At 38.6% G+C, this 241,372-nt stretch overlaps 4 protein-coding genes and 1 long non-coding RNA gene across 14 annotated transcripts; 1 reads left to right on the forward strand and 4 right to left on the reverse strand.

The window, feature by feature from the left end:
* The first annotated feature begins 55,322 nt into the window (after positions 1 to 55,322).
* LRCH1 (leucine rich repeats and calponin homology domain containing 1) lies at positions 55,323 to 172,367 on the forward strand. 7 transcript variants are annotated; one of them, XR_003532778.1, is made up of 21 exons: positions 55,323 to 55,640; positions 111,138 to 111,282; positions 113,752 to 113,878; positions 119,414 to 119,519; positions 120,012 to 120,148; positions 121,316 to 121,443; positions 123,411 to 123,495; positions 126,835 to 126,940; positions 128,111 to 128,223; positions 129,750 to 129,817; positions 130,872 to 130,958; positions 133,177 to 133,213; positions 133,887 to 134,000; positions 136,061 to 136,108; positions 137,347 to 137,419; positions 141,774 to 141,878; positions 146,468 to 146,577; positions 150,174 to 150,311; positions 152,106 to 152,183; positions 159,800 to 160,057; positions 169,724 to 169,834. XR_003532778.1 is itself a non-coding variant. In XM_027674354.1 (20 exons), exons 1-20 carry the CDS (start codon positions 55,391 to 55,393, stop codon positions 169,835 to 169,837), a joined length of 2,169 nt encoding a protein of 722 aa, XP_027530155.1. In that variant the 5' UTR covers positions 55,323 to 55,390; the 3' UTR covers positions 169,838 to 172,367. The 7 variants fall into 7 exon arrangements, 3 of the variants coding, with proteins under 3 accessions (XP_027530155.1, XP_027530154.1, XP_027530156.1); XR_003532780.1 differs by lacking the exon at positions 141,774 to 141,878; XR_003532779.1 differs by lacking the exon at positions 130,872 to 130,958.
* On the reverse strand, positions 77,688 to 84,253 carry LOC113963385. The gene is made up of 3 exons (XR_003532782.1): positions 84,048 to 84,253; positions 78,829 to 78,920; positions 77,688 to 77,906 (listed from the first exon to the last, which is right to left on the reverse strand). It is a non-coding gene; the product is annotated as an uncharacterized LOC113963385 (long non-coding RNA).
* Positions 172,368 to 174,228: 1,861 nt separating the features above from the next.
* ESD (esterase D) lies at positions 174,229 to 186,278 on the reverse strand. 2 transcript variants are annotated; one of them, XM_027674356.1, is made up of 9 exons: positions 186,236 to 186,278; positions 184,617 to 184,692; positions 183,808 to 183,896; positions 181,915 to 182,013; positions 179,109 to 179,233; positions 177,991 to 178,110; positions 177,348 to 177,446; positions 175,493 to 175,660; positions 174,229 to 174,451 (listed from the first exon to the last, which is right to left on the reverse strand). In XM_027674356.1, the coding sequence occupies exons 2-9, from the start codon at positions 184,682 to 184,684 to the stop codon at positions 174,371 to 174,373; spliced, it is 849 nt and encodes a 282-aa protein (XP_027530157.1). In that variant the 5' UTR covers positions 184,685 to 184,692; positions 186,236 to 186,278; the 3' UTR covers positions 174,229 to 174,370. The 2 variants fall into 2 exon arrangements, with proteins under 2 accessions (XP_027530157.1, XP_027530158.1); XM_027674357.1 differs by lacking the exon at positions 186,236 to 186,278 and adding an exon at positions 185,827 to 185,992.
* Positions 186,036 to 190,892, reverse strand: LOC113963704 (translation initiation factor IF-2-like). The gene is made up of 2 exons (XM_027675122.1): positions 190,793 to 190,892; positions 186,036 to 186,436 (listed from the first exon to the last, which is right to left on the reverse strand). Exons 1-2 carry the CDS (start codon positions 190,890 to 190,892, stop codon positions 186,036 to 186,038), a joined length of 501 nt encoding a protein of 166 aa, XP_027530923.1.
* Positions 190,893 to 200,790: 9,898 nt separating this feature from the next.
* On the reverse strand, positions 200,791 to 227,031 carry HTR2A (5-hydroxytryptamine receptor 2A). 3 transcript variants are annotated; one of them, XM_027674361.1, is made up of 4 exons: positions 226,933 to 227,031; positions 225,456 to 226,125; positions 221,201 to 221,401; positions 200,791 to 203,619 (listed from the first exon to the last, which is right to left on the reverse strand). In XM_027674361.1, the coding sequence occupies exons 2-4, from the start codon at positions 225,868 to 225,870 to the stop codon at positions 202,820 to 202,822; spliced, it is 1,416 nt and encodes a 471-aa protein (XP_027530162.1). In that variant the 5' UTR covers positions 225,871 to 226,125; positions 226,933 to 227,031; the 3' UTR covers positions 200,791 to 202,819. The 3 variants fall into 3 exon arrangements, with proteins under 3 accessions (XP_027530162.1, XP_027530161.1, XP_027530160.1); XM_027674360.1 differs by having other exon boundaries at positions 226,594 to 226,956; XM_027674359.1 differs by having other exon boundaries at positions 225,456 to 226,956.
* Positions 227,032 to 241,372: the final 14,341 nt, after the last annotated feature.

Genomic DNA, 241,372 nt, shown 5'->3' on the forward strand with positions numbered 1-241,372 from the left:
CACCATCATGCATTTCTTAATTAGATTGGTTTACAAAGTGGTGTAGTGTTTGTATTGCAGGCAGAGATAGAAGTCTCATTTTTGGAACAGCGTTCACACTCACAGAGTTGCCTGGAAATCATGATGAGTGTATGGAGGCACAGCTGTCCACCCAGGCAAACATAGTAGGAGCAATCCAGTTGAAGGTTCCTTCATGGAAAAGTTTTCTTGCTGTGATAGAGTCTTATTTATATAATGAACATTTTCTGCTCACACACTGTTCTGGTGACAGAATATAGAAATGTCATGATGCTCTTTCAGAGTGGGAAACTTTTGAACTGTCAAGCGCTTGAAAAAGAGGCAATGCCTACAGTGAGAGGTAATATTTTTTATTAGACCAGATGATGCACTGGTGAAGAACAGGCTGGCTTTCATGAACACAAGAAGCCCTTCATCATACTGAGGGTGGGGCCCAGTTCATGCAGCCTGAATACCATCCAAGGCCATGGTTCTGCATGATGAAAGACTGGGTCCCAGAGCATAAAGGATCAAAACCATTGCAGTTACTTGGCACAAAGTGGTGCAAACTCATAATGCCAGCTGAAGTGTAATACATATTTTGCAGAGATAATTTTGTCCAAGCATATTTTATAGTGGATCAGGTATCATCTGCCAGACCCCAAGGACTACAACACTGGTGTAAACACCATCTCCTATGCTTTGACACGACAGAAGTGGTATTATATGCTGGCACTTCATATGGCTTAAATTTATACTTTTAGATGATGCTGTAGCACAGATTTGGTATCAATGAGTGAAACAGTCTAAACCAAATGTGCTTCTTTTAAATTACCTGGTATTTATGAAAAGTTTTCCACTGTAAACATAGATGAAATGTGCACCCCCCCACACTGAAATCCTGTGATACTTCTTGGTGGAGTGCTGATTTTATTCATCGGTAAAATGCTGAAACTTTGTAGTTCTAACTAGATATGGATAAACAGCCTTCTGACCATCGCCAAATTTAGTAATGATGGAGAAAATTAGGTTTTAGTGTGAGAAAAAAGAAATACATTTAGTGAAGTTCACGTCTGATACTGATAGTTTCCTACATGGGAAAAATCATCAGAACATCCAAACAGGCCTACCTATATTTCTACAAATATGGTGGAGTGGTGTGCAGTAGAAAAGTATTTTTATGGAGTTAAATTCCTCCCACATAGACACTTTTATATGATCCAGGGTAATGGATATGTTTGTCTGCCTTGAATGACAATGAAATGCTGCCAAAGGAAAAGAAGAAAAAAAAAATCCAGAATTACCAAGGAATTCAGAATTACAAAAGGGTTGTCTCAGAGAGGAACTGTATGAATATACCTGCATTAAAGTTTTTCAGCCTTACCTCCACTCCAGTTTATATTTTTGCCAGTGGGAGAAGGATAGAATTTGGTAGTTCCCATCACAGGGTGAAACTGCTCCACCCATGTGGTTTTAATAACAGGGATTCATTAATAATTGTCACTGGTTTATTAATGTCACATAATCACATACGGAATCAGTACCAACATTACAACAGGTAAACCAGAATCCTAACAAACACCTACAAATGCCTGAGCAACCTTCTATGAGTAATCCCCAAAATTTCAACCCCCTCCCAGATGCACAAAGCTACAGACACCCATAACTCACATGTACCATGCCAATGGGGTGATGCCTTGCATTGTCAGGCCAGGTTTCTCTTCCCTCATCATGAAGCTGAACGCTTTGTTTAGATTTCTTTTGAAGCTGACTCAATTTTTTTTTTTTTCAGAAGTCTCTTGGTAATTTCCTGGTTACTATTTAATCCAGCTGATGGCCATCTCTTAAGCAAACTTCATTACTGTTATTTTCCTCTTTTGCATGACCCGCTTTGGGGCAAATGCCATTGCAGGTGTTTTTGGGGAGCCTGTTCACTCACACTTTTCCCACTTGCATCCCGTCATATCAGCAACTGTTATCCATCCCATGGCACTGAGATGGGGACCGTGCACATTGACCCCATCTCCCAGATGAGGAGCCGCAGGTTTCACCCAACACCTCCATCCCCGCTTCTGAGCCAGTCAGCCTCAGCCAGGATGGCATTCATGCACATTTAGGATGCAATTCAGTTCCTCCTAAGATGAAACAGCCAGAAGAGATCAGAAACCAGCACTGTAGGCATCTAAATAAGGGTCCCAGCTCCAACCTTTAAAGAATGCATACTTTGTTTAAAACATTTTACTAATTATGAAGCTAGAAATGAGGCTGACCTGGCTTGTTCTGCACAGTTGAAGCTAACTGCAAGACACGTGTGAAGTACAAAGTATGTCATGAGAACTTCTCTTCCTGAAATTGCTTATATGTTGTCCTAACTTCACTGAGTTTAGTTACAGCTCTGATTTCTTCCCACTTTTCTTTGTGCGGCCCAAGGACTTTTGTAACAGCTATGTAAGGGATTTGGGGTTTGGCCTTAAAGTGTCCTGCACATGGTTGAGTCTGTGCCAAGAGTTTGTTAGCCAGTGCTTGTTTGTACACTCCCTTCCTTTCCCTGCAACACATACAGTGTCAGAGCCTAGTTTCACGCTTGGTGGTAGCACTGCCTAAGCTGTTTTACCAGCTTGGTTCATACCCCTCTGTTCATGACTTCTTGTTCCCGTTGCCTCCCCAAACCACCCTTGCAGCAGCTTGCACAGCTAGGTTGTGAACCAAGTGGTGGAACAGGGACAGCTTGGGATGATTCAGAAAAAAATAGGTTGTTTTCCAGCCAGATCAGTTTACCATGCAGCTGCACACACACACCTGACGTGGCACAGTAAAGGGATAACACAGGTGTGAGAATTTGCAAGGGGAATGGGAGCTCCATAAGGCGTTAGTGCCATTCAAAACAATGTCTGTGTAACCATGTCCTCTGAGGACACAAATTCATTTAAATGAATAAGAAAATCTTGCTACGGATATGTCTCAGGTGCTGCATTACCTGTTACTGAAGCTCCAGCTGTGCCTTCAAGATGAACTGCACAATATTTTCCAACTCCCCAGCATTTGGAAGGGACACTGGAGAGATCTGGCCCTGCACATTTCTTGAGCTTCTTAGTCCTGCTGCTCTCAGGAGGAGCTGAGATTTTCCAATACTTCACAGATGTCACTATCTTCTCAGGGCTCAGATACTAAAGTAAATCTGGGGAGTGCGCTGCATCATTTAGCATACCGCAAACCTGGTTCATGTGCTCTGGAAAAAAAGGATGTAGTGGTGTATAGCAAACAGCTTTTGCAGCAGCCACACTTGTGTTAAGAAATGCGGTGCCTGAGCCTTTATTGTTTAACCGCTTCTTCCAAGACATAGTTTATAAATGATGCCTCAGTATTTAGTCTTGTTTAACCCTATTAATTAAATATTTGGCAGCAGGAGCCTTCTGCTTTCGTTCCCTAAATATCCACACTGATATATCTATACCATTTTGTTGCTAATTTGAGCAGGTCAAAGGGATTTTCCATATGTACTATTTTCTTTCAAAAGAGTCCTCTGTTGAAACAAAAACATTTCCATGAAACCATGGAACTTTTGCTAACAAATTAGTTGCTTTTTGATAAAGAAAAAAGAATGATAAGGAATGTCAAAGTTTTAATTTAATAGTATTGAGAGATTGTATTAGATACTACTGTACATAGTACCACATCACATTATTTTTCTTTTACTGCATAAATGAGAATGTCAGCTGTTTCTAATATCATTGCATGACACTACATTACTTTTCAAAGATATTAAAACCAGCTGGTTTTCAGGTCAGGTTTGTAGCTGAAAAATTATGCTGAATTGTTACTGAAAAAATTTTCCTACTGTGTGTGCATCTTATACCAGCAAAATGAAATCCTAACACACAGAACCTATTTCAGACTCTACAAATTACAGAACTCATCTGGAACAAACTCAGTTTAAGAATTTAAGAAATAAGGTTTCAGACTAGCCCACCCTAGTGTGTAATTTCACTCACTGTGTTAAATGATGTGAGCCTTGTTTAGATATCACTGCAATATCTCCTACCATTCTCCATGGCTGCTTCGAGGTACCTTTCTGGGCAGCTTTTCAAAACCACCAGCAGAAACCTGTCCTAGCAGGACTTCACTCGGCAAAATCCTTTACAGTAGATAAAATCTAAAGTGCCTGTAAGATGTAGGACAACCAGTTGTGAGAAAGGCAGTTTCTTTCACAACACAGAAAAGAGAATCCAGGTGTCTACCTAGTTATTTGTGAATTAGACACCAATTTGTGAATCCACAGTGGGCGGTGGGTGGCAAAAGCTTGAAGAATAAAATACCGGGTGTGCCCAGGTTGCCAGATGAGTTTGGTTTGAAGCTGTTTTCAAGTACAGACTTGCCATTGAGCTTCATTGTGTGCACAAAAGTAGAGAGTTTATCCTGGCTCTGGAGTCTGCTGGAAACAGAATTTAAGTAGATCCAAACTCTCATTAATAATATCTATGCAAATGGCCAAAAGCCAAACCAAATCAGCTTTCCATTTCACAGCATCAACCAGCAGTCAGACTTGTGATGAATTTCATCTTGCGGGGGCTGAGGAACATGTGCAAATAAAAATGGGTGAGAAGCAGCTGATACTCATTTAAAATACGTGTCTTGCAGCTTGGTTGTCTTCTTACACTAGCTTGACGCATGTATGGGTTCACTGAGAAAGGCAGACTTGTAGGTGTTGCAGTACTACAAAGCAACACCACTATATAGGGAACAAACCTTTGCGAAGGAGGGCTTCAGGCTGTGTTATTTTCAGAACATTTAACATGTAGAGTATGTGAATTACGGTGGAGCTTTGGCTACTGGTAGCATTTCATAGTATCACAGAATGACAGCATGGTTGAGGTCAGAAGTGACCTTTAAAGATCATCTAGTTCAACTCCCTTGCCATGGACAGGGACATTTTTCAACAGATCAGGTTGCTCAGAGCCCCATCCAACCTGGCCTTGAACACAGGGATGGGGCCAGTGCCTCACCATCCTCACATTAAAGCATTTCTTCCTAATATCTAACCTAAACCTGTCCTCTTTCAGTTTAAAGCCATTCCCCCTTGTCCTGTCACTGCATGCCCCTGGTAAAAAGTTCCTCTCTAGTTCTCTTGTAGCCACCTTTAGGTACTGGAAGGCTGCTATGAGGTCTTCTCAGAGCTTTCTCTTCTCTGGGCTGAACAACCTCAATTCTCTCAGCCATTCTTCATGGGAGAGGTGCTCCAGCTCTGACCATTTTTGTGTCCCTCCTCTGGACACGCTCAAACAGGTCCACATCTTTTCTGTGCTGGGGACCTCAGAGGTGGATGCAGTACTCCAGGTGGGGTCTCACGAGAGCAGAGCAGAGGGGTAGAATCTCCTCCTCCCTCGACCTGCCGGCCACACTCCTTTTGATACAGCCCAGTATACAGTTGCCTTTCTAGGCTGTGAATGCACATTGCCAAGTCATGTCCAGTTTTTCATCCACTAGCTGCTCCAAGTCCTTTTCCACTAGGCTGCTCTCAATCCATGCATCCCTCAGTCTGTATTGCTCTTAGGGATTGCCCCAGCTGAGATGCAGGACCTTGCACTTGGCCTTGTTGAACCACATGAGTTTAGTAAGGGACCACTTCTTGCCCCAGCCTTTGTCTTCCATCTAATTTACTGAAGTTTTCACATAATTCTTAAAAATCATTTCATAATCAAGGTAAATTACTGCACTAGATAATGGGAGCTATTCACTGGGGAGGGAGAGGATAGGGCACCACCTCACAATACAGGGTATGGTAATATTTGAAACTTAACAATGTGTGATAATAATAAAATTAACTGTTACCAGCTACTAAGAAACTCCAAATTTGGAAGAGGCAAGGTTGAAAGAAGGGGCAAGTTTCCTGGACCTTAAGAGGACTGGCATTATCTGGATGAACACAGGCAGCCTTTTTCATTCACAGTCTGTTGTCAGTTCTTAAAAATATACTGCCACACAACTTACTGAATACATTACTCTCAAGTGGTTTTGTGTCAATACTGAAACCTTTGAACAGATTCACAACTCATTGACACCTAAGTAGGACTACTTGAAAAAGTCATATTTTCATTTGGCTGGCCATCTGAACAGCTTAAAACCCAAGAGCAACAGTTGTATCCTTTTCTTCAAGATCATAAATGTTGAGTTTTGCTTAGCCTTTTATTTTTTTTTTCCTTCTAAGATTTGGAGAAAATGCTACCTTTCAGTTCCAGGGAAGCAAAGAACCAGGCTCTCTGAAAGAAAGTAAGGTTTTGACTGAGAAGGCTGCAGGGTTTGGTGGATGCAGTTCCTTCCTCCTTGTGAGCAGTCTCGCACAACTGTGCTTAGCGTCTTCAGCATTAGGATCTGGGTTGCTCTGACCTGCATGTGCTCAGTCTCCCTCTGAATAAAGATGTAATTTGAAACAAGAATCCATTGAAAACCTCAAAACCCAACAAACTGAGTGTGTAGCTTTACTGTCTAAGCATTCACACACGGGAGGGGATATTGGGAGGCAACCTTAGCATTGAACCATACATAGTGTAAAGTACTTTTGCCAAGAAATGCTCTGTTAGCAATGTGTTGGCCTCTGCTGTATAAATGGCTGAACAGAGAAGAGACAACAAACATCCTCGATTACCTGAGGGGGTATTAATCTGACAATGAAAGATCCAATTTTTAGCAATGAATTTCCTTAAGGTTTTTCTGTGGTTTTGAGGAGGGCATAGTGTTCACTTTTGACAAGCTACTGGGTAGCTCCCAGTGCAATCTAATTAGCAAGAAAAACATAGCTCCAGGAGGAAAAAAAACACAAACCCATCAGCAAATTACAACAGGTAATTAATGTTAAAAGTACAATTGCTGTATGTCATAGAATTATGCTGCTTTTGCTACAGGTCCCCAATTTAATAGGCTGGCTGGCTATCTTCATTCTGTTGGGAGGCAGGGGATGAGGTAGTAATATAATATTCAGTAAGCTCAAAAGCAGTTCTAGGGCCATCTCGAAACTAAACTGAAATCAGATTCCTCAAATTCAGCTGGTGGATAGATGACAGCTTCTGGGAGGGGAGGGAAGGAAAAGAGAGAGATGACCATGGTAGCCTTAGATGAGATAGTTTTAAGCCATCACAGAACAGTCACTTTTTATTTCACTTTGTGTCCACTTGCCTTGGGGAGTGCGTGGTTCGGAGTGCATGGTTGTGGGATCTGGCCCCAACTCATGTCTGTACATGGACTTCCCAAAATTGGAGTTTTGAGGCTGAGAAAGGGGAAACATTTATGGAGGAATCCTCATACAGACATCTTCATTTATAGGTCATTAAATAGTCGCAAATGCTTTCAATTCCAGCAGCACACACATTCTGCAAATACTGCTCTCTAGGTTCTTCACAGTATTTTTTTAGTTGTACTATATTTCAGACCTTCCATTTTAGGAGGACAACTTCATTTTGATAGAAAATATTGGTCTCTGCTTTTTCAAAAATGGACATTGGATAGTCATTTCCCCAGAGTGGCTATAGGAATTAAGGTCTTGATGGTACTTGTTTTGGTATTATATAGCCACCTATGGCTGGTGAATACACGGATGAACTCATGTTGGGTGGGATGCTGGAAACTGCAGTTCTGCCTTAGGTTTACGCTACAGATAGTTACAGAAGGATCAGAGGCTGTGCAATGACCTGTGCCATTGAAAAAACCAGCTTGTATTGCTCTCAGGTGCTTATGGCATCATGGCATTTGTCAGAAATTAGTAGATTTTGGGCAGTGATTGCCCCACTGTACTGCGTGCTGGTGAGGCTGTACCTCGAATCCAGTGTTCAGTTCTGGGCCCCTCACTATAAGAAAGACATTGGGGTGCTGGAGCGTGTCCAGAGAAGGGCAACACAGCTGGTGAAGGGTCTGGAGCACAAGTCTTAGGAGGAGCAGCTGAGGGAGCTGGAGGTGTCCAGCCTGGAGAAGAGAGGGCTCAGGGGGGACCTTATCACTTTCCACAACTACCTGAAAGGAGGTTGTAGTGAGTTGGGTGTCAGCCTCTTCCCCCAAGTAACAAGTAATAGGACGAGAGGAAATGGCCTCAAGTTGCACCAGGGAGGTTTACACTGGGTATTATGAAAGATTTCTTTATGGAAAGGGTGGTCAGGCATTGAAACAGGCTGCTCACCGAAGTGGTTGAGTCCCCCTTGCTTGAGCAAGTCCATGACGGGCCCGCACTTCCAGCGGGTCACGCGCTTAACGCGCCACACGGCGGCGGGTGGGGAGCGCGTGGGGAGCGCGTGAGGCAGCACGGGCGGGGAGCGCCCGGCAGGGGGCGGCAGAGCCCGTCCGCAGCGTCCTCAGCGCGGGGCTTCATCCTGCCGAGCTCGCCGGCACACGGCCTGTCCATCGGTCCTGTCTTCCCGGGCACCTTCGTCTCTCTCGCGCCCGCCCGAGGGAAGCGTGCGGAAGGGCTCGAGGTTACTGATACCCCGTCACGTCCTGCACGCCAGCCTGCCGTCAAAGTGTAGGGCTGGAGCTCAGCCTCCTCCCGAGGGGGGCCAAGACCCTCAAGTCTGCTTATACCATCGTGGAGACCTTTCCCAAGCAGCGAGAAAGGGATATATGTTTGCCTAACCTCATGTTGCATGCTTAGACCACATTATCTCATTCCAGTTTAGGTTGCAAAGATCTGCACATAGCCACTCATCTTCCACAGGTTTGAATCTCAGCTTTGCCATCTGCCAGATAAAAGGGAGACTCATAATGCCCATGCTTTTTAAAGGCCTCTTTTCTCCACTTTAGAAAAGAGAAGGAGGTACAAATAGAATTTCAGTACTAATATGGTCGGATACTGGAAGGGTGAATATACAAAAGCCCATAAATAAGCAGGGGAATAATGAGCCATTGTGCTGATACTACTGGCAGGTGGGAAAGAAATGAGGTCACCTGTTTCTCTTACCTCACCTGACCTGGCACAGCTTGTTGGAATAGTTGCCTGTTCCTAGTTAAAGCTGCCCTTCACCTATAAAACTGGGATGTTTGTAGGAAACATTACTCTCTCAAATCTAGACTGTTTATCTAACCAAAACATGTGGGAAACTTTGTTTCAGTCACAAGTATGTTAAACTACCTCATGATGACAGCCTTATCAATACTGAATTTCAGGGGAAAAACATTCAAACAGAATTCAGATGGAGTGAAGCGTAACATCCATAGGTAAATAGCAGATAAATACTTTTCTGAGCTGACAGTGATGTGATTAGAGAAGAAAAAACACCTTGTAAAATAAGGATAGTATTTCCCTGTCTTATAGAGAATTATAAGGACAAACTCAACAAACAGCATTCAAATCTTCCAAATCTGTTGTCTGCATTAAGCTCAAGACTTAAAAATAATGCACCTTGTCCCAGCAGGGAGATCCAGAATTCCTTATTTAGACTTATAGGCTCCCTTTTACTGTTTATGGAGGCACCTCTGAAGCAATATCTAGAATGCTCACATGCGGAGAAGACCCAAAGGAAAGAAAGAATAGCTGGTAAGAAGCACTCATCACATCTTCTTTCTGCGATGTAATAACCTAAGTCTTAGTGTCCCTTTGATGAAGGGTTTCCCATTTAAAAAAAAAGAAAAAAAAGGGTCAGATAAACAGAGAGATGCAGGTCGTGGCTGAGGATGTTGTTTGACTAGCTGAAGTGTAAATATCCTTATTTTGATAAGTTCCCCTCCTGTTTTAATGCAGTGCCCAGGGATACCTGTTAATGTTCATGTTAATGCTATTGTCCCACTCAACAGGGTAAATCAACCAAGTTTGGGTCCTTCTGCTGAAAAAATGGCAGACAAAATTTGGTTTCGGGTCAGTAACAATTTAAGTACTGCTTAGACACAACATCTCAGCCTCTTGCTTGGTTTGGATGGGACTGTGGCTAATACAGCCCATCCTCTTTAAGGTAGCCACAAGTTCCAGTAGAAATGCAGTTTAAGCATCTGCCCCGGGGCAGTGTCATTTAACTTCCTCAGGGTAAGCCACACCTTGGGTCAAAATAGTTAAAATCAGTATAAAAACTATGCGGAGCAGGTTGTGCTGTAGATCCAGCTTATAAATTTGCTTTGGCTCAGACAGGCATTGCAAAGGCAGTGGCTACAGCGACACTTTCAGGCCAGTCAGAAAATGGCCATCCAGTAGTTAATCTCTAGCAGAGTTCAATAAAGTATTTAATAAGCTCAGTTATATTGTGACTGGTAAAAAAGGCACTTCTTTATGTATTCTGTGGGAAATAAATCCATTAATCATTCTCAGATTCATCTTCATTCATCATTCAGGAATAAAGACCAGTTAGTTTATCTCTGTGCCTGTCTCAGCCATGAAAAATTATTCCCTATGCTGCAGTTTGATTATTTAATCCAGTCTTTCTAGAATATAAGAAATGTAGGCTATTTCTCACGCAAGATAGTGCATAATCCAGCACTTTTTTCTGCTCTTATTTAATGTAACCTTTTCATTCTTTAGTTTCAGTTCATTGCCTTAAGTTACACCTGTTTCCACCATGGAGAAATCCAAAATAACCCTGTGCTTCCATGGAAAGGGGTATGTGTGCATACGGTAAATTTATTTACATGTTCATACATCCTTCTAGTGACTAACTTTTGGATGGTGCAGCTGATGTCTCTGGAAATGCCAAGCTGTGTGAGAAATCTAAACTGAAGTACATTTGGCCTGGTTTTCACAGCTGAAACATCTCTGATCCCATAGGAGCTGGGAAGAAGAGAAGCAGCAGGTCCACGCAATGCACTGGGATTTAGGAGCATGACTGAGCATGCTCTCTGCAGTGTTGTACCAAGATGCCCAAGCTCATTTTTCACACAGTTAACCTCAGTGCAACATGGTTTATCAGCTCAGCTCTACAGTAAAGCAGATGTATATCTGCCAGATCCTAGAAGAGCTACATTTGCAGATGTTGTTGTGCATCCAAACCAGTAAAACTGACTGTACCTGAGCTGTCTTTGTATGCAATCAAGTGCAGTTGATCCTTGAACCAGATAAGTCACTCAGGGGTGCACAACAGCTAAGTACTTCTAGTGTTAAGACTAATGGCTAAATACGCACTTCTTTGGTTCAAGCTTATTTTCATACACAAGTTTTCATGTCCACCAGCACCTTCTGTACCACATGCTTTCCAACCAATGCATCCAGTGGGTCCCAGGCCATTTCCTTCCTGTTTCCTTCCTAAGTGAAGTGTTCTTTCAGTAGTAAAGCAGGTCCTGCCTCTCCTTGCTTTTCCCATCTATGTCTTAGCATCTGAGATCAGTACTGGTTTAGTACTTCTGAGCATTACATTACATAGAGGAGGTCTGAATGAGAGCCAATCCTCCATCTCCTTCTCCTTCTCCTTCCTCAGATACAGCAAAAAGCCTTACTAGCATCTCTAGGCCTGACACTCATGCGCTTGAGCCTAAGACCAGCATAATTAAGCATGGGGTTCTCTCCCCATATGGATGGACCAAAATAGGAGTCACTAGTGCTGAGTAGCAGGGTCTCCTTCAAAAATGCTAGGAGTCTTTTTCAAAGTATGGGCTTGATATAGGTGCCTAATTCTACTTATTGAACTTAATTCCAGATAAGTGTGAGGGTGGACAAAGTAACTTTGTCTTTGAAATCTTTGCAGGAAAGATATTGCTTTGCTTCATATAAGATAAAGTCAGCATAAATATTTAAAGATGAAACAGTCCATGGTGCATTATCTCCTAAGTTCAGCAGATTTGCAATGGTGTGTCCACGTTTCACTGGGCATAAATTCATAATGCTACCTGACCAAGCAGTGTACAGCTCAGTATTAAAGACCAAGGATTTCTGTGCATGTTGGAATATCCAGGTCACACTATAGGAACCTGATGGGACAACAGGACTGTACTACAATGAAACAGTTCCTCAGCCAAAATTTCACTTCCCAGCACTGTGTCTCTCTGCCCTCTCCACTGAGCAATGCAGCAGCTTGTGTGACTGGACTGCAGAGTGGATTATTGACATGATTTAAGCAAAATAATAATAAAAACCCTTTATTTTTAAACAGAGATAATTTAGCCAATCCTGTTTGCAGCAGTCCCCAAAGCAGCTGCCTTGGCACAGCTGAGGGAAGTATGAGCTGCAGAGTGTGGGTGGGAAGGGACGGGATGAAATGGAGAGAGGAGCAAGTTTTCCAATCAGTTTCCCACCGGAAGAGATGGCTTTCCAGATCAAGACCCTCAGCTTCTAAAGTGTCAACTGTTTGCTCTGCACTGACACTAAACTAAACCGCTCTACTCTGAACTCTCCCCCCCACCATCTTCATTATTGTGAATTTTAGGACACTGAATGCTGCGACACTACCAAAACAAGCCATGGCTTTCCTTTCTGAAAGAGGAGTGCTTTGAAGGGCGCGTGAGAGAAAGGTGACCTGAGCTGCTGCATTCCTTTTATTCTCAGCTGTTGCAGTGCCCTTGAGGGGAGCTGCAGGGGGTAGGGATGCAGCAGCTCCCTGCAGCTGAACAGAAGTCATCAGAGAGCTGAGGCTGTAGCTTGTACAGTGGGGACACTGCAGGCAGGACAGAGGAGGAGAAAAAGGCCAAAGCCCTTTCTGTTCCTTGCCTCCTATTCCCTCCTTGACATAATTGATTTTAAAAAACAGACAGGCCCAGGAAGCCTTTTGTTCACACTCCTTAACTTCAGGAAAAGCAATTTTGCTGTGATTGCACCACATGTTATTCCTCAGCCTAGGCCTTCTCAGAGCACAAGATGCTCTCACGGCATAGAAGGGAAATGCCTGAACAGGGAATTACAAATAAAGAGGATCAAGCTATGTACATTCAATCCTGAATACTGACGCTAAACACATTTTTCCTTAAATGGATCTCGTTTGACTGCTGCCTGCAAGCACAGCTCTGAGGGTGAAATTAAGATAGTAGGCAAAGTTGGATGCAATGATAAACTTTTCATTCATCTTAGTGGAAATCAAGTGGTTAAACTACTCTCCAAAGTCATCCTCAGTAATTAAGGAACATACTTAGCCCATAATGGAGAATTAATGGATTAGAGTGATGCCTTTTTGCAAAGTGGTTTGACTGTACATAGCTGCTTTCATCCTAAAACACTTGAAAATCCCTAGGCTCAGGTTTGTTATTATTGCAATCAGTGCTGAAATTATGACTGACTGTCCATCAGCCTTGCAGAGAGACCTCATGGTGCCCAGCACTGTTGAAGGGACCTCCCTTCAGGGATCCCTGCTCCCAAGCCCCATCAGACCTCATGCCTGAATGAAGCAGGGTACTTTCATGCCAGTCCTTGTTCTACAGGCAGCTTACCCGTTTTGCATTCATCTGAATAAAACAGCCCTTGAAGAAGAGATTAAACCAGTTTTCTTCCCTTCTGGGTGAATCCCTTAATCCTTGGACTACAGCTATGTTCTGTTGCTGTCCCCTTCAATCTTTTACTGCAAAGTAGGACAGCTTCCCAGGGCAAAGCAGGGTCTTGCCACCTGGTGGGAGAACTGATGAGTCTGAACCCTCTGGCTCTGCTCCTGAGGATCAGAGTGTCTGAGGGCCATTGTTGTCCCAGTTGTAGGGGCTTTGGCATCCTCATCTTGTGTCTTCTCTGAATGAATCTCCAAAGCACACAGTGGCACCACAGTCCTTTTCATCCAATAAAGAATTAAGCAGATATCTGCTTGAAGCTATAGTCTAAAAAAAATCTGCATAATCATTGAGTCTTTTTGAGAATTAAAAAAGAAAGACAAAGCACAAAGCAACTGATTTTTTGGGGGTAATAAATCTAGATGTTTCAACCTTACCTGCAGCTGAGCAAGACTGTAAGAGGAAGATTTAATGTGCCAGTGTCTTAAAACAGGCAAACACTGTTGTTCTATATTTAACATTCATCTGTATATTAATTTTATAAAGCTCTGGGTTCATAAGAAGTTTGAAATTATGAAATACTCACAGAAGGCCTGAACCCCTTCTGAAAATGAGAGCAAATTAAACTTGTTGGCTCATTTATCCTCACTATTATTTGCCCATTTTGAATTAGACTTAATGCAGAGACAGTGGAACTATACATTAGACAGTTACAAAGGATTCTCCATAATCTTTCTTTCCTTTTGTAAGTTATCTGCCAGGCCCATGTGCCTCCATCCATTCTTCTGAAGCAAATCAGAAGTGCTTGGAAGCCCCAGCCTAGGACTAGAGTCTTGCCCTGTTGAGGAGGATATATCACTGATTAGAAAAAATGTGTAGTTTATTCATGCTCAAGCACAGACTATACTTTCAAATGCAATTTACTATCTAATCTGAAAGACTTATATGCAGGAATTTTTCATCATTAATTAAACTTAAAAGGCTTTGATAGGTTAGCAAATGCCTACACAGTAATATGACCACAGTAATAGCCAGAACTTATTAATAATGGAGTTTAGTAAAGCTGAAATGGAATAGCCAGGTTCCATTCTGATTTACTAGTTTTCCAATAAAGTTTTTAATCAGTTAATTTATGCATTCTATTGAATCTTTGAAGTCTCACTAATCACAAATGGACATACACTATGTTCTCATCTACCAGTTTAATGAAGTGGCATTCCTAAATCCTAGTTTTAAAAGGTCTCTTACTTCCCTTGTAGAAGAAATTGGATTCTGAGAAAGGATTTGCAAGCAGCTCTACAGATTTTTGTGTTATTTCTCCTTCACCTTGTCTTTCATAATGAATTCAAGAAATATCACATATCCATGGAACAGGGTAATTCAAATCTTTAGCAGAATGCTGCTGCTGTCATTCATGAAACATTATACTTTGATGCATGGATGGTGGCACTGAATTCAATGGAGCTAATGATTGTGAGCAATAAGATACTCCAGGGGAGTGTGGCAAACTTTACCCAGGGATTGTTGATGCTTCAGGACAGAGACAATGTCTAAATAGATAATACATACAGTCTCCATCTCAACTGGCAACTCTGGGCACTGCTGTAATACATATTAATAACAGTTTTGTTGAAAGGTCTTATTGTAATATTTGATTTGGTTTGGCTCAGCCACATGAAAGGACATCCAAGTAAGAACTAAGAGTACACACCATGTCCAGGGACAGAGTCAGCTAGTTAGGACCATCTGGGGCCAAGACCTTAGTGCCCCAGTAAACCAGTCTGGCATCTGATCTGCATGGCTCATCTGAAGCAGACTGTTAAAAACTGCAGATAGAACAGCCAGAAAAATTTTAAAGAATTGAGAGGGAAAAAAATCTGAAATAAGGAAAACAGAAGGCTTCTCTTTGTTTAGCATTAAAAAAAAGAAAATTAAGGGACCAGAAAATTAAGGGACCATTGCACTGCTTAAGTACCTTGATTGAGAGAAAATGCAAGACTCTTTAGGGGGACAAGACTCAACAGAAACAAATGGCTGTAAATTGACTCATTTAAACCAACAAGCGAAGTTTAAAAATGAGGCAGGGATTTTACATGAGGATGTCTTGCTATTGCAAAAGACGCAAAGGGAAGAGGTGGATGTCTCTTCAATAGGATCTTGAAGTGAAGTCTAAAGTGTGAATTGTTTGTATTTTATGACATCTAAAAGTTTTTCCACTGTGGTAAACTTATATTTGTGTACCAAATGACACGTTGTTGTATCACGTTGGATTATACTTAACAGCTTGACTTTTCTAACTTGCTTGATTTAAGATTGAAGTTCCTGCCGAGTTTCCAGAGCACAGCTCAAGTTTTCTGCTTTCCTTCATGCAGAATTTGAATCAAGAAGAATATGCGGTATTTTGATTACCCTTCTGAAAGACAGTATGGAAGGAGGATGTTTAGAGGCAGAAAGGTGATGAATTTTGTTGGAAGAGGTTTTGAGCAGTGTCTACAAGAGAAACATTGCTTTTCAGTAGCTGCAATGACAAGGCTACACAAATTGTACTGCTGGGAGACAACTCAAATTGCAGTAATCCGTCAGCTTGTTGTGGTTTCACAGATGGGCCATATCCCACAGGACCCAAATGATCAGCCCTGCTCTATAGCTTGTTTGCAGAGATAGAAAAGGTTTACCACCAGTCCCTGACCTCTACAGTCATGCAGGAGCCAAGCTCCAGCAATCACAGAGCAAGGAGTCCAAAACTAAGTGTCCAGCTAAAAATATACCAGGAACCATGGGAACTAAGCAACTGAATTCAGTGTGATGCTGTGAATAAAGAACCTGATATATGTATATAATACATATGCTTTGGGCAACATTATGTAGGAGCAGGGAGGTTGCTTTCCTGTGAACCGATCCTGCTATGATCATTACTGTGCATATTGATCCAAGAAAGTTTGGAGCAGGGCAGCTCCAGATGCACAATCACAGGTCTGGGGTTATGAAACAGAAACCAGTCCAGGGAACATCATGTGATTCAGAAAAACAGTCACAGTAGTCTTGAATTTCATTACTGCTGGATGTTGATAACCTGTGTTTTCTGTGGGTGTGGCTGTAGTGCCTCTTCCTGCACATCTGTGGTGTTTCTTTGGGTAAAGGTGGTGCTGCAGCATGATCCTACTGCTTGCAGGCATCTTCCAAAGCCAGGGTCCCACCCTGACCACTGTGGTAGGGCCATCTAAGACTGTACAGTTAAGAAAAGACCAAAGCATGTTGTCATGCACACAGTACTACAAAACATAACAAAAGGTTGCAAATTATGAGGGCTGTTAAAAAAAAGGTTAAATCAGACCAGTTCTACTTAAATCAATTTAAATAATTTCAGCAAGTGGAGAAACATGATGAGGATGATGTCAGAAGCGTATTATGTTTGTCCTCCCTGGCAGAGGGGAGGCAAAACACATAAAACATGTATTAGGTGGCTTGAGAAATATAAATCTTAGATACAAATCATGTTTGTTGAGTTCCTCAGTGCAGAGCAGCCTTTCTGACAGACACATTGATAGAGTTTATCTGTAATCATGAGGATCTCCCCAGGCAACCTCATATATTATCTCACTGTATTTTACAATAGCAGCAGCTTCTGGAGCTCCAATCACTTCAGTGCACAAAATTCAGTGTTATAATTATGTAATTGCTATATGTTCAAATAGCTTTCATTGAAGCTTCTCCAGCCCTTTCACTGGACTGAAATATAAAACTGAGTAACGTGGCTGATTGTAAAATCACTTCAGCTACAAGTGTTTATAATTTACAAAATCTGTTTATCTTTCAACTTATGTATGTTTTGTGCCGGGGCTACACATATCACTGATTATACCATCATTAATGCATAATCACAAATAAGCAAGACAGTAAGTGTTCTAGGTTACATTACTATCCACAAGCACAGAAAAGGCTTTGAAAGGTGTCAGCAGCATCCATATTTATTTAAGATTCTCACAGAAACTGAATTTTCTGTGCACTTTAATTCTCATTTTTGCTCAGGTATTTTACTGGTAGCTTGTGATACTAAAGCAGGCACGCCAGCATTAGAAGGATTTACATCTCTGATTTTCATAATATGCTGGTAATGTATAGATCATGTCATATGAGCAAAACTGAGAAAAATTATGAGGAAGACCACATCCTGATATAACAGGGTTATAGCAAGAAATATCATGATTATGAATGAAATTAGATGGGGGGCAGTATAGCATGGGTATAGCATCAGTGAAGTGTGGGCTTTTATTAGATTTGGACTATAAGCATTTAACCTGCCCAAGCTAAAGGGCATTTATAAATGCATTAGCATTAGCCACAAGGTGGAGGGGTGCTTTTCTTGTACAGCACCAGCATAAACATCAGATTGACAAATCTATTTAACATCATGCCCAAAGGGGAAACTAATTTCTTCTGCTTTGACTCACTTCAGATGGGCTGATTTTAGCCCTCAGTTTATATATCACAACTCTTCTGAAGGAAATGCAAATGCATAAATGTACCTTGAGGACAGACCACAGATCATCATAAAAATGACCTGGTGAGATCACCTGGTCTGCAGAGCCATTCAGAGCAGCCGAAAACACACACAGATTCCTCTTTCTCACAGCCTTTAAGATAGGACCGTCACTCTAATGAGAGAGTCCTTACAATAAGAAATTGCTTTCCATTGTTATTGCCATTTTCTTTTCCTTTCCTATATAACAGCTTAGTGGCTTCTCTCCTATGTTCTGGTTATGTATAATCCAACATTTTCGTGCTACTGCTGCTTTGGCTCTGAGCACAACAGATCTAGCTCAAAGCCAGGGCTGGACCTAGCCCCTTCATGGGACTAATTTGTCAGCTATGATCCTGGAAACGCAGCACACTGCTTGGACAGCAAGCTTTGCATGCAAGTCCATGTAACTGATGAACCAAAAATGTCCCTGCTGATTTCTGGGGGCTGGGGGAATCCATGTGTTTGGCAGATAGCCAAAGTCACATTGCAGCTCTGAGAGCCCTTTGCTTTAATTTGTCTGTCCCAGGCAGGTGCCTGTTTTGCTTGCAGAATGTACCCAGTCCTCCTGTCCCTTTCAGTCGTACTGCCCGTGATTGTGGAGGGTCTCACATCTCCACCCTGGGGGTCTGCCAAGCCCCCTCTCCAGAGACAGCAGACATCTGGCTGGAGTTGCACATCTGGGTAGAGCCCACATTTCTGACCAGTGGCGTTTCTTTGCAGCTGTATTGGCAGCTATCAGAGCACATCCTGGCACCTCCGAGGATGGCTGAATAGCTGCAGACATCCCAGATGTGCATCCACCTAGCAAGAGACCGCACCAGATTCCATTCATATGCTTCTCCTGTGAGCACAGTGCACAGGGTTGGGCTTTAAACCATGGTGTCTAGATACTTTTTTCTAATATGGCCTGGAGACGTCAAAGTGGTCTCAGCAGGGGTCCTGGAAATGATCATTCAGCTTCAGCAACTGGGGGAATTGAGCGTGCCCAGGGCTTTGTGATATTAAGGTGGTCAGCGGAAGAAAAAAGCTCCCTGATAATCCCAGCATGGAAAGCAAGTATTCCCTTCTGAGTTTAAGTCAAGGCTTGGGTAAGGATTTTACAGGGGAACTGAGATGGAAAAACCCTTCAAAAAAAACTGAAGTGGGGATGCCCATAGTTCCTATTGTTTGCAGAAGGAAAAGCATGGTTGGGATAGGTAACCTCCTGGGAAAAATGAACAGAAGAACTCAGCATACTCCCTGCTGCAGGATGACTTCTGAATGAATGACCTTGAGTTATCTATGCTGGAGGCCACTTTATCCCCCCCAAACTTTTTTGTTGTAGCTCTGTGCATTTTTACTCAAACCTATGTTCATGTTTAAGCATTACCTATAAAACTGAAGGGTCCTGTTTCTTCCTAGTCTTCATACAGAAACAATTTTAAGCACGGTACAAATGTAAAAAGATCAGTGTAAAGGCATTTCAAGCGATGATGGAATCAATCATAGAATCATTAAGGTTGGAGCTCTAAGATCATCAAGTCCAACTGAAGTTTTAGCTTACTTGAAAGAACAGCTAAGATTACCCTCCATATCCTGCCTTTTATTATCTAAAGATAGTTTATCCTATTCAGTTATTAGGGGATAAACAGTGAGCAATACCATAGTATATGGTATTGCTCTAATATGCACAGTGTATAGAGCGGATCAAATGGTTTTTGCCAGAAGAAAGACTGAGAGCAAGGAGAGCTGATCATAAGAGGAATTATTAATGGACAAAATTCTTGAATAACTGGTTTTTGTTGTAACAGTGGGGTATCTGCTGCTGCTGCTACTACAGCAGCATTAGCCACAGTTAACCATGAAGATCACTCTATAACGACTGTAAATTAAATACTATCAGTTCCAAGATTAGCCAGGAGCTCCTATGATACATTTTGGTAGGATGAAAGTTTTCTGTGTTGTCCTCAGATTTGAGCTTCTTTTCTAACTGAGAAAACGTTTGAGATGTTGTTGAATACAGATTGTTTTTTTAATCTATGCTTTCAACTAAAAATGTCAAATAGTTTTCCATAGTAATTCATTATTGTACAGATATGAAAGAGAGTAACCCCTCATGGTTTTTTAATCGTTTTCAAGGTGGTGCTAAAACTACACAAAGAATATCTGCAAATGTAAAAAGTTAACTCAGTTCAAGTGATTTAAACTTTCACAGTGTCATCAATAGCTGCTGATAATGCAGATGTGAACTTTGGAAGATGCCTCTCTAGCACAAAAAAAAAGATGTTTTCTTCTAACTGATCAAACCTCTCATATAATAATATATAGCAAAGTAATTTGATTTTAAAAGCAGCTTAACAATATTTACAGACATTTTCTTAATTATAAGAGTTTTAGAATTGCAGGAGAGGTTTCATTTTCTCTAACTTTAGTCACATGGAAATATCAAGGTATATGTCCAGATGATGGTTATCTCATAGGGTTGCATTAAAAGGAATTGAAAATATCTTTTTTAGCTCCTTAAACAAATAACAAAATTCTTTCTTTATCTCTTTGAATGTTAGATAATGATTTCCCAGTCGCCATTTTAAATTCTTAATGATCACTTAGACGCAGTTGACAGAGGGTTATTATCAGAAATTTAACATTACTTTCACAATGTGTCACAGGGTTTTTTAATACGATAACATTAAAATTGAATGACCTGATGATGCATGTGTTGAAGTTAATTATACCATGCATTCATTGAGAGGTAAATCACAAGGCAGAATTGGTAGGTCCTCAGTCATAGCTTTCATCTAAAACACTTCTTAGTGAAGAAGAAAAAAAAAGAAGGGCTTTTATGTCACATACCCAGATACTTCACATTTTAGTTTTAGTCCTTGATCTGAATAAGATGATTTCTCTGAAAAAAAATGGTGACTTTCAGGACACTATAAGTTTTCCTGAGTGACTTCAATCTGATGGAAAGCTGAAGATATGGCATATTTGCATAAGACTTCTTAAATACTGAGAGTCTCAGCATAGCTACTTGAACAAGTTTCAGGAGTCTTTTATTAAGAAATAGACTAAATCCTGCTCCTTTCATGATCTTAAACCCCTCAGAACTCATGATGCCGTTCCTACTTCAGATGCAGAGAAACACTGAATATTTTTCACAAGTGAACCTGTTAAAAACTGTACTAATGTAAGGTTTCAAACTAAATTTCAGTTTTTCTAGGAAGAATTGCATTAGCTGACTTCAAGGCATGGAGGATACCTTGAAATGTCTCTAAACATATTGTTGTCAATGACAACAAAGTAAATGGTGCCCTGAAGCTTGTTAAATTGATTGGATACCAGAGGGTATTTGAAATTAATGTTTGAAAGACACATCCACACTTAAAAGGAAAATCTCGTCTCCCTAAAGTATCCCTTATCAGTCATGGTTCACTCACAAGAGGTGACCCACTCATCCACCCTCCCAGTGAACTGTGCTCCAAATGGAGCCCCAGATGTCTTGCCCCACTTTGGCCCTGTTCCCCTCCCTTGTCTCCCTCTAAGCCCATCCTGAAACCTCCTAATTCCTGCTCTCTAGTCCCTTTCATGCCAGTTTCTCATCAGAAAACATTAAAGGAGGTTACAGCAGGGGTTGGGTGAACCTCTCTGGCCGGATGTGGGTGACCCAAAGCCACCGGATGCTGCTGTGGGACCTTGAAGTGGCTGGCAGGAGCACTGGCTCACTTCCTGTGCCGTGCTGCTCCCTGAGTTGCAGCAATTCAACCCCTTGTCACTGCCAGACCAGACCCTAAAATAAAAAGAGAAGTCAGGCTTTTTTAATGTGCTTAAGCAGTTTAAGGTGGCCCTTGGTATGCAGCTGGGTGCTCCACTGCATGCAGTAAATGTCTGCCCTGGGCAAGCAGGTTTTTTTAACAGAGAAGAAAAAAAGTTATCAGTAAAATGCTCTTTCTAAACAAAGCTTGGCAGGAGATTCAGGATAAGGTACAGTGCTGCACTTAATCTTTTTTCCAAAAGAACGGATTTGAAGTTAATGACCCCTGAAGCACATTTATTGGCTCTGTATTCAACAACCAAAACATCTTTTTTTTTTTTTTGACTTTTTTTGGAGACAAGAAGGGAGGTTGCAGCACTGATTACTTCTATTTTGCTACTTGAAAGACAATTCTGTGTTTCATAGGAGAATATTTACAAGATGTTCCTGACTTAGGAAATATACTTGGGACTGCAGCAGCAGGAAGCAACTACTGCAGATATTTTAGCAGAGTCTGTGGGTTGTTGGCATTGCCACAAGTACAGGTCTGTCTACAGGCAAGGGCTGTGCTGTTTTCAGTATGACTTTGTCTTGATGTTGACATGTGACCTGCCTGACCAAGCCAAAGCACGATAAGACTCTCAATGTGATTTAGCAGTGCAGGAAGAGTGAAAACAATGATTGTTTTTGAGAGTGTCAGGAAAAGAAATCCCATTCCACTCAACTTTTTTTTTTTAAATTGTTTTCCAGAGTAACTCAAGCTTTAAAAAAAAGAGCTTGTTCTCAGTGTGAATTTTTCCTGTGGCTAATTATCTGGACATACAGAAAACTGGATCAGTGGTTCCCACCCCTTCCAAGCCATGTTTGCAGTTGCTGGATTTCTGCCAAACTTTGCAACCTCCCTCATTGCCTTTAAGTGGAAGAACTGTGGCAGATCAGACTTCTACAGCCCTGTCACTCTCAGCTGCAGTCATGCTGCAAACACAACTGTCTTGGCAACTACACAAACAGTTTTTACTGATCTACAGTTACTGAGACATGGCTGAAAGCTGGGCCTCCAGTCTTTGCATGAGCCAGGGTCATTTAAAAATGTACATAGTCAAAAACTAGTGATGCTGAATGATGGGTACCTACAGAACAGAGTGAATGGTCAGCACAAAACTTTTATGTCTCTGTATGCTGACAGATCTTGTCACTCAGTGATCTTGGAGTGCACTGATAAGGCATTTTGAGGCTTCTGCAGTAAGAAACTCCACTACAGTGCAGGGACATTTTGCTAATATATGTCTGAATACAAAGTATAGCTTTTCTACCCAACACTAGTCATTCTTGTCAGCTGAGCTGTTAAAACTATGGGTTCATGACACCCCAGGAGAGATGAGCAAGATTTGCAAGAAAAAGCACTTGCCAAACGACTAAGTCAGCTCATCAACAGTGTTATTGCAATAACAGGTCATAAGAGTGTGTGTCTACGTGTATGTATGTGTCTGTCTAATGGGACATATCTGTAACTACTAACAGCATGGGAGGGTAACAGCAGGTATATCACAGCCTGTACAGCTGAACTTTGTAGATGTTTCCTCTGACAAAAACAGTATCATTTTAGGGCAAAAAGAAAGCAGTTTGGAAAAATGTATGTTCCACACCAGCACTTGGATCAGTTCTTTCATCAGTGATATGTCATTCCCCCATGTGCCTTCTCTTCTGCTCCTTCAATGAGACTACCCATATAACATGGTGCATGCATATTATATCTTCTGAAATGTGAAACAGCCTTGAAAAGACAAAGAGAACTTGCCTTTTTACAACCTCCTCCATGGCCTTTTCCCAGCTCTGGTAGTCCACACAAACTCCTAGCAGAGGACCAGTTCCTTATCTAGTGTGTGTCATTGGCTTCATATACAGGGGAATGCTGGGTTCCCGTTGCTCTCCAGCACAAGACATTGCTCTTGTCCTAGTATTGGATTCATAGCTCTTCAAACAGACACAGATAAACCTACAAATCTTTGAAGTCATGATCTGAAACATAATGCTGGCAGCAAAAGCTGGGATGTGCGAAGCACAACCAAGGGACACAGGCACCCTGCTCTTCTGTTTAACCAATAGATCCCTTCCTGTTAGCAGTAGAGTTACCTCCTGCAGGCAAAGCCATAAGTCATGCTGCCCAGCAGCCACCAAGTTGAGAAAGCCACCTCTGAATTTAGAAGTTGAGTCTCAAGTTGTGCCACCTATTGCTCCATGACCTATTCATTATGCTTGAATCTGTGGAATTTGTGGGGGTTTAGCCTAGCTCATAAAAATAATGTTCTGGATAATCAAAGCTCTACTTTGATCTGCAGACCTCTTCCTTTGTCTTGAGGCACCAGCCCCAAACACCTCAAGGGCATCTGCTAATGAGACTGAAATGAGTCTGCCCTTTACTGTGCTGAGCAGAGCTAGATGGACAAGAATAAGCAACCCTCAAGCCAGTTTGTGTAGTAACATGTTGGACAGTTTTTCATTCATCTTTAACACAGTGAGGGCTCTCAGGTCTTGCGATACATCTTGTCTCCGCCTGGCCTATCTGAAAGAGAACATTTATCCCAGGATTTCATAAGCTGTGTTCTGCTCAGTCCTGACTCAAAACTCCAGTTACTCTGATAGGAAACGACTCTCCGTCCAGGAAATCTTGGAAAACCATCTTTGTTGGGGCCAGACTCACCTCAGACTATTCTCTTTCCTAAGAAATACCTTGGTAGCACTCAGGCACAGATTTTGGCTAATTTTCAGCTTGGTCTGATGGAGAAAGCCTGAACTATGGCAAACCAATTAACATTGACCACAGTATATCCCTGCATGTATGGACGCTCTGGGAATGCTATGTCTTGGCTGCTCCTATTGCTGTCCTGGTAGCCTGTCGTATGATGATGGGAAAGACAACATTTTTTCAAGGAAGCATCATGACATTGCCTACCAGGGCTAACTAGGATTTGTAGATACCTTGATCTGAGCGCTCCCTTGCATGTGAGAGCTTGCTGCTAAACTTGATGCACACAGTGCATGGAATAGCTGTGAGGAAGCACACCAGGTTTTTCTGGCTTGGCCAGCTCAGCTAGAGTTTAGGTTTGCCAGAAAACTACTGGGCTTTGCTGAAACCTGTCATAACCCCAGTGTCTCCCTCTGATGGCCTGAAGAGTACATGGTCCCCAGGAGGAGCAGAACTGGGGTTTTGTTAAAGAAAGGAGGGTTGCTCTGTAGAAATGACTACATGAAGGAAAGAACCCAAACTATGTGAGATTTGCACAGTATTTAATGTTGTAAATATTAGGCAGACTTCTGGTGTAGCTGTGTAGGGCAAAAGCAGAGGAGTGGAGAGTTGCATGATGAGTAAGTTCCCAAACTTTTAACATTAATGAGTTTGAGAACCTGAATTAGGAAGTAAGACTGAAGCTTAGAAGAATACAAGAAGTAGAATTTATTGTCTATAATTTGGTTTGGGTTTGTTGTTGTTGTTGTTGTTGTTTTGTTGGGGTTTTTTTCTTGTTTTTTGGGGGATTGTTTTTCACTTTGGTTTTGGTTTTGAGTTTTGACTCTTTTGTGCATAGGCTAAAAAAAAAATTGCCATCTGGGATCTAAGAGACTATGAAATATCCTGAACATTCATAGGGAATGAATGCATGGTGTTATGGAAGAATGCCCATGCACAAGCATGTGGCCATCAGTGTGGCAGCAAATTAGTAGGGCACATATGTCATATGAAGAGGTGAATATCAGGGAAATCCCATGATACCTGGAGTTCTCAAGCAGATCACAGTCAAGATAGTAAACGGAAAAGAAAAGATCGAGGTCTAAGTCTAGATAAAAGGTCAAAATCAAACAGTACTTCGTTGTGATGCAGAGACAGATAGAGATACTGAAGTGCACAGTTAAGAAACAATTAGACATTAGTACTAACCAACCAAGTTAGTATTCAGTCACCCAATCTAATGGGTTTCCAGTTCTTTTTCTTCCTATGTCTAAGATTTGCTCAGTACCAGTGAGCGGTATTTTAGACACAAGGATGTGTAGCATTTAGAAACAAGTATTTGTAGCATATTATCAAGTCTCTGTCACTAAGGTTTACATCACTTTCTGACTTTGCCCCTAAATGTTAGGGGTGCCACTGAGGGGAGATTTTTGCTGGGAAGGAAAACTTGGAGTTAAGCCCAGGCTAAACACGTGACTTGGATATGCACAGTATTCCTGTTAGGTTTACAAGCAATCTACTTGACTCTTTCATGTTTTAAGTATGATGGTTTTGACCAGTCTGTGTGGCAATCCATTAATTTAATCCTATTCATTTTGTTATGACCATATCTGTATGTGTGCATTTACACTGCACTGAGCAGTGACCTTGTTGTGGTTTAACCCCAGCCAGCAACCAAGCCCCACACAGCCCTTACTCACTCCCTCACCAGTGGACAGGGGAGAGAATCAGAAGAGTAGAAGCTAGAAAACCTGTGTGTTGAGATAAAGACAGTTTAATAGGGAAGGCAAAAGCCACACACAAGCAAAGCAAACCAAGGAACTGATTCACTGCTTCCCATGGGCAGGCAGGTGTCCAGCCATCCCCAGGAGAGCAGAGCCCCATCCCACGTAATGGTTATTAGGGAAGACAAACATCCCATTCTTCCTTCTTCTTCCCTCCCCTTTATATACTGAGCATGATGTCATCTGGTCTGGAATATCCCTTTGGTCAGTTGGGGTCACCTGTCCTGGCTGTATCTCCTTCCATCCTCCCACGCACCCCCAACTTCCTTGCTAGTGTGGCAGTACAAAAAGCAGAAAAGACTTGGGTCTGTGCAAGCCCTACTCAGCAAGAACTCTATATGATCATCACTGTGTTCAGCACCAATCCAAAACATAGCCCCATACCAGCCACTGTAAAGAAAACTAGCTCTACCCCAGCCAAAACCAGCATAGACTTCAAGTCCTGCAGGACCCTGGTTACCTGAGTCACATCAGTACATATACAGAAGCCAAGTCCCAGACTGACTGCTGAAATCCAACTGTTTAATGTTTGAGCAGCTAGGCAGTATTAGGAAAGAGGTAAAAGGCCCAATGGATATAGGCAGGTTTCCTCTAATGACATATTTAATTCTTAGAGGGGAAACTATCATAAAATTTGAGATACCTGAATCTGATGAATAAAACAATATTGGAGCAGTTTATACACATAAATGCATATACACACACATATACATAAAGGTCCTATATTGTTGGGGATTTGCATAATTGTTCATATGTGTATGTCTCTATGTGCATATGTGTATGTGCATGTGCATGTGCATCTGTATGTGCATGGAGGAGTGTCTATGTATTTGCTCTGCTGATGTTGTTATGTAGGGGCTAGTGAGCAAGAGCAGCTACTGCATTGTCCTGCCCTGCGGGATTAGGAAGGTTTGATGGAGTGCTCCTCTGCAGAAACCAGACGTCTCTGGCATGGTACTCTGATGGCACAATTTCTGATCTATCTTGGAGTGAAATGACTTACTCTCTGAAAACATGTGATTCTTGGCACTGAATAAATGGGAAGTAAGGTTGTCCAGCTCAAGCAGTGAGTATTTACATGTACTTTGGATTTGTCTATGTTTAATCAGATGACAGAGAAATCTGTGGTGTTCCCTAAACGACCACTTCCTTTTTGCAGAGATGTGTCTTAAGAGAACAGTTGGAGCAGAGCATTATCATTTAGGGGTGCACAACAGATAAAGCCAGCCTGACCATTTCATCTCTGTATGTGGAGAATTACATAATTCTAAACAGAAATGAAATATTTTATGTTAATTTTATTCTTCATTCATATACATAATCCACTGGTAGACAGGCTCTTCTAATCCTCTTGTCGGTGAGGGTTTTGTGGGATTTATGGTCTCTAAGATGATATATCCTAGCAACATTAGAATTAACTAGCTGCAGTGAAACAGGGAAACTGCAGGAATGTCCAAGATATTGGACATTCACCATCATTTAATTAATACAGCTGCTTGTAGTGATGTTCAAACAGCTCAGGGGCCCAAAGAGGCATCCTAGCAGTTGCACGATCAAAGGAGATATAGACCATTTCTTACAGTGACATTTTCAGAGCCCTAAAATCCTCTTTGATGCTATGATAATTGGTAGATACACTGTAACATGGTTACTCAGGTAGCTCTCAAAATTGGAGGGAGGGCATAGGAGTAGATTACAGGGAGAGATGGCACCATTTCTATATCTCTAAAGGAAAGGAGATGCTTCACTCTCCCATGCTGATTGCTGGATGCGTCTTGGCATGTGAGCTCAAAGAGGAAGATTTTATTTTAATAACAGCACTTGCCTGCATTTTTTGTTTCTCTTGACCTGTTTGTTATCGATGGAGAATTGTCTAAATAGGGAAAACGAAATGGAGTCCTGCTACAAGAGCTGTATCTGATATGATGCAGTTGGGGCACCACTTTGATCTACAATATCTCTGGATTAGATTCTGCATATGTTCCTGTTTGATACTGAAAGATATCAGTGAAGAATAAAGTCCATAAAAATCTCCCTCTTTTTCAAAAAACAACAAAAACAAACAAGAATAAAACCCAGCAGAGAAAGGTTCTTCCCACCGATGTTGAAGACTCTCCTTTGGGCTGCAGCTTGGATGAACAGTGCTTTTCCCACTGCCTCTTAGCACTAGGCCGTGTTTTGCCTTTATGTGCTGAACTTCTGTGAGGAAAAGCTTTCATCCTATCAAAAGTGATTTAAATCTTCTTTCCCTCTTCAGCCCAAGTTTATTCATCTCACTCATTTTCCAAACAGACCGTGTAACGCAGCTGCCTCCTTTAATGTCAGCCCAGTTTTAAAGAAGAGCAGGCAGAATGCCACACTTCCTGATGTGACATTTGACCCTGTTCATTGCTAACCCCCCAGCATCCCTGTAAAAACATGTGTCATATGAGGTCTCCTGGTGCATCCTTTCTTTCAGGTATTGGCCCTCCCTCAACTCCAGGGCAGTGTAGGAGGGAGCTTGCCCTCCCTTACCCAAAGGATTTCAATGTGCTCTGGTTTGCCCTCTCATTCTGGCCGTCCTCCTACTAATGCTGGTGGCTCCACTGGCCTTTCCCCAACTGTTTTTACTTCCCCACTCCCTGGCATTATTTTTTAATATACTTGCAGTCTGCAAAAATGATGCTGACATCGTCTGGGGCTAAAGCCAGAGTTGAGATAAGGCAGAAGTATTTTCCTGCTGGGAGGCAGTAACTCCACTACCCATGAACTACTTTGAAGTTGATAGTTAGGGTCAGTGCATATCGTGTCACACCTTAGCCCCCTACTCCTTTCTAGCTCTGTGATTCCTCTCTAAATCAATGAGTTATGCCCATGATTGAAGTCACCACATAATTCTGGAATTGATTGACTTCTTCAGCATCCTCAGAAGGATACACTGAGGCAGAGACTTGTCCTGTAGTTGAATACAGAGGTTTGCTTTGCTTTTGGGAAAAAAAGTTTCAGCTGAAAAATGAAAAAAAAATCTCAAACCATTGAAGAATAGTTACTTACTTATTAAATGGTATTTCCCAGAGGTCTGTAAGACATGCGGGCTGAGTTCACACAACATTCCCTACACAAATGCTCCAATTCCTGCCCAATACCTTCTTATGGGGATTCTGAAGCAGAAATAAATGAATTTAAAGAAAAAGGCCATATGAGTAAGTTCACCAATTCAGTGTAACTGTACATAAGCATATGATTAATTCCCAAATTTCAGAATACTAGGAATCTATGCATGGTCAGACCACATTTAGGGCACATATATAGTACATACAACGGCATCCTGATCAACAGCATATAAAAATGATTGCTGTAATCACTCTGTTAATTACTTGCTCTTTATCAGAAAATTTGTACTAAATTTATCTTTCTAATTTATCACTACCATCACAATATTTGGCATTTTGCCACTACTTGGAATGATTTGATTCTGAGAAAATCAGGACTTATATTAAAAAAGATGATTTTAAAAGGCTTGAACCATTACATAAGATGATATGAAAATACAAATTAAATAGGCCCTAAAGGCTCAAAAACCAGAAGGCAAATTGAAAGAACCTACTATTTATTAAACAAAAAATTTGAAAACAAAGAAAGAAAAACCTTTCATGATTTTCAAGGCAGCTTTCTATTGCTCAAGGATCTGGTATATGTGATTTAAAATCCTGATCCTGACAATGTTGCTAAACTTAAAAAACTTCTCAGAAGTAGAAACTTCTGATATACTCCTTCATCAAGCCCCTTCCTGCTCCATGCTGGGCAACATGTTTTTTCCAGAAGTGTCCCAACTCCCTGTAACATCATTACACTTTTCTTGATTCCTCTCCTCTTGCTCCCTTCTCATTTCTGCCGGTGTGAGATGCACTTGCACTGCTCCTAAGTCCTTGGCATTTGCTTTGCACTTGCTCTTTCGTTTCTACTGTTGTTCACTTGGACTTCTCCCTAGGATGTAGCTGCAAAGAAACAGCCAGTTGCAGAATTATGCTAAGGCAGCCTGAAAGGGGAAGGCATGTCACCACGGAGCTGCTGTGGCACCGCGGGCAATCCCCAGTGGCTTTACCAGCTTCTTCTTGGCCACAGCAGATGACTCCTCCTCTTCTTCAGCTTTTTGCACTATTGCCTGTCCCACTGGGCCTCAGGGACAAGGTGGGTAGCGCCCTCCTGGCCCTGTCAGGCTGCTGGAGGGGTTGCTGTGTCAGGGAGAAGGGCTAAGTCATTGAAGACTCCTTGGAAGAAGTATTGGGGCAGGTCTCCTTCTCATGTTGCCATTTCTGCATCCACACTTGTTACAGCATACGTCATGTCTCCACCACATCAGCCACGGTTGCTTTCCCGTGCCCATCCCCTTGCCCCACCTGCAGGCAGTGCCATCTCTCTGGATGCCAAGCTTTCATGTCCTATTTATGTTTGTTGACAATACTAAAAACAAATGCTTAGATGGACAGAATGACATTTGTTGGCAACTAATGCAACACACTTGTAAATATTTGTCTTAACTTTCAAAGGAAGTGGCTTTGGCCATATCGAGGTCGCTTTCTATAACCAGTAAAACTGCACCAGCAAAGAAATGTTCAGAGAGGTGGGAAGAGCAGATGGCTCTGTGCAAGCTCTCTCACGCTCAGTGCTGCCAGAATTAAAATTTGGTATACTCTGTGAATCTAATTTCTGTGGCACTGGCTTCTTCAAGTCTTTGTTGCAAGTTTTATAGCAGTGTTCCCACCAGTATATGCTTAACACCAAAATGCTGCTTTCCTCCAATTTTCTGCCTCTCAGAGGAGATTAAGAATGTCCTGCTGTGAGTGGGAACAGGCATGAAAAGCTCCAGATTACTTCCCTAAATGAGGTTTGAAGACAAAACCAGATACAACTACTTATTATGGTGGAGATTTCGACAACTGAGCATACAAAGTGTGCTTTGTAAGGCCAAAGTGAAGGTAGTCTGAAGGTGATATTGCTTAAAAGCACATCCCCGCTGCTCCAGACCAAGTCCAGTTCAGATAAATTGCACTAACGCAGCAATCAGCAGTAAGGGAGGTTAGAAATGCATGCTCTATCTTCAAGTCAAATAGAAGTCAGCTGCTGTTTCCATTTCAGCACTGGAAAAATATCTGAATTACCACCTGGTATATTCAATGCAGGACACTGGATGCAAAAAAAAAAAAAGATATTTGATAATGTCATTACGTATAATGACAAAAAATGTTTGATCATCTCTTCAAATCTCTACCTGAGATGGACTGTTGTATTCTGCTCCATTTCCCTCAGCTCAGCCCCCCACTCTTGTTCTGCTGGGGCTGCCAGTTCCGAGCAACCCTGCCTGTTTACCCCAGACATGGAAGACCTTCTATATATCTATTCTAGTTCATCTACATTGTGCTAATTTGCTTTCCCATGTCTTTTCCTGAAAGGCAAGCTGTCATTTAGCCACTGATCCCCACACCAGGAGGAGCCTCCCTTCAGTGGTAGGAAGTTTTCTGTCTGGGTATTGAGCAAAGTACTTTGAAATCTCTTGGAGTTTAAGGCACCAACCAACTGCAGTGTTATTTTCTAACTGAGATGCATTAAAGGAACGAAAATATCATCTCTCTCTGCACTGCAGATCTATTTAATATTCCTCCCTTATCTGCAAGCAGAACTTCTACTGACATTAACTGGAGCTTTATGTTCAAAATACAGTAAATAGTAGAGTCCTCAATGCAAGCAGAATAGGGAAACAAAAACATATCAAACACAAGAGGAAAAACTTGCATGGTGGGCACCCAACATCAGAGGTCACCACTGAAAACTTTAGATGTGATCTTTTTATGGATTGTTTTCTTCCTGTGACTAGGGTTTGCAGTATCATATGGATAAATTCATTTAAATTAATTTGAATGTCTGGTTCATCCAGACATAATAGAGCATCATATAATGGCTTGTGAATACACACATGAGCTTATCCTAATAGAAGGTCCCTGCAGATGACAGTTTTGAATGCATGCCTGACACTCAAAAGAGCAGCATGTGTGATTTTGCTTGCATTGACTCAAGGTCTAGTCAAGTATGCACATATATGGGGAAAGATGTCAGTCATGATAGTGTGCATCATGCACCCCAGCACAAAACCAGGATGACTGTTACGTGTAAAAATAGCAGGAAAACATGAATCTGCTTGTGAGCAAGTGAATCAGGAGCTGTGAGGGGGGCAGGGAAGCAGCGGTGTCAGCATACCATATAGGGACTGCTTTGGAGACCCCTGAGCTCCTCTGGAGGAGGGTCTTTGAAGCACTGATGGGTTCCTGGAAGCTGTCGAACATGTCTGATATGTTGAAACAAACTCCTCTGTGCAAAATGCAGATGTGCTCTGTGTCAGTCTTAGCAAAAGATGATAAGAGTTGTTCTTGTAGACTCATTAGCAGGAACACTAATAATACTCCCTTAAATGGCAATCCTGGCCTCCTCTCTCACCCTGAACTGGAAGGAGCAAGGCTGTTATTCCTGAGCCCTCGGCAGCATGTGTGCTGGGTAGGGTGAGGAGGAATTATGTTTATTCTGGTAACAGATTGCCACAGGGTCATTTGCTCTCTCTATTCATCCCCATCTCTCAGACTACACCCCAAAATCCAGCAGCCCTTCCTGTAAGGCTACATCATGCAGAACCACCATCTCATGGTACAGATGTAGCTTGGACATACTGGAGCTATTTTTGAGATGTCATGTCCTTCTCTGGGATGGAGAAGTTGTGTAATACATCTACAACCATTTGCAATGCATGTTTCACTCTGTTTGATTAAGTAGGCAATTTTTACCTTCATGCCTTTTGGTGGAGGACCTACACCGTGACCCCTGTGGGATGACATCTGCAGGGCTGATCCTTTCTGACATACAAGCAGTGCTGCAGTCATATTGGATCTGTCTCTGAGAAAATTGCCTGGAAACCGTCCCATATATCCTAATCTTGCCTTCCATCCTAGCAGCCAGCACAGCCCCAATCTGATCAAAGAAGCAGGTTCTGCAACTATGGGGCAGCAAAGATATCATTGGGGTGCTTGTGCTCTTGTCCAGGAAACCCCATGATTGTTAACAAGTCCATCCTTCTTTATTTGTGAAAAAAAGTAAATAAAAAAAATAGGGAGAGAAAGAGAACTTTTTTTTTTCTTGTTAGTTTCATAAGAGTGCTCCCATTCCCCCAGGGATGAAGGAAGAACCTTTTTTTCTGGGTTAAGAAAGTGTGTAGAAATGTTCTTTAGAGAAACAGGAAGGGTCAGGATTTCCCTAACCAGACCAGTCTGGTTCAGCCTGGTTTCATTTCCTTTGAAATGAGTTGGAAAGCTATGGAAAAATCCAACTTTCTACAGGGAAAATTCCCATCAGCTTCAGACGGAGTTTTGCTTAAATGTAGCCACCAGGATATGGTCCAAAGAAGATGAAAGCTGTATGCAGACAAGTTGCATAGCAGTCCTGAGACCAGAGTGGCTTTCTCTACCCTGCAACAGACAGATACAGTAGCTGCCCAGTAGGATGTGAAGAGCCACAGTTTGCTGACCTATGTGACAGATCATGCTAAAACACCTGCTGCGATTAGTGTGCTTCTGATGGGAATGTAACAAAACTGGAAGAGCCAGATCAAAATCTGCCAGCACCAGGGAGCTATGAGCCTCTGGGAGCATGCAGCACAGGGAGAAGCAGCTCAGGAAGTAGTGCACAGTCGATGGAGGATAAGGGCAGGGGGAGAAGGGAAGAGCCATGATTTCAGTGAATACTCTAAGGGCAAACCAGGCCTCTGTGATGCTCGATGTGTCAGCTCTGAGCCGCATGAACTCAGGACAACTGCAGACACATGTTCACTGTGGGAAAGCACTGATGGGGTGCTCTAGACCCTGGCATCACCTCACTAAATCAGTACCCTGCCATTATGGGATGGGGCATGGCTGGAATGTTGGCTCTGAAATGTCCCTGGGAAGGGCCTCAACTCCCACCCCTTGCCATTGGAAATCTGTGCTGAGTACAAATTTTTCCAGCCCCTACCATTGTCTCAGTGAAGACCACAGCTCTTCCCATCACTTCACAGTTATTTCTGTAAAACGCACCTTTTCTGTCTGATCCAAGACCACATGGTGCCAGTGCTCACTGGGGGAGAAGAGAAAATGTTTAAATAGCTCAGTATCAGTGTCAAATAATTTTTTGGCCCTTTCAGAGGAAAGGCCCTTCCCACAGCTTTCCACTACCTTGCTCTCGTCCTTGGCTGTCTCCTCTCCTCCTCTGGCCAGGTGAGTGCTGGTCCCTAAGCGTTGCCTTGAGGGGGGAGAACAGAGACCCACTGGAAGCCCAAAGCAATCTTCCTCCCTGCCCTATCATAGGTGGCCCTAACTACTCCCCTTCCCCTTCATCACCCCATTTGGTAAGAAGGAGAGGAGCTGAAAACACCTCTTAGATGCTTTCCCCAGCTTGGAAGGGGGAGCAGCTGTCTGTGACAGTGTGGTTGCCCTCTTCTCCCTTCACCAGCCCTGGGGCAGAGATTGTAGTGCCCCAAGAGCCGTGGGTATGAGCTGGGTGATGCAGCCTTGACAGGATGTTGTTACTGTTGAGGTAAAAACATTGTACAGCTGCTGAGCATGTGGGTGCCCCCATTGGGGCTGGGGCTTGGGAGAGGGTTTGGAAAACAGAGCAGATATTGAGACATGTATTAGGTGACAGAAAAGCAGGCTCTTTTTGAGCATTGTGTCAGTTCCCTAATGGCCTCAGAACTAATTATCAGATGGAAGAGCCAACTGAGGGACAGCAGTATGCCAAGCCCTTCATACACGTGCACATACTCATTTTTCCAGGCCATTGTAGGAACAATGGTCTTCAGAGAGCACAAACCCCCTCTAATGTCTCATTTCTTATTTTCAAGTGACCCTCAATAGATGTGGTGAATTTAACAGGCAGAGGCAAGAGCTTTCCTTCCAATTTCATCTAATACACTGCTCAAGATAAGCTATATAAAGGTAAGATTGGGAAGGATAATCTGCGAAGGGAGTGATAAAAGACACCCTTACGGGATGCAGAACAGATTGTGAGCAACTGTTCAAAACACAACTGACTCTCACTGGGCATCAGTAGGTGCAGAAGGGACAAAATATAGCAACATAAAAAACTGCAAAAGGTGAAGGGATGTAGGACTACAAGAATGGTCAAGTGGGATAGGTGGCACTGGAAGCTATCAATAAATAGTTGGACTTTTCTAATGGGCAGCAAGTACAAGGAGATTGTTTCGGGACGTATTTCATGTTCTTACCATTATCAGTATTGCATCCTATATGCAAGCAGGGAAACCTTGAAGCTCTGGCTACCATGCTAGGCAGAACTAAAGGGGTGAAGAGAGAACATAGGGAGAGAGAATTGGGACAAAGCAGATGGCAGCATATAAAATTATATAATCCATGTCTTAGAAATGTCTTATTTTCTCCTTTGCTTATAGACATGCCACTTCAGATATAGACATCTCTCCATAAAGATGTCAAATCAGATGACGTTGATTTGTCCCCGATCTCTTGCACGCTCCCAGGAACAGAGGTAGATGTGGCACTAGTCTAGCAACAATGACCCATCGAAAGCTTCTGCCTTGCTTTTGGTGTAGACAGAGACTTCTGTCTGCTTTTGTGTCCCTGACACTTCCCTGCCATCTCTGGACAGATGGTTTGTTTGCTTGTACATTGACTCCCAATCAATCCTCTTTCATATAAAGTGTGTCATGCATGAATAGAAAAGGCCTATTTATGATATTATTTAAGCTAATGCAGCTAGTTTTGGCTGAATTATGTCAGGGAACAATTTCATGAGCAATTCATTCATCTGGCATATGCACCAGGCAGAGTACGTGGGGAAGAAAGGTAATGAGGAGAGTGATCACTCAGGGTCCAGTTCAATAAAGGACCTGAAGTACCTGGCCAGGTTTTAAAGAAAGCAGCATCTCCATTACATTTAGCATGGAAGGCCACTGTTGCTCATGCTAGCAACAGTGCAAGGAGGACTTTCCAACCCAGCTGCTCACAAGGCTTGGAGGAAGTCCCTGCTCCAGGATGGTGGGTGTTCTCTGGCACCTGTTCAGCACAGCCAGAATGCACTGCTGCTGCTGCTCACGTATAGATGCAGCACTTCAGTCAGACAAGGAAGTTTTGACATTGCATACAGCCTCTCTAAAGACTGGGATCCTCCCAGGATGAGTTGGAATTCACCAGTTGTTTCCAGCATTGCCACTCTGGGTTTGGGTGACAAAGGCCAGTTTTAGGTATCTGTGACTCCTCTGCATCATGGATACATAATGATGTTATATGAGGGACCCCAACCTTTGTGTACTGCTCCTGTTCTCTGTCAGTGGCCCAGTTTTCACTTTCTGTGGGTTTGCTAAGAAAACAAGAACATGTTTCTGCAGTAGTTTGCAAAATTTAGGGGTTTTCAACAAGCAAATCTTAATTTGTACTGAGCTAAGATTGGACAATATTAGATCTGTGTTGTTTTGCCACTTCACAAATGTAAACAAAGACCCAAATTCTTGAGCTTTAGCCCATATGCAGTTAATAGTAGGGGAAAACAAGAGACCTTTTGAGGAGTGAACTTCAGGAACATTTTATTACAAAATAAGCCAGTCTCTAACTAAAACAGCCAAAAGCACCAGAATTTAAAAGAAAGAGTTGAAATTTATAATTTATGATCTGACATTTCTTTATATAATTTTTCACTGTATCTCATGGATTGGAATATATTTTCAGTGGCCTCTAAACTTGCAGACTTCAATGGTGGAACTTTTGAGGGTGAAGAAGTAATGATGACCAATGCAGGCTGTCAGAAAGGCAGCTTTCAGTGGACGAGCTGGGACATGGCCTGTTGTAGCTGATAGACCCCTCTGCCTACAGTGATTATACATTGTATTACATCCATGCTAATGTAGATTTACGGAGATTAGTGGAGTTCAGTTAGTGGAAGTAAAGGGAGAACTAAGCCTTCTAAGTATCCTACATGTAGATAGTCCATTTCATAGACGAATAATAATATCACAGCACATTCTTACTTTGTTGAGCAGATGACAATACGTTCCCATAGCAGCCTGCAAAATTTAGGTATGAACCCTTGATTCGGTTTCAGCTGTGACAGAAATTGTTTTGACATGGGCATATAATGATTTAATAAGCAGATCAATACATCTCAGCTTGGCTTTAGAGAGGCAGGGCAAAGGGCAAGGAACAGGCAAAATTCTGTCATACCAAATCATTCTTCACTGAACCATGGTTTTCAACCAATATCTAGATATTGGTTTTCAGTCCTGTTTTCAGTTCTGGTTCAAAAAAGACTTAATAAAAAGAAAATAAATAGTCAATCAGGTTCAAAATGCAGCTTGAGAAAAAAATCAAGTTGGTTTTGGTTTTGGTTTTGGTTTTTGGGTTTGTTTTTTTTTAAATCATAGAATTGTTTAGGTTGAAAAAGACCCATTGAGTCCAACTGTTTTGACCAAGTTACAGCTCACATTTTTCAGTTCTGAGTTTTTATTGTCATGCAATATATAAATTATACATATAAAATAATATATAAATTTATATGTATGTATGCAAAATATACAGTGCAAGAATTATCCTCCTTTGGGCAGTGCCAGCACATTACAAGGAAGCCCTTTGATTTCCCAGCAAATACATTGTCTACAAGGGACCACTTGCTGCTGGAAGTGATCTTGGTGCTTGGAGTTGGAAACATGCTGGAGCCTGGCAATAAACCTTCTGGTGGGAGATTCCTGAGGCTGAGGTATAGCACTGCCTCCATGCACCATTGCTTATCCTTTCCAGCCCCACTGTGTGCTGCAGGAGCTATTGCAGGGTTGCTCCTGCTGCAGGCATGAGGCCCTGGGGAAAAGGTAGAGTTGCTGGCTGGCAGTAGCTCCCATGTGTAATTGTAATCCTCTGAGAGTACAGAAAGGTTTCAATAAAACAAAGCAACTCCTTCTCTTTTGTTACTTACTGGATTTAAAAAAAAAAACCAAAACAACAAAAAAACAAACTAAAACCAAAGGGTGAACAAGGCTCAGAAAGCCTTTCACAGTCTGTCTGAGCATCCTTGTTGCAGAGGAGGTGATGCTTCCCCCCATCTGCTAGGAAATGTTTACAGGGCAGCATTCAACCAGAGGCAGTCCTTAGCCAAAATTCAGCCAGATGAAGCTATTCTAAGCTGGGTCATTTCTGTTTGAAAATAAAAACTGGAAATTGCTTGGAAGATTGAAGCCAAACAGAAAACTAAGGATACATTTGAGATGATGGTTGGGAATACAAATAGGTTACAAAGGGTTCAAATGAAACACAGAAGTAATTTCCTCATGGCACAAGTGTACACAGCAAACCAAGAAAATTCAGAGTAAAGAATCAACTTACCAGAAAACAACCTAAACAAAACATGATGCCATATGGAAATTTACAGCAAAGGCACTTAATTAATCTCATCTCTGTCCTCGTAGTGGGACTTGGCACTCCCTATGCTTATGAATTATAAATGCAGCAGTGTTTGCTACAGATCAATGCCTTTGGTCCAAGAAATATTAAATTAGTTGTTAATCAAAACAGACTGTTCCTCTCTTTCTTTGTGTCCTGTATATATAACGCTAAGCTAAGGCAGGTTTAAGTACTCATTTGGAGATTTTAATGCACTATAAAAATCCAGATTAAAAAAAATCTGAAACTCCTCTGATAAAAGGAATCTGCTAGGGGGTCTACATGGTATTCCAGCCAGCAATGTTGGTGTCCCATGTGTCATTGATGCATATGGACGTATTAAGCTGGCAGCAGCCTTCTCACCCAGCCTGCTAGCTCTTTGTTCTTCCCTAAACTATTTCTTCTATCTTCTTCTCCAGTGGAAACACCCAGACTGACTTCCTCACCTCTAAAATAAAAAAGAAAAAAAAATTGCTATCAACTGCAATCTATTTCCTTGTGTGGCTCACTGCATGGCTGCACAGATAACTCTGGGGGGAAGGCAGAATAAATAGGACTGAATAAGCTATCACTGACAGTGGAAGGAGCTGCTCTTCAAGTCATTGTAATGACTCTTTTCAGCACTGCAACTAAAAGCAAACATTACAGCCTTTTAAGGCTGGAAAGTTACCAGAATTCCCCTGTGATGCTCGCTGTGCCTTGTATTAAACAAAGGAGGAGGTCACTTTGTGTGGCTGCAGCCTTGCTGTACATCTACCTGGGGGTTAAACTTTGCTGCTCTTCCTCCTCATAAACTATCAAAGGAACCTTGAGAAGCTGTAGATGAGGGATACCTCGGGGAATGATTTGGGAAAACATAATTTAAACTCCAGTCACCCCTAGTATTGCTATAGCCCTACAATAGCTGCTGTAAAGCTGAAGGTGGACAGGACCCTTCCTTCCAAGAATATCTTATTTGCTTCTCAGTCCTGAGCACCTTAATCCCTGAAGGATAAGACATAAGGCTCAGGATCAGCTCCGCAGAGGCAGAGTGTTCTGCTTTCCTTATAGCTGAATTTATAGCACTCAAAATATAATAACCAATCCATTGCCACATATTTGAGACACGCAAGGGTGGCATAGGTACTGGTGTAAGAAAGATAAAGGTTTAGAGATCTGTATGTAACTGCAAGGTGTAGGGAGATAGAAGAACTTGAAGCTGCTCTGCTCCTTTCTGGCAGTATTTGACTCGTGCTGTGTGGCAAATTTTCCATAGATGCGTTGTGTTGTAGTGGAATCTCACCAAATTTTCTACTTCATGACTAAGTCCTTTAGTTCTCTCTAGATTTATAATTTCCTTCCTTAAAGCTCTTTACTGATTGCATCTGATCCTAGTGGGGAGGTATTTTATGTGCCTTTAATGTTTGCTACACTTAAGATTTCGATGATCCGTGAACTCAGAGACTATTTCTTCTGGAATGCCTTTAGCTTAAGTTTCAAGCTAGTATTTTTTGTACAATATGGAGATCATCACAAAAAGCAAGTCTATGGCTTTCTCAGACCTTGAAAAATGTGCTGAGCAATAATAAAAATAAAACTTTGATGGCCTTTCCCCATCCTAGAGGCTGCTGTACAATAAATAAAGGAATTACATTCTTTATTAGTGAGGGTTTTTGAATCACATTGTCTTTTTTATAGACAGGAATATGGAAATGATGTTCTAGGTCCCAGAGCTGGAAGCAGTATTTTTGATTCTGGCCAACAGCAGCATGGATGTTATTTGTTCTGACTATTTCTTGCTTGTGCTAACCCACCTTTCCAGTGGAGGCAAACAAAAATTCCATGCTTTTCTCAAAGCACTTGACACCTAGTACTTTAAGGAAATTTTTATCAGTAGTAATGTGTAAAGAAGAACCTATTCAGTCACATATCATAATTTTCAATAACAATGTTAATTAAACATATATATATCCAAGCATCCAAGGGATGATAGAAGTCGACTGCTTTTAAATTTACAAATTTCTGTCATAATTTTCAAATTCTAATGCATTCAGCTATAATGATGCATGCACATAATCCAGTTTTTGCAAGATGCTGAACATTGGGACATCTATTTCTATTACATCTTTTAAGCTGCCTCATTGGAAACAATGGGTTCTGAGTCATTTTCATTGAGGAATTAAATGCTATGTTGCTGTGTCTATTAAAAACTAACGAGCGATTATCAGTACCCAGGCTCACATTTCTATAGCTCTGAATCTGTCTGTATTCATAATCTACATTACTGAGAAAAGCCCCAGACAGTGGAATTAAATATTATGGAAATGGAAATGTTAAACATTGTTTCCATGTGTTTTGGTGGTAGTGACTCAGAGCTAAACTGGTGTCTCTAGATGTCTCCCTGCAGAACTGTGCCTGCAGTTCTGTTGTGTTAACAGCCCTGCTCTCCAGCCTCTTTCTTTTTCAGAAGGTGTTCTGCTCACAGATGTCCATGCTGCTGGGACAGGTGGGATCTCACTTGCCTTGGGAGTTCTGATGGTGGAAATGTAGTGAGAAAGGAGTTGCTATTGCAGGGAGGGATGTTGTGGACTCCCTCATCTTTGTGTCACTGGGGTAGCTAAGTAGTGGATGACAGCACCTGACACCAGGGGCTGTCTTACAATCCTGGTAAGCAGCAGCTCTGCAAGGGGTCTGATCTATAGAGACGTGTTTGGCAAAAATGAGTATCACCACAGACTTGCCCCCAATTATTTTATTTTTTTTTTTTCAAACTAGACACTTGACCTTTGCTAATAGTTGTGGATTGAATGATTTCCAAAACTTTTACCTAAAAATAATTACACTGGGACTAGGTACAGCACAAATCTCTTTGAACTAGTATTGCAGACTTTGTTATTACACTTAAATACCTTCTATTTGTACTTAAAGATTCTTATTTTAAGAGTCAAAGTGCACTGAGAGTCTTAGTGCAATGGATTAGATCCTGAGCACAATTGCTGTACGATTTAGCTTTCATCATCTTGCTATGACTCACTTTTGGAGCATATGCTTATGTTGCATTCAAAGCCATAAGTGCAATGCAGATGCACTGAATTGACCTTGAATAGAAGTGCTGAAGCGCTAAGGATAGCATAGGTGCCTGCAATCACCCAGCTACGGCAGCAGCCAGCCCAAGGCAAATGACTTTGATCCTTGATTGGGATTTGCAAACCCTACTGAGTGGCTACAGTAGTGTCAGGCAAGGAAGAGCTTTCGCCTTCCATGTAGAAGAGAATTCACTTTTTAACATACCTCCATCACTATAAGATGCTCATCAAGCAAAGGCACCTTCTCACCTGTGATGTGGGAGATAAGGCTCAATTTCTTGCCTCTGACAGAGTTCCAACTGTTGTTCCAAGCTGAGTTATTCAACCACTTCAGTGCAGCTGTTCTGAAGCAGCCTGAACAGCAAATTTTCTTGCTATGCTCCTTGTTTTCTTTTACAAGGAAAAGATTTTGGTTTTGACAAATCAACACTGTCACAAGAGATTTTTTCCCAAACATTCCTGAAGCTGAACATTCTCAAACACTGTCATTCTGTGTGGAAATGCAGTATCAGTAAGCAACCAACTGTATGTGCTTTAAGGGAAGATGGTCACTACAACATCAGGGTAGGACATCCTAGACTTGGGTTCTGCCACCTATTCTGTGTCTTTGAACAAGCAATTTCAGGACAGGGGGAACAAAATACAGAAATTATTGCCTAATTCCTGCTTAAAGCCTCCTACTACAATGTCTTGGTCTTGCTCTTCCAGATTCCTGTCTATAAAACAAGACTTCCCAACTTCACTGTGTTGCTCTTAAGAACTCAAATATTATGGTGTGAGGCAAATGGCAAAAGCTAGCTGAATTCCTAAGGCAGATAAATATAGTAAGTAAAATCAGGGCAAGAGTAACCTGTTAGGTCTGCACAACATGGGGTGAGGGCTGCACTTGGCCATGACTAGTGCAATTCTCAGCTGGCTGATGGATCCCAGCTTTGATGAACTTGAGCATGTAAGAAAACTGTATCGGTGTACATCTGCTGCATCTTAATGCTCTTATTATTTAGTGATTACTGGAACATAGAAAATTACCTTCTATCTCTTCTCAACGCTGCCTGTCCACCTGTGTAATTACATTAATATAAATCTTAGGGTACAATGCTTTGTCCCAAGTTGATAAGTTTCTCTTATTTCCTATTCTCTGTTTATCTTTTTGTTCATAGCCTTATAGTAGTCTCATTGTTATTCATTTTCTTATATGCATTAAAATAGATTTTTGGTTACTATAGTGGGGGAGGTTATATAAACTCAACTAAAAGGTATTGAGGCTTTACTTCCCTTAGCTTTCCAGTGCATTTTATATTCTCTTCTTTTCCAGCATTTTTTAACCAGTAAGTCCCTACATACTATTTATTGTTATAAAGCTGCCTCCAAAATCTCCTCAGCTTGTACTTATCTCAGCAGTTGGTTTGCACTTTATTGGTGCTACTAGCTCTCATCGATTCCCCAAAGCTTTCAGTCAAATGTCCATGTAATTGCAGTAGAGAATATATGTATATCAAATTCTCTGCATACTTAATAAAGATTTTATAGGAAATCTAAAAATAAAAAATATTTGTATTAATAACGGCACTGTCTATTGTTGTTTGTCCAATGCTTTCCATGGTGAGCTCCTGTTCTCTATGCTTATAACTTTGCCAAATGTCAACAATTGAGAATAAAAGTTTCCCTACTGGGCATCTGCTCATTTAGCTGAAATTTAAGTGCATAAATAAAACAGTTCAGTCCCTTCCAAGAATGTGGCTAGAAAATATCTATTGTCTTATGATGCTAATTTCTGCCTTTCATTTGGAAACTCCAGATGGTCCCCATGCTTATAGGAGGGACATGAAACTAACTGTAGACGAGTTTTGTATACTTTGTATCTCCAGAAAAATGAGCCCAAATATGGCCAAGTGGTAGACCTTTTCAGGAAAAAAAATGCAGTTAGCACATGCTTCACAGTCTCTGCTGCAGCTGTGTGCTAAATACCTTGAAAAGTCTGTCTAAGCTGCACACCATTCCTTCTGGACTGTGTAATTGCAACTCCAGGCTATCATGGCCTTTGTTTCTGTTTTTCCTGGCCTCTTAATGTCCCTCTTTGTCTGGCTGGTGGTAGTGAGGAGGGAGAAGTTTGGTTTAAATATAGGAAAAAAGTCAGAGCTAAAGCTTGGACACATATGAGCAATTTTGGACAAGGATAAAGGAAGGGGAGAATGGGATAATGAAGTGAGATTTGGGCTCGGTGAGAAAATGTAGGAGACTAGGACTGGGAATGAGAAGCCAGGAATGGGAAGAGATGAGGCTGGAAGGGCTGGGAGCAGAAGAGGTCAAATTTAAGACGGGCTGAGGAGGACAAGATGTGGCTGCTTATAAATGACCCCTGCAAAGCCTAGGGGAAACCTATGAGAGGAGCCATAGACTTCAATTTGTCCACAGACAGATTTGGCTCTTGCCTGTCCTCTCTAGGACAGGGCCACTGAGAAGACAATCACCTTCTGAACACTACAATGTCCTACAGATCTCTGGCACTTGGTGAGCCAGTTAGTTCCGGCCTTGGAGCTGACCATTCTGCTGAAGGCAAAATCAGGGGGCAGGGAATCAGTATTTTCAGGGTTTTTAAAGAAGGAAGAATAGGGAAAAAATTTTCTGCATTTCTGCCTTCTCCCCATTGCATTATATTAGAAGAATATGTTTGGGTTTTTTTGTAAAAACTAGATATTCAAAAGTTAGGACCTCCTGGAGTTCATAGAATCTCTATGACTTTAATTTAATTGTTGGCTCAGGATTTACGTTACAGTCTCTGTTCATAAAAAAGAATTAATGGCTACACTGGAAAGCTTCAGTTGCCTCAGGGCCAATGGTCGTGATCTGACTACATTCAATATGGGCAAGCACTGCACACCAACCACCAATAGCGTATGTGTATCGGTTATCCTGAAAACGAAACTCCTGAAGCAGGGGTAAATTAAGAGAAAAGTGGGTAACACAGAGGTAGAAAAATGAAAATAAATATGCAAATTTATTTCAGAGAAGTTTTCAGATGGAAAAGAGTCACATTTTCCAATTGGTCAAGGAGGAACTAAACATCAGTCACGATTCAGTGGCAGAAGGAAATCAGTTGTTGAAAAGATATAGTTTCTATGGTGAAAAAATGGAACAATCCATATAAGTTAGAAATCATCAAGTGCTGAAAATAAGTAAGTAAATATTTCAGAAAAGAAAACGTGCAAATGACAGCCAAGAATAATATAAAAACCTTCACTTACTAGGAGTAATGTTGATGGTTTAGGCCCATCACTCAAAACAGCAGATAAAACTGTTATCAGTAATGCAGAATAGACAGAAAAAATAAAAATATTTTTTGTTCAGAAAAGAGCAAGATTTATGATTGCATCCTAGCAGAGTCATATACACCTTTCAATGCATCAGCAATTAAAGATGTTCAGAAAACATCTTGGAATCAGAAACAAATTCCAGAAGACTGGGAAAATGCTGTGTCTGTGCCAGAATTCAGAGGGTGTGACAAGCCACTAATTATAGGCTTGTTAGCTTGACATCAGTTGTAGGCAAAATGACCGACAAATCACATAGGTCTTCAAAAGAACAGACATATACAAATATAATTATTGCCATCAATATAGATTAATGAAAATGAGTTATTGTAAAGCAAGCCTGATTTCATGCCTGAGGAATTTATAGAGTTAGCTGATAAAAGTACTGTAATATATTTAGATTTATTAAGGCTTTTGACTTAATACTGGGTGGTGTTCTGTTAAAAACATGAGCACTAGCCAATTATCAGAGTTTTTATTGCAGATATGTTGCAAATATGAGGCACACCTGGTAATCAGCCTTTAAATATATGCTTGTCTGAAAGTCAGTATTCACTTCTCTGGTTAAATTTCCATGGCCTGACAAAAGTCGGGCAATTTGGAGATGCTGTCTGTGAATGAAAGATGCAGTCCTGCTGTGAATAAGTGCCTAGCATTTGTGCCTCCAACACAGCTCAGGAAGATATTTTATAAGTTTTCTGTGAATGTGGGTATCCTGAATCCCGGTTTTAACAAACTGCAGTGTCCAAAATCAGGCACATTTGGCATAATCATCCACACAAAGGCAGTCTGAGAAGGTCCGACAGACATCTAGAAGTTTGCCCTCAACAAGTCAAACTCAGTCGGGGACTGAACCAAAAGCTCTCCATGCTCCAGCACTGGTGGGCAGTGCTTTCTGAGAGAGATGGAGAGGCACGTGACCTGTCACATAACAGATGCTGCTGCAAAAGGACTGGCTGGCCTGAAGGACAAGTAAGTGGCCGTAGATGAAAGGTGTGAGGAGCTTGCTGATGGTTTGTGTGAGCTTGAGCTGTGTTGTATGCACAAAAAGAAAGGTGATTTATGACTTCAGACCAAAACTTCTGAAATAGTTTATGAAACATGCCTCATTTTTGTGGACTGTAATTATAGAGAATGGTATCTCATCAGAGCACAAGATATTACAGTAGCATAGTAGAAGCTTCTATATTATATATAGTAGCAATCATCCTAACAATTTTGCAGCTTAATATCTTGGAAAAATCAGTTGTTTCTTTGCAATTATGGAGAACTCAAAATGGTTTTTGTGGGGAAAAAACCCAACAAACTCAAACAAAACAGGAAAGCACTGGTCTCAACCTTTAACTTCTGTTTTCATTTTTTCTGTAAAAATAATTTCTATTCCTTCCTGCCATGGAAGGCCTTGAATGCTTTCCCTGACCAGCACTTTCCTTCTTACTTTTCCTTTTCTTCAGAGTATTAAGAACATTTGTTTCACTTTGTTTGCTAGCTGTTTTCATCCTTTCTAAACAGCTTTCTAGGCTCCCATGAAACAGATAAAGGATACGCCCTTGCCATCTATATGGCCAAATGAGTTCAGGGAGAGGTAGCAAGATCCCTGAAAGGCCTTTTTCAGGAACTTCTTCTGCTGTTTCCCTTTCATTTATTAGAACCACTGAGGACAAGTAATCTGCATTACTGGGTGATTTAGTAGTAGCAGTGTTTTCAGAGTCACAGGCAACACATGGAAAAAAAGTCCGTTCTCTAACTGCTACATGTAATGTAAGCTGCACAGGCTGCTCTGTGTTTTACATATTAACAGAGATATACGAATCACAGATGGGGAATGGGTGGAGAATTGCTTTTCCTTCCCCTTCTCTCCATATCATTTCACTTAGCTCTGCCATTTCAATGTTCAGCTCCTATTGTTAAAAATAAAGTGAGAGATTAATTCTAAGAAATACTTGAAGGCACAAAGTAAGGGAGACAGCTCAAACAAAACTGGGAGACAAGAGAAAATGACATTCTGGTAGTTGTCCTTAAAAGAGTGCACATGGAGAAGATAAAGATCCTTACAGACAGATTCGGCATAAAGGTGAGCACCCTTCACTCACATTCTGCAGCATGGGAGGATCTCCTGGCATCTCCCAGGAGCCAAACCCTTGCGAGAAATTGGTCAGACCACCACCCATCCCTGGGCACCTTCCTGGCCTCCACTACATGCAGGACATGAAAGTCTGCAGTTAACAGGATCACTTTTCTTTTTCCATGCCCAAGAGCAGGCTATGAGAAGGAAAGGTATTCTGCTGGGTGTGCATTGCCCAGTCTGACAGCGTGTACTGGAGAAAGAGGAGGTAAAGGGAGGAGTGTTGTCTGCCTAGCAGTGCAAGAACCTGGACTTACCCATATGAACAATTTTCGAGTTGTCTTCTGCAGTCAGTCGTACCAGGAACACTGCATACTCTTTCTTCCCAAGAGGAATCTATTGTTTCCATCGTGCTCCTTGATATTATGCCACCATATGCACTCAGTCGCCAAACATGCAGGTCTGTATGTACGAAATATGATTTAATACTTATAACGCAAGAGATTCTGGCCAGTATCTGTCTTATTGCACAGTATAGGGCAATGAGGACTTTTATAGGAATGTCAAGCATTTTTTACTTTAATAAAAATAAGAGGAACTTTTATCCTAAACAAAAGTCAACTACTTTGGTTCTTACCAGTGTTGTCTTTGGCAAGACTGAGATGCTGTCATACAATGGTATGATTTGAAAATGGACAGGGACAAGGGACAAGTTACATAATGAAGTTTGGGGGGAGGCTGCAGTGAAGAGTGCTACTTATTTAGCAGGGTTCATCTGAGCACTGGTCCTGCCTGTGGCTCCTGTGCAGCAACTGTTATGTCTGGTCACTTGTACTTAGCACGTGAGATTTTGGAGTGGTGGAAAGTTCACATCCTCATATTGTGATTGCAAGATCCAAACTTCACTGGAAAGCAGCAAGAGCATGCTGTGTGAGAATCCTGCTTTACCTCCCAGATGCTGCAAGCTTGTGGTGCACTGCTGGGAAGTGCTTTCTGCTGGAAGTGCAGTAGCAAAGCCACACCTAGAAGAACAGTTCTCACCTTTTTTTTCTCAGCCCCCCTCCCCGCCCCCCACATCAACCTCAGCATATGGGCTACACCCCAGCCCAACCCATGTTGGGTTTCAGTGATTCAGCTCATAAGCTGGGAACTGATGTCTACAGAATGGAGGCATTGTTATGTGCTGGAAGAAGATAAGACTGCTGTAAACAAAGTGTTGTATTCTGTAACTGGGAGTAAAACACCTCTAAAATATTGCTTATGAAGTTACTTAGTATAGAGTTATTACAGTAGTTTTAGACATATTAGTGATTTATGATGAAACAAGTTGACTTGTTTTTCTCTCAAATAAACCAGAAAATGCTATATTTCTTGGTAGTTATGTCAAAATTATTGTTTTTGAAAAGTTTAATATGAATTGCTGAATGCCTTGATCTTTATGGAAGGAATGAGGACATAAATTGCAGTTAAATGGTAAACTTTGATCTTGATTCTTTGCCATTGTTTTTCAAGAGCAGCATAGCAGACTAAGTGCAAATGTGGAATTAAGTTATTTTTCATCACCTCAGTATCTGCAAGACACTATCAGCTGCTCTAGCATCATATATGAAATAGAAAAGAATTAATGCCTGCTCTAAGATATACATTTTCTCTGTAGTCATACAGCCCACAGTTCTTGAAATAGGAACTATACTGAGTATCCCTTCCCAGTCCAGCACTTCCCTTGGCCGTGTACCAGGGCAACATTTCCATATGGGCCAAAATCTGTCTACCTCTAACACATTGTCATGGTTTGAGCAGGCCCAAAATCCAATTCTGATTCTTAGCCCCCCACCCACATCTCAACCCCATGTGAGATGGGTTTTCCAGACAAAAACACGAGACTCAATATGGGGGAAGGAATATATTACAAAGACTATACACATAAATAAATACTATAATACACTGCATACAATCTTAACTCTATATCTATCTCTGCTATGACAATAATATTTACAATGGGCCCAATCTCTTCTCCCTCCAAATAAAAGTCCAGGAGAGAAGAAGAAGAAAAGACCCCTTCCAGTCTGTCAGCAGCAGGTCTCTCTCTAGGCAGTAGGTTCTCTTCTTCTCTTCCAGGCAGCAGTAGTAGTTGCTGGCTCTCTGCCAGCACACACGAGGGGGTCTCCAAGCCCCTCGGCCCTCCATCCTCAAACGGGGGTCTTTCCGTGGACTACGTAACCCCAGACAAGGTCGCATCACCACGGTCATATCACGAAGCACGGGGGTCTTCGTGACAGTCTGGTATCCTCAGGGGAAATCAAGCCCCTATGCAGAGCTCCCATGCTCTGCCTCAAAGATGGCTGCCAGCTTCTCTGAAGCTGCAGCAAGGAGGGGGGGGGGAAGCCCAAGGTCACCCCCTCCACACACATTCCTTTGGCCATCCTGGCTGAGCTCTCAGGAGGCCGGAGCTTCTTAGCTCCTCTCAGCAGTGCATACTGCACTTTAGGACTCCTCTCAGTCCACCACCCCCTCCTCTTTCTCGGAGGGGTCTCTAGCGAGTTTGGGGGTTTTGGTTTGTCCAGTTCTTACCCTCCGAAACTCTCTTCCTGCTGCTGGCTCGGGTCTCTTGTCCTGCTTTCTGCTGCTGGCTCTTTTCGTTTCCTCAGACAACTCTGTGTCTGCTTCAGTTGCATACCGGCATCTGCTGCTTCTCTTGGTTCTTATCAGTTGGCTCTTTGCCACTGCTCTTCGGACACTGCTGTTCTGCTGCTGCTCCATCGCTGCTCCCAGCGTCTCCCACTTCTGCTTACAGGGGAGAAAACTCCCCCAGCTCCTAGCCACAGGCACTCAGTCCAGCTAACACTGTTCCAAGTCCCTGCAGCCCCCCAACTGGGGGCTGGGGGGGCAGAGGCCCCCAAGGGGCCGAAGCCCCTTCTCCTCGTGGCCTCTACAACATGGCCACCTCTTCTTCCCAACAAGTACCACTGCTTCTCTTCCGGTCTCCAGAGATATGTTTATATTTTGCAGGAGCACTGATTGGGTCAAGCCCCAAGGGTCACCACCCCCTGGGGGTTACCACTTTCCTAGTTTCAGGGGGAGAACCTGGCTCAAACCACTACACACATATAGCTTCACTTCATGAAAAGCAATTTAAACTAAGTGATTTAACCTGAGAGTCCACATTACTTGCTCTTCGTAAAATATTGCATGTTGTCATCCTTGCTGATGTCTGGGGGCTGTTGGGACATCCAAGGAGGAGGTTACTCTTTGCTAGTAAAAGCCTTATTCTGATGGTGCCGTTAGTGCAAATAACTCTTGCTTCAATGGCCCAGGACACATATTTGGAAAGCAAAAATACCCCTTGGGTATTTTTGGGTAAAGAGGTGCTGATTGTTGCATGGATTCATATTTGTAAGCATTATCAAAGCATATCTGGCTACCAACATGCTCTTGGGTACAATTGCCCATTCTGGAACTGCATGGATGGTATGGTTTTTTTCCCAGTGGCAGGTATCCAAAGACCCTCTTTGCAATTTTACTTTCACATTTACTGCTGCCAGTTAACTGGTATGAGCAACGTAGTTGGACTGAGTGAGGACAAGGTATAAACACAGCACTGGTCAATTAAAACTACTTACCTGACTCAAGTCAGTTGAGTGGTTTGCAATCACTGGTGTTGGTTGACAGCTCTTACTGAGTTCCCAGGTGTCTCAAGAACTTGTTTATACCAGAGAGGTGGTTTGTGTGGTTTGTAGGGAAATATTTGGGGTTGCATTTAGGTAGAACTGTTCTTTCCTTTCCCCTGCTGCTTTTGGCCTTTAGGCCTTCACTTTCTGCTTCTATATCACAACTGCTTATCAGGTAGTACTTCTCTTTGGTACCAGCGTTTTTGCTGTTTTTTTAACAGGAATATTAAGCATTTTATTTGCTCTCTTTCCCATAATCATTAACATGGGTCGTACCAAATCTTTGCCTTGCGTGTTCCACATAGAAACCCAAATTCAAGTGCTTGGCTGATGTCTTCTATCTCCTTGCATTTTCTGGATTTTGCAATAGACTGAGGACTCTATTTCTGTTTCCATTTCATGTGTCTGTGCTAATAGTCTGATGGGGGTAGGAAATCAGGTTGGTGTAGTTTTTTTGCAACAGACATAAACTGTAGTATTTCAACAGCATACACTGGAGGCATTGTGAGGCTGCCAATGTCTCTCGGTAGATACTGTCTCATTGCTATTGACATAAATGTATTTTTTTCTCTATTTTTATTAAAAAACAGGTTATATCTTACTCTGATGGCTTCTTCCCCTTCCAGATGCTGTTTCAAATTTTCACAAAAGCAAACCAGTTTAGGTATGTCTTCGCCCTGCTGACCGTGGTCCAAACGCTTACTAGCTCTTCCTGTTTCAAGAGCAAGGCTCCCACCACAGTTACAATCCCCTGAACCTCTGCTGAAGTTGATTCAAGGTAAGTGTGGCTGTAGTTACCACTATAACATTGCATGTTTCAAGGTCATCTGAGAAACTCAGAAGAAATGCTTCCAGTTTACAACTAATAATGTGAACTAAATTAATATTTCAGTTATGGGAGTGCAACTGCCTTGCCTTAACTCTTTAGTCAATTCAGGTGTTTCAGTGATACTAATTTTCATGTCAGTTTTAGTTTACCCTTAGATCTATTTCCATGATCTGTTAGCTAAGAGCTGAGCTTGTGGTCATGATCTCTTGCAGCTTCTGTCTTGTTGCATCCACATCTGTACAGCAGCATTGCTACCATGACAGTGACAGTGAACATTCCCAACATGTCTAGTGTATGTAGTGTCATTTGGGATCGATCCTGCGACAGTTGACCCCCACCAACTATCACTCAGTATGTGTTTTGAGCCTGCCTACCTGCTAGGTCTCAGGAATGGAGATGCTTTCCTGATCTACCAATGCTTGTTCCAGTCACTGGGACGAATAAGTGTTTCTTTTTATGTAGCAATTAAATAATTCTCTCCCATTATATAGTGAGCTAGCTTGAATATATGTAAAGATGAACTCTTTGTGTCTTCTGAGCAGTGACTATGCTGCTTACCTACATTCTGAGCCCCTGCTCTCTCTATATAAGCTTCCCTATCTCTCCTGATTCCTATCAATTAATTGTTCTCTTCTTTCCCCCAGCTTTTTTTTCCCTTTCCTGAGTATTCTGTAAGGCAGGTGCTATATAGATGGATTTTTCTGAGCTGTTTCCTGATACAGCTTCCCTGCCTTTCCTTGTCTGCTCTGTGTAGGCTACTTATTCTCCTGATGTGTCTGTTATGAACTGCTCATCCTAGGAATGCTGTGAGCAGGGTCAGGAGTCTGTGCTTTAATTGAAAGGAGCACCTTTTATTCTGTGCCACCTGAGGCTTCAGTGTGCATACTTTTTCTCTTGAGATTCATCTAACAATTTTCCTTGTCCTGGGACGTTATGGTCATGCTACCAAGACCGTATAATGTGGCCTGAACTGTGGCTGTTGTTTTGTGTGGCACCAAATGGAGGTAGCCTTGCAACTTGAATGACACCCACTTTCTCTCTGACATTTGACCTGGTGTGTGTGTTGTTTCTTTCTCCATAACAGACAGCTTGTCCACATGGGATATGCACATGAAGAAAGCCTTGCTGTGCCCTGACTGTGTATGAGCTACTCCATGCTCTTGCTTCTTCAGCATTATCTTAGAGTGTACGGAGCATGAGGTGAACATCTGTATGTTGAAGTAAAGTGAGGTTCTCCTGCTCCATACTGTGAAAGTTCCATGTCTAGAACAGGACAGGTACCCACGCTGAGGTCACCTGCTACCTCATGAGGCATCAGCTCCCTGCATATAAGCCCTTGTCACTTCAGAAGCCATGTGGACCTTGTTATTTGCCTCTTTTCTGCCAATTTTGAGTGACAGAAATTCACTCTGAGACTCTAAGGCTTATATTTCCCTCAGCTAGGGTACTTTCTGCATATTTTTGACAGGATTTTTCTTGTCAGAGATATTATGTGTGACCCAATACATCGCAGTCACCTCTGAAACTTTTCCTTCTTATACCACCCATAAGCCTTCCTTCTGCATTCCTTCTCTCCTCTATTACACTCATATCTGCTTGCTGAAGACTATCCATGGTTTTCTTTTCCTTCTACACTTAACTTTTAAGCTGCTCTAGGTCTCATCGAAGAATCAGACAAATGCAAATACTGTCACATAGGAACTGGGGAGATCATGTAGGTGCAGGAAAGGAATTGAAGGGCTGCTTGCAGTTACGGCTTGCCACTAGCTTAGCTTAGGTGCTGTGGCAGGATGTGCCCACTTAGTGATCCAACCAAAGGCAATATATGACCTTCTATATACATTCACATAGATAGGAAACCAGTGCTGGTGTGATTGAGCCTTTCTTTTTCTGTAGTGCTTCCAGTTTCTAATCCTTTGTATCTATAGGAACAGAGTTAGATTCGGCACAATACTCAGGCAGAGAAGAGAGAAAGTGAAGGCAATATACAGCTTCAGTGCTATGTAATTTTTTTCTTTACACAATCTTGATAACATAACAGCCTTCATAGTGTTACTTCCAGAAATTTCAACGCAGTATCCGATAAGCACGTCATGCCTGCATTTCAACTCAGCGGCTCAGATCAAAAAGCAGTTTAAAACAAACTTGATCCCTGATTATTGTTGGGTGTCCTTGCATTGCTTTAAGGGGGAACCTACATTTCTTTAAATTGCTGACAAGATTTAGCTATTTATCTGTTTCCTTATGCTTTCCAGCAGCAATGCAAAGATTGCATGCAAGCTGGAATTGAGCATTTTAAAAAACAAAACATGCTGTGACTATTGGAAATTTATGGAAAATAGTATCTTAATAACCCACCAACAAGCTTTGTCAAAAGTAATGTGATATCTGGGCACAACTGCTGTGGTGGTAAGTGTTGTTTTCCTCTTAGGCTAGGGGCTGTTCCAAGGAATGATGTCAAGAATTGCTCTCTGGTGCATCCAAAATGTTCTTGAACAGGTGGCACAGTGAATTAGTCATGCCAAAACCCAAGGTACCTGCCTCAGAAGTGGAGAACTGGCAACTTTAGGTTAAAGAGAATTTGTGCTGGAGTTTAGGTGTAGAAAAAAGGTACTTACAGTAAAATAACCCCCTCCTACCCATCTACCTTAGCATAAGGCATCTCTTTAAAAACACTGCTGTGTTGCCTGCAACACTTCTGCAGTGATGCTATGCATATAAAACTTAAATAAAAAATGCTGATACTGAGAGCACATCTTAATTATAAATAACAAGTTTTTAACGGATGTTATGATACCTTTATGTGAAAAGGTTTACCTCTAACATCCTTTCTCCCTTTTTCTTAATACCTTTGTCTTCCAGTGCTGGTTTTGGTTGTAACTGCTAATCTCACTATGATGTCTCTCGTTCTTCAGAAACTTAGGGTTATTTCTTTATGGCAGTTTGGTCTTATTTGTCCCTGTAGCACTCAGTGGTTGAACTTCCTGGAGCTTTGGTTTAACGTCACAACACAGGGTAACTGAGTGAAATGTAATGGTCTGTAAAACACAGGTCATGGGTGATGACGTACTAGTCCTTTTTTAGCTTTGAACTCTGTAAACCCTGTGGGAACATGCAGCCTTGCTCCTCTCCCACTCCTGGGCTCAGCTTTGCAAAGCTGCAGAGAGGGAGGGGAAAATGAACCAAACCCAGCACGTTCCCCCCCTCAGAATGTTTATTCCACTGAAAACTGAAGGGATTGCAGTTCTTGGTCTTGGTTTGCCACTACAACTCACACCTTCGAGGGTCTCTCCTGGGCAGGCTGTGCCCGGGAGCCACACACAGGTGTGAACCAGCCCCTGCAGGAGAAGCAAGTCACAGAAAGCCCATCTTCAGGGCAGATGTTCCCCAGGGTCTCGTTCGGTGGCAACAGCCACTGCAGCTTTCAACTTCCAAAAGAGGAATGCCGCTCCCCAGCACGCTGCCTGCGGCTTCACACCGCCCAGCCGCGGATCGCCGCCCATCCAGTCCCTGAGCACTGCTGCGGGACAGCTCCGGTGGGTGCCGGGAGAAGGAGCCCAAGTAGGCGATGGGCAGGCCTCCTGGGCTGGCTTTACAAGGGAATGTTGTGACAAAAAGCCAGGGAAGAGCCCACCCTCCCGCCACCTCTCCTTCAGCACTTCCCGCGGCAGACGCGCCGCGCCGCCGCGAGAGGGCGCGGCCCCGCCCCACGCACGGTCCCGGGGCGCGGTGCCGGGAGGGGCGGAGCATGCGCAGTGGGCGCGCCTCGCCCGTGCCGCGCGCCCCCGCCACCACGAGCGGGAGGAGGAGGAGGGAGGCAGGAAGGGAGGCAGGTCCGGCGGCCCTCTTGGGTACCCCCAGCGGCGAGGGAAAGATGGCGACGCTGGGAGGCGAGTCGCAGCCCTTCCCCGCCTCTGCTCTGGCGGCGGCGGGTGGGGTGGGCGGCGGCGGCGGCGGCGGCAGCGGGGCGCTGGGTCTGCAGGCGCCGCTGAACCGCGGTCTGGAGCGGGCGCTGGAGGAGGCGGCGCACTCCGGGGGGCTCAACCTGAGCGGCAGGAAGCTGAAGGAGTTCCCGCGCAGCGCCGCCGCCCTCAGCCACGACCTCTCCGACACGGTGCGGGCAGGTGAGCCCGGGCGAGGGGCCGGGGGCGCAGGGAGGGGGAGGCCGGCGCCGGGCTCTGCCGGGGCGGCAGGAGAGGGGAGGGGGACGGTGGTTTATTCGCCGGGGACGCCCCTCCGCGCCCCTTCGGGCATTGGTGCCCCCCAAGCTCCCTGAGAGGCGAACACCCACTCCCCACCCTTTCGTTCGCTCTGCCCCGGGCCAATCCCCACGCGGAAACAGAGCCCACCCGCCTCGCTTCACGGACCCTGTGCTTTCTTTATTCCCCCCCGCCTTGGTGTATGAGGTAGGTGTTTTCTCCCATATGGCTGGATCTCCGCACACTCCTCTCCATCCCCCCAGCTCTGCATTTGGTGAGGCAGGGCTGGCTCTCCCGTGGCACACTGGGGGAATATCTATGTATGTGTGTGAGGAATTCTTGCTCGCACCTGTCCGTCTCTCCCTCTGGGGAATGTGCGTCTCTGTGCCACCGTTCCCTGACTGCTGAGGTTTGCGGTGGCTGTCAGCCCACCTTTGATTCAACTGCGGGAGGAATACATACACGTGCCAAGGTGGATACCTGCGTCTTCTGCCCTGCTGCTTGTGGGTGGACCTGCCAGGCACGGAGGATGTAACCGCATAAAGATACTGATGTGCCTCTGGACATGTCACCTGTTTGCATGCCATAGGTGGAGACATGTCCATAGGAACACGTTTCTCTGCAGCTACCCCAGAGAGCATGCTACCTTTCACTAATGACACTTGTTCAGCACTGGGGTTGCCATCCACCCTTGTGTCCTTACAGTCATGTAACCACAAGAACCAGCTCTATGCAATGCTATCTTCCAAGGCAAATGTGAAGAGAAATCCCGGTCTTCACAGGCACTGTACATATTCTGCAGTGGGGGACACCATCATTACATAAATCTGCAGGCAGGAGTGGTGAGGGGAGGTGTATCCATCCAGTCTGTGTTTACCTTGCCCTAACGCTTTCCTTCGACATGGAAAAAAGGCACACTTATTTCTCACCTAAGCAGACAGACCCGGCTCAAAGGGTCATACTTGTTTTCCTGCCCCTGTTTATGCCAGGGCTTGAAACCTAATCCATTCTTTACATGTAAGGAGGCAGAACAGTACAAACCCGCATTAGAAGAATATATTAGTGTATCCCTAAGATCTTTAGTGTGCTGCCTCCGCATACCCTTTTGTGTCCCCATTTGCCTGCTGAAGATAATTGTGTTGTAACAGCAGAGGAGGAAACGTGTAGTCACTTGTTCTTGTCCCACAAAACAGCAGGTGCTATACCTGCATGCAAACATGTGATAACATGAATCGCAATTCTCGACTACTCCTGCACATGAGGGTATTTATGCCTTCCTGTATGTGGAGACATATGTGCTGACTGCATACGTGTCTATCCCAGGTATAAAGAACAGAGTGTATGTTCCAGATGTGTGGTAGATGTCATATGTAACTGTTATTTAGCTTTGTCACTTGGTTGCTGTTGCTGAGTGGATTTCACATTGGTCTGTGTGAACATCTGTATCATCATATCAATAAAAGAGAAATATGAGGGAAACCTGATGTATGAAACTACCTTGAATTCATAGCAGGAGCTGCCATGCTAACAGTTAGTTGACTCAGTAACAGATGTGAAGGGGTTAGGCATGGTGGTGGAACTGTATGTGGTTAGAAGAAGGACTTTCAGCTTCTCTTCCCAAGCAAGGCATATCTCATTTCTTTTTTAAAGTTATAGTCTAGCAAACACATGCCATGATATGAGATAAATAGTTTGGAAATCCAGAAATTTAGCTTGTTTGGTTTGATCTTCTATTGATCCAAACTGTTGGAAAACAAAATTATGTATTGGGGAAGAAAACTTTGATTGGCGGTATGTTAGTGTTTATGTGTTGTGTAAGTATGTGCTGTACAAGCATGAGCTGTGTGTGGTATGTATAGGTAGTACCTGCTTGTTACATGCTTGCTTGTTCTACTAATTTTTCTAGGAAAGAAGTAGTCTTTCAAGCATTAATCTGCTTTTGTCAGAGTTTACCTGGAAGACATTCAATATGAAATTAAATGTAGAATTGTGTTTCCATTTTCTTTTTGTTTGGTATAAGCAGCAGTGTAGAGCAGCCCGTGTCTCAATCTTGTGACAACAGCAGCCCTTTTTTTATTGTCCTTCTTTGGCAGAACCATGTGTTAATCGATAGTTACTTTATGTTTTTGCTTGTAACAGTTGTCTTATAACTGTTGAATGGGAATTGTTTGCCTTGGGAGTTAAGTCTTGTGTTGATATATTTTAAAAAAAATCCGTGTTTCTTTTCACTTGTTACATTGCATAACTAAAATATATAAACAGAAGAGATGCTTGGCTTAAGGCCAGATTGCTGAAGCTCTTGGGGCAAACTCTTGATGGGAATTTTCTCTCTTGCTTCCTCTCCATAAATGTGCATAGTATAAAACCAGTACTTTCTTGTACTGCTTGAAATATGTCTGCACAATGAGTGACTTATAGTTTGAATCTGATGTGCTGACATGTCTCTGAAGCCTGGAAACTTTGGGGTTTGGGGTAGGGGTAGCCTTTCATAGTTAAAGTTTTTTTGGTTTTTTTTGCTAAAGAGGGCCAGTCTCCCTGAAAAATGGAGACACTCCTTGATGTAGAGAAGACTGTTCTGTGGGGTTGAATTTAGAAGTCTGAAGGGCAGGGAATTTCTAGAAAACTAAAACTATGTCTGCATCTTGAGAGTGTTTTAGTATTAGAGACTGAAAATATTTTTGGATTCAGAAAGTGGTCTATAGCTACTCTCAAATAAAATATTATCAAGCTTGTTGTGGGGAATGGTTCTGAGTGCTTTATGTAGGTCTGAGGAAGAAAGAAGTGTTAAACTTAAATTTTTTTTTTCCTGAAGTTAAAAGTCATATTTCCTATAGCAATTGATGCAGTTATGAAGGGGACATAGTTTGTTTACCTTTAACAGCTGGGACTGGATAGTTTGACTTTTCTAGCTCTTATTGCAGTTACATTCTGTAGTAACTGCAGAGGCTTAACTGTACTTATCACTTTCTATTTGTGCAGCTTCTTGTTACGCTTTTTCTTCTGTGACTTTTCTTTGCATTAAATACATCTTGCTTTCTTTCACAATCTTTGAAAGTTCTGCTTAAGAGCTGAGTGACCCGGTCAGATGGAACTTTCGGGCTGTATCTTTGCATGCAGAAGTGAGTTTTCATGGTGTTTGGTACTGTTAGAAGAAATAAAACCTCTATGTAAAGTGTCTTGAGCTTAGTCAGATGTTTTAAACCACATCAGTACCAGATGCATTGCAAAAACCATTTCGAAAATAATAAACGCTATTCTTATCACTTTTATTACAGGCTGGGTTATGCAGAAGTCAGTGGCACAGTAATCACATAGTTCTTAAGTAGTAGCATGCAATTACATTCCTCCAAACTGCTGGGAATGCTGGAAGCATGTTACTTTATAAAAGAGGAAGAAAAGGCCCCAAAGATGTTACTTAAGTGTGTAACCATGGCTACCTGTATCACTTCAGCCTCTTTCTTTAGGCTTTGCTTGTATTTCTGAAGGCAGGTCCTCTGAACCTTTTCTGATGAATACCTTCTTCATCCATTTCTGTTGGGCGAGTTAGTCACACAAGGAAGGATTACTTGCTGCTGCTGGTAATGGCATCGGAGAGAAGCAATACATTTTTTAATTATATGCTAGATTGTTAGAAAATAATTACAAATTGAAGTATTTGATTCCTAGATTGGACAGTATGAAATTTTGGAAGGAATATGTTTTTATTTTTTGAGCTTTAGAATGCTCAGTCAACGAAAGAACTCCTACCTGCTGTTTTTAAAAATGTTTCTAAGTGGACTGTGCTTGCCAGACAATGCTGTGTTGAAGACACCTTAGCCTGGCAGCATCTTTGAAATAGTTTAGACTGTATCACTATGAATTTGTTTTCAAGATGATTAAAAAATTGCAGTATCACTATGGGGATTGATACTGGTTTGGGTGAAATATGTTCCTTTCCTTCCTCTTTGCTAATAATCGTCATCATCATCATCATCATATTTCTGATTTCCCATTTTTTCAAAATTAAATAACTTATAGATGGGGCTCTGAGCAACCTGATCTAGTCAAAGGTATCCCTGTTTCTTGGAGTGGGATTGAACTAGATGATATTTAAAAGTTCCTTACCACCCAGACTATTCTATGATTCTATGCATATTTGATTGCCATAATTTATTCTCACTTATTTTCTCCAACTCCTTTATTAATGTAATTCTTCCTTTGCTTCTGAGAATTCTCCTAATTACAGTAGTAAAGGTGCATTTGATTCCACCTATTCTAAGTGGTGGTTGTACTGGGAAGGATGTCGCATGTACAGACTAGTTTGTTTGTGCTACTGCATGCTTTCAAGTATCAAATATGACCACCAAATGGACTCTTGTTTAGAATTTGGTTGTTATTTGGTCACTAGGGAAAAACAAGAGATTTTCTATGCCTTTCTCCTTTTAAGAATTCTCTCTGGTGATTACTGCTTTGAATAATGCATCGTCTTGAATTCATATTTTGATTAAATTGTGGGTTTTTTTCTGATGAGGCTTTTGAGAGACATTAATTTTGCTCATTTTATCTAAACTCATATCAATAAATTCTTTATAAAGCAAACCAAAAGAATAGAACTCTATTTCTTCATGTTCAAAGGTCAGTCCCTTCCTATAGCCTTCCTATGTTTATTTGAAGATTTCTAACTTTACTTATTCTGTTTCTTACACCAATAATAACTGTATTAGGACTAGAAAAGAGAGTAAATATGTTTATTATCACTAATGAATGAAATATCACCTTGCAGCCAAAACTTATGGGTTATAACTCTGAAGGCTAAAAAATGAAGATAAATCAATTTTGTGTTCAATATTATGTATCCAGGAATACATGTAACATTATCATGTATTTGACGATTTCCAACACTACCTGATCATGAGCTCTGTCTGGACATCTCTGTCAACATATTCTAGTTTCTGTTTTTTACTCCAGCAATACTTCATGAAAGAGCTTTATCAAACTAAAGGAGTTTTTGTAGAAGCATGGTTGTATGTAGCAACTTATAACTGCAGGAAACCATTTAAACCACTGTTTTTTTCTTTCTTCCCAAAGCCTGAGTGCATCATTGCTTGTGGATCTTAGAAAACCTCAAGTCTATTGACTCTGATTGAAAAGAGTCTATTAGTTCTTTTGCTGTAGAGTCTAGTCACTTGTGCTTTTGAGAGTTACCTCTTTTGTCTGGAGATTTATGCCTCCATAGCTGAAACGTAGTCAGTGACTTTGCACGTGCTGTTAGACTCTTCTCAACACAAAACAAAGTAAGTTAACTCGGAATGCCTTTTGTTGCGTGAAACAAATTAGCAGTACTCAGTGGTTTCTGTTTCAGGATGTGGTTTGAACAGATTAATGGCTTTCTACCACTGACTCTGTGTGTGTCTCTTTCTCTTGTATTTTTGTTTGTTTTTTCTTTTGGGCTAGCTTCGAAACTTGTGCAAGGACTAAGAGTCAGGAGAGATGACAGCCTAAAAATCATATGATAGGAAGGTGAAACCTTGCAATTTCAGCAGGAGTAGGCTCTGCTGTGTATTGAACCTTTACCCTTAAAGCTGACTTTCAGTTTAAGGTGGCTGTTTTATAAACAGCTCTACCTAGAATTGCCAAAGCCATGTTTGGACATGCTGTGTATGTAAATGAGTAAAAACTAATTGCTTTTGTAGAAATTCTACCACTTTGTGCATCCTTGGCCAATCTGCTTGGACGAGACTGACTCGGAGCTCCAGGAGTGCCGTTATGGTAGTTAAGGTCATACAGGTTCCTTTTCAAATGCTTCTAGGCAAACAGTTTTGGAGATCCACTTGCATATGATCACAGGCCTTGTGGGAGGTAGAAGCCAAATTATCCCTATATTGTTTGTGAGCCTCCTTTTATTTCTTCCCTGATCTGTTTCTATTGTGTCTTCAGCACAAAAGACATCTTGGTTAGACATCTGTATAACAGGAGAGACTGCATGGGTCTTAATACAATTACTATATGTAGAGTTTTGAAAACACTAAATACTTTGTCAGAGGGGAAAAGTCTGGGGCAGAATCAGCTATGACAAAGTAGAATGAATATTTGCCCAGTAGAACTGGCTTAAAAGAGAAAGGGAGTGAATGCCGATGTAATATAGGTTTGAACAAGAAAATTGATAAAAAGAAGATAATATTAAATAGATACTACTAAAAGCAGAAGTGTCATAAAGAGTGAAAATTTCTGAACTACTGAGCAAAAATATGTGAAGTAGTGGAAGTCAAAGAAGGGACAGGATTTTAAGCAGGGAGGTGAGCTGTATATTATTGATTGAAAGTAATAAAAGGGATACTTTTATGAAATCTGTAAAACTGAGGAAAAATGCTAGTTACGTTAATCATGATTAGAATTTTGTGAATAGAGAATTAGATAAACATGGAGAAAATTGTTTGACTCTAATGTCAATTACATTTATTAACTTTATGCTACAAATAATAGTTTCAAATTCATAGTTTAAAATATTAACTGTTGGATTTAAGTTTGGAAAGCTTAGCATCCGTTTGCTGCGGAAGGAAAAGCCAGTGACGTTTTTGCTGCTTACAGAGTTACAAGAGCAACCAAGATGGAGACTGACGTTTTGCGTATCAGAGTGACCATTCTGGGAAGGATGAGTAACTTCTCCAGGCCGCAGACAGACTGTTCATCATTCTGCCTGCTGTGTTGTTGCTGTTAGTAAGCATCTACTAGATTTGCGAACATTCCTGAGCTGGTTAGATTGCTAATTCACAGTTAAAATCAATATGATTAAAATAATCTAAGTGGCACTTCTCAAACCAGAGGTATCCTCAACTTGTTCTATTGAGACCAGAATTAGGAAAACAGTGTACCCATTTATTGTTCTTCTGTGTGTAAAACTGAAAGAGCCAGAAATGTTATCGCCGTGTTCAGCATGCAGATTGCTGTCAAAAGTGGAAATGGGTGTAACATCTCCTGACTTCTGACTGTTCTCTGCTGACAATATTGTTTCAGGTATAATACACACATCAGAGTAGTTCTTTGGAAGGGCACTGAGGGGTTAAGCTTCTGAAGGAATAATTACTTTCTGCTAAATTTGTGCATAGATGTGTCTTTGTGGGAGGAGTTCATTTATGAAATTCTAATGCTTTCTCCCCGGAATCTTTTCACTAAGGGTGTCCTGCTGGCCAGCTTTTTATCTGTTTTTTCCTTGTATGGTGCAGAACACCATAATGTCTGTAAACCTCCTAACTATTTAAAAATAGAAATAACAATAACAGTCTTGCATCTTTTATCCCAGTCTGTAGAAGATTTTATTCCTTGGTGCAAAGTGCAGTAATTGTAATACTTTTATTTCCTTTCAAGACTGTGGTGATTTAACATGTAAGATTGGTAACAGATTTAATTCTTAAGGTTTGGATTTGTCTGTGTAGACCAGTTAAGTGTTTTCTACTATTGTAGCCCAATAAATACTTCTTTCTGTTAGAAGGAGGCATTGCTGGGGCAGCTGGCATTAATATGTGTGTAGAGGATTTAAGGGAAATAAGTTTTTGAATTAAAGAAACAAAATTCAGCAAAGTACATCTTGGAATTATGTATGACTTGATTTCTTAATACTGTAAAGAATACTAAAATACTACTGTAATACTAGTTTATATTATAAAATAGTATGTTTCAAAAGTAGCACAGAAACTGCAAATGACACTTTCATTTATTGTCTGTATACAGATCTGAGGGTTTTTTAACTTCTGAAGTCTGTGTCTTTCGTTGTGTTATTTGCAGTGACATCACTCCTTTCTAGCATTATATTAGACAGGCAAAAAGCAAAAAAAGAAGTAAATTAGATGAGAAATAAAAAGCCCTCCACATTTAACTGTGAAGAGAAAAACATGAATAAGAAGTTGGATGTGTTGTTTGGTGAACAGAAAGAAACATGCATAAAATGTACGTGCAAAGATAAATCACTGAAACTGATGGAGAAGTTTTGTAAAATGGGCAAGAAGTGGGGTAGGAAGAGAAGAGAAAATTAAATCAGAGATTAATCCAGGGAAAGAAGTGGAGCAGAATACACGGTTGGATAAGGTTTACAGAAGTAAGGTGAGATACCAAACATGCAATGGTTCATTTATAATAAGAACCTTGTGTCACATTTTAAAGATAGTGAAAGTGCTAAGCAAAATTTTTATTATTGACTTTTTTTTTTAACTGTTTAAAAGTTTAATGATAGGAGAAATAAGGATTATTGAACCATTGACAGGTTGTACCATTGCTGCTGTTATATTACTGTATTTGGGTAATAGTGAGGTCTAGCTGAATTCAGTCTTTTTAAGGCAGGGCTAGTGTACTAACAACAAAGTGGTCTGTATATTCGGTGGGGAATGAGAAAGAGCATAGTGTCATTCATATGTTATATAATTAAAAAATGCAGACAGTTATGAAGATTTCTGGAATGGGATGTCTGGTCAAAGCTGAAAGGAGCCTTCTCAGCAGTTGGGGCAGGGTGAGGTTGCCCTGGTTATTAAACACAGCTGTGATTGATTAAGGGGAGAAACTTAAACCTGGGTTCACATGCTCATTTTATGTTGTGTTGCTAAGGTTTTTTGTTTGGTTGGTTTGTTGTTGTTTTTTGAGTTCATCCCAGTTCAAGAAAACTGTCCTTTTGCCTTCTGCTTTGTATAGTGTCGTTTCCCTATTCGGTAAGTTCTTCCTGTGATCCATGTTCCAAGATTTGAATTCCAGCCTGGCTGAATGCCTACTCTTTGCTTGTGTTCCTTTTACCAGCCAGTTCAGATTGCTTTGTGTTAATGACTTGTTTTTTTCCTTACTCACACATGTCCTGTCACTTGCAAGGTTTACTAGACATGGTGTTTTCCCCTGCTTGGTAAGATGTATGACCAAGAATATCCTTGTGCCACCCATCTGAAATGTTTTATGTTTCCATGCTTTGTCTTATTTGACACCTATCAGTACCAGTTCCTCCTACTTTGTATACAACATCAGCGTGCTTTGTCATTACATGTAGTTCTTGATTATTTTTTTCATCTCTCATGAGCAGATGATGTAGTTTCTTAGTCACAATGTGCAGAAACCAAGACTGCTTTACTGAATTGTAGCTGTATTATAATGGATGTTTCTATTAACTATCTGAACTTTCAAATTTGATGGAAAAGTATTATGTTAATTTGGCAATGTGTAGTTTTATGTTATTTTTATGAGATTTTATTTGGGGGGCGATGAAAGAGGCTGCTGAATCTAAAATTGCTTGTTTTTCTTTTAAAAAATTGGCAAATTTCTTCCCCAACTTTGGAACTGCTCTCTTTTTTTTTCCATATGCTTACTGAAATTCAGCATAAAAAGTGAATATGATTTGCCAGACTGTTAAAAGAAAATATTTCATGAAAGTGGTGTGGATTTTATAATTTGAATGAAAATATGAACTACTTTAAAATAACCAGTAACTTCAATTAGCTAAAATTTTTGTAAGGGAATTTAAAGATAAGACAGACACTATCATGATATAGACCATGAGACACTCTTTTGTGTGATGGTACTGCTATGTTGAAGTGTGCTGTGTGGAGCTTTGGCACTCAGCCAAGCAGTCAGGAACTTCTACGGGTAGAGAAAGTGATCTTTTGAATTTCTTGTATTTTGAAAGCCTTTTTATGTAATTGTATTAATTGTTAATGTAATGACTTTAAGAACTTAAGTCTTTAAGTCATTAATATAATGGCTTCCAGATTTCTACTTCTAGTTATTCCTAGCACAGACCTTGTTCTATGTTTCTGTTAAAAATTACCTTGCAAATGTTGCTCAGTGAGTTTACTTCATTGTTCTATAATGATGCAGGTTATCCCTGTTTGTACAGATTGGAAAAAACTGAGAATCAGGTGTTTTGAATGGCTTAGTTCGGATCTTGGAACAGATCAAAGACAAAACTGTGAAAGGGATCCAGCTTTGGTTCTCTGGCTTCTTTTTTCAATGTCTCAATCTTCAAGACTAGATGCTGAGGCATTTGAATTAAAGTCTTGTTCTGGAAGATACTGGGATAGTAGTAAAGACTTAAACCTTGAAGCTTCCGTTATGGTCTTAAGTCCTGGGAGTGGTTTTAAACGTATTAACACAATGCAGAAACTCACGTTGTAGTAGCATCTGGCACAGACACACAGATACAACTCAGAAATAGTCATTCTCTAAAAGAATACCACTACGGGTTTGCAAGCAGTTAAGTATTAACTTTACACAAAAAAACGCAAACAACAAAAAAACCAAACACCCCTCCCCACCCCACCCCCCAAAAAAAAAGAAACAAAAAAAACCCTACTACAAAACAAACAAAAAAGCCCCACAAACCAAACCAGTATTTTGGCAAGAAGTGCTGTACTTCTTCTGCCAGTTTTCGTATCTTCATAAGTTTGGCTTCCTAGAGAACTGAAAAGGTTATTTTTGGCCTAGTGCCCTAGGCTAAAAATGGCTTCTGGAATCTCATAGCTCAGTTTGCTGTTGAGCAGTTCTGTGCAGTAGTAACATAACTGCAGTAATTGGTAGTCTTGCTGAAGCATTTTAGTTATGCACTTAAATGTTAAGCTGTGGGAGATGTGGCTGTGTGATCTCTTCAACATCCCGTTTATCAGAAAAATTTAAGCCATGTTTTTCTATGAAGCAATGGTAGCCTGAAGAAAAAGAGGCTTTTCTGCAAGTACTTGTTAAAGGGAAATAAGAGTCAGCGTAAGGTTTAGCCTCTACAGGGAAAGGCTCTAAAATGAAGAAATAAATCATGGCATTGCTGTGGGAACAGTGAAGCATGAGCATTGCAGCTGAGCCTGTATTTGTGGGCAATAGAATGAGTCTGAAGTTTTCTTGTGTTTCTGTCCAGTGTAGTAGGGTTTACCTTTAAAAGTGAAAAAACCCACCCCAGCCCTAACACTGCTGTTCCCCAAGAAACAAGTACACCAGTTACTAGATGTACATGCGTACTTATAATAAATGTAGGTTTCTGAATAGTTTGGATGGAGTTTCAAATCAGGAGTTTGAAATAGTCAGGAGAATAATGAGAGGCTAACTATTTAAATCTGAAAAATCTTAGATGAGTAAAGGGTCTGAAAATGTGAAAAGGATGGATATTGCTTCCTTCTCTGTGCCTCACAAATCTGTTAGCTTTTTCCCCAATTGAAACAGTAGGAATAATGCATGGTGCTGCAGGAAAGTAAAGGTTTTCTGACTAGAGTTCATATAAAAACACAGTTTTACTAATTTTTTTGTGGGTGAAGTCAGCATGGGCAAATTCTGCGTGAGAATCAGTGTTGCTCTAGACATAGCTCAGAAACATCCAACACTCATTTTAAAATCATCCAAGAAATCAGTATTGGTTTTTGGTGTTCCAGCCTTGCAGTGTAAGGCTTTGTTAACACAGTTTGAAAGTATGGCCAAAATAAAATGAGTTCTGGTCAAATTTGTGATCACACAAATTTGAGATGACCAGACTAGTGAATGTCTCTTCAAGGACTGTTATCAGACTTCTTTATCAGTGCTAAGGCTCTAAAATGAAGAAATAAATCATGGTATTGCTATGGGAGTAATGGAGCACAGGCATCACAGAGAGCTATCCACCCTCAAAATTACTGTTTCTAAAATACAAATGCTGTTGTTCTAAACAATTTATGAAAAAGAAACATTCCAGATCAGCTTCTGTACAATACCTGTGCTCAATTCTCAGAAAGCTTGAATTTTGCTTACTTGGACTAAGGAGAAACCTTACTAGTTGTCCTAAATACAGCTGTCCCTGTAAAACAGAATCTTTTGTGTCTTGATGGCTAAGTAGTATAAGCTGTTTACATTTCTTGCTTGCAACCTCTAGCCAAATAGTTTTATAGAATGTTTGCTATTTAAAAAAAATATTTTGATATGGTATTTAATGAAGATAAGTCACATTCTTTGTTAAGAGTATTTGAAGGAATTAGTCTGTGTCTGAAAATTTTTCTTAGTTGTCTTTACCAAAAACATCTTATTTCTCAATGTTCTTATCTTAGAGAAAATAAAAATATTTGCAGTTAGGAGGTATTCTTCTGCTTGTAATTGATTCAGCTTGGAAAAAAGGTATTGTTTGTGCTCAGTGCATTTACATGATATCATTTTGTGTGTGTTAAATATGTTGAATGCATTATATATAAAAAAATATTTCACCTGCTTCACTTTATGCATGATGCAGTTCTACTTTCTCGTATGTTTCTAAACCCTTACTTGATGCATGAAATAGGTGTAGCTTGGGGATAACCCAATCAATATGTGTGAAAGGACAGGACATAGGGAGACAGGTATTACTTTATTGGTAATTATTATGATTAAGTTATAACATATCTAAGGTTTTGTTAGCATAACCACTTTTGTCTTTCCTGTGGAATAGTATAAATAAATCCATTGAAAGTAGCGTTACACAAAAGTAAATGGTAGAGTGCGGTAAACTGTTAGGGTTTTTTGTTTTATTAACAGAAGCTCTAATACTTCAAGAATATTTTGTCTGTTCTGTTGTTCTTTACTAGATGTGTCTCACTTTATTTTGTGCTGCTGTTTTCATTCTGGTGCTAGTGGACTATACTTGTTGAAGCATGTTGAAGCAATTGATTCGTCTTAATAATAGAAGAGACTTCTATATTGATGCAGTTTATCCCTCTTCATAATACTAGCCATCAATTTCCCTGAGTCTGTGTATCTAGATCACAAATTTATGGCTCATATGTACTGTCCCAGTTTTAAAGTATGCCAGTGGTAATAGTATAATGTATTATATATTTCATTTGGAAATAAATAAATAAAAGAGATTACATACTCTGTTTTTTATTTTAGCTTCAACTTCTGGTCATTTTTTTTTCCTCACTAGATCGGCTAATCCGCTATAACAGACATTTACTCTTCTGCAGGTGTTTATACATTATTTTTTACCTTTGTATTTAATAAACTAAGAGATTTGATTAATGAGGATTAGTTCCTATTACTGTAATTTAGGATGCCACTGCAGTTGTCCATCTAGATTCCTGCTGAAAGGTACTGCCCATATAACTAGGGTGACAAGTGGTGAAGATGGCAGATTTAAACTAATAGGACAGGCTTGGAATTATAAGGTTGAAGAGCTGGCACATGATTTCACCTACTGCACCTGTTCCCAGAAAGGTACCCACCAACAGGAGTGGAGGACAGAATTGAGGCTGCTGCTATCTTACCTTGCTGTTCTGAATGTTGCAAGGGCTTGAGTCAGTCCTAAACAGATGAACCTGTGATGTTCTGCTGTGAAAAGGATTTCAGATCCCAAATCTTGCAATTTTATGAAATCTTATATGTTTTTGTGTGCTTTATAATTTTTGTCTTTTACTTAGTTATTAACAACTGGATATAGCAATTTGTGAGGTGCTTTGCAAATACTTTCAGTGGTGTGTGTTCAGCTCATTTATCAATAGTTGCTGTTAATGCACCCAACTTTCATTACAGTCATTTGCACCGTAGAGTTGGTGGTAGCTCATGATTGTCATCACTCCAGGCTTATGCTGTCACTTCCCAAGACTATGATTCTATGATTGCATTCTTTCGTGTTGTATTTTAAGTTTTCCTATGACAGGGTTAAATATGACCCTAGTTGTCTTACCTGCTATGTGCTCCAGGTCCCCATGTATCTATAACTTGGCCTTGCTGTTACTTATAGTACCATTAACATCAATCAGTTGCAGATTTTATCAGCAATGGCTTTGTATTCTAGAAGGGAAACTTTTGAAAATATTGACTGATGCTGCGTTGTGAAGAAATAAAGCTAATTTCTCATGTGAGACACTTAATGACTTCCTTTAGGGTACTGTTCAGTTTCTCCAGGTAAATGTTGGATTAACACTCTACAACCAAATCAAAATGACTGATGTTCAGGAGTAAGCAAACGAAAAACACTCTTCTAGTAGATAGTGTATTCATACGAGATTGTAGGATGTGATCTGTTTCAGTAGCATACAAGCTTATGACCATGTTTTTAAAAGATATCAAAGTTGTGTTTTTTTCCCTTGTGATAATTATTCCTTTGTGTCTCCTTTGGTATTTTGGTATATGAATTAGGAATATAAAAATGAAGGTTATGTGTAATGTTGCAGAAGGTTTTGAATCAAATACAGGTAAAGTTGCTTTTTAATTAACAATTCCTCCCTGAGTGTTTCAAAATGGATTGCTTGACAATTCCTTTTATAGAAACAGGATGTTTTGGTTTTATGAAATGTGCATTTCTTGGGAATTCATTTTGAGAAAGTGTTTGTCTGCCTCCACCCTTGGTGGAATGCAGATGACATCAGATTTTTTTATGTACTGGTGCTACAGGCAGTACATTAAGACCAACTTTAGAAGTGTCAGTGACATAAAAGGAATTGCATTCTAAGCAGTCTTATTATTTAGGGTGAATTAGTTGTATTGATGTTCAGGTGATCATATCTAAGGCAATAAAAGATTTGGATTTTTATCTATAGAATTTTAAATATTATAAATAATTGCAATGTAGGTTCCACTTCAGGTAATTTTGTGATCTAAAACATAACCCTTGAACTGTTTTTCTTGGATGGCAAAGCTGTGTTGTTCACTTGTTTTGGATCTCTTTTACGTGTTTTCTCTCACTTGTGCTAATTTTGGTTCAACTGGCATTTGAGTTTGATTTGTTTCTTCGGAAACTTTTGATTAAGATCTAATTACAACTTCACAAAACCAGCTTCTTCAAGAGAATATTTGTAAATAAAAAGATAAGTATCATTTGAAATATGCAGTTAATTGAATAAAAGCTTTATTCTAACTTTGTATCTAAATTTTATGGGATCATAGGGTAACTATGAAGAGACCTAAGATGCTACTGAAGGGACTCCTATAGGTCATCTAGTCCAACCCTCTGTGCAAAACTGCGTCAAATCTAAACCTGTTCAATCTGTGCTTGTCAGCTGAAGCATATTTCATTTAACTGAGACATTCCAAAGTATCTTGAAGTCCCAGGTGCTACTTCTGCTATGAATTCCCAACATTTTTGTGGTGAAAGAATATCCAATGTGATTGAATTTGGTTTACAACCTTGCTTTGCATCTATGCAAAGTATACTACTCAGACACCTTTTGTTTGCTCACATTTTTACCCACAGACCTACTTGTAGAGTTTTACTCTAGTGTGTATTGACATAAATTCTGACATATTGGGCATCTATTACTAAATACAGACTCTCATTGTTAGTCTGTTTAGGAAATACTGAAGAAAGGGCCTAGCTTAACACATTTTGGAAGTGCTTTTACAATGCTTTAAAGGAGAATATGGTGCAGTCTTAGTTTTAAATCCTATTGTGGGTACATTGGTGTTCCTCCATTAGAATGATGGTCATGAGGAGCTTGTAGCATTCATGACTGGAATGCTCGGAAAGAATACTCAGAGACACTGATTTGAGATAGTTGAGATAGTATGGGGCGTTTGTTTTTCCTTTAAGTTCTGATGGCAACTGTGACGTGCCTGTGTTTAAAATTACTAAACTGTTTAAAGTTGTATGGCAGTAAATTTTACTTATTTATACTGCCTACCCCAGTAGGCAGCTAAGCCCCTCACAACTGCTCACTCACTCCCCCCAGTGGGGTGAAGAAAAGAATCAGAAGGGTTAAAAGTGTGAAAACTTGTGGGTTGGCATAAAGTCAATTTAATAGGTAAAGTAAAAGCTGCACATGCAAGCAAAGCAAAATAAGTTGTGGGTGGGTTTGTTCGTTTTGACAATTTGGTGTGCAAATGCAGGTAGGGTGAAAGGTAGGCATAAGTGAAGAAGTTAGTGGTAAAATGCCTTCTGACGAATACATGTGGGATTTTCCCTGTTCTAATTTTCTAAAACAAATTATATTTAGGACTAGGTTATAGCAGTGTAAGGTAGCTTGCCAATCTTCTGTCTTCGTAAACCTTAGCACAGGTTTATTCAATCTAATTTCTTGACAAGGTCTCCTGTCATGCTGCTGTACTTTGCTTTCTGTCGGCATCTGAGTTTAGTTAGTTTGGAAGGAGTTTCGGTGTGTCCGTGTCGCTGTGACTGTAGTGGTATGGATGTCTGTAAACAATGTGACTGTAATGCAATTATAGCTGTTTAAAGATAGTTATTTTTGCTCCCTAGCTAATGTGTATGGTCTTGAGTGTTGTGCCTTGGTTTTGATTCTTACTTTTGGACTGTCTTGGGGAGTCTGTAGTGCTGTATCAGCAGTAAGGTAAACAATAAAACATTAGGAGAATTTGTTCTTATATTCAAGTAGGTGAATGTTAGAAAATTATCTGATATTTATATTTTGTGATACCAGATTACTTTCATGATTCAGCCATATATTAGTGTAAAATTGCTTAGGTAATGAAATACACTGAAGGCTGGGCTATTCAACACCACTATTGTTATGCAGGATTTTGTTGGTTTTTTTGTACAATATTATTAACCTGAAGAACAGGAACATATTTAATCAAACCATGTCTTAGGATGTAATTCTTACAAAAACTCCTTTCCATTAGTTATATCTTCTGGTTTCTATTTTGAAATATGGTTACCAGTATGTTTTCTTCCTCATAAAATATTTGTGTTGCATTTAACAGTAGTTATGATTTTTTATTTATTCTCAAAATAATATGATTTATTCTCATAATAACCATCAAGGGCTATAAACTTTCAGAATGGTAGATTTCAACTAGTGAGAATTTTCATGGTATAACCGGAGAAACTGATGAGGAATGGAGCAGGCAGCAGGTGTATTGGGAGGTGACAGATTTCTAAATCATGTTTAAATAATATTAGCTCTCTGAATGCCTTATTATTTTTTTTGGCACTGATCTCTTCTCTAGGGTGACCAGTGACAGAACCCAAGGGAATGGCCTGAAGTTGTGTCAGAGGAGGTTTAGGCTGGATATTAGGGAAAGGTTTTTCACCCAGGGGGTGGTTGGGCACTGGAACGGGCTTCTCAGGGAAGTGCTCACAGCACCACGCCTGACAGAGCTTAAGATACTCCCAGGCACATGATGTGACTCTTGGAGGTGGTCCCGTGCAGGGCAAAGGATTGGAGTTGATGGTCCTTGTGGGTCCCTTCTGACTCAGCATATTCTGTGATATTGGGCTACTGGCAAAATAGTAGCAAATAGAGTTACGGTTTTACTGTCTTAGGTGCATTGAATGGTTTTGAACTTGAATATGATTAAATCGTCTATTAACTGTCTCTTGTGTTGTCTTCATAAATGTAGTAAGCTGTAAGTTTTAAAGAAAAAGGAAGTGCAGTGAGTATAGTAATTGAGCTTATATCCTACTATCCTGCATTTATACAGTTCAGTAGCAGGTAAGTATTTTCTTTGAGGGATTGCTCTATGTTCCTCAAATTTCATTTAAAATGTTTGTCAGTAAGTGTACCTGGCAGCAAATTAACTGGAGGAAGTCAGTGTTTAAATATAATATCATTTGACTGTTTAATCTATGGACTTTCCACTGGATTTCCACAGTGGTGAAAGGTAATTTTTTAGACAGCATTTTTTTTTTCTTAAGTTGTTAAAGAAGCTTTGAGTCTTGGTTTCATGAAACTACTATGTAAACACTGAACTACCAATACACCTTTAGCCATTTTCATGCAGTTCATTAATTTGGAGCAAAATTTGCAAGTTATGTAGCGTGAATATGTTGTTTTACACAGCACTTTAGTAGCTAACTTGGAATGACAGAATGAATAAAGCTGTACTGTGTATGAGAGTAAGATGGTAATGTTGAATCTTAGGATACCTGTTGGAAATTTTTTTTTCTCCCCTCTTGGGTTTTAACTGTATTTTACAGTAAAGAAACTAGATAATTCACATAAGAGTTGAGTCTTGGTGCAAAGACCAACTGGCCTTCCTCTGACGCGGAGGAAAAATGAGAGGAACAGGAGACTGAGCCTAGCTTCTCTTTTTGAAATTCTGAGAAGGGCATCCTCTAAGAACTTGGCTTTCTTTTTCAGTAGTGCAAGAAAGTGGATATGTAATTCAGAATTTTTTTAATAAGGGAAAGTTTATGAAAATGAATGTATGATTAATTTCCTTATTTTTTTCAGTTTTGTTTTCAATGGCCTATGTTACTTGGAAGGGAAACTTGGAGAAAAAACAGTTTTAAATATCAGCTTCTAATAGAAGGACATTGCATCGCACACTTAAACTTTTTAATTGTGATTGAATCTATTGATTTATGACTACATGGGAAAATATTTTGCTATTTTTATGTACCTTTTTTGTGTGGATGATGATCTATCATTTCCTACCTGATATCTTGTTTCAAGTGAATGAGATAAATATGAAAATTAAATGTGAACTAATTCAAGTTAAGATAAATATAAATAGGCTTATGTGGGATACCATAGCCCCAATATCTCTCTGACCAATGATTTATAATATTGCGTACTTTTAGCACATGGCAAGAGTCATTGTGTAATTGTAATTACCAGAATGCTATTTTTAATTTCAGAATAAATTAATTGGTTTGTTTGTGCTTGTTGTTTTATTATAGTGAAACATTACTTTGCCAGGGCTAGTTGAGTGAAAATTTCTGAAGGTTGCCAAATCAGTATTCCTTGTTTTGGTGAGACTATCTGACCAATGTATGTACTTTATATTTGCTTGTAGGACTTTGAGGAAAATTTAACTAATAGACCACTGATACTTTTTATCCTTCTTTGTTTTCCATGAGTGCGAATATATATCTTAGTCAAGTATAGGCCTCTCTAAGCCTTGATAGGGTAGGTAAGGTGCTTATTTGCCAGATAAAGCCACAGTTAAGCCAGGAGAATGTATTTTTAACAGACTATTCCCTAGGGTAACTATTCACATAAAAACACGTCTCTTTTTAGTTTCATAATTCTATGCAGGCAAAATATTTCAAATCATACTGGCTATTAAAATTACTGCTAACCAGAGTTTTGTATAATGTAGTTTGTCAAACAACGATGTATTTGAATAAAGAACTGCCTCAGTCGTTGTGCATTGTATTCTCTCATTTACAGGGGTGTGCAAGCACAAGTCCATAGATATGGGAGACATGATGTACATGCATATACATACTTCAGGCATATGGACTTAAAATTTACATTTTCTTTTTTTTTTTTTCTGGGAGAAATAAAGGCATGTTTTTATGCCCATAATTTGAAAAGTCAAAGTAATTAATGTAATCATGGGAGCTTTCCAGTATCTGTTTTAAGAACAAAATTTGTGAATTATACAGAATTTATTCAAAGAAGTTGTATATATATTTCATTCTGAACTTGGTTGATACTCAGAATACACACTGTATGTGTTTTTACAGTAATTTCTGCGTATCTAAACACTTTTATGTGTTTAAATAATGTAGCATTGGCTCTTTTGTTATGTATATATGTTAGATAGTAACCTTTCATAGAGAATGTAGCTGATTACTGGTTTAAAAGCCCTATTCTCTGTTTTTACAGATAAAGTACTAGAAGAGTATGAGCATCTCAAAATTCTAGTCTGATCTTTTTTATTTTATTTGTGTCCTTGTGCAATTGTTTTTTTAAGTATGTCTGGCTACAGTTTACCAAGAAGAAAAATATTATGCCTTTCTCTTCACTCATTTTATGATTTCTGCAGATATGTCCATGTAAGGTGTAAACGTTGTTTCCAAGATTGCTTAGGTCTGAGGGTAGTTACCTATCTTAAACATTTGTGCTGAGATATTTTTGACTGTCTTGTGACTTCTTCTCTGACTCTTTTTTGATATTCTCTTAATGTTTTGCCTTTATTAGGCAAAGGAAGGGTCTTTGTATTTCAGATACTTGATTGCATTCTGTTCCTCTCTGTGATGAGGAATACTAGAAGACTATTTTAAGTGCATTTAAGTGGATACAGTTGAGTGTTTTTAATGCATATAAGCAGTAATGAAAAGACTTTGTGCCTTTTCTAGGCTGTTTTTATATCATAATTGCATTCTTTAAAAGTAAGTCTCCAGCCGCTAATGCTTCTTCTTAGATGTTAGTGGATTAGTGTCACTATGTTACTTGAAGCAAGATGTATTAATCTCTTATTCAAGGTTTAAATCTATGAATCTGAAAGAAAAATTTCTTAGAAGCTGAAGTAGTTTTGTCATCCCATAAATTTCAGGTTTAACAGAGACAGATTTTACATGTCTTCTGTTGTTATTTTTGTTTGGGGTTGGGTTTTTTTTTAAGCATTAAAGCCTGAGGCAAGTGTAATGGATGTAACTTTGAGTCTCTGTTTTTTAAATATAATTTAGCATAGGATAGCGAGAGTTACTGAAAATCGGGAGATTATAATGCTGATGCAGGTGTGTCCCTAACTATGATGTGAGTATATGCTTAAATATATATATATTTTATATATATATTTATGTATATATAAATATAAATCCCGTAAGAGCCAGGTTATTCCTGTGGCTTTGTAAAATCTAGAGGTATATAGACTACACAATTTGAAAGAGTAGATTAAGGCAGGCAAAGCATTTAGCATCCTATCAGATATGTAACATTCAAATCTGTGTAAAAGTTCACTCAGGTATTACTTATAAATTCTTACTGAGAAAAAGGTATGGAAAATCTTTCCCTCTGAACTTATGTTGCTGAACATTCCATGTCAGAGACACTTGTAAGTATTTTAGATCTGTTGGAATTGGAGGTGGAAGACATCTTGTACTGATTTTTCACTTTGGACAGTTTCTCTAGAACAGTAGTTTCCAAAGTGAAAAACATTAATTACATAAAAGCTTGAAAGTTATATTTAACTGAAACTGTTTACAGATCATTGATATGAAACCCCAGGTTTTACTGAAGGAATGTCCTCTTTCCCTTACTAAAAATACAAGCAATAACCGGAAAGTAAACCAACCTCTGTATTTTGAGCAGTTTTCCAAAGAAGGGCTAGCCAACTTAATCCAGAGGTTTTATTAAGAAGTTTTTGTTGATGTAACAGCTTCATCTGTCTGGGTAATTTTTTTGCTCTTTTTATGAATATTCTAGACTCTCAGGAAAGATCCTTGATTTAAATATCTGGTTTATATTTAAGTTCAGAATTAGTCTGTGTTAATTTAGAAGTACAGGATATTTTTAGAAATATTTCAGATTAACGTTTTATTTGAGAACTCGAAATAAGTTTAAAATCCTTTTCTTGCTTGCTTGTTTTTTATGGTGGCTTATTAGAGTTCTGAGCCTTGGCAGTTGAGGTGCTTAATTTGCAAGGCTTTGAACAAAAGGAAGATAGGAAGGAAGGTAGGTTCTTAAGGGTTATACTGCAGTCCCTGACGCTGGCAGTGCTTGTGGGTTCCTTGCAGAGTTGTCTGAAATGAATGTGAATCAAGATGGGACTGCTGGGCAAAGGGGGAAAACCAAATAAAGGCATACAATAAAAAAAGACAACAAAACCTACAAATAACTTAGCAAATTAGTAGCCTGTGGTTGGCCATAATGAATAGACTAACCACAGTATAGAAGCAGTTTCTGGATGATGTTGATTGCCAAAGCTAACATAAACCCATATTTTGACATGCAATTATTGTGTGATGTCTAAATTCTCAGTAGAACTGAGCCTTTTTTATTATTGAATATAGTTGCTATTTAAGAGCACACCAGGAAAGCAGAGAATAAAGCATTTTGAATAATTAAATGAATGCCTAGCCTTGCTTTGTATATAAAGCATTGAAATAATTTTTCATTCTGGCAGATATAGTGAATAAAATATAATTACCTTAAACCTTTTTAGCCTTATTTAAAAATGGTGTAAAAGTTCTCTGTTGGAACTAATCTTAAAATCATAGGATTGTTTAGGTTGGAAAAGTCTTGTAAGGTCCTGCATCATTATACATAGCAAAAGTATCTGTATTGGCACTGGTTTATGATCTACACTCTCACTACTGTTAATGCACTGGCACCAGTACAAAGTAGGAATCTGAACTTTACCAATGTAGGCATATTTTCTGAATCTTAACATTTACATTTAGTAAATGCTGGCCAATGGAACTCTTCAGTCTTCAGCAAAAACAACAATAAACTGAAAGTGTCTTGGATTCTTCAGGCAAAAGCTGGCTTCTTGTCCTGGTTTTTAGAACTGTGTTTGTGTACGGTAAAGATGGAGAGTCTCTCTTTTTCGCTCCTTCCCTGCCACTCTCAGCAGTATTACTGTGTAGTTTTTTTCTCCTCTGAATCTTTTTACAGCCTCTGCCTGATTATTTGCCTGTAGGAAAATAAGATGTCATCGTAGAACATACATCTAGAGTAAGACAGACGAATCTGGCTTTCCTTATTAGTCTGGCTTTGCTGACTTGTGTTACTTATTAAATATGGATAATACAACTCCCACTGCACTTGAAGTAAATGATGTGTGGAGTCTTGGAAAAACTAATTTCAAGACAGTCACTTTGTCTCTAATCCCTTGAAAAATAGATGTAACTAATTTTTACGTACTCAAAGAATGATGAGAGCAAGTGTAATAAAGAGGGATACACTGGTATCTCAGGATGTGTCAGCAAGATAAAAGAGCAAGTGCTGGAATGAATAAGGAAAGATGGATGAAAGTTCGGAACTAGGAGTGGGGAAGGATGGGTTGTATTATAGTAGGAAAGAGTAGCCTTGCCCCTCACCACCAGCTGTTTTAACAGTTTGGTATAATTTACAATTACATTAAGCTGTCATTATGTTTTTCTTCTCACCTCTTATTTTTTAATGGCTACAATATACTGGAAATGTAGTTTTTTAATCATGTTTAAATGCTTTTAAGTAAAAAATAGAACTTTATAATACAATAAAAATGGCTAAAATGTTGGTGAAATAATAAGTAAGTTGACTCAATAACTTCTTTTTGAGATGATATGTGTAACAATATCTGATTACTAAACATTCATAAACACAGTGGCTGAAGTAGAGAGCTTCTGTTCCCTGATTTTTGTCTCAGAAGCCTGGACAGTTTGTTTTATGCCAACTTCATGCAAACCATTATTCTTAGAAAGCTGGTTCTGAATTTTTAGAATACTTAATTCTTAGTCATCTGCTCCTTCTCTACCTTAAAATGTAAGGTTCTTGTGCTCCATATTACTGTTTACTTTCCCTTTGTTGGCTGAGTGTTGGGTTCTGATGCCATAGTGAAGAGATTAACTCACTTGTCATCTCCAGATTCATACAACATTTTTGTTGTAGACTGTGACAGGATCATATGCATGGCGCTGGGTTGCTTCCCCTAGTTTTAGATGCTCTGTAATAAAGGAAGTGATATAACTTTGTCAAGTACTATTGCAATACATGTAAGTTTTACCAGGTCTAGTTAAGACATAAAACATGGTTTGTCATGGCTTTCACAGAGAGTAACCATGATCTATAAACATTGTAGAAGTATCTGACTGCTAAGGTGAGTAACCTCTTCCTTGCACTTCACTAATTTAAATCAACTTCTAGCAGTGATGGCATATTTTACAATAATTTGCCACTTGCAGTTTAAAGCAAAGAAATTGAAATTATCATTGTTCCTACAGTTCTGTATGGGGTGTAACTTCGTTGTTTGGATACATTTTACCAACTATTACCATGATCGTTTACCTAGGCTTGTATTGCATACTGTCCTGATTCATGTGTGAAAAGCATGTACTACCCAGTGCTAGTAATGACTTTGAAAGACTGTGTGTGACTGCAGGTAAAAAAAGAAAAAAGCTGGAGGGTTTATGTCACCTGTCATTTCTGCAGTTGTTAAAATATTTGTGATGTGTGGCACATGGACCATTTGAAGTTGTTAGCCTTGATGATCTCTGAGGTCTTTTCCAATCTGTTAGGTTGAGAAGTTCAATTGCTTTCTCTTAACTTGCTTTATAAAGAGTGTGAAAATCTTCTAGTAGTAAAGATACAAAATTCTTAGGACTTAAAGACCAATGTATAAGCCATAGGATCAGCAATAAAGCAGTAGCTGCAGTGATTGTTGTAGGCACTCAAGGCATAATCCTTATGTTAGATAACGGATGATGGCAGATGAACTGTGGTGTTACCCTGGAAGTGACTGCTATCCAGCCAGCTGGTTGAAAAAAGGAGGGCCCAAAAAGACAATGAGGAAATCAAAATTAAAGATGACACTTGTTACCATATTTAGAAAAAACTTCTTTAGAAAAAATGAACTTGATTTTTGACCAGGTTCTTGCACAGCTGTGTTAGTTGTTGGCACTGACAGCAATGGACAACAGAACACTTTCACCTGAGATTGCAATTTAGCCTTTCTGTAGTGCATGCAGTTAAACAGTGCTTTGTGAACTCTGCTTCGTGAGGATGTAGCTCATGAGTTTCAGCCTCGCCTTAGGTTTTTCCCTCTGGAAGTTCTCATCTTGTAGCAGGTATGTAAGCCCAAAGTTTGATCTCATTTCTGACTGGTACTGGCAGCCCCTTTTTTAAAAGAAAAGTAGGTATTTAAGGCATTATAAATGGTCATCCTTTTCCAGATATTAGGTAGTCTTCCAGTAATATCCTATCAGTTTTTATTTGTGGGTTTTTTTTGGAAGTCCACAGCATTGCCCTAAAGCCCTGTGAGATCATCCAAAGTTTTTAATAACTGTGAAACAGAAAAAGAAGTTTAAGGAAAGTGTAAAGTGTGATATTTTGTCAGACGGAAGAAAATGTAGGGGTTCGTGGAAAGTGAACATAAGGTCCAAAATTTGTGTATCCTCTGAGTTAAATTATGTTACTTTTATTATGAGACTACTGAATAGCATAAATCTGGAGGGACTATGAACTAGTATAGAGAGGCACCCGTTGGTGTAAACAGGGGACTGTGATTCGTGGTTTTGCCTATCAGGTCTATCTTAGTGACTTAATATTATGTTTGCAGAGGTAGTTGTGAAATTCCAAGAATTAGGCAATTTGTTTCCCATTGGCATTTCCTGTGGGTATGTTGCATATATTGCATTTTATTGTGTACTTGTAAGTTTAATCTCTTCAACATGTTTTCTTTATTGAATACTTAGTGAAGATAATCAATAATAGAACAAACTACCCTATTGACCTCTTAGAAATAAATTATGTGGGTGTGCTGTAGCTTGTTCAGTTGTACTCTGAAAATACTTCAAATTCTGATGAGTGGGTGACTCCACTTTTCCTGTCACAGTAATCCTTTGTGTAACATTCGCCATGTTTTTGGAGTAGTGATGTTGTTATCATGTTATGTCTTTTTACTCAGCAAAATGAAAGCCTGTTGGCTCAGTTGGAATTTCAGAACCAGAATTTACTGGCACAGAAATCTAAGTTTTATTTTGCCAGAGTATAGTTTGGTTTACTTTTGTATGCCCCAGAATTTTAAAAGTATAATTAAATATGAGCAAAAGCCACATTTTCATTAGAAATGAAGAAAAAAAATCATCCACATCCTATAGGGCACCCTAGGAACTAAAGGCTTGATCATTTTTAGCTATGTAAACAGTACATCTCTGTGGCATACCACAAATTCTTTGTGACTTGTCTCTCTAATGGGGCAATAAAATGGACTTTTTAAGGAATTGTGAAAAAATATTTTTCGGAGTAGCTACAGATCATTTCAGATTTTTAAGAAATTAATTTTAAAGAAGTTTGTTCATAACAGTAATAAGTCTCTGTTTTGCAATGTATAATGATTGTTAAGAGCTCCCTGTACATTAGATCTTGAGGTTTTTGTTTCTGCTTTTCAGTGTTTTATGGAAACTCCAGGACACTATCATCTGCAACTGGCAAGAGCTATATGTCTCTAACTTCCAAGGCTGAAAATGGAAATCACTACTGAATTTCATTCTTGTTTAATATTTACTATGCTTCTATTTTTAATATAGTTTCTAAAATGCTGGTGAATCTTTATGGTACTATATTTACTTTACAAAAATAATTTATTCAGTTTTGTTTATAAGTCTCTTAACTGAAGTCATTCTGCTGTGGTACAAGAATTCCACAACTTAATTACATTCCTTAGGAAATAAGAATCTTATACTTGGAATAATGTCAAATACAAAAGAACTAAATCATGACTTTCATCAACTTCTTTTACCTTACACAAATCCTAGAATTCTAAAGCTTTAGATATTTTCTATTTTTGTTGTACAACTATATTTGAGCGTGAAGGAATGGGGTTTTTTTGGCTGTTTTTCTTAACTATCACTAGTGTTGAGACTGTTTGGTTTAAGTTCATACAAAGTTTACCGGGAGCCAGTTGCACTTTCCAACTGGAAAGAGTTGAAGGAAAATGATTTGTAGGTGTGTAAGTCATACCCCAACTGTACATCATAAAATATTACAAATATGTTTTAATGGATTATATACCTACACTTTATGTACTTCTTACGGATTTGCAAAGTGATTATGTGTTGTCAAATCAAATACTGCATTTTTTGTGCAATATAAATGATTTTCTGTGTGGTTTTTTTCCAACTAATTGTTTACACAAGTAATGTGTATACATTACAGATGTGTAAATTGTTAATAGCTTTCTGTGGGCTGCTGACTTTTTTTGATTCTTATTTCTGCCTTGAATGATTTAGTCCCCTGGCCCCTCGGTCTTAGCGTTAGAAATTCAGATGTACCTTTTCTGGAAGGATTTTGAAATGGCTGAGTTTGTAGGATTGCACTGTTAAAAGTGCAAAGAGAGAATTCAGAAGGCAGTTGGCTTTTTTTTCAAGACTCATCCATTTAAAATTTTTGCATCAGAGAAGTTACTATAGAGCTTCTTGTTAAAAATTGTGTGTGTGAAAGAAACTGCCTTAATGGAATGTGAGGTGGGGTTGAGCACTGTGCTTAAACAAGAAGATACAAAGCCAGTTGTAAATCTGGGCTTATTTATTCTTCTGCTGCTTTAGTTTTCTTTGTAAGATGGACCACACAGTACAAAGTGCTGAGAATATTGATGAGTTTTGTAACTACGTGGTAACCTACTGTCTCTTTCTTTAGATAGGATTTGTTCCTGTGAGTCATGATTTTTTTTTCATATAGTTTTAAACTCACACTGTTCTTGCCAGACACTTCTGAGGTGGATGACTGTGAGAAACAAAGCCTTCTGTGACCTGGGAGGTGTGGATTATGCAACAGTCTACCTTGCTTACATTGCCTAGCTTCCATTTATGAAAGTAATGTTAAATATCCTATGTTCTTCTACAGAACAGAATTTTTTTCATGCTTACTTTTCTTCTGATATTGTGTGTAAAATGAAGTAATTCTTCAGGGGAGAGACATTTTGATTCAGGAGACCTGAAGCCATCTGGCCAGGCTGAGCCTTTGTTTTCACAATTAAAAGAGAAAAATAGAAGTGGGAGTGGCATGGGCTTGAATTTTTTTTAACCATAGCAACTGTGTGTGGGCAGTGCTGGCAAAACAGTGAGGACAAGGTATTTCTGTTTTGCTGAGGTAAACTTGCTGAGGCAAGACCTGTATCTCCGAGACTGACCTTGTGTTTAGATCCCTGGAGGTAAAAATTTTTTTACCTTATTCAGCAGTGCTGAACAAACCTGAAAACTTGAAGCTGCAAAACCAGCTTGGACTTGGCTTGTTAAAATGCAAGGGTTAGAACTGTGCCTGTTTGTTTGTTTGTTTCTCTATGAGCTGTTACTCTGCAGTGTGAAGCGAAGTTACATGGCTATTGTCTAGTAATTTTCAACATATTTTTCCCTTTCTTTTAGGTCTGTTTTTAATTAACATGCATATGTGTGAGATTTCTGATTATGCTGGATATAATGTCATACTGTGAAAGCAGGCTAACATAAGATTATAAAACATCTAACTGATGGAGAGGTCCACTTTGATTTTCATCAGAGTTGAAGGAATTTGGAGAGTTCATAAAGGTACTGAATGCCTCTCTCGGGTTGTATTCCTTGGTTGTAGTCTAGTTGAAAAATGTGTGTTTTAACTTAAATGGATGCAGCTGAATAATGAATAATCTCCAAGGAAATGTTTGGGTTTTTTTTTCCCTACAAGAAAGCATGTTTGTTCTGCAGTGTCTATGCACAGCTGCTAAGGAACATTAGAAATTAATGTAAAGATTGATATATTCAAAGATGCATATTACTGACTGGTGCATATAGGGAAAGAGTGCTCAGATCGTGTAGTTTAAACCACAAAAAGCAGTATATTGATTTATTGTGATTTGAACAAGAATCAGGGAACTGTATACTTGGGATTGATATCAGGAATAGAAGAGCTAAACCAAAGTGTCAGACCATTAGAAAAATTAATAAACATCTACAAATATCTAAACACTTTTCATAACTAATCATGAAAAGTTCGAATCCCCTCTTTTCCCCACATGGTTATTGGCACACAAGCTCCACAAGCGGTGTAGATTCCAAGCAACATTTGCTCTTCCAGGAACGTGAGTTCACCTAATTGCGCGCACCTGTTCCCGGTGATATGGATGTTCCAGCTTATACCAGGGTCACTCTCTACAGTCTGCTAACCTGCAAGCTAGCAGTGGAGTGTGTTCCCCATCCCAAGTCACAAAGCCCACCTGAGCCATGGATCCCCCCCACTTCAGCACTCTGAACTGCCGCTGTGCTGATTGAAGTGTGACTGCCCACGTCCCCCAGTGGGGCAGCTGCTCCCCAAGGCATTCAGGAGGTTGTGATGCCAATGGGGTGAGTTTTCCATTGTCCGATCAGGCTTTGGTGATTCTCTGTTGCCATTATGAGGTTCCTCTTCCATTATAAACAAAGCACAAATGTTGATCCTTCTTTTCAAGCTGACCCTTCCTTAGTTTCAAGGTGTCTTTGTAATTCTCCAGTTTCTGTTCAGTCCTTTTCAGGGTTGTTGTTTTTGTATTACCGTTTTTTTAACAAGAAATGCTCTCAGGTAGTTTTGGGTGTTACAACTGCACGTGGTTTGCACTTATGTTCCTAGCTTTTCAAGTGTTGTTGTCCAGGCCATATAAGTCCCCTCTTGGTGATGCTAATCTTAGCATAATTTTGAATTGTTATATTATCAACTTACAAGAGTATTAATACTGTCTTTTCTTGTTTAGCATTCAGTGCTTAACTGATTATTTTATTTTAAATATACTATATGGTAATTTTGTGGTGCATCTAATACTTTCTTGTGTATATCTTACTGTATGAGTCTGTCTAAAGCATTATGTATGGGGGAAGAAGGTTATTTTGTAGTTTTACCTGTCTGAGGCCACTTACAGCTGTGACACTTGAACCATACTCATAGTTTTCCAGCTGCAGTTAGGAGGAATATCTTGATTTGCAGTTCTGTTGTGAAATCCAATTTGTTAATATGTTAAGCATGTTGGCTTCTAAGGTAGTATATTCCAAGTTAAAGGCTGGTGTAGAGCTCTCATCCTGTGGTTATTTTGTATCCAAGTTTTTCAACAATGTAAGATATATGGTTCTGGCTCTGTTAAAATGGTTTAGTCCACTTTGCTCCTCTAGAAATACTTTTACAGCAAACTGATTTGAGAGTGTCTTAATCAAGCACACTGCTTTGTGTCCCTGTTTCAATGTTGTAGTTTGGTAGTGAATTGCTGAAGTAATCTAACTGGGTTTTCTCTTCCCATATGCCTTAATATGCAAAGTGTTCAGAAATGCTGAGCTGAATAGAGATTGCTCTGATTTGAAAGCCTTTGGGACTTTTATTTATATGGTAATTGCTTATACACGTAGGTGGACTTTTTCAAAGCACCATATATCCTTTCTCAGTAGTTTTAGACTTTGAAATCACTGAAGGTGGAACTTGGTCTCCTAAAGTGCCTAGGCCCATATCTTCAAATGCTGACATCGATTAAAATCAGTCTTTAATGTGACATACATTCTCTCTGCATCTCTTAGGCAACATCATGTGTTTTGTGAATAGAAAGACAATTGACATCTGGTTTTTCCAGATGGATCAAGTTGCATTCCAGGTAGACTTAGATTTACTCTGTTAAGCATTTTCTTCTGTCAGTTTGTAATAAGCTAATTCTGTATAAAAATAAACATTATAGATAGGCAATATTTTATGTAAGAATAAATTTGACAACAATCAAATTTAAATTATTTCAGACCTAGTCAGTAGGTGACCTCGCTGAAAACTGTTCCTGATTTTAATGCTTTAAATTTTTATGAACCTTATTCTCTTGAAAAGCTTTACAATAATTCATCTGCCTTCCTATATCTATTGTGAGGTTTATGTTTCTGTCACCCATTGATGAAAAAGATTGTTGTGGGGAATTGATTTTGACCAAAGTTACCGAGCAAATAAAGAAAGTAAAGAACAAAAAATTGGCTTGTTCTGTCAAACCCATTTATCTTATTTAGGTCATGATTCCCTCAGACAGAAGTGTCATGTGACAAAATTGTCGGAATGTTCAAGGCAAAGGATGAAGCAGATGAAAATAGTTAACACTTCAGCTCTCTCATGTTTGCAGAATACTGAATATAGGTGGTGGTAAAATGTAGTCATTGAGAGTCAGATCTTGAACGTAATTAAATCAATGCACTTTTCCTTCTTCATAGGAACTCAGTTTCCCGCATTAAACTCACTGTCAGTATTTCACTTGTAAACACCGCCCTCTTAAATGTTAGATGCAGGTTCATTGTCTTCATAGGTGCAGTTGCTGGATTAATTGAATAAAACATGTGTTGCCTTATTACATATAATTTAAGGAGAATTTTGGAGAAAGCACCTCAACTGTTCAAGAGATTCAAACAATCTAAGTGGGTTTTTTTTGTCTCAACTTCAGTCCTATTCTGGAATCCCACAAAGCTGAGAATTTCAGCATATATTGTCAGATGTGAAGTCCTATCAGAAAGGTGTCTTATTTAGCACTTTTTTTTGCTTGCCTTTTTTTATCTGGTGAAAAAAATTATTCTAATGGGAATCTGCCAGTTTTGTGAAGAAAGGCAGATGGGTTACATTTCCTTTCTTTGGTGTGGTTCTAGTTGTTTGCTTATAAATCCAATATTGTGTAATTTAGTTTCTGCATGGAATACTGGATGATGAGGATGATTATTATTGGAAAGCACAGTTCATGTAGAATTTAGTAAGGTCTACTGAGAACTGCGCCTCTGAACTTCTGCATGTTACACATCTGCTATGTGTAGTTGTCTACCTCTAGATTTAATAATTTTTTTCAGAAAAATTGATAAAGGGGCTGCAAGAACCATGTACAGTCTTCAAAATAGATCCATAGCTCTTTGGATTTATGCTGTGACACAGTTGTTTACGTTTAGTCTGTTCATAGAATCATGGAATCAGCCAGGTTGGAAAAGACCTCTGAGTTCCTCAAGTCCAACCCTTGATCCAACACCACCGTGGTTACCAGACCATTGCACTAAATGCCACATCCAGTCTCATCTCAAAAACCTCCAGGGATGATTAATCCACCACCCCTCTGGGCAGCCCATTCCGATGTCTGATTACTCTCTCTGTAAAAAATGTCTTCCTAATATCCAACCTAAACCTCCCCTGGCACAGCTTAAGACCATGCCCTCTTGTCCTACTGCTGGTTGCCTGCGAGAAGAGACTGACGCCTACCTGGCTACAACCTCCTTTCAGGGAGTTGTAGAGAGTGATGAGGTCTCCCCCGAGCCTCCTCTTCTCCAGGCTAAACAACCCCAGCTCCCTCAGCCTCTCCTCATAGGACTTGTGCTCGAGTCCCTTCCCCAGCCTCATTGATCTTTTCTGGACCTGCTCCAGCACCTCAATATCCTTCCTGAACTGCTTGTTTTTCTGAATGCTTCAGTTACTTTTACAATTGAAATTGAGCATTGTGCTGCTCTTTGATAAACCTGTTTTAACTCAAAATATCTATCCTCTGAAGTAACACACAGTGAAGAAAAAGATGGGAAAAATGTAATCCAACTTTGCTTACTGAATGCCTCTTTTTAGGATATGGAAAAGTATTAAGCATACCCTCAAACAGTGTGAATGTTCTATCAATACTTTCCATTTTTTTGGCAACTTTATATTTCACTCTTATATCTTGCATTGCTGCATGAAGTTTTTATATTCCTGTGCCTTAAAAGCCATTATTTGATATGTTAAATTAGATTTCTGTCCACCATATACATTATTTTTATGCTTCATTTATCTTCCTGTGTAACACTGGTTGCACAGTGTCACAGTGTCATTTGACAACACTTAATTTGACCCTTGTCATTACAGACGCAAGGAGTGTAATATTATCATGTGTATAGTTGTAATGCTTAACCAGGTCATGATCTAGAAAACCACTGTTTGACTAAAAGAATGCAAACAGCGTTTTTGGCTTACCAAGAACATAGGGAGGTGTATGTATGTATAGTTGAACAGCTGCTCAAGTTCTCCCTTTAGTCAGTGTAAAATTACTTCAGAGCTTGCAGAACAAATATTAAAAGCTGAGCTCATTCAGAAAGGTAGAAGCTTATAAAACCTCATCAATCTGACTGTAATAACTTGATCATCCCTCCTTCACATTCAGCTAATGTCCTGTTTTCATCTTGTACTTCTAGAGGGATAGAACCAAAGGCCTAGTGGTCTGCTCTTTTACAGGTTTGCATTCATGCACACAAAAAATCCTCTTACCAATTTGGATGCTTTCAAATAAGGGGAATTTGAGGCAGTCCTAACTTTTAGAAGTTCTGGAACTAAATACATGGTGGATAAACAAACCCTTTTTAATATAGTGGTAAAAGACATTGCTGGAGATGATGAAGGTGGGAACTTTTCAAATGTAAGATCCAACTGAGCTGGAATTATGAGAAAAAGCAATATTATGTGCAGTTTCTTCTCATAACATTTTAAAAGTTTGTTTTATGTCTTAATTTAGATTCTTAAACCTCTGCAGAGTGGTTTGTATTAGATTTCTGTGATGTTAATTTAAATTGCAGTACTTTGTGTAAACTTTAGTTTTGCATAGACAGTATAGTAACTCCAACATTCTTTTTGGGTCTCCCAATTAAAGCAGTTTAGATGGTTGTGCACATTTGATGTCAGTGTAGTTTGAATTCATTCAGCTGGGTTCAGCTATAATAAGTACCTTGTCTAAACTACTTCACACTTTCCAGCAAGGGTAGGGACAGTGAAGTTTGTTTTCTGTAGGAAATAAGTGGTACATTAGAGTTTTTATTTAAGAAGATTCTCATCCAGTCTAAAGTAAAATGCAGGATATTTTGGATATAGACAGTACACTTTACTAAATGAATTGTAGTACTGTGAAAACAACAGTATAAAAATAAAGCTGAACTTCTGTTGCATATTATTAAGTCCAAGATGTGGGGTTAATACTTTTTTTGTTAATACTTTGTCTCTACTGAATTTAAGCAGCATCAGGAACTTCTGTCTTCTTTACTTGTCTTGAGTTGTTGATTTGCCATAATTGTTTGCTATAGATTATATTCTTAAGCGCTCAAAGCAACATGAGACAGTTCAATTGTCTGTGAATAAATGTTTTTCTTTTGAGTATTTTCTTTTTTTTGGTTTGTTTTTTGTTTGTTTGTTTGTTTTTGGGTTTTTTTGAATTTTTAATTTTGAGCAACTTTTCTGGTCTTCAGACTTGTATCAGTTTGCAGTTCTAGGAAAATATGAATGGACTATGTTGATCTATTGAAAACATTTGAATAATTACAGGGAATTTAGGAAGCTGTCCCAGAAAGGAATCAATCAGAACAGTGCTGGTATGAAATAGAAAATGGAGTGCTGTAATTTGATGTCCCATATGTATAAAAATGCAGATTTTGCTTAGACCAAGAGCACAATGAAGTCCTGTGACCTCATGCCTGGCATGTGTGTCCTCTCTAAATGGTAGGAGTGTATCAGAGTTCCAGACCAAATTACAAAGTAAGTGTGAAAAGTAAATCCTGTGAGCCCTATACATTGGGTTTGAAGAGGATACATTAATCTTTACAATTTCTTGGCCTTTCAAATTACTTCAGTCATTTAGTGTTTTTTTAGATAGTGCACGTCTAAAAATTCTGTTAGGAAAATAAAAAATAAATAATTGTTTTAATAATTTAATAAAGTAAAACTTTAAAATGCTAATTTCCTTACTGATAGGATGGGTAATTATCTCTCAGTAGAAAATAGGCCAAAAGTTGTGTGAGAATTAAAGTAGAATTAATTCATTGTATTAGTAGTGATTTAGGAAAGTCTTTGGGAATGAAAGCCTCTGGCTTGGTGTAGTTGGGAAGTTGCTATAGCAGGGATAGCACTAGGGGTTACATAATCTTGATCAAGAGGGTTCAGCCAAGGAATCAAGCCAAAGCAAACTGGAGAGGATTTGTGTAGAAATAGGAATGAGAAATGCTGTGGGCAGTATAACTGAATTTAATAAACTTTCTTAATTCTAAAAGACAATGTGAAGTCACAACACTTGCCTTCTGACTTGTGGTAAGTGTTCTAGATTGCTAATTAGAATGTTTTTTTACCTCATCCATTTCCCACAAAGAGACTAACCACCAAGTTATCCATATCATGCAAAAACGACAATTATTTAGAGCAAAGTCTAAAGTCGGGATTATTTTTGCCCCTTGTTTCATGAGTTTTTGATTGAATTCTTAATCTGAGTGCTGTATGGGTTACCTGTCAATCTGTGTGGTCCTTCTCGTGTTTACAGTACCCAGACAGTGACTTTGTTAACTTCTTAGTGAACTTTGTAGTTCAGTCAATTTAGGACACTGAAAAATTACAATTTATAATCAGTATATAAGTTATTTGAACACTATTTTCATAATTCAGTGCAAGATTAGTCATGTTTCAAAGTCATTGTTGGAAACCCATGTGAGGGCAAAAGAGTATGGTTCCTTGATCAGCTGGAGTTTCTTGGAAGTACTTAAGACAGGAAAGCTTCTAGGAACACCTAAAAAGTTTGTATTAAAGTCTGGAAATAAATATGAAAAGATCTTATAAACTTTCATCAGCTGCTTTTGTAGTGCAGAGTCTTATGTATAGAAACTGGAATTCATTTATTAGTTACAAGTTTTTGGTTATAATACTTCTTAAAATCAGTATGTGACTTCCTGAAAATATATGAAGGACTCATGGAAGTCTTAGAAGGCACTTCAGAGTATCGCTTATTTAGTTTTCAGCAAACTTCAAGGCCTAAAAGATAATTTTAGCCTGTCAGAATTGGGCAGTGAAAGCTGCTAAAGCACACTAAATAAATGCTACTGAGATGTTTGCTTTGGCTGTCGAATAAAGGCTGTTTTTCTTGTTTGTTATACCTTTAATGACTGGGAGAGAGGTTTTGAATGTTTGGTTGTGGTTTTTGGAAGATACTATTGCTCAGTGGCCAAGTTTCAATAAGCTGTAGTGAAAGTTTTATATGTTAGTGCGAAATAATAAGGAACAAAGAGCGGCTGGAAATGACATGAGTCTACCACATGCAAATAATTTGGCAATCTGTATACAGAGAATGCAGAAACAATTTAAAAAATGTAGACTGCTCCTGCTGGCAATAAATTCCCTTGTCTACAACTATAGCAGCTTGAGGCAACTCAGTGATACGCTTTTTATCAGTTGTTTTACGTTCATATGCCAAAAGAAAAGGAGTGAAATATATATTAAGAGACTTTAAGTAATTACCTCTATGCATAAGGAGATTTTTTCATGAGAATACTTAAATACGTAAAATATTACATGTGCAATAATAGTACTTAGACTAAAGTATTCTAAGTATTATAGTCTAAAGAGTTAGTAGGTGTGTTTGAGAGGGTTTTCTTACTCATGTTTCTTTATAAGTGTGTCATATGTAAGGACAGAAATCCTGCCTCCACCCTATTTTCTTGTTCCAGTTATTGAAGAACTGTTCTTCTAACAGTCACGTAGTATCTCAATTGAAATTTACTTTCTTTTAAAGAAAAGCAAAGCCACTTGGGTGCATTTAGACTATGGTAATGCCTAGTGTAGAACAAGTATGATAGTTAAAATTATTTAAAAAGCCCTTCACCTTAGACCAACCTTTTTATAACTATTTAAAATAATGCAGTCTTATTTGTAGAAGTTCTGTTTTCTCTAAAATGTATCTTTATGCTCTAATCTTAATTTGTTCAGGTTTCGCCTAAACCAGATGCAGTTTACACTGTGATTCTAGATTACCCTATTACTAATTATCCTATTACTAATTAATTGATTATCCTATTACTAATCCATGGGAAAAAAAGTACTGCTTTTGGCTTTAAGACATTGTCTTCCAGCATTCAAAAGCTGGTAAATAGATGTTGGTGACATTGTGGGTTTTTTCTCTTCACTATCCGTAGCACAAAATAACATAGGAAGATAAACTTTAAAAAAATCTACTGAAATAGAAGAAAGTAGTCTATATGCATCACTCATCTGAAGTAGAACTGAATTTAGTGGAGAAAATATTCCTTCTCTGTTATTATCTCTGATTTTTTCCATTTTTTTTCCAATGTAAAAGTTAAACTATGTTTTTATGTCCTTGGAAAAACAACAACAAGTGAGTTGTTGAGCACAGCCTGCATTGACCATTCACCTGCTGAAAGAAAAGCAGCAGAATCCTAGCTCTGCCTCCTCTTCCCTTCTGTCAAAGGCAGTGATGTCATGGGTCTAATAGTAACTCTGGTTGAGTCATTCTTTGATCCATGGCCCTAAAATGCTTTTAAGTGTTGTGTCCTACATGCTGCCAAAGGCCACTTGTTCACTGAGCTAAGCAAACAGAGGTTTTCCACCTTCGGTGCTCTTATTCCCTCTTCCTACTTGGTCTCTAATGTATGCCCACACTGACTACAGCAGGACTAGGCTGTATTTTTAGTTACAATGTTGCCTAATGAAGGGGATGCTGGTCCAGATCTGTATCAGCCTCTTTCGCCTCCTACCAATGTCCTGTTCAATAAATCAATATGTTCAGTGAATTGCTAGGGTGGACACATTAACTGGTTTCTGTGACACATCTTTAAAGAGGCTATGCTCATCGTGCCTGAAGGAAAGGCTAAGTTCCCTCCTTCCTCTGTGCACAGTATTTGTTTCCCTCTTTGAAAAATATTTTCATGTAAGTCCGGTCTGTATATAGTTAATCAATAATGTTTTTGGAATTTGGCTGCAAGGTCCTTGCTCATCATTTACCTTGCCTCCTTGCAGCAATTTTTCTTGTTTCTCAGTAAAAAAATGAATGGTGGGATAACAAATGAGTCTACTCTGATGGAAGTTGTTGAGGTTGTTTGCATGGATTCTATTGCACTGAAAAAGAAGCACCATGAAATGGAAATGCTAGTGCATACCTCTGAGTTGTTGGTGTTGATGGGGAGTTGTTGACAAATGACTGATGTCATTTCACATCAACAAACTGACCTGTGAGTGTAGTACCAACATACTTTATCAAAGAAAGTTTAATCTATTCGTACTTGATTTAAGAGTTTGTGTTGTGAGATTTTTTTAAATAAACATCTTTTTAGAGCTTTATTAACCTGTAAAATAAACCTTAAAATAAGCCTAAATAATCTCTCCTTCTTTTTTTACAAGTTTATTTAACCTCTAAAATGGGCTTTGCTAGTGGAAAATACCAAGATCTGTTTTTTGTGTTCATGATTAAGATATGACTGATGTATTAGTGGGAAGGAAAGGTGTGGGCAAGATTCTCTTCAGATGTTTGACAGAAACGGACCTAGGAAAACTTGGTAACAAATGGCAATAAGTGTATGTTTTCAAATAATCCACTGATAAAGATGATTTGCTTATTGGCTTAATTCACTAAAGCACCATAAATTTTATCTATGAAATTGCAACTGAGAGTCGTAATGCAAGATATGCTTGCAGATACTTGCCTAACACTTTATTGTTATGAACTTGTAGTAGAAATTGCTATTGTTTAAAGTTTGCTTGTGAGCAAAAAAAGTTGATGGTATTTTTTCAGTTTGTTTTTTTTTTTTTTTTTTTACGATGGTGGTTGTTTTTCTGTTTTCTTCTTTAATTTCAAGTGTAGTAGGTAACTTGTTTCTGAGACAGGAAACTTCTGTATACAAACAAAGTATTTTCTAGTGTCAGGGTTTTTTTTCACCTGGTGTTGTGTTTCTTAAGCACTTTTACTTCTTTATGATGAGAACACAGATTTATGACAACACTCAGGATATACTTAGTTGGAAACATTCATTGCTCTATGAAGAATGGTCTAGAAGAAAGGTATCTGAAAATTTAAAGTGTCAATAAGTGGCTGCTCTAAGTCTGAGTTCATTACTGGTAATTAGTAAAGGAAGAAAACCTGGATATGAGACTTGTAAAGATGGTCACAAGCCACCAGTTTGACAAATCTTAGCCATGTGATTTTGTCCTAAGGCTTTATCAGAAGATGTATTTCAATACAGACTAGAAATTCTTAATGATGTTATGCATGACAGTGGTGTAATGTAATCCTCCTCTGGCCAATTATGTCCCATTTATGTTCAAGGAAGATGATTTGAGACTGTAACAGGTGCAGAAAAGGACTTGGATGGTAAGGAAAACTGCAACAAGAGGAAACTAAAACAATTCAGCTTGTTTGTTAATCTTGCAGATGAATGACTGGGAAAAAATACTGTTCTCATGAATATCACATGAAAAAATATGGGGAGAGGAATTATTAAAAGGACAGTCTTCATCCTTAGCATCACATATTCACGTGGACAGTTGTATAACGTGAGCTGCAGAATCAAGAAAAAAGCCTTTTGCACATAAAACATTGGAAAGAGCTGTAGGAGAATTTGTTATCCACAAATGTTTCTGGCACAAAATTTCAGATGACATAGCAAATCTTCATAGAATATATCTTAAGCTTCCTGGCATTCTGGTGTTTTAAAATCTTGAGATACTTGATTAAAGTGCATAAACCAGCCTTTTAACCAAGTTTTACCAATGGTATAACCTTTTCCACTTGTTACAAGAGCATGGTATATAACAGATGTTTCTGTTCTCAGTCAGTGGTTAAAATTTGCTTTCTGTAAAATTAAATACTGTTGTATGCAGAAAATCAACTGACAATTTATAGTGTAACAGTTGTCTAGTATCTTGCACAGAGTACATAACTTTGTAATAATAGTTTTTTGAATAACACCAATATATCTGCAGGTGTGCTGGCAGAGGGCTCAGCATGAGCCACATTAGGAGCTTTTTGTGTTAATCTTCTGCTGTCTGTGTCAATCTGGAATAAATAAACTTCAGAGATGAGACTTTCCTTAAGTAAGCATAGGAAACTCATGGGGTTATGTAATATCATTTCTTCAGAGAAAGAACTGCTGGTTGAAATGATTCATAATTTCTGCATAATCAGAGCCTTTTTTTTTCCCGAAATAAAGTTCATTTATCATTGTATATTTGCTAGAGCATCTCTTTAGAGTTCTTCCCAAAAGAATGCGTTTCCTAGCTAAATTGAGACAAAGGGGGGAGAAGTGATGAGAACTGAGGAGTATATGTATCAGTCACAAAGATTACCAAGTTTTGGAATAAGTCCAAATGAAAATTTCAGAGCTTCTTGTGAACTCTTGAGCTTTTTTTTTTTTTTTAAATTCCTGAGTAAAAAGAGGCTGAATTGGGAGTGAGTTAGATAAGAATGTGAGATTAATTGTTTTTCTAATGCAGAAAAGAAATTGTAATCTGAGAATTCCAAGCAATTAGGTATAACCTCTTCTCTATGGGCATGACTGAAGTACTTGACACTGAAGTATTGAGTCATGAGAATGGATTTGGTAAGAGTCAAAGTCAAGGTAGGATTACTTTTACTATTGTCTGAAAGGTGACAAAATCATGTAAATCACCAGTGGGTCACTTTACCTGTATATTAATGAACTTGTTGGGGGTACAGTTAAAATATCAGTTATTGAGTCAGAATGTTTAGTGTGTACAGCTAAAAGTATCTGTTATTAAATCAGTGAGTTTTGCAGTGTGTTAATGACTTAAAAGTTGAATTAACTCAAAATTCCAGACTTGGAGTTCATATCATCAGTGGAAGTTTAGCCACTGAGTAATAGCAGAGGTAGCATAAGGTTACCAGGTTCAGCACCTCCACTGGTGGAAAATTTAAATATTAACGGTGCATCTCATAGTAAAGATTTTAAAATGTATATGCTGGATAAACAACCTAAGCCAAAAGTTAAGTACTTGATAAAATCTTTTGCACTTCCTGCTGCCACAGTTGGAGGTGTAGTCCCCAAATCTCCCAAGTTCTAGTCCTGAAGCTTTTAACTTGGTTCCTTTTTTTTACGAAACCTGACTTGGATTGCAGCAGCATGTGTATGAAACTGTTATTTGTCACTGATTTGAGCAGGTTCACAGCTTGTACAGCAAAGACTTTTGTGTTCCAACAAGGGTAATTTAGCCTCCACTGTTTCGTTAAAGCATTATTTTATTTTATCAGCAGGAAGAAGGCAGATTGAGTAAGAGGGGATTATTTATTTATATTTTTAAAAATATGACAACAGTGTACACAGCAGTTACTGGACTTCTTAAATCTAAAATCTAATAGATCTTGCTTACACTTTTCCTTCTAACCATCAAGCTACGATAACTAAAGGGAAATAATGCTGTCCATCTGCTCTTCACAGGACTCCTCATTATCTACCTGTAGGGGTCTCATTTGGGCATAAATCAACTAGCTGTTGTAGCCTCTTCAGGATCAGACATTAGAGTCTGTAGTTCATTACATTGTTTTTTAATTATTGATGGGAATGGCATAGTGAATTAACACTTTCCTGTCCCTTTCCTGCTTTATATGCAACCTGTTCTGTGTCTGTGATAACCCATTGTTACCACACTGAGAGCCCACTAGCCACCAAGCAAAGGGGAAGATGCAAGGTAAAATACACATAAAAGCTGAACAGAATTCCTTCAGAAAGAGAACTCATCTCCAAATCATTCTTATAGAAAACTATCGTGGTAATACTTGACCTGTTAGATGGAAATTAGACCTCCTGAAAGGTAGTTAGGAAGGAAAATAAGTGAGTAGAAATTAATCTGCACCAGAAGCAGGAATTGTAGGCCAGACTCAGTATGCTATATAGACGAGCATTAGTAATTTTGTGCCTTTCAGAAGACTGACTGTGAAGTGTCTCCCTCAAAAAATAACACAAAATGGAGGAAATTAAACCAGAAGGAAACTTTCTGTTGTCCCTTCAAAACCCACATTGCCATCCAACTGTTACATACCAACAGATATTTACCTGTGGTTGCAGACTGCCCTACAAGTGACATCATTGCCTGCTGGCTTATTGCCACTTGTGCCCCCCAGCAAGAATTATGGCAAACACTAAGTTGTTCTGCCTGCCCAGTCGCAGGCACCAGGTTGTTTATAAGTTGAGGGGGGGGGGTTACTTTTTCCCCCAAGTCTTCTTGCAGTCTGTGTATCTGGTGTCTCTCATCTTGTAAAGATGTTAGATTAAAATCCTGTTGTAAACTATGACTTGTTAAAACAAGTTAAAAAAAGAAGTTGTGTGTGTTATCCATCCAACTCAGCCCCTCCCTGACCAACAAGCAACATACTGGATATCTACTCTGGTTTTGTTTTCCTCAGAGTAGGCAAGGTTCTTTGATTCTGAAGGAAAGAAAAATTAGAAGGTTGAGAAACATTGTCCTAAACTTAAGAAAGATCCATGGGAACAGTTCATAGAGATCTTGGTACAGAAATTACAGGTCTATAGTTCTAGTGGTTCCAGCTATGTGGTTTTTAGTTTAGTTGGTTATTTTAAGGATAGATAAAGTATGTACTCTGCTTATTTTGCTTGCAGTTCAAGGAAATATTTTCATTATTTTTCCCTTTTTTTTTTTTTTGTCCTTCTGTGTCTAGGAATAATCATCCAATTTTTAGTTATTTATTGCAATTTAATTTGCTTTTTCTGGGATTTTTCTATCTTGCTACATCTCTTTCTGGTAATGGTTTCATGGATTCCTGTTTTGTTTAGAAGTCTGAAATATTCCTTAGCCATTCTTGCAAATGTTGTACCTCCTGTGTAACAGCCATATAATTAGTGTATTGCTTTAGGATGTGTTCAATAATGTTAGTCAGCTTTTATGGTACAAAACAGATTTGTGTTGATAAACTGTTACAGTTATGCTGTGCTGCCTTCAAGAACCACTGTGGGACAAGGGCATGAATAATGTAGATAAGGTAGATTAACCCTGGCATCTGTGGGAGATGTGCAGACAGAAAGGGAAGTGATTAGATGAGTAATACTCTGCTTTCCTTGTCACTGTAAATTATCATCAGGTAGCTTTCTCATGTCTTTGCCCTCATGCCTTTGATATACCTAAAGATCAAAATACTTTTGTTCATTTTCCTGCTCATAGCAAATTTTTTTTACAGAATGTGAGACAGTTCATGTAGAAAAATGAATTTAAAATAAGCAAATGTAGCATTTTAGTCTGTTAGGTGTGAAAAATAATCGTCTTCAAAGTGCAGGCAAGTGAGCTACTTCGTGGAAATTGGTTTATGTGCTACTTCTACCCAGATGGGAAATGTGAGGTAACTCTCTGAGCAGGTCACCGAGGCAGATAATGCATAGGCAGTGTCCTGTCTTCACAGCCTGAAGGAAAAAAAAAAAAGGCAGCTATTAAAATAGAGAATGGAGTGAAAAACAAACCTTGACATAGCATTCAGTTTGTTTCTTCTTAGTATGCTTTCTGTGGGCTGGAAAAGGTTCTAGACCTTAGACTACATCCTGCTCTTTTTGAGAGCATCATTTGGAATTCCCCCACAGAGGTGGAAGGTATTGACTTCCCAAGTAGAAAACGTTAAGAAAGAAGATCTCTGTGGCTGAAACAAAATATTTCTAATAGAAGACATTAGAAGAATATAGCCATGCAGGTATCCGCTACTATCTTTGGGAGAGAATGTGATTCATGTTTTTATTTCATATCTTCCCCAGTTCTCCAACAGGTAGAAGTTGCTTAAATGAAATAAGGTTGTGTGCCTGTGTGCTTATATGCACACATACGCAATTTACACATTTTTTGAACTTTTCTTTTGCATTTGGTATAAGTAGTGGTCACTGTTCTTCTTTCTGAAAAGAATTTCTTAATCCAAGTCTAAGTTCTATGAGATGTCTCCAATATGCCTGGAAGTCCCCTTATACCCCACAATTTACCTGATCTCACATCATTCCATTCTAATAATTAAAGTGTATCTGTGATGGCTGCAGCTAATCTTGAGGACTTTTCAGTATCAAGGTATACTTTTAGTTTTTGTTTCCACAGAGGAGGCAGGGAAGGTCACACGTGTGGGTGTTCACTCTAAAATTTCCTTTCATGTGCCAGTGTGAACAGTTCAGGCAGATGACTGAAATATACTTCCATACGGTAAAGGTATTCAGCTAGATAGTATATGATGTAAACACATAATTTATTTCTCCAGTGCACTGAGTCAACCTACTATAAAGGCTCAAATTGGTAAATAACAGTTTTTAACGTTTTTGGAGTTGGATGAAGATTTCTTCTTAGTCCTACCATGTCTGACAAAGCACCTGAAATATTTGTCCTGCTCAGGCTGACATGTACAATACTGGCATGATACAATCCATAGATCCTTCTTAGGGCTGCTTGTTTATTAGGGAGTGACAATTAATGACTTGTATCCTCCCTCTTGTGCGGAAGGCGAAGGAGAAGGAGGAATTCTTCATGGGCCATGAACTGGGTTTCATACCACATGTTATTAAAGGTCATTTGGTTGTTGTTTCCATCACTTTGATGGAAAGTGTTTGCTGCCTGATACGTTTTCCATCTCATGATACAAGTGTTTGGGTGGCTGTATTGGGTTTACATGGCAAGATTTTGATAAGAGGGAGGCTGCAGGCCTGAGAAGACACCAGAAGCTGCCTCCATATCACAAGGAACCAGTTCCAGCTGGCTCCAAGATGGACCCACCTCTGGCCAAAGCTGAGCCCACTGGCAGTGCTGATCATGCCTCTGTGATAGCATGTTTAAGAAGAAGTAAAAAATGCTTTCTAACATGGCAGCTGTGTGAGAAAGGAGTGTGAAAAATGTTAGGGAACAGACACCAGGATCAGTGAAGGAGGAAAGGGAGGAGGTCTTTCAGGTGCTGAAGCAGAGATTCCCTTGCCAGCCCATGGAGAAGACCATGGGGCACCTCAAGCTGCAGCAGGTGGATGTGCACTGAAGAAAGCTGCAGCCCATGGAGAACCCGCGCTACAGATCACTTTCCTAGCAGGAACTGTGGCCCATGGAGAGGAACCCTCACTGGAGCAGGTTTTCTGGACCTTGATCCATGGGCTATTTCATTGTGTTTTCTCCCCATGTCCTGCTGAGGAGGGGAGTGATAGAGCAGCTTGGTGTGCACCTGGTGGCCAGCCAGGGTCAACCCACCACAGTCCACATCTGTTTGTACCTACATGGAGATCTGCAAGAAGAATCCTGTTGTTTTACAATATGTGTTTAGTGAGTTTGTGCGCTTTCACAGCAGGTTCACCTCCAGTATGTGAACATTTTTTTCTGCCACTAAACTGTTTTTGTCCAAAAGAGAATGAAGTAGAAGATAAAGGAGAAATTTAAATGCTATGTTGTGGCACCTAAAAGCAGGTGCAATAACAAGGCAGACAACTGTACTAACTTTTTTTTTAATTCCTCCAGACTTGAGCATGTTTCTTGCAGAGAAATTTCCTTTCATCTCCTTGGAATTGGAGATAATAGTGAGAATAGGCCAGCCTTTAGCTCCCTTCTCTCACTTTTTATTTCACACAGAGGAAACAGAAGACCCTGAAGTGATGTTTGCTCAAAATTTTGGGGTGTCTGGGAGAGCAAATTTACGCTGTTGGATTGTTTCAGGCTAGTTAGTGCACTACGTGAGAAGAAATGTAGGATGCATGTTTCTTACATTTGGCTGTGCTTTATTGGAGTTTACAGGGCACTGTGGTAAAGTAAGCTATTTATTTCATAGTGGAGTGCTGGATGAAGTAGAGTAGATCAGGGTTGTTGGGGTGGAATGCAAGCAGGGTCTTTTCAAATGTTCACTTTTGTCCAAATGTTGTTATTGCTGTACTACGGAGAGCTCAAAGATGCCCCATATTCTTACATCATCTGAATGAAGGTTGGGGAAAAGTACTTTCAGTGTGACTGTTTTAGAGTAGACTTTTCTTTTTAAGGGCTTGCGGCCATTAGAAATCAGTGTATATATTTGCTTGCTGCAGTAGTGATTCCAGGTGAGCAAACTCATTTATCATATTTCGAAAACTGTGGTGGGCGATAGGTTCACAGGAGTACCCGGGGTGGTTTTAAAGTGTACCTTCCTGTTTCTGTCCTTTTCATCTGCTGTGGATGGCGTCTGAAAGAAAGAAACAGTGAAACACCCTTTCAGGGTGTTGGCCAAGTCTGTGAGATCGCGACCCCCTCTAGTGGTGACACTTCTGTCAGACTCTACGAGTTGCTGCTCTGAAACTGTTTTCTTCAGTCCTATTTTTTTCCCTTTCCTCTAAACCCAGCATTTAGTTCCTCTCTGTATACCTCTTTAACTTGCCCACGAGTGCTAAAGGAGAAACTTTTGATGTGTTAAGTCATAATGATTAAAAGAAAAGTGGATACAAAGGTATGTGTATGATCACTTTGAAATTTCCTACATCCGTAGTGTATTCTTAATTTAACTGTGGCTTTGAGGTGTAGACTTTTAGTGTTAATTCTTAAATTAATCAATGGGAGACAGATAGAAAAGGAAAACACGCTGACAGTGCTCAAAAGTAGTGCTTACCAGGTGTATGAAGCAGCAGAGTCTCTTCATAATCTGTTAAAAATATTTGTCTTGCCAGGTCTGTACATTTTTATGTCTACCTGCCTGAGACAGATGCACTTTCTGTGTGTTTTCAGTCAGCAGGCATACAGCTTGACTCAGTAGCGTTGATCTAGGTATTATATATTATTGCATCAGTAATGATGACTTGGTTAGAGCTACCTTTTCTTTCAATGTGATACAAGTTCTACTTTCAGAAAGAAAAACTTTGAGTCTATGCACAACTGTCATGTTTTTTTCTTCTGTGGAAGTGTAATTATTTTTGGTTTTTTTTTTTTTTAATTCTTTGTCTTCTGTTACTTGTTATTCTGTCTGCTAAATAACTGAAATAGAAATGTCTCTTAGTGAAGAAATGTCATGCGTTCTTTGTGGCATAATTTTTATGAACAAAGCCGAATGCATTTGATGCCAGAGTCAGTGGAGGCCTTTGCTGCCTCTTTTTCACTTGTGTAGCATGACTGTCAGTAGAAGTTGCTGACTACAGTAGAAGCTGGATGTACATCCAGAACATTATTCATTAATTCTGGCAGGTGGAGAGGACAAGTAGTTGAGACAAGGTATGCTGCCATGCATATAGAGACAATGACAAGTTGTAGGGCATGTCTTAAAAGTATATAGCACTTCATAGTTGCATTACAGTGTTTTCATGACTAATAGATAGCATTTGTCTGTGGAATGGTGCATTTTCCTACCATTTGGGGGGAAAAATTGGCTGAAGGCTAGAACAAAGTAATTGCTTAATTAGATAACATTGACTATTTGATTGATTCTGTTAGGCACAATTACACTGATAATAGATGACTTGCCTTCTTTGCCAAGGTGGGGTACAGTGTTGCCAAAGATCTGAAGTGCACTTAAGTAGATATTCCAAAAGGTCTGTGAGATACGGTGCCATCAATTTGTGGCTTCAGTTATCAATGAAGATACACCTCGCTAAGAAGGAAATACAGGCTTCCTAAAAACCTAATAAAACTGTGGATAACTTACAGTATGAAAGGTAAAGCCCCATATCATGGCTAGGATTCGTGAACGAAGATTTGGGAAGGACTCTACCCACATTTGTTACAAGCGCACTGGTGGCTAAAGAAGCCGATGCGAGATAGGCACGTCTGGTTGTAAAAGGCACAGCAGAAAGACTCCTTAGGTGGTATATTCTGCAGGGCATGAATCTTTCTGCGTTGTCTTTTCTCCTCGAGAGTGATCCTGCATGTGTTCTCAAAAGAAGCAACAGCGTTATAGATGGTGTATCTCCAGGCCTCCCAATTGGAAGCCAGAGTAGACCAGTGATGAAGATCAGTATGGCCAAGGCCAAGACATTGTTTCAGGGAGTCCTTGTATCTACTCTTTGGGGCTCCTCTCTTGTGGCAGCTGGTGGCAAGTTCACCATAAAGCAGGATCTTAGGGAGGCGGTGGTCCTTCATCCTTGAGACTTGTCCTGCCCAACGCAGCTGTGTTCTCAGCAACATGGCCTCAATACTTGTGACTGCTGCTTGTTCTGGAACAGACGTATTAGTCACATGATCTGACCAGTGGATGTTTAAGATTGTACGGAGATAGCGTTGATGGAAGCATTCTAAGAGTCGCAGGTGGTGACGGTAAATGACCCATGATTCAGATCCATATAAAAGAGTAGACAGCACTATGGCTCTGTAAACACTGATGTTGGTACTTTTCTTCAAGTGTTTATTTTGCCAAACTCTTTTATGGAGTTTTCTGAAAGCTCCATATGCCTTTGCTAACCTGTTGTCTATCTCTCCATCAATCTTACCCTCCAAGGAGATGAGGCTGCCTAAGTAATTAAACTGCTGGACTGATTTGAGCTGTGATTGGCCAGTGGTGATATGGGGATGATGGAAGACTTCCTGAGGTGCAAGTTGATAGAAAACTTCTGTCTTCTTTAAGCTGACTTCCAGCCCAAAAAGCTCAGCAGCCTCAGCAAAGCAGGATGTTAAACGCTGCAGAGCTACTTCTGTGTGGGCAACAAGGGCATCGTCGTCAGTGTAAAGCAGCTCCCGGACAAGATGATTTAAGGTCTTAGTGTGGGCCTTCAGTCGCCTTAGGTTGAATAGGCTTCCATTGGTAGGATATTGAATGTAGATACCGTCTAACTTGCCGTGGCCCTTTGGAGCATCATGCTGAAAAAGATTGTGAATAGGGTTGGTGCAAGAACGCAGCCTTGTTTCACATCATTGGTTATTAGAAAGGTCTCAGAAAGTGCATCACATCTGACTTGGCCACACTGATCCTCATGAAGTGAGATGATCATTTTAAGGAACTTGGGCGGACATCCTAAATATTCCAAAATCTGCCACAGACCTTTCCTGCTCACAGTATCGAAAGCCTTGGTGAGATCAACAAAGGTTACGTAGAGACCTTTGTTCTGTTCCTTACACTTCTCTTGCAGTTGTCTGAGAACAAACACCATGTCTGTGGTACTCCCGTTGGCTCTGAAACCACATTGGCTTTCAGGTAGAAGTTCTGCCATAGCAGGTATTAGTCTGTTCAAAAGTATTCTTGCCAGGAGTTTGCCAGCAATGGAGAGCAGAGTAATACCTTGGTTATTTGAACAGTCTGATTTATCTCCTTTCTTCTTATACAAGGTGATGATGACTGTGTCATGTAGGTCTGATGGTAGTTTGCCTAGTTCCCAATAGCGCACCACAAACTCGTGAAATTTAGCATGGAGTGCTTGGCTCCCATGCTTCCAGACTTCAGATGGAATTCCATCAACCCCAGCTGCCTTGCCAATTTTCACCTGCTGTATGGCCTTAAGAGTTTCTCCCATAGTAGGGGCAATATCCAATTCATTCTTCACCAGTTGCTGTGTAATGCACTGAATAGCTGAGTCTTGGACTACATGGCTAGACTGAAAAGAGTCTGAAAGCGTTCAGACCATTGATTCAGAGTGGAGATTTTATCTGTGTGAAGCACCTGACCATCTGTGCTGAGTAGAGGGCTTTGGACCTTGTATGTAGACCCATATGCTGTTTTCAAAGCCTCATAGAATCCTCTGTGATCACCCACATCTGCGCATAATTGAATTTTTCCTGCTAGGTTGATCCACCACTTGTTCTGGATGTCATGGAGTTTCTGTTGGAGCTTGCTGCATGCAAGACGAAAGGCTGCTTTTCTTACATGGCAAGATGGCTGAGCAAGGTTTGGTGAGCAGTTCTCTTCTTCCTCAACAATTCCTGGATCCCTTGATTCTTTTCAACAAACCAGTCCTTGTTCTTCTTGAAGGAGAACCCTAAGGACTCTTCAGAGGACTGCAGGATGCTATTTTTAATATGTTGCCAAAGTGTTTCAGGAGAGGGATCTGTGGAATGATTTTCAAGCCTAGTTTGAAGTTTTGCCTGAAAGCTGTCTCTCACTGTAGCTGATTGAAGATCATTAACTTGGAGTCTCCTCCTTGGGATACTGCCCCTTTTAGGTTTGAACTTAAGGTTGAAGTTAAGTTTACAGCGCACAAGCCGATGGTCTGTTTGGCATTCTGCACTAGGCATCACGCGGGTATGATGAACATCGTGAACATCTCTCTGTCACACCAAGACATAATCAATGAGGTGCCAATGTTTGGATCTAGGATGCATCCAGGTTGTCTTCAGACTATTTTTCTGCTGAAAGATAGTGTTGGTGATGGTGAGCTGCTGCTCCACACAGAATTCTAGCAGAAGGCAACCGTTATCGTTGCAGTTTCCAACGCCATGCTTGCCTAATACTCCTTTCCAGGCTTCTAAGTTCTTTCCTACTCTGACCAAGGATAATGATCTTATCATCTGCGGGAATCTTTTGGGTAAGGCGGCGCAGTTCGGTATAAAATTTATCTTTTTTGGCTAGATCAGCTTGAAGAGTTGGGGCATATATACTAGAGGACAACGTGTTGCTTGTTGTGTAGTGGAAGGCGTAGGGAGATAATGAGGTCAGAGTGACCTGTCAGCAGATTTTCGAGTTCAGGGACAATAGAGTTTTTGATCATGAAGCCGACTCCTGAGAGATGCTTTTCGGTTCTGGGTTTACCTGACCAAAAGAGTCTGTAACCGGCACCGTGTTCTCTGAGGCTGCCTTCCTCGTGAAGGCAAACTTCACTGAGAGCAGCAATGTTGATGTTGAAATGTGACATTCATGGGCAATTAGAGCAGAATGGCGCTCAGGACATCCACTATTTGCAGCATCAAGCATGGTTCCGATGTTTCAGTGTGCGAGTGTCAATTTGGGTACAGCTTTGAAGGCAGGTGTGTGCCTTTGTCTCTTAATCTTTGTTTGACCACAATTAGAAGATGCCTGTTGACCGCGGTTAACCAGGTGAAGGGCAGAGATGAGCTTTGGTTAGACCACCTTTTCTAGACCCCTCTCCGTGTGGAGCAAGCAGTGGTCTCCTTGAAAGAGGCTGCTTGCCATCTGAGCACGGTGCGGCCCGGCTGCCGTCCAAGCGCCAAAGCCCCATATAGTTATGTCTTATATAGACTTCTTAATGTATTTTCTAACATTCTTATTTGCATTATGAAATCAGGGTTGAACTTACTATTTTTTTTAGGCTTTTACCATGAATTGGTTGCATTCTTTGCCACATCTGTTTTAGGCATCTTATTTGAATACTTTGAGTGGTATCTTAGGACAAATGCAAATAGGTTCTTCAAAATGATTCCCATCTTATTCAGTAAATGCTGAATCCTATAATAAAAGAAACTTGGTGGGCTGGAGTTTAGGTTGTTTGGGTGACTTTTTTCCTTTGCAATTTCTTGATTGCAGAGCTTCATAGCAAAGACAGATATTTCTTTTGTGTGTGTGTGTGTATGTATGTATATATAATATATATAAATAAAAAATTTCTTGCTCCATGGTGGATAGATGCTTACTTTTTTTACTTGCATAATTCCAACTTTTGTCTATTTTAGGTTTGTGTGTTAGAAATATAAACTTTCAGTGAATTTGTCTATAATCTGAAATTTGTAAATCACTACTTTTTAATGAACTGCTTTCTTTCAAGTTCTTGGCTAAGATTTGTGGTGTAGTAGTGCATAAGCATATTTACATAATGAATTGCTGTTATGATTTAAAGCCTTTAATTGTTTAGCTCTCCAGTGAATAGTCTGCAATTTTAATTTAATTTAATAGTGTGCTAATAACTGATATTTACTAATATATTATTCACTGGAAAGTAGTAAAATCGGAGCGCTTTGGTAGTTTTAGTGAAAAAATGTAGCTATCTGACTTCTTATATTATTCTGGTTATTTTGACAAAACCATTTTGGCTTCCGCAGCAGCACCGTTTTATACCGCATATAAATGTACGGTGGCACTTGGTTATCTGGCTGTAAAGTGTGAAGTCAGAAAGGTCCTAGTCAGTGGTAGTACTTCATTGTGGTGAACGTACTCAGAACTACAGGAATGGAAAGATTTCCCCAAGGATGGTGGCTAGTTATTACTGGTGTGATGGCAGCGTGGTGTCTGGCTGTGGGGTGTACCAGTCACCAAAATTTGGCTTGGAGTTTTCTGTTAAATGCTTATTTACCAGTCTGAACTTTTTGCTTTTTATTGTTCACTCCCAGATGAGGAAGTGCTTATTTTGTGTAGTTCCTGTCTTCCTTCCAACATAGTAACATTTCTCATACAAAAGCCATGTCACTGCGCCAGAATTCTGCTGACTCTTTTAAAGATCAAGAGTCCATCTAATATTTTTTCTAAACTGGCTTGCCTATTTTTTTGTGTTGTGGTACTTTATTTTCGAGTTTTAACAGACTTGTTCTTGTCAGGGAAAGATGAAGTAAAGCAGATGTAGTTTGAAAATGTCTTTGTGTCACAAATAATGAATGGTGTATTTCATTTAAAGTAGAAAGCTTATTCCAGTGCATGGCCTCCCCTGCCCTGTTGTTTGATGTTTATGTCACCTATTTTGTAATGGAAGTTACAGGAAATAGTCACCTCAGGTGAAACCTACCTGTACTGTCTTGGCCTCCATGAAATGTTCTTTTACTGTCATAGACTCATTAATTTGTTAGATAGCATAAGCAAATTATTCAAAATTCCTTTAAACAAAAATTAATCTGTATAGTAACTTCATTATTATTAATTACCATTAAGTGTTATTCATCAAATTAATGAAGTAAGGGGGATGTGCAGCTTAGCAATTTGGAAAGTGTGGAGTTAAAAATTTACAGAAAGAAAGTAAAAGTTTGCCAACTAGTTGTCTGTATTTTAAAAATATTTTCGGAACTTGTTTAAAAGTTTAGTTTCTGCGTTCTTCCTTTTCCCTAAATAACCCAAGAATGACTTTGCAAAATATTTTTCAGCAAGTTTATGAATGGTGACAAAATCAAGGTACATGCACACTGTTTTTCTCAGTATGTTCAAAAGTTTCTGCAGTTTCCTTAAGGCTTAACCCATGTATTTTATTTTAGAACTTTTATTTCAGGTTAACTCCAATTTTTATACAGACTAATTATAAGATGGAGGAATTTGAGGCAAAAGTACCTTTGTATCAAGTAGTATCAAAATAATTATGTAAACTTCAAACAGTCTGTAACTGTTTATGTATGCTTTTAAGGTATGGTATAAAATCATTATGCAGGCTATTTTCCTTTTTATTTCTGAAGATGTGTGCTTTCCTATATGGAATTTTCAGAAAGCTGCTAGGCTTTCTTCACAGCTGCATCATGTTCAGAGGCTCACATTCATTCCAGGCTTGACTAAAAGCATTCTATTTTCTCTTTTACTTCTATATGATCAGTGAAGTCTGTTTTTGGCAAAAATTTTACCACTAGTTAAAAATGGGATAGGCATTCTGTATGTCAGATTCCATTTCTGTACTGTGTTTCACAAAGACATTCAGATTTGGTGTTAATGATACCTTTTATCCATCAACGCTGCCTCCGTACAATCCTAAACATCCACTGGTCAGGTTATGTGACCAATACATCTGTTCTAGAACAAGCAGCAGTCACAAGTATTGAGGCCATGTTGCTGAGAACACAGCTGCGTTGGGCAGGGCACGTCTCCAGGATGAAGGACCACCGCCTCCCTAAGATCCTGCTTTATGGTGAACTTGCCACCAGCTGCCTCAAGAGAGGAGCCCTGAAGAAAAGATATAAAGACTCCCTGAAACAACATCTCAGCCTTGGCCATATTAATCAACATAACTGGTCTACTCTGGCCTCCAGTCGGGAGGCCTGGAGACACACCATCTATAATGCTGCTGTTTCCTTTGAGAACGCACGCAGGATCACTCTCGAGGAGAAAAGACAACACAGAAAGAACCGTGTCTTGCGGAATATACCATCTAAGGAGTCTTTTTGCTGTGACTTTTACAATCGGATATGTCTACCTCATATTGGCCTCATTAGCCACCAGCGTGCTTGCAACAGATGTGGATAGAGCCTTCCTAAATCTTCGTTCGCGAAGCCTAGCCATGATCATTAAATTATAGTAGCAAGCTTTGCTTTTCTGTGAAGTTATATTACAATGGTGTTAAATAAAATGTATAGTTTTTATTCCTCTGCTTATAGTGTGAATAGATTACATTTTTTAAGTTATTATCATCATCATTTTTAGGAAGCAACAGCAGATACAAGTGTTGAAATTATCTTGGACTGTGATAACTAGACAATAACAAGTAATTCACTTCCTTTGTTGTGTATGTAGTGTGTCCTATAACCCATGGTCCTGAGGATAACAGGATGGAATTTTTCTGTAATCATCTGCATATTTTTTATTTGTCTTTCTTCAGTTGAAGAAGTAACGTTTTTGTGTTCACAGATTTTGATCTGTGTATCGCTGAAGGAGGATCAGCTGAAGGATAGGCTGTCATTGTCCATCTACCATCCAGTGCCATGCAGGTTGTCTTCAGCCTAGACCTGAAGTTCAGTTCACTATTATGGAATTCGCTGCTTCTTCTCCTTTAAAGGAGGAAATGAGCAGTATGTTCATGGCAATGCCTCTGCAGGAAAGTGTGATTTTAAAAAAAGGAAGGTTTTTTTTGCAACTGAATTGTAAAATACAGAGGGCCCCTGAATGATTCAAAAAGTTATAGCATGGCAGTCTTCTGTTAATATTTGACAATAAACATAGCTAGAAAGGCAGCAGGAGAGGGAACCAATGGTGATTTTATTGGAATGCCATGCTGGTAAACAAGTTCTCTCAGGATAAATAGAAACAGTAGAGGATTAAAGCACTAAAACAGAGGAACATTGAAGAGCTTTCTCCTGCTTGGAAACAGTAATAACATTCAGCCAAATAGGGAATGCTTTAGTTTGATGACAGAAATTAAGGGAAGGAGAAGCTGAGGTAGTGCTGCATCTAACTGCCATCAAAGCCTGTTAAGAGGAAGCAGAACAATTCAAGTGTTGCTGTTGTATAGTAGCTTAGAAGTGAATAATTTTGATTGAGATGCTCAATTCAGTCGTGCTGCCGTTTGGGTCAGCTGGGCTACTCTCAGTTACTGCACTTGTAGACCACGGCTGTTGTCTTGGTAAAGGATGGAATAATGAAACCAGCTTCTTTCTGGAAGCAATGAGGTGAAGCAGGCAAGAATAGAGTGTGCTGAGTTTCAGCTCACATTATAGGAGACAAGAACAAAACCAATAAATCCTTCCTACTGTTGGTAATCTTGAATTCAAGCCATGCTTCTGCACAGCAAACTGACAAGTCTGGAACTGCAAAGGAAGTTAAAAAGTTCTTCAGACTTCTACCTGTTTGTTCCCAAAAAGAATTGCTTTATGACCCTAAAGCGAGAAGTCAGATCATCAGGGCTGTGAAAATATATCTGCTGTACTTTAGCTGCTTTTCCCTTTATTTAGTTTAAGTAAGCAAGCTTTGCAATAAGTATTGAAGGATCAGGGAGGAGGCTTAAAATAGCAGCAGTGAAGAAGTGAGAAGATCATTAAGTTCTATTTTTTCCTGCCCATCAGATGTTTCACTTTTTGCCTATGCACATTCCTTTCCTTTGGGTCAGATTATCTGTCTGACATGGGTAGGTGGCACTTGTGTGGTTTCTGATGATGAGAGATGTTTGTTCTGCAACACTATTTAAGCAGTTATTTGAACCCATTTGATTCAGTTGAATGCTGACATGCACTATTATTTTATGACTTGAGCTCACATCATTATTATGATAACCTCATTCTTCATACGGTGTTAGGTAAGGAACAAACCTCAGTAACATTTCTTCCTACTGATTTTCCTTTGTGTCTGTGTGCTTAGAATGAGAAATAAAGAATGAACAACCGATCAAAAGTCAAAAGCTTTTGTTCTGTGGGTACAAGCACTCACATGGGGGATTGGAATCCGCTGTTGTCTTGTCTGTACTTATATCAAATCCATTTCTGAAGGCCTTCACTATTTCTATAGGTAACATTCATTTATAAATGGTTTAGACCTAGGGAATACAGGTCAGTTTGAAGAACAAACTTATTTATTTAAAGAAATTAAAGATGTAATCTTTGTTGTTTGTTTTCTCTCAATGCTATCATTATTTGCAGATGTCTAACTGTGTATTGGCTAAATCTCTGGGTATATTACATGAGCTTTGGAATCTACACTTGCTTCTGTCTGCAAGTTTTTCCTTAGCATATTGAGTACTGCAAATAATTACTTTTTATTTGATCAAATATATCATAATTGAATGTTTGCTCTTTTATACACAGTCTCTTTCATTTAAAGATTGTAAATGTTCATGCTAGATTTATTTTGCATAATAAAAATTCCGGTTTAGTTTACCGTCTCCTCGTAGATTACATTTATTCACTTATTAAAATAAAACATAGCTTTTCAAAATACATCATTCTGATGGTTCAGAAAACGTACCTTCTTTTTTTCTCTTTTCAGATTTATCCAAGAACAGATTAACTGAGGTTCCTATGGAGTTGTGTCATTTTGTGTCACTGGAAACACTAAATCTATACCACAATTGTATTAAAAATATACCAGATGCCATAGTAAACTTGCAAATGCTAACTTATTTAAATTTGAGGTAAGTTTAACTTTGCCACTTTTTTTGTTTGTTTGCAAATGTGTAAAGATTTTATTGTCTCTTTTCAATGAAAAGTCTGTGTGAATACTAACCAGTATAGAGAATTGCTACTGGTTAAAGTGCAGGTGAACACATATGTGCTTTTAATGGAGGGCACGTGAACCCTTTTTCAGCTGGAGCAAGGTGTGGAGTTTTCTTTGCAATTAATAATGTAAAAACTGTAATAGTAAAATATAATAATCTGATCTTTGTGAGAATGAGGTTTGAGCGGACGGTGAAGTGGCTCTTGGTCCTTTAAATTCAAGGTATGAAGGTTTGATCGTCAGTTTCTTCAACACTGAGGATCTTTCTTAAGCCTTCCTGTATTATTACTGTACTGCAGTTTTGGCCTCTGTGGAACGCTGGTTTGGCTCTAAAAATTGAAATGGTGTGGTGTGTTCTGAGTATCTGCACACATACAAGGAATAGGACTTGAAATTTTGCATTAGTGTTTGTTAGATATACATAAAAAAATTAAGACTGGATTAACTTGTTAAATTTACATAAAATATCTTGGTAAATTTAGGAATTAGATTTAACTCAGAACTCAATATCATGAACCAGTGACTCGGTGTAGTGATGGAATTTGTGTGAATCATCACAAAACCATAATAGTTAGATTTTATATTACATCTGACAGTAAATTGGACAAAATAAAAGGAAGTTTTTCAAGTTCTTAAGGTCATTTCCCTCAGTTTAAAATCTCCTCTTCACTTGGATGTGCCCTTCCTCCTTGTTAGTTGCTCATAGTAAACAGGTTAAAGAAGGAAGTATAGCCTTGACTTTCTAACTATGTAGCTTCTTGTCAGGAAATACATTATAGATATAGAATGCGTATTTTTCTGCCTGTCACCAGCAGAACCCATATGTTAAATAGCATTAGAAAGTGATGCCAAGAGATATACGGTGTCTTTGGGCCTTGGTGGATACTGTTCATATTTTATTTAAAGAAATTCCTTTTAAACTAATGATGATTTATTACTCACTTGCCCTGCTGATGTACTGTTCTTTATCTCTTAGTGGGTTGCTTCTGAGTTCTGTAGAGCTTAAAAATTGTTTTGACTTGCTTTTTGTGTGTGTCTGATCTGCTGATCTGTGGCATAGTTGTAACTATTTTAGAGTCTAGATTTCCTCAGTTTGAGTTCTTTAGAACTTAAAAAAAATATTTCTACTTAGTTTTTGGAAAAAGTTGTGTCTTGGGCATCTGTAAAGACACTAGAATTAAGAAACCTGGGGCTCCACAATAAGCATTGATTCTTTTTTCAACTGCTGCTGGTTAATAGTTGGATTTCCCATTTTTAATGTCTTTCGGTTTGTTATTTGATATCTGTCTGTTTCCTGGCTTGTGCAACAGAGATATGATGATAGTTTGCTTTGTAAAACGTTTTGAGACTGTTGGCTTGGAGCATGAATATAAATCTTTATATGTGGCTTTGTAGTATACTGCTGGATTGGCAGTTGAAGAAATGCTGTGAAACTTGTGGAATCTTGATTTTTGTTTGCTTTTGTTTCACTTCAAGGTTTCTTACTGAAATTACACAGGGCAATTTTTGCCATGTGTTTTCAGAGTTCAGACACATCTTTGCTGTCTGAAGCCTTAACAGTCAAGCAGAAGCTAATTAAAATGGTTTATACTGGGGTGCTACTTTTAAGTTACTGTTCATTGTTTTACTACAGGTTAATACTCATAAGAAAGAACAAGTATTTTAAAAACCTTTACATTTTCTACGACAGAGTAGTTAATATGTTATTCTGAAGAGCATGAAGTTTCTTCTGGAAATTGAGCCACAACTCACTATTTTTAATCATGCGGTGATCACAAAGTGTCATGACATTTGCCATCTTTTACATTTGTCATGTTTTAGCTTATGAATCTTGGAAAGAAATTAACCATTGATAGTCCCAGAATTTTTTGGCTCTATTTAACTGGGTTAATATCATAGAACCATAGAACAAGAAGTATCAAGTAATCTTCAGCTATAAATGTGCTTAAAAGGAATTGAGAAAATAACCATTTTGTCTGTAATTTATATATTTGTCTTTTAGATGGAACAGAAGGCATCCATTTTAGTGGCACATAAAACCACAGGAATGTTTAAATACTTGCAAAATACTGTCTCAGTTGACTTTCCGGTATTCATTAGGAAGGGAAACAGCTGTTCTTGGTGAAAAACAGATTTGTTACAATATTGTTAAACTGATATCACTCTGGAAAAAATGCACTATAAAGTCTACAATGTTGTTTAGTCAATAATGCAGGCATTTCTGATGTGCAAGTGTTTTCTTAATGATTGGCATTTGAAAATTTAAATTTTATCTTCATAAAATCTGACCCATGAAAATGAAGAAATTTTGCAACTCTCAGACTTTATGTGAGTGTACAGTAGAACATCACTGATGGTTTTAATGTTTTGTTTTGTTTTGTTGCAGTCGAAATCAGCTTTCTTCTTTGCCAGCTTGCCTGTGTGGTCTTCCTCTAAAAGTCTTAATTGCAAGTAACAATAAGCTAGGTTCTCTTCCAGAAGAGATAGGTCAGCTAAAACAGTTAATGGAATTGGTATGTTACCGATCTTTTTTTTTACTTTTTATTTTGACTTCTTTTGTATTTAAATAGAAACAAAAATATCACTTTGCACATATATTTGAACAAGTGTTTAATACTATAATGCAGGTTGAAAGACAAAGTTTTTTTCAACTGTTGGGTAGTAACACAATAATAGTTTCCTTTATATTCTTTTGAACTCTTTTAAACAACATCAATGGCCTTGGTTCATTCAATACTCAGCGTCAAAGTTCATGGTCTTTATAAGTTTTACTCACCCCTGCACTGGCTCCCTGTTTCACTGTATCAAGTTCAAAAGTTCTGGCATCAGGCTCTGCAAGGCTGTTACCCCTTCCTTAGCACCCTCCCCTCCTGCTTCCTTTTTGTCTGTTATTACTCTCTGCTTACCACATTGCATTCCACTCCTGATACTGGTCTTATCACTCTATTTTCATTTTATTTCACTATGTTTGTCACGCAGCCTTTCTTTCCTGGAGCACCTATCTAAACAGATATCCAAAGTTATATTCCTCTTGTTTTCAAAACTGTCCACATGAATACTGTTTCTGCAAGCAGTAGATAATCTGTAATAGATCATCCGCTCAATGACAATCTGAAAAAGTAGAAAAATTATTTGGTACTATAGATAAAAAATAAATTTAATTGCAAATGCTCTTTTGAATATGTGTGGAAAATATATATAAGATAATGCTTCCCTTTCTCTCTCTTTATCTTCCTCTTCTATAGGAAGGCTGAGACTGAATTCTTTATGGCATATGCTTTATGTCTTCTGGTTATTTCTATTCATCTTGACCTTTTGAGATATAAATTGACAAATAAACCACATTTTGACACTGCTAATTTATGCATAGTAAAACAATGACTTTTGAACTTTCTTCCAGCTGCTGCTATCTCCTTTGACAGCATTTATCATGCACATATTTTCTGTACCTGAAAGTGCCTGCACATCATATTATTCTTTTTATGATAGCAGAAATTGAGCTAATCTTGCTCTAGGCTGCAGTCCTGCTATTGATTCTTCATATGTGAAGTGGCAATGGAGGGGCTTTTTTCTTCTAGTATTCTTGAATGGCATTCTGTGGTATCAGTCTTCTGTTACAGATTGCAATTGATCTGGCTGTTGATGAGGATGGACAGGTGGTTAACTTTTCCTTTCTGGGTTATGCCTGAGCGTAAGTCTAGCAAGTTTGTTTGCTGAGCATTATTAGTTTATCTTATCAAATAGTTTGAATTTTTGTGTGTGTGTGATGGGTTTAGTAAGATTAGAGGAATGGTTCTGAATTAATCTTAAAAGGAAAAACATGTTGGGCTATAGCATTGTTTTTGTTGTGCTTAAAATAGATGCAATAAAAGATGATGGTTCCAGTTTTATAAATCAAGTTAAATTTAGTAAAAAATGAGTTTAAAATTAGTAACAAAATTTAATAAAAAATTAAAAGCTTGAAAATCAATGTAGATTATACTCAAAGCAGATGGGATTTGTTTAGTTCAAATATATGTTTAAATTCTGGAATACTGGATTTTCATATTGCTTTCCACTTACAGTATAGTTTGTGTTACTCTCTCTCAAGAAGAACACAACAATTCTTGCTCTAACAATGAGAGGGTCTAGCAACATGTCAGAAGGTATCCTAGAAGATTTATGAAAACTGAAAAGGTCTGATGCTTGTTCTTTGTGATCAGAAAGCGGCAAGGAGGTAGTTGAATAACAAGTTTTTGTTAAATTGAGCATGATTCTGCTCAATTGAGATGATCTTATTACTTAGTTTGATGCAACCGTGTGTGTTTGGTACATTTCTAGTGAAGTGAGTTGCACTATTTAACTGGAAATGACATAATTCTGATGTATTGGGAAAAGCAAATAGTGGTAGGATTGAGAGTGGGGATTTGTATTGGCATGTATAATATAATGCAGTTTAGATAATAAGGTGATCATTGTTCTGAAATGAGTAAAAAACATAAATAAACAAACAAAAAAGATTAAGTCATACTGCAGTTGTTGGACGAAAAATTCAGCTGTGTGAGAGCAATGCTAGCCTGAATAGCAGGGGATTCAAGCAGAACCATTGCCCAGCCCTCTGGCTGGGAATACTGCTGTTTTAATACATACACAGTGCTGGTGTTGAGCTGGGCCACGGGATTGATCCCGAGATGCCACCTGGCTGCAGTGCTTGTATTAATAGGACTTTTCCAAGCAACCTCAGGTTCCCCAAATGTTTCACAAGCTGCATGCAGTAAGAACTGTGTGTACATAGCAAATGGATTTTTTTAATCTAACTTTTTAAACAAGATTTACCTCTGTAGCCACTGTAAAGTGATATAAACATAATTTACCACAAATTAGATCAGATCTTTCCAGCAAACATTGTGTTTTTCCCACTCTCCTCCAAAATGGAGCAGGTAATTCTTTTTCTATTACATGTATGTATTTATATAAATTTCGTGGCATACAGTAACTTAGATATTACATGCAGAAAATTTTCAGGTTTTCTTTTAATTTCTAGGGTTCTGACAGCTATCGTACAAGCACCAAAGTAACATAAATTATTCTTCCTGCAGAACACATTGCAATTAATTGCAAAATTTGGTTGGGATATTTACTTTTATTTGCAGCTCATTATCTCAATCATACATCTACTGTCAACCAGGAGGATGAGTGCAAAATCAGTGTGAAGATAATCTGAAACCTACTTTCTGTCAAGGAAAAGGAATTAGGCAGAGATGGCTCAGTAATTGAACCCAGAACTATCAACTGTATAGTAAGATTCTGGTCTCCAGCCTATTGGGCAGTATTGCACTGCTGCCTTCTTCAGATAATGGCCCTCTCCATCTCTGGGATGCTCCTGTCTCATGTTGGAAACCTTTAAATCTCTCAGCTTGGATTTATGTCCTTTACCTCATGCGTCTAATCAGCCTGACCATGAAGGACCTGCTGTTTGCCTAAGAAAGTCCATGTGCTCATGTACTGCGTAGCTTCTTTTTACTGTTCAGTATGGCTTGTATGTCACAAGCTTTCTGAATCCACACACTTTTCAGGAATAACTGCTCAGTCAGGAGGCCCAAGTTTAAAATGAATGTAAGGAAGAAGTTTGCCTTAATTTGAATGGTTTGGATAAACTCCCCGTGTGTGTGTGTGTGTGTGTGTGTGTGTGTGTGTGTGTGTGTGAATAAATATCTTAATATAGACTCAGAGTCCCATATTGATTTGTTTAAGACCATTTAAACTTTACCATAAACAAAGGAAAAAAGCTGATCATTTTAATTTGCTTTCATGCCACAGAAATTAATGTTAAATTTAAATATGCCTTACATTTCTCTGATTTTGAGAAATTGTCTTGTCATGGTAGGACATAGCCTAACTGGTAAGAACAATATAGAATTAATGCAAGTCTCACCTTAGCAAATACTAGCCCCTCAGAACATGAGTAGGTGTTTGAACTTCAGTTGCCTGCAGATGTCCATGAAGCAAAATGCTGGTTGTATAGTTCCTTAAAAAATTATTAGCTTGAAAACGATAAGCATTTGACTCTGATAGTATTGCATCCATTATTGGCAAAGTAATTGGGAAAGGTAAACACTGTCTCTGTCACATACACACACTCATGAAGTCTAATAATAGTCAAGAGCATAACTAGGAATAATGTTGTAGATCTTTGTTTTCCATGGCTATTCAAAGTAATAAAAAAAGCAAATTGGGCTGCAGTGTTTAGTAGGATAAAGGATACTACTGTCTCTAGAGATCTTGTAAATGCTGACATGCTGTCACAACAGATCAGTCTTACTGAGGATGTTTTGAAAGGCTGTAGGTGGAAGTGGACTTTGTTTTTGAGGCTACACACTCCCAGGCTTTTTTTTTTTTTTTTATACTTCATTTACAGTTTTCTGTCTCTTTCCCTGGCTTGTTCTGACATGTGTACCTAAGTGCACTTGGTCTAGAAAGTTTCTTTGCCACAAGGTGACTTTAAATTTAAATTCTGTGTTCTAAAAATCAATTATCTAATTATGAAGTCATTTAAAGTGTGTAAATTAAAAATAGGACAGTAAAGCTTCAAAAATAAATGATCTGGGAACAGTGCAATTAACCAAACTTTGTGGCAAAAAATGCACTCATTAACTGGGATTTTTAATTTCCTTGTCTAAAAGATACAGTAATTTCCTGACTGTGTTTTGAGAAGGGAAGGAAGCCTTGGCAACAGTGAGATTCTGCTATAAGAAGAAACTTGTCTAATACAGGGAGCAGCATTGCCAAATCACATTTTGCTTTTACTATCATTTTTTAGGCTGGAAGATAGAGAGTTAATGCCATGCTTTTGACTAGTATTAAAACAGGTGTCTTCAAAGAGATTACTTAGAAATCTGACTCACTTCTAGAACTTTTGTAGTCCAAGAGCTCCCAGATACTATATAAATCAATTTGAAACAGTTGAGAGAGTAGGTGTATTCCGTTGGCTATTCAGGAAAATTTTGACATGACCCCACTTAGCTTTAATACTATGAAATACTGTTTCATTCTTTTAATACAGAAATGAAAGCATAATTGGGACATCACTCAAATTTACAGGTTGCCTGGGATGTAAGAAGAGGTTTCAATGTTCATTTGGCAGCAAAAATGATAGCTAGTATCTGACAACTGTCTCATTTTAGACTGACTTAATCCAAGAAGTTGATCTTTCATACACATTTGTAACAGTTTCTTGTTATAAATAGTGTTAAAGTATCGTATTTATTACAGTAATACCATGGTATATAAACTTCTTGTTTGAAGCTGTGTTCAGTAGTGCCAGATCTTGTCCTTTCAGCTCAACTTTACAAAAGTTGCTCCTTTAGGAATGCTGAAATGAGGATGGATACCACTTTCATCCAGATTATTAAACCATTTATATTTAGTCATCAAAAGCAGACCTACTTAGAACCTGTCTAGGCAGTTAAGAAATACATTTTACAATGAATAATATGTTGAATATCTGTATAATACTAAACAAGATCTGTCCTATTTTATTATGGCCTACTGCATGCTGTGAGGATCAAATACACGCCTTTACTGAGCATCATTATAGAATGCTATTGCTGATTATTATTATCATCATCATCATTGTAATTATTATATTTTGTTTAAATATTCCCTCTAGAAGAACAGGAACCTTTTTAAAAACTCAGATCCACACACTAGCAGTTTTGCATTTCATCCTAATGTATTTGGTTATATAACCATGATACCAAATTCTTCATGTGAAGAAAAGAACAAAAAAATAGAACATCTTAAGCAAATGGTTTTGAATGTTTCTACACAAATAAAATTACCTTTCAAAATTAACCTGTTCTTCAAATAAGAATTTGCTCTGCTTTTAGGTAATGTGTAAACATTTTCCCATGTACCTTGTTGTACATTGTGACAAGAGGACATAGATTGTTGCATGTTTTAAGGTTAATATTATGTTACAATGATAATAGCAACTTGGCTACGTTTGTATTATTAAACATCTAGAATCTGAAAGTTCATTATTATTTGTTATTACTATTTTGCTGTAGGATGTCAGCTGTAATGAAATCACAGCTTTGCCACAGCAGATAGGCCTGCTGAAATCTTTAAAAGAACTGAATGTCCGAAGAAATTACCTCGAAGTTTTACCCCAAGGTAAAAACAAATGAACAAAAAATATCTTTACAGTAGCTCTTTTTATTAGCATTTTGGAAATATTTTTTACTAATATTAGTAAATATGGTTAAAAAGTAGTAATTACTTTGTGTTCAAAATTATTCCGTTAGAGTTTGCAGAATATAACATTGTGGTATTCACTGAAGAACAGTGTGTGAGGTTTTTTTAATGTCTTATCTTTATGATTCTAGGCATCTTTTAAGTTACACAGGCATCTGAATGCAATATGGGAACTGTCATCTGAGTTTCAGGAAAAAAAGATATTTCAAAGAATTGATTTTAATATTTATGAACACTTGCATAATAATAGCACTCTTTTCATTTCCTAGTATTGAATGGAGTAATTGTTGATCTTATTCCTCCCTGAGTTTGTATTTTTCCTGGATGCAAAAGAAGCTTTATTCAGAAATACTACTTTATGTCAAAAATAAAAACAGATATAACACCTTCTCTCCTTTTTGTTACTTTTAGAACTAGTGCATCTTCCCTTGGTAAAGTTTGACTTTTCCTGCAATAAAGTGCTTGTGATTCCAATTTGTTTTAGAAAGATGGTGCAGTTACAAGTATTACTACTTGAGAATAATCCTTTGCAATCTCCACCAGCACAAGTAAGTAACAGCTATGATTTAAATTGTGCCTTAATATTGGGTGGATGATAGCAAATTATAGACTATAAAATGTCACGTTCTGCAATTGCAGGCTTCTGAATTGCAGTCATCACAGACATTAGTTGTTGATACCTAAATAGGAAATGTCTAAATAAGACATGAAAATATACTGTGTTCTATGTATGAATCTGTGCATCCCTTCAACCAACACACATCTGGAAGATCTCCATTCTGTTAGCTACTTGTTTATTTTTGTCATTCCTATCTGCATATGAAACCTAATGTCAGAATATGTATATAATTTTGAAAAAGAGAAGTGAGAAATTTCCTGGATAATTTTTCTCTCTGTTAATAAGAATCCAGTTCTAGGAGGTTCTACAGTGATTTATTATTAACTTAAAGATATGCAGATGGTCTAGAATATAATCCATGTGAAATTTATTTAACTTTATAGTGTAAGTTTATAGATTGTGATACACAAAGAAATCAAACTCTTATTCTGAACTGTAGGCCACACTGAGTAATAATGATAATAAATGAATGGAACCTGTGCTCTGCATCTCTGAAAGCTACAACTGTTCTAAATTAAGAGCTGTTGAAATACTTAAGAATTTTTATTACATTGGAGAAATAGTTTTTCATAATCAATAGTGATGCTGCTTTTAAACTAAAAAAAACCAGAGCAAGTTGAAGTGTGCACTTAAAGAAAAAAATTCTAAAATGCAGCTGAAATCCATCACAAGTATGCTTGGACACTAGCAAAAACAATGTGACCAAGAATATAAAGGACACACTAATTAATTAAGGGTCAATATTGACTAATTTTGGAAAGTAATTATTCAATTTATCATTAGTAATAGGCCGCACCATATATTTAATGTAAGTTTTTTTTAGTTAAAAGCTCATTTGGATTTTTTTAAGTAGACTACATTATTTTCTTGTTTTCTGTCTTAATCTCTGAGAGTACTTTTACTGGTACACGCAAATAATTGATTAGGTAATTGAAGTACTTAGTAATTAAAAAAAGAATAAAATCCATTTTTCTTTATGTGATATTCATTGTAATAATAGTATTTGGTTTTCAGGGAGGTTTACGCTAAGTGACATTTGAAATAAATTATTTTTTTCATTGTAGTTATAAACCTAACTTTTTTTCTTGTCTACCAGATTTGTACAAAGGGTAAAGTGCATATATTCAAATATTTGACTGTGCAAGCCTGTCAGATTAAAACAGCAGACTCGCTGTATCTTAATGCCATAGAACCACAGCATTTACCACAACCTGTTGAAGAGAGGTGTGTATGAAAGTCTCCCTTAGTTTTTCCATGTAACACTTATAAACAAAGTGAAATAATATTTATCTTTGGATTCACAAGTTTTGTTTGTTTAGATGCTATTTAGAGTGCACTTTTTTAAACAGAGATTTGTTTTACTTTAATTTAAATTATTTTGCTTTTATTCTAGTGAAATCCCTTTAAGATCTTAGGAAAAAAAATATTAATCAGTTCTAAATGAAGTTAGCAGCATGTTAGTTAAGAGTTTAAAAATGAACCTTAGTTTAAATCTAACCTCTTAGTATTGACCTCCTGTAATATATTAAAAATAATTCAGATGCAAGTAACATTGGGTGTTCAAACTTTTTTGTAAACCTATTAACACACTAAATAAATTTTAATTTCTTGTGTTGTTTTGTGATTTATATGTTGTTATACAGTTGAGACATAATTTTTAATTCATCTGAAGTCTTATCTGTCAAGCAAAGAGAACTGTATGAATTTTGAGATGCTTTTAAAGTGAAACGTGCTAATCTGTTATCAAAATGAAAGACAAAATCTTTCATGTCTTGCATCAAACATCTAGGAAATACCATCTTGTACCATAGTTTAAGGACAGGAACTGAATATGAAGCAACTCCTTTCTATGAGATGCTCCATAGCCAGTAGGAAATGAGCTTTCAGCCAGCTCTTTCTTTGCTAACGGGGGCAGTGTCATATAACCATCAGAGAAGGTATGATATTTTTGGAGAGAAGTACTCAATAAAAACAAAGGGTTGATGTGAATAATAATAGAGATGTGGCTCCTAAAACCCTGGGGGAAAAAAACAAGAGCTGTTATGGAATCTCTCTTTCAGTCATCTAGATAAAGTTTCAAACGAATCGTTTTTCTCCATGTACCTTTGGAGACATCTTTTTGAATTTCTATCAGATAAATGTCAAAGGTGAGAAGAATCCAGGATGAAGAGTAGGTTTTCAAACACTTCCTGGTTTTCTGTTTTGTTCTTTTAGTATATGAGAGAATTGACAGGAATGTCATATCCTGTATGATATTTTGATCATAGTGGAGATTACAGGTTAGGGTAAGGGGATAGTACAGAGTAGATATCAGTTGGTAACTAACAGCCTGATGCTCTATCACATAATAATTACCAAATTTTTATTTTAGAGCATAACTTTATACTTCTAATGAAAAACCCAGTTAGGATTTCCATAGGCAGTTTCTATGAAAAAATCCTTAGTATTTGCTGGTAAAAGGTAATTTAAGATTAGGATTAATTAATCAGATACCTTATTCATGTGAAGACTGATAAAGCTCCTTTTTTAAATTGCTGTATCAATCTGAATTCAATATTGCAGCTTTCAAGATAGCAAATGAAGAGATAATAAAGTATATTTTAAAAAAAGTTAGGTGATCAGAGTATTGCATCTAATAGTGTACTTCAAAATGACTAGAGGGCATATCAGGTAATGAAACCAGAAGAGAGAGCAATTGCCATTATTATAGTAATTTTCTTAAAAACCTAAATTTCAAAGTCTATTTTAAAACACAAAAAGGAGGTTTCTGTGTTAATAATTACTCTAAGCTGCAGGGAGATATTTTTAATGGATCAATGGTTACAATTAAATCAGTTGACTCCAGTTTGAGTTCAACTATTTTGGTTGCTTCTCTCACAGTAAATTGCTTCAGTTGGACTCCTGTGCTACTTAGCTAGTAACTAAGCATTTTTACCTAGTTTATAGACAAAAATAAGCTTATAGCAGATGATTTCTGTTGTTTTCATTAATCCCTAGGTTAACCAGCCATTCCATCTGATCCATTTTACTACTGCCAGACTGTAAATTTTTAGTTTTTAACTGTACTGGGCTATTTCACCCTCAACTATTAAAACTGGTTGGAAATTTGCTCTGATTTAAACGAGGACAGAATTTGAACATAAATGCTATGGTAGCTTTTTACCAATTTTTTTTTTTTAATTCACATCTAGCATTGATGACATCTACCCAAGTAAAAAGGACTCAGATTCAGGTGTTGGTAGTGATAATGGTGATAAACGTTTGTCAGCAACAGAGGTGAGTTACTTGCTCTTTGCATCCAGCTCCCCTTCCAGCACTCATATTTTGCCTATATTTTTAATTTGGGTAAAAGTTTGAATAGATTTTTAGCCATAAAAACTCTTCAACCATATCCTTGACATAAATTTCTCACTAAGAAATGGCTGAAACAAAGATAAAAGGAGACTGGGATATTTTAAATTCTTTTTGTGTGTACGCTATCCGGAGAGGGTGGTGAGATACTTGCTTCCGAGTGGTCAACAACCTACCAATAATGAAAATTCACTACAGTTCTCAGGCAGTTTATGTAATCTAGAGAATGAGAACCAAACCAGAATCCACATCTGCCATTTTCAGTGGAGGAAATTGATTTCTCTCTGACTGATAACTCTTTCCTGTTGGGAATTAATAGTGCCCAGTCCCAATATGTTCTGTGATGGGGTTATGGCAGATTGCTGTAGTGCAGGAAGTTTAGAAGCTTTGCAGATCTTAATGCACTTACATGCTCTGGTGGTTAGACAATGCTGGAAGTAAACCTTCAGACTCTTTTATGAACTATGATGTCTGACTGAGCAAAGAGAAAGAATAGCTTTGTGGGACTGTTGTCCTAAGCAGTTAGAACTGACTTTCCTAGACCTTTTCTTCTGAGACACTGCTCAACTGAACAGGGCACTAAATCTAGTTGGAGTTGAACTGAATAAATAATGATAAATAAGTAAATAATTTGCAATATAATGCAGTAATGATCTTTCTGAAATATACAGTGACAGAATTTGTGATCTGACCTTATGGGAAATATCTAGGTCACAATAGAATAATGACCTTCTCACTACTTAAAATAATTTTACACTGATTCTTTAGTGTTTGTCTCCTCCTTTGAGGAAAAGGGATTCTGTTGCTTTTGAAACAAATGTATAGAGAATCAAGCTTATGTACTGAATTTTTAGTTACTAAAAAGCAAATTAAATGTGAATACAGTTACACATTGATTGGTCTATTAGATACAATAGCATTTAAAGAAATCAAACATGGAGATTTCCAAGTATTTGGGCAAGTTTCTTGCTAGATGGAAGTGAAGCAGAGTGGTAATGATTTCTAACCAAACCTCTAATGGTTTCCCTCTAGCTGTAAGAGCATGCAGTCCAGAGACACTTACAAACTGTTTTGCCATTTTTACACTTCCTGAAGCTAACTTAGCTTGTTAATAGAACTATTATTCCAGAATTTCCTCTTTAGCTATCGCTATTAGATTGTATTACCTGTAATCAAAATGTAGCAATTTAAATGCTGCAAAAAATATTTTAAAGACAACTAACAGTGAGCCAATACATTTTTAATAGCGCAAATGTTTTTTTATATGAGAACTATTTACTCATTCCATCCCTGCCTGACTACTGCTCTGCTATTAAGGAGAAATAGATGCTGAGATCAGTAATTTCAAATGTGTTTGGTAATAAATTTACCACTCACTTTCCTTCTGATGAGATCTTTAATACCTGTGTAACACATGAGAATTGTGCAAGAAATATTAGCATGTTGCAAATAATAGATTGACATACATTGTCAGTGACAGTAGAAAGCTACATACCAAACGTTAGATAAACATTAAATGATCAGTGATAAAATGATCATTAAAACACATCTGGGGTTTTTTATGAATACAAATATGGTAATTTAGTCTGAAGGGTAGTGGCTATTGAGTTCCCAGTCTTTTACAGGAAATACTACAATGTTGTTTTGCACGTGTGTAACTTAAAATCAGTAACTTAAATTAATCACTTGTTTGAATACTAATGTATTTTTTAGGAAGCTTGTGAATTGGCTTTGGCTGAATACATCTAGGAGGGAATACTAGTTATGTATCTCTGTCTGACTTGGTAGGGTCATTACAGCATCCATTTTCAAAGCTGCAGTCATCTTGGGCATTTCAAGTGAAAGATATCTTGTAGTGTTGCTGTCAAATTGATCACAGCAACTTAAAGGCATTTTCTGCTTTAAGGTAGCGTACTCCTGTACTTCATCTTTTAGGAAAAGTGTAGCATTTTGATTCCTTTTCAACCTCACTTTGGCCTTATTTTTTTCTTTTGTTAAAGTTCATTAGAATGAGAGGGTACTTGCTAAGATCCAGATGGTACCCGTGCTTTATTTCCCATATGAGCGATGCATTAGTACTAGCAGGAATGTATATGAACATTCTGTCAAAGTGCATCATCTGAATTCTATGTTAGAATAACGTTAGGTATTTTTGATTCTTATATGTCTATTGTCTTCTGTTGCTATCTGAATAAAAAATAAAACTGTGAATGAAGGAAGTGAGGTACAATATTTCACGTGTGAAGGAGCAATACTTTTATATTATTGCAGGCTGCTTTGGATAGTTTCTGTTTCAAAGTATACTGGCAGGAAACACCTGGAAAGTCAGTTGCAGAATTCTGTAGGTCTTGAAAGTGACACATAGCCTCTTTGTTTCCAAACTGAATGGCCCATGGCTTTTTTTATACCAACACTCCAAAATATTTTTCTTGAAGTATGTGCTACTCTGCTGAGAAAAAAACCCCTGTTTTGGTATTCAGAACTTGTAATAGTGTGTATAGGAACATTTTACTGTACTATTTTCGAATGCTGGTTGAAAAGTTAACAAAACATGAACTTTCATCTAGAATAACTAAATTTAGTGCTTAAATGTCACATGAGATGTAGCCTGAAAGACAGAGAAGAAACTTCACTGTAACATTGGTTGTCTGAATGAATTTATACTCTGTGTCTTTTTTTTTTTTTAAGCTGTTGGATTGTCATTGCTTCAGATCTAAAAGAACAGTGACTTTTGTGCTTAGAATACTTGGACCATGGTTTGTGTCTTTTCCATTTGAGATACTAATTTGTTTCATTTTAAAAGATAATTAATTTTAAAATTTAAAATTTATTTTGAAAATACCTTATGATGTCCCTGAACACAAGGAAAACAAGGACTGTGATAAGAGAAAGGACTGTGAACTGAAAACAAGGACTGTGATAAGAGACTGAGTGTTTCTACAGACTTTGGTGGCTACAAGGAGGTCCTATTTTCAGCTGGCCCAGGAAAACACAGGGAGCAGCACAGTGCAGCAATGTCACTGCAGGGGGAGGACTAGAGCAGTGAGGGAGATAGGAAAAGAGGACAGGTGAATTGTTCTGCTTGGCAAACCTGTGAGGATGTATTTAGCATGACTACAACTTCCTACAACAGGATTTGGTCATATGCTCTGGTATCCTCTCCCATGTTAACTGGCAACTCTTTAGTGAGTACTCTTCTCAGTATATACCTTTTTCTCAGTCTAGGTTTAGTTTGGAACTAGTGTTTCTCTTATTTTTTCTCAGCCATCTGATGAAGATAATGTCAGCTTTAATGTTCCAATGTCAGACATCATGGAAGAAGATCATATTATAAAGGAAGATTCAGCTCACCATGCTAACTCAAGAAAAGGTTGGAATGTAAAAATCATGGAAGTTAAATACAGGGGTTGTTGATTCCATGCCTGCCTACTTACCCAGAAGGTTTTGAGCATGCATATGCAGTTGTGTAAAAAAGAAAAAGTATGCTACTTAGAAAAATCTCTAAAAATTTGAGTCCTTATAGTAGTTTTCCATAACAATTCCAATAACCTTGTTACACTATGTCTCAAGACTTAGTAAGATCTGGTTTTGGCTGGGGGGAAAAAAGTGAAAGTTGTTTTAAACCATACTTCCCAACCAGTAATATCAATGTGCAGTAATTTAGCAAATGTACAATATCAGAGTCCATTTCTGTAGTTGGACTTAGTGCATATATAAAACTTTATTAGTCAGTCAGCTTTGCCTCTGGAAACAACTAAAGCTCTTCAGATTTTGCGAGAAGGTGTAATTTTATCTAAATTTTTTAAAATAACTTATATTTTTCGAAATTATACTACATACCAAAAAACGTTTCTCCAAGTTCTGCACACACTAAAGATAAATGCAGGAGGAAATCAGTGAGTTGCATATGGCAACCACATGAATAGGAGGTCAGCCTTAAACACTAGGTTAAATGAACTTCAGTTGAGATATTAATTGGAATTTAAAAGAATACAAAGAGAGATAATAAAAGTATTATATCCTATAGTGTTTATTAACAAACCGGACAGGGTAAGTTATAGGATCATATCGCTGGAAATACTATATGTAGGCAAGAGATTGGCATAGGCTCTGAATAATTTTGGTAAGTATTTGACTCTTCATTACAGCATAACTCTGAAATTACATTCAACTGCAAGTCCCTGTCTGCGACATCTGAATGTCTTAAAAACGTCGGCGGCTGTCCAACTGTGTTCTTGTACCAGTACTGGCAGGACAGACTTGGTGTAGTTAAAAACTGACTCCATCAATGCCTGCTGTGGTGCTTCTGATAGACAACTGCATATGCCCAGGCTATTAATTTGTTACAACTTTGAAATGAATTGGCATCAGTCTTTACAATGCAAAGGTCTTACTTAACCTGTTTGAAGTTTTTAATATGCTTGGAATTTAAACTTTGGTTTTGAGCTCTATAATTTAATACAGTTAAATTATGTTGAGTAACAAATGTTGAGCTGAACCAGAAATCATTCTTCTGTCTTTTTTTTATTGCTGTTACTAGTGGAATTCCATCAAGGATCTTCTCACTTGATTGTCAATGATAAGTCAAGAGAAACAGTAAACCAGTTCGATGAATCGGATACTCTTACTACTGAATTTATGAGTTACATGAAGGCAAGTTTGCAACAATTTTAAGTGGGGGAGAAATATTTTCACTACTTTCATAAGTGCAGAGCAAACAGGAATATAAACTGCATATATTTTAATGAATAAGAGACTGCAGTTGATATTCATTGTTGTAAAAAGATACAGAAAGCAAAAATAAGCAGGTAGGTTTAAAATTATTACAATTAATTTAGGCAATCAATTTACCCATAACTCTTTCTAGTATATGTAAGAGTTATTTTCTAACTATGTTTAAGGCTTTTAAGAAAAAAAGGTGGGTATGTTTTGTGTTACTTGCTTTATATTTTGAATTGAGCAATTTTTTGTATTTGTTACATTGCTAAAATGCAAGACAACTTTGTGCTAGCTGTGGTGGCTAAAGTTTTGAAGTAGCGTTATGGTAGTAAAATACATTTTCTTGAATTTTTTAAACATTGTGGTAAAAATTGAGAGATCTATCAAGACAGATTGTATCAAATCACCTTCTAGAATAAGTGCTGCATTTTTGTTATCTTATGATATGTACCCTTCTTATAGGAAAAATCATATTCTTCATTCTTGTAAGGTGAAGAAAAATGAAAAAGAATGGCTTTATTCATTCTAGTAGGGATTGGCACTGGGAAATTAGCTGTCATTGGAGAATGTTACAGAAGCTGGTACACTCCTCAGTGTCCCATTTGGCAGAGTTGGACAGCATTTATTGGTACAGGGTGATGCAACTGATGTGCCAAACATGACACAAGAGAGGATAAGCCTCTCTTTTCTGCTGTTGATTCTCTACAAGTACAAATGCACATTCATTCAGAGAGCTTCTGTCTTTATTGGCAGCTGAACTAGTTCAGTGTTGCTGCCTGTCTGAGATGAAAGGGACAGTTGCAAAGCACCAAATGGAAGTGTAAAAGAGAGAGTCAGATTTTCAAATGAGTAGAACTTCATAGTTATAGGTGTAGGAGCTCTAATTTATGCCTACATTGAACCCAAAATAACTGGCTGACTGATACGAAGTCTTGCATGCAATTTTTGTTCTAATTTGTTCTTTTTAAAAAAAATGTTTCATGACCATCAAAATTGTCACTTACGAATTCTGTTAATAATTATGGGTGAAGTACATAATTGCCACTGTTTGCGTATTTGGAATTTCCTTACTCTGTAAACAAATCTGGCTGTGATAGGAGGGAAAGTAGGAGGAGAGTTAGGGTCGTGTTTAATTGAAGCATTGTTTCTATGTGCCAGAAAGTCACAAACAGAGTCTGGCACATGGAATGAAGAATTCTTATGCAGCTTGACTTTCTTTTTACTGTTAAAGGAGGGTAAGGGCTGTTGACCTCAATAAAATCTGAAGAGTGAATAGAAGATCTTGTAATCAGTATCTTAAAAGGGGGTAAAGGAAGGAATGGAGTGGAAGCGTTGAATTGCTTCAGGTAACCAACCTAAACTGTTACATAAATTAGGTCAGTGCAGAGTCTGAAAGCAAAATTTATCTGCCTACTTAATTGCAAAGTTCAGTTCTCATTATCGCTTTTGTCTGATTATAGAGCAGAGCAGCAGAGTGTGATGAATTATTGAGAATAGAAGAGGACATACAATGGCAAACAGACGAAATGTGAGTATTTTTATGTATCTATAAATAATTAGCTGTGTCACTTAATTAGTTTGACCACAACTGATATTTCCTTGTCAGTTAATAATTTTGTAGACTTGGAGGCATGACAAATGCATAGCCTTTCACTTTATGTGTGCTCAATGTTTACATATTATTGCTGAATAGAGTGGATGTTATATTACAACTAATTAATTTGTATGCACCAATAATGCTGTAATGTATTTTACCTATATAGAATGCAAACTTTTTTATTAGGTATTTTGATATTTAGCTTATTAAAGACATTAGTAACAAAAGATTTTATCAGAACTTGTAAGATTTAAATTTAATGTGCATTTAAAAAATTGATTTAATTGGAAAACATCCCTCCATTTTTTTTCTTCTTTTGTCATAATTTTAGCCGTGGAGCAATCATTAACTCATAGATATTAATGCAAGAGTAGAACAAGTGAACATCAGTTGCTGGGGTGAATGCATAAGAAAAGGGAATTTAACATGACAGTGTACTGTGAAGTTGTCACTTATCAGAACAGCGTAGTCCTATATGATGCAAAAATGAAAACTGAAGGAAGGAAAGAAGTACTTTCTGAAATAACCTTACTGGCAGAACTAATAGGAGATAATACTTCTAAACTCCAAAAAGAATTACAAATGTTGAAAAGCAAAAGAAAGCAAGCTGGCCTTTAAAAAAAATTCTTTGTATTTATGTTAATACTATTCATGTTAATACATGTGATGAGTGAAGTTAGGAGTCAAATATTGGTAAATAAATTTTCAATTTTAGAATACATTCTACTTTATTGAATGCTAAAAGTTTTAGTTCATCAAATTTGTTTGTTTATGTATGTATTAGGTTGAGGGGATTTGTTAAGGATGAAGTGTTGGAGAACTTTTTCAGAAGAAACTCTTCCCATAAATTCAGCACATACTGGTGTGCAGAGAGGCTGTTTTTCCCTCTCTATAGTTGGAAGGTGCAGCTCACAAAGTGAAATCCAGACTACGCTTGATAATCGCTGTTATACCTTTTCTTTGAATGCTTTTTTTTTTGTTATAGACTAAATTTATCAGAAGAACAAACTATTGATATAGCAATGATAGAACAACTAAGAGAAGCAGTACATTTATTACAAGATTCCAACAGGTATGCTTACAACAGCTGATGTGTTAATGTAATATATTTTAAAATTTTATTAATTATTTTAGAGTACTCTTTTAACTGACAATTGATAAAGTTCTCTGGAGTTATGAAGTGCTTTGTTAGCATAGCACTGTATGCAAGATTATTAAGGAGGAAACTTGCATTCTCTTTCTGAGTGTCTAGACAAGATTTCCAGTAAAATAAGTAGATTTCAAGTATAAGAGAAACCTAAAATTAGAGATGAGGACACCCCTAGGCATTCATCTCATGTACACTTCTGTGATATTCTGATGTTTTGTCCAGAATTTTCACGTTCTTTTAGAGAATATAAATTTTCCTCTTACTCATGGTTGGTGTATTTTGTTGGACTGAGAAGGTCTTCTGGCCCATCTTTGTCCCAGTTCAATGGAGCACATAAAGGAGGTACCTGAATTAGTGGTGGAGTTTCTTTAGTCTTCTGAAATCCAAAGGAGAAAGAGGAGAGGCTGAGAAATCTATTTAGACTTCCCCTGACTACAGAAGGCAAGATTTTATAATTTAGGTGCCTGTTTTAAGAGGCTGAAGTCAAGGTGGAATGACTCTGGGTTTGTGGCTAAGCAAAGGAATAAGTACTTAAAAGAAAACAAATACTTGCCCTACTGGAAAAGTGTAACAATAGTGGTGTAGGTAGTTCTGTCCAGATGCTTGCTATTGCTTTTCTTTGTGTAATGACCTTCAGAAATTGATAAGTTCAGTTTAATTCTTACTACTATGAGGTAGCTGGTTTACAGCTTCATTTCTCTGAAGACTAGAAACCTCTTTGTCGCTTCCAGTCTTAAGTATACTTGGTTCTCTTTCCTCCCTTGACCAGTTCACCACAGCTATTTGCTTTTGAGACTACACTGTTCTTTACTTGAAATGCCTATTTTGTTACTGATTTTCACTTAGCAGACCTTTGTGCTTTTAGGACAGAAATTTGCTCCTCTTAATATTTCTAGAGACACAGTTAGCTGGCTTTATTTTGCATCATGTAAAGAATACTTGAATTCTTGAATCATATAATGAATACTTGAATCAGAAGTATTTTTGCTTAATAAAATGTTGTACAAATTAGGAAATCTCTTTAGTTCCTATAACTTCCTAGTACCATTGCTTCTTCATATCATATGAGGCTTATTACTTTGTGGGAAGAGTTTTGTAGTTAAAAAAGGAAAAGATTTGTTTGAAGAAAAACCAACAGTGGAAAAAATTCCATTTTTTACCCTTTTGTCATTTTGATTTTTGTTTCCAAATGTTGCTCCAGTATTTCCTACATATTTAGGGTTTTTTATAAAATTAAAAAGGTCAATGAAATAGAGAAACTCTGTTTTCCTATGCACGTGGAGGTGTGCTTTCACTAGTTAAGACTACAGTAATTTGAAATGAGACTTTTAAAAATGGCTAATCATGTAATATTTTTACTAATGGGTATGATTATTAAACTTGTAAAATGTCCTGTAACTGTTGTTTTAGTGTTCTGCAGAGTTTCAAATCTGCATACCCTACGTGCACATAAGCAGCATTTCAGTTCTGGGAAGGAAAAAGATTTCAGATTCAGTCTTCTTTTACAATATTTTCAGATGTTTGCTTCATATTTCTATATTCCCTTTCCTATATTTACTGCTTTCTTTCATTTTCTCATGCACTGCAAGAGCAAATTAAATGTGAATATCTAGCCAAGTCTGTGGCTTCTGTTTGGACAATGGGTGCTAGAGGTCAGATACAGAAATCTACAGTCTTCTAGATAATGGCACGGTTGTTGGTAGTAAACAGGTCCTGTTTTGATACAAGCCATTGCTCAGGGTCATATTTGCAGATGGGAGCATTAAAGTGGCTTTGCTGAACTGAAGCATCAGGAGACACTTTCAGAAGTTCTTAAGAGATAACACTGAACAGGTTAAAACCATAACTATAAAAGTATTTCACATATCCATTTGTTTGAAATTAACTGCTAAACAGAATGGTTGCAAAAGCTATACCCCAGTGCAATGTTTTTATTTCAAACCTTGCAGATTTAGCATAGATATTTCAGAGAGCAGTGATGCAAATCTGTATCCCATGGAACCAGCAACAGATTTAGAATTTCAGTAAAGTGTGTTTATATACCTTCTTTAGGAAAAAAATAATGCATTTGTTAGATGCATCATATTCAAGTTGCTACATAATGAATTACATATTTCCATTTGTTTATCTTCATACATAGTGGTCAAATACAGATGGAGATGTCTTCCCTTGGTCAGGTATGTTAATGAGTGTATTATTACAAAATATTTCTTTGGGGAAAGACAGGAAATGAGCCAACAATTTCATCAATTAATAATCTACCAAGTAGGGAAAGGACAAAGGCTGGAGGACAGAACTCATTTTTCTTTAACGTATTTATAGAATTGTTTGGGGTTTTTTTTTATCTGTATACGTAAAATTTTTCTGGGTTTATCAGTTACTTTTCCATTGTAGTTTCCCTGCTCCTGTGTGTAACTGTCATGTATGCCAATTCAGTTATGCATCCTTGTCTACCATCTGACCCCCCCATCTCCCTCTTCTGGTGTAAGAAAACAGTGCATTCATTAAGAATAACCACAAAACATTTTGTGAAGTAACAATTAGTGTTTTTTCAGAGTACCGTCCTGTAGTTACGGAGACTATCTGAAGTATATTTTTGGAGTTTTACAGAGTGATATATGCAGCTTATTATTTTTTCAGTATCCTGACTGGTGGACTGGTATTCTTTATGAAGTAGTTTTAGATTTACATTATCTATCTGTTAGCACTGCAACTGTAATTATATAGTATCTGCTTCTTTGTTTGCTTATCAACACAGTATTTGTAAGAAATATTTTAAGGTAATGTTTTGCAAAAAAAAATAGTTCTATTTCCAGTGGTACACAGTTTGAAGAGTTATTTATCTTACAGAGAGAAAATGCTGAAGAGGAACTAGAATTTCAGAGGAGGAGGGAGTTGATTATGGAAAAAGCAAAGCCTGAAGCGAGAACTTGTGAACACAGTGAAAAATGGTCATTGAGTCAGGTATGTAGGTGTCTAGATGCAATAAATGTGGAAACATTTGGCATGGATCTTTGCATTCTGTCAATTTATGTGTGGGGATAATGGGTTTAGGCCCATTTGGGGGGTTGGTTGGCTTTGTTGTTTTTTTGGGGGTTTTTTGCCTTACCATGAATCTCAAGGTTTGACTGAAAATGGAAAGTTGATTAAGACCTATCTCTTAGGAAGGAACTGATATAATACAATTAATAAAAGTATTTTTGCCCAATATAAAGTATAGTAGTTGCAGTGGTTGCATTCCCCTGGAAAAAAATGTCACCTCAAAGTTATATCTTCAAGAAAATGAAATACCTGATTCCTGTTCTGCCCTCACCCCAAATATTCTTGTAGTTATATAAGCTTCCAACTTCTTATTAGCAGCAGTATTTTTATTGTGTTTAATATTGCAAGCAGACTGTTTATAGGTTGAGATGATAGTTTTAAAGTTTCAAAAATATTTTAAGATTTCGGTACATTGTAATGATCCAGAAATAAAGAACTGCAAAAACCCCTAATTTAAATATTTGAGGCATATATTATTACTTCAGAAGTTGCTATATAGAGATTTTTGTGACTGCTCTTGCAAGAAAATTGTGAGAACAAAATTACAGAACATGCTGTTTATGTTGGTAGTACATTAATGTGATCTATTGTATTTTGGATTATGTTGATGCCTTTCAAATATTTTATGTGTCATCATCATTACTATCAACTATTCCTACAATAACCTTGTGACTTTTTTAATCTGAATTTTGTCTTTGCATTTTCTTTAAAATGTCAAAAAAATTGAGTTGGTTAATCTCCTTTGTTGTATCGTTGTACATTGGGTTTACCACATTTTATTTCGAACAGTTCTTATTGCTTGTTGAGATGAACAGATAAGGCTAATTCAGTGTCAAAGTATGTGTGGTCTCTGTAGTTTAATGAACTGTTTAACAAGGATACACCACTGAAGAAAAATCTTTCTAAACACCTGTGAGGGCCTGATATGAATTGTATTATGCAGGTGAAAGTACTAGGCACATTCTGTGAAATGGAAACACTTCCTGCAGGACCAAGTTTTTAATCATGCTGTGTTCTTTGCAGTACAGTAAACACTTGTGTTGATGCTTATGTTACTAAATGAATTCAATTCAGCATAAATTCAAAATTCTAACTAGCACAGAAGTGCTCAAGCATGCAAGTCCCCAGGTAGAGCTGGCTGGGATCAGATGAGTAAGATTTCTTTCTGTTTATTCTAGGTAATACAGTGGTTGAGATAATGTTATGAAAGATGTCTAAAGCTGAAGAATTTTTTTTAAGCTTGAAAGGTGGCCTAGAAAGGTTATGAAGCAAAATGGGTGTGTCATCTTCCTTCCCATCTTGCTGGCTTTTGGAAAGCTCTGTGATTCTTGGGACCTAGTGTTCCAAGTGCTCTCTTTTATCTTATCTACATTTTTTATCTTTTAAAAAAACTTTTGTCCTAAGGAAATTGTTTTGAATTGAATTATAATTTACTTGTGCCAGCTGTTTCTGCTAAGTTATGATTGAAGCTGAATTAATGATATTATTTCATATTTATTAATGTGATGTACATGTTTCCAATATAACTGTGGCAGAAGTGGTAACAAAAGGTATGTTACATTGCATTTATAAAATTAATTGCTTATGGAATACTTCTCTCCTCAAATCTGTATTAAAAATGTATATTTGCATACTAAACCTTGGTGATAGTTTAATTAAAAAATATGTGAAACAAAATTGTATGCTGCATTTTAACCAACAAACATTAAAATCTTACAAATACAGTTATAATCCCTTAGTATTGAAGCTAAAAAGTTAATGACAAATCTGTGTGAATAATTTCCACGTTTTTTTAAAGTGTTGCTTGGCTAGCAATAGCAGTAATACTTATTATTCGTGCAAATTAATGGTTTCAACAAAAAAAAGAATTGGGTATTAATATATATCTGACTACATGAGTAAAATGCCCCATTGTGTAGTATCACTAATATAGTTTCTGAAATAGTTTTTCTTTTCTTTTTTTTTTCTTTCCAAACAAGCAGAATGATCTAATTGTTTGGAATACAAGCGGACAAACCTCTCACAATGAGGTAAGATGCTAGTGCCATTTGTTTGTCTCTCGTATATTTTATATGAGTGGTTCATACACTAAATGAAATGTAACTAAGTATCACAGAACATATGACTGAACTCATCAGAAATGGACATGGGGCTTGTTTGGCCTGTGGTTCATTCTTGTCATCTTAAGGATTTACTGGCACATAAAAATACACTTTCTGATAAGCTTATTTCTGAGTTATGTAGTTTAGTATAAAACATTTATTTTTTTAATATTTTCTCCATTCTGGCACATTTTCTTTTTTAAATTTTTTTGGTTTTTAATTCTTCCTTGTTCGACAAGAAATTAATTTTCAGTTAATTTCAGTGTAATTTCTTTTTGCAGAGTTGTATCGTCCTTGACTAGGTTTCAGAGGGGAGTCTGATTTTATTTAATCTATTGCTTACAGAGTGCCAATCTCATCAGAAGATCAAAAAAGGGAAACCGTATGGAGCTCTTTACAGAGATTTTTTTTTTCTCTTCATATTTTTTTTTTCAGAAATAGGGCTTCTCCTTCTACATTGCATTGTGCGTGAGCATCTTGCAAATTCATGAGCACCCAGGCACCTTCCACCAGTCTTGGTGATGGGACTTATATAGTTCCCAGCTCCCAGAGGAATCACTTTTTAAATGGGATTCCTATTATGGAGTTTGGTCATAGGACTTCTTCTGTGTTACCATTAGTGGTATGATGATTATACCTCACCTTCTCCCGTATGTTGCTGCTCCATTCTTCCTGCTGCAACTCTTAGCCTAGTTTAGGGTCAAGGGTGATCCTGCTCTGAGGTGTACACTTAATTTCTCCTTTTCTGCTTTTTATGCAGAAATTCAGTGTTGCGTGGAAAATACCGTGCACAATGGTAACTAATTTTGTGAAAGAAACAAATGTATCTAGGGAAAAAACATGTCTTTGCTTTCTTTTTCTAAATGTACTCTGCTGCAAAATGTACGTTTGATGGAGCCAAGTGATGACATGGGAGAAAACTGAGAAATAATTGAGCTTATCTGTAACTATGGGGAGTATCTTGCTGTCTTTTCTCAGAAACTCATCTTTTCCAGCAGAGGAATAGGGCACAATAAAAAAGGGAGATTATCAAAGTTTCAGGCTGTATTGTAATCAGCTTATGTTGGAGTTGTAGCATGCAGAAAATTTTGCATTTTACGTAGTCAGATATGCTGAGATATTCTGGATGTTACTCTTATTTTGATTTATGTTCTTGAATTACACAGAATAAGGATAAAAGTCCAGCAATGTCTCCTACTACAAACACCACAATCCCTTTTGGCCTGAAGCCACGATCAGGTAATGTGGGAAAGAAAATTGACCAACTTGTGTGTACTGGTTTGGGGTTTCTTTACATCTGTGTTTTTATTAGATGTCTGTATTTTTTTCCCTTAAGAAGGCAGCAGTGTAACATTTTCTGTACAACAGTCAGAAGATCAGAACGTTTTAAAGTTTTATAGGTTTGAATCAAGATTAAATTTGTAAGAAGTATGTATTCTGCATATTATATATGGATCAATTTTCATCCCTTACTAATACATTAGATTTTTATAAAATTATATGTATATACAATAAAAATATGTGTTTGTATCTAATGATACGTATTTTATACGTATATACATATTTATCATCTGTGATAGATACTAATTGAAATAAAAGTTTTACTTGATTGGTATGTAGTGATACAACTGAGATTTTGTTGAATAATATATCTGAATAATTGTTTGGAAGACACTTATACGTTGCTCTGAAAATTGTTCCCTGCATTGAGTCTTTCAGTATTTATGCTTGTGTAAAGATCAAGCATTATGGGAAGATCAGATCTTTACTTCATCCAGCAGCTGAGTTTAATGAATTTGCAATACACTAAATCTGGGTAACCACCGATCTTTGTGACAAGCAGCAGTTTGTTTAAAAGCAAACAAAACAACCAAAAAGCAAACAACAAAAGAAACCCAAACGTATATATTATTTGAGAGCTTGGATAACAACTTCCTTTAAAAACATGATTAACTCAGTCTCTGTTCTGAGGTAGTCAGTATTGTTAAGTCATCTCACATCTCCTCTAAAGAGTAACTACAGGTTTTTCAGTATGTTTCAGCATCCTAAGACTGTGGTTCTGGTTTCTTGCATTCACCACAAATGCTTTTAGGCAAGTGCTCTTAAACCACTACAAGCTTGTAGTTTCCATAACAAAATACCTTGGCAACAATGGCAGCAATTTAGCTTTTTGAATGTTTATGAAATTGTACCCATAGATTTGGTGGGTTTTTTTGTGTTTCGGGGGAGTTTTTTAAGTGTTAAAAGGCAAGGAAAATGGTACTGAACCAACCTTTTTTATGAAGGAAGATACTCTTAAGTTTCTCGTGTAGTTATGATACACAGTTTGACAGATCTGTTCAGTTGCATTTCTTAGATTGTTGGAATGTTAAACTCTGGCTCAATTTTGTTCCTGATGATGTAGTGATGATGTTATTTCCATATATATCTAAATTATGAAAATACAAAAATGATGAGCAAATGGGTCTTTTCAGGATTTGTTGAAAGTGAAACATTGAGTAATACTACACAGTCCAGTGGCAACATTGCAATGACTCTGTTAGGAGAAGATGTGTGAAAGCAAATGGGCCCGTGCCATGTTGCTGCTTTCATGGGATGTGGCCTGTGTTCTGAGCCACCAATGAAATCTGCTGCAGGGACTGGAAGCAGCTTTGTGGGAGAGTGTGCAAGACCATGACTTCTTGTTAGTTTAATGTGTGCTTCCACATCTTGGTTATATCAGTGTGCCAGGATTTCCTATACTTAATGACTGTAATAGGTCAGGGCAAAATAGCTTATTGACTCTTTCTGAGAGTTTTTAGAAAGACAGGATTGTAATGTGTTGCAGTCCTTTGCAACAAAACTTTCAAGTCATATCATGCAAGACTAGGTGTACACAACTGCTACAGTTCTTTCCCAATTATATGGCAGCTGTGTATAGCCTCAGTGAACACCAAAGTCAGTTGGTTAGAACCTGCTCATTTTCTGCACTGTACTAATGCAAATTCATACATTTTAATAACTTTGAGTATACCAATACTATAGAATTATAGTATTATACAGTATAGTATATACTATACTGTAGTCTTTTGGTCACAGTATGGGTTGCAGTAAACTTGATAATCTGAACTTATTTTCTTTTCCATGTCAGATACAACAGTCACCCGATCACATACAGTTTCAGTCACGTTAACTTAAATTTACGGCATGGTAAAATAGGGGAACTTGGCAATAGTAATACTTTAGGTCCAACTTCAGATAAAAATACAGTGTATTAGCTATGCAGTACCATGTAACAAAATGAAACCGTGCAAAGGCATAGTAAAGCTGCATATTGTTTCCTGTTCTGCTCCCACCATAGAATTGCTCTAAAAATAGTATTAAAATTTGTTTTGCTAATACCTAAAAAAAATATACAGATAAAAGTAGTGCATGACAGAAAATACTGGCATGGTTTTCCTTTTAAAGCTGATTAGCTTGCCAGGTCTCTAGTTTCTTCGTGTTTCCTTTAAAACTTTGTGCAAGGTTTGTGAGTTTGAACCATTCTATCAGTGTCGGAATTTGCACTTCTTGATTATATACTGCTTTATTGCCCTAGACCTGAACTAGTGTAGAGGTCCAGCATTTCTGTGATCTAGGAAAGTTTTTCAGCTTAGTTTGTTGTTTATTCTAACAGCTTTTTTCATTTAAGTTCTTCATGGCCTTAGGTGAAGCGTTAAAACTCGTTGGAAATGTAAGCTCTAATGAAGTTAAATAGTATTTAACTGTATTAGAGCTTACATTTGAATTAGTTGCTTTTATAAATCTTTAAAAACCAAGTGCAAGATTAAAGGAACATTGAAGTGTTCTAACTAAAATGCGTACATCGTGCTCTGTGGAAAAAATAGTGGCAAATTTTCAATGAAAATATACGCAGCCATATTTTTTCAGAAATTTGAGAATTTGTTTTCACTGTGTTTATTTTCATCTATTTTAAATGAATGTTGCTTTCTACTTGACTTTCCCCCATCCTCATCATTTCATAATGATTTATGTCTCTTGGAAAGGTGAAAGTAAACTGTTCTATGTCCGGTAAGGATTCCAGTTTTTTTGAAGTACACGCACAACTAGAATTGCATCCAGAGGATAAACCACAGTGGCTTAAACTTCTGTGTTAGTACATACTGATATGTGTTCAGGACTGAAGGTCCTTTTATTTTTCATTTTAAAACTAGGCAAAACATTGGGAAAATTCATATCTGATGGCTGACAGAAAGAACCCTAAGTACCCAAAGAAAAAGTTTTGAAAGGTAATGAATGTGTTTAGATTTCTTGACAGATTCTTTTCAAGGGTCAGATGTTTACATAGAATGTAAAAGAGAGAACCTTTTTTTAATTTTTCAAATTATTTCCTCTCGGATTTTAAATACTTTCATAGAGTGTGGACTTTTCAAATTCACATTAATTTTGAAACCCTTAAAAAATACTATTGAAAAGAAACAATAATTACCAGTTTTCTTAGAACCATAGTTTGCTCTTGGGAAGTGCTTTTGCTCCTTGAAAAGGAACCATTCAAAATAGCTAATAAATGTGAAATCTCCCTCCTTCATTCATTAATTGATTAAAATGTTCAGAATGGTTGAAATTGAGAGTTGCGAAGGTCTTGCCACAGTATCTTTATTATGCCAGACCTTCAAGTCTGAACAGATACTAATACATCTTGCAATCAAGAATATTTTTTGCTTTTGTTCTGTGCCATTTTTAGGTCACTGTTTTTCTTACTTTCTGCTGAGCAAGATGACAACAACACAGACAAACTAACAAATTTGTACTGTCAGAGATTGAAACAAGCACTGACAAACCTCAAAGTCATAAAGCAGTTTGTATTCTGAAGTGAGAAGTTGTTCCCTCGCAACTGTTTATGTAGCATATTCTTACATGTGAATCTAGTGTCTTCAGCTTTGGGAGCTTGTAGAGGATTTGAAGCACAATGTTTGTATCTGTGGTGGACATGCTTGTATTTCAAGTTTGTTGGAACACATAAAAGTCATTATAAGTTGACAATATTTTCCCTTATTTGAGTGCTAGTTACTGTTTTTCTAATACCTGGATATTTATTCCTTCCATTTGTTTTCTTCTCTAACTACATTATCTGTGTACTTTGGAAAATAGTGAGAATCCTGATTGCCAGCGTAGTTGAAGACTGTCATTTGCCATAAATCTGTGTTCTGTTACCGGTGTTGACTTTACTCAGAGCAATAAATTCTGATTCAGAGTCAAGACTTTATGAGGCTATTATGTAAAATCTATGGGTACTCTTTCTTAAAACTTGTTTGTAAACAAGTTGTGTGAAGTGCTGTGGTTACAATGATCTTGCTAAGCTTAACAGGCTTAACTGCACATATAATGTATGATTTGCAAATACTAACATTTAACTCTTCGTTCTTTTTATCCTGCACCATCTTTCATTCTTTTCTCAAAAATTTATGCATTTTGTATTAATCACCTTTGAATTACATCTTCGTCATTACCATACTATCCTAATGCCATATATGAAATGCTGCTGCCCACTTTTATCCCACCTCCGGTCCTTATACCCACCATGGTTGGACTGGTTATCACTTCCCTCCAGCAGACCCATCCCTCAGTTTTCCTCCTATCTCCTTCAACACACTTACACAGGCACAAACATGGGACAACTTTAGCTACAGTATCCCATCTGAAGGAGACAGTGACAATGGTAGGTGTTCCATATATAATTTACTTAATTTTGTGTTTTCAGAAACATGAATATATGGCAAATGCCCCATGTGGCTAAGGATGAAAGATAGTACTCTTCAGGAGATGTCTATAAGACTAAATACCTCAGAAGATGCATGTTAATTTACTGTAGAATATGTAATGTTGAAAATAAATGAGTGAAAAGTGTCACTGTTTTCAAGTCTGGCAAAACAACTTTTCACATACACTCCAAGAACTATTTTTAGTGTAAGTTTATTTGCTTGCATTACTTTCAAGAGTTTATAAAAGTTGTACTCAAACAGCAGTTAATTTTGCTACCCTTCTTTTGCATTTTTTTTGTAGATACTGACTATTAAAATATCCTACTCCCATCTGCATTTATTGATGCAGGTGTATAACTAACTTAACTAGAAGAATAATATCTGAAGAAACAAAGCTGAAAAAATCAGCTAAGCAAAAATAGTGATTTCTGTCCAAAAGAAACTGTTAATACGCTGTCAAACTTCTGTTCATAGTGAAAATCAGGTACATTAGAGGACTTTTGTTACTGCTGCTTTTGTTTTCTTTTTCTCCAGGGTCTTATTGCCATAGTACATAAAGTCACGGCACTGATTTGCGAAGTGGGCTGTGTTTGGGCTATCAGGATCTTATACTGCATCAATAGTTAAATGTCAGATGAAAGAAATAGAACCTAGATAATTAAACCCATTTGTAAATATTCGATAGGCAGATGTTTTGGTTTTGTTTGTTTTTTTTTTTAAGTATGACTGTTTTTTCCAGGTGCCCTAAATTAGAAGAGTGTTTAGAAGGTAGTGAAACTGTCAAAAGTTTCAGATTGAAATCAAGACCACAAATATTGAATGATAAATGCCAACATTTAGTTTACTGTTAAGGAAACTTTCCTGTCTGACCATTCAGATGCCACTCTGGAAGTCACACTTGTACCACCCCAGACTTTCAGTGCTTTAAGGACTGAAGCCCCTTCACAGCAGGCATTTCAGTCTTAGTTCAGGTCATTAGTTGACAATATTTGCTATTTGCCACAGCGTTCTTGATTATAAAACCGTAAAAGACAGCATGTGTAAGGAATCAGCTCCATAGAGGAAATAAGTGTGAAATGTAAGAATTGATACTGGGAAGTTGAAAAACTGAATTTAGCATGATGATACGACACTAACTTGACATTTTGCTGACGAATATTCTAACAGAGAAACCTCGAGGTGGTTCTGTTAGTGCGGCACTTGATCTCTGTTAATCTACTTTTGTTACTGGTTTACTCTTCTAAATGAAAGGAGTAATACAGACTAGCTTGTGCATTTGGAATGGATAGATACCTCCTGTCATTCACATCTTAAGCCAAATGCAAATATTAGTGTTTATTACCTTGGGAAGTTACAACAGAAAATGGCTTTTACAACTACATGTTTTTTTAATTGGGGTTATTGCCTTTCTGTTATGTAAATTGAGAGTAAATAAATCAATCAAAGAGAAATATAACTATAAATTTTTGACCTGACTTCATCTCTGCAAGTCATTAGTCCAACCTTCTTTTTGTCACTTAGTTTTAGAGTCAGGTTAAATCATTTTGTGGTTTGCCTGAAGGATGATGTTGTCAGACTAAGTACTCAGGACACTAAATTCCTTTATGTGCAATTAATAGTGCACCTATGTGCATTGGAACTCAGTACAGAAACGAAAATTTTCACAAGGAAGTTTGTCCTTGCCTGTGGTATGTTGAATATGTATTGTGTTATTAACTATTACACATCTAACTTGTTGAAACTTGTACAAAATACTTCTTTAAAAAATTATTGGAACAAGCACTACAGAATAACATGGGTTGGCCACAGATTCAAAAAGCAGAAATTCACTCTTCAAAAGAGTAAAAAGTAGACATTCAGGTGTGTGTGTGAGGTATAGGCTCCCCTTGCTGGAAAATGTGTGTAATGCTGAGAAGCAAGCAACACTCAGGACTGCCTAAACTTCCTGTATTAGAACATTTTTCTTTAAATTCAGTGTATAATGGAAACCTTTACAGCTAATGCTTTTGAGTGTGGGGGTTTTTTTAAGTTTTGGGGTTTAATCAGTTAAGCTAATTTTATTGAGAAACTTGTAATTGTAGCTTCTCACTGCCTGGGATTAGCCTGCTTTTTTCCTTGTGGATGAATGTATGTCTCATTCAAGAATGGAAATGACAAAGTAATGCTGATAGTTTCTAATAACAGACGGTTGTAGTCTGAAATTGGAAGGAGGTAGATCTTGGAACATTCATACTGGCTTTGCAAAGGCTTAAGCAAGGATAGCTGTGGCCAAACTGAATGAAGACCGTAATAATATTCTGATTCTATGAAAATAGAACATAATTCTGAACTATGCTTTTGTAGAGAATCATTTGAAATGTTGCTACTGATGATAAAGCTACAGTGGCTTTTAAATACCATTTAAACGTTATTACTCTGCATGATTTTATTTAGATGTATTTCATCCATCAGAGCCAGCAAAGCTAAAATTATTAGAGTTGTACAGTGAACTAGAAAATCTTAGAAATTGCAACTACAGTTTTTAATAAATGCGATAAGAGTTTTTTATTTCACCTCTTAAAAATATAGGAGCAGTCTCCAGTAAATTATTACAGAGTTGCTTATGCAGAAGCTTTAATACAGTACAATCCTGGAGTTTAATAGAAGTCTGCACTTGAAATAGTTTCTGCGCTTTGCAAACTTGGGATTTGATTTTTTTGTTGTTGTTTTTGTAGCCATACTAAACTGTATACTTTATTAAATAACATTTCATATATTTTTCACCATATGTAAGTCTTTTAACAGCCTTTGTATGTTTGGGTATGTGCAGTCACAGTTATATGTAGACTCTCTACAAAATGTTAGGAAGCACAGATCTGTTGATACACTGTACTTTGGATATAGAATTCAATTCCAAGCGTGTAGTTTGCCGTCTACACGGGCAAAGATTAAACATCAGTTCAAGTGTGGACCTCTTGCATCTGAAGGCATGACTCTGCTACTCTCGTGCTAAGCGTGGGAGGTCAGCACAATGAAAGTCTTCATTTATGATGTGTGCACCTGTGTGTAGATCCTTCTGAATGGTGACACTGATGAAGATGTGTAGTCCACTTGGAGAAGGGAACTGAGCTGCAGTCATTATCTGTAGTTCTTAGTTCTGCACATTTTCTACAGGACACATTCCCACTCTGCCAGTGGGATTTCTGGTGACATCAAAAAGAATAGAGTTTACTAAGATAAAACTGTAATATTTAGGTGTTTTATTTAAAAGGAGCTTGGTTTAACAAATAGCCTTTAATATGGCATTCCAGAAATTACTGATTTAACAGATGTAGCAAATTTCAATTGCCTGAGAAAAGTTTAAACTATGATTGTGGTTGCACCCACGTGTACCTTTCCTACAGTTAAGAGTAATTAATCTTTTTTCACTCCTCTAGTAGGTGCTATTAGCAGTTCTTACACTTCCAGTTGATGTGCCTTTTAGGAAACAAAAGGCTCCTCTCTTCTGTCCCATTACTTATGGACCTAGAAATTGTCCTAGAAATTCAGTAATGGCATTAAAGTAACAAAATTGAGACTGTGCAGTAGCTGTATATAAAACCAGAGGTTTCTAGGCTTTGTGCTTTCCACACCATTGATTGGTACTCAGGGTTTCATGTTCCATTCAGGAGAGAGGCGTGAAAATAGTGATACAGAACACTTCTTTCTTTCAAGCAGTATAATTTTCCATAATAATCTAGTTGGCCTATAATTTGAATGGCAAATATGGGACAGTTGCATTTTCTGAAACAAAATGGCAAAGTGGCAAACAGATGACGGTTGCATTTTGACTGTACATCTTGTTCTTCCAAACCGCTCAAAACAGTCATTGACCACAAAAATGGAAGTGTAGAGGTGCATATGTGTGGAAATGTCATGTAATTATTTCAGGGAACTATATGTGGGCAAAGTGATAAAGTCAACAGGATTGGTGGGAAGCAGTACTGCAAAGAGTTTGTGCACTCTTACATTTGCTATACAGCGTTTTAATGTAGGCAGAGTTACTGAATGGCTAAGTCTGCCTACATTAATCTTTGTTTGCTGAGTGGTGGGGTTTTTTATTGGTTTGTTTTTTTTTTTTAGCATAACCTTATCTAGTAAGCCTTTTGTTCTGTGTAGGAAGCTTGTCACAGCTTGTTACACAATTCAGTGCCTTGTAGAAGAGAGTTCTACTTAAAAGAATAGGAGGTGTTTCCTGCCATGTTAAGATAGAGAGTTTTGCACAGATCAGACTCTCTAAGGGACAGTGCTGGTGCTTAATCATATGATAAAACTTACCCATTGAGATTAAGATTTGGTTCAGAAATTATCCACTCCATTGATGGCGCAGGAAGCTGTCCAGAGCAATATCCAAAAAATACCATTCACGATTGTAATCCAAGATCAGATTTTACTGTCCTCCTGAGGACAAACAAATTTTCTAACAGTTTTTGCTGGAGGCAGTGCCTAAGGATTTTGCTTCATTTAGAAATAAATAAATCAAAGTGTTTGTTCTTACACTAAAATCTCTCTTTTTTAAAAATTGTAGTGTTCTTAAGACCACAAAGAAATCTGGAATCAATAGACCCACAATTTACAATTCGAAGGAAAATGGAGCAGATGAGAGAGGAGAGAGAGCTTGTGGAACAGCTACGTGAGGTATGTGGGTATTGGTAGAATTAATTTATGCTGATGGAATGTCTTTTTTAAGTTTTCTTTTTGGAAAGTTGCCTAAGTAGGAGAATGTAAGAAAGGTTAAATGAGGCAATATTACTTCTGCAAATTACACTGGTGAGACTCTTCCTGAAGTGCTTTATCACAATCAAATGTCTGTACTTCAAGAAAGGTTTTGTAAAAATGACATACAGTTAAACAGCATGCCTTGCACTGGTGGAATTAACCATTTATTTAATCAGAAAGGATGAAGTGATCACTTAAGAGAGAGATCTAGAAACTATTTCCAAACAGCTGGAGAAAACTTCAGTTTTACAAGTAAAAGACATGAAATCTGTTACTTAAAGCTGAAAGCAGATAACTAATGCTTGCAACAGCTTTCTTAAAAATTAAATGAATATTCCATCAATTGAAGATCTGAATACAGAAGGTGGTTTCCTGATACATTGTTTTGAATATAGAAGCTAGAACCTGATGCAAAAATGGCTGCATGTGGTTGCACAGTGTCTGTCTTACACAGCTGATACCTTGGTAGCAGTTGTTTGTGTGACACCTACTTATGTGTAAAAAGAAAGATGACAGCCTTTGCTGCAAGGAATGTCATGACCCTGAACCTGTCAAGGTTTCCAGTTATGTTGCATCAGCAACAGAATAGATGGTATAATTGCACTCCTAAATGCAGTGCAAATCCTGAAACTGTAGGTGACTTTGACGTCACAACTGGATTACAAGATTATTTGTTCTTATCTCATTAGCTTCATGGAATGGCTAATTGCAAAATTATGAACTTATTTTAAATAACATGTCTTCTATTATTTAATTTTAAAGCAGGAGGGTTCATTTTTTTTCTCTTTACCAAATACTGTTTAAAAGGCAGGATTTTAATGTAGAACTATGCAGACTTTTATATTTTCATTGTCTTACCTCAGGCCCTCACCTGCTTTAAGTATGAATTAATCTTACTTTGTCTTGCTCATTTTTTCTAACAGAAAAGATCTTGTTGAAGATTTAATGTAGTTGATGTAATGTAGTATATTACGATTTCTAAACTTGAATGATGCCAGAAGGACAAAATGCAGGAATTAGATGAGACAGACTTACTGATAATGGAGAAGAAAGTGGAAGTAGCAGTAATAAACTGCAGTAGGATGTAGTTATTCTGAGCCTAGTCTATTCAGCAGCATCAGTGCAGCTTTTTACATTTATTTTAAATGTTACCACAAATATGTAGCAAGTCCCCAAGTAATTGTTCCTAAAAATAATCATAAATAATGTCCTCAATGTTCCTGCCTTGTCTATTAGTTCAGTTAATCCTCACAGTGAAAAGTAGAACAAGGTTATTCACCATGGACATGTAATAAGGACCTCTCTACACAGTATTCATATTACATATTAGCAGGAGTATTGGTTTATTGTATTATTGACCTTCAGATCCATGCACTATCCTTCTTTGCCCTTACCCTGAAACATTGTGTATGGAATAGAAGTTATTTTGTTTCTTGTTAGAAGTTTGATTACAAGTCAAGAACATATAAGTCAGTAAGTTTATACTTTATTCAATAAATATACCCATTAGTATATTTTTCTTTTTAATTGTTTCATGGTAAGTTAGCATTTAGAGAGATTACACAGAACTTGCAGCCTTAACCAAGTTGTGCGCTAAACAAGAAGGAACAACTAGTACATTACTCAGGCTCCTTATTTAGAAATCTAAATGCACATTTACCTTTAGCTCAACCACTTCACCCAAGATACATATTGTGAGAACATTGGTGTTTCTTTCATATATTCCTCCCGTTTCTGTAGAATGGGTGTTTTTTTGCAAAAATTATTCCATCTCATAAAATATTTTACTTCAGAGACATACTTAGTTTTCTTCCATATGATTTTGTCCATTTGATCCATGGTCACTTCAGACAGTTGTCATCTCAAGAGTGACTTACAATTGAGCAGTAATATCTAGCAAGAAATACTGGTTGATTTTTGTCACTCGAAAGGTAAACATACAGTACTTTTGACATGCTAAGTGAAACAAATTGTCTGATGTTGTAGCATGGATGATTTTTGAAAAAGAGAGCAATTCTTCAGTGGTGACAAAATTGAAAGAAACTGCTTTGAGTCTTCAGTTTTATTTAAATCTAGTCTTAAACCCTGAACTCCAGCATGAAATGGCATTGAAATGGAATTGTAGATGCTCATAAAAAAGTGGAGCCTGATCTATGCTGAATAGTCTCACAACAGACAAATCAGTGTTTTAAGGAAGAAGTTTTTAGTTCATCAATTTATGTAAATCTGTTTGTAACAGTTTTGAAAAAGTCTCACAGTGTATTTGTTTATGAACTTATCTCATATAGCAATAATGTTTTCTAATTTATGAATTAAACCAAGGTGGAAACAAAACATTATTTTAGTGATGCACTCTTCCTTTTGGCACTTGAAACCTACGTGTGAATACTTGGGTAATGTGGTTAGAAAAACTGGAAAAATATAGTGAAACCCCATAGTGCATTCAGGGGAGGCTATTTCTTGGTGAGGCCACCCAAACAAAGGATGTGTAAGGGAAAACCAAAGAGCTGAATTTCTTTAACTTGGATTTCTTGCTTAAAGTGCTGAAAAGATCATATGACTGTCCCCAGCTGCCTGAAGGGTAGTAAAAGAGAAAATAAAGCTTGGCTTTTCAAAGATGAACAGTGAAACAATGAGAGACAGTTGTACAAATTGCAGAAAAAGAAATTTCAAGTAGCTATAAGAAGATATCCAAAACTTAACTAGCCAAGGGTCCAGTGTCGCTACAAATTTGTTAGACCAGGGAACCTTTAGAAATCCCTTCCAACCTACTTTCTCCTTTGATTCTAAAAAGAATTATCTATTCATAGGTATTCATATTCAACCAGTATAGGTTGAGGTAATGTGTTAATAGAGAGTAATGATATTAAGGAGGTTCAACTAGGAATAAGAAATAGCTATTTAAAGATAATGGAAGTAATTATCTCTAAGTATAGAGTTAGAATGTTTTCAAGATTAGAACACAATTCAGGAAACTCATCATATATAAGTCTTATTGTAGGTTGTTGGGCTTTTTTTTTTCATCTCAAATATTTTCAAAAATATTTTATTTTCCCATATCAAATTCTTTTCATTGAGTCTTCCATTTTACTTAACAGATATCCAAAAATTCTGTTTTGCCTCTGAATGTTTTGCCTTGCCTTACCTGTTCTTCTTATGCTTCCTAAGTAATTTTTAGGCTGCTAGAGAAAGATTGCTTTTCACTCTCTGCTTGTACAGTCATTAGCACAATGTCGTTCTGGTTCAATGTGCTGGTGAAAAAGAAATTCAAGATTGATAAATAAAATGGTAATGGGGGAATGGTTAAAGGAAGGAGCCGCGTGTAGTGCAGTCACATATCTAATTGCATGCAAATGTGTTTTTATACGTTTTCTATACAGGAATTGTGTTTCTTGGTAAATCAAAACTCCAGAAGTGGCTATGTGTCTACAGCGTAGGAGATGAAGATATATATTCCCTTTTTTTCCCCTTCATCCATTTCTATATCAAAGTGTACATGCCTTCTTCATTTGCAGAACATAGAAACAAGACTAAAGATTTGTTTACCAGAAGACCTGGGGTCAGCTCTGATGGATGGTGTTGTTCTCTGCCATTTAGTAAATCACGTTCGCCCTCGGTCTGTAGGAAGTATTCATGTACCTTCACCAGCAGTAGTAAGTTGCATGTTTCTTGCTGCATTAAAATGTTTTATCAATTACTGTTTTATTGCTAAATGATATTTGGTTACATGAACCAGGTTGCTGTTCAGTGAACATTCTTTGCTGTTAGGGGCAACATTTACGTTATCGCAAATTCAAATGTTTGTTAATTTTTGTGTATTATATATGCATGTATAAAATGTGTGTGTATGCGCGTGTGAATAAAATTATCCTGCCTTTCTCTAATCTAGAAACAAGGTCAGATATTTTCATAATAGCCTTTTTGTTCAGAACACTATGAAAATCTGTGATTATAAGTTTTTATTCTAAAAAAACAAATTTTAAAAAGAAAATTAGCCCCTTATTTGTTGATTTTCTGAAAAACTATGAGGTTAACTTTAGCAGTGTCTGGCTTAGCAGATGCCATGTTACTAAAACACTTAAAGCACATATTAGCATATTATTCCTGTTGAGTTAAATGTACAGATGATTCTTTTTACCTGCAGACAGAATTGAATAAAAACTTGCACTGTAGTGATTTAATATTGGCTTGCTCAAATCTAAGGACCTGAGTATTTCACTACATAAAATCAATGTAATCTCTGTGTGCACTTCTTGAAACAGTTTCCGTAATGCTTTCTCTGTTTATGTCTTTTTCTTGGACAGATCATTGTTCCAGATTTCTGATAACAGTCTGGTTCTGAAGAGGTTTTGTGTATTTTCAGACTGCCTTTTTTCTTTTTAATGTTCACATTAGTAAAAATTTACCGGATACTCTATTCTGAGAATACCTTGTGGATTTGAGGCACTCTGTAAGAACTTTCAAGAAGACAGATTTAAGGAAAAGATATTTTCTCAGATGGTCTAGTGGAGTTTCGTTTGCTGTTTACTTGATTTAAAATAATTTCTATCTTTGATAAAAATATGACATTGCCAAAATATGCAAACTGGAATTTCTGGGGCAAAAACTTAAGTTGTCTTGCCAATTTTTTGAAACAAATACCTTGTGGTGTTTTCTGTAACAAAAAGCGCATCTTTTGAATTTGTTTTCATTTTGTTTCAAGTTCATATTGATTATGTTTTTTTGCTTGAAATAGCCTTCAAATTACTTTAGCCTAGAAAATTAGTTCTTTAAAGTCCTTGCTACTAGGAGGATATTCAGGAACTACCAGTGTTTCGCATCTTGCATTGAAAAAGTAAAATAGCAAGGAGTTTGCATTTGGTTTTTCTTTAGTCACATGATATTTCTGTAAATGTGGTGAATAGTCCTGAGTAAGACAAATTATGGAAATATTTGAGATTCTACCTTAATAGGAAATTTATTTTTCAGAGACACTAAAATTGTGTATAGTTACTATAAATTTGTGAGTACATAAAAAATTTAAAAGGAGTGAGCCTGATAATTAGTTAAGTCTGTTCTCCATGATGTACATTAAAATCCTTCACACTTTATTTGCTGTCCAGAAAATGAATGTTGTCTGTAACAAATCTTTATAATAGGCATGTTTTAGAACCTCACAAGCTGGATGTGAACAACTGGAGATATAAATGTGCTGGTGACTTTAAGAGCTAAGTAAAAGCACATGGCATCCACAATTTATGTGCACTCTGTTTGTAGGCATGATGCTTTTAGAGTTGATGCTGAGCAGAAATTGCTCGATTTGCAGAAGTGTTGAGCAGAATTTTATGCATTGTTATAAGGAGAAATGTGGAAGTGGAGCATGAGTACAAGAATAATGCAATGGGTAAATTGACCAAATGAATGTTTTTGACTTCTTTTGCCATAGACTTATTTTTTTTGTTTTACAGCCTAAACTTAGCATGGCCAAATGCAGGAGAAATGTGGAAAACTTTTTGGATGCATGTAGAAAACTGGGAATACCAGAGGTAATTTAATTAAGTCTCTCATTTCTAGATGTTAAAAAATGCAAACATTAATTACTTTAAAGCTGAAGGATAACTTTATGAACCACAGATTTTCATCAATAAAGATACTTTTTTAAAAAAAATTGGTCTAAATGTGATTTAATACTACTTTAGTGCATTTAAGTGGCTCCTGTCATAGCACTTAAAAATTGCAAGTTTTGTCTTAAATTAGTAATTCAGTATTGTCTCTAATACCTCCTTATCTTTGCCATGGAAAGTAAGTAAGGAATTGTGATAATTAGATAACATGTAATTAACCAAAAGCTTGCTAATTATTTTCACTGCACAACATTACTGCATTTTTTCCTCGTGCTTTTAGAATATGAACTTCATTAATTTTTTTATTTTCCTTTTTTTTACAATATTGGGTACTCTGTGCATTGTAAAAGTGACTAATAACATATGTGTAAGGTTCTATGATACAGGTATAAATGTTTCAGGAGTTGGAAATAGGGAAATTGCAGTGTTTGATATTTTCTGCTTTTCATTTAAGAATGGCAGCATTCATCATGTAATTTATTCTCATCTTTATAACTAATGAATGCTGGAGTTTAGTTGGGAATATTTCAAAGACTCCCTTATGGTCTAGAAGAACGTATTAAGTAAAAGTTATTTTCAAAAATGTGACCTCAAAAGAAGGTAAAAGTGTTATACAAGGTCTTTTTAATCTGAACACAGGAAAACTGCATTATGTATTTTCACTGTTGCCTACATATGACAGTATAATGAAGGCAGTTCTTTTTAGTCTGTTTCAAGAATACTGAAATGAAAGAATATTTTGTGTGATCTCCCCCACCATCCCCTTGGGGAGCAGATGGTAACGAAAAGATTTCACGTTAGGAAACAATTCCAATTTGAATTTTTTATGTTTTTTTCTGTATTTTAGAACTTGATTTGGAGGACAGCAAAAGTAACAGATAATTTTTGCTATTTGTAGGAATTGTGAGGGGGAGACTTACAGTTCAATTGAATAGTTCATCATAAATTTAATTTGTCAATTCACTGTAATGGCTGGGTCTCTTAAGCTGTAATAGTTCATTTAGTTCTTGTAATTATGTAGTTTATTGTGTTAGAATGATTTCACGTTAAAGATAAAATGTCACTTCAAAGAAGATCCAAATCTTAGTGTTATGGACTTGTAGACATGGAGTGTTTGTTAAGCTGCCCCAAAGCTCAGTGTCTTCTAATGCATCATGAGTTATCAGTGAATTAGATATTTCTGTCTATAGCCTGTTGGGAAAGAAAAGGCCAAGAGCCGTTTTCATTGCTGTCATGAGGTCTTTCAGAAATGGAAATAGAACAGAAATATTTACAAAGTTCCTTGCAGAGCCATATTACAGATGGGTAAACGAAGCCTTTATAAGTTTTTTTAATTTTCAATTTCTGTAAGTAAGCTTTCTGGAGAAACACCTTTTTGATTTTTTTTAAATAGATATTTTCATATATATATTTATTATCCCTCCTTTTTATTGCTTCCATTGAAATTAGTGTTGAATGTTTTAGGATTTTTAAAAAATTTTATAAAAATGTATTTGTTGAAGAGTTGCACAGAAGCTTAAGCACAGGGCCACGTCTCACCAATCTGATTTATGAACTAACCGTCCTTATGAATCTAAATAAGCATTAAGTTCTCTTGAAGGGAAAAACTCATTCATTTAAACACTAAATGAATGGCTTGCAATTGTAAATTTAAAAGAGGTTTTAAGTACTCTAAGGATGTTCTTTTTATTAGCTTTTGGTAATTTGCAAATGTATGTATTTGCTGTAGATTTTGAAAATACGTTATGATTTGGAACTAGCTGGTAGATGCTAAAACTTTGCTGTGTGTTGGAGGGACATGTATTAGAAATGCAAAGTTGTGTAATAGTGAGTATGACAGTCAGCTGTCAAAGTTTTTAAAGAACTACAGATGGTGTGCTTAATGCTGCTTTTGATTGATGAGTTGTATGTTACCTCCCTGTCTCTGGAGAAACAAGTAAAAGATGTGCAATGAATTATTACTTTTTTTTGATAACAAGCATCTTATATGGGAAAGTGATAGGATCCACTTTTGGGCTTTTTGGTGATACTTGTGTCCATGTTTAGTTCCTGAGAATTAACCTATGCAACAGAATGTCAAGTTTTTAAAGGATTTAGGATTGTCATGATTCATGTTGGTTTCTTTTCAGTTATTTAAAGAATAGAGTACATACTATTTCCTGAACTCCACAGGTTTGGAATAATAACCTTTAGTCTTGTAAAATGAAAACAAGAAAATAGCTGAGTAATTACTATGCTGTGCTGATGTGCATGGTCTCTTACTTCTGTGGTTTTCAGCATTCAGTTCTTGGGTTAAAATTGCTTTGCCCAGAATGATCCTGAGAAACTTCATACAAGTTTTGAAAAATGTAATTAGTGTCTAAATGTGTCCCACTGAGTATCAGACCTTGTCATCTTGACCAAAGAACCACAAATACAAAATTCAGGAACGTGAGTGTCTCTTTATAATGATGTGGTATGTAGATGATTCTGAAAGCCATTACCTGTCAGATGAGAATTTCAGTCCAATGAGGGACATGTTGAAATTGCTTTCTGTTAATGACCATATGATGCTACTGATTGCATGCAGAAAGGATGTGCTGGATCATATGCAAAAGGAATATTTTCAGTGTATGGTTCTGACCCATAATAAGAAACTAAATAGCAAGGCCCTGGCTGCGCTGACAGCCTATCAATAGTGTGAGAATTAAATGGCAATCAAGTTGTGTCCAGTTTTGCCACTAACCTTACTGTAGCACCTTATCAGAGATCCTTGTAGATCATTTTTTGAGACAAAACATTTTTGTTTGATGAGAAAGGAATGGTGTCAGTTAAGTATCTGAAAGCCTGAAGATTCAGAAAATATCTGCTGTGTCCCTCGAGAGATATATGACAAAAAGGTACAATCTTTCTCTCTTGGAAAATTACAAAGGAATACTTTATTTTGCATTGTTAACTAAACCCCACCCAGTTACCTAATCTCCTCTGTAAGAGTGACAGAGTGACAAACACACTGACTTTTTGGCTGGTATTGATTGAATAGGCAAGTGGCAGTAGATGTGTGACAAATAGGGCTGCCAGTCCTACTGCATTTCTCAGTGACATGCAGTACTTGGATGGTGCCATTTACTGGACTACATTGTTAATGTCACATGGACCCACAAATGACACCACTCATATTGCTTACCCAAAAATGTTCACCTATATTGCACACATCCTCTCATGCTTTATGAGTTTAAAAAATAAAACTATTTTTTTATTTATTTCTCTTGCCTGTAAGTGTGGGCTTCAAAGTGTCAAATGTACCACTTCTAATGCAGTTTTAATCTTCCTGGTAGCATCTCATCCCAGAGGTTTTAAAAATTATAAGAAGAGTGAATCATTATCACATGAGTATGTATGTGAAGTTATGGAAGTATTTTGATTTCAACTGCTCTTTCATAGAACCAGTAACAATATATGTAAACTATTGCAAAAATGTTCATACACATTTCTTCAACTTGTCATTGCCACATCAGTATTTATACTAGTAGCAAAGAAGTAAACTTTTCCATTTTAACCTGCAAATTAATAATTTAATTAAATTTGAGCTGTTATTATTGGTAACTATTTTACAGAGTATTTTTTCACATGCACTTTCAGTAGTGTTAACAAATATTCCTGTCAAAAGGAAAAAATATTTGTTTTTTGGTGGGCTGAATGACACTTTTATTACAACCAAGATTTAGACCAAAACAAAGCTGTAAATGCAATATGTTATTTGAAAGGCAAAAGTTACAAGTTTTGGGTTGCATTTCTTCTAGTTCTCAGTTATGAACAATAAGGCATATCAGAAGTAGGATCTTCTAAGCATTTTTTCAAAAAAGAAAATGAGCAAAGTATTTTCAATGTCCGTGAAGTTAACTTTTTACAAAGACACAAATTTTTATGATATGCAGATTTACACTAATGTAGTATCTTAGGCCTTTTGGGGACCTTTTCAGGTCAGAGAAATTATATTAATTTTTTTTAAAAGGAAAGAAGGATTTTCCCCACATACACATATATGTTATTCTTCATATAGCTTGAAAAGATAGACTTAAGTTATCATGATTAGTACTAGAACAGTAATTTTTGTTGATAAAAGGTAGTGATAAAACTAAACTTTTCACAGCCAAGTGTTCCAACAAGAGTTTACCCAAGATTCTGTATTCCAGCGCATCAGTAGGGATGCAACATGGTTTAGTGGGACAAATTATATCTTGGGTGGGAATGAGAGACTTCTGCCATGTCTCTCAAATTTTCAGTCAGTTACATGGTGTAAACGTACTGAACAGAAAAGAGTGTGATGGTAAGAAAGGGCTTTTTGGATCTCAAGTCATCATATGAAGATGCAGATTACAAAGGATTTAGCTGTGCCCCTTCCTGTGACTTTTGAGTCCTGCAAATGGACGTATTACAGCGTTTCAACCTCCTCCTCTGAAAACCGGTCTACTATGTTGCAATGTCTGGCAGAATTATTCTAAAAATCCGTGTGATTTGTGTTAGTGTAAGAATTGAAAATGAAGTAAAACAATAAAATAAAAAAACGGGAGGCTTTTGTATTCTAAAAGTAGCAGAACAAAGTAAAGAAAGCAACCAAGCAGTTGAGTGTAAAGTGTTTTATCTTCTATCCACCTGTTAGTTGATCAATGGGTAATTGTGTTTCTCAGTTTAATGAAAGGTATATTATCATTGCCACTTATGCTTGTATTCTGATCACTTCACGTAATCAGTTACTTCTTCATTGTTTCATCATGAGACATCCATGAAGTTGCAGTAAGTTTTATGAGGTATGACTCCTTTTTCCACTCTTTCCTTCTGGACTCGGTAATGTACATTGCTTGACCTACAGTGTGGAGTTAAGTAGTTCAGTACTCTGTCAGGTAGAGTCCTGAAAGCATAATTCTGAGGTTCCTTTCATTTGAGTTTTGAATATAGTGCATATGCACTACAGATTTCATTCCTTAATGCACTTCTGCAAACTTACTCTTGATTTTTTTTACCAGGGTCAAAATTTGAGGAGGTTGGTTCTGAAATGCTGTCCGTTTTCACAGTCACTGCTGGGGCATGACGAATGAGGGTGGTTTGTGCACACAAGCAGCTGGTTATGATTTTGTTGTTTCACTTCTGTCTTACTGTGTTTATTCTGTGTGCATGATTTTGACAGCTGTATGATTTAATCATATAGCTTCATAGACATGAAAAATCAGTCCATAAATGTAATGATTAAGTATATGTATCTTTTTAGTTCTTACTAGCAATAATTTCAGTCCCATAAATAAGAGGGCAGTGCTTGCGATAGATGGGTGGGTGGGTGGTTGTCTTTGAGACTTTGGGTGGGGGTCATGTACTTTTTCACTATTTCAAGATGTCTTGTTTTAGTTTTGTATTTTTATTTCACAGCATCAGTAAAATTCTGGTAACTGCAGTGGAAATACATTCACCATTACTGAAAAACTATTTTTTTTTTATCTACAGCTACATTACAAAAGTTTAAAATACATGAAATATAAACATTTTACATAAACGGTGAATGTAACACCAAGTTATCCATTGTCACAGAACACACAAAAGTAATCAGATATTTCTAGGGCTTTCCCAGGTTTCATTGAATTTCACTAAAACACAGCATGGCAGTTTCTGTAGGAAGTTTCTTCTGCATGTCTTGGCTGTTTATGTACGCCCTGGCTTCTCCTGTATGCTTCTTAGGATGTTAATCTCTGGTTAGCAAGTTCATCAATCTCTGTAAAAATTCAAGCTATTATCAGCTCTCATTCTCTAACTCTGAAATTACTTCCTTCTCCGTTTGACTGCAGTAGGGATTGTTGGCATTGTTTTGGGGATTCTGGGACAAAGATTAAAAAAAATTCCTTGTTTTAAAGTTCTGGCAATTTTTTTTCATATAAATTTAAGTTAAATGTATCATAGATATTTATTTTTGGGATGTATTTGCAACAAGTAGGAACTGAGTCTTGTATGCTCTTATAAAATTAATTCAGCATTTACTGGGTTTACTGGTGTCTTTAGTATAAGTGCAATATATTACATAATTGGTAGTCCCGAGTGGTTTGCCCTAAAACTTGTTTCTCTGGTAAGCAGCTTGTGTATGTAGGTGTTCTCAAATACAGTACTAATCCTACCCCATTTTTAAGCAAGATCAGCATGTTTTGTGCTGTTTGTGAGTTTTCATACTCTAAAAAATGCCAAATAGAGTTGCATTGAAGTGTATTATCACACTAGAGTTTTGAGTTTAAAAAATTCTGAAAAATGACTGCAAAAATAATATTGCTAGGCAGTTTGGTTCTCCCCTCTGTATCTGCTGGCCTAGGTAACAAAATTTTGCAGCTTTTGACTCCTGGTTAAGCTAGAACCAGTCATGATAAGCAATAAAAATAAAAAGTGTCACTTTTTTCTTTGTGTATAAATGACAGTTCTGACTTCCAGTTTTACTAGTCCCTTTTCAGGATAGAAGGACCTTTTGAATATTTTAAAGGTAATTTTATCTCAAACTGGACCTAGAAACTTTGTGCTAACAGGAAACAGACATTGAACTTCCACATCTTGGTTTATTTGGTATACTGTCAGTTCATTAAGGATGTGAGAATGAAAAGCTACTGCAGAAACATAATGTTCCTCTCAAACAGGGGAACTCTTATTACATGTAATTTTGTTCAGTAAGTATTCATGATCTTAGTAAGGCCTTATTTGCAATGTAAAATGGTGTATCTTAGATTGCATTTTGAAAGTACTAGTGTTGCTTGCTTTGATTTTAATGTTAAATGTTGTGTGAGCATATTGATATTATTTTTGCATATTACACTTCATTTTGTATAGCTAGTCTAGAGTAAATTGCCACATCAAGTAATTGATACTTTCCAAAGATGGTATGGGAGTCTAAGCTGCTAATAATTTTAAAATGCTACCTAAGGCATTTAGCATCCAATTCTACAGTCTAGAAACTATTAAAGTATAGTTAGTGTTACATTGACTTTTTCAGTTTCTGTCCCAGAGTATGATTTAAGTTGATATTTGAATACCAAGTTTTAGATTATCACGTTAGAGAATTTTGCATACTTCTAATGGTTCCTGTAAGTACTTTTTCTTGATGCTACGTATTGCTGCTGCTTGTGCTTTTAACAGCTTTCTAACCCACTGTTTGCCATTATATAAGGTAGATTTTACAGCTGGTTCCATTTAAGCATTTGAATGAGGCCCAGATGGCCAAAGGTGTGCAGATCTCAGTGGAATGAGTGGATCACATGCACCTCCTCACTCTTGTGAATTTGGGCATAATTTTGGAAGGATTTGAAGACCTGAACTCTTCTAGCTTAACATTCTGATGTTATATGATAGCTTCAGTATTTAGAGGAAATAAAAGAAAACTGGGATGTCTAGTGAGTAAGGCAGTACTCAGAAGAAGCTATTCCTACATGTTTATGATAGAATATTGTGATAATTTATTTATCAATATCTTTCTATTTTTGTATTTTTAATTTTTTGCACTCTTTTTCTGTTCTAATGGCTGCCCTTCGGGATAGGCTGACCTCTGCTCTCCGTATGACATCCTGCAGTCGGATATTCGTCACATTCGAAAGACTGTTGACACTCTGCTCGCCCTCGGGGAGAAACCCCCACAATCAACTTCTACTTTTCGCTCCTGGGATCTAATAGGCTTTTGTCTTTTCCATATACTTTTTATAGTCTTGATGTATATAACTTATCACTGGAATTTGCTAACAGCATAACCTGTTCGCATGTGCACAAAAACTTTCTGCTTTGTCTCTGACAAATTACAGGTACTTAATTTCCTTCCTTTGCCTTACAAACTTCTCCCTTTCCCTTGCTTCCCTTCCTTGTAATATCTTTATTAATCTCTTGAAATAGGATAGAGAAGGAGTAGCATCTTGAAGGCAAGTCCCATGTCTTCTATCCCCTCTAGCTCTAGTTCAAGAACTTATGTACCTCTGTATTTATAGTTTTTCTTTCATGTTGTCTAGACTACACACTAAATGGGTTAAAGCAGTGAAGCTACTCTTATTCCACTTTTGCGTGTAGGCTAGATGTGTATCACAAGCTAAACAGAATTAAGCCTCTTTTTGTGAAAATCCAAGAATGCTGCAAATATGGAAGCAACTGAGGTGGCGCTTGATGAGATAATAGTATTTTCTGAGTTGGTGCCATTTATCTCTACATATGTTTTGGTACAAGCACTTAGAGAACTACCTTTCAAATTACTGTTATTTTTTAATTCTTTATATTAACAAGAGTACGGTAACTTTAAAGATTGTTGTTCATCTCTCCTGTTCTGATTAAATTTCATACTGACGTAATTACATTTTCCTACTTATATTTTGATTTTCTCCAGATTCCATAGAATAATCTTTTTCTTCTGCCACACAAAGCAGTGTTGAACTGCTTTCAAACACTTGCTACATTAAACCCCAGAGATGACTGTAAGTTAGCAGTGGGTATGAGCAAGCCATAGAATGCAGGGACTTGAGAATGTTTCAGGATGAAGATCATATGGTACAGAGTGACACAGTAAGACAGACTGAGAATAAGCTGTTAGACTCCTGTATCTGCCGTTCTTGTGTGTGGCATCAAGCAAGTCACGTCACTATCTTCTTTGTTTCATCACCTGTGAAAATGCAGGCACTGTTTGTTTGTTTGTGTTTATAGCAAAGACAGTGTAGCTCAGAAAACAGATCATCTGGGCAGACTCCAGCTTTTCTATCCTAGAAGGTTTTAAAAAAAAGGTTAGACATACATTAGCCAGGAGGTGTTTTGGTATGTTTGAATTCTGCCTGTGATTGGACTGCCAGACTGATGACCTTAATTTCCCTTCTAGTCCTGTGTTCTGTTCATCTACTGTAAAACTTCAAATAAGATGATTTTTTTTTTGTTTTGCTCCTTATCGACATGAAATACACAAATGAAAATTGATTGGAAAATATAAACCCCTAATGACATGAAAGTATTGGCCTAGATGCTGTTGACTAAATCTGTAACTCAGTCTCAGGCTATCCTAACCAAAGGACATCAGTTTTGTGTCTTGGCAATACATGCATTCACGTCTCACCATCTAGTGTATAATAAAATTACCTATAAACTTTTAGTGGATAACTAGCATAGGAACTTACATGTTACTGATTATTTTGGCCATGTGGTTATGATTTAGTGCTGCACTGTAAATATCCCCATTCCATAGATACTTGCAAAATTTTGTAAAAAAATTCTAAGTGCAGTTCTATCCCTAGTTTCTGTGGCTCAGATATATATACACATATATATACACACATATATATACTATATAGTTTGAAATGTATAATTAGATATGTAATTTAGGATAAGAAAATTAATTTCAGACAATGGATAAATCAAATATCAAAGGATTTAGTGTCTAGCAACTTCCACTGCATATGTATAACAAATCTTTTGTAAAGGGTGTCTGTTATCTGTGACCAGACAAGTTCAGTGAGCCCTTCTAAGCTCTTGACGCTTGAGAATTGGTACTAGTTATTTGGGTGTGCAGCTATAGACTTGTGCCCTCATCCTGCACAGGCCTGTCTTTTAACTGTGTGCCTGGTTTCAGTGATACCAATACCAGACACTTGTTTACTCAGTCAGAGCTTGACATTTGAGTTTCTATTTTCAGCAGATCTTTGTCTTGATATTGATTTTCTTGTTTTAACAATGTTGCTTTTCTGCTGAAATGGAGAAAGTGGCATAAAACTCGAATCAGTTCAGAATCTATTTAATTCTGTGTTTATAATCCAGTGTAGGTGATTGAGACAAAAGTGATGTCTTCTGTAGGGCTAAGATTTCACTACTGCTCCCATAAGTGGTAACCAGATCTCCTGTTGATGCTGTGTGTTGTGCTCTTCTTATGTAGTGCTGAACTGCATGCATGAGTACATTTTTTGAAGTTAGAAAATCATGTAGAGAGGGTTTTTGCTACCATCCTGTAGTATACGTCTCATTGTCTAATATCACGTCTGATTATCCACCGTAACCAATAACTTTCGGGTGGCAGGTAAGAGAAGGAGTAGATTAGTGTGTTTTGCATTTTCAGTGTGCAGAAATGGAAGTTCATGTCTTCATTCTTTTTTAATGTTTTATAGACACTGGGTTAGAAACTCAACTACTGTTGTGCCAGTGTAGACCAAATGAAATGTATCCCAGTCATAGTGACACATAACTCCAACACTTGTCCGAAGTTTTAACTTAGCATATGCTTACCATGCAAACAGAGCTGTTGTTTAATTACTTAGTGTACATTTTCTGTGTTCTCAGCTATTAGAGTATACAGTAATTAAAGTGTAATATTACAAGCACTTTCTTGTAGTTAGAGATGGTGAAGCCATCTTGAATGAGACTCTGAGAAACGAACAATGAACATACTTGCTTCATGGCAAGCACAGCTGTGCCACCATACATGTACCTTATCCAGTTTTGTATATTTTCGGGTTGTTACTGATTACACTTCCAAATATATATAAACCTTACAGGGAAAGAAATAGTGAAATACACCCTTACATTTTCTAAATGTGAATATAGTAAAGTTTCTCAAAATATATTTCAAATATAATGAAAACATGAAAATCTGTGTGTTCATCCCTGAAGCCGGTAATTCTTCCACTAAGTGGGGAAGTGGAAACTAAAACACAGATGTAGCTCATTAATCTACTCTGATGAGTTCTTTGTTAAATTCAGAGTCCTGTTTCTGTGCTGCTGTTCCTGTGGCTTCAGTACTTGGGAAATAAACAGTTCAACTGATTGGTGGTTCTTCACCTTTGAGAGATCCCACTCTGGTGACATTCAGTTATATACAATTGGTACTTACTGCTCACAGCCAGTCACATGATTAAGTTGATCACCTGGAGTTTAAAAAAAAACTTGTGCACTGACTGTAGTTCACCCCCATATTCATTAATAACATTAATTATATTTGCTGCTCTGTTTCTTTTCCCATTCAGCTTTTTTCCATTGCAATGATCATCAGAGATTTTCAAGCCATGATTTCTTAATAAATTGGTTTCCAATCTGTACTGTATCCATCATATTGATTCCTCTTTTATCCTGTGGAGGTCATCTCATTCATACTGCGATAAAGTAATAAATACAACTTGTAGTGGATATGCTTGCAGGTAAAATGTGTTTGCACTGGATTAAAAGTGGTATTTTGATATGAGGATTTGGCTTTCTTTTTCCATGAGCTAGAAAAAAGATAAATATTTTCAAGTGTACTGTAATGCAGTGTAGTAGTCCTTTAAATGCTTCTTGCTTGTATATTAGCAATTTTTTACAGCTGATAGCTGTATATAGATCCCATTACGTTCCTAATAAGTTTTCTGAAAGTTATGCTTAATGTGAATGGGGATTGAATTAGATCTGAGCAAATATGCAGTACAGTTTTCTATTCAATATACCTTAATAAGTTTCCAAAGTATTGCTATATCAGTTTTTCAAAAAAAAATTTACTCCTGTTACACCCCCCCAAAAAAAACCAGCACAAAAAACCCACAAAAAACCCCAACAACAACAACAACAAAAAAGGGTCATATATGAAGGCTGAGATAAAAATAGTACAGCTGGGCTTGTGAACCTTTGCCATTTCGTTTATTTCTAGCACATAAACTGTTATGCAGAAAGAGTGGTAGAAAAATACTTTAAGGTAATGAACCATTCTACTTTGATGATACAAAACACTCATTTCATCATTTTGTCTCTTAGAATTAAATGTATAAGGATATGGTATAATTGGTATTTCCCCTTAAGTATTCATTTTCTTGTACTGTTTCATGTGTGTCTGTCTTTATTAAGATTTTTGTTCCTTGCGGTTTCAGGGCACTGTTTTCTAAGCATGTTAGAATAAAACTGTGAGGCATTTTTGTAAAATATAGGGTCTACTTTAAAATTTTATGGTTGAAGGCTAGAATTTATAAAGACTCTGAAGCCCACCATCTACAGTTACAGTTCTGTAAATATTTGCAATTTATTGAGTGATCAGAAAATGCACATATCTAGACATCTAACTGGCTATGCCTCCAAATACAGAATTGCAGCTGTAGTATTGAAGGTCTAAGGGTTTGTTGTTTTTTTTTCCTTTGTCAAATCTGGCCATAAATGTACACTTTAGAAAATATACTAATCTTTCCACTGGAAATTAAAAAAAAAAAAGAAATGTACCTATGGCCTGAATTACTGTGCTTTTTAAATCTTCTGCTGTTTTCTTTTGTACTTCAAATGGTACCTTCAGAACATGTGGACACACACAGACATCAACAGTAATAGTTGAAAAATATATAAAAAGACATAATTTCAAATTTCCTTATATGAAAAAGTAAATATTTGCTATAGCTTTTTCAACTCTTTAGAAAGAAAACTGGCCTTGACCTAACAAAATTTTTGTATATTGGATATAAGTTTACTTAAATGTAATGCCCTGATGTTTCTTTTAGTGACTTCCCATTTCAGAATAGTTGGTTTCAAACATGAAACGATGGGCATTACATGAACTTAGTTTTTTTTTAATTCGTGCTTGGAGAAATTGCACATTCCACTATTGCACTTTTTTTATTAATATTTTTCCCCTGTAGATCTGAAATCACATATTCTACAAATACAGGGAAGAAAGATGTTGCCAAATTGTAGAATGCCACTTCTCTTTATTTTTACTAACAGATACAGTTGGGCCCTGCTGTTATTATCATGCGGTCGTTTTACTACTTGCCCATCTGATATTATGGCAGCAGTGTCTTTTTTGTTAAATACTTACTGTATCTGAATTGCCAAGCTGCTTGCCCTACCATAAACTAATTCTAACAGCTGTCATGACTTTGAAGTCATGTGGTGTCAATGAAAATAGATGTGTCTGTGGAGTGTGTCACGTATCCTTGTGGGATTAGTGTCCTTGTGTATTCCTGGCTTTTTTCTGCGCTGTCTAATTCATACATTTTGTTCCAGGATCAGAAACTTACTCTGGCAAGCACATGCACGCGTGTATGTTAGTGGATACACCTGTTGTACTGTCTCTTTGTGTTGCTTTGTGATTCAACCTCCTGGCTGCTGCCTCCTTTTTGTGCACTTTTTAATATTTTTGCCATCAGGAGGGGTTTATTCTTTTGCTTCGTGCTGAGTTTGAAAACTCAGCCATTCAGAATGGCTATGTGTCTGTAGAAAGTGGTTTGCTTGCAACAAGTATATAAGTTCCTTTGTTTTCTTAGGGAGAAAAAAAAATAAAATTATATTAGAACTTCATTTCTATAGTAGATAGAGAAGGGAGATATTTGTGCTGGTAGAGTGGAGTGGCAGCCCTTTCCACCACAATTGTCCTAAAAGACTTTTAGGCTGGTCTTGAGAATTAGTAGCCAGTTCTTCTGTCTGTTTTTCTCGGGTTTGTTCAATGATGGTTTCAAGAGGGGTGTTTTTAGAAAGACAAGACACACTTCTATATTGAAGTGTTATGGATTTGAATCTATTGTAAAAGGGACAAATATCAAAGGTTGAGAGAAGTGGGTATGGCTGAATCTCCACAGAGTCATGGGCAAGTTCTCCTCTTGCTTGGTCAGGCATATTGCCTCAAAATGCCAGGATTTAAGAAAAGTTTTGAAATCTTTATGACTTGCAGTTTCACAGGTCTGCTGTCAGTAGTTTCCAGAACACAGTTTTAGTGGATTAGAGAATGAGGCAGAGCATGGAAAATGGACTATGCTGCAGGGACAATGGCTGAACCTGAGTACAGAGACACCTGGGATCTTGGCCCAAAGTAACTGCTGTTGTGCTATTATTGGTGTGCTCTGGATTCCATCCTTGGCAGGATTTGATTTTTCTTATTCTCAGAAGTAAATATATGATTCATAAACTGATTTGAAAAGTATGTGAGGCAGGATTGATGAAAGGCATTTACAAAGTTTTGAAGATAGTGGTTAGGGCTTAGATAAGAGAATTGATTTGTGACACGTTAAGATGAAGTTTGTTGTTTTTAGAAGATGGTGTCCTGTCTCATTGTCAAGTTTGGAAAGTTCATCATAGCCACGTGTTTGGCTGCAGAGTTACAAAACATTAGCCAAGTTCCACCTGCTTCATAAGAGAAGGCTGTCAATTATATGTTTCAAGCACTGGCGAAGAACAATGTATAGTATAAAATATGTTACATGCTGGGAAACTTCTCACTCCTAGAACACAGTTGTAAAGTCCTATTTTTTTATAGAGCTCCTAGAACAGCTTTCCTGATGAGAGTATGTGTCTTGTAAATACAGCAGTGGGAGAGAGGTTGCTTTATACAAACTAAATTACTATATTTAAAAGAATTAGATAATGCATTGTCTTTTAAAAGAGAAAAATCTTATTGCATGGAGGTTTTATATGAAATAGTGCATGCATTCCTTTATGCTTTTAGTGAAAATGTGCTTATAAACAAACTGCAAAATTCCTAGCAAGAGGGCATGGCAGAAAGGTTCTCTGAGTGCTAAAGGTGACACAAAAATGGTGAGCTTAGAATTTTTTTTCTAAGACAAACATCCTTAACTGTGGTGTTTTAAGCAAATCTGGCTTCAACAGAAAAATGTATAATATTTTCAAACATTAATATCTAGCAAGGTAGGTTGTTACAGGGCTAGATTTTTGGATTCAGTCCCTACCCTTCAGCCTTGCAATACTAATCCCTCGGTTTTCAGATATTGGATTCAGTAGGCTTTATTATTTAATATGCCTTTTGTCTGACATGGAAGACTAATGAAATATTGGCATGCTAAGGGCCACCAAATCTGTGGAACAAGACCTGACTGTGCAAGGACAATGAAAAGAAGTAGAAGAGAGTGGAAAGAATAACCTTTCACTTCAGGTGTCTGATTTGCATTCTCAAATAGGATTTTTTTTTAATTATCCAAGTTAGAGCATTGTAGATTTTTATGAACTATGTCCCAAGATATTAGATTGGCAACATGTCTAGTAGAAATCACACATTTGAAATAGAAATATTTGGAGGGGGTTTTCCCCCTTTTTTATTTCATATCGCTGTCTCTGCTTTCTCTTGTTGGTTCTCCAGTGCTAACCAGGTATCAGTTTAGGAGTTTGTATCCTAAAATATATTTATATATTCTCTTGAAAAGGTACTTTTTTTACAGAGGAATAAAAGTTGGGGAGAACCATCTCTGACAGCTTGCAAGGTCAATAGTCAGAAGAACAAACAAGAATGAACTGCAGAACTCCATGTCTTAACTTAATAGGAATTTAGGGCAGGTTTGGAATGGAAATGCAAGTGATGACCTGGAATGGCTGCAAAAAGGGGGTAGTTCCTTGTGCTACCTGGGCAGGTAGCTGCAGCAGAGAGTGACAGGATGGCAGACAGGAGCAGGAGGCTCCAGCTGTTGGTCACCGTGAATCTGAATCCACAAACTCAATTGAAGTGGGAACACAGCATTAGCAGATCACCAGAATGTTAGAGCATCTTCCCTATGAGGAAATGTGTGTTGTCCATCTCCTGCAGACCTACTCAGCCAAGTTCCTTGAAGATTATCTGTTTGAAGTTGTTTCTTGGGTCATAAAAAAATCTCTCAAACATAAAATATTAAAACAAGTAGTAAATATAAAATATAAATAGAATATAGATAAATTACAGTTACCAGTATCAGATGCCATGATTTTGAATGAAGTCTGGCTCTCATTATTAGGTTCCGTAGTTAATAGGTAAGTTTTTTTCTCCCATTGAGGCTGGAGTGAGGTGTGAAGAACTTCACCAAAAATTTAAGCAAGCTAAATGTTGGTTATGGATAAAGGAAATAATCATTAATGAAAGAAAGTCATAAATATCAGAAGCACTGCAACAGCTGTTTAATACTGGTACTTTTTTGATGGAGCTGTGGCCCACTGGGGTAGATTTCCCTGAGCAAGGACTGGACAACTATGGAAGCAGACAAAAACCATTAATCATAGGTGCATAATATAGTACAAACTGTATGAATTGTACTTGTGCATCCCAGTTCAATCATTTTGAGTATTATATTTAGTTTTAAGGGTCCATAGGAGTCAGAGAAGGGACTAGAGCTGAAAAAATGTGTAATGAGAAGTTGAAAAGATAAGTGATGTTTAAATTGAACAAATAATCAGTATGAGGAAGTGTGGGAAAAGGACATGAATTGTATAAAGATAAAATAAGGGAGGCTTAGTTAACATTACAGAAGCAAGAATAATATTCAGTAGAAGACAAGCAATTAATTAAAATAGGATCTGAAATGCATGCAGTAATTTTAAAAGCTAAAAGTTTATTGAATAGCTAAGATATTCAATAGTGAGAATATCAAAACAACTGTCCCTTTCCAAAAAATCAGTATCCCATGTCTGCTGATGGTCATGTATGGATGCGCAGGAAAGGAGCAGAAGGTTAGATCATGTAGGTGATTTTTTCAAGTTTTTCAACTTTAAGTTTCAACTTAAAGTTTTTCAAGCTTAAAGCAATCTGACATGCAGTTGAGCAGACACTGTTTCCATGTGTTTGTGTTTAACACTGTTGTTTGGGGTTTTATCTATCTGTATATTTTTGTCATCCCACTTATGCTTTTGGCTTTCATGTTGTGGCAATGAGTGTCACGGTTGTGATTATGGTTTATGTGATATAGTCTAGCTTTTCCATTTATTTATTATAAACCTACTGCCTGATTTCATAATTTCATTGATTTCATTAACAAGAATACCCAGTTACATTAAGAAAAACAACTTTTTAAAGAGAGGGCCAGTCATGACACAAGGCTGCCTCTCTAAGCAAGGCTTTCTCTAATTATTCACTGGTGAGTCTTGTTCCCTGTAGGAGATACAGTATTTACTGCTTGACTGTCGTCTGGTATAACAGCTTCTGTGGACAGCCAGTAGGTTTCATCCTGGCTATGATTGCTGTGTCCTTATGGTGAATAAAGTTGATTCCTGGATATTTCTAATACGATGGTAATACTTGGAATGAAACACTTCGCCCATTGAATGCACAACATTGCACACACTTTTCTGTAAATACTAGTGCATAGCTTTCAAGGTGCATATCCTAGGACCAAGCCCTACCTCTCTAGAGCCCAGTGGTAGAATGTTTTTTGACAGAACCCGTCTTCCGTCCCCAGACTCACACACATGTAGTAACAAGACGAATGCTATGTTATCTTGCTTTGTAGGCGAAAGTTCGATGTGTGCTTGCTGGCCCTCGCCTTAGTTAATGTGTTTACACGCTGTAATGACCGCAGAACAGGTTGGTTTCTGAGGCCCAGAATATTAGCAGATCTCTCACTAACTCACAGGTGTAATGAAAGCAAAATTAGAGACTTTCTGTCAAAATCATAGGAAGTTCTTTTTAATTAAAAATAGGAAAAGGTTCCTGCTTGCTGGGCTTTGTGTTCCAAGTGTGATCATGTAAAGCAAGGGTTTGCAGTACGTATTGAGTATCCTAATCTTTACTCCTTTGTTGTTTTTTATTCTAGGAAAAGCTCTGCCTACCACATCACATCCTAGAAGAAAAGGGCTTGGTAAAAGTGAGCATAACAGTTCAAGCATTGCTAGATGTAACCACAGTGAAACAAGCTTTATTCACATGAAACTACTTTCTCTGCTGTTACCAGCTCCACTGTGCCATGAAAGAATCAAAAAACTGCCCGTCTGTTCAAACTGCATTGAAAAAAACCCAGTACTCCAAGAGTATTCTTACACTTTTGATTTTAAAACCATGTTTCAGACTGTACGTATGTGTCAAACTACAGAGCAGAAACTAAACAGAATCATTTTCTAGAGGAAGTTGGCGCTTCACTGCTTTTACACGTCACTTTGTACAGTACTTACTAAAACAACCACTTCTGTGCCACTTAAAAATGTGTGGAGCACACAGCTGTCTTGCAGCAAGATACCTTCATATTATTAAACTAAGAATTGCTGTAATCATTTGGGGGGAGGGAGAAGGGAGAGTAAATCAGACTGCTACCACGGTAGGTATTTTGCAGTTGCGTCAGGCTATTGCCTTTTAAAAAAATCCAGACATAAAATATTTATATAAATATTATTTATTAGTGAGTTGTTATTCATCCTTTGGATGCAGAATGTAAATTAGGAAACTGTATTTTATTACTGCTTTTTTTGTGGTTAAACACTTTATTTTAATATAAATACTTAGTTATTTTTATTCTACTTGGTGTGCAGTAGCTCTAGATCTTCGTAAATTGTATTTTCTAACATGTAAGATAAAAAAAAGCAAACAAAATAGGTGCTTTTATTAAAAGAACAGCTAGCTGGAATGCAATTTTTTATTTCTTGAATCTGTAAAACTTTGGTAGAAAATTCCATTCTGCATTCCACTGAGTTTCCTACATTCCAGTAACACTTCTCCCCTCACTCCAATAAATCGGCTGAAACTGAGAGCACACCCATTTTATTTGTATATAGATGTTTAAAAGCAAAAAAAAAAAAAAGGAGATGTGTAAACTTGAACAATAAATGTGAACAAATATTTTTGATTGCTTATTTTACTATGCACAAGACATTTAACTTTTGCCACAACAAAATTAATGATGTGCATTAGGATCATGTGTCTTGAAATATAATTTTGCACTGTAACTCAATTTCTTTTAAAGACTACAGCACTACAGAATGAATACGAAAACATAGCACAAGACCATTAACTAGATTTACCAGGTAGCCAAAAAATTAATTTGTTTTCTTCAGTGATTCCTTCAAGAGGAGATAAAATGACTAAAATTGCCAAAGGCAGTCTCAAAGATGGGATCTTCCAGATCTAACCCGCTGCTGGGTACAGTGCTTCTCCTTAAGAGTCTCTGCAAAATTAAGCACAATGTTCTGTAGTGCATGTTTGCAGGATCAGACCTCTAATCCCGTGTCAGCAATACGAAATAAGGAAGATTCTTCTCCTTTTCACCACTTTATGTTTTTTGAAGAGATTTTTAAAAGCATAATTTATTACTAAGACATCACGCATTTTAGATCAAAAAGATCCAGCATAGCAATTCTCACAGTATCTGGAACATCCATTTTTCTTTCATACGAGAGGCCAGTGATGGGACTTGGGCAAGCAGGATGGGGAAGCTGCATGTGGTGAAAGGCGAGCTGGTGGGGGGCACACAAGCAGGTAGTTGGAAATGCAGAGTGGCAAAAAAAGAGGCAGTGTGGTGGGAGGGATTAAACATTTAAGCAAGAGCATGTGGAGAGAACTATCACGTAAAGACTTTTGGGAAGAATGATACACACTTGTCACTACCACATATCCAGGCAGTTTCACACCCATTCACAAAGGCTGCATTCAAACCCACCGCTGTTCCAATGGCAGATTTTTAATGGTTCACATGGTATTTGAATGCAGACCACGCGCTTTGATACCACAAATTGCTGCCATGCTGGTGTGTGGTGACAGCAATGTGTTAGGAGGAGGAAAGTGGGCTCGCAGACAATGAGACATCCAGTATGCATGGAATATCCAGTTACTTCAACCAAAGCAAAAGCGTTAATTTTATAGAGGGAACATTGACTTAAATTGTAATTTTGATTGGCAGCTAGCTTATTGTTTCCTTTAAAATGTACTGTGCACTTTAACACTAAATGAAAATGTATTTTAATATTTTACAGAGCTGCACAAATATCTGTTTTGTCAAAAGCTAAAGCAATGTAAAGAAAATTAAGTTTTCAAGTCAGAGTTTATCAAATTTTAAAAGCATTCAAGGATGGAGTATAAAAATAGGAATATTGATTTCTGCATCTTGAGGGATAAAATGCAGGTTTCCTGAGTATTTTTTTACAATGTATATATGTCAACATGAAGCTTTGTAAGTATTATTTTGACAAATCTTGTTTTTTCATAATTAAAATTTGGTTTTCTTCTGATTGTGTCTTTCAGTATTTGCTTGAAGTTGGCTGTAAATAAATAGCTCTAAATATTTTGTAATACAGCTTTTTTTATGCAGTCTTAACCTGTATGGCTAAAAAGAGAATCTTCATGAACCTTTGTACAATATTTATATGTGCAATAAAACATGCATGGCAAATCTATAATATCCTACGCAGTGAACATAATGTATATAGAAAATCTTTACTGTAGTTACAATTAAACTATATTATTTGCAGAAAGCCCTTAATGACTATCCCTGTGATTGATGGTTTCTTGTGAGAGGTGGTATTTGGAGAGCTTAACACTGGGAGTGATGGGCTTGGGGATGGAAAAGGTGATGATGTGATGCAAATAAAGGAATTTTGCAGCTAAACTGGGAATAGGATCCAGCTGGTAACTGTTATGTAACTGCAAATGTGGTTCCTGCACCTTTGTTGCTCCTGTTGTTAAAGTCTCCTGCCAGTCCTTCAGTGACAGTGAATTATCTGCCCTCTGCTTCCAGGGCTGGGTGGGCTCAGGGAGACTCCTCCTTCAGTTTGTTCCTGCTCACACTGATGTATTAGTCATTCATTTTACTGCTTCCACTTCTCTGCACAGGGCAGTTTTTTCTCCTCCTTCCCCTCCTCCTGAAATGCAGAGGTTATTCTGCAGACTTCTGCTTTAGCAAACAAAATCTGGCTTTATTCTGGCTAATTCCTTTATTCTACTGAATCCGAGTAATAATGCAGTAACACCTTCAGACCTGGGGATAACCCAACGCACCAGGGCTGTGCTGAGCTGCTTTGTGCTGCCCGTCTGCAGAAACAAGTAGGTATTACTGCTTGTAGGTAGGACACACACACAGCCTTCTCTTTCCCATGTGGGTTTCTGAAGTCTCCCAAGTACAGATTGTGCTAGATTCTCATTTTTCTAATGAAGTATCTTAACCAGGTGACTTCATGGCTGTATTTTTTCACATTTGGTAGTGGATTTGGGAAGGAGAGAATCTTTCTGCAATAGTGTCCTTTTGGAGAATTCTTGCAATGCGTACACTTGCATATTCCTAGCCTTCAGAGCTCACCTCACAAATAAGTAGATGCAACATTGATAAAAGTCATTACATAATTTAAGCCTGTCACCAGCAGAGAAATGTAAGTTCCCAGCATCAGACTCCCTGGAGCCCAGAATCTGGAAGGGGCCAGAGACAGAAGAGCATTCAGCACTGCTTAAAAAAGGCAACTGATCCTACATCTATCCTGCTATTTCCTCTGTCAAGAGTGAGTCAAGGTTTGAGCAATGATTCAGGTCCTACTGAACTATGAGAAAGCAGAGTTTACAAGGGATTACTTGAACATATGATAAACAGCTCACTGGAACAATCTGTGTTCTTGTCCAAGGTAGCTGGCAGAATTATACCACTGGGAACTATTTTAGATCTACAACTGTCAGGCCTACATTCTGCCATCTTTTGTACAATAAGCACACACACTTTCAACAATGAGATATGAGATCATCTAGACAGGAATTGCTTTTTTCAGATCTATTTAGTAGTTCCCTGTCAGTCCTGTTAAATCTAAGAAACACAGCATAAGCCTTTCCCACTCAGCAATAATCAAACAAATGGAGAAAATAACCCTCCTTTACTACAGACTGCTTCCTTCATGTGGTTTATAAGAGGTCTTTTCTTTTAAGTATCATCCATTAAATGCTCCACATCATCTGTTTGATGTCGTAATGCACGGGACAGTAAACCACTGTGCACAGAAAGCTTCTGTCTGTATTCTCCACCAGACTTTGTCCTTGGAATGTATTCAGACAGGCCAAGAAAAAATACACCTACCACTTCAGATTAATTAAGTAGCTTGATTAGTTGACTTCCTTCACCATTAAGGGATGAGGTGAACCCCAGTAATTAATTTGCTGAAGGGACACCCCTGTCTCTGCACAGTTGCACTAGAAACTGTCTTGAGGTCCCACCTACATACCCACACTCATAGCCTGAAACTGACTCATCTGCTGAATTACATTTTTACTCAGAATGCAACATGCACCTTCATGGTGTTCAGAGAGTTTTCCAAGCATGGAGGAACATTCCAAATACTTACTCTAAAGCACACACAACAAATTAAGGGGGACTTTTATTTTTCTTAGCAGTACAATCAGAAGAGTTCCATTTTACAAACATTACTTCAGCAAATGATTTTTGTTTAATTCATCTCTATCCCTTGATTCATGTTGGACAGGCAACACACATCCAAGTGGTTCAGGCATTGAGGTATTTTGCATGGTGTTTGATGTGATCATTAATAAATGTAGCAATGAAAAAATAGCTGTGATCATAACCCTAGAAAAGAACAACAATAAAGAAATCAGCAAACAACATAAGGTCTGTAATAAAGAAATCATGCTAAGCTCTCTTATAGAAAAGGTAATGACTCTCCTGGTTTGATCCATTTTAAGAAATACCTGGATTATATCTAAAAATGCTAAAGACTATCCAACAGGGTAGGTATATATGAACACTAGAAAGCTAAACAAACAAAGTACCTTAACCTGCCCAAATCTGGGCCACTAAGCTAGAGAGGGGAAACAGCAAGTGTCAGCTCCAGAATGAGATGCAATTGGAGAGAACAGTTCCCACTGTCCTACTGGCAAAACATAGGGCATATGGACAACACAGCCCAGGTCTGAATTACCTCCCCATCCATACTGCTAAAATGATGTCAACCTCTTAACCACTCCCCTTCATCAGCACTAACTCTAGGTGCAGGGTTTATGATAAATGAGAGAGGACAATCCCTCACTCTCCAGACCTGGGCCCCTCACTGGGTCTGGCTGGAAGTTGTCAGTGGCTCTCAGGACAGTGTTGTTTTGGGTCACTGCACTATAGGAAAAAGCAATCCTTCCACCCAGGTCCTTAAGTGATTCTAAGATTTTAAGCAATTCCACCCCTTTCCTGATTTACACAGACACATGCAAACTAAATCATCATGAAATTTTATGTTGAGCACAATACCCACAGCACAGAGAAGGGATCCAGCAAAAGGCCATCTGTCACTTTGCTTGTACAGTGACTGTGATACTTAGTAAAAATGACTAATGCTGTGTCTTCAGCCAAGCACTGGCAACTCGAGCCACCAGCAAGGGATCGGCCTGTACAAACTGGAATTGTGACGGCACCTAGTGGTGAAGTGCAACTGAATCAGGTGCATCCCTTGATGGCCGATACAACAGAAAGTGTCACTTCCCACCCTCTTCCTCACTTGGCCAGGGACAAGAGCGAGAGCATGTCCCGTTAACAAGACACTCTCTTCACTGCCTGCTGCATAGATCCAAAAATCACAAAGCAAGAACCCAACAATCGAGGGCTGCAGAAGCAACTTGCCTGCTGTAGTCTGAAGACCACTGGGATTTTTTGCTCTGTGCAGGCAGCGATGAACTTATCAGGCAGTAACTGGCCCGCAGATAGGAACTGGTCATCTTTGCCCTGATCAATCAAGATGTCAAGGCGAGGGCCTGAGTAGGCCTTCACAAGCTGTGTAGCATCATATGCCTGCAAAAATAAATGAGAAGCAACATCCAGTTACATATGTGCGGCTGGGTCCACTTTGCTGACTTCAAGAAAAGAATGGCACGGAGCGGGTACTGGGCAGCACTGATCAGGACACCAAGTTACACTTTGAAAGAGCAAAAAAACTACAGAAATTCCAAGCAATTGAAAATTAATACCCATGGTCTAAAAAGGGCAAATTGCATGATCTACCTAATTTCCAAGTTGGCAGTTTGACCGAACAGAATCCAGCCCAGGAGAATCAGAAAACAGCAGTATAATCAGTACTGATTCACACCCTTGTTCAGACACTAAATCCTGCTAAAGAAACTTGGTATCTTGATGTAACTACTTTGGCAGCACACATCATAACTTAAAGGCTCTAAACGTACATGTATCAAAATGTAATTGTGCATGGGGAATATGTTTCCTCTGGGGTCCTGTGCTTGGTACATGCTCGAAATAAAAAATTCCTTTAAAAAGACAGCAAAGTGTTTAAGGCTGTGGAGAAGACTGGTCACCAACAAACAGCAAAGCCAAAGTCCTGCACCAAGGCATCAGAGCCATCCTTCCAAGGTGCTTTTAGATCCAAAAATGACACTACAATGGAAATGGGAGCTTGGGCTCACCCAAGCATTGTGGCCATGGTATAAAATGATCCTGCACATATTTACATGGCAATCTTAAGCCAAAATACAGAAATCAGAGGTTGTATATCTGTGCCAAAGGCAGGTGTAAGTCTGTTCCTGATGACTGCTGTTGATCTAGTGGACTGGGTTTACAGAAGAACAAAGCAAGTTAAGGGGACAAAACCCAGGTTTTGTTTTGGGGGTTGATCTGTTTTGTTTTGTTTCACAACAAATACATTAAGTCTAATCAAGTCTAACTGGTGATTTCTAAGTATACAAGCTACTCTAACTTGCAGCTAGCACTCTCCTTTTCTGTAGTGTTTTAATCAGACCTGGATGTCTTCCTAGCAGGTACTTTAATCAAATTTCCAAGGAATTTAACTGCAGCTTGTGCTTATTTACAAGGAAATCTGAGTACCTAGTCATGATGATCCCTTCAACTTAGTTCTAGAAATACAGTGCAATGTTTAAGCTGAGATTAAGAACACTGAACAGCTGCCCAAATAATGCAGCAGCATGCAGATAAACATTTTTGTATCTCAGCCATTCATATATGACTACTTACATCTCAAAATTGAGGCCCGGGAGCTAAAACCTAACTTTGTCTAGTTTAATCCTGTTCTACAGGATATGAATTTCCAAGTATCCAATGGGTTCCTCTTCCAGCTGCCTCCCACAGGCTGCCCCTGAAGATGCCATGAGGCTCATCAGTCTCTGAACAGTTTGCAGCAGGCTCTTTTCAGGCTACTACAAAAATCAACTGATCATAAATCAACTGCTCACAATTCTTCTTAGCACAGATTTTTAAATTTTCATAAACCAGAGAGGAATGTAGTCAATTTGATGAGAGACCTCTATCTCATTACATTTTTATAAGCACCATCAGGCAACAGCAAGTCATACCCACCAGAAACAAACAATGCTTTTCCATGCTTAGGGGTGTAGCAAAACAACAGCACCAGCTCAGGGGAACCCCAGAGTTTCATTCCAGACTCCTGCTGCAATATATTTACAGATCACTCGTTCATGTGTTATCAAAGAACTGTGGTTGCAACACATACCTCCCATTTGCTTGTATCTGGTCCCAGATATCCACCAAAGGCTTTCTTCCCCCACTGACACTGAATTGGGTTGCAGATAGGAGCAAATGCTGATACAGACTGCTCAGAAAGAAAGCATGAAAAAAATACTATGTAACAATGAACTCCTGCAACTGAAACTGTTGATACATTTAATGCTGTAACAGAACTCAGAATTATGTTTTCTTCTGCCACATCTATAGAATCACAGAATCACAGAGTCAGCCAGGTTAGAAGGGACCTCCGAGATCATCAAGTCCAACCCTTGATCCACTATCACTGTGGTTACCAGACCATGGCACTAAGTGCCAAATCCAGTCTCATCTTAAAAACCTCCAGGGACGGAGAACCCACCACTTCCCTGGGCAGCCCATTCCAATGCCTGATTACCCTCTCTGTAAAGAATTTCTTCCTAATATCTAGCCTAAACCTCCTCTGGCACAGCTTAAGACCATGCCCTCTTGTATTGCTGACAGCTGCCTGGGAGAAGAGACCAAACCCTACCTGGCTACAACCTCCTTTCAGGTAGTTGTAGAGAGTGATGAGGTCTCCCTTGAGTCTCCTGTTCTCTAGGGAAATATCTATAAGCATTAGTATACCTTATATAACCTATACTGTATCTTACTTTGTACTTTCCAGGATTCTTCAGAGCAAGAATAAGAGCTCCATGACCTCCCATGGAATGGCCAAAAATAGACATCCGTTCAGAGTCAGTTGGAAAATTGGCATTTATTAGTTTAGGCAGCTGTAAAGGAAACAACAGTGTAATAAGAATGTTAAAGCAACTTGAGCGTGTTTAAGAAAAAATCACACAACGAATTAACTAACTAACCAATTAATTAACACATTTTAATGCCACGAAGCCACTGAAACCAAAGGCACATCTGTGTTCCAGCCTGACATTTGTGATCATGGCCTGAAAGCAACCTGAACACGACTGTAAAATCAAAAGGAAACAATTCAACCAATAATAAGTAACTCAAACTATCTCTATAGAAATCTATCATAACCTTGTAACACAAGATGTGGGAATTTCCTAAGAGAAATTTCTTGATAGAGACATAAATATGCATGTGCTCCTGTAAGTGACCAGAATGGCAAATTTTTCTTGGGATACTATTTTCCCCATATTCCCATTAACTCTGGCTTTATTGCAGACCACACGAAACACCTAAGAGTAAACTGGACACTCACCTTTCTAATATATATCTCAAGGATCTCCTTTCACACCCAGTTAAAGAACCACCTCCCCATCCCCCGCAAGACAGCAAAAACAGTGTGAACAGGCAATACAGGTGAAGTACTGGTGCAGTGAAATGCAGTGCGTTGTTTCACAAGCAGCAGAGCAGAGATTTTACAGGAGCAGAGAATGCACAGATAACAAACTAAGATCAGAAGCATAGGCCAACCCTGCAGCATCTCCAGTAGGAAAGCCGACTCAAGGAGTTCCTGCTCAAGCCCTGCCAGATGTTATCGTCTCCGTGCTGTGGTTCTCTCTCCTCAGTTCTATGACAATATCTGTTTGGTGGGGAAAGGCCTAACAACTGGATAAATCCAATCACTGAAACAATCAGGGATTCAAAAAGAAATAATACATTCTTTTTATAACAGAGAAAAGCAAGAAAATGACAAACCATCCACAGGCTATCAAAATCACCTTAAGCAAACTTTGGTGCTAGGAACAAAGAGTATGACTGAACCGTACCCCTTTACCTTACCCAGCATCAACAGGAGCAAAGTTACCTCATCTTTTATGTAGGAATACATCCTATAGTTTGTTTTCCAAGGATCTTCAGTGGCATCCACATAAAAACCAGCACCAGTGCCAAAATCCCAGCTTTCATCTTCTCCTTCAACATTGCAGCCACCTAGCATGAAAATTCTTTGTATAGTTACTGTCTTTACTACATGTTCAGAATTGGAGAAACTGCCATACAAATCAGAGACTTGGGACTCAAGTTTCCCAATCATCATATCTCTACCCCTCCAAATATAAAACAATTCAGATTTTCATTCATTAGTACAATGTTTTCAACAGTTATTTCAACAACACTTTCAAAATGTCAGTTACATAATACCTGCATATATATCAAACTTCTAAATAGTTTCAGTATCTCTTCATAACTAAATATAACATACAGATCTCTCCAAAATTACTTCTGTAAAACTTTGTCCAATTTACCTAGGGACTTAATCAAAAGTTGTTATTTGTTAATTGGCACTATCAGCTTATTTCAGTCTCTAGGCCTCATCCTATCAAGTATAAGAAACTACGTGAGAAACCGAAACTGAAGAAAATTTCCTTTCCCCCAGAACACGTACCACCAAATAGTGTGCCCAGGCCAATTTATGTGTTTCAAATAATGTTTGCTAACCTTCCTTTCTAAGATTCTAGAGAATAATAACACTTACTGTTCCTGTAATTCCTTAAGTCTATACCTCTACCTTTTCTGCAATTCATTTAATTGCTTCCACCTATATCTCTCCATGAAACTTAAGTAGCTTCTTCTCTGAATAACTGCAGGGTTGTAACCTCTTTTCCAAGGCTACGCTTTCAAACTAAATTTGCAGATGTGTCCTTGAAAGTAATACATCCCATCCAGTCCTCCCTTTGATTAGTCTGTGATTTACCAGCCTGGTTTGCAGAACAGAATGTAATATTTCAAGGTATATGTGGTAGGAAAATAATGGCCTCTCTTTCTCCAAAATGTTCCTAGTTTCTGCAATCCAAAATTACATGGGTTTTTACCACTGTCAGATTACACTGCAAACCCATGTGTAATTTGACAGTGCCTCATAATTTGTGTAAAGATACCTGCCACCCTGTCACAGTGTGAAATCAGATTTGCACAAGGATTCAAAGTTGACTCTGCTCCAGACTGACATGCCCTTGAATGCTGAGTGATTTCATAACTTAACAGTCCAACAGGACTCAGGGTGCTTACACAACATGTTGGATATAGAAAGTCTATCTTTGGTACCTCGGAGATAGACAAAAACTCAGCAAGTCCTGCCAGCCAATGAAGGCAACGCTCATTATGCTAAAAGAAACTTTCATGAAGCCTTGAAAAAATAGAAATTTGAAAAGAAATCTGCATAATACTGCTCAGCACACCTGCCTGGAAAAGCAAACCCCTTAAAAGAAGGAAAAGTAAAGTCTACCAAGGCCTCACAGAGGGTCTGTAATGACAGGTATTTAATGATTTCATGCAGTCTTTTTACCCACCAGGTACATTTCCTAGCTCCTGGAAGATAATTCTCATTTAGTCATAACTACACAGTTAAAAGGCATATGTAAGCATTTTCACTGCATGTGCTCAGATCTCTTAACTAATGATTATATTTTAATAGCTCTTCACTTGTTTCTCCAGACAGCTCAAAGAGATTTAAGAACATTTGGAGTCTCTGAGCTAAAATTTAAGAGTATAATATGAAACACATACTGAATTTCATCCAAATAGTGAAGCAATCCTTATCAGTTATTAGACTTAAAGGCACAAGAGAAGCTGCCAAAAAGGATTTTAAAAAAATGGACACAGCAATGAATATGCAAATGCAGTTACACATTGATGGAGACAACTTACACAGACAACATCAAAAACAAGTTCCAGTATAATCACTCAATGTCAATAAGGCAAAGGTTAGCTGCCCATCTCTAGCCTGCAGCAAATAGCAACAATGAAGTGTAAAGTTCATTCACACACAAGTTTTGCTCTTCTGTCTCTCTTCTTCACTAGAAACATGTATTTATGTTCTTTGACCTGACACAACTTCAAAACCTCAATGTGAAAAATATTTTATGGACAGAATATCACATCATTTCAATATTGCCTCTATTCAGATCTGACCCATTAAAGCTTGGGAAATAGTGGAAGACTGCCACCTTTGTATATAGCACCCATGAGAGTTTAGCAGAATCCAGCAAATACGAAACATACAAGACTGAATCCCCAAATGACTCTATTTCCAATAAGTGCTGATCCATGATTTTCAGGTTTCCCATACTCAGCCGTATACAAATAACAGCACAACATTTAAAAAGTCTGTTCATCAGTAGTCTATTGTAAGGGCAGGGGGGGAAGGGTTTCTGGTTTGCTTTTCCAAGTACTGGAATCCTCTAAAGACATGTGTTTAATCGGCTTTAGAAGACAGAATACAATAAAGAGCAAGCATTGCAGCTTTGTGTCACAACACAGTTCTGCAGGTTTTACAGAGTCTCAGCAAGTCACAAAGTGTCAGCAAGAATTCTAATAACACATGATTCTTGTTTCACTTTTCTTTCCTCTCCTCATTCGTGCTGATTTCAATGGCCTCTTTGTTCTAGTTTTAGTGCCACAACAGCAAGAGTTTCAGATGTCGAACCCTCACTACCACGTTATTAAGTACACACACAATATGATCTAGCGAACAATTCAAGATACAGAAGATGAGGTCATATTCTGACTCAGGTGGGCAACACACTTTGTAGCAAACTGCAGCACTCCATTAGCCAAAGATAGAGACAGTGCCCTTCTTTGTAACAATTCTTATGTCTCTTGCTAGAACTTACGTGGGCTTGTGTCTGGTGCAACCACAATAAGACCGTGTTCAGCTGCAGCTTGTTGAAAACCAGCTTTTGTTATAAAATTCTGTTCTGTGCAAGTTAACCCTAGAGAAATAAAAATATCACTGGTTACTCATCACTCACAGTACACCGGTTTCAAAACCCTTCTTGACAGAAAAGGTTTTGAAAAACAAGGGATTCCTATCTCCATAAACAGGGAAAAGTCTTTCCACTAGGTTCAACAATACTTAACAATCCACAGAAACAGACACAGTTGCATGTCAGGTCTAGTAACACTAACGTGATCAAAACCAGGTCAGTGTGTACTCCGTATCCCCCTGAGTCCCTACTCATATAGCTTAATAGTGCCCTCAACTACCATGAATTTAAATCCATTAACCACAGACACTGTTGCTAAGGTTGACATCCTTTACTTCTGACACCTAACCCTGCAACTATATTTTTCTGTCTACTGCCATCTCAGCTGTTTGCATCACAGAATTACACTTGTGGTCTGACAAAGTTCACATACTTTAGGCAGTATAAGGGCCTGTAAGCACTTTGCTCCAAACCCACAGCAATCCATGCCTTCTGTACTGCAGCAGGCCCAAATTAAGTCCAATTACAAATAAATAATACTCCACACGAATATTTTAATTTTTCTTCATTGTACAATTTGAGAGGGTTTAATGATTCTTGTTTTCTCTGAGGGCAAGTTGCAAATAACCTCATTTGATGGATATACTAGCCAAGACAGCATGGTTTACATTCAAAAAATAAATGTGCTGCATGGCTCAGAGGTCTTCAGATAATTTTGATGTTTCTAACATTAAGGATAAACATTTTTACGTAGTCTGCTGTCATTCTCCAAATCAGACCTACTAGCTATTTTGTGTAATGAATACATACAAGGAGCATATTATTCACACTAACAGTCAAGTCTCCTGCTTTCTAAACAGAAGTCTCAACAAAGCAACTCCTAAAATTACAGAACAGAGTTTGTGCTTTTCATCTTGAATAATAGGAAAAAAACCAATGATTTAATTAATTTATCCAAGAGCCTTCACCAACATAAATCTGACCATTTTGAAAGCCTTAACATTATTTATGCAATAAATAATGCCTTAACATTATTTATGCAGTTTTGGTGCAAGACCCAGCTCTATGGGAGATGGCAGAAATAGGATGGAGAAACAAAGCCAGGATAACTGGGAGCACATGTCTGTACACACAGACTCATCCCAGCTTGCCTTACATCCAGCAAGATAGCAGATGGATAGGAAGCTGCAGGAGCTGGAGACACGAAGAAATGATGCTGTGGATGGACAACTTCACTGCTCTTGCACAACCTTGTTCAGCCCCTGGCCCTTTCTGATCCTACACGTTTACCTTACTCTAGATGTACTTGCACTAAAGCAGCTAACAGCACCTCTCTCTTCAAGTTCACCAGCTGCTCCCTGCAAAACCGCACTCAGAATAAGATGGAGTCCACAGGACAAATGTGCTGGCTTCCATGGGCTGTATTTCACATCCCTACTCTGTTAGCTGAAGCAGTCTGTCATAAAAAAAGGGAAGCAGGAAGTGCCCCAGTGGGAAGGCCTTTCAGGAGAACCTTTAAATGTATAAGTTTTGGAACAAAAAGTATGAATATTTTAGAACACAAGGGCAGAATATTTTGAACACTGAGCATTTAGAACTGGTAGGCTACCCCAAGGCTGGCTGCATCCTAATGTATCACAGTATGCTCAAAGTAAATGCTTCTTCCAGAAGATGATCTTTTGTAGAATTCAAGAGCTGCCACTTTAGTACCTCTACATTAGGTTTTCAGTAACCGCAGCTCAGTAGTTTGAACATGTTTAAGATTATCTTTTTTAAATTACTAAAATTCACGTTACTTACCCGAGAGCCAATACAGCACAGGACACTTTCCAGTTTCCGCTTTTGGAGGCAAGTAGATTCCAAATTTCATTTTGCATTTTAGTTCTGCACTGTATTAATAAAAGACTCCTTGTTATCACCACTACTTGATTAACAAGATCACTATCATCAAAAAAAGAAAGGTAACTCAATGCATTTAATTCAAAGAGAGATTTTGTCAGTGAATTGTAACAGCTAAGGTAAATGAAGTTAAAAGCCATTTTTAAACTCAGCCTTAGACTCGAATTGGCAACAGCTGACTTTCCTACCTTGTTCTGAATATCCTTACAACAGAGGCTTACAAATAAGCCACATTTTCGCAGTGCTGCTAACTGGGAACAGTTTGAAAACTGAATTCTGAACCCCAGCAATATTTAACTTGAGCTTTGGCTATTAAATTGCAAAGTAATTTTTACTGAAGATCTACTGCATCTGTCTGCTCTTTTCCTGAGGGCATAGAAGTGAAATATCTAGTAGAGTGAATGGAACTTTGCACCCACAGTGATTCTCTGTGCCGCAAATAAGACAATCCAAAGTGATGGAGCTTCATTTTCAAAGGTAAAAATACTGGCTTCCTATCTCAGATCTGCAGCACTAAGTACACTAGATTATGTTAAACATTAACACAGAAATACAAGAACACAGCCAAAGCAGCAGAAGACATTATTTCTTACTGAAATACAGATATTAGTGGGAACATGCTATTTTCCTGCAGACTGAAAACACTCACAGCAATGAAAGTATATGTTTAGCCCCATGCTAAACATCTAGGCTGCTTTAGCAGTGTTTACCTGTCATGTTCAAACACCTTCTGGAAACCCTCAAAGCATTTGTTGCTGGAAACTTGTTTCAGAGCCATGATTTTAACTGCAAAAAAAGAGGAGTAAGTTAAATTTGAAAATAAAACATTCCTGGACTTACAGTGAGTTTTGAGAAAAGAAGAGTTGAGTACAACTTGAAATATCTTTGTTTAGTTTTATAGTTTTTCAGAATCTCCTGAAAACACTTTCTGATCTTTCATTAACTTTTTATTTCCCTACAGAAAAGGGAAAGGGGAGACTGAACTCTTGTGAGCAGGACAGGCAAAGCCTTCCTGATTTCCTATAGACCCACATCTTCAATCACCTTTACCTCTGCAGTAACTGTGGCTTGCTCTTTGTCTACCAACGCCGCTACCCAACAAGCAATCTCACGTGCTGTGGTTAACCTGCAGCTGCCTGTGACATGGGGCCAGGCTGCTACCTCCACAATGACTGTACAGGAGATAAACCTGTCCCACCTTTCACTCGGTGTGTGTGGTAGCATCCAGCCACTAATTACCACAATACTGAGGACTGTTCTCATCTTTGATGGAAATTAATTACCATGTTCTAACACTCTGTGGGATGGCAGAAACAGAGAAGCAGAAGGCTTATTCCTGCAGCAAGCAGTATGAAAAATACAAGCAAAGAAAGAGTAATGGGAGTTTTAGAATAGCTGGTAGTGCAAAAGTAGTAAATTTGCTAAGGAAATTCGGGAAGGCTGACAGAGAAGTGGACACTGTCAGTGTGCACAGGCAGTACGTCCAACCAGGCAGCTGAAAAGGGGACAGACCAAAAGGGTCACAGAATATACTGAGTTGGAAAGGGCCCACTAGGATCATCAAGTCCAACTCTTAGCAGGACAGCCCGAAGAATCCTACCGTGTACCTGAGAGCATTGTTCAAATGCATCCTGAACTCTGTCAGGCTTGGTGCTGTGACCACTGCCCTGGGGAGCCTGTTCCAGTGCCCAGCCACCCTCTGGGTGAAGAACCATTTTCCAATATCCAACCTAAACCTCCCCTTACACAACTTCAGGCCATTCCCTCGGGTCCTGTCACTGGTTGCCAGGGTCGGCATACAAGAAAATCCTGAGAAGAAACCAGGTAATATCACACCAGGTAACAAATGTCAAACCGAAAACGTTTCACTCCTAAGAGCTGTGCGCTTCTGTGGGGCACCGGCCAAGAAAAGACACTCACCACGGAGAGCCCTCAGGGGCTGATCGTTGTCTCCTACCACCCCGGTAGGAGGGGCCGCAGCCGAGGGGCGGGCACCAGGCAGTGCCTTACACCCATCCCACCGCAGCACCGAGCTAGAGGGGCTGAAGCAGTATCAAGGCCGCGGCTCGGCCGGGCTCGGCTCGGGACGCCCCTTTCCGTTTCCACATAGCCAGTCCTGCCCGCTGCCCCTAAGCGCTCTCCTGTGCCTCCATTTCCACCCTCCCGCCCTCGGAGACAGCGATCCCTCCCCCGCGGCCTCCTGCCGGCCGGGCCCGCACGGCCCTGCCGCTGCCGCCGCCCGCTCTCCCCACAGCGCGGCCCCGGCTCGGCCGCCCCGCGCTCCCCACCCCGCACCGCCCGGCCCGCGGCCCCTTCCCCGCTCCCTTACCGCGGCGGTGCGACGGGCCCGAGCGCTGGCGGTGCGGGGTGAGGGGCAGTCCCTGCGCGCAGGCGGCCTCCCGGCACCCCCGCCCCGGCCCGCCCCCGCCTCCCACCCGCCATGGTGCGGCGGCGGCGCGGCCGCTGGGGAGGGTAAGCTGGGTACCGAGCACCTCTGAGCCTCTGCGCTGCGGAGGTGGCCCTCGCGGCTCTGCAGGAGAATATATTGAGCAGTAAGAAAATTAAGAATTAAATAAAAAGTTAATCCAAAGAATCTGATAATAGTGGACTATTCGAAGCAGCAAGTGTTTCTGTTAGTGTCATTGTCCCTCTTCAAGGGTAGACAAAATGCCTGAGCTGGGACCGCTGCATCTGTACGTTCTAAATGTTTTACCTCCCCTCAGTATTTTAGAGGTCTTCATAGCAGCTGCCACCTGACAGACTGCTAATTTTATAATGGACTCAAATTCTAATTAGGTATTTTACACCTCACCTGCAAGATAGCAAAGTAAAGCAGACAATTGGTAGTGTTTCCATCTTATTCATAACCCAAATTATCTCACTTTCTGCTGTTAGAGGGTCTGGTCTCTCTTTTTTTTTTTTTTTAATTTCTTATTTATTTATTTATTTACTTATTTGCAGTTAAACATGCCTATCAGTTGTCAAAAATTGTCCTCAGCAAAGCTCTCTCCCTCTTTGTAGTCTTCTACCATGTATTGCACTGGCAGCAACTATTTTTGCCCATAACATTTTGCAGTCTTTACTTTGCCAATGTGACAGTAATTCCCTTTGTATTTTTGATCCCTTCTTCCAGCAAGGCACAGTACTGACAAGTTTGTACCCTGAGTACTTTGTATTCTTCCCTGGCAGATCTGTTTGGACTGCAGCTACTGGACCTTAGACCTGGGCCACACATCTTGCCTTCCAGAGCAGCTTAGCTATCTTGTCTCTCTACTTGGATGTAGTTGGTACAAATAGTCTGTCTCTGAGCTGTTTAAATTTCGTTTTCTCAGTTTTTCTTTGTCAAGATGGGGTTAAGTTGCCATTAATCAAATTAAATTGTGTTTCTTCTTGTATTTCTCTAGCACTCTTCAGGTTGTTGTCGATCTTGTCTATCTCGCATTGGCCTCTTTAGCCACCAGTGCACCTGTAGCAAATGTGGGTAGAGCCCTTCCCAAATCTTCATTCGCGAAGACTAGTCATGATGATGATGATATGATGTATGCCCAGCTTGCATAGAATAAACTCTTTACAAAGATGAAAGGATGTATTTTCTGCAATTTTGTGAGTAGAGAATTGAGGCAAAAGAGGGGACCCTTTGCTTTCTGTAGCTGTTTGCACTTGTGCAAAACACTAAAATTTTTAGTTGGTAATATAACTTTGCAAAGATATCAGTGACAGTGTACAGCAGATTAGATAATGAGTGACTCATTCAAGTTCACAGAGAAAGTTTTTTGGAAAGTCAGGAACTGAACCCAAGTCTCTTTGGCATGACCCAAAAATCAGCAATTAAAAAAAGGCATGACTGTGGCATAGGAAAAGGAACGACCATTCTCAACAGGTGTACTCTCAAGTAGATAACTCCGTGTATGTGATTATGGATGGGGTATAAATATTAAACAAATTCTTCTTCTATGAGTGCAGTTCTTAATGAAGGAGTATGTGTTTACTTTGAACATTCCCTGCAGTACATTAAACTCCCTTCAGTTTCTGGAACTGATGATTAGATTTTGTCTTGCAGCTAAAAGGAGGTGAAATGAAAAAATACCCAGCAAGACAGAGTTATAAAATCATTTTGATTTTAGTGATCTGGGATGTTGTTAATAGCACACAAGGATGGAAGACAGATGAGTTTTGTGTTGATAGGTTTCCTTTGAAAAGCTATTAGTTGGAAAAACAAATTGTCAAGCAGGTCATATCTACAGTTACAAAACATATTTTGACATTTTTCTTACAGTTGTATGTATCTATAAATAAATACAGTTTATATTATCTTTGCGCTGCATATTCCTAGTGCTGTATATGTCGCTGCGAGATAGACCTCTTTAGCCACCAGTGCACTTGTAGCAAATGTGGGTAGAGTCCTTCCCAATCTTCATTCGCGAAACCTAGCCATGATGATCTTCAGGTTGTTCCTTCCGTCTCTTTCTGTGTGCATTCTGTAGCTCTCTTAATGCCCTACTCTCTCTAGCAAGATATTGCCCAGTTAGTTATTTGAGCTAAACTTTAGCCAGTTTGTTTTCTCTCTTGGATATGTAGACAGCTCTCATTAAGCACGTCTCCTTTTCCATGGTATCTGCAATTGTTTCTAGCTATTTATTTCTCTCTTGTCAGTATAAAAATTGACTAACTCAGGCAGTGATACTGATAAGATTTCTATGTGTCCTTGGTCTTCCTACCCAAGTCCCTTAGATAGGCTCTGTCCTATTTGCTCTCATTTCAGTGACATATTCAGAAGGATACAAATGGCAGCCTGCTGATGAGTTTGCCTGGCCTCCCCACGTCTCCATAGCAGACATTATTTTTTTATTTCTTTTCAATCAAAAATGAGTGAAAGTAAATGCATAGGTATGTAATGTGAGAGCTGTGTCACAGCCCTCCAGAGAGCTGTTTTCATGGCACAGAGCTGACGCACCATGGTAATGTCAAGAACAGTGTAAGGCAGAGGGAGCCAGGCTGGTACAATCTCTTCTGTGCTGTGGTTAGATCTGTCTAGTATCTTTGGTTATGTGCATTTGTTTAATATTAATGCCACTTCTGTATCCTTTGAGACAGTGTCTGCAGCTCTCACCTGTGAATTCATTTTGTTAGCATTCTGCCTATCATTTTGGATTCTCTAAAAGATACGAGATGTGAAACAGGCTTCTTTTCTTTCATCATTAAATGGCTTCTCATATGGTACAGCAAGGCAACCAGTAGAAATAAGGATATTAAAAGAAAGATATAGACTCACTTTGGAAAATCTTTTGGCTTATGGATTCTTGCTTTACGTATTACATTATTGTTGTATACAACACATACTGGTCCAACATACTTTCTGTGAGGTCCTCCTACACAGCCAGTGTTTTCTAGCATTTTTAGTGCTTTCTAATATTTTACCACTGATCTAATCCAGTGATATGATTTCACATCATCTACCTAGAATTTCTGTTGGCACTAGTAAGAAAGTCTTTGTTTTCTGTCAGAAGGACTTCTGCCTTTTCACCATCCTTTCTGTACTTGGGGAAACATACTTTTAGGTTCAACCCACTCAAACACATTTGCTGTAAAGCTTCCAGCAAGAAACTTTCACATTGTAGGCAAGCAACCTGTATGTCTTAAGCTCATAGCACCAAATTCTTCCTTTCCCATTTTCTTTTCAGAAAGTACAGTCCTTCCCTCAGCATCTGGGTACACACTTTTCCAATGTTTTTGTTTTGATAGTCTGAATTAAGGATGGTAGTTACTTGACGTGACGAGGGAAGGCACGAGACGCTCAATGTGAGAATCAACGAACTTCATTTATTACAGATTGACAACAGCTTAATATACACTCCATAATGGGTTCATACATATTGCAGGGACTAAGCTCATTATTGGTACTTACTTAAGTGGTGATATCATCTCTACTCCCTTCCATTGTTTACACAGGTGGCTCTTCAGTTGCCTTTGTTTTGCTAATGCCAACCTCCTGTTTATCAGCCAGTTTTAGCACATCAGAGACACTGTTGCTTTCCCATGGCCTTGCCGTCTCAGAGGTTCACACAAGCTAATTCCTTACAGTTACTAACTTCCTCCTGCCAGTGCTTTTCAGTACTTTTTTCTCAACTTTTTATATGTGATCTCATTTTCACTTTGGTTATTCAGAGTGCTGAATTCACACTTCACAGTCCACTTTGCCAGGATATTATTTGTATGTTGTTTTTTTCTGTAAAGAACTTTTCCAGTGTTCTTGATAGCAATTGTTCATAATTTAGCCATTTATGATTTCAATGTGATATTTGCAAAAATTCTTAAGTTGTCTTATTAGCTCAGTTGGTTAAAACTTGGTGCTAATTACAGCAAGATTACAGTTTCGATCCCCTGTATGGGCCATTCATTTAAGAGTTGGACTCAGTGATCCTTGTGGGTCCTTTCCAACTCAGAATATTCTGTGATTCTGTAAATCTATGCTTTATACCATGCTATTGGTCATTTCCAAGCAACATATATGGGTGGTAACAGTATAATCTCTCAGTATTTTTTCAGGTGACTGTATTGACAAAACCTATTTTAAGTCTTTAGCTTTTCAAGGGAGAAACTCTGCACAGGGAAGAGAATTTTCTGCCACTTCATTGTTATTGATTATTTTTTCTGTTTCCTTTTCTTTACCACATCCATCTATCTTACCTTTTGTCTTAGATAGAAGATAGATCTTCTGAAGTTTCTTTTCTTTTTTCCCATACCATCAGGATTTCACCTGGATGCAACTTGTCATGTCATTAACTGCTGTCCCTTCAAGACAGTTCTTTATTTTTTCTTCAGCTTGCCCAACGTGCTTCTTATTCAACAAAACCCAAAGCAGAGGATAGAATCTACACACACTCACTTACTTTATCCACAAACATTGAGGTCTTTTTCTCTTTTGCTCCATTTCTGGATTTCATTACTTCTTTTTTGTTCATTAGAGACTTCTCATTTGAGTCCATAGGTCTTTTTGGGAAACAGTATTGTCCTTTGGTCTTGCTTGCACTGTAATGCAAGTTACATAGCTCCCCTGACTTCTCTTTAATTTGGCCATATCTTGTATTGGTGTTTCTGCAGCACTGCACTGGTGATCTGGAATGGCCTCGATAACTCTGAGCAGCTATGAGGTTGAGCATGTTCATGAACCCTCTTTGCAGAGAGACTGTGGGAAATATATATGCACAGAAAATTTGCAGTTGCAGAAACAAGTAATTTGTGAGAAGAAATTTTTTTAAAAATTATTTGTTCTTAGAGCAGTTAAAGTACTAAAATCTTTTCGGGGGGGAGGTGGGTGGTGGAAAACAAGCATGCTTCTTTTATTACAGTAATGCAAGAAATATTAGTAATACTTACTTATTACAACTAATACTAAATCCAGCGAGGAATATGCATCTGATAATTCTGTCAGAAAGTTTTTTTTCTTTTAATGCTTTATAATTAAAAATCAAACAGTCTTGCTTTTTTATAGTAAATTAACTGCATGTATTTGTACTGTTTCTTGTTTTCTATTTTTTTTCTAGTAGAGATTAATTTTGAACTTCTGAAGAGTCTGCTTGTTTGAGAAATATTTCCACATACAGTTTTAAATATCTCATGCATTTACGGAGCCTTTAAAACTGTTATTTTGAATTGAGATATTCAAGTAAAATTTGAGGTGTAATTGCAGCTAAATAAAGATATTGGCTAACAGGAATATAATAGTTAATATCTGACTTAGCAAATGCCAAAGGACAAATTTAAATTCAACTTCAGCCAATAAATAATTTAGTAGAACATTAGGGCTCATCTTACTAATAGGAGCTACAAGGAGAGGTGGAGGCATAAATGCCATTTTTTTAGGCTTGCCGTTGTCTTTCCAAGAAGATATGCTTTTCTTTAGGTCTTAGGGAACAAATTAAGATGACCAACACCAGCTGGCATTCCTAGGATTTCTTGATCCTTACATGAGCCTTGAATTAATACAACTACAGTAGACTTTCTTTCTTGGTCTTGGGGTACATTCAGGCCACAGATTTGAAGAGAATTAGCAAAAAACTTGATTGATCTGAATTTAAAAAAATATAACTCTCTTCTGAATGTCCTCATTTAATTTGATTCAGGCTGAGTAACTGAAATTTCAGAAAAGAATAAGCCTTGAAGGGAACAAGTTTTCAGTCAGTAATACATGGGATTATTTAGTTATAACTGGTGTCAAAAAATGGGAAAAAAAATGGAGTCACAGCCTTGAACTTCAGGAGAGAAAACAGGGGTTATTGGCCAGGTTCAGTGGGAGTCTGCCCTGGCAGGCAAAGGAGAACCCAGGGGAGTTTGTTCATCTTCAAGGACAACCTCCTCCAAGCACAGAGTGAGTGCATTCCCTAGGCAGAATGCTGAGCACAGGTCAGCAGGGATGAAGAAAAGGCTCCTGACTGTGCCGACTGCAAAAAAGAAGCCTACAGAAAGTGGAAGTAGGAATGGACTACTTGGGGAGAATATAGAAATATCTCTAAAACATGCGAGGATGGAGTTAGGAAAGCCAAAGGTCAGTTGGGAGAGAAACTAGAAGTGAAGGGCAATAAGAAGTTTCTTCATGTACATTGACAGCAAAATGAAGGTTAAAGAGAATGTGGGCCCACTGCTCAGTGAAACAGGGGAGCTACTGTGAGAGACCATGGAAAAGAATGAGGTAGACAGTGGTGCTTTTTTGCCCCAGTTCTCACCAATGAATTTGTCCCTTCAGGTGAGTATTATCCAGAACAGGGCATGTAGGAAGATCAAGCAAACTAAGGGCAGGTCAGCCTTACAACCATCCACAGAAAAGTAATGAAACAGATCCTTCTGGAAGCCATTTCCAAGTATAAAAAAAAACAAGAAGGTGATTTGAGATAGACAACATGGGTTTACCAAGGGCACAGCACACCTGACCAGTCTAATTGCCTTCTGATGAGAATTCCATCTCAGTGGACAAAGCAGGAGCAGTAGAAGTTGTATACTTTAGCAAGGGGTTTGAAAGAACTTCTAATAGTCCCCTTGTCTCCTTTTAACAAGATTGGAGAAATATGAGCTCGATTAGTGGATAATAAGGTGGGTGGAAAATAGGCTGGATTGATGGGCTCAGAGAGTATTGATCAGCAGTACAGAGTCCGGCTGACAGAGTGACACCCCTGAGTGATCGATATGAAGGACAAGACTGTTTAGTGTCCTTATGAATGACCTGGATGATGAGATGGAGTACATCTGATTTATGTAGCTAAGAAAAGAACCAGTTTATTGCACTCCTTGCAGTAACAGAAATAAAGAGAGAAGGATAATAGAACTTTTCGAAGAGACTTCAGTTCAAAAACATAATTTGGAGTTTAGGAAAAAATCCAACTTGCAGTAAGGAAAGGAAAAGTTATTCAGCACTGTTGATAAGTCATTGAAAAAAAAAGGAAAGAGATTATTTCCATTGACAGTGACCAGGTCCACAATGCAAAGCACTGCACAAAAACCTGTTGAAGCAAACCTTCTGACTTGAAGGGTTCACTGTCTACAAGACAAAAGGGGGAAAAAAGTATTTTCAACACTTCACATGTGAAGAACAGAGATGCAGATTTCCAGAGTGCAGCCATGATGAGTATTGCTCATGTGGAAACTTCATCTATTACTTTATGCACAGTTATATGCAGCAATTCCAAATACTTTGGTGGAGTAACTGTTGACTAGTCTGCCTCTAAATTATGAGATTTCCCACCTTTGTTTCACCCTGAATGGTTCCATCTCTTTCACAAGCCAATTTCTAAAGTAGGTAACCTGCCTCGGATTAACTTTCAGGCTCCTGTGTGCTGCTTCCCAAATGATTACCTTTTTTTTTCTCAAAGGAAGTGTCAAAGAGGAATTTTGGGATAATGTGGCTTTCTTTGGGTCATTCAGGGTCTCAAAACTGCTGTAATTCATCTCAGAAAGTGTCTTTATAAACCACTTGTGTTCCATATTTTTGCTGGTTCTACAAAGCTAAAGTAAGTAAACCTGACTCATTTAAAACACATAAATCTTAATTGCAATAACTGTGCATTGCTAGGAATTTTTTTTCATGTGTCAATAAGAACTGCAGATTCCCAGATGTCCTCTGAAAATCTCTATTTCCCAAGCATTGCAAAGTAGAGGCTTTACTCATGTCTTTTAAGTCCTGGGTTCTGCTCCTAACTCACTGAGTGGCTTCTTTTGCCAATTTTATCTCACTATATGCCTCAGTTGCCCATCAGCAAATAAGTCCCAGCAGTAGTTGTCTTTTCCTGAAAAAAATTGTAAGAATAAATAAATATGAATGAAGTCTGACAGTGACTGTAGTAATCTGTTTAACATGTTTCTCTTTCGCCCTTCTTTTTTCCTCAGATGTAGGTCTCTAAGGTGAAACCTCACTTAAAATGTTACAGTATGCTCCTCTTTTATCAGCTGCCAGCTTTTTGGGCAGATTAGAAGATGGCAGAGTTCAGTCTTTTCACCGTCTCCCAAATGGTTGTTGTTTAAAAGCTCCATTCAGCAAAGAATCTTTCAAGGACCCCAAATGTGACTGTTAATAGTCGCTGTACAGTGGGAAATTTATTCCCTATACCACATCTCCATGCTTAGCCTTAGTCTCATCATCCCCAAGTATTTAGTTCTGAAAAGCACTGTTATGTGGCTACATTATAGCTGCTGTTAATTGTGAATGGAGCTATTTTATACTCATGGGATTTCAAGATGAACTTCAGCAGGCAATTTCAAAGGGTGATTCTTTCCACTTCTCTGAAATATTAGTTTTAGGCTGTCTCTCTATTGCCTTTAGGTGCTGGGTCAACTGGCTTAGGTCTGGACACTTAATGGGGAGACCCCAGCAATCCCAATCTAAATGACTCCATGAAAAAATAAGTTTTTCAACTTGCACACTTTCCACTTTTTCTGAAAAGAGATGTGAATCATCCAAACATCTTTGTCATTTCAAATTATTCAGCAGCAGAGGCCTTACAAAACAAGCACGTTGTAAATTTGATTGGAAACTCAGCAACCATCATTTTAATTACTGTTTTCTTTGCTTCCACTTCCTACAGCAGTTGTATTATTGCAGGAACATAATTTTTATTATTGGGTTCCTGAGAGCAGTGAATAAGTGTTTAAGGACTTTGAGACTTGCAATCTTTTCTACTGCTACAGAACACTTAGGAAGAATAACAGTGAACTCACAAAATGCTAATATTTGTATTGCCAGTGAATTGTGACCTAAGAATTTGCAATTAAACTCCTTGAGATTTTTTTATGTCAATTGCAAATGCACTTGCAGAAGTATATATGGAAGAGTAGGAACAGAAAAATGGGGAATTACTTAATTAAATTCACATACAGATCACTTTTTCATTTGAAATCTAATAGAAGAGCAAGAGTAGTGGGGCAGAACAAAGGTCCATGCAACCCAACACCTCATTTTGAAAACGAACTGCAGCACAAACTGGTAGAAGGAAGAGCACAAGCATTTGGCAAGTAGCTCCCACTAACATCTAGCAGTCTGAGATCCCTTCAGTTCTCTGATTAGAAATGTCTATCACCTCTGTGTTAAAGAGCTCTCAATGGCTTCATGAATTGGCCCAATTTTTTAAGAGTCCTAATCTATTCAGATATTTACCAATATAATTGATTATCCTCGTTGCCCTTCTATGTACCCTTTACAGTTATCTGCAGACTTTTCTAACTATTGCTGATCATTTTTTTCCACAGTACCATTATACAAAAGTCTTGTTCCCATGTAATAATGGTCAGCTTAGAGCATATTATTCGATATGAAAAGCTAGAGCTGATTTTTTCCAAAAAAAAAAAGCATCATCTAACTTTTCCTACTTTGAATTTCACCTGCCATTTTCAGAGCCATCACAGAGTATTACATGGTCTTTGCAATCAGTTCTCCACTATGTACACTGTCACTTTTGATATTTTTTTTCTGGAGGTCCCTGTAAGACTCACTGGTGTTCTACCTCCATGGTGAACACCGATTATACTGACAAGAAACCATCTTAACTTCTGGGTAGTCCCCTTCATGAGGGACCATGTTGATGCACATGCATGCTGACTCTTTTCAGAGAATACATCCATAGGCTGGTTTATGTTAGTTACATAATCTCTGTATGGTTTTCTCTTTTGCTTCACTATCTTTTTACTGAGGAGTTGACTTGAGGCAAATCTTCTGACATATGACCATAAGAAAGTCTACTGACATAGGACCATTCCCACATGTCCCCAGTGAACACAGATAATAATAATAATAATAATAATTAAAAAAAGTATTTCTGCTTATATATTAAGATCTCATAAGAAAAGATTCCAGATCTGATTCTCTACACACTCTTTTCACATCCGGGATGGCAAAGTAGTCATATTTAAAATATAATAACCTTGCACATTTTAGATAAAATATAAGCAAGTCCAGCACTTAAAATTTATAGTGCGTGGCCATGATGAATTCCAATTTTTCTTCACAACCACCTAAAATTCTTTGTTAAATTTTTAAGTTTTTCATTCTGATACTAATTTGGTAGTTAAAATATTAACACAACTATAACTGTCACCTATTTTACGTGGCTTTGTACTGGTTGCACAGTGACATACCCCAAGCAATTTAGATGCAGTTACTCACAACTGATGTCCTGCAAATATTAAGAATATAACTTTACAACTGTAAACTGGCACACTGAATTTGAATAAAACTATTGATCTTGTAAGCTTTTCTTTATCCTATAATGAAGATTTCAATCTCACTGAAAAATTTGAAGCTTATATGTAGTCAAATAACTTTAGATATAACTGATTATGGTTTGCAGAACTATTTTTTGGGTCAGGTAACGTGGTATGTCTGTGATCGTAATTTAATCCAGCATAGTCAGGTTCCATCAAGGAGGTTTTTGAATTGCTGTGCCTATTTCCCAGGTCTCATGTGTCAAAGCTGCAGGTATGTCAAAGAACTTCATTGTGCTACATAAATTTCCAAAGACCTTTTTGTCATATTTCAAGGAGTTCCCTCAGAAGATTATACTATGAAGACTAAGTATCTTCTTTTCCAGATATCTTTGCTTTTATGTCTTGAAGTGCAAGATGGATAAGCTAAATGTATTGCCTTTCAATGGTCAGTGAAAATTATGTAGAAATAGGTAAATCTGGCAAGGAGTTTTCAAAAGAATATAGGAAATCATGACACACTGGACTCTACATGCAGTAGTCTAGTGTTATTGAGGTAAAACTGAGTGGATTTTCAATACAGGGATCTTATCTGACACATTTTACCCTGTTGGTGCCTCACAGGTTTGCAGCTAGAACGATTTGTTTCCCTTCGTTTGATAGCTTCTGAAAAATATGCCTTTGTGTGCTTTTCTCTACACATTATAAAGCTTGATAAAACCTTTAGATTAGAGCAAGGTTTTGAAGGGAGTACTTACTAATAATTGTACTACTTTGATATGCATTGCAATTGTAAGCAAGAGCGAGAATGCTGTATTCCTCAATTGGAGGAATACATTTATTTTGTTTTTAAGATGAAGAAAATGAAAAGGTATCAAAATCCATTTGGGGTTTCTGATTTCCATGCTCTCCGTGAAGGGAAATACCACCAATAGATGGCACTGTGGTCCTGTGACCCGGGGCTTATTGATGTCTGTGCACCTGTGCCGCCCTGTATGCGCTGCTGTGTCTGTGGGCTGGCCCTGGCTGGGCGCTCTATCACTCCCTTCCTCAGCTGGACACACAACGAAAGATTCGTGGGTCGAGATAAGGTCAGGGAGAGATCACTCACCAGTTACTGTCATGGGCAAAAGACTCGACTTGGGCAAATTAGTTTAATTTATTGCCAATCGAATCAGAGTAGGCTAATGAGAAATAAAAACTAAATCTTAAAGCATCTTCCTCTCTCCCCCTCCCCCGCCTCCCCCCCTTCTTCCTGAGCTTGACTTCATTCCCGATTTCTCTACCTCCTTCCCTGCAGTGGTGCGGGGGGACGGGGAATGGGGACTGCGGTCAGTTCACCACACGTTGAGTCTGCCGCTCCTTCCTCCTCAGGGGGAGGACTCCTCACACTTTCCATGCTCCAGCGAGGGTCTCTCCCACGGGAGACAGCCCTCCAACATGAGAGCTTCCCATGGGCTGCAGTTCTTCATCAACTGCTCCAGCGTGAATCCTCCACAGGGTCACAAGTTCTGTCAGCAAATCTGCTCCAGAATGGGCTCCTCTCTCCACTGGCTTCCCACAGGTCCTGCCAGGAGCCTGCTCAAGTGCAGGCTCCCCACGGGGTCACAGCCTTCTTTCGGGCATCCACCTGCTCTGGTATGGAGACCTCCATGGGCTGCAGGTGGATCTCTGCTCCCCCGTAGACCCTCATGGGCTGCAGGGGCACAGCTGCCTCACCATGGGCTGCAGGGGAATCTCTGCTCTGGCTCCTGGAGCACCTTCTGCCCCTCCTTCCCCACTGACCTGGAGTCTACAGGGCTGTTTCTCTCAAATATTCTCACTCCTCTCTCCGGCTTCAGTGGTGCAGTTCCACACACCCCACCACCACCCCTGCCCCATCTTAAATCTGCTGTCCCAGAGGGGCTATCAACATTGCTTCTGGGCTTGGCCTTGGCCAGTTATGGGTCTGTCCTGGGGCCAGCTGGCATTGGCCGTGTCAGGCATGGGGGAAACTTCTGGCAGCTTCTCACAGAAGCCATCCCTGTAGCTTCCCCACTACTAAAACCTTGCCATGCAAACCAATACAGATACTTATTAATATTAAACCTATAGTCCTACTTCTTAGTGAAATGAATTTAATTGGCTTATTACTATTGCAAATGTGCTGTTTCTGAGACTGGAATGTTTTTAGCTCTATGTACTTACCTAAAGAGTATACCACTTCAGTAGAAGAATGGCTGTCCTTGGAAAAAGAGAATGATTACAATGGCTCATTTTGGACCAGTTTACTGAGACAGTTAAATTCTGCAACATGCTCTTTCCTTCTGTCCAGAAAAATATTTAAAATTAATTTAGCCTTCAGCAGATATTGTACTGAGTATTTGTGGAAAAAATAAAACCAAACCAAATTAGCTACTTAAGACAAACCTCCAGTTTATAAAACAACTGATGGCATTTAAATATTTTAATCTGCTTTACTAGCAGTGGGATCTGACAAAACAATAAAGCATTGGAACACCATTATACATTAACATTACAAAATACAGCAAATGTTTTTCTCTATGTATTTACATAAGCAAACATATAGGTATTCAAAATAGAATGCATCTCACTATCTGGCAATAATTACATAAGTACAGTGCATGGTTGATTGGATGGGATAGATACATAGGAATTTTTACCTGAAGTGTATAAAGGATGCACACCAGCTTAGGAGATACATGGTGAGCTTCATGTCTTTGGACATTTTTCAGATACAGTCTTAACAGTAATAAAATGTCAATCTACTTGAAAAATTGTTGGTTAAAACTTTTTTCAGATGAAGTGGGTTTTTTTGGATGCAGATATGGCAGACTGACTCAGCATGCTTTTCCTGTGAGGTAGGGGATGGCCCTAACCTCTGAACCAATCTGTATGAATGAATGTTTTCTCTTTTTTTTTTAACTGAAAAATTATAAAAATTTCCATTCCAGTCTGATGCGTAATGAAAATACTCACATTTTTTTGCAAGATGGAAGTGTTGTTTTGAAGCTGGTCATACTAAACTGTGGTGTTCATCCCAAGTGTGGGCCCAGTGCTGTAAATCCTGGTTTAAAACAGCTGAACTTTGTCACCTTTGCAGCATAATGAGTCTATTAATTGCTATCCACTGATGAACAACCTCCTGCAGATCTGGTATGGCGCCTAGAACAAATTCAGATCCTGACTGTCATCCTCACTAAGGCAAACTGCACAAAAATCCGTTAACATTTTGGTGCAAGATGGCAGAATCAGGCCTCACTAAACTGTCAAAAATGTCCATAAAGAGCTGGAGATATTGGTCTTTAACTGCTGTGCATTCTTGGCTTTGAGAGGCTTCTTAGGCAAAAGCTGGTGATCACTCAATAAAACCTCCTGAGTGCTCAAAGAACCAAAATGTCAGGCATCAGTTATCCCTGCTTCTAAGCAAAAAATAAATGTTATCTCCGGCTGTCAATTAAAGAAATACTGTCAATCCTCTTAGGTCCAAAACATAGGTTTTATTTTAATAAGCTGGAAAAAAATGATTGTTCAGAGTCATTTTCTAATGAAACCTCAAGCCAGTAATTGAAACTCTCTCTGATTGTAGTGAAGTATTCCCTGTCAGTATTTGCAACCTGAGCAATTTGACGTTGTGAAAGAGGAACAGAAGGTGAAATGAAAGAGAAATGGCGAGCTGATCTGCTCTGCCACACGGGTGAAATGCAGAGAGTAAGCGGAGAGCATAAGCTGTGATTGTTAAATGTTCAATAACAGTTTACCGAGTGCAAGCTGGTGAAGGAGACTGCGCAGACCAGCAACTGGAGCCTCAGGAGTCCTGGGAGGAATTGAGCCCTGGAGAAGTGCAGGGCCATATGCATCATACAGTATGCAGGTAGGCTTTGTTCCCTGGCACAAATGGGCAGTAAGACCGAAAAGCTGTCTGTCCCATCTACTTCTTTCTCTTGCAAGGTCAGAGAAACTTGCATCAAGACAGGCACAAAATGTGGCAATTCCCTCCACTGGTGGAAGCCTCTGTGTTTCCTCTCCTCTCACACACAAGTTTAAAGGCCTTCAATCCCCTATCATCGTATGAAGGCAATCTGGTTTGGTGGCAGACGTTGAGCCTCAGACCTCTACTCACAAAAGACCTTTGGTTTTATTGAGACATGTTTAAACCACAGTTTCTCATATAATGCAGATTTACTGCTACATCTGCCTACTTATTCCCTGAGGTGCCTGTTCCCAGGGGAAAGCCATTAATGACTGCGAGCTGATAGATGACAGGCATCACTGCAACAGGGCTACAGCATGACACTTAGACCCAGAGATGGAGGCTGAGGCCTGTGGAATGAGTCAGTGTCACCATAGGCATGCAGAGCTCCTGTGTGACCAGTGCATGGTGGCTCTGACTTTCCCACTTTGGAGGAAAGGGCTCATAAAACTAGCAGATGTAGTTATACAGTACATATAACAACAAAATTGGTTTCTTTGAATTCAGTCAAATACCCAGCCAACTTTTAAGACCTTGTCTCTCACAGATCAGTATCTTAAGCTAAAAGTCTTCTTCCAAAGACTTCCAGCTAGTAGGCTACAATCAGATTCAGTTTCTCTCTGTCTCTCTCTTTCTTTGACTTAGTGGAAATTCAATTGTTCTGTGAAAACTGAAAACTTCAAGGGAAGGACTGGTAAAGGTATTGGAGTTTGGTTTCTGGATGGGCAGTGCTTTATCCAGAGAAACTGGAATACATCCTGGTCCTGATGAGATTATGGCTGCAAAATTCATGAAATGAATCAAATGCTTGGATTTAAGTTTTGTCGGTGAATGCGACATTTATATTTCTTCTCTGCAGCAAAGTCCCACTGGCTTCAGTGACATTGGCTGTGATGCCCAAAAGAAAGGAGTTTCTTGACTAGGCGTGTCTGTCAAACAATGGACTTTATATTCTTTATGGAATGTATTCTGCCCTTGGAACTATGCAGGTGGAATACAGTGCCACTTAAAAGTCCTGTTATATTTCAAGAGAGCCCCATTTACCCATACATATTTCATTAAGGCTGAGTCCTAGTAGTGCAAGCTACTGACCATTCCTGAGCAATCTGCCTTAACAGCAATACAGCAAAACTAGGGAAAACAATTTTTAGCAACTAACAGTTTTCTAATAATTCTGGCTCTACAAACCCTAAAACAAAACCAGGAGGACATTCTTCAAAATGGCCTTTTTAAACCAAAAACAATGAGAGATGATCTGCTGCAATCTTTTACTGAAAGCTTTACTCATGCAAAAATTCCTCTGAAATTACTTAAATCAGCCTTTGTTAGAATCGAACAGAGGCACGGACCTGGAACAATTCCTGAAATTATTTAGCAATGTTGTTCCTGGTTTTTCAGTCTTCTCTCACCTTACTTCCCTGACAACACCAGTGGGAAGGAGCAGGGAATCAATCCATATAATTACTTTTGAAAATATTACTTTCAACTTTTAAGCTGAACACATGAAACAGGAACACATGAAATTTTTGAACAGAAATAAAGTACAATGCATAAAATAAAGATTACAAATGGTGGTAGAAACAAAGGATCATTTAAGTATAATTTCTTTCTGAAGATTCCTAATTTGAAATACAGAACAAATGGCAGAAAAGCCCAGTGACATTTCAGAATGGTTACTCAGAAGGAAAACATAACCATAAAACAGTTAAAAAAAAGCTCATATAATTAATCTATAGCAGTTTTAATAGATTTTCTTTAATAGTTTAAAATTTATTTTAAATATATATTAGCAAATTAACCATCATTTTATTTAAAATTTGGTAAAGTGCTCATTCAGTTAATGATAACAAAACTCGATTGTAGCAAGACAAACTAGCTGGAGCCTACTCTGCAAGAACATTAAAGGACAGCTTAGGTTTCATTTGCAAAGAGAAAAGAAATGCGTAAGTTTCTTCACAGTCCATATTATAGTACCAGAAATTGCATTTTTTCTTTAAGAAATATGTCCTTTAGAATATTAAAAAAATAAGTTTAATAAAACCTGTACTTGAAAACAGCCAAAGTACTGTATGAAAAAAAATTGCACATTTGATACCATTAAAACCCTGTTTTTCATCCACAGGGTAGTATGAGGAGTATATGATGTTATTGGAAAGTCTCTTGAATAGGGCTGATTTTCCTAAGCTATCAGAGCTTCTCCCAGCCAGGTGAAATTTTCAGCGAACGCACAGTGGTTGTCATGGCAGCTGCCAGCCATCACACACCACTAACCTTTTCGTTCCCTGGGCTGATACTTCCCTTAGATGTACCATCCAAATGATGTATTCCTATTGTGACCATTGAGTAATCCTTAGCCATCATTTTTGCCTCCTTTTTCAAACTCTTCATTTGTGCTAGCTGGAGCTGGCTGGAATCATATGCAAGTGCTGGGATAGTGTTCACTAAAATCAGCTGGAAAGGTTTCTTCTCCTCCTTGTAGCGACACTGAATGTAACGAGAGAAAGCTGAGCGGTAGGTTTTATTGAACAGTGTATATACGAGTGGGTTGACAGCTGAAGAAAGGTAACCAATCCAAACAAATATGTTAAGGAGTCCTCCAATGACTTTTTCATTGCATGACTCCTTGCAAATTACAGCCATCACATTGGTGATGAAAAATGGACACCACATCACAACAAACAGAAAGAAGACAATGCCAAGAACCTTGGAAGCCTTCTGCTCATTGCTGATAGATTGCATGGTTCTTCTCCCAGAAGTCCCCATGTCTCTGTTCAAGGAGCGCTGAAAGAGTTTTTCTGAGGACAGGGAACTCTGAGGGAGGAAGCTAAATGAAGCAAACTTGGTCTTTGGGCCAATGTCATTCACACATAGCATAGCTTCCTTCTGCAGCGACTTGATGGTTAAAAAGTAAGTGACTACCATGATGGTCAGAGGGATGAAGAATGCCACAAAAGAGCCTACTAGAACAAAATTCTCGTCTGCAAGTAAGCAGCTGCAATTCTTAAACACTTTGGATTTATCTTGTAGTCCAAAGACGGGTATAGGCATGGAGATACCTGAAGGTGGATCAGAGAAAGAAGAGATTAAACACAATAATGAAAAACAACATTTCCGGTCTCCAAGAATAAAATAAACAAACATCTACCTGTGTTCTACCTTTGGCTGAGGTGATCTTAGCATATTACCTCAGCCACAGGTAGAATACATTTGTTTACATCCAACTGTCCCATGACACATGGTAGCCACAAAAGCATAACTCCTTAAATTCTTGGATTTTGTCCCCTAATAATGATCTCCAGACTTACTCCTTGGTTCCTGCCACATTTGCAAAGGCTTTTATGAACTATGATCAGGATGATACCGTCTTTCTTTTCTGAAGTGGCTTGAGAGTGATCTTGGACTGTTTCACAGTAGAGGATTAGAACTGTTCTGGTACTGGTTTCTGTGTAGGCTGGGAAATCCTGGTGTTAGGAAAAATGATAATTTTTTATAGTAGGTCTATGAGTAATCTTTCATTGGGTCTTTCCCTTCTCTTCCTGTAATCTCCATACAGTCAATGTAGTCTAAATGCTAAAAAAAACTTTCCATGGCGATGGAAATGGCAATGAACAATTGGGACAAGTTAAGCCCTGAGAGACAGGCAGGGCTGAGGTGTGGTTTCCCCTCAGAACTGCAGAGGTCCTTTCACAGTATTGCCAAATGCTAGAGGTTGCCCTCTCAACGCACAGCTATGCAAACATGCTCCCCTGGAGCATGTGCTGCATCCTTGCCTTGTCATGAATGGTAAGGCAAGGGGATGAAGTCCATTCTCCTTGGGCTGCTCTGTCTGCTTCAACCTACTCAGCCATTTCCTCACAGACTTCTGCAAATGCTGCTAGTGCCTGGGCAAAATCAAACAGCTGCTGTTTCTTTGGTTGTTGTTTTTGGGTTTTTATCAGCATTTGTCTCTTCCCCTCCATGCTGTCTCTCGATGAGAGGCAATGTTCAGACAGTGAAAGGGATGATGTGCTGTGAAGACAGCAGAAGTGGAGTTGTGAAGCAGGGGGTGATAATGCAGCCCTGTTTGGATAAAAGCAGCTAGGAGTCTGATTCCTGTGGAAAGTTAGCATAATCTGGGAGCTTCAGTCCCATTTGCATTTTTTAACAGAAATCCCAGTCACTGTATTTGGCTTATGAGGAAGAAAAACATTAATTAGAGAAGAATTTCTTATGATGTGAGGAGGATGATGTGCCCTACTTTGTTCAGTGTATGCCTGAGAATGTCCCTACTGGTTCACAGATAAGTCCTGAAACATCAGCTTTTCAATGGTACCTTCCTCTACCTCTCTTTCCCTTCTTCCCACTCTGGTGCTTAGACTGGGAACCCTTTAAAAGCATAGGCTATCTCTTCATTTCACACACTTCCAGTGCCCAGTGCAACACCTCCAGTCCTAGAGGAAGGCTGTGGAGTACAGGCTCAATACAAAAAATAATAATAACAGTAATAATAATATTAGACTATTATTCCCTTCAAATGCTTCAGTCTTTTGGTGCTTCTGGAACTTCTACAAAGACCTTTATTTTTCTAAGAACACTATAGCTTAGTTTATCTGTGCAACTTTGAACTGAGTCATGGCAATGTCTCAGGCCAGTTTAGAAAAGTGCTGCTCTTATCTGCCCAGGGCAGAAGCTGGTGGAGAGCCTGTGGTGTTACCCTTTCTGCTCCTGCTGCACAAGCTCTAAATGCTTGAACTTGCACTAGGAGAAGCCAGTGGCTAATATGCAAACTTGTGCAGTGTGTGGCACCTTCTGAGTTGAGCTGACAGAAGCTGCAAGCGACTCCAGGAAAGCTTCTGGCTAAAAAGGTCAAGTTAATCTGACTGACAGCATGGAGGAAGAGGTCACCTGCAGAAGCCAGACTGCCCAGCTGCAGCTGAGTAATCTGTGGTGCTGAGCACCTCCAGGGAAATGAGGAATGCTTTGAAGTTCCTTTTCTTTTTTAGGATGAGTTGAAGGGGTGATGAAGGCACACAGTGTCTTCCAGCATTACACTTCAGCTGCATGAAGACACAGCATTAGTCAGAGCAACACCACAAGTTTCCAGTCTGCTTCTGCCCTGTGCTGATAACAGCAAGGCTGTTTTTATATTTCAGTCAAAGACCTAGTGTGAACTGCAGAGATAAAATAAACAATGGTATTGACAGAGTTAAAAGATGGCTTTCATTACTACCTTATGGTTCAGCTGCATGAGGAGGCATGAGTGCAGAGGCAGCAGCACTAGAAAGAGGAAAATTTTAGCATAATTGCATGCTTTTTCAAGTAGAGGGCCTAAGTCAGTTACAACTCCTCACCTGAAACACAAGAGCAGCAAATCCCCAAATGCTTTGTTTTGTTGTTAGCAGCTTCTGGAGACTGGCATCTAAACCCAGATTTCTGGCTTTAAAAAATGGAAATGAGCTTCAGCTTGCAGCTGAAGTTTCCACATTTCCTTGTCATTCCATTAAAAAGCACAAAAGTGCTGCACCCAGCAGAGCTGTAGAAGGCATTGCTAGTCACGTAAATTTTTCTGAGTGACCATTCAAGGCGTCTTTCCCCTACAGCCACAGGTAAGAGGACTGTACAGGTTGAAAACAGCAGAGGTAACACATTTCAGTGGCAAAGAACATGAACAGCTGTAGCCTGTTTTTTGTATATGCCCCAGTTCAGCTGATGCAGGGGATCCCACAAATTATATCATGGCATTCCTGCATGGAATAAATAAACTTCCAGCCCATTTTTCTCTTTTTCTATCTCTACAGGGACTAAACTTACTGCTCCCTTCCTGAAAGAAGCAGAGTTTGTCCCTCTTCAAAAGGTGGGTTTTGGCTTCTGCAGCATGAGTATAGCAAATCCTATGAGGACCCAGGGATCAAATTCAAAGGCAGTCATGTTTAAACTGTAAATAAAGGAGCTTCCATGTGCAATCCGCATCCACTATTATGATAGAATTTTTAGGAAGCGTCACATATGGCCAAGAACATCACCCACACGTCACTGAGGTTTGGTCAAGATCAAGTTTGTCCTGTAAATCCGTAACAAAAGTCCTGGTATAAGTTGTGTTAGCATTGTTGCAGCTGACTGAATGAATTCTTTAAAACTTGAAGCTCAGTGATGTATTTCGTCTTGATGCTTCAGAAGTATAATTCCTTGCTGGTTTATGGTCCTTGCTTTCCAACTCCCTGCTCTTGGTGACTGTGGACATTTAAGAAGATACAGATGGTGCCTGAGCATTCAAACGTCATAAGAAGGAAATAAGCTTCACAGGAAAGGGTCATGCAGTGCTACCAGGTAGGGACAAATGCATATTTGGGAAATGGAGCATGTCCAAACAGAAGATCCAGATGAAACAACTTGATAGGGCTGTAATGGAACAGCTATTCCACACCCTGCCCATTCCATGTTCCTGGCTCCCACCAGCCCAAGGTTAGTCTGGAAAAAATCTAGTTATCCCCTGAGGGCTTTTTTATGGTTTATCTTTCTTGGCTTCCAAAACAAACTAAACTGAAGCACGAGGAAGCATTCAGCACAGAATGGGAGCATCCATCCAAGCTCTGAAGGTACATCAGCCACTCCATTTCCAGTTGACATTCCCACTTTAAACATTTTCCCTTGTGGACAAATTCTAAATATTATGTTCCTCTGATACAAGGTGATTTATTTATATAGCTTGATTTATACAAGGTGGCTGTCTCAAACTAGGGATTTTAATAAACCACACAGCAGATCCCAAACAATAAAGAGCAGTAATAAATCCTGCATTAAACCTCAAGCATTTGGGCACAATTTTAGAATGACAAAAGGCTCTTGAAAACACCAAAGGTTACGAAGTAAAGCAATGGCATCCTTCTTTTTGTTCTCTCAAAAAGCCTGGTAAAATTGACAAAGGTTGATTTAGTGGAACACATTGCTGACTTCAGAGGTATACGACAGCCATAAAACCGCTTTAGCTGGACAGGTAAACTGGGTTTGCAGCTGCCTTGAGCTGCTGAGGCTATCAATAAATTAAAGCTAGAATTTACAATATGCCCTGCAGGATGGCACACTTGTGTTACTTAGGGTGAACTGATAAGGTCAAAGTTCCTTTTGTGAAGTCTCCTTCAAGCAGAAACTGTCAGTCACATGCTTTCACCTCACATGTATCCATTTCAAATGATTTTAATACAAATGAGCCTTAATACCATGTACCTTGATAAATGTCCAAGGGATAGAAATCACCTTTTTGAAACGTCATTACAGTTTCTCAATAAAATTTGGCACCTAAGTTCACCTTCTCATGAAAAAGAAAAAAAACCTCCCCATCCGAAGTTTTAGCACTCACATTGATTCAGACATACCAGGTTACAGGCCAGCTCATGGCTCACTGCTGTGACACTGAATCTGAAAGGATTTCTGTTTGGAGAAACCAGTCTCTCCTTCAAGCAGCTCAGTATGGCAATACTGTCTAATTTCTTTACAAAGGCCCATGCCCAATATCTGATGCCTTTTTGTACTCAGAAAATGTTGCTCTTTGGTACATCTACACATTCAAACAACAAACAGTAGTCCATGTACACTCGCCTGCTACATCCCAAGTCATACAAGGCATACTATCAGTTTCATGTTGTATAAAAATTTCCTTGTTGCACACTACCATCATATTATTTTCGATATTTTTTACTTAAATAACCACACATAATAGTATTTATTCATTTGGGCTACCATGGTGTGTGTTTGCTTGCTCTAGGAACACAAGCCACAGTCAGCCACTTGCAGAGGGAGGACTATGGACCGTGTCCTCCCCTGAGTATCCAGGATGTAAATATGCCTGAATCTTATATCAGGAGCTGGAGTTTAACCATAGCTACTTTCATTTAAACATCTGCAGAAGAGCCACTCAGTCTGGCTCCGTGTCTCTGCTTGGTGCTTAGCACTCCCTAGTGTGGGAGTCATCATTTCCCCAGAGCTGCAAACACCTAGCTGTTTTTTCTTCATGCACCTTAAAATGTTCCCAATCAATTCCTTTCCAGTCATAGCAAACCTTTCACTGTTATAATTTTCTGCTGCCAAAACAGTGCCAGCCACATTTTCAATAGCAAGGTTGTGCAGTTTGCTACTGGGTGGCAGTGCAGAAGCAGAAATTTCCACCTGGGGAGAAGGGATGTTGAAAAGCTCTGGGTGGACTGAGAACCACCATCTGAGGCTGCACCTAGTTAGCATGAATGTTAAAAAACTTCTGCCTTTCCTAGGCAGTGTGGCAGTGTCCCCAAAGTCCTGGGCTAGAATTTCTTCTCACGTGTGAGACAAGCACGGAATTCTTCCCTAACCGTAGGTACATGTGTTGGTGGGGGCAGGAGTGGGTGAGGAGCTTTCTCTCACAAATCTCCACATAATACTTGTTTCATATGGATTTCTTCAAGAGCTAAGTGAGTCATAATGCTGGTGGAGTATTGTCTCCTTTCTGAACCCTGAGAGGTTGTCCTCACAGGACTGGAATCAGAGTGGGTCCAGACATTTTCCATATCACTGTTTATAAACTAAATTTAGTCCTTTATTCAAGGGCACACACAGACGATTTTCTGTGTCTTTCCCTTGGAACACTTTATTTGGTCACACATCTTCTATTTAATACAACTGAAAGGAAAACTAATTTGAATTTAACTTCACATAGGGGGTGCCAGGTAATACTTGGATTACTCTATTAATTTTAAAATGGTTTTGTTCTTGGCAGCTTGGAAAATCTCTAAGGAAACATATTATTTAGCCTAGTAGAAGATGGATTAAATTCCTTTTATGTGTGAAAATTATTGTAATTGATCATTTATAGCATAAATCATCTATTTCACTTCAGAAAAACAAAATCAGAGAACTCTGTGTCTTCCTAATATGTTTCTCATTTATGTCCTCACTCCTGAAGCCTATTTCTTACAAGAGTAGAGATGTGCCTCTCCAAATTAATTTATAGGAATGTGATAATAAATTAAATAGAAATGTGATTAGAGGAGAATTACCAGGAGGACAGTGCAAGAAATGAAGGACAGGTATGCCTTTTTTGACCTAAGTGATTAGAAACCCAGGGCTCAGAGCAGGGTCAGTTATGAGAGAGGCAACAGCTGATGGAGTCACTTGCTGCTGTGGTGTAATCCTATTCACTTATAAAATGTGCAAACAGCCCAAAGGCAGCAAGCAGGAAGCAGTCTTTTTGCTTTTGACTTTAAGTGCTTTTCCTGCCTATACACACCTCAAATCCTCTTTGTTAGTTGTGACTGCAGGACTTGTTTACAGTCTGGTCCTTCTTATTTTCTTGTTGGATTTTCCAGAACTTTTGCATAGTAATTTCCAGTGGAGCCTCTTCACAAAGACAGTCTTGGCTTTTCAGCTAGTGAGATTATCTTTGGTTTGGGTTAAGGCTTCTGCCAATGTGCTTATTGGCTTCTCACAGAGATCTCAAAGGGAGAGAAGTTGTTAACCCTCTGTGTAATATGGTTACTCAGTCACTAAAAGGAGTAGCAGAGGCATATAGAAGTCTACGCTTATCAAACAGTTAGAAATAAATAAATAAAGAAATAAAGGTTTATAAATGCCCTGAAGAAATTTCTTTTGAAAAAGGATCCAGGATCCAGGGACTGGGGATTTCAGATGATGCCATTCATGTGTGCAGCAGAGAGCAATGGTGAATAGATCCCAGCAGTTTTAACTGAACGAGCTGAAAGAGAAAGTCTTGTTATTGCAACCAAACCCTCTTAATTTAGTGCCCGCACAGGTTGGCACAGGCTGCTTTCACTGTCTGCTGACTGCAGTGGGCAGAGGCGAAGCCTTCAAGGGATAAGAAAATGCTGGACAAAGCTGTGCTGCCTGGTCTGGTCTTTCATAAGCAGAGAGGCAGTCACACATCTGAAAGCTAGTCTTGGTATCTCATCTGAACATTAATTATTTTAGTTGTTTCCTAACATGCTCCTAGTTATTCCCAGGTAATGACCTTCTCAACATGTGACTGCACGTTGCCTCATTTTAACTGAAGTTCTGCAGTGATTCTGTCTCTGTAGAGTAAAAGTCTTCCTTCTTGGAGTTAGTATACTGCCTGTATGAGACACCTGCAGGTAAAACCTTCACCTCAAGGGCCAGTAAATAGAAAGAATATGTAGAAACCTCAGAAAATTAAAAGACTTTCTCAATTTATACAGAAATTTTCTTTTAGATGACACATACTTACATTCAATCTGCTTGTTTACTATAGCATTTATATCTACTGAGGGGCATATAACTTTTTCTGAACAAGTCAGAAATATCAAACTGCCTAGTAAATAGAATTTTGTGCAATGTGGCTCAAGAAGAAAATAACGTGTAATACATGCTATTTTCTTCGCCAGGTCTGCCATGAATTTGATTAACCTTCTTTTTACTGTTCTTGGTTAGACCTCATGGTCTTATTATGAATATTTTAGTGATGTTAAACCTGGAGAAAGATGTCAGAAGACCCCAGCCCTAGACTCAGTAAGGGTGTCAACCTTTCAACAAGAAGTAAATGTCTTTGCCTTGCGTAGATTATTGTGTAAATACAAGACATTATAAATGTATGTACGGGAAAGAAGAGGCAGACAAGAAGGTATCTGGGCCTGCTTTTGCAGCAGAAGTCCAGATAGAGCGGTTTAGCTCCAGGATGTCCAGGAGGTTAAAAGCCAATAATAGAGACAGCCTAAAAATCCTTTTCCTCTTTAGTGATCGAGAGGAACCCACTCAACCTGATCCCCAGTTAGAAGCATACTACCACGCCATGTAGAGACAACTTGTTCACCTGAGAAAGCACCATCTTTGTGTTTCCCATGTGAAAACTTAGCCCATCCTGAGAGATGGGACAAACAGAGATGGGACAAAGAAATATTTACGGGAGTCATTCAGCAGTGTTTTGGTACCACATTGCCACATCACATCTGAGATGAAATTGCTCCTCTTGCAGTCTGGTCTTTGGTGAGATTGAGACTTATCATTGTCCCTGGGCCTGGAAAGAGTAGATAGTAAGGTGGTGTCTGGCTAAGCCTGGACAGGAGGCCAACAAAGCAGCTTGCCCAGGGGATGCTGGCTGAACAGAGCCCAAGTCCAAGAAAGACAGATAGCAGCTACCATCCTGCCATCAGCTGGGAGTTGGAAAGGAGATGGGCTTGATGTTCTCCTCCAGGGAACATAGGCTGATGTCAGCTGTGTAACCCCTTCATCCATGGTGATTAGAAGTAATGAGTAAAGAGCTGAATATTTAGTCTGAAAAATTGCAAGAGGTTCTGCAGGTTTTCAGCCTAGCTGTAAATATGTTAATCTGAAAAGAGCCTCTGTGTGGGATCAACTCCAGCCACCTGTGATATCCCTTCTGTTTAGCGTGGGACCTCTCTGTATTCCATGGTGGATGGCTTCACAATGTTCCCTGTTCTGCCTGCTAGGACAATAGATTTGGGAATAATTGTGCTTTGAGAAAGAAAGAAATACCATATCTTTGTTACAGGATGCTCCTAGATCACACATTATCAGTCTGTCTTTTTAGCTATGAATCTCCTGAGGGGTCCTCAGGGCTAATTTATTATGTGCTATACATGCTGCACACACAGTAGAAAACTTATTGTAGCAATAAGCTAGAAATTGTGGAAAGATCTTAGATATTCCACTACCATAAGCAACTAACATGATGCCTCTTGGAGCAATCTAAGTGACAAGATCCTCTACTATCTCAGTTTTTATACTTCTGAGCTTTTAATTATTACATGATATGACTTGTTGAGTGTTGATAATTTACTGAACTCTGCCTTAATCCTCCACTGAATGGAATAGATTTCTGTTGGTATCTCTGAGAGTTCTTCAGCAGTGCTGCTTGGCCTTGTTTTGTTAAAAGGAGACTGAATGTAGCTATCAGATTAAAGTTTTAATTTTATTTTTTCACAACAATTTCACACTCCATCTGAAGGCTCCAGATAACCAAAACTGTAATTCTTCTGGACTTTGTAGACCTCAGACCATGTCCCAGATTTTTCTCCGTGCCTTCTTTTGTGGTTGCTTGCAGAGGCTGCTGATTGGACAAATGGTCAGCTTATCACTAATTATACAAGGAGATTGAAGCAATGGCTGGAGAGTTATCGGGGTAGATGCCCTGATGCGATGGATAATTTGGAAGGAAAAACAGAATGAGAAGCAGCTTAGAGGCCTGCACTGGTCTGCAGATCGTGATTCAGGATGTTGTACTTTATGTTTCACTGCCCACCCTATGGCTAATGCCCTTCAGCCTGACTGAACTGCTCTTCTGTGGAGTCAGTCAATGCCCTGGTCACATTTAGAAGACAGGGTTGAAGAAGAGGTGAAAAAGGGATAAATCATATCTGCCCATATTTCCCATCTACAGGTATCTATGGGTGCTATAGCATAATTCCTAGGGTTATCTTTCTGCTAAATGTCACAAAGCACCTTGAAAATGAAGAATTAATACATAAACTGTCCTTGCAACAAAAAATGCAGGAAGGATCTCCTCATGTCCTGTAGTAATATGCAAGGCACTGATGGTTTTAACTGGTGAACATTCCACCTAAAACTTCTGGGTACTTCTGTGCTTGTAAGGAGAAATTTACACTGCTCACTCAGTGCACCTGAGAACTAAACCCAAATAGTATTTTTGTCAGGATATTCACAGTTCAGCTCAGTCTGTGATCCTAGCAGTAGCGGTCAATTTGACATTTCAAAACTCAGATCAAATACAAAATGATAACAAGGGCAATGTTCTGCCAAAAAGAAACAAGTCTTCCCAGTGGGTGTGATTTACTTTCAACATAAAAGCAGGATTGAATGCTGTAAAATACACAGATTTCAGTTTTGAACAGCCAGAAAAGACAGCCCTTATCACAATACCCCAGCCTGCTCTCAGGACATCTTAGGAGTTCAACAGGCTATCCTCCATCAGTGACTCTGGAGGACATCATAGGAGAAATCAGCTGACAGGTATTTCTAAATTTGTTGCAGGTAATTAGAAATATGTTGTCTCAGTTCTAGCAAAACCCCTGACTCTTATTCACTGGGCTTCTGCTTAGAAAGGATGACAATGGTCCAGGCCAGGAAATGCATGGGGAAAGGTAATTACAGCCTTGGTATGTGATAGTTTGCAATATTCCTGCTAATTGGGATAAATGTAAGGATTTCATTTGAAAGTAGAATTCTGCAATACATGTATCTTTCTTAAAATCAAAAAATGCAACATCTGGCTTAAGTCAAATTTAATTCTTTAAAATGCATAAAAGAAGTTGTGAAATTGCTTTGTATAATTTTTAAATGAATGAAATTTTCTTTCTTCTTGACATTTTCTTTTATGCAACACAGTGCTACTTTATCAACAGCATTTTTCATTTAGAAGATGATTAAATGCAATTACAGTGTACAGATGACAGAGTTTATAATTCCCAGCATAATTCCTTGCACACTTCTTTTCTGCTTATTTTTACTGTATGTGGCTTCTGCTGTGTGGAAATCCCAACTCCTCTGACTAAAGATGCTCAAGTAACTTCTTGGCAACATGGAATCCCCTTTTGAGCATGTACTATTGTACAGACCTCCTGGAAAAAGACTAGAGCAGCCTGTGAATGTGTTCTTTCTGCATTTTGCAACATCTCACATTGCACTTTCTGCAGAAAAGGGTATCCTGCAATAAGACCCAGACTCATCCTTCCCCCTCCACATGGGAAATCCATTATGGATACTTGTATGTATTGTACACTGTGCTGGGAATATGACTGGCTAAAAAGTACATCCTTTCAGAGAAGGGGGAGTAATTTGTAATAGATGCTATGCTGTTATGGCCTTTTTTCTTAAAACATTCCATTTATGGATATATCTATCTCTGATATATTCTACAAAGAGAGACTGGCCATATTGTAGGTCGTATTGTCACCCACCAACTTATTCATTTAAAGAAACCTGACAATAAGAGAGGCCTGGACCAAGCGAAATTAATGTTTCTTTGCCTGTAGCTTCAAGAGGAAGAGGACCATGGTCCTTGTGGTCTTCAAAAAAGACAATTAACAAATTCTTTCATCAGTACCTTGACTAACCACGTTCTTTCCACATAGCTCTGCTATTAAAAATACAGCTCTATCGTTTACAACTTGCCTTTAAAAATAAAACCAAAGCAGAAAGAAACTCCACATACTAATGCTGTAACCACTCCTCATTCCTTTTTTCACCCGTAAGGCAGAATGTTTCTTGCAAAAGAAGTGCTCACAAGATGAGTGTGTTCCTTTTTCACAGGCAAAAACCTTCATATCATCTTGATGTAATTACCCAAAGAATATTGTAAATGTATACATAATACTCTTTATTTTTATTATTCTTCATTTAATGATACATATCTATTGGTATAATGTGTTCTACCCCATCCAGATGTATGCCAGGTTGCTCATTGTGTCTGGTTTGGAAATGTATCCCTATGGACATATGAACCTATGTTGTTTCTTATTCTCTGTATTTCCAAATCCAGAGAATTCAGAAAGCATTTCAATCATTAACATTCCTTTCAGCATTTTTTTCTTAAAGAAAATGATAAGGTTAGTAACATGTCTGTGTCAGATAATGAAAAAAACATAAACAAGTTTAAAATGCAAGCTTTTTGAACCTTCACAGTTATGAGAGGGAGATATGGATGGTAAGCTGATGGTCTGGTGGGTGAGATGTGTTCACTCTTCTGGGAACAACAAATCAAGTAAAGGAGTCTGTTACATGGGAAATATGGGAATAATTGACATCAATGAGGAAAGTAAATAGGATATTTATGTCTCTTTCTCAGAACCACCTTAAGTAACATCTCGTAACCAGAATACATGTGTCAGTCAACTCAGAAATGTGCATCACAACAATGAATGTCAGTTGCGTGGAACTGAATTTTACCTTCCATCAGACAACCTATATATGAAGGGCTTTTTTATTCATTAGTTGTCACTACTGTTGGAGTCATCAGTATGGCAATGAACTTTCTACTGAAAAAATTGTTGCCAACTACTGAGCCTCATACACTGTGTCTCTATAAAGTAATAGAATGAAGATTCTATTTCTGAGATGATTCTGAATCTCTAATACTTTATTTAAGAAATTTCATGCCAACTCCCTTCATTATAATTGATGCAAATTTCTCTATATGTTGTGCAACAATTTTTCTCAACATCTTTATAGCCTTTTATGGTGGCATCTATGTCCACAAATGCTAAAGGTTCCAGGGGATTACCCAAACAAAAAAATCTACAACGTTTGCCCTTGAGATCCTCCAGCTGGAATGAGCAAACAGTATATTCACTCTGAGTATACTCAAACTCTGGTTTCAAGAGTATGATAAAAATAAAAGACCTGTTAACTAAGGAAATGATTATAAAATCTGCTAAGAATGCAAAGTCAAGTTTTCAGAAGAAGAAATGGAAGTGAAGTGTATGACTACATGGGAAAGAGGGCAGTGTAGTAGGTATTTCAAGTTTAGCTGCAGCACTTCCAAATTTAGGTGCTCAACTCTAAATCTATATTGTCAGAGTACAATTCAGCGTGTAATTCTTTGCAATTTTATATATTTTGGCACTATATTCCATGCTATAAGAAATTGTCTTTTCCTATGCCAAGGCATCCCTAAATTAGACTTGAATGAAATGGCAAATTATGTTGTCTGGAAGAAATGGATGCGTAGAAAATTCGGGACAGAGATTCCCAACCTGCCACCTCTTGACTGTTTGTGCCTTTTGAAAACTGTAAAGGGACTTTCAAATAAAAGTTGTCCTTGGCAGAAGGAGGAGTGAGCCGAAGGAGGAGTGAGCCAAAGGAGGTCAAAGTTTTCAGCAAACCACAATCCAGAGACACTGGTGGTTGTACTCTCCCAATCCCTGCTGGTTCCCTGGCCCTTCATACTCTGTAGGACAACAAGAAGTCACGCAGAGAAATTGCAGGCTGCCTGTGGAGGATGCGTAAGCCTCTGTGTCAACAAAAAGCTGCCAAATTATCAGGGGCTCAGTTGCACTGGGCTTGTTTGGTATACCTGGAGGCAACTTCACCCTGGACTTTGGAGAATGTTGTTTCACATGCTACAGTATTTCTAATTTTTGAAGTCTCAAAAGCAATGGCAAAATTTTAGAGTTATGTGGTGGGAGGTATTTTACCAGCTTCATCCAGCTCGATGTTGGAATTTTTTTCTGCATGAGAGGTACTGAATAAATCTAAGTTGTTAGTGACTGGGGAGTGCAGAGACTGCCTGAAGGCAGTGAACAGATGTGTAGGCTGAGTGAGAAATGATAAGAGAAAACTCAGCTTAGAGTGTTTGGGTTTCATCAGAATTCACATTACTTAGACCATTAACAGAGGAATAGAGAGAAACAAGAACTGAGGAATGTTGTATATATAGCTACTTTACATTCATGACTGTAAGTCTTTTATGTGACCCTTTCAAGGGTTTTTGGAAGAGGGAATGATGCACCGTTAGCCTCTCGCAAACCAATGCGTTTGTTAGTCCCACTTAGGACTCAAAGGTATTTTACCCATATTTTTAGCATAGGCTCTATTTACAATTCTATAGATTCCAGTTCTATTCAAAATTCTAATTTTTCTAGCAAGGGGAAATGCTTTGGCTTTTTGCACCTGTTCTCAGTAATGACCTCTGTGCTTTAAAACAAATGGAACAATTTTCAGGGTTTAATGGGCTTTTGCCTTCAACAGCTACAAATAATCTAATTATCTAGCCACTGTGGGTACTGGATGATTTAAGAATTAAAGACACGATTAGAATCTGTTACAGTAATTAGAATCTATTTTAAACCGATTGCCTATGGCATTGTATGGTCTAGTGAAAGAAAGGCTGCTGGCTAAATGCTTTTCTTCCACTAAATGCAAAAACAAATGTTAGCACACATTTATTTTTTTAAACTGAGAAAGTCAAGATTTCAGAAGTCAGGTCAATCAAACTATTTGTGCTTTTTTCTGCTGTTTTTAAAATGCTTCATATGTCACTGAAGCCAATGAAAGGAAAATCACTGATTGACTGGTCTTTGGATCAATTAACTGAAAAAAATTATGAATGTAGTGAATAGCAGGAAAATTACAAATGTAGTGAACAAAAGTGTAATTACTTAGGTAAATTAGAAGTCATAATGAAGGAGATGTGGGTAGATGGGGAAGCACTACAAGAACTTCTACAGGCCCTACAAATCATCTACAAGTATTTACAGGAGTCAGTGAAGCAGGTGGATAAGGGTAATCCAGCTGAAGTAATGTTCCTGAATTTCTACAAAGCTTTGACAAGACTCTTTCGTCAAAGGCTGTTAAAGAAATTAAACTGTAATGTCAGAAGAAGAAAGATCCTCTTGTAGAAAAAGGATGAGTTGAAGGACAGAAAACTGAAAAACAAGTGGTGGGATTAAACAGTTTGTTTCCATAGTGAGAGTGGTAGAAGGTAGCATCCAACAAACTCCTGTGTTCATCAGTGATGTTCAGTCAAGCCATGACCTGTTTGCATCGACACTGGAACTTATTAAATGTGCTGGCAACACACAGCTGTTGGCTGTTTTCCCCTCTTCCTCTGCTAAAATGAACCTCTGCACAGGGGAATATAACATCTTTCATTTCTTTCTCTTGCTTTTTACCCTCCATCTAATACATCAAAGAGTTCACAGGGCACCAGCTCAGCTGCAAACTGCAGAAGCATGGGGAAGTCAAAAGATATCTATCTGAGGCTGGAGAGCAAAACCTTTGATCTGAATTTGTAAGTCAGATGCCAGCCACACCGTGCACTGTGCAGGTTGTGTTGTGCCCAATACTGGCTCTGCCTGTGCCAGCTATCATAGAATCACAGAATGGTTTGTGTTGGAAAGGACCTTCAGGATCCTCTAGTTCCAACCCCCCTCCCATGGCAGGACACCTTCCACTAGACCAGGTTGCTCAGAGCCCCATCCAACCAGGCCTTGAACACTTCTAGGGGTGGGGCATCCACAACTTCTCTGGGCAAACTGTGTCAGCGCCTGACCACCCTCACTTCACCCTGGGGAGAGTTCTCAGCCATAGCTATGTGAAAATGCAAAGAGTTAAATAATTTGTAGCCCTGTCACTCTAAGTAGCACTGATAGTCTAGAAAGTGGTAAATGATGCATAGAGCACCTCTTTGTTCAGGAAGCATGTCCTACTAGTAAACAATATAGAAAGAACCTTCAGAAACCCATTTCCTACATATTCTGAGCTGGATGGCGGCAGGTCAGGAGGACAGGGTTGATGAATGACTCACGGCAGGTTGCATGGATGATCTGGGATCTGTCAAGGTTCCTTAAAATAATGGTTTTTTTTTTCCTAATAATATAGTGATGTGCCATGGCGTAAACTCAGTCCAGCCTGGCAGTGACTAGCCCATCAGCTTTTTTATAGCTTGTTATGTGTTTTCTTCCCTGTCTGTACTCTGCAGTGCATATCCCATTTGCCAGATTTTATCCATGACACAGGCTGGGAACTGACCTGTCTTCCTTCAACTCATCTCCCCATGCCCCTTGCTTCCATGGGACTAGAAACCAGCTCAGCACCACTTCATTCCTGCCCACCTCAGTGTGCTTGCCTGCATTCATTTATATCTATTTAACTTTCTCACTCTTTTGATGACAGGCTATGTGTGAATGAGATGGAGTTTAGCCTATCAGCCCACCTGTTTTCCTGACATCCACTGTTCCCTTACATGTGTCCTTAGCCAGCTTCAGTAAAGCAGGACTCCATCCCCTTCACTCATGCCACAGCTGAGTAATTTCCAATAAAATAAGTTGTACTTTTCAGAGTTATATAAATAGGAACCTTGCCATAGTAATAACAAATATCTGCAGCTTATCTTATTGCTGTTAAAGTTCTCTAGAGAGCTAAAAAGGTGTTTTTACAATGGGTAAGTTATCAGTTATTACCGCAAAGAAAAGTCGTAACTTTTGAAATTAAATATTAAGCTATGTCCTGCTACAGGACATAAACCATTTTCTAACTAATAGGGCTTAAATAATATATTTTTATGGATTCATTTGAATAGGTAGCTAATTCAGATACTCTGGCAGTAAGCCCCTGTCTGAGAAAAGATACTAAGCATGCTGGACCACTGGTTTGCCTCTGGAATGGCCATTCTGACCATTCGGTGAATTTGTGTTTCAAAAGGATAGTAATTTTACACACTAAGCATGAGGTGCCACACACAAATGCGGACAAACACAGTACATACAATTTTAAGGACTGTCGGACTTTTTTATGGTTTTTAAAGACTGAGAAAACTGGACAGAATAATTAATATGTTTTCTACTTGACTGATAAAAAATGTGACTGTAGAGAGACAAGGTATGATTCATCTAATCTAAATGAAGACATCTACATCTGAGTTGCTACAGGTTTCCTTTATAGTTGAGAGCTAGGCATTTTTAGGGTGGGGTTCACCTGGCCTTTGCTAAACATCTACATCTAATCAGCTGAATTATGTGCCCAAAGGCACACATGGTGCAGTTGAACTTCATTAAGCCTTGGAGGATGCAACATCCTCCTGTTGAGTGAGGGCTCACACTATTTCTCGCTGTGTAGCAGAAGATACAGCTAAATCATATAAATCCCAGACTGCTATTTCTCAGACTGTGGGAGTCAGGGGAGGTCAGGAGATGATTTAGAGCAGCAGGCAGGCATCAGTGGCAGGCATCATCTCCTTTCCTTCCCCTCAGAAGAATGGTAAGGGATCACAATTACCACTTGCAATGATTTGTATTAGCCAGGGAAGCAGCTAATTACCTTTGATTGCTGACAGCACTCATTTCTTTCAGGGTGAAAGAGTGAATTTTTCCTGCCTCTGAATAAGTGAGCTGCCAGTGCTCAAAGGTCTACAAAAGCAGAAGAGCAGAAAGGGAACTGTGTTTTCAAAGCATTTGAGAACCTCTGCCCCAGGTGTGTGAGGAAATCCCTGATGACGTCACACATCAAACTTCCACCTCCCATGCCATGAGACTGCTCTGCACATGCTGCCACCATGGGAATGGAAGAACAGTGCTCCCATGCCTAGTTTTGGGGATGTGGGTTTTGCCAGTTCAAAAAGAGATTCGTGTACTGGGTCATTCAGAACACTGACTTTAGACTGTAACTCTGAACTGTCCTCTGGAGAAACTCCTCTGATTCACACTGTACACAGAGCATCTGTTGTCTCCTAAATAGGGTGCATAAATTCCCCACCATATGCACCAAGAAAGGCAGAGAAGATCTGCCCATAAGAAACATCTTTAAGTAAATTACCCTAATAAGAAACTGGGAACAACTGACTTACATAAAACAGCAAAATATTTTTTTCAGTTGATATACCCTTTTTCTTTTCAGATGTTAGAGTAATGATGGATAATCAAAATGAGAAACACATCTTTAAAACAAACTTCAATGCAATAGTCCTATCACTGATGTATATTCTTTCAGTGACAGTGCTGCTCAGTTCTCCTCCATTTCCCATTGTTGTTGATTTCCATTGCAGAATTGCTACATGACGGCACTTCTTAGACTATTGAAAGCAAAATATCGCAGGCAGAGAATAAAGTTTTTGACTGCAGTATATATGTCAAATCCTCTCAAAAATTATAAATCTGCAATGACATGCTGAAATATTACCTCACTTACCAACTGATATGGTCCAAACAGCAATTATTTTGGCAAAAGCCTTAGTTCTTGAGTTAAACCGGCTGTGGTGGATGGGGTTTCGAATGGCAATATAGCGATCCAGTGAGATGGCACAGAGATGCATGATGGAGGCAGTGGAGAAAAGCACATCCAAGTAGATCCAAATGGCACAGAGCTTTGTAGGTAGAGGCCATGTGTATCCTGCACAAGAGAAAGCTGACATCAGATAAAGATGTGGCATACATTTTTTGTTGTGACACATACGTCTTAGTGGGGAATGTCTTTCTAGGAGGATAGTAGTAAGTACTAAGTAGTAGTAAGTGGTAGGTTCAATAGAAGCTACCTGACACTGTTTAAAGAAAATACTTTCATTTGCTTGCAGCCTTCTAACTCTGTAGATTCAGGGTTAACTCTGCCTCTTTCGCAGGCTACAGGCAGCATATGTTTTTTCTTTTTAATTCTATTTGTATAACACTAATGCTTGATGCTATAATTAACCATTTCTGGCAGCAAATCTATGGAAAGGGAAGCAATTTTGTCATTGTAAGCCCGCAAGTTTTCAATTTTGTTTCAGGACTTTTTATCCACATAATTACTGCATTATCAACACCTGCTGATATGCAAAGCTGCCTGAATTCTGAAACTGAAACTTTGGATTTAGTGGCAGCTGAAGAAAAAATTATTTTGTTGCATACAAGTGATATTTATCTCACCTATCTTTAAACATCAACCATACTTGAATAAGGATATTCCCTCTATCAATGAATACTGATAGGCTCCTCCAGGGAATGCAATGCAAAACTGATGCATTAGCGTTTACCAATATCCAACCCTACTGCTTCTTTGCTGCACATTAAGCCTTTCCTTTCTCCTTGTTCTTTCCACTACCCATGAAGATTAATTGATTGCTTTCCTTTCTGGAGGCTATTGGAAGATGGCTATCATGTCTTGTTGAGTTTTGTGTTCACTTTTTTTTTTGTTTTCCAGACTAAGAAAAGCCAAGTGCTTTATCTTTTTATTACAGATCATGCTTTTAAAACTCTTGTCCTTCTTTTTTCTCTGCCCTAGAATCTGTTTAATTTATCTGCATCTTGTGTACCATTCAGTGACTAAAACAGGACTCAGTACTCTTGCAAAGGCCTCCTGACTGCGAAGTGAAATATAAGATTGCTTCATGGGTGTTGAAGAAAATGTCTTTACTTATGCAACCTGGAATGATGAGTGCCTTTTGTATGAAAGTATCATGCTAGTGATGCATGTTTAGCTTACAACACATTTTGACAGCCAGATCTTTTTCATCATTCTTGAAGCCTGGAAAAAATTTCCCCAGCAGAAGTTGGTTTGCTTCTTTACTTTTGCATTTGTCCTCACTAAATGTTGTTTGTTGAATTCAGACTTTCTCTTCAGGGGTCAAGATGCTTGTTGATGATTCTCATCCTGCCTCTCTTAGTGCTTGTAACCTCTCCCAGCTTGGTGCTTTTAGAAAGCTGTGTAAGCTCAAACTCCATACACTATATGAGTTGTTAGGAGCAGTACTGAGCAGACCCAGGCTAAACAGAACCCCGTAGGACCCCTATTCGAAGGCCCTTCTATTCCTGCAGGGAATAACTAATAACTCTCCTTGGAACAAGTTTTGCAGTTATCCATGTCCTTATCTGATTTAATTTAGTTATTTAATTTAGAGCATATTATCCAAGCGGCCTGTGACAGTGTGGCATGGGGCAATGACAAAGCTCATATTGTGAGAATATGCTAGTATTTTGGGGAGTGCCTGTCTCCTTTGGAGACACAGTACAAGATTTGCAACAGCAGGAATGGAGGGAGAGGCAGAGGAGCTCTGTGCCTACTTAAATTTAGTCTCAGTGGGCACTGAGGAGACATCTTTCTTGGTGCTCTTGGATTGCTCTAATATGAGCTGACCCTGACAAGCCATACAACATTTACGGATGTGTTTTATCATGATTTCTGGTCTTTCAATGGGAAGTCTGTCTCCAGAGTGTGTTACATGATGGCTGGCTTTCAGGGGCATGACTTCCCAGTAGCATCCCTCTGTTAGGCCAGGCCAGTTTACACAGGGAAAAACATTAAAGTATTTTTACACTTGACAACATACATCTGTTCTCTTGCTTCAGTGATCTTCGGGAACATATTTGTCACATCCTTCTAGACCTCTTGTCCTTGCTATAAACCTGGATGGGGCAAGGATAAAACAGCATCTGCCAGATAAACTTCCTTGAAGTCTACAGGTTCAAAAGAGGGGAAAATATGAGGGAGAAAACTCTGGATGCAGTAAGACTTCAGAAGGGTGTAGATAATATCCTCCAGGAAATTTTCTGCTCTGTGGGCAAGTCCATCTTGGTAGGACTTGCTGGGTGTCTTTTTTTCCAGCAGAGGCTGGTGCTGTGGAGTGGATGGAGAAGTCTGCCTGGCCCAAAAGGTGCAGACTGGGGCAGACACATAGCTGGTATGGCTGGGCACCAGAGCCAGAATTGCCCATGGTAGCTGTAAAGCTCTCAAGAAGAAAATCATATCTCCCTGGAGCAAAACAGTCACCATATCCCTTTGAGGGGCTGTGGAAAGGGTGGTAGAGCACCCTTGTGCACCCAGGTGTCCTGGCAGAGTAGGTGTGTGCAAAGGCTGCCAGTTTGGGTTCAAGACTGTCAACATGTGATGTGTTTGAAGTTAAGCAGCTGAGGCCAAGCAAATGCTGCTGTGTAAGGGGAGGTTTCCCTCTGTGCCATCACTGGTCATCCTGGAGGTTGACGGTGCACCACACCAAGACGGCTCTCCTGGTACCTGTGTCCACCACTAGAGGATTTTCTACTCCAGGTTACGCTGCAAAGGCCTTCCATTCCTGGTCTTGCAAGGGAAAAAGCAGGAAGAGAGGAGGCAAAGTCAACACAGTCTCTCCCGTACGTCTTTAGGTGCCCTTCTGCTCCTCCGCGCCGGCCGTCGCCAGGGAGGGCGGTACCACCTTTCCCCGCGATGAGGACTCCGGTTTCGCGGCGTGTGGGAAAGACACCCAGCGCCCCAACCCCCAAATTCCCTCCCAAGCCGCGGATTTCGGGCGTCTCTTGCCTCGGCAGCGGAGCCTGGCCAGCAGGAGTCCCTGTTGCTTGTCTCAGGGAATCGCGCACGGCTGAAATCGCACTCATCGGACAATTTCTGCTTTACACTGTTTCTCCCACCAAAGGTAATGTCACACTAATACAATAAATCACAGTGTTACACCATCACTGATGCTAAATACAGTTTGCAAATGCTGCGGAGGGCAGTCTGCGTAGAAATACTGAAAATGGAAAACAAACTCTCAGTTTTCTGATTGAAATCTCCCTTGAAGTCACAGGTTCATGCTTAGACCTTTAGTCACAAAATAGCGAAGCAATAGAAATCTTTGTAAACAATCTCACTTTCCTCCTAACGTTGTCTAGCTTCTTCTCGAACTGTAGAAATTCAGTTGTGGCACTGGAAAACTAATTTCTGAAGTTTAGAGATAGTAGCAGCCTGACAATATTGTTACTGAACACATAGGGTGCTGCTTTTTCCTATGTGAGGTTGCTGCAAGCGATCGTGGTGAAAATGAGAAGAAAGAGCTGCTAATTATCACCTGCAAGGGCACGAACTCTGAGCCATTATTAACTTAATTCTCAAATAACTTCTCTTAAGAAATCATAGCTTTGCATTTGTAAATGTTACTGAAAAAATTAGACAGAATTAATTCTTCCATCCATTTTTTAACTCTCAAAATATTTATTCCAGCATTTGGTGGTAAGTAGATGTCTAAGCAAGGTCTTGGGAATAAGAAAATTATTTACATTTGTATTACTTAATTAAAAATAATTGAAGGGTTGCCTACTTTGAATCTAAAGGTGCTTCTGAGCATATTTGCAGAGTAAAGTAACTGGCAGGACCCTATATTTTTATTAGGAATATTAAAATTATAAACCAGGGTAAAAATCCTGAAAACAATAAAGAAAACAAAGCATCTTCATATACACTTTGAGTCAATTCATTTAGCAATTGAGTAATAAACTAATGTTCTGGCCTGTATTTAAATGCCGGTAACTAGAAATATAAAGTAGGAAAAGATTCAAGTACTTCACCTATTCCATCCATCAACCAGTTACATATATTTCAACTTACATGGAATGATTACAATTTTCTGTAGTGAGAGAATGAAATAATAATTACAACAGGATGTGCATGCAATGTTTAAAGCTTCTCAACACATGCAGATTATACAGCAAATACTCACCGTACAGAATGGTTAACATTGACACAGGCATGACAAGGAAACCCAGCAGCATATCAGCTATTGCAAGTGACATTAGAAAATAGTTAGTGGCATTCTGTAGCTTTTTCTCCAGTGAAACAGCCATGATGACAAGAATATTTCCAGCAATGGTTAAAACAATCACTATCACTGTCAGCAAAGCTGGCCAGTTTTTCTGTGAAAGCTGAATCAGGGAAGAGTAGCACGGTGGACTCGTGTTACTTTCACATGAAAGATTGGTTAGATTTTCAGAGTCCACAGTCAAGTTAATGAGATGCGATATATTAATCTCTCCAGCTCCATAAACATTTCTGTAGAGTCTTCTCTCCTGATTTATTTGTATGAAGGAGTTTGCAGTTGGGTTCACAGAGCTCTCCTCATCACAAAGAATATCCATTGTTAAGTCCAAAACCACAGAGATAAATAGTGAAAAACAGGAAATTATCACCCTGTGTCACCATTGGGCATTATATTCCTCAGCTGTCCATGCCAGAAGTTGAGGGAGCACAATCTTTTGCTGACTGTATTCTTGCCACTAGCGTGATGTAGAAAAACATACCAGAATTACTCCAAAAGCTGAAATGTTTTGTTTTCAGTTCCATGGGAAGTCCAGTGGCATACATTGAAAATCCAGCTGAAAAGCAAAACCAGGCTGTAGGATAGAGAACGTGGATTTGAGGCTTCAGAGAGCAAAGATGTTGGAGAAATAAAAGAGAAAAAACTTTTCCAACCACTAGGACTCCCCTCTGGAGCTACATCTTATTGCTATTGGTAACTGTAATCACACAATTTTAAACACAGCAGTATTAAAATAGCTTGCCATATTAAACAGCAGAGCTCTTGCTTCCCTATTAAGAAAGTTGATTAAAGATTCCATCCAGCACCTTTCTGTTGAAATAATTCAGTATGCCCTTATTTATAGTGCATCTTCCATAATATGGCTGATAGTCTCTGTCTTCTGTTGTATTTCAGTATCATTTTCAGCCTCATATCAGAGATTACACATTCTGCTCCATGCTGATTTTTGTGGCTAATCGTACTTTTTGGCCAGCATGGTTTTGGAATGGAAATTAAACAATTAGATACTATTACAAAAGAATACAATTTAAGGAAGACTTACATTGCATTTCTTTGCATTGCCCACTTTCAAACTGCAGTTAGATGCACTTTGTACCCTGGTTTACCATAGTCTTCACTATATTTAGCCAGTTTTGTGCCCTTTTTCTTCAGTCTCCTCCATAATGCTGCAATTTGAAATAGTTTTTTGACTTCTAAACTGCACACTTGAGTGAAGCCAGTTCCTGTGCTGCGAGTCTTGCTCTTTTCTTCTGAGAGATAGGCTGCTTGCCGGCTCTTTCCTTGTGCATTTCCCCGCCCCAGGGCAAGCTATATTTAAAGTAATAACAATATCGGAGCCCTTCTTGAGGTGACACAAAAGAAAGCACATGCACACACTCACAAAAAAGCAGCCTCCTCCTCGGAATTACTGATTTCAACAGGAATGGAATTTCTTGCTCGCTGTCTTGTTCGGGTTGTCAGACCTCCCACTATCTGGATGTCATAAACTACAAGGTAGTGACAGCAGAGGAGGGCAGGGGAGAGGAGGGCAGGGGAGAGCAGACCAAAGAGGGTCTTTTAGGTAAATCAGCAGCTTTTTCAACTCCTCCTTTTTCAGAGGTTCTCTGCTTGGGGGCTTTTTCAACGCATGCTTTCAATTTGCAGCGGGTAGCTCACAAACAGCTGCATGCAATTACAGGGATTTACAGGATGCAGGCTTGAGAGAGAAAAAAATCTAAGGCTTGGTAGATTAGATTTGGTAGTATCTACATTAGATATGGTAGGTAATACCGAAAAATACAAATGAGAATTTTTTCCATATAGAGAGGAAATTACACCAGCCTTAAAAGAAAGGTGTAATATTCAGTCTCCTTCAGTTTTAAACTCCTAGTCTGTGCTAACATGTTAATGAAATTGGCAATATATATTTGCAAAAAATTAAAGTCACTCTGACGTCACACTCATTTGTCAGGAGGCAGAGGTAACAGCTAATCCCAGTAGCCTGTCCCAAGCAGATATCCCAAATGAAGCAGTTCAGTAAGGCAAAACGGTATACAGCAGAGGGGAAACAAGACAGCCTGCCACTGCTTCTGCCTTGTACCTCTGCTGCCAGGACACAGATGAAGAAATAGCCAACTCTTCAATTTGCCACCTAACACAACACCTACTTCCAGATTTCCTGAGACTCACAATTGTCAAAATTTCAGCTGAGTGGATCTGCTGCATCCTGAAATATATTGCAGATTTCCCTCATGTGGAGAGCAATGGCTTTATACAGGCAGGCTCAGGGAGTTTACTGTGAGAGCTCAGAGAGATATGTGTCACTGGGCACTGATGGGTCCAGGCAGACCCTTGGGAGCTACAGGCTGCTCCCATAGCTCAGCTTTATGTGCACCGTCATTAACTCCACTGCAGACCCCAGGGAGCTGCAAACACATGAAGCATTACTACAGCTCACCTGACATGTGCTAATCTCTTCATGGACCAAAACCTTACCAAAGTGAGTCTCAGAGCACCCGCCAAAGTCCATTCAGATAATTGAGGCACAATTACAGAGACCATGTCACAGTAAAGTTCCTTTGGAGCCAGTTTTACTCCCAGATGAGCCCAGCAAGGTGGGACTGACAGTTAGTATCTCTTACTGATGCCCATGTGGGATTTGGAAATGTATCATCGCAGTACTGAAGTTTCCAACCCCATAGGTGAGGCCAGCAGACTATCAGGCAACACAAACTGGTAAAAAAAGCTGATCATGCTGAATTTAGAAATGTTTCAGCCTTGCAGTCCTGTCCAGGATCCAGAAGAGGCCCTTTCCTTCTCTCCTTTAATACAATAACCAAATGGGTTACTGTGCTCACCAAGTGAATTTGTCATCCCTGCTTTAGAGGGTTGGGCAGCCATCCTTGTGAAGATGCCCTCAACATGAGAGTGCAGATCTGATGCAGAGGGTGGACTCCGCTTCTGCTGAATGCAGCTACTGTGAAAAATAGGGCGCAAGACCCATTGGCTGGGACTACATATAATCCCTTGTGAGGAAACCAAGTGACCTGTTGTTTTTTAGATGGCTGCTTCTGGGCTCTGACAGCTCTAATGTAACAGTCATGGATGTGTCGTGGATGGACTTCACTCGTAAGAAAGAAGTAGCAATATGTTTATAGATATAAACCAGCAATTTAACAAAACTTGATAGTAAATGCAAGAGTATTTTAATAAGATTTGATGGCAAGGTACACTTGATTATTTATTGCACAGAGGACAAGGACAGACAAATTGTAAGGGAGACCCTCCTGTTGAGTCATGAGGTTCAGAAAGGGCACCCTTGTGTTCTAAACACTTTCTCAGGAGGGAGTTTATGTGTGGTTAAATTCAAACTTGGTCCCAGCCTTGGTCAATAGTTTATGTCTCAAGAATTATATGTGCACAATCCATCCTTTATATCACTTAGCTAAGATTTCACAGTTTAACGTGCCATTAATCACTTACTGAGAATCTATTGAGTCAAGGAATCCCTTAGCTTCTAGGAGTAACCTTGAGAGGTGACCCTACTCAAGGGAAGTTCCTGGCAAGCAGCTCACTGTCCTGCAGGAGAGCTCAATGATCCCTGGGCTGTCCATTATTTATGAAGTAATATATTTGACTTATAGTCATATTTGTGTACTGACGATAAAAGTTACTTTCTTCCAAACTTGGCCTGAGTTGGACCTTGACAAACACTATGGTTGTGGGGGATACAATGACTCATTTAAGGCTGCAGCTCTGCTCTGGACAACAGGAACATAAAAGTGAAATGCAAATAAGTTTAATGTTTCCTTGTCTAGGATCTTTGCAGGTACAGTCATAAGCTCTTCGTATAAGGACTGCACTGTTCACTTTGGTCTATCTGTAGACCCATGACTACAAGGTCTGAGACCTTCTGAAAACTAATCTGTTCCCCCCCAAAAACTATTTGACATATGTGAAACTGAGGCACAAGTATATTAAATGGTTTTTAAGCTTTGCACTGAGACCTGGATGAATCAGAAGCCACTTTTGTATAGGTCAGTATATCAGAGACGAATCCATGATCCTATGTCTTCTAGCAAAGTAAGTTGGATATGCCACTGATCACAAGCTTGTTTTATTATTTATCTCAGGATTTCTTTTTTTACTGCAAAAAAAAATCCTGCCACCTCCCCCTAAGAACTCAAAATTATTTCTCTTCCGTATAGTATAGTATATATATATATATAGTATAGCAGGGGTCTGGAGAAAAGAGGGCACCAGGGCTTCCGCAAGTGCTCTCATCCTTTGGCAAAATTAAGCGTGCACCATACCTTAAAGAGCAATGTGCTTTTCCTAAAGGTGGAAAGTTCTGGAAACCTGTAGGTCCCATGATCTTCCATTTTTAAAAAAACAAGCTTGCAAGTTGATAGCAGCAGAGCCTCACACACTATGAAATCCCAGGCAGCGAGTCTGCACTGAAAAACAGACAGCTGCAGTCGGTCCCAGTCTATGTAAATTAAGTGAAATCTTTGCTTAAAATGGCGATAATGTGGTCTGCATCAGACAGAAAGCAGTCTCTAGAAACACAGCTGGCATGGGAACAGTCTACATATTGCTTTTTAGTTTCTGGAAGGCACCAACGTATCAAATTCAAGAGAGCCTCTCCTCTGTTCCCCAGCTCTGCTTGGAAATTTTTGTAGGACATTAATCTGTTCTCTTGGGCAGGGTTTCTGTGCTTGGCATACAAACACTTCCTCGAAATACTACTTTTCAACGATTTTATCTGACAGACTGGAAATAAAAAACCTAGTTAACATTACTCAAATTTGGGGTCTCAGGATTATTTCAGGTGTAAAAATCCCCTGTTTCTGAGTTTGCCATTGCTCTCTGATGTTTTGAGTATGCTGTGTAATCAGTAAATGTATAAAGTGCAGAGATTAATTGTTCACTCTGATATCTAAATGTGAGGGAAGTGGAATGTGCATAATTTATGTTGTGTCCGAGACTACTACAATTTGGTATGTTTGTTTGCATTCATTGAGGGCTGTTGGACATGAATCAGAGGCTGGTTATTACAGACCAGAGCAAATAACTCTGTGTTTCTGCTTCTGTGCTTCTGCTCTCTTTTCGATGTAGTTGAGCTCATTCTGCACCTCTCAACCTTCATGACCCCATGCCATTGCAGTGAGGTGAGAACAGCTTGACATGACCTTTCTGAAACCCACACAGGAGCAGCATCCCTCAGCCTTGCTGTCCACAGGTGATGATCCAGAGCAAGCTGGGTGTTGTAGCACCAGCACCCTGTGTCCTGATGACTGTAAACCTGAGGAGAGTAACTGGTGTGTTGTTGTAGGGCTCTCCGCTGTGAAACTGGCTGTCTGTATTGATTTGGTCTGGACTGCTTTTGAATGACAACTGAATATTAGAAGTTGGGGCTGAAGAGGAAGCTGAAATAACTCAATGTAACTGTAATTTCTAAGTGCAATATATTTTAAGCAATCTGTAAGAAATAAATATATATCATATATGTATCTATGTATCTCTCTGTATATCTATATAAATAACTGAAACTCTCTAAACTTTCGTGTCTGTCTCACACACAAATGCTAGTTTCAGTCTCTCTTGAATCCTAGGAGAAGCTGGGCTTATCTCCTACATTTAAAAGCCTGATTGTCTCATTTATCCATGAGCTTTGGAAAGATGTGTAGTATTCCAGGTGGTTTGTAGGGTGTTCTCCTTTCTAACCACATGTTATTGTTTCAGGATCTGCAAGCTCCTCAACATACTTACAGTCCCAAGGGAAAGCTAAATATGAGAGCGAAACTGGAGCACCTTAAGACACATCTTTTATCTACCTAAAGCCATGCACTGAGGTCAGATCAGTAACATTGCACCTCCAACCCCTTTAGGTTGATATGATTCTAGTGTCATTCCAGAGGACCTCAATGGAATAACTGTGGCATCAAACTAACGTAACGACTAGTTGCTTGGAAATTAGAGTCAGAATTATTTTTTCCTCTTGTACAATTTTTACTATTTAAACATTCCTTTCCCCATATCATTTTTTTTCATTGAAGGAAAAGTTATGAAGAACTTCAGTTTGGAAGTATCCAATTATTTTGCTTCAGTCTTGCTGATATAAATGTAACATTTTAATATTGTTGAATTAATAATATTTTCTTATGAGCCAGCTAACCAGCTGAGATGCAAATTGTCTTATTCCAGATTCTCCTGTGCAATTCATATCCACCATAACAGCACATCCAGAGGCAATTTCAAGTTGAACTGAGTAGAAATAAAATATTCTTGTTCAGTTAAAAAATAAACTGAAACATTTGGTTTGGGTCAAGCCCACATGGTGAAGGAAATATTTTGTTTTTATTTTCCCAAAGGAAACCTGAATGCTTTGGGCAAAATTGATTTTTTTCTTGAGTTGATTTTATGGAAACTTAATTTCCCGCTAGAGGCAGAACTGCTGAGGAGTGTCCCTAAGCTTTCATTCTGAAGCAATGAATGGCCTCTGATGTTTTAAAGAGGAACTCTGCAGCCTTATTTGAAGAAATCTCTCTAAAAATCTATTTTAACTTTATTTTAGTGAAATCTGAAGGGACAGTTTTTTCTCCATGTCTTGCTCTCAGCTGTAAACATTAACTATTTATGTACCTTAAAACACCTTTTATATCATCAGACACATCTGCATATGTTTGATTTACTGGAACATATTTGGCTTTAGATATTTTCATTTCATCTCTGCTAGGAATAAGCTGACAGGTTGGCTTGCTCTGAGACAATATTATGCTGTGTTCTGATCACCTGAGTTACAAATGGGCCAGCTTTTCTGTAGGTAAAATTTTATTGCGTCCAGATACACATCACTGCAAATCCCATGACATAAAGATCTGTATGCCAACACTAATACCTGAATCTCCTCTGCTATTTTTTTTCTCGGTTTAAGCTGCCAAGCAGTAGCAAGCATTTTCCACTAGCTTTGCTTCAGCTTACTGCTTAAAGATGCACTTGCTGCCCACAATTAACACTGGTCATCATCCAAACCCTGTATAACATCAGCTGTTACCCAGTGAAAGAACGTCTTTTTAATGAGGTGATCAAAACCATACACCATATTGAAAAGGTGGCATTGTGGGAAATTTTGCTGGCATCATCTGTGGGGAGTCTTATATGTCTGTTAAAAGTTGTGTTAGCCTTTCATCAGGTGATAGACACTGCAGAAGAAGGTGGATGCATGTCATCCTTCCTTCCTTTCCCCTCCTCAAAAAACTTCCATCACTTTGTAAAAGATGACAGAGTTTTTATTTTTTCCTGTATTCACCACTGATGCTCGATTGTAATTTTAGATCCTGTGGTATGCTAATTAGACATTTCTCCCTCTCAAGATGAGTACAATATTACAAAAGGAAAACAAAAGCTCTTTCAGCTTTTTTTTGTTCCAGGTACATTGCCCATATTTCTCTGGGCTATTTTTGTTTGCTCTTATTTCTCTAGTAGCGCATAAGCACAAAAGCAAGAATAAAATGAATCCATAAGGACCTTGCTACATTTACACTTTGACATTGATGGATGGAGAAGCATTTAAGAGAAAAAAAGATCAATATTGAATCCAAAGAGGCAGGTCATCTCTTCTGGATTAGAGACATTCCACGATGACAGAGATTAACCCAAATATGTTTGTATTTCCCATCTCCCCAGAAGCTCATGTGTTCATCAATATATGGCAGACAGTACCAGAGATTTGTGAAATAGGTGGGGACCTGCCAGACCACAGGAGTGATGCTTACAGTTATTTTTTTTCTCTACATACCTTTCTTGCTCTCTCTCTCTGCTATTTGTTACAGTTTTCTATTACAATTGGCAGGTGATGGCTGTTTTGTTTTCCCTCTGTTGTTCCTAGGATAGCCTGGTTTTCCTAGCTGTTAAGTTTCGGTATGTAATTTATAACCATAAAAGTAGAAAACATTATGCATTGCATGAATTTGCATCAGTATGAATGTCTGTTATTGAATATGTGCTGTATTTCTAGAAATATGCAGTTATTCCTCCTTGGCAAACCTAAGGTTTTGTACTATCGGGTTTTGTTTAATTATATTTAACAGAGTAGAACAGCTTTAATGGATGCATGCAAAAGTTCTATAAAGGACAGTCCCCAGTAGGTAATTTAGTGTGAAATAAGCAAAGTTTTTGTCTCTATGCAAACATAGTCTAGCATTAAATCAAGATTGCTTGGGCAATATGGACTGACAAGATGGTGCAAACTAGTAACACAGACACACTGTCTGATTGAGCCCTTAAATATTAGTCATGATATTGTGACTATGGCTTGTCAATAATGTTTGGCATTTGGTAATGGTTGGCATTACAGGCTGGGATCCAGTCTGCCTGTTTAAGATAGATATCCACCTAAACTGTAGACGCATAGAGAAACAGTTACCTTAATGGAAAGCAATTGCTTCCACCGATTCTGCAGCAGGAAATTCAGGGTCACTCATTCAGTGGGTTGCTGAGCTGGATCCCACCCTCCAATCATTTCATTGATGGTGGTCTACATATCACGCTATTAATTGTATCTTCATAGCATCCGGTTTTTAAAACAGTGGAAGCTGAGGCAGATCTACAAAATATAGTCAAAGAATTACATTGTGTCTAAGTTTTTACTTGGCTCCCCACCAATTCCCCAGACCCAGCACAAAAAAAACCTCCGGCAGAGACCTAAGGAAAAAAACTATGAAAAATCCAAACTAGCCAAACTATATTAAAATAAATGTATTTACGTATATTACAGTTATATACAGTTGAAATACTATGTACAATTCCAAAAGGAAAAGGGAAATGGAAGGCAGAAGGAAAAAAAAAACCAAAACCAAAATAGATATACACACAATCAAAAAACTCAGGATCTAGCAAACTAAAGAATTAGCAAAAGAATATCTCACTACTCTCCTTGGGACAGCACAATCACCCAAATGCCGCCGCCATGCCATCGGGCTCCTGGTCAGCAGAAAACAACAGGCCTCGCAGGCCAAGTCAAGCCCCAGCTCCCCTACAGAAATGGGACCAGCTGCGGGGATCCGCCGTCTCCAAACCTCGTCGGAAAGGAAGAGAGGAAGAGGCTTCTCTCTCCGTCTATTTATGTATTTGAATTACGTAAAGGAATAGGACGGAATACTTCCTTCCTTCCTTCCTGGCGACCAGGAAGGAAAGCCTAATACTTAAAACCATTACACATTGTCTCCAGGTATGTAAACAGTCTTTTACATCTATATGCAACACTGTCTGAACTACTTGAATTGGCTCAAATGAATGTGCTGAGATTTTGCCGTTACTTCCAATATTTTAAATGCTGTGTTTCTTGCAGAGTTATCTTACTATAACTTAAGGTGTTCTAGAGGAAATGTAACATCCTTTTGTTTTAGTAATAAAGCTAACTCCCACCTTCTTTTCAGACACAACATGTGAACAGGTACTCTCTACAGAGCCTGCAGAATTCTCCTGTGAAGGTCCTAAGGAGAACAAAAAACCCTACCACCTGATTTATAAAAATTTACCTAGTTTAATAGACACTGCTTTATCTGTGCTCTTGTTTCTATATATTACTGGAATCCAAATGTTTTTCTTTAGAACACTTAAGGCAATCAAATCTATTTACTTAAAGCACTGAATCACTTAAGGAAACAAGTGGAATACTACTAAAAGCTAAAATATTTTTCCAGCAGGGTTTGATATCTCTGTAAACATTTTTGATTTAATTTTTTTCCTACTCATTTTTGAGTCCACCAAGGGTCCAAATATCAAGTTTTCTATCAATTTCCACCAGGGATGCAAGTACTTTAAATTGGACTACAAGTGAAGAACTGATCACTTTATGTAATTTAATTTATACCCTCTCCCATTCTAACACATGGCTGAACACCACTGTATTGTAAAGTCCAACAAAAGATAGTCTTATGTTAGAGTCTTTTAAGAATATCCACACTCACTGGGTACCTCTATGTTTTACACACTGATATCATGCAAACATGGGCTACAGATGAGTGTTAGAGTCATGCAGGGCAGGCACAGGAATCCCTGAGGGCCCCTCTGATATGAATGTTAGATTAGCTTTATTGAAATATCTCTTTTAAATGAACTGAGCCTGATGTCTTTCTTGTACTGAAATATGCCACCTTAATGATGCTTCCTTGAAAGCTGTTGATGAGAGGCAGGAATGAGGGAACAGTCATTACCATTAAGAGTATTAAAATGTTGAATGGTAAAAGTTATTACCTTTCTTCCAGCTAGGAGTTTCTATTGTGTAATGATACAATACAGGGCACTGTAGCCTTCTGTAGTACATGAAGAGTCACTGAACTAATGCATAGATCACCCTCTTTCACATCAATAAATCCCAGTTTATCTGCTGATCTGGTCTGGCCATCTGTGAGAAAGTACTGAGAGACACACTGGCAAGGAAGATGTGCGTGAATGGGCATAGGACTAGGACCGGGGCAGATCAGAGTACTTCCCATATCTTCGTGAAGATGGCTGCCAGCATGTTATGTAGCCTTGGCAGCCATTCCATATGTGTCCTTGCGAGACATAATCAAGGAAAAACTTTATGAAGATTACCAGTGCAGGGCAATGACTGCAAGGGTAGGGAGGATGCACGAGCACTTTTGGTCTGCCCATAGGATGGACAGGAGCCCTCCAGGCTGACAGCATTCCCTGGGACATGCTGGCAGATACAGGGTGGTGACATTCCCAGTGCTCCAGTGACTAACTGGGACCTGCACCACAGCTCTCACACAAAGAGCAGAGGCATGGGCAAAAAGGGAGCCACTTCAAATGCAGATGTGAAAGTAGATGTTCAGGTTGATAAGGAGAAGAAATACTAGGAGCATGGGCTGCTGCAAAGTGGCAAGGCCCACAGAACAGGAAGTGCAGCGTGTATAGGAAGATGGAGAAGGATTTGGTGTTTGGTGAGTAAAGGAAAAAAGGGGAGGGAAGGAGGATTTATGAGTTATGGTGTGCAGATTCATGACTCAGGTATCAGGCATGCAGAGTCAGATGAGTCTTTGGCAAAAACTCCCTTGTAAGCCCAGGAATAACCCTTTCCGACATCCATGGTTTGAAGTTTGTGACTTCAAATGCAAGAACATTCAGAGAAAAAAAATCTCCAAAAGAATCTTCAGGGTCCTGTAGGGTTCTCTTTAAAATTTTAATCTTTTCTTGGCTTTCATACACCCTCAAGTACTAATTTTAATGTACATTTATTCCTCAGTGTTTCTTGGACTGTTTTATTTCCAGTGTTTGTCAGGCATGCTGTAGAAGAAAAACTTCTCCAAGTAACTTAAACCCATGTCCCTGTTTGTACTGAAAAAAAGAGAGCTTGACAAGGGAGCATGGTGGTTTTCAAACCACTGGTAAATCAATGTAAGTGGAAAATCTTGTTTTCACTCTAACATGTTTTCAGGTGCGGGAGGGAAACAGCTCATCTGAGCCAGGTCCAGGATCCAGTCCTTCGTGATCTTCTTACTGCCATTTCCCAAAGTACTGTGCCAGTATACTTTCCTGTCTGAGACTGACTTTTAATATCTCTAACAATGGAAATCCAGTAACCACCTGAGAGAAAACAGTGAAGAACCTGCCTTTGTATAGGAAGGCTTAGAATGAACAGGTGAGCTTTCAGTAGAAAGCATGTGTAGGCAAGAAGTCATAATTAGTTGCACTGACTATAATGAGGAGCAAATTCAGAACAGGGATTCATGATCTTTGGTTTGCAGAGGCAGCCTTCTAGTGCCACTGGAAGTCCCATCATGGACTGCTTGGCAGAGGTTAGGGGCTGCATGTTTGATGTGTCTGGTTTTACTCATGGGAAGTTTTGGGATTGCACAATCCAAGGGAGAAAAGGCGGTGGGAAAAATCCATCTCCTATCCTGGTTGCCTCGTAGAAAAAGTGATTATGAACACAACTCGTTGCTCAGCAACATACTGTTTATGAAAGTCAGAAGTTGTGTGAAGAGCAGTTTGAAAGTTAAAAGGACAGAAGTACCTAAAGCACTTTGGATAGACACTTCTGTTGTAAGGCTTGTTGTGGTTTTTACCATGTCCCCAGGAAACACATCAAGAGGGGAACAGAAATCAAAGTGTTCTGTGGTACTGGAAAATTTCAGGACAGTGAGACAAAACTAGCACACACTAGGGTGGAATCAATACATCACATGAGAGAGCTGAATTGCTTCCTTGATGCCCTCTGTCTAGTGTTTAATGTAATGCATGGCATTAAAATGCAAGATTCAAACGATAAGTTTTGTTCTGAAAGTAAACTGGGCATCCATCCAAATGCCTGACATGAGAGGAGCCTTACATTGTAGCCTTTTGTAATGGTCAAACCCCCTGGGCCCTGCCAGCCTGGCAGAGTCCAAGCTCCAGCTCAAGGGCTGTTTAGGAAATGACTTTTTCCTGTAAATATGTGCTTAAATACCATGCTGCTGAACTGGTACATCCAGCTTGACTTATTCTGTGCTGGTGATAGGCGAACGAAGAAAATGGCATGATCCAAGACAAATAAAGGAAGACTCTGTAAGAGCAAGAACTTCTTTTTCCCAACAGTGAATTCTTTGGAATCATTAATATGAAGTTAATGGAGAATTGAGGTCCCACAAAATATAAGCTGGAAAATGTGGGGCAGAAGTTCTTGCATCAAAATGCATGACCTATCTCAGTGAATCTGAAAATCTCAGCCAGGCAGAGAGGGACCTGGGAGTTTGGATTGACAGGAAGCTGAACATGAGCCAACAGTGTGCCCAGGTGGCTAAGAAGGCCAATGGCATCCTGGCCTGGATCAGGAACAGTGTGGCCAGCAGGACCAGGGAAGTGATTGTTCCCCTGTACTCAGCACTGGTGAGGCCACACTTTGAGTACTGTGTCCAGTTCTGGGCCCCTCAGTTCAGGAAGGACATTTAGGTGCTGGAGCAGGTCCAGAGAAGAGCAACAAGGCTGGTGAAGGGACTTGAACACAAGTCCTATGAGGAGAGGCTGAGGAAGCTAAGGTTGTTCAGCCTGGAGAAGAGGAGGCTCAGGGGAGACCTCATCACTCTCTACAACTCCCTGAAAGGAAGTTGTAGCCAGGTGGGAGTTGGTCTCTTCTCCCAGGCAACTCTCAGCAAGACAAGAGGGCATGGTCTTAAGCTGTGCCAGGGGAGGTTTAAGTTAGATATTAGGAAGAAATTCTTTACAGAGGGGGTAATCAGACATTGGAATGGGCTGCCCAGGGAAGTGGTGGATTCTCCGTCCCTGGAGGTTTTTAAGATAAGATTGGATGTGGCACTTAGTGCCATGGTCTAGTAACCACAGCAGTGTTGGACCAAGGGCTGGACTTGATGATCTCAGAGGTCCCTTCCAACCCAACTGATTCTGTGATTCTATGATTCTATGTGATCTAGACCTATTTTGTAGGCTGCACTCCGCAAAGTGCTTCCTGGTATGGGGGTGCAATACTTACTGGGACTTGGAGGTGGTTCTCAAAAAAACCTCTAGCTATTCAGGCTATGGAAAACTAATTATTATAGAGACTCACAAAAACTATAAATCAGCTGTTGCTTTAGGAATGCCATCCCAGGAGGCCCTGAGCTCCAGGAAAATGCAAACATGAAGCTGAAGGATGGTGAACCTCCTTACTGAAACTGTCTGGGAGAGGGCTCCCAATTTCCCACCCCACTGCTGCTCTTTAGATGTTTAGATACGTTGTTCCAAGTTCCCTTAATGCCCTTGGCATCCATGCGTGCTGGCAAGGGAGAACAGTAAGCTCTGTAATGTCCAAACCAACTAGCAAATTACTGCCTGAAGTTTGCTTTCCGAATGTCTCCCCACCCAGCTTCTGGGATGAGCTATTGGTCTGGGTTCACATACACTGTGTATCTACTGACTTCTACGAAATAAAAGGCTCAATGCTTACACACTGTGTTTCTGTCTCACACATGCTCCCTGGTAAAGAATAGGAATGAACCATTAGATTCAAAATTTGAAAATTGGAAATGCTCTGGTGTGTATCATCAGCTGGAGAAAAATCCCATCATTACACAGCTACTACAGCATCCACCTCATTTGTACCTCCAACTCAAATGTATTAAATTTAATTACACAGTAGTACAACTCCAAGACAGATTTAATATATTGGGATAAGAAGAGCTTTAAAAAACCCACTTCTTCATTAATAATTGAAGCAGTGCTGCTGTACTGGCAACAGAGGAAAGCAAAGTGATGACAGCCTGCAGGACACAGCAGAGAAGCAGTCATAGAACCATAGAATGGTTTGGGTTGGAAGAGACATTATGCAGTGACAATCCCCCTGCCCTGGTCAGGAACACCTTCCACTAGACCAGGTTGCTCAGAGCTCCATCCAACATGGCCTTGAACACTACCATGGATGGAGCATCCACAACTTCCCTGGGCAACCTGTTCCAATGCCTCACCACCCTCACAGGAAGGAATTTCCTCCTAATATCCAATCTAAACCTACCCTCTTTCTGTTTAAATACACTCTCTTTGTCTATTGCTACATGTCCTTGTAAAAAGTTCCTCTTCGGCTCTCGTTGTCCTCCTTTAGGCACTGGAAGGCTGCCTTCTTTTCTCCAGACTGAACAACCCCAACTCTCTCAGCCTGTCTTCATAGTACAATCTCAAACTATTTTAAAAAATACATACGAATATTGAGTTTGTAATCATTTAATCCAGAACATGGAGTGAACAGATGCAAAAACCCCATTAGGTCATCTGCTTTTTGTCCCTGGAAGTGTAGGACTACGGCAAACAGTGTGCTTCTGTTGAATCAGTCTAGTTCTCCATGCTCCAAGCAATGGGATGCCTGCTTCCTAAAATATGTTCCTCTGTAAAGAGGTTTCGTTTTTTTACCCATAACAATGGGCAGTTTAAATTCACCTTGTGATTTCATCCACTGTTCCTAATTGCATGCTCTCCCCTCAAGGAGGTAACTCCCCTTGGTGTGCAGACCCTTCAAATATTGATAAGAAAATCGCTATGTCCCTTTTCTTTTGCAGATGTGTTTAAGCCCAGTTGTATTTATAGGTAGCCTTTTAAATCTTTCCTGCTGCAGCCCCCGCATCCTTTTTGCTGCTCTACTTTTGCGATTTCTCACTGGGCATATGTCTTAACATTTCAGTTTTGATGGTAATACAGCAGCCAGACAGGTTTGCCAAACCCTTGCATACAAAATGGAAGATAATAATACAATTGCTCTTCCATTTTACAGTTGGAGACAGACAACTTGCTTTTGCTTGGAGTTTCTTCCCACCACCTTCTGAGCTGGAACAGATTGTCCCCTCCAGTGTAATTTCAGCCATATTCAGTCCTTCAAATTGTTTTTGCGTTTTTTTCCCCCCTTAAAGACAGTGGAGGGGGGGACGGGAAAAGAGGAATGAATGAGGAGGAGCTTTTGCCCTTCCCATTTCACAGCTGTTTCATTCCATCATTAACCCTATCTGTGCTAAAAAGGTTTGGGGAAGGTCAGGCATAGGAGGAGGCTGGTGACAGGTGAAGGGGATAAAGCAAGGCAAATGGTTTGGAGGACTGGGGAGCATCAGTGGGAAATAGGCAACTTTTGAGCAGGGTAGCTGCAGAGGGTATAGCAATGATTACATCAGGAGGTTGAACTGGGGAGGCCAAGTAGGCAAGAGGTAGCAAAAGGAAGTGGTAGGTCAGTGGCAGCTAATGGGATAGAGGGGGAAAAGAAATGGTTCAGCATCACTGTCAGCTGAATTAATCACCTGCTGCACATGTAGGGTGAAAAAAGCAATCCTTGTGGTGCAGCAGAGACCATGAGAAAGCTGGATTTGTAACTTGAAAGAAAG

The sequence above is a fragment of the Neopelma chrysocephalum genome, unplaced genomic scaffold, assembly GCF_003984885.1.
Source record: "Neopelma chrysocephalum unplaced genomic scaffold, ASM398488v2 Primary Assembly neopelma1_25, whole genome shotgun sequence".
NCBI lineage: Eukaryota > Metazoa > Chordata > Aves > Passeriformes > Pipridae > Neopelma > Neopelma chrysocephalum.

Bases quoted from the DNA above. Each gene is read 5' to 3' on its own strand.
- LRCH1 (XM_027674353.1), top strand. From the start codon at position 55,391: ATGGCGACGCTGGGAGGCGAGTCGCAGCCCTTCCCCGCCTCTGCTCTG. The intron at 120,149-121,315 runs GTAAGTAACAGC...CTTGTCTACCAG, and splicing joins TGCAATCTCCACCAGCACAA to ATTTGTACAAAGGGTAAAGT. The intron at 141,879-146,467 runs GTAGGTGTTCCA...TAAAAATTGTAG, and splicing joins TGAAGGAGACAGTGACAATG to TGTTCTTAAGACCACAAAGA.
- ESD (XM_027674356.1), bottom strand. From the start codon at position 184,684: ATGGCTCTGAAACAAGTTTCCAGCAACAAATGCTTTGAGGGTTTCCAG. The intron at 177,447-177,990 runs GTAAGATACAGT...CTTTCTGAGCAG, and splicing joins AGAATCCTGGAAAGTACAAA to TCTGTATCAGCATTTGCTCC. The intron at 175,661-177,347 runs GTATGTGTTGCA...TTATTTTTGCAG, and splicing joins CAGATACAAGCAAATGGGAG to GCATATGATGCTACACAGCT.
- LOC113963704 (XM_027675122.1), bottom strand. From the start codon at position 190,892: ATGGACTCAAATGAGAAGTCTCTAATGAACAAAAAAGAAGTAATGAAA. The intron at 186,437-190,792 runs GTGAGTGTGTGT...ATTCTCCTGCAG, and splicing joins AATGTTTGTGGATAAAGTAA to AGCCGCGAGGGCCACCTCCG.
- HTR2A (XM_027674361.1), bottom strand. From the start codon at position 225,870: ATGGATATTCTTTGTGATGAGGAGAGCTCTGTGAACCCAACTGCAAAC. The intron at 221,402-225,455 runs GTGAGTATTTGC...TCTCTTGTGCAG, and splicing joins AATGTTAACCATTCTGTACG to GATACACATGGCCTCTACCT. The intron at 203,620-221,200 runs GTAAGTGAGGTA...ATCCACCTTCAG, and splicing joins TGTTTGGACCATATCAGTTG to GTATCTCCATGCCTATACCC.